General features: G+C 39.7%; 18 protein-coding genes and 3 pseudogenes across 32 annotated transcripts in view; 9 read left to right on the top strand and 12 right to left on the bottom strand.

The window, feature by feature from the left end:
- rpl18 (ribosomal protein L18) overlaps positions 1–962 on the top strand; it is an 8177-nt gene extending 7215 nt beyond the window's left edge. The window contains exon 7 of the mRNA XM_088326984.1: positions 827–962. Within this exon, the coding sequence (XP_088183110.1) occupies positions 827–902 (76 nt within the window). The 3' untranslated portion in view covers positions 903–962. The remainder of the gene's footprint in view (positions 1–826) is intronic.
- A 123-nt stretch (positions 963–1085) lies between these two features.
- On the top strand, positions 1086–20452 carry sphk2 (sphingosine kinase 2). Its single transcript, XM_088326983.1, has 8 exons — positions 1086–1269; positions 7382–9002; positions 13149–13298; positions 13375–13469; positions 13537–13652; positions 13717–13920; positions 14809–16222; positions 17742–20452. Exons 2-8 carry the CDS (start codon positions 8552–8554, stop codon positions 17802–17804), a joined length of 2493 nt encoding a protein of 830 aa, XP_088183109.1. The 5' UTR covers positions 1086–1269; positions 7382–8551; the 3' UTR covers positions 17805–20452.
- Positions 20453–24503: 4051 nt separating this feature from the next.
- Positions 24504–36614, top strand: cyth2 (cytohesin 2). The gene is made up of 12 exons (XM_088326982.1): positions 24504–24705; positions 26537–26687; positions 27171–27237; positions 27310–27428; positions 27507–27587; positions 28428–28540; positions 29857–30005; positions 30083–30194; positions 30593–30669; positions 33209–33280; positions 33412–33566; positions 33766–36614. Exons 1-12 carry the CDS (start codon positions 24639–24641, stop codon positions 33851–33853), a joined length of 1251 nt encoding a protein of 416 aa, XP_088183108.1. The 5' UTR covers positions 24504–24638; the 3' UTR covers positions 33854–36614.
- A 1639-nt stretch (positions 36615–38253) lies between these two features.
- Positions 38254–48417, bottom strand: LOC148372312 (neuronal pentraxin-2-like). Of its 2 annotated transcripts, none has more exons than XM_088326981.1 (6): positions 48231–48417; positions 44398–45094; positions 42506–42806; positions 41216–41466; positions 40778–40957; positions 38254–38775 (listed from the first exon to the last, which is right to left on the bottom strand). In XM_088326981.1, the coding sequence occupies exons 2-6, from the start codon at positions 44908–44910 to the stop codon at positions 38566–38568; spliced, it is 1455 nt and encodes a 484-aa protein (XP_088183107.1). In that variant the 5' UTR covers positions 44911–45094; positions 48231–48417; the 3' UTR covers positions 38254–38565. The 2 variants fall into 2 exon arrangements, with proteins under 2 accessions (XP_088183107.1, XP_088183106.1); XM_088326980.1 differs by having other exon boundaries at positions 44398–44963.
- On the top strand, positions 38668–75995 carry LOC148372311 (BAR/IMD domain-containing adapter protein 2). 3 transcript variants are annotated; one of them, XM_088326978.1, is made up of 19 exons: positions 38668–38843; positions 40793–40867; positions 44404–44934; positions 48307–48483; positions 52830–52995; positions 55490–55613; positions 55677–55752; positions 57157–57243; positions 59976–60037; positions 60103–60174; positions 61379–61516; positions 61781–61933; positions 64215–64391; positions 66542–67175; positions 68495–68693; positions 70275–70367; positions 70586–70748; positions 71865–71905; positions 72933–75995. In XM_088326978.1, the coding sequence occupies exons 6-19, from the start codon at positions 55566–55568 to the stop codon at positions 73003–73005; spliced, it is 2016 nt and encodes a 671-aa protein (XP_088183104.1). In that variant the 5' UTR covers positions 38668–38843; positions 40793–40867; positions 44404–44934; positions 48307–48483; positions 52830–52995; positions 55490–55565; the 3' UTR covers positions 73006–75995. The 3 variants fall into 3 exon arrangements, with proteins under 3 accessions (XP_088183104.1, XP_088183103.1, XP_088183105.1); XM_088326977.1 differs by having other exon boundaries at positions 48307–48520; XM_088326979.1 differs by having other exon boundaries at positions 38674–38770; positions 48307–48520.
- A 1072-nt stretch (positions 75996–77067) lies between these two features.
- On the bottom strand, positions 77068–79165 carry ndufa3 (NADH:ubiquinone oxidoreductase subunit A3). Its single transcript, XM_088328025.1, has 4 exons — positions 79098–79165; positions 78760–78834; positions 78610–78687; positions 77068–77232 (listed from the first exon to the last, which is right to left on the bottom strand). The coding sequence occupies exons 1-4, from the start codon at positions 79102–79104 to the stop codon at positions 77141–77143; spliced, it is 252 nt and encodes an 83-aa protein (XP_088184151.1). The 5' UTR covers positions 79105–79165; the 3' UTR covers positions 77068–77140.
- tfpt (TCF3 (E2A) fusion partner) lies at positions 79135–85009 on the top strand. 3 transcript variants are annotated; one of them, XM_088328023.1, is made up of 8 exons: positions 79135–79402; positions 81467–81568; positions 82134–82256; positions 83028–83098; positions 83177–83246; positions 83340–83498; positions 84729–84851; positions 84942–85009. In XM_088328023.1, exons 2-7 carry the CDS (start codon positions 81470–81472, stop codon positions 84801–84803), a joined length of 597 nt encoding a protein of 198 aa, XP_088184149.1. In that variant the 5' UTR covers positions 79135–79402; positions 81467–81469; the 3' UTR covers positions 84804–84851; positions 84942–85009. The 3 variants fall into 3 exon arrangements, with proteins under 3 accessions (XP_088184149.1, XP_088184150.1, XP_088184148.1); XM_088328024.1 differs by having other exon boundaries at positions 79135–79397; positions 84729–85009; XM_088328022.1 differs by having other exon boundaries at positions 79136–79402; positions 84729–85009.
- A 2687-nt stretch (positions 85010–87696) lies between these two features.
- cnot3a (CCR4-NOT transcription complex, subunit 3a) lies at positions 87697–110731 on the top strand. 4 transcript variants are annotated; one of them, XM_088326972.1, is made up of 18 exons: positions 87697–87845; positions 88415–88487; positions 88647–88714; positions 88781–88855; positions 92090–92179; positions 92253–92381; positions 92458–92553; positions 94398–94617; positions 94701–94828; positions 96501–96557; positions 101126–102035; positions 103127–103232; positions 103310–103451; positions 104423–104522; positions 104633–104828; positions 106669–106801; positions 109593–109718; positions 109807–110731. In XM_088326972.1, the coding sequence occupies exons 2-18, from the start codon at positions 88463–88465 to the stop codon at positions 109903–109905; spliced, it is 2700 nt and encodes an 899-aa protein (XP_088183098.1). In that variant the 5' UTR covers positions 87697–87845; positions 88415–88462; the 3' UTR covers positions 109906–110731. The 4 variants fall into 4 exon arrangements, with proteins under 4 accessions (XP_088183098.1, XP_088183097.1, XP_088183101.1 ...); XM_088326971.1 differs by having other exon boundaries at positions 94695–94828; XM_088326975.1 differs by lacking the exon at positions 96501–96557.
- Positions 110732–113212: 2481 nt separating this feature from the next.
- prpf31 (PRP31 pre-mRNA processing factor 31 homolog (yeast)) lies at positions 113213–125751 on the bottom strand. The gene is made up of 14 exons (XM_088326976.1): positions 125603–125751; positions 123336–123551; positions 123205–123265; positions 122043–122126; positions 121876–121973; positions 121704–121810; positions 120272–120441; positions 120044–120201; positions 118182–118271; positions 117983–118110; positions 117850–117922; positions 115462–115590; positions 115286–115384; positions 113213–113369 (listed from the first exon to the last, which is right to left on the bottom strand). Exons 2-14 carry the CDS (start codon positions 123549–123551, stop codon positions 113256–113258), a joined length of 1527 nt encoding a protein of 508 aa, XP_088183102.1. The 5' UTR covers positions 125603–125751; the 3' UTR covers positions 113213–113255.
- Positions 125752–129632: 3881 nt separating this feature from the next.
- Positions 129633–157146, bottom strand: lmtk3 (lemur tail kinase 3). Of its 2 annotated transcripts, XM_088326970.1 has the most exons (16): positions 156846–157146; positions 151873–152006; positions 150500–150644; positions 150348–150421; positions 150166–150284; positions 146781–146868; positions 146572–146720; positions 144431–144515; positions 143572–143693; positions 142074–142223; positions 136561–141991; positions 135542–135705; positions 135355–135479; positions 133301–133635; positions 133150–133225; positions 129633–132679 (listed from the first exon to the last, which is right to left on the bottom strand). In XM_088326970.1, exons 1-16 carry the CDS (start codon positions 156934–156936, stop codon positions 132516–132518), a joined length of 7452 nt encoding a protein of 2483 aa, XP_088183096.1. In that variant the 5' UTR covers positions 156937–157146; the 3' UTR covers positions 129633–132515. The 2 variants fall into 2 exon arrangements, with proteins under 2 accessions (XP_088183096.1, XP_088183095.1); XM_088326969.1 differs by having other exon boundaries at positions 150166–150421.
- A 2870-nt stretch (positions 157147–160016) lies between these two features.
- On the bottom strand, positions 160017–160195 carry LOC148372305 (U2 spliceosomal RNA; annotated as a pseudogene).
- Positions 160196–163819: 3624 nt separating this feature from the next.
- leng1 (leukocyte receptor cluster (LRC) member 1) lies at positions 163820–170388 on the bottom strand. The gene is made up of 4 exons (XM_088328021.1): positions 170218–170388; positions 168409–168591; positions 166845–167164; positions 163820–164160 (listed from the first exon to the last, which is right to left on the bottom strand). The coding sequence occupies exons 1-4, from the start codon at positions 170347–170349 to the stop codon at positions 163941–163943; spliced, it is 855 nt and encodes a 284-aa protein (XP_088184147.1). The 5' UTR covers positions 170350–170388; the 3' UTR covers positions 163820–163940.
- A 3069-nt stretch (positions 170389–173457) lies between these two features.
- Positions 173458–195209, bottom strand: tmc4 (transmembrane channel-like 4). Of its 2 annotated transcripts, none has more exons than XM_088328020.1 (17): positions 195085–195209; positions 192299–192392; positions 192010–192229; positions 190159–190310; positions 189128–189277; positions 188982–189067; positions 186548–186693; positions 186333–186480; positions 184690–184848; positions 184471–184628; positions 184245–184368; positions 182291–182388; positions 178135–178318; positions 175659–175789; positions 175437–175592; positions 173742–173820; positions 173458–173649 (listed from the first exon to the last, which is right to left on the bottom strand). In XM_088328020.1, exons 2-17 carry the CDS (start codon positions 192342–192344, stop codon positions 173566–173568), a joined length of 2121 nt encoding a protein of 706 aa, XP_088184146.1. In that variant the 5' UTR covers positions 192345–192392; positions 195085–195209; the 3' UTR covers positions 173458–173565. The 2 variants fall into 2 exon arrangements, with proteins under 2 accessions (XP_088184146.1, XP_088184145.1); XM_088328019.1 differs by having other exon boundaries at positions 192299–192359; positions 195085–195174.
- On the bottom strand, positions 176713–176831 carry LOC148372303 (U2 spliceosomal RNA; annotated as a pseudogene).
- Positions 195210–195897: 688 nt separating the features above from the next.
- Positions 195898–209348, bottom strand: mboat7 (membrane bound O-acyltransferase domain containing 7). Its single transcript, XM_088326967.1, has 9 exons — positions 209258–209348; positions 208021–208103; positions 207774–207903; positions 205919–206045; positions 205697–205853; positions 203312–203507; positions 201013–201165; positions 199859–200035; positions 195898–198274 (listed from the first exon to the last, which is right to left on the bottom strand). The coding sequence occupies exons 2-9, from the start codon at positions 208094–208096 to the stop codon at positions 197875–197877; spliced, it is 1416 nt and encodes a 471-aa protein (XP_088183093.1). The 5' UTR covers positions 208097–208103; positions 209258–209348; the 3' UTR covers positions 195898–197874.
- A 185-nt stretch (positions 209349–209533) lies between these two features.
- On the bottom strand, positions 209534–212806 carry rps9 (ribosomal protein S9). Its single transcript, XM_088326968.1, has 5 exons — positions 212727–212806; positions 212185–212297; positions 211032–211154; positions 210676–210862; positions 209534–209775 (listed from the first exon to the last, which is right to left on the bottom strand). Exons 2-5 carry the CDS (start codon positions 212279–212281, stop codon positions 209598–209600), a joined length of 585 nt encoding a protein of 194 aa, XP_088183094.1. The 5' UTR covers positions 212282–212297; positions 212727–212806; the 3' UTR covers positions 209534–209597.
- Positions 212807–215231: 2425 nt separating this feature from the next.
- Positions 215232–239838, top strand: rbfox1l (RNA binding fox-1 homolog 1, like). Of its 4 annotated transcripts, XM_088328018.1 has the most exons (12): positions 215232–215441; positions 223926–224162; positions 230430–230597; positions 232003–232056; positions 232118–232210; positions 232804–232873; positions 232940–232999; positions 233964–234096; positions 236386–236425; positions 236501–236565; positions 236646–236727; positions 238883–239838. In XM_088328018.1, exons 1-12 carry the CDS (start codon positions 215355–215357, stop codon positions 238925–238927), a joined length of 1134 nt encoding a protein of 377 aa, XP_088184144.1. In that variant the 5' UTR covers positions 215232–215354; the 3' UTR covers positions 238928–239838. The 4 variants fall into 4 exon arrangements, with proteins under 4 accessions (XP_088184144.1, XP_088184142.1, XP_088184143.1 ...); XM_088328016.1 differs by having other exon boundaries at positions 232804–232999; XM_088328017.1 differs by lacking the exon at positions 238883–239838 and having other exon boundaries at positions 236646–236928.
- A 1288-nt stretch (positions 239839–241126) lies between these two features.
- Positions 241127–249706, bottom strand: leng8 (leukocyte receptor cluster (LRC) member 8). Of its 2 annotated transcripts, none has more exons than XM_088326965.1 (15): positions 249383–249706; positions 248230–248362; positions 248008–248130; positions 247857–247931; positions 246337–246751; positions 246057–246207; positions 245813–245983; positions 245485–245724; positions 245189–245347; positions 244800–245094; positions 244626–244727; positions 244479–244547; positions 244280–244409; positions 243999–244206; positions 241127–243924 (listed from the first exon to the last, which is right to left on the bottom strand). In XM_088326965.1, exons 1-15 carry the CDS (start codon positions 249421–249423, stop codon positions 243762–243764), a joined length of 2475 nt encoding a protein of 824 aa, XP_088183091.1. In that variant the 5' UTR covers positions 249424–249706; the 3' UTR covers positions 241127–243761. The 2 variants fall into 2 exon arrangements, with proteins under 2 accessions (XP_088183091.1, XP_088183092.1); XM_088326966.1 differs by having other exon boundaries at positions 248008–248124.
- Positions 249707–264821: 15115 nt separating this feature from the next.
- On the top strand, positions 264822–268707 carry cdc42ep5 (CDC42 effector protein (Rho GTPase binding) 5). Its single transcript, XM_088326964.1, has 2 exons — positions 264822–264987; positions 266153–268707. The coding sequence occupies exon 2, from the start codon at positions 266155–266157 to the stop codon at positions 266992–266994; it is 840 nt and encodes a 279-aa protein (XP_088183090.1). The 5' UTR covers positions 264822–264987; positions 266153–266154; the 3' UTR covers positions 266995–268707.
- Positions 268708–269266: 559 nt separating this feature from the next.
- On the bottom strand, positions 269267–281472 carry grwd1 (glutamate-rich WD repeat containing 1). The gene is made up of 7 exons (XM_088326963.1): positions 281209–281472; positions 279063–279180; positions 275864–276035; positions 275583–275793; positions 273914–274059; positions 272097–272288; positions 269267–269813 (listed from the first exon to the last, which is right to left on the bottom strand). Exons 1-7 carry the CDS (start codon positions 281429–281431, stop codon positions 269505–269507), a joined length of 1371 nt encoding a protein of 456 aa, XP_088183089.1. The 5' UTR covers positions 281432–281472; the 3' UTR covers positions 269267–269504.
- LOC148372296 (U2 spliceosomal RNA) lies at positions 271726–271895 on the top strand (annotated as a pseudogene).
- Positions 281473–285609: the final 4137 nt, after the last annotated feature.

Raw genomic sequence — 285609 nt, 5'->3', positions numbered from 1 at the left:
TTGATAAGTCATATACTTTCACTCTGTTCAAACATCTTGAGGTAAGTTTGCAGTATTAAGGTTCTCCCCAAAAACAGACCAAGCACAGAAGTGCACTTGTTAAAATCGAAAATCGCCTCGTAATTGTAATACAGGTCTGAAAAATTGCATTTTCTTCCCCCAAAATCTGCAACCCTACTTCGAGAACAGATTAAGATTTCTTTATCCTAAGGCCTACTCGCAAAATCATAATCTATTGATGTCGTCTATGTTTTGTGTGTCTAGTAATGTTTCAACGTGTCATCAAACCTATTAAAATCCCACTTTTAATAATTACAACCTATACAATTCATATCAACCTGGTAGCCCTTTTCAAAAAGGTTGGCGATACCCAAACTAGATGTTTTATAGAAAAGTGTGATATATTTGCAATATCTCCCACCCCTATAGATGACACATTAAAATGGAGGTGTTATGTAACATTTTATTTTTCCTGTCTGATCAATGATGCCATGCTTGAATGGGGAAATGTGTAGATTTTTTAGAACTGTCTATTTTGTCATTGGTTGAAAAATAGTGAACATTGTCAACGAGATTTGATGCGGCACTCAAAGATTAAAAAGGTTAAGAGTGGCTCTAGATGGTTGTAAGTGGATCAGAAAGTAGTGCAGATAATGTTGATGGCTCTGCTGTGGTAGCGTGAGCTGGCACTCTCCAGACTGGGCAAAGAGCAGTTGATCTTATGGCCCGTGTCAATGACTCAGTTTTATAGTGCATCGCTGATTTTGCATTAAATGCTAAAGGTTATTGATACGATAAAGCTTCCTAAACAACTTTTCTTTTCTAGGCCCTACGTCCGGTCCAAGGGCAGAAAGTTCGAGAAGGCTCGTGGTCGCAGATCCAGCCGAGGCTACAAGAACTAAAGTGTCTTTGTGTACCACACATCCAGATTCAAATAAAAAGACCGGCTGTACAAAACGTCACTTCCTCTCGTGTGTTTTCTTTTTCCTACTCCATATACGGTGCCAAGAAACATAACCGTTTGCGAATTTTCCGAATTCCAGTCTTTAAAGAACGATGCATTCCATTGAGGCGATTTTGTGGGCAAGTCATCGCGGCGGCCCAAACAGGAAGTGAATATCGCCCTGTCAATGATTGGAGAATGTCGGAGGGTGTCGCAATGTTTTCTTCCTCGCTATTGGACTTCCTCTGCGCCTCTCACAGCGGGAGACCTGCGTGCATTTCCTGCACACACCGCCGACAACCGCTGGACACGGCAGACAAGATGAGGTACGGATCTATCTTTTCTTTACTATATTAAACATGACTACTTTCACGTCAACCTATTTACCAATATCTCCAAAAATGGCGTCCATTTTGTTGCAAAGCATAAATTCAGCTAGCCGACATTAGCCAACTTCCAAGTGAGTAACACGTCGTGAATATACAAAAGAAGCGAACCTTGACTTAATTTTCATGATATTATCAATCGTATTCGTGATTAGTCTCACATGTACTCTCTTTACCTGTTGAAAAATATTTAAACACCCCAAGCTAGCTACTTTAGCACCCTTAGCTAACATTACTGTCACATCGCTAGCGATGATTACAATATAACGATTAACTTTGATAAATGCTTCGTGTTCTTTAGTACGACACGATGAAATTCGGACTTTGAAATTCATCTTATCAACCGCACAACAATGCTTGGTTAAAGTTCAACCAGCCCACATAAATCCTCATTTATACTCTCGAAATAAATGTATAAAGTCACGTTGTGTTAAAAATACTGACTTGTATAACTCTTGAATAGCGGTCTCGTTTCATCAAAACAAAGAAAAATGACATTAAAGCTGTCAGGCAAAACCAAACTCGCAAAGGCACGTCATAGTGACTGCTTTGTTGTGATTTCTATTTACTGTTTGAACGAACACAAGAGATTGAAAGCTTAAGTACATTGACATTCATTATTTACGACATTTGACTTGTGCATGATGACAGATTATTTAAATATGTTTTAATTGTCAGTTTCTCCACCAAAAATGGAATATATCGTTTTTTTCCTTGTCGATTACAGCGTAATGTACATGACGTACAACGGAATTTGACGTAGCTCTCCAGGATAAACGTCATCGAGATTAAAAAAATACCAAAACGATTATTCAGCTGTATTTTTGAATTACATGTTTATCCCGGAGGGCTACGGCATGGGCATAACTAGCCCGTTTTTTGGGGGGTGCTCGAGCAGCAAAATTACATCCAAGCACCCCAAAACTTAGCTTTTTAAACACTCCTTTTCCTTATAAAAGTACAATATAGGCCAAATATGATGACAAATACTATATATAAAATGAAGTAAAACAAAACGAAAATGTGAAAAACGCAGCTTCAGAAATACTCCACTGCCTTGAAATCGTTACGTCCATTTCATTCCTAGCACCACATCGTATTTTTGCAGTAGTATTTTTGTAATAGTACCTATAGATTTTTTTGGGTAGCATTTATGTAGTCATCATTTTTTTGGTATTGCTGTAGTATTACTGTAGTTTTTTGTAATGATAGTTTTGGTTGTATTTTATGTTGTATTTCCATATTTTGTATATCTGTAGTACTTTTGTAGTATTACTGTGCTTTTATTTTGAAGTATTTTGTAGTGTTTCTATGGTAGGTTTCATAGTATTTCCATAGTACAAGTGTAGCGTATCTGAAGTATTGTAGTTGTATTTCTGTTGAAATATTCTTGTAGGATTTCTGTTGTGATATTTATGTAGTAGTGTTTATTTTATTTACAGTTTTATTTTTGAAGTATTTCCATACTACTATCTTTGTAGTATTTCCTTAGTGTGGTTAATATTACTGTAGTTGTAACATTTATAATTAGTATTATCGTATCATACTACTGATTTGCTGTAGTATTATTTCAATAGTGTTTTTTTCTTCAGTATGAAGACAAAATAACAAGTTGGGTCCCAGTTTCTACGCAAGGAATTATTCAGTTGTGTCGTATTTTTGCTGTAGACACAAAAGGACAATGGGGAAAAAGTTGGCAACAAAACTTTTTAAAAATACTAGTACAATATTATTATGTACCTTGTCATTATATTTTGACCATTTTTGGCCGGATGAAGAAGCCTGATGGGCCGCAGGTTGCCCTACCCCAGATTTAGGTGCTCAGCACCCCCAAAGCTCTGAACCTAGAAATGCCCATGGGCTACGTCTATTCTCGTTGTGAACAATGTGCAGTAGGTTGTAATTAATGGCAATAAAAATTTTTTTAAAATGGTGAAAACGGAGCATGACGAAAATGCTTGGCTAAATGCATACAATTAAGAAACCTGTAGATGTGTGTGATCATCATTGTCGTCGTAATAATTTCTAATATAAATTGTGACATGATATTTGCATATAAGTATATTAATTGCAGCGTGTGCTAAAGTGCAGTGAGCATAAATAATGTGCTTTCGTTCAATTTAGTGTTTAATGTTAAATTCCCTAAATATTTTTATAATTTTTCGCATGCTTTCTGTATTCAAATGAAAATGTTTTCATAGGACATACTTGTCTTAATACGTATATTCTTTTTTTAGTTTAAAATGATTGGAAAATGGTCAGAAATGTGTTTAAAAAAACGTTACAGGAATCGGAATAAAATCTTGTTCATAAATCTATTAAATAGATCATGATATCTAATTATATGTAGGGAGAAATCATTTCAAGGCTTAGGAAATCTTAACCACATACTGCAAAGCAAGTTGAAAAACGTCACTTGCTCTTTCTAACATAGAGGCAGGGAAATCTGCAAACTGGGATTACAGTAGTCCCTCGTTTTTTGCGAGGGGTTGTGTTCCAAAAACATCCCGCGATAGTCAAAACCCGCGAAGTAGAATCCCTTTTTGTTAAATAATTAAATACTTAAGAACAAACCCAATTTACAGGCTCAAGTATTTGTTTAACAAACAAAAAAGTTTACTTTATGAACACTTTTTTACAAATAACTTTTGTACTGTCTAATTAGAATAGATTAAAAAATAATCTTGCCATTTTATTGCACTACTGTATGTCAACTTTACATACTTTTCTGCCATCATGTGGACATTATGGAAAACCGCATTTACCTTCGGATTCTGTCCTACAGAAACCATTTATTTTCCCTTTATCAAACATTTGGAAAACCGCATAAGTGCTGCTCAGGAGCGCCAAAGACGTACAACTTTGTTGGCGAAAGAGAGCATCTTCCTCTGTTTGGCGAATCAGAATGCAAGGACATAATGCACAAGAAAAATCTGCACGGTAGCAAAACTGCAAAATGTAAACCACGATACAGCAAGGGATTACTGTAAGTAATGGTATTATTGCTGTCATTACATTTTTTTTTCAGAAATATTACTAATTCCCTGCTCCCAACACAAATGAAAGTGTCGTATTACCATGTCAAACAATGAGATGCAGTCTCAAGGTTAAAAGCAAGCGCTTGCCCACACATGGCCTAAAATACCCCTCACAAGTCCGTCATCAGCAACCTCATTGTGCACTGGTCCAAATTAGCTCTTGTATTATGATTTGGAGCGTCAACGCCCTCTTTCAAGGACCAAAGGTGCAACAATGGCTGCTCCTGTAGGAACACTGTGCTTATCAAAACAGGATATCAGCCAGGCATTGATTCTGTCTGCGCTGTAGCTTGCATAATGCTTCCTGACTGTCGTAAAAGTTGGAACCCCAAGATGATCATACTCGTTGGAGTAGTTCAGCCAGAGTGTGCAAAGTCTGTATTTTGTGAGGTTGTCATGTAAAAAGTCTTCTCTGAATGCTTGGAGATGTGTTATTTAGGGATATATGATAGTTATCGGACCGATAACGAAAAACATGGTGACATCGGCCCAAAAGAAAAAAGACACGGTAATGAGTCATATGGAGCCACAATATATTATTCAATCAGCAGGCACTGCTTGTTCGAAAGATTCTCAGTATTTATGTTCCTCATTGGGATGCATCTTCTAATGATTTTCTGTAGATATAATAGAACATTTTCGTCGTGTATCCTCTTTATAATGTGTGAGAACTGCAGAACTCGCTCACTGTGTTCAGTGCTGTTATGATTATGTGGGCTTTTAAATTTTAGTGAGTTGTGTCTTGTGTATAGAATTTTGAAAGGCGATTTAATTAAGATTGTAAGCTGTGGTTAGCTCATTGAATAAGAACGACAGCTTCCCGCAAAGGAGTGTCTCAAGGACTACGTGTTTTTTTGTATTTAAAAATCTGTATGAAATGTAGAGCACGTGTTTTAATGTCTGTTATTCCTTTGACTAGTCATGCTGCCATTAATTGGCTTTTCATGCACTGCTATGAGAGATCTCGACTGCCGTAATTGGCCAAACATTTTATTAGCTCAGGAGGTAGAGCGCTCGTCTTGGGATCAAGAGATCGCAGGTTCGATTCCCGGCTCCTCCGTGTTATATGTCGAAGTGTCCTTTGACAAGACACTGAATCCCTAATGCCCCCAATAAGCAGGTTGGCGCCTTGCATGGCTGCACCGTTATTGGTGTGTGAGTGTGTGTGAATAGGTAAGTGTGAAGCACATTGTAAAGCGCTTTGGGAAGTCTTCATTGACTTGAAAAGCGCTATATAAATGCAGACCATTTACCATTTCCATCAGGATTTGTTTTGTTTAATTCTAACTACTAGTGTAAAGCTAAAATATTGCCACTTGGTAAGAAGATTGATATATTGTTATTAGCCATGGCATGTGTGCTATGCAGTGTTGGAGCAATTGTATAATGTTTAGAAGTATTTTCACATCACGAGAAACCCCCAAATCCGTCACACTTTCTGCAATTTTTTCTTGCCAGTGCAATGGTGCTCATAACAATATTTTGTTTTTATAGACATTATAGTTATTATTTACAAAGGTCCTACTAAAGAGGTGTAGTATTGTAAACACTAATTTTGTTTGTGTTTTTTTGTTAGTAAATATACCATGCAGTTGAAAAAAGGTATCGGTTTTAAGATGCAGGATTTATCTGGTATCGGTAGGAAAAAAACTGTTATCGTGCTTCCCTAGTTAAATTTAATTGGGTCTAGTTTTGTACTGTCAAAGTCAACATAAAGATAAGGGGAATTACGTGTGTCTGTTAAAAATTAAAACCTCCAGCTTTGTAGCCTTTTTTTGTGTCCAAAGTGTAAAGATGAGCAAGCAGATGCGGTCATGGAGGCGGTTGTGCGTCAGCAAGATGCTGACGTGACTGACTCGCAATGTGTCTCATCCCCCCAAAAATGGAGCAACTCTGACATTATGGATTTTTTTTTTCAAGAAGTTCAAAGCTTTCGTTGACAAAATATCAAACCGCTTCATTGTTTTCCTAATGAATCAACTAAAAGAATAATTTCAATCTTTCGATCCTAAAACAGCATCATCTTAAATTATGTAGGGTAAAACAAAGCTCATCATTTCTGTACCACTTTGGTACATCATCTGAAAGAAAAAAGAAAAGTGTTTATTAGTGTATTAGATTTTTTTGAGAAGTATGAATGTCACAGATGATTTTTCAATTTAATCTCAACAAACTACTTTATTTTTAAAGATTTATAAAGATGATCTGTCTGCTATTACTGTTTGTTGGTTGGATCCTTTAACCATTAGGGTCCCATGGGCACAATGGGCAAGCACAGCCTTGTGGCGCCCATCTCTCTAAAATCGATTTGAGCAGCATAATGAGTACAGTAGACCCTTGGATATGACGTTCTATGGTGGGAATAACAAAGGGTAATAACTATGTAACGTGTGCTAAAATTATTGAGATTAGCTACGAATCTCTCTGACAAAAACATGGAAATTACAAAATAGTATAAGTACTACTTGCGTTTAATATATTTTTAGATGTTAAAGAAACATCATAAATGTATATATGTGATGGAAAAATTAGTTTTTAAACTTTAGTGTGACAAGCTGATATTGAATTGTCTTATTTTTGTCAAATTAACGTTGTGAAACATTGTATGCAACAAGATTGAACATGGCATTCTAAACAATTTTTGGATGAAAAGCAAAACTATTAAGAATGTAGTGCTTGGAGAGGTGCAAGTAATTACACAACCCCTAGCAAAAAGTATGGAATCACCAGTCTTGGCCAAGTCCTCACAGACATTTTATTCTAAGTGGAATCACTCAATCCGGAAAATATATGGATCAGTGCATTTTGAGTAGAATATAATGACGCACCCAGTCAAATTTCCTTTCCTTAATTGGGCACCTGGCTTAGGTTTAGTGCATTGCAAGTGCAAGTTTGTCAAGAGTGTAATTCAGTTTTTACTCGCTGTGGAATTTTGGTTTTTGATTTCTTATAGCCAAGTTATAAATATGAATTCCATAAAGATTACGATTGACTTAAGTTTTCCTTACCTGCAGGAGTGGAGACCTCCGCGAGGGAACGTGACGCTTGCTAATTTTTACCATGACATGAACAAAGGAGCCTCCTGGACCCGTCCGCTTGTTTTCTTTTCTTTGTGTATGGCCGTTCTGTTTTGTTTATTTTGGCCCTTGTCCGTCCACCTGGCTGCCTGCTGTTGCCACCACTCACATTTTTGACAGATAAAAAAACCCTACAGGCACCCCTTGTCTGTTTAATTATCAGTCTGAATCATGTTTTTGCCCTAATCAGGATCAATTCTGCACTTTTTTAGCCACAACACAAGTCTTTATTTAATTTTGTAGTCTTATTTGATGACCATCGAAACTTGTTGACTTTTTAAGAAGATTTATTACTGATGTTGTAGCTGCTAAGTTGCCTCAAGTTGTGTTCTTTATTTTTGATGTTAGGAATAGTAAGAATAGTTACCTGCCAACATAGGAAAAGGTGTTGATGCCATCTGCAATCATTGGCAGTGAATAAGACTAACTCTGATTAACTCAAATCATTTACACAGTGGTCTGAATTCAGGAACTACCATTTCACACTGATTACAATCTAGCACCGAAACCAAGAGACAAAATTACAATTCTCAATATTATTGAATGAAAGAATTGTGCAGTTTAAACCAGAGATAGAATAATCATGTTTTTTTTAAAATGACTAGCCAGACTAAAACGACATTAATATTTCATTTAATGCTCAATTAATTACAATTGTCATGAAATCCAAAACACTTCACTTAAGTCACTTTGTCTTCAACATATCCAAATTCATACATTATATATTTTTGGCTGTATCAGTGTTTGGCCATATGTAAAGAAACCTGACCGATCTTTTTCTGTGGCATGTAATAGCGGGTGTTAACCCACATTTGCAGGGCATTATCGCCATCTACTGCTAAGGAGTGTAATTGACCCTGTTGTTTTTTTTCTTAGTATTTTTTTTGCCAAGGCAAAGGCCTGTGACCCACTGAACACGGGTCCCTGACCTACCAGTTGAGAATCCCTGCTTTACACAATGGACAGAAACCAAACAAAGACACGAAGGACACATGGGGACACATCTTCTCTCATTTCAACTAAAAGACTGAATTTTTAAAAATCATCCTTTTAACTATGCCAACGGCTTTGTAGACTGGTATTTTATTCCGTGCAACGAGAGCAAAGATGCGCTCCCCTTCCCCTCCGTCCGAAGCCCTTCTCCATGGACAGTTTGCCAGCTGGGGATCGGGCGGTAATAGCGGCAGCAACAACAACAGTTGCCCCAACAGCCCTGGTGGTCCGGGTGGGCTCTCCCCGGCTTCCCCTCCCGTGCCGGCTTCAAACTACGCGCTTACCCTTACCCATGCGCACGTCCATGTCCAGCGCCTATCGCCCCGTCCGGGTAAGGAAGCTCGTCTGCTGTTGCCCCTGACGGAACTGGTGGGGTGCAGCTGCCCCCGGGTGCCGGCTCCACCTCTACTGGTGCTGTACTGGTACCCGCCTGGGAAACGCCGCAAAGGTGTGTCACGGCGCCGCCAGGTCAGGGCTTACCTGGCCGAGAGCAGGGCCGAGGCGGAGCGGTGGTCGGCCGCAGTGCAGTGCTTGCTCCGAGGGGTGCCGGTCACCTCGGAAACTGGTGAGTAAGCTGATGAGATGCATGAGTGGAACTGTATTTCCTAGCTTTAGATTTATTTATTCATTTCATTTTTATATTTTATATATTTTCAATTTTATGAAACTTTTTCCACAGAAACGTTATGATTTGATGGAACCTTTTTATTGAATTATGAATTTATGTATTTCTGTATTTATGTAACTTATTTTAAATTGTTTATTTTTTAAGGAACTATTTATTTTTATACATGTAATTATTTATTAATTTAAATACTTCAAATATTGGATATAGACCCAGAATACTGTAGTTTCTGCAGCCCTAAGAAACCTTTTGTGATCAGGGCTATACAAAAAAATAGGACTTGACTTTATTTTCCAAGCCCGGTTTTAAATATCTATACTTTTAAATGATTTTTTTCTTTTATTTATTTTTAACAATGTTTCTTTTTTTTGTTAGATTTTTAAATTTAAATTATATATGTGAAAAAGCATTGTTTTCATTTATTATTATTATTTTTTTAATGTTTATTATTTTTAACTCCTAACTTTTACTGACCTCTATAATCACCCCGCTCCATCAGTTTGTTTAAAATATTTTATCCAGATGAATTATATTTTACCACTGCCCTTTTACAATTTTTACAATTTAATATTTAAATACACGTGCAAATAGTTGAATTAAATATATAAATCTGAGTTGGAAATACAATAACTGAATATCGTATGAATCCATAGCTTTTGTCTATCATTAAATATTTGTTTGGACACCTTTTGGTAAAAAAATTACAATATAGATGACTTAACGGAGCTGTAACAAAAGCTGTAAAAAAACGAACAAATGCTTCCCGCACCACCGGGGAACGTTTCAGACTTCCAAGATTCGAGCCGCTGCACATCTTGAGATTTCGGATGCCGACTGGCCAATTCATCTCATAGCATCTTTCATCATGTATTGTGACCGGAAACCTACTCCGCTTTCCTCTCATAATCCTTTAAATCTCAGTGAAAAAAAATTGTGTCCTGCTCCCTTTGACATGCCCTTTGTTCTCTCTCTCTTTCGCTTTCTCTCTCGGTCGGTAAGGCTTTAATCAGGCTGTGCCCCCCCAAAAATGGAGAGTAATTCAAAATACGGACTTTTTATCCCATTCTCTCTCTCTCAGTCCGTAAGTCGGCAAGCCTGCTTTCAAGAACGGGCGCCAAAAAATAAATTCAACCCTTGGGTGCATGACTACCCAGTACATACAGTTTTCCGTGTGTGGGGTCAAAAATTAGTGGGGAAAAAAAAATACTGTTGGCATAATGTCATAAACACGTTTTAAGAGGAACATCTGGAATATGAGAATATTACAATATGTTTTTAAGATATGTTGAAGAATAACAACCCATGGGGTCATTTTTGACCCCACTTATAAATCCAAGGGCTAAAATACTGTTTATATTTATAATCAAACTGTTCTCTATTGGTTCTCTCTATCCTAGTCGGTAAGTCTGCAGGTCCGCTCCAATGAAGGCCCTCCCCCCAAAATAGAGGTGCTACACTACTTTGCGCATTTTCACTTTCCGCAAGTGGTTCTTGTCCCCATTAACCCTAAAAACCGAAGGATCTTTGTATCTTTACATATATAGCACATTGATTAGGATGGAATTTACATTTATAGGTGACAAATCGCTAAATCATTTATTCAAATTTTGTGTTCAAAAACCTTTGTTTTATTTTCATTAATCCTCTACAAATATTAGACCACTATTTGGCTCTGCCTCAAACTAAATTCTTCTACGATATGCGGATTTCCAATCTAGGACTGGTTTTGCTTTTATTTTCAAATAAACATTTCTAGTTATTTTTTACATGTTATAAATACACCCCACTATCTAAATCATCAAGAATTTGTGTTTCTAACAATGTTGATTTGAAATAACTTCGTGTTAATACAGGTTTTGAAATTGTATTTTTACTTTTCTTGTCTAAAAATAATTGACAAATCAGAATCTTAAAATCGTCGTCAGTTTCAGTTGAAAGTCGGGAAAAAATACATCAGTACAATTCGTGACTGTTGCTTTAGTCATTTTCAGTCCTGTAAAAATTAATAAACCTCATTGCAGTGAAATTTTCGTGAATGTCTGAATGCATTGATGTTTCCGTTAATTATGAGCACCAAAAAAAGGATTTGTTTATCTGGAGATAAAACTATTTTTACCTCCGTTTGAGTCCTTTGTAAACGATTGCTGATTATAATGTCATGTCATGGTGACCAAGTCGTGCCAGGATCGTTTCAAGCTGAGAAACACAAAAACAAGATCAACGCTTGAGATGTTTTTTTGTTTTATTTAAGTTAACTGTGTGAGATGTTTATACGCATTTTCCACAGTACTCCCGAGTTATCCTTTTCCGAGCAGCTTCTGTACTTTAAAATCGTCTGACCTCCTTTCCTGTCTCCTTTTGGCCTCTTAAATGTTTGTAATCTGCCTCCGTTTTTTTCCCGACCTTAACTCATACCTCATCGTCTCCTCAAACTGTTTACGGCATTCGTAAACACGGCCGTCCTCAGTTCAACCCAGATGCAGAATTCATCCATCAATTCTCTTTTGTTGTTGTGTTTATGTCGAGTTTTTAATCCTGACTACGAGTGGAACTGCAACTGTTTTGATCTGAGCGACGATGGATTGTTCTTATGTAACACTAGATTAACTCATAGTCACATGGAAGGCATATACATTTGGGTTTTTGAAGTGAACTAAAAAAAATGGTAGGTCTCTCATAAAGTTTTACCAAGGGCCAATAGGATTCATTTAAAACGGTTTTAAATTTGAAATAACAAAATAAAAGCCTAATTTTCTTCTGTAAGATAGCAGTCGATCGTTAGCAGTGTTGGTTTGGTCCATTACTTCAAGTAATGTTTTTAGGAGAGGAACAAAACCACCAAACGTCTGAACTTGTTGGGTTGCTTCAGACAAAATGACTAATTTGTTAGGGTTATTTGGCCCAAAACAACTTTACATCCCAATTTGGAGATTTCTAACTAATTCAAGTAGGTCTTTGGCACAAATGACCAAATTATTCTGTTGTTTAAACCAACAGGCTAATATTTGGGTTTTAAACAAATTGAACCTATTTTGGGTCTTATATTTAATGATTTCAGATATTTTTTGAAACAATTTAAATCTTTTTTTGTTTCACAAATAACACAATATAAGAAGGTTCAACGCGATTACAAATATTAGGAAGGCTTTAGTACATACCAAATTATTGTTTGGTTTAAACAAACTACCAAATATTTAGTGTTTGAAAAAGGACTCAATTTTGGGTGTTGTATTGATGAAAGAGTGGCCCATGATTTTGTTGGTTGAATACATTAGGTGATTTTTTGGGAGGTTTTTTTTTTTAATAAAAGGTCAGTTTTGGGGGAATTGTGTTACTACAATCTAGAGTTATTTGTTTTGTTTCAAACAAACTTCCCTATGTTTTGAATTTAAATCAAATGACCCAATGTAAGATGTTGCATTCAACTACTGATATAATATTTAGGTGGTTAAATAACAAAATGATTTTTTTTTTCAGGGATATTTGACACAAATTGTCAAAACGCGTTTTTTGTGTGAAATTTTGAACCAATTACACAATTTTGGGGGGTTTAAACAAAATGACAGTTTTGGGTGGGATTATGAATACTGATTAATGACCCGATTTTTTGTATTGTTGGATGCAAAAACCCAATATTTTGTTTTAAAGCGTGACATCATTCTGGGCGTTGTTTTAAAAGATGAACTAAATATTTGTTGCGAACTAATAACATATTCATATACCAATGGTGATTTTTTTTTTAAATAACCCAATCAATATGTTTGGGTAAATAATTGGGGGTGGGGTGTTCTTTTAGGCTAATTACCGAATATTTTTCAGTGGAAGACAAATAGCTCAAATTCTCACTATTTTAACAAATTATTCGACAAAATGGCACAAATTAACTCAAGTAGTGGATTTACCACATTTGACCCAAATTGTTGTTATTGTTTTGAATTTTAAGAATCTGGCATTTGACCTTAGGTCCCATTTTTGTCTCCTATTAGGAGTACCTCAGCCATTATTATTTCTCTTTTTTTCCGCCCCTCTCTTTCATTACTCTTATTGCAGCCCACTGAAGCCTTTTTTTACCCTTTTCCTTGTAAGAATTCACCCGAAGCCTCCTACCTCGCCCAAGGCGACTCCTGCTGCTCGTCAATCCCTTCAGCGGGCGGGGGCACGCCATGCAGTGGTGTCAGACGCATATCCTGCCTATGATTAGGGAGGCCAATATCAGCTACAACCTGATTCAGACAGGTAACTTACTCAACAGCCCTAAAGATTTATTCTATCTTATTTTTTTAATTTAAAATGTCATCTCGATGTGCCTCAGAACGTCAGAACCACGCCCGAGAGCTCATTAGGGAGATCTCGCTGCCAGAGTGGGACGGCGTCATCATTATTTCTGGGGATGGCCTCCTGCACGAGGTGATAAAGACTGACATTGCTCACATCACCATGCGCCTGTACTGATACCAATAAACCGATCCGGCAGGTGATAAACGGCCTGATGGAACGTCCGGATTGGGAGAAGGCCATAAAAACTCCTGTGGGGATTCTGCCCTGTGGTTCTGGCAACGCCTTGGCCGGAGCTGTCAACCACCACGCGGGGTAGGAATAATCGCCGTCTATTAACGACGCTACAATTGTGTGTTTTTTGGTTTTGTGTCGGCAGGTATGACATGTGCCTTCGGGAGCCGCTCCTTTTGAACTGCTGTTTTCTGCTGTGCCGTGGCGGAGTGAGGCCCATGGACCTGGTTTCTGTGACAACAAGCCCCCCAACCAACAGCCGTGGCGCCGCTGCCATACCCAGGAGGCTATTTTCTTTCCTCTCGGTCGCTTGGGGATTTGTCTCGGATGTGGATATCGAAAGCGAGAGGTGAGCTTTGCAATTATTTATATACACGACTCCAAATTTTGCTTCCTTTGTTCACGGAGGCCAGGAGTAGAATCTGCTTATTTCACCCTTGATTTGAGCTAATCTGTTATAAAAAAATAGAGGCGAGGTTTAAAAAAGAAACATAAAACTAATTAAATCAGAGTTCACTAACAGAGTGTCTGTGCTCACCAAGTAGCCCCATAAGAGCAACTGAGTAGTCCGAGGATTTTTAGAAAATGTGATTTCCCAATGGTATGAGAAATAAATGGCAAGGTCAGTATCTTTAAATAAAAATATTTTTATAACTAACCTGTCAATTGTGAATCATTTGTAAATCAGTCATAAAAAGGATATCAAACTGTTAAATCATAGCTCTAATCAATGGACAGCATTCTGGCATACGGTGTTATGGTGTGAGGAATCAATGTAGTTAAAAAGATCATTGGCTCTTCTCTGCCCAGTCTGAAGGACATTGCCGTTCTTGCAATCCTGCTTCAGAGCCATCAAAATGTTAAAAGACTCTTCTAACCCCCGCCATAACCTCTTTGAGCTATTGCCCTGTGGTAGGCGCTACAGGTCACTTAAGACATGGTCAAACAGGCTCATACAGTTTCTTTCCCAGGGTCATCACCAACCATTTATCTTATTTTCATTACATGTTAACCTGGAGTGCCCGGTCTAATCTCGTTTCATACAATGTTTCACCCCGCTGTTATCAATAACATTAATTAACAACAAAAAAGTAGCCCTCAGCTTCAATCTTAAGTATTGTTCCTCAATAGATTATGGCTACTAAAACAGTTATTGCTTTCAGAATCTGTCGACATTAAAGTTCTTGTTGCTTTTTTTGTAAAATGCAAACAAAATGTATCAATTATGTGACGGCAGGTATCGGGGGCTAGGCTCCGCCCGTTTCACGCTGGGCACTCTGGTACGCATCGCTTCGCTCCGCTCCTACAAGGGCCGCCTGTCCTACCTGCCGCCAAACTCTGCTCAGTCGCCGGATACCACACCCCCGCCGCCCAGGAGGCCCCTCTCCCGGAGCATCACTGAGGGCCTGGAGGGCTTCTGCAAGCCGCCCATCCATCGCACCTCCTCCGACATGGGCATCAGCGAGCAGCGGAGCCTGCGCCGAGGTGAAGGCGAGCGGGAAAAGGAGGAACGGCAGCGGGAGAGGGAACGCCGGAGGGAGCGTGCCCGGGGCGGGGGGACGGGCGTGGTGAGGGCCAGCAGCCTGATGGAAGACAGAGAGAAGGAGAACGAGGGCGAGGTGGAGATGGAGGAGGCCAGATCCGGGGCAAGGACAGAGGACGAATTAAGTGAAATGGAGGAGGAGGACAATCAGGAGGTGAAAGTGGTCAAAGCGGTGGAGCTAGGCGTGGTAAATGGGGATTTCACATACCAAGATGAACTCCAGGAAGCGAGGCAGAACCTCAGAAAAAACTCTGCACCCTCCAGCCAGATTGCCAACACCCTTTTCGGGGAAGGCGATTGCAATTCCAGCCCGTCATACTCAGTGGACGACGAGGACCTAAGCGGGGGCTACTACCAGAAAGAGGTGTATCCCCTGGATGTCGCCCGGGAACGAGCGCTCACTATCTCTTCCCCCTTTCGTCACTCCCCCTTCTCTTACAAACCCAGAACGACAGAGCCGAATCAGAACTCGTCCCGGCCCAGGCCGCTTTCGTTGCTGCAGCACTCGCACTCCAACTCGCTGCCTCCCAAACTTCCGTCACTGTCCCTGTCTCTGTCCCCCACACCTCCATCTTCGCCTTCATGCGCTTCTCCGCACGCCTCCTCCTACCTGGCCCCCCGGCCCAACACGCCAGGGTCAGCCTCTCCCACGCCGCTCGGACGCACGCCCTCCTTCAGCTTTGACATGGCCGAGCCGGCCGGGCCTCTCAAGAACCGTCCTTACGTCTCGTGGCCTTTAAATGTCCCCAAGGACGATCTGTTGCCGCCGCTGGAGCAACCTCTGCCCACGCGGGACTGGGTGACCATTGAAGGCGACTTTGTCCTGGTGCTGGCACTTTATCAGAGCCACCTGGGGGCCGACTTGCACGCGGCGCCGCAGGCCAGGTTTGATGACGGCCTCATCCACCTGACCTTTGTGCGGGCGGGCATTTCCAGGGCCACCCTGCTGAGGTTGTTTTTTGCCATGGAGAGGGGGACGCACCATTCTGTCAGCTCCCCGTACGTTAGCCACGTGTCTTGCCGCGCTTTCAGGCTCCAGCCGCTTTCCACGCGGGGTACCCTCACTGTGGATGGGGAGTTGGTGCCGTATGGCCCCTTGCAAGCGCAGGTTAGTTCGTTGGTGTTTTTTTGCATTTGAAATGGGACCGTTACAATGTTCTTCTTATGACAGTTTTGGCAATCAAGGTATATTGAACCGATATATTAAATTTGCAAGAAATTCAATGAAAAAAATTGGACAAATACAGTATTTCAGAAAAGAATCTATGTAGTTTGACAGCATAATTCCAAAGATGCGCTAAAAAGTTTCAACTAATGCACTCAGCAAGCCATAAATCAATATACACAACACATTTTTTCTCATTTTAATTGCCTTACCTTTAAAAAAAAGACAATTTCTCACATGTCATATTATCTTTTATAGTCAGATTTGAAATATATGTTTAACAAAAAGAAAAACTGAAATAATCAGGCATTTTCAAATAACCCCCCTCTCCAAAATCCACGTTTAAATAACAAGAATTAATCGCCGACATAACATTTTTCCTGAAATTGCATGAAATCATGAACAATATCATATTCCTCTCATTTCTAGTTCCTTATCAGAGCTCCTGATCTAGGATTTTTTTTATACCAATTTATTTCAGACTCACACAAATACCCAAATCTCTCGTCATTTTGCGTTAATTTATTGGCAATCAACTATTCATTTAATTCATCAGGCTGATATTTACACAGATACCTTATATTGATAGTCACCCTAAAAAATACATTAAAAGAGGCTTTATATAGACACGATAACTGGTATTACTATTTGTCCATCCTTAATCCATACTACACAAAGGCTGATATCAACTCTGATGCCTGGATTCAGTTCTTGGCTAACCAGTGCTTCAAAGGCTGTTTTTGATGTCCAATAGACACCGCTATCTGGAATTTGTACTTGGCCATGCCTTACTAATACCGTCAAAAGGTCTGTTATCCATATCAACTCTGCCATCCCTAAATAATATTACCACAAAAGGCTAATATCAATATTGATGCCAATAAATGTTATTGGTACTGGGTCCCTTAACCAATACCATCAAAAATATTATATCAATATTGACACTAATGCCTGGAATCGGTACTTTGCCATTCCTAAACATTACTTAAAAGGCTGATTTTGATATCGACACAGATACGATAAAATTAGTACTTTGCATTCTCTAATTCCACAAAAAGGATGATATTAAAATTGACACCAATAACAGGTGGTAATACTAAGCCAACCCCCAAAAAATATTACAAAAATGATTATAGAAATACCGATAACGGGAATTGATACTGGGCCAGTCCCTAACCAATAGCATAAAAAAGTCTGATATTTATCTCGACACAGCTACCTAGTATTAGTTCTCTGCCACCCCTAACCAATATTGATATTGACATCCGTAATTAGTATTGGTACTGCGCCATCCTTAACTAGTAAAATAAAAAATCTGACATCAATATTGACACTGAAGCCTGGAATTGGAAACTACATTAAGAATATAATATGACGTTGATTTTACCGGTCATTTTATTTGTTTTATTAATGATTAAATGACTTCTTGTATGTTTTTGACACGTTCTCCTCCCCGTCGCAGGTTCATCCGTCCATGGCGCGTCTCATTGTGGGTGACTCCGGGGTGCAGGTCACCAGGTTCTAATCAGGGACGGGTAAAAGCCGAACAAAAAAGCACTCACTTCTGACCTGGATTGCACAGTCCGACAAAAAAAGGGATCACTTTAACCGAGCCATTAGACGAGCAGGGAGCTGTTTTTCAATTTGGATGAAAAACTGCTTCGCGTTGCACAGCTGCGGAGTAACGCTAAGGGAAAAGCCGCAGACGCATGAAAACTGCACAGCCTGGGAATAACGAGGGAAGAACAAGCGAATGTTAGCGGATTTCTTTTTTTTTTTGCGCAGGCAGTGCATGACTTGAATGTCATGATAGTATGCATGCTCAGAAGCACTACCAATTGTTTTCTTTTTTTTGCTGTACAGGGAAACAAACATTCAATTGACTTTATGAAACAGCTTCAGTGGTTTACCAAGTTCATTTCACTTACTTTCCCCCCTGACTCTATTTGATGCTTACATTACGTTGCACTCAATAATCCTCTGGAGTGCATTTTAACGTTATGTTGGCGCAGCACATAAAAGCCTCTTTCACACACAGCCGTAACAAAAGGGGAGTTTTAGAAAGCTTTCAAAATTGACCCATTTACCACTATAATGCCAACCGCAGGTAATTCTTTGAAAATATTTCAAGTAGACCCAAGGGATACAACATTAACCCCTTCTGTGGTAAGTAACGCAATGTGAAGCCCCTGATACATTAAAGTAAGAAAATAGTATACAGTAAGTAATACTTATGTGTAGTATACGTTCAAATAACCTCATAAATAAATATACTTTTAAGGGAAAAATTAATTTTGGTGCCATGTGACTGGAGCTGGACAAGTAGAGTAACAGGTGGATGCAAAGGGGGGAGGCGACAGCAGATTAAAACTGAAACTGTTTGGAAAACTTCCATTTGCAACGAATGTTATTCCCAAATGGCCTGCATTTATATAGCGCTTTTCAAGTCAATGAAGACCTCCCAAAACGCTTCAAAATGTGCTTCACACTTTACCTTTTACACACACTAACTAATCGATAGCAGCGTCAGCCATGCAAGGCAACTACTTGCTTATTGGGGGCATTCAGGAATTCAGTGTTTTGCCCAAGGACACTACGACATATAACACGGAGAAGCCAGGAATCGAACCTGGGACTTCTCGATCCCAAGACGAGCGCTTTACCTGCTAAGCTACTGTCATTGACGGTAGCAATTTGTGTGCCCTCTTCATATTTCTTGATAATCTTGGGCTTCTTTTCCATGCTTGACATGGTTTTACTTCTTCTTTTTGTTCACTGCAAGCCTCTGAACCCATAGCACATAAATACAGTATCACCGACCCGCTAAATCTTTACGAAGCACACAAATTCCAGACTGAATGACCAAAAAGAAAGGCATTGTGGGAGGTAATTCATTCAACCAATAGCATTTCTGTATGTTTATGATGCCAAGACGCAAACTAATAGCAGACCATTATTTTGTTTGACATACCAATAGAGACATAATTTGTCATACGCAGGAATCCCCCTGTGTTTGTTGCATTTTATACCTTTTAGGGCATGTCAAATTGTTTGTAGTTGATGTTGTATATTGGGAAAAATCCTGTAAAGAGGGGCTGAAAAATCATTTTATTCCAAAAAGTAAAGTGAAAACGTCATAAGGCAGGGGACGGCGCACATTGAGAGTCTATGTCACCAACTTGATCAGGACCCAAATGCGTGACGTTTCTCACACAAGCCTTTTATATAAACGAAATGAAATGATCTGCATTTATATGGCGCTTTTCAAGTCAATGACTTCCCTAAGCGCTTTACAATGTGCTCCACATTTCCCAATAGCGGCCTTGTATTGCAGCCATGTAAGACGCCAACCTGCTTATTGGGGGTATTAAGGGTTCAGTGTCTTACCCAAGGACACTTCCACACGTAACACAGACGAGCTGGTATTCGAGCTGGGATCCCTTGATCCCAAGATGAGCCCTCTACCTCCTGAGCTACTGCCGCCCCGAAGGGAAATGGGCAGTCATGGACTTTAGGCAGCAGTCTGGCATTGAATGATAGGAAGCCAGAAGCCGACGAGCTCGATACCAATTGCCCGAGCAGATATCGGACAGTTGGGGTCGATACCGGACAGGACGGGACAGACAGGATTGATATCAAAACAGGATATCGAAAATAAACAGGACAAACTAGATGGGAACGAAACTGGAAACCGATATTAAACAACGGGGCAGACAATTGATATCAAAACAGGATATCGAAATTAAGCAGGACAAACTAGACGGGAACGAAACTGGAAACCGATATTAAACGGGAACAATACCGGACAGGAAACAGGACCAAGTCAAAACCCACGTCTTGCGGGGCAGAGGTTCGTTGACGGACTGACAAAGAAAGAGTGAGTGCACCGAGCTCAAATAGACGAAAAGTCAACCTGTCAGCGAGCCGCAGCTGGCGCCACACGGGCGGGGCCAATTGGGCGCCATGGCAACCGTGACGGTCTAGACAAATTTAAAGTAATCGGAAGATTAATTGTTCTATCGAAATTCAGTATTGTCATTAGTCTAAAAAATAATAATGCAGCCACCATTTTAAGCTTGTGTGAAAGAGGCTAAAATCATAACACTAGAATGAACATGCAGAATCATCGGACAGAAAACTTTTGAAAACCACTAATAAACTTTACATATAACACATTTTTGGTCCGTATTAGTTCATAAATATGACTGACTTGAGTTATGACAACTAAAAATTTACGTCAATAACCTCATATTGGTTTTCAAGTGGAATCGAGAAACCGTGTGACAAATGATGACCTGCTTTGTTTTTATTTGTAATCATGAGACCTGCTGATGTCAAATTGAAAGCATGTGCACTGTATCAATCATGCAAGATGACGTGCGGAGTGTTCGGGTCCTCGTCAGCACAGAGCATGTCTCCATCATGCCTGACGGGGAATATCAAATCAATGCCTTTGTATTGTAATCCTGTTGGAAATTTCGGTGAAATATAGCCACAAAAAGTGGACTACATTGACTATGTTTACATGCAATACTGCGGTTGGAAAGGGAGTATTGCATTTCTGGATCTGATTGCATCGTTTACATGCCTAGAGGCAAACAAATAATTTTGCTTTACAGTACACAGCGTTTGCGAGTAATCCGATTACAAGGGCGAAGGTGTAGCGACATCATGGCGCAAATAGACGTTGTTTCAGCGTTTAACTTTTGACATTAAATAAAGGATGATTTTGTTCATGTCACTCACTAAACTTCACAAAGTGTTGCGCTTGTTTCCTCCTTTGCCACGTCTAATGTTCCTACATGACGTACATGTATGTGGTTTACTTTAGACCAATGGTTCCCAAAAAGGGCGGTACTGCCCCCCTGGGGGCGCGGGAATGATCTGGGGGGCGGTGAGGAGGAAGGGGGCGATAGGGGGGCAGCAGTTCAGAGTCAGAAGTTTGAACGTTTGTTTGACGATTTGTACACAACACATTAGGGCTGCACGATTAACCGAAATCGCATCGACATCGCGATGTGACGTAGTGCGGTTGTGAAACCGCAAAACACTGCGTTTTTTTTAAAGTTTTGTAGTTAATGATGGAGTTTTGGCCAACCACAATTGTTTCTGTTCGAGTTTTGAAAGTGCTGACCAATCAGAGGCAAGTTTTAATCATAGCACAAGCCATTATTAAATGGGGGAGGGGGTGCTAGGAATTCACCCGGAAGAGCCAAGGAGACTTGTACTATACATGAATGGATATAATTTTGACATTAGTGTATATAGTATGGATATACCAGTGGCAAGCGGGATCGGCGTAATTACATAAATAGAAGTAGTATCTGCGATCAACTTTTAAAATAAAGGATTTCATTTAAACTCAACACAGTACCATGCTTGTTTTCTTCAAAAGTGAGCTCCATTCATGTTTATAAGACAACCTCGTACCCGGCTTGCCAAAAGCCTAGATTTACACTACATATGGGTGGATACAACTGTGACATCCATTATAGAAGATGAAGACACCTGTGGCATTTTCACCATGGGGGCAGGATATCAAATCTAAATCCGCATGAAAGAGGTTTTATTTAGCAACTTAACTGTTCATTGGGGGCAGATCAATCGTCTCTGTACCACAAGTCCCACAGTGCTTTGCGATATAAAAATCACGGATGATGGAAACTGCGTGCAATCTGATCTTTCGAATCGTTTACGTGCACAAGACATGGGAAAATGAAAGGACTTACCGAACCATTGCAATCTGAATACTCGCTGTCGAACCATCAGATTATTGTGGGCGTTCATATGGCTTTACATAATAGGAATTCGGTCAATATTCCGTTTCTAATCCAATTGTCGCCTGCATGTAATCATACTCATCGTTCACTGCTCACCAGGCTGCTATTTTGCTTGTTGTATTTTCTTCTTTTACGTACAGTACAGCTAGAGTACCACGATAAAGTAACAATCTAGGTTTTTATCATCACCACACAGAAGCATATCACAATTTACACTTGTTGCCAAAACGTACAATGTTTAGAACGTCTGACATGTTCTTTTTGTTTTTTTTGTGGATGCTGGAACTGAACAAATGCATTTGACCTCTTGATAATGCCATGCACTCTAGAGTGGTCCTGCTTGCAAGGGAATTGCATTTATTACTAAAATGACGGAAGAAAATACTGTATATGAGTAGAGTGTACAGTTCATAGTTATATATGTTTTGAATAAATGTAACTTTAAAAAAATGTTTTGACTGCATTATTTATCCTTAGTGCTGTGGCGTGCATCACTTTTGTTCATGTAAAAATTATTTATATACTTTTTAATTCATAGCAAAATGTCTTCCTATATTGGAGTTTATCATTAGTTTTTTTTATCTTTAAAACTGAAATGTTACATTTTTTATTTCCGTAAAAAGAAAAGTACATTATATATATATATATATATATATATATATATATATATATATATATATATATATATATATATATATATAAAACATTCCTAAAAACATGCATGTTGGGTTAATTGGCCGGTCCAAATTGTCCCTAGGTGTGAATGAGCGAGTGAGTTGTCTGTCTCTAGTTGTCCCCTGCCCACTGCCTGAACACAGCTGGGATGGGCTCCAGCACCCCCGCAACCCTTCTGAGGATAAGCGGTGCAGATGATGGATGGATGGATGGATCTCTGTCTCTCTGTCTCTCTTTCTCTGTCTCTCTCTCTGTCTGTCTCTCTGTCTCTCATGTTATTTTCATATCAAATAATTCCCTATAGTAACTTAGTTTTGAAAAAAAAAAAAAAAACATTAGTTGTTTTTATCCTTGGTGCTGTGACATTCATCATTTTTGTTAAATTACGTAAAATATAAAAATAAAATGAAATACATATCATATTTTGTATAATATTTCACCTGATTATAGTTTTAATTTGAAAATCAAATGATAATAAATACAATACTGGAGACATTTTTCTTTGTTCTCATGCAATTTTGAAAGCGTTTTTAATGCACATACGTTTAAATCCCTGGTGCAGTGACATGCTAGATAACCTAATCATGTGAAATGTATTTAAAGAACCGAAATTTTGACGTTTTTATGTCAGAATATTTCTCGACAGTAGTTTAATTTTGAAAAAGATAAAGACCCAGAGCGACAACAAAAGTTTCGAATACATATTTTTTTTTCTATCCTCAGCACAGTGACCTGCCACATTCTTTTTTAATGTTGTGAAATATAATTATGTAGATAGTATTTTGAAGATATTTCAAGATGTTTTACCATAGTAAAGTTTTATTTTGTTTTTAAAAGTATATTTTCCGGCCTGTCAGTCGCAACTGAAAACCCCTAAATTTGCCAGAAATTTCAAAATGGGCCTCTTAACTCACTGCACCTTTTAGACCAGAAATATGGTAAAACAATTGGAAATGTATAATTTCAATGAAATGCTTCTACATTAGGTAACCCTTTATGAATGAGTCAAGTTAGTTTTATTGTGAACCAGATTTTTTTTTAAATTCCTCTTTTTTTTTAATGCAACCCTTGCTCTTACTGTTTTAATTTAATGCCGGTGAGTCTTATGAATGAAACAAATAGCTTACAGAGGAATGTTTTGAGGGTGTGCCTTATAATCAGGTACGCCTTATAGTCCGGAAAATACTGTATGTTCTTTTTTATCCTTAAAAAGATGACTTGCCACGTTTTATAATTCTGTGAAATATATGTATATACAGGGAGGGCATGGAGGCTGGGTGGTTATCGCGCAGGTCGATGGTTCAATTTTAGCTACCGTAGCCTCCCCATGTGGAGTTTGCACGTTCTCCCCGGCACTCCGGTTTCCTCCCATATTCTAAAATCATGCAAGGCATGTTAATTGGTACAGAAAATGGATGGGTGGGTATTTTTATTCATTGTATTTTTAGTTTTCATGCAAAATATTTCAGCACATAGTTTTATTTTGAAAACAAAATAGACCGGTAACGCTAGAAACATTTTCACTACCCTCTTTCAACTCACTTCAAAAGCGTTCGACAACATTCTTTTTTCTCCTTAGTGCAGCGACAGGCCCAATTATTGGAGTATGTAAATTATAAATCGGATTTTGATCGTCTTAATATAAAGCATTTTAGCCTAAAACACGTGAAATGGTGGCCCTACGACCCTAGTGGTTAAGCCATCCAAACAACCAAATGAGCTTTATTATGAAAATATACACGATGACCGGAAACAATATTTTTTTCCCCAACACACTCCACTTCCGGTGTGGGTACCTTCTTTGTCTCCGGGCTGACGTATCGAAACCACTCGTAGTCGTGGCTTTTTTCTCTTTCTATTTTGAGGATATATTTTCATATATATCCACATTTTTCTGCTCTTGAATGACAGTCGACCCAGAAATATCTATGCCTAAAAGTAAAGCGCCAAAAATGGATGACTTGGACTACAGTAAGTGGCTCAGCCGAGAGAGCTAGCTTGTTTTATCGAGACGTTATTATGAAGCTAGCGGCGGCTAACCCGCCTCCTATGTTATTAATGTTAATTTTTCATTCACGACAAAATAAGGCATTTTTCATGCTTAACACATGTTAAAATAAGGAAATGTCACGAATAGCAGCCTGGCTGCGACACAGTTCGGCTGACGCAGACGTTAGCTTGTTATCGATTAATCGGTTCGGCTCGTGTTACAGGCCATGCCGGCCGGTGGGGGTTTAATAGTGGCATTGAGCTTCACATTCTCTTTTTATTTTTTAATATATGTTCTTATTCCTTGCTCTTGACAAGCTTTAGTTATTGTGTTGAATGTAGCTGTGGGCGTGGTTATTTGGGACGGGGGCGTTTTTGTTTTGGATTTATTTTGCAGTCACTCTTAGCATTTAGTTTCGAACCTGTACACATTCATGCATGTTTTGATCATCACCCTACCCTAACACAGCTGATTTGTAAACAAGATCCCTCTACAAAACCTGCAGCTGTGTTGGAGCAGGGAGGCATTTTATAACTAGCTCATAAGAGCCAGGTTTCCCTACCCCTGCGTTAAGGTCTTTAATATTTTTTTTTATGTGATGATCCGCTGAAGTCGCTCTGAGCACACGCAAGTTTTGGGAAACAGGAATTGAACTCCTTACATACCGTGTAAATTCAAGGCAAATGAGCACTTCAGTAGGTCACCGTGCTATCTTACATAGTCATCAGTTAATAGTTTCCCTTTGGATGGTTAGTACTCTACACTCTCAATCCATTAATCCATTCTAAAGTGGGGACTGCAAAGTGAAATTGCTTTATACAGGCATGAAAATCTCTCACCTTTTGGAGAACGTCAACGTTTTAAAGTCCAAAATGGTGGCCTATGTGAATTTTGTAGATCCAAGGAAATTTTTTTTGTGAGATTTTGCTTTCATGCATGCAACTTAAAGCAAAATTCAGCCAAGATAATAAACATCAATATTTTGTTGGGTTGTACAGTGTACTGGAACATATTTGCTCAACACCCTTCTCACCTTTTTAACCACTGGTTTATAGCAGGGAATACAAACCTATAATGATGCTTAGCCATAACTGTCAACCTTAACCAATTGCTTTCCTTATTTATGATTGCAATTCCCCTTACTAAGCGATAATAAACATCACAATCACAATGCGGCACATATTCACACACAGAAGGACAGATTATGCAGGATAAAAACAAATAATTTGTGTAAACAGGGTAATTTTATTTAGAAAATGAATGGTCGATCGAGCAAAACTTTTGCAAGTGTACTGCAGCAATATTATCAATCTATGGTGATGTCTCTCTATTTCCATTATGCCGTGACGCAAACCAAAAGACTGATATTTAAGAGAAGTGACTCATTATACACAAAAAATAAATGCCACGTTCGATTTTTGTAAATTGTGTGGCACCTGATATTATTTGTGGTTTATGTGATATAATGGGAAAAAGGCCCGGGAAAAAAAACCTTATACCCTGGACAAGTAATACATCATAAAGCAGGGACGCTGTATCTCGGGGTTTTACTGTTGTTTAGTTTTTCAGATCCGAAACTAGTCACCTTTTAAAAGAAAGATTGGCGATGTTTCAACTCCATTGTATGTTTCTTTTTTTAACTTCCTGATAACAACAACAGTAATAAATCAGTCCCGATGTAACACCACTGCTTGTGATTTGTTTTAGGCATATAGAGATAAACCCTCTGGTTATATTGTGATCAAGTCAATGTTTGTTGTAGCGACAGTAGCAAAACTAAAGGGCTCATTCTTCTCTGTTTCCTCCCTTCAGTCCCAGTAGACCTGAGCCCAGAGGAGCGCTCAGAGCTGGAAGACATCCGCAGGAGGAAGGGGGTTCTGATGCAGGAGATCCAGAGGCTCCGTGAGGAACTCAGGGAAGCTATTTTGGAGGTGGAGGGGCTGGAGGCAAGCACAGAGGGCAGGTGAGTAGGGTGCAGGGCACACGGGAGCCACAATTATTGCTATATGTTATGAAATAATGGTTCGAGCAGTTTTGGTAATGTGACACCTATTAGTTGGTGCTGAAGCAAAATTATATATATTTTTAACAGATGAAATCAAAATCTTTATTTTATTACGAATTTTCCCCAAAATATTTTTCATGGCTATAAAGCACATTTATGGACATTTCTTTGCATGTTTCACGGAGAAATACAGAAGCTGCCCTACTTACGAACGAGAGGTTCCGGACGATCGTTCGTAAGTTGTGCATGGCATTAATTTTTGTACAATTTAGGACAAAATAATTTCAAAATGCTCCCTGATTTTTTTAAACTGTGTTGTCTGAATCCTGATTAAGTACATGTTAATGATTTGCAGTGTGTTAAACTGCACACTCTACACTCAGGCTGGGAAAATGGTTTTAAATACACCAATTAACACAAAATCTTCATTTAAATCTGCAGTAAAACCCTTCAGAAAAATCGTCATGTTGCAATGGGGAGGAAAAAGTTCAACATGGATCCCAAAAAGGTATTAATCTTCAAATATTGCTTGCACGGAGTGGTAAAACCTTTTCATTATTGACAGCATTTGTCATTGCAGGGCATCGTGTTTCTTGTGGAGAACGAACTGCTCAGGCACACTCCTGAGGACATCGCTCAGTTCCTGTACAAGGGAGAAGGCCTGAACAAGACGGCGATAGGCGATTACCTCGGGGAAAGGTTTCAACCGATCTAAACTAATCGACATCTTTCTTTAATTCCCCTATTCATTCACTGTTCTTCTCTGTTCTGCTCCAGGGACGACTTCAACATCAAAGTCCTCCAGGCTTTCGTCGACCTGCACGAGTTTACCGATCTCAACCTTGTACAAGCTCTCAGGTAAGCCTCAACTCAGAAAATGGAAATCGTGAAACATACAGCGTGATGCTGGAATGGGCAATCTACGGCGTATGGAACTCATGCATCTTTCTGGGCATTTTAGGCCGGCCTGCTGCAAAAAACATTAGAGAAATAGGACAAAATATTCAAACAATGCTGTTTAGGGTGTCACTCTTGTATACAGGCTCCTTTTGCGGCCTTCTCCACAAAAAAAATATTTTTAATGAAACACTGTGTACTCCCTTGAGTACAAACATATATTGTAAATGTAATTTTTAATGTAATCTTTTTTATTGCACATTTTGCTTTATTTGCATTTTTTTAACATTGATTTGTTTTTTTATTAAATGTCATGCAAAAGAAAACAATTTTGCATTTACAGTTTTTTATTGCACATTATCACATGAAGTGTAGCATAGTATATGAATTTGCTTTAATTATGAGTGTTTAAAAACAAAAAGGATTAAATGGTCTATCGATAAAAAATAAGATTAAATATAATATCTTCATGTAAATGTCTGCATGTATTTAATCAGAAATACATATTACAAAGAAAACGATATTGCAGATCAAGACTGTATCCATTTGCAGAAAAAAAAATCTAATCAACCATTTTTTTCCTCATGGGCCCGACTGCTCTGCCTATTTCTTTAATTAAATCAATGCAGGTTGTGACTCAAAAAGTTAGACCACCACTGGCATTATGGATAGCCACATACATTGGCTCCAGTTGGCTCTTAATGCGATTTACCGTGAAGCTTTGTGGAGCTATTTAGTCCGCAATGCACAGAAGCTGATTGAACTCTAAATCTTTGTTGTGTAACTGCTGTGTTGTTGCAGACAATTTCTGTGGAGTTTCCGTCTGCCTGGCGAAGCGCAGAAAATTGACAGAATGATGGAGGCCTTTGCACAGAGATATTGTCGCTGTAACCCTGGCGTCTTCCAGAGCACTGGTAAATATACACATGTTTGGAGGGTTTTTTGTTTGTTTTGTTTTTTACATCCTACTCAATGTAGTGTACACTACATATATGTACAATGCAATTTCATAATACAAATTCTTGTTTGATACAGTATAATGTCAGGATACAACATTAATCCGTTCTGAGGTGGCGATAGCAAGGTGAAATTGCCATATGGCGGGGTATACTGTAGCTGATGGTTCCAAATCTTCTCTACCCTAGGTTAAAACCTTGAAATTGTATATAACAAAATATTATACAGTGTGTCTTACTTTAATTTAAGATATGATTAAATAACATTATTAATTGCATTTTTTTTCCTCTTGGGTTTGACGTGGCTTGACCTTAAAAGTGGTGTCCTTAACTTTAACATGTTTTATTTGCTGATGCCATCTTCTGGCTGAGATCACCATTGCAGCTTCTGTCATGCTTCTTTTGTTGCGCAATGCATGTGAATGTGAAATTACTGAATAAACTCTTTTTCATTTTTTGGGAGGTCTGGGAGGACATTTGGACTGTATTTAAAACAGTCTTCTGCCTACTTTCACCATCTTTATCCTAAAATAATAGAATACCGCGAGCATCCGCGTGAAATTCCTCTCCTTCCGTCCCACCAGCCTCTTTTCCTCCAGGGCAATGCGCTCCATGGCTGGAACACCGAGGTTAAAAGTAGGATAAAAGCATATAAGCGCAGTGGGGAAAAAAATTAAAAATGGCTCTTTAAACTCAGTTAGGCATGGTTAATACATATTTATTAGAGAAAATATTTATTTTCAAACTTTTTAAGGACACCTTAAACTACACACCCCAGCTGTATTAACGTCGTGGTCGTCGATTGATTACGGACATATTCCTTGGCAAGGCTAACGATTTCTGTGCCTTATTCCTATTATTTCAAGCTCCTTTTCCGTAGTTATCATGTTTTGCTTCTCATTTTAGCATCACAGCAAGTATTGAAACCTGTAGCCAAAAAAAAAATTTGGGGAGGGGAGTTCAGCCTTGACGCAAACCAATAGCTGACCAGCATCTTATATGATGTCAACCAATAGCACGCGAGGCATCTTACAGGCATGTAACTTGCACAATCATACTCCAAAACATTTTTGATTTTGTACGTTTTTGGTAACTCAAAATCATTAGTTGTTGATGTCAGATGGTGGGGAAAATGCTGGAAACCGGGGGCTCAAAAAATTCTTATTGCACAATGAAAAGTGGTGATTCCATAACCCAGGGGTCTACTGTACCAGTTTAGGACTATTTGTTGTTCATCAAACTCAATTTTGCCTGATATTCCTTCCTATCTCCAGACACGTGTTATGTGCTATCCTTCGCCATCATCATGCTCAACACAAGCCTCCACAACCCCAACGTAAGGGACAAACCGGGCGTTGACCGCTTCATCTCCATGAACAGAGGCATCAATGACGGAGGGGACCTGCCCGAAGACCTTCTCCGAGTACGCTAACCTCCACAACTAAAAAAAGGCATTTATAAAAGAAGCACTTACTGTGATTCTCTCTTACTGCATTGTAGAACCTCTATGAAAGTATTAAAAACGAGCCGTTCAAGATCCCTGAGGACGACGGCAACGACCTCACTCACACCTTCTTCAACCCCGATCGAGAGGGCTGGCTGCTTAAGCTCGGTGAGGGAATGCACCTCCTGTAAATCCTTGTACAATTGTCAGGATGTTTGCTGTTTTTTTATTATTCTTTTTTCTCTCGGTTGTGCATCCGTCTTCAAAGCGACCGATATGCTTTCTGCGGTGCTTATGTCGCATGGCATGGCGGGGCTGGGCAGGGCTTGTGATGTGTGTCACTAATGCATCGTGTCCTTCTCTCCTTTCTCGCATTCCTCTAAATAAATCCACTGGTCCCTTTTCATCTTCCACTTCTTCTGCGATTTCCGCCTTCTGATGCTGCTGCTTGTTTTCTCAGGAGGTATGTACTGACCAAAGTTTCTGTCGCGCGTAGTGAGGTGGTTAGCTGCAAAAAGTTGAAATTGCGTTGGGGTTGAGGTCTGAGTGGAGTCTCTTGGTTCCAGGGGGGCGAGTGAAAACCTGGAAAAGGCGATGGTTCATCCTCACAGACAACTGTCTTTACTATTTCGAATACACAACGGTAAGTTTGCACGTTTCACTAAGAGAACATAGTCCAAGGGTGCCTACATTATGGCATAACGGACATTTTTAGCACAGGATCATATTTCAGTAGATTCACTGAAAGAAAAATTAAATACTGCATAAGTCCTGTTGGAAAATTGGGGACATGATGTAACACAAGTAAAGTAATAATCTTTCAAAGTAATAATAAAAAAACGCTTTTCACTGGCATATAATTTTGGGCATTTCAAATGTGTTTCTTTTGTTATTTTCAAAATGTACTTTTGTAATAAATTAATAAAAATACAGTGAAAAATGTTCGACCATCTAGCACAGGGGGGCGATCAAGTTTGACACAAACAGCTGAAATTTTTAACTGTGAGAGTCAAAGCCACACACCACTGACTGGCATTAGAAGTAACCTACGCAGATGATTGGCAGTCAGTTATGTGTCCGTAGCAGCATAAAAACAACAAATCTGCCAAATTAATTTCAAAATATTATTTATTATTTGTTATTAACTCTGATAGATTCAAGTGTGTTTTAAGAGGGGGAAAAACTAAACATGAAACGAGCAAAGAGCCACAGTATATAGAAAATATGATGAGGCAAAGAGCCGCATTCTTATTGGCCAAAAGCCGCATGCGGCTCTAGAACCGTGTGTTCGCCACCCCAAATCTAGCACAATGGTTCCCAAACTTTTGCAGGCTGGCGCGCCCTTGCCTCCCCAGGTGAATTCCTAGCACATCCCCTCCCCCAGTATTTTCATTTACAGTATTTTCGTTATTTTGAAAAATTATATTTATTATGATTATACTATTAAATAGTATTAGAAAAATGCTGTGCAAGATGTTTCTGGACATTAGTTTATTTTTCTCAATACAACTTTTAGTTGTATTATTTAAAAGAAAATAATATTTTCAAATTGAAAATAATACCTATAAAATATATAATATAAAAACATGAAAATATCAATCCATCCATTATCTGCACCGCTTATCATCAGGAGGGTCGCTTGATCATGAAAATATACAATTTAAACCAGGGATGTCAAACTCAATTGCACAAGAGGCCAAAATTCAAAACACACTTAAGGTCGCGGGCCAACCAGGATAAACATTTAATGAACACACTTAAACTGAATGTGTTTGGAACATAAATATGAATAAAAACAGACAAGAATATTACATTTAAACCTTAAATCACTTATACAGTATTTATTATTTTGCTCAAAATAAAAATATCTTGTTAAATTATACAACTTAGAGCTTAACTTAAACAACTTAACATTAAAATAACATTCAAATTCCTTTGCTCCTATGTCAATGTATATATTAAAAAAACTCAAATATCCCAAAAGATTTTGCTCTCCTTAATATATCTCCTGTCAAAAGTAGAAATATTAAAATGCTACACAAATTATTTTGTAAAAACGTCACAACATTCTGAGAACAGGGATACTGATGTGCTTACCTTTGGCACAGACGGAGTAGGGCGAGAGATGGGAGGTAGTGCTTGCACTTTTTGCATAGCTCCACCCATCCCTCCCACTCACCCTATCAAATAACTTGAAGTTCTCTTCCGGTGTTTTGTGTATTTACAATTTGTTCCGTGGATTCATCAAAAAGTATCTGAACACTGAACACAAATTATATAGTGAGTTTTTATATAAAGGATTCTTTAGCGTTGGACAGCCAAAACGAGTTTTTTTTGTGTGACACCTTGACTGTAAATCGTAGTGAAACTGTGCCCTATTTATTGTGAAAATTACTGCTTTGTAATTCATCTTTGGTTTGACTTGGCGTGTATCGGAACAGGATCAATGGCTTAAGTTTTGAATGAGATGGAGAAAATTTGCATGCAATTAAATTTGTCTCTGAGCCATAGGTACTCATAGAAAGAGCCATATATGGCTCGCAAGCCATAGGTTCCCGACCCCTGGTATATAGTATAGTATACGTCATATATGAAGGAATTGGTACATTGACTGAAAACGTCAGAATATGATGTCCAGGGATGAGACGGCGTTGTTTATATTGATTGGCCCATTAATAACAATAATGTAAAATAGGCTTGCGGGCCGGATATGATTACACTGCGGGCCGGATGTGGCCCGCGAGCCGGGAGTTCGACACATGTGATTTAAACTCTTTTCAAGTAGCATCGGAATTTTTTTCCCATTAAATAGATCTGTAGAACAGAAAGTTTACTTTGAGATTTGTTTTAATATTTAAAACATAACAATGCATGTTTTGTGTTTGTTTGCTATGCTTAGAAAAAAAATCAAACTCGCCCTTGTGTCTTATTATCTCCTGTATTCTGCCCTCAGGCATAAAAGTTTGGATTACTGCGGTGTCGTCTATTTTAAAATGTTAAAATAAGATTAATGTCATTTTTTGGTGTGAGAAGTAGAACTGGTTTGGTGGTGATGCACGAGCTTGTGTCGCAATTCTCAGAACCGTATTTTAGTCACAGATGGCTTATATGAGCCATTTTGGTCCTCTTTCAAACATCTCTCGCTACTGTCCTCTGAACTTGTGTTTGCATCCCACACATAGGACAAAGAACCTCGAGGAATCATCCCCTTGGAGAACCTCAGCATCCGCGAGGTGGAGGACCCACGCAAACCTGTAAGACGACATTCCACACAGATTGTTGTTGGTTTCGCCTAGGCTAGGTTTTTCCCGCATGCTTGACGAGTTTCCAGTCATTCATTTTTCCTTTTTAATAATACATGGCTTCTTTATTTTGGTCAATATAGAACTGCTTCGAGTTGTACATCCCCAACAACCGAGGTCAGCTGATCAAGGCATGCAAGACGGAAGCCGACGGCCGGGTAGTGGAGGGAAACCACATGGTGTACCGCATCTCCGCCCCCACGCCTGAGGAGAAGGATGAATGGATCCACAGCATTAAGTATGTCAATAATGAGGAGGAATGCATCTTTGAAAATAAGGATACAGTGATTAAATTTCTTGTTTTGTATTTTTGAGGCTTATGTTCATTTGAAGCTGGTGAAAAAAACTTGCTGAATCTTACAAGATACAAATTATATAGTCCAGGTTCTGCTACAACAAATCGTGTACTGCCTCACAAACTTTTTGTGTCCCACCAGATCTGCAGTCAGCGTGGATCCTTTCTATGAAATGTTAGCCGCGAGGAAGAAACGTATATCGCTGAAGAAGAAGGAAGAGCAACCCTAAAGTATCACTGCCGTCCTTCTCATTCTCCCTCCAAAGTCCTCGTCGAACGCTTCACAGGAACTATGAAAAAAAATCTCTGATAGACCCCAATTTTCATTTTATACAGTGTTCCCCTTATAAGTTGATATTTTTAAGCCACAAGAAGGCGACAAAGCACTGTAAAAACTGCTCTGGTGCTGAAGATTTTTTTTTTCCAACTTGTGGGATCTCGAGGCAAATGGTAGGTTTCAAAATGTTACACATTTTTGTTACTCAAATTTGCATTTATTGAAGTAAGGGGAAAAGTTACGGTTGAATGGACCTTTAGATGAGAGCTATAGCGCTATTGCCCTGGCTAATAGTAGCTCTTTCCTCTTTAGTCGATGAATTAGTTTAATATGTCACAAGATAGCACCAAAGCACTTCTTTCCTCCTGATTCTTTGGCGCCATCTTTTGACTTTTAAGGCAATATAATTAAACCAAGCTAATTAAATATCAGAATTGACCTCAAGTCCTCCATTTGCATTAAGATGCCATAAGATGGCAGCACAGCACTATTGATGAAGACCTTTAACTCCATTCTACAAAGTTCTTTGGCACCAAGATGCCTACCAAGCAGTACTGCAGGGTGAACGTGATGGGGTTGTGGTGCCAAAGCACCGTTTTTATGATTAGACAGCTATTGCGCCACCTTGTTAATGACGTGGCAGTTCAGGAAAAAACAACAACAGGGTGTAGTGGGGTAGAAACTATTATAATAAGATGAAATTGATAACGCTCCCCTCCACCCTCTTATGTTGCATCATCGCACCAGCCTTCGATATTGACAAATAGATGAAGACGTGACTTGTTGACCTTAACCGGCCTCTGGTCACAGGCAGCTCATTGCGGCGTACATCCCTACATTTGTAAATAGACATTAGTGCTGAATTTATTGTTCCTGTTTTGTACAAGCTACTGTTAGCATCGCATGTCAACAGGCGTGGCCAAGAAGTCTTAGCGTGTGCCGCATTGCCTAGTAGAAGAGCCGCCGGAATAGTTCTGGTTTTGCCAGGGCAAGCACAAGCGTCCATGAATTGACGGTACAGTTTTCTTCTGCGTTTATGAATTTTCTAAAAGTAACTCAACAAAAGCTACTTTGTTTCAACTGCACTTTATCCGTTGGTAAATCCAGCTCACCATGAAGTGTTGCCAGCAGGCTGGGGAACCCAAAGCAGGTTAGACTCGGAAGTGTTTTACAGTGTTCCCTCTCTATATTGTGGTCCGACGCGGTCCTCTTTGCATAAACTCACACTATATGTGGTTGGACACAACTATAGCCTTTTTTTTCCATAGATGCAGAAAATAAAACGAAAATGTCCCCAGGACATGAAACGCTACACACGATGCTTTTTAAGAAAATAAGCCGGTGTTTGCGTGTAGCTCTTGCACTACAAGTCCAACAATGCTTTGTGGTATATCATCCTGGATGAAAAAAACTGCATGCGTGCAGTAATGCGCGCAAATAAACCGATTATTTTTGTTATGTTATTATACAGGAGTGGGTAAACTACGGCCCGTGAGCCACATACCGCTTAGCAGCCTTTCTAATCTGGCCCACCAAACAAAGTTTTAAGGACTGAGAATTAAATGTCTTGGTTTTTCTCCCGTGTCCCTTGTAGCAAGACTAATAATGTAAATGTCAGGAGTACACCTATCTGTGTATGTTATCTTTTTAAAATAATGTATTCTATTTAATGAGATATTATCACTCTAAAACATTTTTAACACTTATTGTTTAGTGTAATGCTGAGAAAATAACATTGCCCTAATTCTAAGTGTTCCAAAACCAATTAGATGAAAGGGTTTAATCAGTAAAATATAATTAAATTTGATATGTTTATTCATAAATGTTTTCAAGAAAATTTGGATTAGCCTCCATTTTCCCTTGTCCTTATGTATTGCTGAGGTTGAGCTTAGTATTAAAAATTGAGGGAATACTGTAAAAAAAAAGGTTCTCTTTGTTTAATGGATCTTGTAAACGGGTTCCCTGCCGCACGTTGAGATATGAAACCTGCCCAGTTTAAACGTGTGCAGTTTATAACGTCCATGCAGTGTAGAATATTTTCTTTTCCTTACAAGTTTAGCTAATTAAAAAAAAAGTAGCATGAAAATGAATGATGACGCTTATTTGGACCTTCCCAGTCTGGATGAACACAAAGTTCGTGAGTTGCCTTTACGTTAGTCGTTCCTCTCCCAAAGCGCATATTTTCATGCGGGCCTTCTTGCGACCTTCTGAGAATTCTTGAAGTGCAGAGTTGCCAAAAATGCAAACACTTAAAGGGACAGTGTGTAATATTGCCTCCTAGTGGTCCAAAAACGTGTTCAGTTAAAAAACATTGATTTGAATCCTAGACAAAAATACCTTAACTATCATACCAATGGTAATTTTAATTTAAAAAAAAACCCACATTGGAATCCCTACCTTGAAGTCGCCTCCATGTTTGTGAGGCATCTTGCTACTACACTGTGTTCTGTTCACTGGTTTTTGTTAGCATTAGACACTTACAGTGCCATCTAGTGGTCAAATATTACACACTGGGGCTTTAGGTCAAAACAGCATTATGTTGTAAACAATATTGTTTTTGAGCCACCTCCTCCTGATAATGTCTTTATTTTCTATGTATTTATATACCTGTGCCGAGTTGAAGAATGAGCTTGATATTATGTAAATGTAGCAAATGGTGCAAACCACACACACACTGATTCCAGTAAACTACTGTGTAATAAAAGAAAAGAAAAGATGATTGACTGTTGATTGTGTCGTGACTGTTAATTCATACGTGATTTACCAATGGAAGAAGAGTAACTGGGCCTCAGGTACGGTTATCACTGTTCTTTTTTCAATTCTACAAAATGTATATCTTTTGGGTGATGAATTTATCCATCCATCTATCCATTATCTGTACCGCTTACCCTCAGTAGGGTCGCGGGCGTGCTGGAGCCCATCCCAGCTGTCTTCGGGCAGTGGGCAGGGGACACCCTGATCTGTGGGGCAGTCGCAGGGCACACAGAGACAAACAATTCGCTTGCTCATTCACACCTAAGGACAATTTGAATCTGACATGCATGTTTTTGGAATGTGGGAGGAAACCCACGCAAGCACGGGGAGAACATGCAAACTCCACACAGGAAGGTTCTATCTCATGACCTTAGAACTGTGCCGCACACACGCTAACCACTGTGCTGCCGTGATGAATTTAGTGTTACAAAAAAAGTCATGCAATAGTACAGGGGTCCCCAAACTTTTTGATGCTGAGAGCTATTTTGTTATTGGTAAGTATGGAGGGCTACAAGTTAAACAGTAAATTATTGCTACATTATTATTATTACAAAGAGTGGTGCTGAAATTGGCTGGGTGATTACATATACCAGGGGTGGCAAACAAGTGGCTCTAGAGCCGCATGCGGCTCTTTGCCTCATCATATTTTCTATATACTGTGGCTCTTTGCCTTGTTTCATGTTTAGTTTTTTTTTGTGTGTATTGAGGGTGGACACTTTCCTTGAAATCAACACTGGAACAATACTTGTTGTATTGTAAGGAAAGGAGTGTGTTATGGGAAATAATGTATTTTTAATTGTGTGTGTTTGTGTGTGTCTGTTTGTCATGGCAGGTCAGTGCGTGGTGTGCCTCTTTGAGTCTCACAGGCAAAAATTTCGGCTCTTTGTGTCAAACTTGTTCGCCACCCCTGACATATACATATTTGAATTTCTTATCAGTGCGAAGGACCAGTGCTACATGTGTATTTGAAATAAAAACCTGTATTAGTATTATGTTGTACTATTATTACTATGCTATGTTATTTTATAGTTGTCATTATTAGGAGTAAAATGGGTTCAGTCAACCACACACACACACACAAAAGTCTCCAGAAAAGGTTGCCTCACACATATATATATATATATATATATATATATATATATATATATATATATATATACATATATATATATATATATATATAACTGTTATTGATAGGCTGATCAAATTTTTCAGAGTTTCTATTTAGATTTCGTTCTGTATGTGAAGACACTGATCATGTTAATAATTTTGTGCGCCAGCTTGAAAACCTACTAACCTACTACTGTATAGATACTACACATTTTCTAAAATGGTTTGAATTGTTTAACATTTTGCAAATCTAATAGTGAGCTATCTTCGGAAGTCGTGTACAAACTCTGGGGGATACCTTGTGCCCGCAGCCCGCAGGCATCTAGTTGGTGACCCCTTCTACAGTGCTAGTGTTGCTTTAGCACTGCTCTTTTATTAGAAATTGGTTACATATATAAACTTTTCACAAAGTTAAAAATAGTTTTTGAACAAATTCACTTTAAAACCAATATGACAAAAAAATATTTATATACAGTACATTCGCAGATGAGTTTTACAGGACACTATTACAATTTTACAGTTGCATGTGATCAAATGACTACGTAACTCTACATACATTGAGCAAAATGATGACGATTTCTTTGGTTATTTAGCTGTATTTCTGTGAAAATTCTCCACATTAATTCGTCAACACGTTGTTATAACAAAGTTATTTAACTATTCGTTACAGCATAAATTCTGACCACTATTTTACCACAGTAAAAAACGAAGAAGGCATTGTTATTTAAGAGCCGTTTTGAAGTTGTCCTCCATTTGTAGTGTAAAGGTATTATCTATTTTGCGTAGAAAAATGTTTTGTTTTCATTGACATGGTTCAAAGGCGTGTCTGACCACGCCCCCGTGCAGCTCTAGCTCCGCCTCTGCCCAAGAAATGACGTCACCGGACAGGTGTCCGCCGCAGGACGCCAAGGCCTGGATGTCCGCCCGGGTCAGAACAGAAGACCACATCTGCACGTCGGCCAACTCGCCCACAAAGGACTGCGAGGCGTCGAAGCGGCCTCCCAAGGTGTCCTGCACATGAATACTTACTCTTAACAAACTTCAAGCAGTTCAATTAAGTTAAGGAGCTTTAAGGCAAGGTAATAGAGTATTTCTCCGCCATTTTGGACGCTTCCCAGTTAATTGCCTTAATTTCTACATTGAGAATCAAACATGTCCATGTATTTTTTTCGAATTGAAATGAAATTGTATTCGTATGATACTTGTCATACAACGAAGCGAATAAGGAAGTATCAATAAGTTATTTTTATTACCTTTCAACAGGCTAATTTAAGTTGAGGAGCTGTAAGGAATATCATCATAATGCTGTAGTTGTGTTAGCATTGAGCGATACACTGTAACAAATTTCTGTAATTAATTTTTTAATTCAACTCATTTTGTTGGTATATAACTTTTTAAACAATGAAACGAGTCAACAAGAATAAATAAGTTACTTTTCACAAATTTCAAAGCTCTAGTTTAAGTTGAGGAACTTTCAGGATAGGTAATAATTTGCTGCAATTCTGTTAGCATTGGAACTCATTTCTGTAATTGAAAAAAAAATTGTGTTTTTTTTTAAACATTTTTTAAATGTAAATCATGAAAGCCCCAGTGTGTGATATTTGACCACTAGATGACCTTATTGTCTACAGGGTTTTCGTGGATCGTTTAAAAGTCTTAAAAGGTTTTGAATTCATTATTCTTAAATAAGGCCTTAATTTGTATGAAAAATCTTAAATCCAATTTTCAAAAGTCTTAAACATGTGAACACATGAATACGAGTTGTGTTTCTTGAAAGAGATTTGGTAAGATTTATCTATTGTCCTTTTTAACAATTCACAATTCATGCATTTACTTTCGTGGCAACATTGCGTGACCACAATAACGGAAAAATTTTGATTTAAAAAGGCATTAAAAAGTCTTGAATTTAACCTGCCTTAAGCTGTGGGAACCCCTGTCTAACGTGGATGTAAACCAGGGCCACAACAAGATAGCAGACAAACATGTTGGCGAGACCTATGTAGGAATTCCACCATGTAAAAGAAATACAAATTTCTCCACCTATCATTTTTTTATAAAAATTAACATAGGAGTGATAGTTCATGTATTTTTGCCTAGTGTTCAAATCAATTTATATATATATATATATATATATATATATATATATACTGGTATATACATACATTTTGTTTTTTACTGATTGAAAGTTTTTTTTGTTCCACTAAGAGGCACTAAATATTACACATAGTGGAAAAGTACTGTTTTACTGATATATTGTTAGCATTGGAATCTACGCAGTAAAAAAAAAAAATCTACAGTAAAAATACAGTTCTTGTGTTTTTTAATCGAAACCATTTGAAATATTTTTTTGCACTTTTCGTATAACAAGCGAGTAAAGATGTACAATGAATAAGTGAAGGAAAGGTAACGCTTTTATTAAAAGTCCAATATATTCTTGTGTTTTTAAAAAAATGACACCAAATTCTATGTACAATGTAAAACTTTTTATACAATGAAATAAAACAAAAATAAATACCCCCTTTTCTTTCCACCCAATATCCCAGACATATAGGAGCTTCCGAGGGTCACATGACTTTTAATTGGATTACCCTTGAAACTGGAAGAAAATGCAACAACAAAATGATTTGCGCACTTTATTAGTTTGGTAGTCTTGATTTGGGAAAGAAAGGTAAGAGTAATTATCAAAATAAACTTTTATATATTATCTTCAGAAAAATGTCAAGTTGCCATTGTATCCGTGCATTTTACCTGCAATTTAATGCTCGTAGTTCTGACATTGTTCAACAACTTGATATTTGAAATTATTATTTTACCGTACCATTATAAATTAATTACTGGTAGAAGTGATCAAGTAAAATGCTGTAATCTGTAAGTATGTAATATTTAACTGAATAAAAATCTAAAATATTATTTTGTAAATCACAGATACAGATCATGTAGAACATAACAGCTTTTACATAATGAAAGCCTCCGAATATCCAAATATGAAAATGTTTTATTTATTCATGGTCACCTGTTCTTGTCCCAGGATGAACACCCCTCCTGCTTTGACAGGATGCCAGGGGGCGAGACCATCACCGGAACCCTGCAGGTTGCCGTCCTGGTAAGCCTCCCAGCGTCCGTCCCGAGTTGACCACGTCACGCACACGTGGTGCCACTTACCATCGCTCAGAGTCACTGGCAAAGAGACAGCCTGCACAGAAAGAAAGTGGCGTTAAGAGAACTAAAAATGCAAATGTATGCAGCCGCTACGAAATCTCAATCCACAAAAAAACGAGAGAGAGAGAGAGAGAGAGAGAGAGAGAGAGAGAGAGAGAGAGAGAGAGAGAGAGAGAGAGAGAGAGAGAGAGAGAGAGAGAGAGAGAGAGAGAGAGAGAGAGAGAGAGAGAGAGAGAGAGAGAGAGAGAGAGAGAGAGAGAGAGAGAGAGAAAAAAAGAACAAACCCACTTACCTGGTCATCGATTAACAGTTCCACAGGGTTGCCACCCCACTCGATCAGCACCACCTCATTTGCCTGGCCGGGCGCCGAATAGGAAAAGGGCGTCCCCACAGGAGGGCCGGCGCCTGCCTTGAGCCGTAGACACAGTGTGAGCGCAAAAATGTCGCTTGGAAGAGTTCGCTTGACGCGAGCGTGCATGAAATTGGTGCGCATGGGGAAGCTAAGCTGGAAGGCATCAGGCTCCTTGTTCTTCTTGGCAGAACCTGAAAGACATTTCCAGTTAATGCATCTTTTATACATATTCAGGACTGTCTCAGAAAATTAAAATATCGTGGCGACTAGGTCCTTTGTTTTGTGTAATGCACTTAAAAAACAAAAATGTCATACATTCTGGATTCATGAAGAATCCACTGAAATGTTGCAATCCTTTTATTTTTTTGATATAGCTGATTATAGCTTAGACTCTAAGCCTTAGAGCCTACTACAATATTTTGTCATGATTTTTGGGATGGAATACTTTCATTTTCACCATATACACATAGTTGTATTGTATTCAACTTTTTCACTTGTAATTAGAGGTAAGATCGGGCCTGAAACAATCCAGCTTGACACGCGGGTATTAAAGCCCAGTCTGGGCCCGACTAGTTAACTTGATTTGCAGGACCGAGCCCAAAGCAATCCTGAAAGTTCGTGTCTTATTTGTAAGTTCTTGGGTGGAGTCATGATTTACAATAACAAAAAAAAGCCTGTCTTTAGTAACAAATCTAAATTACACAAGACTGTGTAAACGTTTACTTCTTCTATATTTCTGTGTCAGCAGAGGTTACATTAACCAACAAAGAATTGACAGGAAAGTTTTAAGTCTGTCCGTCATTTAGACAGGTTGAAAATTGGGCCAATAACCTCAGCAGCCTAACGTCCACAAGAATATAGCGCGGTACCCAAAGAGAGAGAGAGGCAGAGAGACAAAGAAGAACAATTGTAAATTGAAAAAACGTCATCGAGAGAAAAGTCCAGCCCAACCTTAACGTAAGGATTGACATTTTAGCCCCGACCTGACGTCAAATTAGGGAGGGACTCTGGTTTGGGCTTAAGATATTACCTCTGCTGCCTATGACAGCTTCCGTTTTCAACACTAAAGTTGCCTGGCAAAGTATTATCTGGGCTGGCAGTAAATGAGTTACGTTTGACCACTTTTTCTTTTACTGAAGTGGAAAACGGATTCAGAATATGAATACTTATTGTCACTTCTTGTCCCTTTCTTTTCACAATATCCTACTTTTGCATACTTTCTGTGTATACCTTTCTGGTGAATGTGGTTGAGCATGTTCTCCACTTTGTTGCCATGGTATCCGCCACGCGGGAGGTATCCGTAACTATCTGCTTCGTTGTGGTCACGCTCGTTTTCGTCCTCATCATCAAGGCCTCCGTCGCTGTGCTCGTCCGAGTGGTCCAAGTCGGTAGTCGTGTTGTTGCCACTGTCTTCCGTCTGGTCGTTGAGGTGTTGATTGTCATGCGGGTGAAGTTGTTCCTCTAAAGTGTTGATCTTCCTCTGTAGAAGCTCCCTCAACGAGCTGGAGTAGGTCAGGGACGAGTTTCTCTTCTATTTGAGGATTAGATGAAACGTTTGTCAGTGGAAAAGATGGCCTTAAGTTTGACATGGATCAACAGGCCTATTTTGGCTTGTTATGTCACATTTACAGAGTCAAACGTTTACATCTGAGTTATATTTACGGTGGGTTTACATTTCAGATATTTTTTATAGAACCAAGAGTTAAATTGTAGGGGATGAATAAAGAATCTTTCTATCTATCTATCTAAATGACTCCAATATAAGACAATTGCAAAATAGCTTGTTTTTAAATTTTCTGCATGTTAACCTCCATTGTGATTGGCAGCTAATTAATCCAAGCGTTACTCTGCCTCTCGTTGTTGGAAGAAAACCGCCTTTTTGCTCCTGTTTGTTTCATGTAGCTTTTGGGTGCGTCTTACAGGTAATCCGAGCTTTGTGCATGCGCATGGCCCGATTACCTCAGTCAAAACAGATCACCGTAATTACTACTGATCTCTGAGCCTCATTCCTCCCCCCTCGGTCCCGCCTTCATCCCGACACAACTCCTGACATGTGTCTGCTCTCACGATTCAAGCCTGAGATGGCACGGACGCTTGAGGTGAATGAATCGTGATGTACTAGTATAATAATTAAACTTATATTAGTAATGAGGAAATGCAAGTACAGACAAAACCAGTAAAATTGCCGAAATTTCTCCCCCCAAAAATGGATACACAGTGAAATAATTTTAACGGAATGGCTACAGTGGTATGAAAAAGTATCTGAACCTTTGACAAAATGTCCATCAAATGTGATTAGATCTTTGGCAAAATCACATGGATGAATAAACAGTCTGTTTTAACTAAAACCACCCAAATATTATAGGGTTCTTCATTAAAATGAGGATAGCATCCAGACAATGACAGATTAGGGAGGAATCGGTAACATATTTTTTATACCACTGTCATTATCCCTATTAAATTTGTTTTGTGACATTTTGTATTAATGGCAATTAATCACAAGACCAGAAAAAGAACTGGGCAGACTATATTAAGAATGGACTGGTTTCAAATTTGCCACAACCCAAACCGAAGCCAGGAACTGTCCACAGTGGAGAAAGCTGTTCTGAGTTGCATGCTCAGTGGTTCCCCGACGACCCAGGCAGTTAACGGATCCGTAAACTGTCATTAATGGCAATTATATATTCTATTTTTTTGCACTTGATCGCGAAAAAGACGGTTATTAATGATATTAGCTGCTGTTTTCACTACCTACTAATTTTAAATTAGGTCTGGTCCTGGCCTGATTCTCATACTTGGGTATCGGTTCTCACCAATTCCAAATATGGTATAATCTCAGTTTTAGTGAAATAGTTTCAATTGAATTTAGTTTCGTTATTAGTTCCTTGTTGTCACCTTTTACCCAAATAATTCTGAAGGACTATGTTGGATTAAGCCAGGAATTTCAAGTGAATAAAGTTATTGCTTTTCTGTCGTAACTACTCATCTTATTTCCAAGGCACTTGGTTGAGGTGGCTTCATTAATTGTCACGCCTAATTTTGTTGTGTTCCACTTGCTTGATTTATTCACTACTGTATTGTAAATAATTCTCAGTATTTAATTTCAATTTTACATGTCGCACCTGAAGGTTGTCCAACCGCTCCTTGAGTGCCTGGAGCATCCTCTCCACCTGCTCCTGCGAGGACCCGATGTCCCCCGAACTCTGGTTTTTGTCCAAGTCCTTTTCCACGCCTTCTGAGTCTGCTGCGTGATCCCCGCTGTCAGCGTGGTCCGAAGGCAAACTCTCTGGATGGTCCCGAGACGCCATGGCAATGCCCTCGCACAATGCCAACTTGGAGTTCAGCTCCCTGATGGTCTCCCTCATGTCCAGGATGGTTTCCTTCTGATGCACCAGGCTCTCACGAAGGTGGAGGATAGTGGCCTTGGCCTCATCGCTCGCTCCCCACAAACTGGCGGGTGGGCGGCTTTGATGGCAAGCGGGGTCGGCATCCGGCGGAAGGGGAGTGCACACGAAACGTGGCGGCGCAGTGTGAAAATCGTTGAAGTCCGATGTAGGAGATGCAGATGTAGAGATAAAGAGGAGGAGGATAACGACATGTGGAGCTTTCTGTATTGTCTTCATCTTGATGATCATCAACGTTTGAAGTCCATCATCCAAGTGGGTTTATTTTTTGTTTCTTCACAGAGCTGTTGGGTGAATCCAAAAAATGAGCAACTCAATGGTGTCAACAACAGTGATCGGTTATTCCTAGAAAATCACCATGTCCGAACATTGGCGAGATATTTTTAGATCAGGCTTGCTGGGTACTTGTACGGTCCTTGGGGCAAAATAAAAAGTGTAAATCGGTGATTCCACGAAAAATAATCGAAACGCTTCATTTGATAATGAACCATCCCAAAATTGAGTATAAAGATCAATATCGTTGTAGGTATAAATATGTGTAAAGCTAAGATAGTGCCATGTGATAATAATTTCTGTATTTTTAGCCAAGGCATCCGTGACATTAAGTATTGGAACACTTGTATAATGTTTAGAAGTGACGTATTCACAGATCATGAACACATCTATAATCCTACGCACTGTCAGCAATATCTATGTGTTATGGTTCTCACAACAATATCTCATTATTATAGTCATTATAGTTATGATTGACAAATAAAGTAAGTATTGGCCGATCGATTTTTTTTCATAAGGTCAAGGTCTACTCTCTCCAACACTACTTTTTGGTTAACAGAAGATGTCTATTCAGATTCAGAGATTCAGATTCAGATATACTTTATTGTCATTCTAGTACACGTGTATACATAACGAAATTTCGATACATCTGACCCGCACAGTTTCCTTGAATGTACTGATTTAAATAAAATGTTGTATTGAGTTGGAGTATTGAAGTACTAATAATATACTAAATAATTATGGCTATGTATAGTATTATACAGTAGTGAAAAGAGTGCAAGAGTGCAAGAGGAGCAGCTAACCAGATGTGCAAAATGGGCAGTCAGGTAAACAAGTCACTATACAGTAACAATAACACTGTAGTACGATAGTGCAGAGGAGAACATTTTACTTTTAGAACTATTGTGTAAGTGTACTCAAATCAAGACACACATAAAAATAGATTTTTCACATGTATTTATTTATTTATGTTTCCAATAGCAGGCTGTTTAAATTAAAAAGTTCTGGTACCTATCCCCATATGCAGGATTTTCTCAGGAATTCCTTCATTTATTTATTTTTTTGAGGATGAAAAAAAGAATATTCCCCCCCAAAATGAGTTTGGTCGACAAATATTTAATTTGATTTGTTTTTAAATAAAGGCAACAATACATTAGACAGATTTAAAAAACAATTACTCCTGAAATGGACACTTGTGTAGTATTTGACCACCAGGTGTCGCCTCATTGTGCAGTGCTATCAAAAAAGAAGTGCGAAAAAGCATAAGGAAGAATACAAACTTGGAGACTTAAAAATGACCAAACCACTGCATTTTTCTTTTTCCATTTCTTTGCCCAGCTTTTTGAGAGATTTTTTGTTTTTTGGGGATACCCGTAGCACCATAATGGCAGAAAAATGTCAGCTCCAACTAGGGGAGGATCATGTTATTTAAAATAAAAATATTTTACATATGAGTATTTTTCAAAATGCACGTCTATACGTTAGTTCATGCATTTTTTCTTATTGTTTAAATCAATATTGTTTTTTTGTTATGAATTATTGTTTTATTACCAACAGGAGGACCTAAGTAATACACAATGTCCCTTTAAATAACTAATAAATAATTGGGGGACTATTTACATCCTGAACAAACAATAACAATTTTCGTTGATTTATTGAAGTGCCGTTATGTGTTCTAACCTCATGTGCCTATTTATAGTTACACCAACGAACAAACATAAAATATTTACTACGTCCTTTATTATACAGGGTGGACATTTTCAAATGCCACACATGTGACCTCCTGTTGCTCGCAGTGACCTATGTACACTTGCGTGTTTACTGCATGTAACTAAACAATAAAAGGACTCGAATTTCCCAAGTTGGACTTAAACGTTGCACGAGTGACTGGGCTTAAGCCCTTGGACAGATGGTACAAGTGGAGAATTGTGTCAACACCAATCGTGCCACTCCGTCACTTGACTAGCAGCTCAATTAACCTAATTACTGGCACTAGTTGCACTAGCCCTGCTTCATCCCTCCCTCACTTTTCGCAGTGTGTGTGTGTTTGCTTTAATCCACAGCGAGGTTGCGGCACCATATGCTCCGAGTGGATATTTAAATAGTTCCATTAGTGGTGATTTAAAGCCTGACATGTGTGATTAAAAGTGGATACAATATTTAAAACAGGAAAACATTTCAACTATATGATGTGCGTCAACATTCGTTCAGCTAATGTGTTTTGTACCCCCGATAAAACTATTAAAATAACAAAATTGTGTATAGTAAGTACTACTTATGTGTAGCAAACATGTATATGATTAAATAACATTATAAATAAATATACATGCAAAGAAGAAAATTACATTTCCCTTTGGTGAGACGTGACTTTAACTGGTCGAGCTGAGTAGCAGGTGCATGCGGGGGGGAGGAAACAGTAAATCAAAAATAAACTGATTTTAAAATATTTGAGAATTGACAAGCTTACAGAATACTTGGTTGATTTATTTGCCTCCTTATTTCTATCAACTGTCTCTATCGTTGATTGATTGTGGCCATGCCCGCTATAGGTTGCAATTCGTGTGCCCTCTTACTATGTTTTGATATTTGCAAGCTTTGTTTCCATGGTTATCATTTTTTGCTTTTCCCTTCAGCGTCTGATTGCATTGGACCCCTAAGAAATACTGTACAAAAAATACTGTACTTTATAGCCTACCGCAATTTTTTTACAAAGCATGCGAGATGTTGAGCTGAATATAAAGAAGGGCATTTTGGCATACTTATTGGAATCGTAATGATTCAGTGGCTCAAACCAACATAAGGTACGCTTTTTGTGACATTGACCAATAGAACACAGGCATCTTAGACACTTGCCATTTACACAAATATAGCAAAGGTTTTGACTGCGCAAAAAAATTCCTGTTGATGCCTTAGAGTAGCGACATGCTATAAAGGGAGGCCTAAAAACATCGTATTCTACATCGTAACGACAAAACTGGTAATATAATATTTTACTTCACAAATACAGTATACCTTCTATAACCTACATTTAATCCTTTTTAATTACAAGTTTCTGAAAATAACTTTCAAAATATTTATTGGAATACTTTATGAAGTTAAAATTGTAAAAATGTTTCATTTATCCTATTGCTATCCTTTTTCATTCTTAGTATTTAGAGCTGTAACTAAAACATTTAGTGCTACTGACGGTTCCCATACTCGATTTTTTTCCTCAAAAACTCCTATAGCCATTTTTTTTGTGTGCTTATTTTTTCTTTCAGAAAATTATTATTTCTTACCTGCTGTCAGCGTCGCTCGAGCACAGAGTTGTACGCACACCGAACAGATTGTGAAGGATTTCCTTTTTTTTTTCAGTCCCATCACCATAGACCCCGCCTCCTCTCCTACCTATTCCTCCTCTTGCTTTGATGCCCTACCCTCAAAAGGACCATGCGAGAATGTGACATCCGCTGTCGTCTAAGTGACTGCCGGGCAAGCCGGCACGTGAGCAACTGACCTGCTTTGTGCCGTGCTAGACCGGCGGAATGAAAGGTGACTGCAGGACACGGTGCTGCTTCGGATGTCAAAAGTAATTTGAGATATTCCAATTAAAACACAGAAATGTTTTTTTTTAATGAAATTTGAATACCTCGTTGCTACCATTATATTCACAAATGGTTTTGTGGTACGTAAAAAGGCTTTCTTTGAGATTAAGTTTCAAGCAAGGCACAGACGGCTTTAGTTCTTACATTCAAGGACGACACTGCAGCTGTGTAACTCAATAGTAGATTAGGAGAATCGGGTCATTTTTTTCTAGTAATTATATCTTGAAATTGCAGCTAGGGTTTCAAACAAACCTTACGTCTCAAATTAGCGTTTATAAGTAGGGTTTTGCTCTCAAACTAGAGTTTAAAACTGCAACTAGGGTTTTGGATATACCCTAGACCTCAAAATAGGAGGTAAAAATAAGGATTTTCAAATTACGGTTCAAAACCGCAGCTAGGGTTTATAACTAGGGTTTTGGACAAACTCTAGAGCTCAAGTAGGGTATTTTAAAGTAGATCTTTAGTCTAAAACAAGGGTTTAAAACTGCAGTTAAGGTTTTGGACAAACCCTATGGTTCAAATTTAAAGTTTTGAAGTCGGGATTTGCTCTCAAACTAATTGTTTCTAACTGCAAGTAGGGTTTCAGACTATCCCTCGTGCTTACACCAAAGGTGGGGTGCGTTGTGTGTATGTGTTAACAATGCCCGACTGAGTTCAAAGAGCCTTTATTATTTATTTTTCACTGCACCTATCTGCTTTTATCAGACTTTTAGCAGAGCAGTTTGGAGCAGCACACAATAGGTTCGAGGTGGGGGAAAAGCTTGAGAGTGATGTCATGCTCGTCCAGCATATATTTTTTTTAATGTATTTTTCAGTGTAGCATAAAAATAGTGAAAGTAAGAAAAGGCCTGCATTAAATAGAGTCCAAACGACAAACCAAACCTTGAGAAAGATGAAAAAAGAAGGGACAAACCAAGAGATGGCAGCAGAGTGTATCAAAGTTCCAAATTCCATGCAGCTCCCTTAAGGTTTTAATGTAGGGTTTTGCTCTCAAATCAAGGTTTTAAACTTCAGCTAGGGCTTGCAACAAGGGCTTCAGGTTGATCTTAGGGCTCAAATGTGTCTGTCAAAGTAAGATTTTGCTCTCAAACAAGGGTTCTAAACTGCAGCTAAGGTTTCCAACTATTGGCTGAATATGGGACTAATCGTAGCTTCACTTTGCTATAGCACCATGTATATCTGTTGGCTCCTAGAAGCAGGATCAGACTTGAGATAATTATGAGTACTGTATGACATCTTGATAGCTACTCGTGTCCCTAAATCCAGTTGAGAGTTGCTTCCCTCTAGTGGCTAACAAAGGTTTGGCAATTTAATGCAGAAGAAACTCAACCTCCACGGCTCCACTGTCTTACAAACTGTCGTATTTTCCCTTACAAAATAATCTTACACCATATTTTTTTTCAAACGTGTTTATTTATGTAGTTTAACATGGTATATTGTACACGTGTTTCGTTATATCATATATATTTTTAATTAACATTTTGTTGTGAGATACCGAGTTGCTCGACATGAGGTTTATTATAAAAAAGTTCAAAAATGAAGTTCACTGTAGAAGGAAAAAATACATGCAAATAGAATTAAGTAGAATAATACATTTTCCTATTCAAATTATTTATTTTCTGCATTAAATTATTGTTGCTAATATACTGGTTAAAAGGATAACCACAAATCTGTCTTTTTTCATTTTCTCCTTTTATACTTCCTTTTTTTCTTAACTTCTTTATACAACATAATAATTCGTAATATAATGAATCAGAGCAAGTGAGCCGTTTGAGTTGAGCCAAAAAAGCAGGTTCTCTAAAAAGAGACGGACTTCCTTTCACTACTCAACTACCACATGAAATCCGATGTTTTTTAAGACCACATGTATTTCAAATTTACTCAATCAACCCCTGATCGTAATGATGCATAATGGGAAATCCCCAGGCGGCAGACGCATGCGCACAGTAGTATCAAACCGCTTGCTTCATTTGCAACGAAAAAAACTATACCGAGATGGAGGCTACCGCGGAGAACTCGTTTGACTTGATTGGTTTGCCGTTTCGGGATAGTCGGTGTATACCCATAATTGACAAATTTGCGTTTTCCCGTACAGATTTTCTCGTATGTTGTAGACGTCTTAAAATGCATAATAAACGTGCTTTGTACGGCAAAAACATACAGGTTGACAGGTATGCAAACGATGATTAAAAATGGAAACTATGGGAGCTGATTTTTTTTTTCACATTTCATCATTGACTCGGAATAATGTTTGGGTAATATCCCTCAGTATATTTCAGCGTAGTCACGTTTCAAAGTTCACGCAGCATCACATGAGCTTTTGGTTCACTTGAGAAAGACAAAATGTAAAATTCTCACATCAAGTTAATTTGATTTCACAAAAGTCAATTGGAAATCAAACAACATAACATTCCTAACTTAGGTTTCCTAAAACTGTGTCGATGGAGGACTCTTAAGATTATTGTAAACAAAAGCATGATTAATGAAGTGTCCGGCTATTTTTTCCCGGGAACAAGAAAGGTCGTTTAAACGAGGCGGGCAACAAAAGCAGGGCCTCCTCCAGTGTGCCACAGGAAGTTCTTAAAAAAAGATTGCTTTGTAGCTTATGTAGGAAATAATACTGTTCCACTGGCATACAAGTCTGCACGTTGGATGTAATTGTTTTTAAAATTTATTTTACAGCACAGATTAAAAAATATATAGTAATTTTATTTTTATTTTACTTCGTTTTAATTTGTTTTTTTATACATTATCAAATTGTGACTTCACGGAAATATATTATTATAAATATTAAGTAAGCAAATTTTAAAAGTAATTTTGTTTAAAGATGACATTTGAGCTTATGCTGCTAAACAAAACAAAAAATGCTCCACTAGTAAAAAATTTTACTAATTTCGTTAACATTATTCTTATTTTACTGGATGTAAAGGTGCAATTGTGATATTATTGTATTTATTTTTCCTGTTTATTCTTTTCAAACTACCGCTACATTGCCTTTCATTAGTTTAAACACCAAAAAATAATTTCATTTGAAAAAAAACTGTAAATATCCATACATATTTTAGAAACGTAGTAACAATATGATAAAACACATGAATAAGATATATAAATGAAATCAATCAAGAAAAAAATATGAAATGTATAAACTGAATTATGGGCGGCACAGCCCATGAGTGGTTAGCAGATCCGCAGCACAGTTCTGAGGTCATGGGATCAAATCCAGCTCCCAGCCTTCCTGTGCAGAGTTTGCTTGTTCTCCTCGTGCTTGAGTGGGTTTCCTCCAGGCACTCTGGTTTTCTCCCCCATTCCCAAAAAACATGCATGTCAGACTAATTGGCCGGTCCAAATTGTCCCTAGGTGTGAATGAGTGAGTGAGTTTTCTTTCTCTGTGTGCCCTGCGACTGGCTTGCAACCAGTTCAGGGTGTCCCTTGCCCACTGCGCAAAGACAGCTGGGATGGGCTCCAGCACTCTCGCGACCCTACTGAGGATAAGCTGTGCAGAAAATGTATGGATGGATAAATTAAAACTAAGTTAAAAAATCATTATATATTATTATGTGTTATTTATTTTATATTTTAAAAGCACCAATAGCGCAAATACAATCCAAACATAGCAAAATTAGTAACTGATCAATCATTTTAACAGTCAACGTAAAAGTATTAAGGGTTATGTAAGTTATATTTTTATATTATAAATAAGTAGTAATACAGTAAATGTTAAAATGAATTAACTATTGTTTATAAATGAAATTAAGTACAATCATTTTAATAAATAGATAATTCCAACCCTACCCGCCCATAATTGGGATTTTTGTATTAGTTGTGCGTTTTTCAAATTTATTTATTCAAAAAGTTTTACCCTAATAAAATAAATTGGGAGAAACACTGCTTTAGGAAACAGGAATGTGTGCAACTCCTTATATGTAGGCCAGGCCTGTTTTACTTGCACAGATCTTTTTTCCAGTTTGGGGGGGGTGTCCAAAAAAGTTCAAGGCATTATTCCCCAGCTGCTATTCAGACCAGGTCCTGTTGGCTCATTGTTATTCAGGCCCAGTGAGGGAGCCAGAGCAGGAGAGCTTTCGGGCTGCTGCTATTTTGCAGGCTGACCGGGCACCGCCGGAGAGCCCGGTGAACATCGAGCAGACTGCGAAGAGAGCTCCCAGCTGCTTTTTTTTCCCGCCCCCTCCCCTTTTTTTTTCTTTTTGCGTCCATGAAGGCATGCCGCTACTCGGCTCAGTAATGAGGAGAGGTACCGAACGGCACCAAATATCTGACCTCCATTCTTGTGTGCAGGCAGAGAGAGAGAGGGCATGTGAAAAAGAGGTGGAGGGGACTGAGATTTAGTGGCCTGGCTCATGAAACAACCCCCCACTCACTAAAGGCACCCGGCGCAAGACAAGAGAGCACGGCTCATCAGGAAGTTTTTTCTGGCCTCTTCCTACAATGAGATGAGAACAAGGTAACTATTTTCTTGATATTTGTTTTATTTTGTAGTGTTGGATTTGCTCAGTCTAGTAATGGACTTATCTTTTATTATTTTGGAAAGTTTGGTCACTATTTACTACCATTTTTTTTATGGGCTTAGCGGTTTATTGTAGAGGACTGAGTTTAAACCGTTAATTTGATTCTAAATCAAGAGTTAACACAGTTTTAGAAGTTTGTGTTTTGAGGTCAAGCTTTAAAAGTTTTAGTTTTAAGGCGCTAACCTTAAAGTTAACTCAGTGATTCATCTTGTGTAACTTTTAGAATCACATAATCAGGCTGCTTCTTTCATGCTTTTTGGGAAAGAATTCATTGCTATACCAGTTCTATTATTGATGTATAGTGAAAAGGAAAAACATTCAGTAGTAATTTGATATCACTTTTTACAAGTTTTTGTTTGTTTGACTGCACATATGTTTTTATAGTTATATATAGTGATGTTGAACTTTTCATTATTTTATCAGATTTTGACACTATAATTTGGGGACTTAAATAACATTAAAACATTTTTTAGTATTTAAAGGCGCAGTATGAATTGAAAAATGATGCATACACTAAACAACTCCACACATTTATAGTTTATATTAAAAATTTGTAATGCATTTTGTTTCAGAGGTTTAGCTATTCATTTTCATCTGTCCTTCAGTCCGTCCATCAATGCTTTCAAAACATCCTTCCATCCATTCAACCTTCCAACAATCATGCCATCACACCATCATTCCACCGAGCCATCAATCACTTAAAATCTGTCCATCAATCAAAATCCATCAATCCATCGGTCGGTCCATCCATCCTTTCAAACAATAAATTCATCCATTCACCCGTCTATCCATCCGTCTGCCCATCTATTATTTGGAATCATCATTCCAACTATCCATTCATTTATTTGGCCATTACTCTATCCATCCATCCATCCTCATCGTCTGTTGTTTCATCCATCCTTACAAAGCATGATTCCATCCATCAATCAAAATCCACCCACTGTCCATCTTGTCCAACCATCATTTCATATATCCGTCTGTCTGTCTGACTGCCTGCCTGTTTCCGTCTGTCTATCCTTTTTTCAAACCATTATTTCATCAATCCATCTATTGTTCTGTCCGTCTAACTGTCCATCCATCCTTCCTTCTAACCCATCCAGCTATCCATTCAGCCAGCCAGCCATCCATCCAGCTTTTTGAAGTATAGCTCATATAACTTTTTGCCTGTGATCTACGTAGTGATGTTTTTTTTTGTCTTGTTTAACTGGTCAAATTGTGCTATAATACTTTTGTCTTTCTGGGAAATGCTCACATCAATCACAAACAGTGTGACATAATCGTAACTCAAATCTCCCTATTTACTGTAACCGCTAGTAGTCTGAGAGACTATGTGCAGTATCCATGTTTAACATTTCATTGGCATGTAAAAATGTTCCCCAAAATGGCTTAGTCCATCTTCACCTTTTAAACCACGAGAAAACCCCTTTAAAAATGTGCCCTCCCACCCCTTTTTACAGTCACACAGCAGCCAAGTTAAATACAACTAGATGGCCACAGAGATGGATGCTGAGTTTCGTTTGCCGCAGTCAATGTGTTTGAATGCATTAGCCCCCTCTCATCCCCTCCCTGTTTCGTGCCCTTCTAAAAAGGCTCGAGCACATGAATGAATCTCCTGTCAGCTCCCAAACCACCTGCACCCTATACCCAACTATAAACAGAGAGCAGAAACTGTTTTTATAAAAAAAAACAAATAAATATATTCATCCATCCATTATCTGCACTGCTTATCCTCAGTAGGGTCGCGGGGGTGCTGGAGCCCATCCCTGCTATCCGCAGGCAGTGGGCAGGGGACACCCTGAACTGGTTGCCAGCCAGTCACAGAGCACACAGGGACAGACAATTCGCTCGCTCATTCACACCTAGGGACAATTTGGACCAGCCAATTAAACTGAACATGCATGTTTTTGGAACGTGGGAGGAAAACGGAGTGCCCAGAGGAAACCCACGCAAGCACGGGGAGCACATGCAAACTCTACACAGGAGGTTCGATCTCATGACCTCAGAACTGTGCCGCATACGCGCTAACCACTGCGCCGAAGTGTTGCCCTAAATGAATATATTTATACATTTTTAAATTTTTTTATTTGCAAGAACAGGAATGCACATCCTTTTGTGCCATCCCACTCTGACACCTGGGAACCCCACCCCCACCGCCCTTTCCCACTTATCTTGACGAATATTTGAATTAGCAAGATATGGTTGGAATTGCCCCTGCGTGTCTCGAAAAGAGACCCGTGCAAAAATATCTGCTTCTCGTCAAGGGCGTTCACTTATATCTTGACGTGAGGTCCCCGTGACCTTCTAAACAGCCTCTACTTTGCTTGTTATTTTCTTATCACATGCTCTCCCTAATCACTTGCTTCTACATTTGAATAAATACAAAGAATCCTATTCTTTTTATATCTATTTATTTCATCTTCTATGATCCAGAGTGTCCTGACCAAGAAGCTGGTGTTCCATCAGTAGCTACATACTTGAAGATAAAAGAAATTGAAGTTTAAAAAAAATGTCACGAACTGACGAAGTCAACAAGATGACCGAAAGTGTTTACAAGGTAAATTTGCTATGTTGTAATATTCAAAATGTTTTGCCTTACTTATTAAATGTTTGCCAACAGGGTATTCTGGACCACTTCAACCCCAGTTTGAAGAATTTTGTCACCATGGGCAAACACTACGAGAAAGCCCTCACAGGTTTGCAGAAGAATACAATATTCCCCCCATTTTTGCGTTCAATTCGTTACTTAACCAACCCATTTGAGGTAAATTTTCACAAAGTCTGAAATTAATTTCACTCATTCAGGATATTTTTATATCGCAAAGTCTAGTGGGACTTGTAGTACAAAGTCAAATCCTAACCGCAAACTGGTTTACTCGCTAAAATGCTTCATGTGAATTGTTTTATTTCTCCAGGATATTCCCGTTTTATCTTCTGCCCTCACGACAAAAATTCTCAAGTCCACATAGAGTATATAGTGCATGCTACTGCTGTAGACATCCATATGTAGTGTAAGTCTCTACTTTTGGCAAGTCGCATAGCACACCATGTAAATAGACAGGACTAGTCAACGGAGCTCACTTTTGTTTACAAAAAACAACAACTTTTGCTTGAAAAGGATCCGATCCATTTCGATTGCATTCTGGTTTAAAAGGGCACCCTGTTTTAATGACTAGTGAAGTCAGGAATGTGAGCTGTGGCTTACAGCAGCTTCTAGTAGGAGTGTTTATTGATGACCTGATTAGATGTTCCATGCTTATATAATGCCTACTGACATCTAAAACAAAAATGATAAAAAACAAAAACATTTTGTCCTTTCAGAGATACATTGTCAAATATGTGGCTTGTTTTTTCAACAATATTCATCTGATAGATAACAAACACATAAATGTAAGTTCTAAGTTTTTCTTGTTCTCTTCCTTATCTGCGAGCGATGGTAGCAAAAAAAACACCTACAGAGCCAAAAGCTCAGCTCTGAATTAAAAAAAAAACACACCCTTAAATGAAAAAAAAAAAAAAGAAATCAAGATAACCCTTATGTTAGATATGGCTTCCCAGTACTAATAATTACTTACTGTGGAAGTATATTATTTTGCCATTTGTATTGTTCACTAAATCTGTTGTTTAAATGTTTTTTTAAAAATGCTAACTAAAACTGTTATCGCTAGTTAGCCTGTAGGGTAAATAGTTAAGTAGCTTGCTATGTACCCAATTGGCAATTAGTTTCTAATTTTGAAATTGTAACTCAAATTGTAATTAACTCTTCTAGTAGTTGCTAAAGTTGTTATCACTGGTTATCTAAGAAGGTGGGTAGCTAGATCCAGATAATTAGTTAAACTGTAAATGTGGTTAGTGAAAGTGTTATCGCTAGCTAGGTAGATAGCTTTTTAGCAAACGATATCGATACCTAGCTCTTGGATAGGATTTTATTTCACATAATGACTCCGTAGGGCTTGATAAAGTTTGGTAAAAAATATACTGGTTAAATTGCTAAATTTGCCTTTTATTACTTTTTTTGTTTTGTATGTCAAAACGAATCTGATTGGGAATAATTATATTATTCAGTACGCTCCCAGCTTTTCAAAGTGTTGTCTCCTTAGGTGTTACAGTGGCAGCTAAGGGCTACTTTGACGCTCTGGTCAAACTAGGAGAACTGGCCAGCGACAGCCAAGGCTCCAAGGAATTAGGTGAGTGCGTGATGAGAAAGAAACCAAAGACTGTCTGCTTCCAGATATAAAACGAGCTCGGAGGATTCATGCCGTGGGGAAAAAAGTTCGCGGGGCCTGTGAGTTTTTTGTTTGTCCAGGGTTGGAGATGGAGACACAAGAGCAAATGTAGAGAGAGAGGAAACACAGTGAAAAGGGACTCATTGTTGGGAGATTAACAACACCACATGATCTCATTGTGATTTCGAAAACGGTGGGGGAAGTGGGCAGGGGTGTTAGGAGGGCGAGATGCCAGCCGTCGCATACTGCTGCACTGTGTGGCCCATGCAGAGAGGTGGCTTGCCAACCCTGCAACGGCCTCCTTGCAAGCTACTAAAACTTCCCTTCGGTCATTCACAATTTTCACAATTTGATTGTCACCATTGGAACAGCCCATATTGTGTCAAAAAAGTACTGATCTACCGTTTTGATCTCACTTTCTGGGTTTGTTTTATGACTAAACACAAGTATCAAGTAACAAACAAGTGGTCTCAAACAAGTAAAAACATTTCCAAACAAGAAACAAACTTTATGTGACAATGACCTGACAACCTCTGGTATTTGAGCTTGTCAATATAAAGAGCCAGGATAATAAGGTGCAAGCTTGGACACTGATTACGCGCAGGTGGATGCTCTCCAGCCACTCCCCCGGGTTGGTTCCTTGTAAAGGGGAAATTGAGTCAGACCAGGTCCTGTTATCAATCAACACACACAAAATTTGCGGGATTTGAAACAAAAATGACCCAGCTTTGAGAGTTTTGTGGAATTTGACCACAATCTTTTATGGTCGCTCTAAATAAATTAAATTTTTGTGGATTATTTATAATAAAATCATCTGGTATTGAGTGGGTTATTTTGCAAGTTTTTTGGCTTTTGAAACAAGGTGACCCAATTTTTGCGGTTCGAAACAAAATGGCAGCAATTTTAGGGATCGGGTCTGAACAAACGAACTAATAAATTGGCGGTTTAAAAAAGGTCCAGGTTTTTGCTGGCATACCTTAATTTTCACAAAACAACCCAATATTTTGACCAATTTTTGGGGGTTGCTTTGGCCAAGTGACCCAATATTTTGGTTTTAAAATAAAGTGCCCACTTTTTTGTGTTAGAGATGCCAACCAAATATTTGAAACTAAATAAGAACAATTTGGGGATATATATATATATATATAACCCAAAATGACCATTTAAAGGTATAAAAGTAACCCAATTTTTTGGGAGAGTTTTAACAAGCAGGCCAACATTTATGGTTTCAAACTAAATTTTGGTGGGTATGGTTTGTGCAAAACAACCAACTGTGATCCTTTGGTGGGAAAAAAGTGATCAATTTTTATATTGCTTAAGAAGCAACCCAACATTTTTAGTTTCAAACAAAATTACCCAATTATAGGGGGTTGTTTTCTACAAGCCAGCCCATTATGACTCAATGTTTTGTTTTTAAAACAAAGTGACTCCATTTTTTTGGATTGCATCTAAAAAAGTGACCTCATTTCTGTGTCTTTAAACAAAATTACTTTTTTTTTCGTTTTTGAAAAGAAACTGCCAATTTTTTTTAAAGAGCTAGTTTTCTGGGTTTTCTTAAAAACAACTGTACATTTAGGGTATTAAAATGAAAATAAACCTATTTTGGGGGTTACCTAAGAAAAATTACCCTATTGTTAAGGGAAGGACAGGTGGTGTAAAATCATTACAAATCGGTCAAATTATGTAATAAAATGGTCTACTATTGACCAAAATTGGGTCATTTTTTTGCCCCAACTGTTTTCAGAGTGCACTTTAACTTTGCGCAAATAATTGCATTATGCATTCAATGCCATTTTTTTCATCAATTGTGGTAGCTCATCCTATGTCACTTGCTTTGCCAAAAGCAGATTTTGTTTCAAGAAACCTCACAGCATAAATGGTTCTTGGAACTCTGGAGCATTGCGACAGTCAAAATGTGATTCAGGCTGGCGCTGAACTGCTGTTGGGGATAAAGGAATTTCATCGCCGGGCGGAAATTTTCCTACAATCCGATGTATTCATCGACAAGTCAATGGCAAGAGAATGATAACAAAAAAATATAAATATAATGTATATATATCAGGAGTCACTAAAATTGTGCCCAATGGCACAAGGTTCCCCACTAAAATACACGAATAGCCACAGACCGGTCCTAAAAATAGGCCAGCATTAATGGGTTATTGCAATTTTCTAGGAAATTGGATTTCTAACTGGCATGATAAATCATTGGAATACATGATAAATTCTTCTAAAATATGTTTTTAAATATTCTGTACATTAATCACTAAATCACCTCATACAAGGCAGATGTTTTAGTGGTTGAGCCAATTCTAACAGTGCTTCTAATATTCTAATAATTTCAGCCATGTAGTAACATGATGATAACATATTAATAACAAGTTGCTATTTAAGAAATTAATATCAAACTAGTTGTTCTTCGCCCTAATCAGTAGCTATACAAGTAACTCTCAGCTTCAAAAAAGGTTGGTGACCACTGCTTGACGTCTGTATAATTGGAATATTAAAATAATTAAATGTTCTTTTCACTAGACTTCAACCGTACCCTTACCAGTCAGGGACTTAATTTATTATTTCAAGCTTTAATCAGAGTGTGGCTGGTACGTAATTAAGACCTCAGCTGCTAAGCTGCTTATCTTTGTTTTCCTTTAATCGCAAATTATTTTTTTACCATTTTCTTGGGGTTTTTTGTACAGGTGACACATTGTTTCAAATGGCTGAAGTTCACAGACAGATCCAGGTGCAGCTGGAAGACGTGGTAAGACGACGGCAAAGTGTGAAATTAATGACACACAACCCAACACTTTGGCTCTTTTTCTACAGCTGAAGTTGTTTCATTCTGAGCTGCTGGCCCAGCTGGAACAGAAGCTAGAACTGGACATCAAATACCTTACGGTAATTCAACGCGGAGGCATTGTTCAACAATACCGTCTCATGAGCATTGTCCTATTATGAAACGATCTTTTGAAAAAGAAAAAAATATATGTAAAAAGGCTGTATATCATGACAACAGATTTTTTTTCTGGAGCAAAATGTATCTGATCTGAGATCATACATCTTAGCATCATTTCTACATTTTTTTGTGACCAACGACAAAATATTTCCTAGGTTTTACATTTGGAAACATCATAATTTTTGTGATAATGTTATTAATTTATTGGCATGGTTTTATTATAAATGTTCAAATAAAACACACACAACCCGTTTTCTTTTCAAAATGTCCTTTTCGACAATTGCCTTTATATTTCAGATTACTCCTGCTGTCATTCAAATCCCAGGTTTGGGGCTTACCATGTAATTGGCTATCAAAACGAGCAGGAAGCCCAGACATTGCAAGATCAATCATTTGAGCGCTGAAAAACAGGGCCTGCAAAGTTTAGGGCCATGGATCAAGTATTTTTTTTAATAATAGTCCTGGTTGTCGATTGGCTGCGGTTATACACCTTTGTGAGGATAATGATTTGTGTGCCTTCAAAATTTCTTGATAATCGATTGCAAGCCTAGTTTCCATGATTGTTGTGTTTTTGCTTCTTGGGACCAATAGCAAATAAGTATAGTACAGAAAACTCAGTATTGTAACACCGACAAGAAAAGTCTTGACAAAGCAGACGAGATTCTGAACTGAATGAAGAGAAAGGCATAGTGGGAGGGTTAAGCCAATAGTGTACTGTATCTTTATTTTCATGATGCCGTGATGAACACCAATAGCAGGCCAGCATTTTATGACATTGACCAGACAGGCATGCAAAATAATGTGTTGTTAATCTCGTATGGAGGGAAAAAACACTGCAAATAGGGGCCAAAAAATATCTTGATCCACGATATAAGGTGAAATTGTCTTAAGAACATGGTTGTTTTATACCAGGGATCTACTGTATTACAAAAAGTATGATATCCTTAAACACAAAGGTATTAAATATTACATTATAATAATGAAGGCTTGAAAGAATAGTAGGTAGATATTTCATAATGATGACACCCTATTTTCAAAATGAATAACTATATTACATTATTCCCTGTTAGTTATCAAAGTATTTTTTTTCATAAATGTCATAATTATTTATTGTATTATGGCACTCTTGGTTTTCAAAACCGACAGGCCACACTGAAGAAGTATCAGACAGAGCGGCGCTCCAAAACTGATTCCATCGAGCGCTGCCAGGCCCAGTTGAAGAAGCTGCGCCGAAAGAGTTCGGGCAGCCGTCACCCCAACAAATACGGCGACCGAGAGATGCAGGCGAGTATGCCATTAACAAACAAACAGTTCTGGAAAATGAAATGAGCTCATGTCACAATCTGCATCAGCTGATTGTTTGGTACACAATGGCGAGCCTACTTACCTAATAGGGAAGTCAATGAGTTGGTGTTCCTTTGGGGGTAAAAGGTCAACAAAGGTTGGGCGGTTTGTTTGGGTTTATTTGTGAAACAGGAAGTGACTTCACATGTGTTATTCCTGGTTTGCGACAATGTGCCTGAAAGGTCACGTTTATTCCGTCCTCAGTTGGTGGAGGTGATGAGTCGGCGCCAAGTTGAGCTGGACACGCTGGTCGCCACGGGTTACAAGTCAGCGCTGACTGAGGAGAGGAGGCGATACTGCTTCCTAGTGGACCGGCAGTGCTGTGTGACCAAGTTGCTTATTAACTACCACTGCAAGGTGAAAATAACACTGACTTTTGATACTTTACCCCCAAAAATGAGATTTGCAGTGTCACTTTTTTTATGAATGTTCTAAACTCTTGAGTTGATACCAAAAAGTACTTTTGTTACTATTGATGGAGAATTACCAGTACCACACCAGGTATCATTTCTTGGGACAATTTTCGATTGCAGTATCAGCTGCCCTTTAGTTGGCTGGTTTACTAAAATGAAGTGAAAATTAGAGATGGAGCTGGATGAGCAACAATACCTGGTATTGATATAGGGCTGATACTAGATCATTTGGTGCGGTTCCAGCTATTGGTTTTTGCTCCAGTTGCATGCTTGGTTCATTTATTTATTTATCCATGTTATCATTTATTACGGATGCAAAGAGTTAAGGCACTTGTGGTTGTGCAAGCAGGATATATATATATATATTTTTTATATGTTATATTTTATAGGGCAGCTCACCTTGGGATGTTAACTCACAGGTATTTCTTATGACCAGTAACATTTTACATTTCACCCAAAATACAAGATATGCAGTGGCGCTTTTTTCTTATTGGTAGCGCAAGTTCTGAACTCTTGAGTTGCCGTATATACCAAGCATTAACAAGTACTTTTTATGCTACTGGAGGGGAAGTACAGACACCAGTGCCAATACCACACCAGGTGTCACTACTTGCAAATATACTTGATACTACTATTAAAAAGGAAGCAGGCTTCATACGGGTGCTTAAACTCTTGGAAAATGCTTGACCTCTAATGCTGTGTTATCAAGGTCAGGAATATACTTACATTTTGTGAGAAGTGCTTGAAAACGTTTGAAATTCCTGCCATGTTTCTCAGCAGTCTGACTCGACAGACCATGCATTGAAAGAGGGAAAAAAATAATTATAAAGTCGGTTTTAACAGATTACAGTGCTTTTTATGGCGTTGTCATGTGAAGCGTCATCGCCCCCTACAAGTGCATTAGGAAAGGTACATCAAAACAGGTAAATCACATCAAGATGCCGGGAGGTTGCAGTTTTAATGAACGTTGGCTAGAAAACGATAAACACAAAACGCGGAACAAATCCACACACAGCGTGTCACCAAGTGTGCACAAAAAGATCCAGGTCTTCACAAAGGGAGCAATGTTCCAACTAATCTTCCACAGGTTTGAGCGTTTACACAAGGTCTGTGAGCATTGCTTGAAATAAAGGTGGGCAACATCAATCACATTAAGTGTAGCAACCAAATCATTATCAAATATTTCTAAAACCCAAATTAAGATACATTTTGCAGAGTTTTGGCAATGCTAAATTATTTTTTCGCATTTTAATGAATTGACTAATGTACTATTGTAAAGGTTCTACGGCCCACAAACATCAGTTGTATTTACAACAATTTTTACACTTTTTGTTACATAATACGAACATTTTTGGGTATTTATAAAGTCTGTTGCACTACAGAACTGCATTTTATCTCACTTTTTAGTGGAACTACAATGTTTGCAACAAGATTGACATTGATATATTTGGAAATTATTTGAATGCAACACAATAATAATCAAAGTCCATTTTCTGGACTTTTTCCTTATTTTTCCTTGCTTTTTTTGTCTCCCTTCTGTTTAAAAAAGTCCTCTTTTTCTATACTTATTTTCTCATTTTGTCATAGCCTTTTACTTCTTTTTGTCTTTTTTTGTTCTTAACTTTCTTTTTTCTGAGCTTTTTACTTTTCTCATTTTTTGCAGTTTTTTTCCTTTCTCTTTCCCCTTTTGTCCTTTTTTTTCTTCTCCATTTGTTTTTTTTTTTCTTAGCTTCTTACTTCTTTTTCATTTTGATTTTTTTTTTTGCTTTATGTCCCCCCATTCCCCCTTTTTAAGTCATTTTCTGCATAATGGAGTCTTGGCCTTCCTATGAACAAAGTATTGTATTTTGTACTTTCTTGTTATTTTTTACTTTTCAACCCTGTTGCAACAAACATCACCGAACAAAATGAACAAATGACCTTCAATAAAAAGAAAAAAGATGGCCAAAATCTTTTAAGGGACCCGTCCCCGAAATAACTTTGGACACTTTTTCCATCAATCATTCAATTCCTTGTATCTGTGTGTGTGTGTGTGCCTGCAGGCAGTTACCTATTTTTTGGGTTTATTTATCAAAATGTTTTTGGAGGAGGGAAGTGAATTGAATTGTTTTGAACTACTGGTATTGGTATCATTGACCATTACATTAAAATTCCCAGACAAAGTTCATTGTTTTTTTTATTTATTTTTTTATAAATTTCTTTTTTTTTTTTAAATTTCTGAACAGGTGAGGGAGCTCTTATCCCAGAAACTGTCATCGTGGCAGCAGTCCTGCACTCAGCCCACAAAACTTCCAGAGCGGGCCCTTAACTTGTTTCGTCACACGCCGCCGCAAAGCTCCGGTGCTGCCGGAATCGCTGAGGTCCTCAGGCAAACCAAGCTTGGATGCTCCCAGTCAGATCAGGTCAGATCATGAAAGTATGCAGGACCAATCCTGCCATATGCACTGTAGAAATAAATGTATACATAAATAAATATCGACAATTATACACTGTATAAATAAATGAACACATAAAAAAAATCATGTAACACCTGTATGGATTACTGGTGAGAGGTAAGATCGGGCCTAAAATATTCAGCCCAACCCAACCAGAGTCGTTGGTATCTAAAAACCCAAACCCGCTCGATTAACTTGATTTGATAACTGAGCCTGAAATAAACCCGAATCTTTAAGTTGCCGCCTAAGTAAACGCAAAGCTTTACTTGCCGTACGTTCAGCGCTGAACTGTGCGTTTCAGCTGAACTACGCAGCTAGCTTGGGGTTTACCTGGGGCCCTCAAGTCCCTCAAGTCAAGTGTGCACTGCAAGCACAGCGCCAAAATGGACTGTTTGACGCCAAAGTGCGCATTTTGCCGCCGTGCAGCGAGCAAAAATGAAAGTGAAACTGAACAAAATGGCCCCAAAAAGCAAATCATATTCTGCAGATTTCAAGCTGCGAATAGTGAAATATTTGGCCAAAAAGCAGAAAGTTTAGAAAGCTTATAAGCGATTATTGGCAAGAAGAAGAAGGGACGTCTGAGGATATGGAGGCTCGTCTTTTACCCCAACACAGAGGGTAAAAATGTTTTGGGATGTACTTTATACTGGTAAATGCTATTTATTCATTTTGTAATTTAATTTGTCATTACTTCTGTTGTGTATCTGGTTCAGTATTTTATCATTTATTTCTTTATAAATTTTGGCTCGTATTTTGTTGTTTATTTTGTCACTACAAATTTTATTCAAATGCGGAGGCGGCCCATTTGTCTGAACTTTCCACCTATTGGTTGATGAAGGAAACTGCTAGTACACGATCAACCAATAGGTGAAAAGCTCAGCAAGTTTGACTAACCTTGACTAACAAAATACAAAACAACATACAGGAAGAAAATACATGATAAAATAAATGACAAAATGCATAAAAATATCAAAACATTGCATTTATTAAATATATTTAGGCATTAGATTATTTAGATTAGATTCTTCGTAAGTTGCTTCCGTGCTGTTTTTGTATGTTTAAGGTTTATATAAGTATGTTTAAGCCTTGTATAAGTAACCTGTTTTGTACTAAAAAAAATAAACATTTCATAAAATAATATGCGCTATAAAGTGAAATTAAACTTACTTTTGGGAGATGAGCTTCAATTATACACTTTTTTCTACATCTGGCAGGATTGGTCCCCCATATGAATGTACTGTAATACCTCACTACTTTGCAGTCTGTTTATTCCGGGTCAAAAAAATATTATTTTTTTTTTGTCGCTCACACCAGCTTTCAAATCCTTCCTCATGCAAGGAAATATGGAATTAGGCCTCAAAATTTTGCCAAGTGGTATGCTTTAGGCTTCCATAGTGTCTTATTTTAATGTGCTCTCTTCAGGTCCATTCTAAGCTACAACATCTAGTGTTGAATTATTTCACAATATCTCTTTTAAAGGTGGGGTGTGTCGTTTGGGATCTCCTTAAAAAGTTAAGGTTTAAATATTTTCTCTATTAAATATGGTTAAACAATGCCCAACTGAGTTCAAAGAGCCCTTATGCTTTTTCCCCACTGCGTCTATCTGCTTTTATTTTACTTTTATCAAAGCTCTTTGGGGCGAAACATATTAGTTTTGAGGAAAGGGGGGTGGGGGGTGCTGGAGAGTGACGTCATGCTTGTCCCTGTAGTTTTTTTTTTCCTGTCAGTGTAGCACAAAAATAGTAAAGGAAGAAACTGCTTCTGGTAGAGTCCAAACGCCAACCCAAAACCCCCAAAAAGATGAAAAAAGTTTATTTGAGCATGTAAGAAATGCCTGTATTTGAACACGCATCATCAATTAACTGACTGAGGCTGTGTTCATAATTGACTTTAATCATGACTTTAAGCTAGGAGATGATGGCTGAGAGTAATAAAGCTCCAAATCCTGAACAGCATGATATATTTTTTTAATTCTACCATCTTTTAGTGATTGCCAGATCATTTTGCTTCTTTCCCTCTTTTCAGTTTTTCTTTTTTTTTTTTTTACTGTATTTCTAACCAGTTATTCTGTGTTTTCTTATTTTTTGCAGTGTAAATACCTTGCTGTTGTTTTACAGAGGCTGTCAGTTCAAGAGGTGCCACCACTGTTGAATGGTGATCGTCCCCAACAGCAGCAGCAACAGGCCTCCTCATCCTCCCAAAGCGACGCCTGCCCACAGGAATCTCCTCAAACCTTCCGCCCCCTGTCCAACACCAGCGGCTCATCCAGGGGGGCGTCCCCTCAGCACAGCCGCTCCCCACTTGGCGCCAGTGCGGTAGGCCCACCGGCTGACGGCAGCACCAGTGGCAGCGCCAGCCCGGCCGCCTCCACCCCCACGGGCGGGGCGACCCAGCCTCCTTCCCTCCTTATGGCTGCCAACACTAGTAATCTGTCACCAAGCCTCATCCCCTCCACTGTCATGTCCCTCAGCAAGGTTTCCCCGGCTGGAAGCTCTTCTCAGGGTGTCACTGTTGCCATCCCGCACGGGGCACCACACAGTGCCCCGCACAGCCCTCCACTACCCCACAGCGCCCCCATGTCAAGGGCCATGACCCCGGTACAGCTGTTGCACCAACAGGTGGGGCCGGGAGGGAACAACACTCTGCCGAGCGCCCACCCTTGGTTGATGAAGAGCGCAGAGATGTGTGCCACCGCCACTCTGCCGCTGCCGAAGAGACCTGGCACTGAAATGAGAATGGGTGGATTTCAAGGTGATTTTGTGGGCAGAAGGTTGTTTTGTTTTTGTATGGTCACCAGGCAGACAATCACAAAACTATTTGACCTTCAACAGTAATATTACACCCTCCAAGGTTACATTATAACATAAAAACAAAGGACAAAGTTTTAGCCATACCAGACGCTTGCTGGCTTTATGCTGAGTAGAAGGGTTATAATGTTTTCAGAATTTTCAGTACACATGACCAAAATTCTGGAAAAAAAACTTTGGGCCATTGACAGATCATCTCATCTCATCAGCTGCACCGGTTATCCTCAGTAGGGTCGCGGGGGTGCTGGAGCCCATGCCAGCTATCTTCGGGCAGTGGGCAGGGGACACCCTGAACCGGTTGCCAGCCATTCGCAGTGCACACAGGGACAGACAACTCACTCTCTCATTCACACCTTGGGACAATTTGAACCAGCCAATTAATCTAACATGCATGTTTTTGGAATGTGGGAGGAAACCGGAGTGCCCGAAAGAAACCCACGCAGGCACGGGGCGAACATACAAACTCCACACAGTAAGGTTTGATCCCATGACCTCAGAACTGTGCAGCACACGCGCTAACCACTGCGTTGCCATGCGGCACACATACTTAAATGTGATTTTTAATATTTTTTTTTATTACCTATTTTAACAATAATTTTACTGAAATAGAATAAAAATACTCCTTATGAGCAACATTTTATTTTTATTTGAAGTATTGTTTTTCATTATTTTAAGAAATATTTTATTGGAATCAGAAAGAATGCATCTTTTAAGCAAATGTTTTTTTCATTTTAAACAGTTTTCTAATTGTATTTATTGTCCTTTTGATATTTTTGTACACAAAAAATACAATGAGCAAAATGTAATTTTTGAGAAATATATTATTTTCTTATTTACTAAGATTATTTTTTAGTAAAATAAGAAGAAAGTTATTGTTAAAAAACAACATTATACTCATTAACACATTAAAATATTTTCTTGTTTTATTTAAAAAAATATTTTTCATAAAACGAGATGCTTAAAATTTCCAAATTGGTGTTTTAAATTTAATAATTTGGGTTGTTGTTGTTTTTTTTGTAAAATATGAAAAATATATATTACTTAAAGATCTAAATAATCTGCCAGTGACACCTAATGCAATGCAACTGTATTATTTCCAATTTAGTTTGTGAGTAACTTTAATAGCCAGTTTATTGGTTTTCGTTAGCACTGCTATCTTGTCATTGATGCTAAAAAGGCACCATTTTAAAATATGCAATTATATAAATTCTCAACCGTGAAGTAGTTTGTCAATTTTTTTTCTTCCTTCTCTTCTGGATCCAGGCTCCAGGATGCTGCCTCTTTCGGGGCCCATTCGGGTGGAGGCCATTTTCACCCACTCGCCGAGCACTTTGGAAGGCGGAGGAGGAGGTGGGGTAGGCGGTGCTTCTTTGCTGCATTTCCTACCTGGCGACTGCATCAGTCTGCTGATTTCTGAGCCAAGGGACGGTTGGCACTACGGGCAGAATGACCGTACAGGAAGGTAGGATTCCAGACAGACATCAAAGATGGAAAGGGAGATTTTTTTCACATTCTTATTAAATGTAATAATAATTTCACAGATCATTTTCACCAAAGAGATGTGCCTACTTCATTATTTTCTAAAAAAACTTGCATTAAAATAAGTACTCAGTACTTGAGATATTTTCAAACAAATATTGTTACAAAAATATTAATTGAGAACTTGTTTTTGATTGTGTCTCATCAAGCCTCCTCTCTAAATATATTGGTCAAATAGAGACTGAAAAAACTTTAAGTTATTCATTTACACCCCATTTTCTGGTTAACAGTCCGGTTATAATTCAGAAACCAGCCCATTTTATTTCACGCATCATGTTTGTTTCCTTTCAAAATATCCCAAAATGAGTGACAAGGTAGTTTATTTTTTTTGTTTTGTTTTGTTTTGACTCACAATATTGTTTGTGTTTCCTGTAGAACAACTCCGAAAAATGATAAACTCGACTAAAAATTAATTGATTGATTTAGTAATTAATCAAACAAACAAATAAGACAAAGGAAAAAAATCTTTGACTTTCATTCAGCTTTCTTTCCAACACTTTTATTCAAAATATTGTTATTATAATTATTATAATAAATATACATACAATCTATGTCTTCCCAACGAATTTGTGAAGATCGTAAATACTGTTGGATGGTTTTATACTCTAACATTTTGAACGTATATATAAACATTTCGTTTCTTTTGTGGAATATAACTTAAAACATTTGATTCAAATTGACCCAAGTTGTGGCTTGGTCCAATTTTCATCCAAATGAAATTATTTTTGACACGGTACTCACCAACTTGAACTGCACTCAAAGTGTAGACTAAAACTCGGACACTTGGCCAAACCCCTAAAGATGTACATAGAGCACTTGATTACAACAGTAATCTCAGCCATTTACTAACAGCCTTCGTACAGTGTTTGGAAATCCTTGAAAAATCTAGAATTTGAATGTTGTGTTTCGAAATATCAGAGTGTTTGAATTTTGGGTGAAGTGCCTGTAAATGCTTGAAATTGTTGCTCAATAAGTCTTGATAATTATGTCAACACTGCTCTCTGGTGGCTTTGCTTTGCTATCGCATTTCTTCTTCTTAGCAGCTGACATTAGTTTGTATGTCATTGTCTTATGAAACATCTTCGCACCCTACGGGTTGCCCCCAAGAAGACAGGTGCATGCAACATCAAAACAGGGCACTATAAAATGTGTATGAGTGCGTGGATTAAGTATCAATTATGGACATTTATGATGGGCCATGCAAATGAGAGTAGCGGTTCCCTGGTGGTTAGATTTAAAAAAATCGCAAATGTAAATCACAGATACATTTTTGGCTCTGCAAAATACATGATCCGTACCAGATTTCTTTCTTTTAATGGTACGGGACAAATTGAAAATATGGCTTTGAATGTCCCTTAAAAGGGCTTGAATTTGGCCATAAAAAGGTGTACAAACACTACTGCTACTACTGCACACTTAAATATTGTGCACATTCTTTGCTGTAACATATGATAGCTTTTTACCATTTATCTACTATTATTTATTTATTTATTGCCTTTGACAGGAAAGGCTGGTTCCCTTTCTCATATACTCAGCCACAACACAGCAGGATGGATCACCTGGAGCGACGAGTCAGTCTTGACCATACACCCAAAAGGTACCTTGACGATTTGTATTGATACCGTCGGTCACTGGCAACAACATTAGGTACACCTGAACAGCTTAATGTCCTACAATAGACCAGTTTAGCTTTAATGCATTTAGGGAGCTATTTATTCTAACAATGGATGCAGGTGTTCCTAATGAAGTGTCTGGAGTGAAAATATAGCAATGACCTGCTGATTTGTGTGTGTGCATTTGCTTTTCTTCCCTCAGCAGCTCCTTTTACCTCTCCAAGGCCAACAGCACGAGTATGAGCCAACTGGACCAGCTGGTGTCACCCACCCTCACCCCGGATTCGGAGGAGGAGCGCTCCTTCCCACCGCAGCGGATCAGCACCTTCCGGCCACGCCCATACAGCATGGCCGACACCAACAAGGTTAGATCAACCTCAAATTCGAATCCTTAAAAGGATTCACAAATTCTAAAATAATACAAAATGTGAGAAAATAGTACATGTTTTTCGCATCATATCTATCTATCTATCTATATAATATATGTCATTGGAATATTTCAATTATTATCTGAGATAATGCATTTTGAAGACTCGTCTTTGACTTCCTGAGCTCTGACGTCTTCCAAAGCACACCAGCACCCTAGCAAGCCAGTCACCCGATTGGTTTAAATGTTGTTTAGCCTGAGAAGTTTTGAGTGTTTTAAGTTTTGATGATTTAGTGACAAATGCCTAGGCGTTGTGTCGCAGATGGGTGCAGCAGTGGTACAACAAAGGTCGAGCAGCCGAAATGAGGCAAACTGCCAAAAATAACACACACCGAGATAACGGGGTTGAACAAGCCAGGATACAACAGGCTAGCCGGCAGCCATAGAGGACAACCTGGGACCGATCGGCAGGAAAAAATGGGAGGCTGGCTGACCTAAAACATGATGAGCCAGGATAACCGCAAGTCATAGCAGCAACAAACCAGTCAGTAGAAAAAACAATGATCACGGCAGGCTAGCCAGCTAGCCCACTGCTACAGGGCTAACCTATGCCAACCAAAACTGGAAGACCCTGGCTCCCCGCACGAAAACTGGGAGCTATCTGGACAATATTTTATCAATTGCAAAAACACGAGAGATGTCACGGATACCTAAAAGGAACGCATGCCGTACACAACAGCAGGTAAACTGACCCTTTGATAATTAACTTGGACAAAACAGTCAGAAGTCTCCCAGCGACACGATAAGCAAAGTTCCAATTACTCCAAGCTGATATGAGCACTATACATTCGCTGATTACTACAATCGCTGTCTGTTTTCAACGGAACGTGCCATTTATTTTGGTTCTCGTCGTCTTCTGGTGACGTCCCAGCTCTGGGATATAAGAGATCAAATGGTCTACTTTGAAAATTCCTCGAGATCCATGGCATGTTGAATATTTTGGAAAATATCGGCACGATTGCGGGGAGGAACACTCCTCGTTCTGTGACAAATTACATTTAAAAAAGGGGCCCTTTTCATTTTTTTAAAAATGGTTATCTTTGATCTGTTGCAGATCTGCGCGCAGTTGGCCTCCTCACCACCATCTCCAACAAGGTGTTTGTTAACTTGATTCTTTTTTTGTGCAATTAAATCTCATTTTCATCTTTTTATCTTTTCAAATGCAAAATAATATCACAGTTTAGTTGAAATGTTTTTTTCTCGTTCAAATTTGGAATAATGAAGTTGAATTGAATTTCTTTGCTGTCATTGATTCCAAGTTAGGGAACATTGTTTGCCAGGAGCTTAGACATGGCACTCCAGGATAAACGTACATTAAAAATGTAAGTAAAAAATAGGAGAAATGAATGTCAGGAAAAATACTCAAAACAATTTTCAAGTAAATACTGTCCTAGGTTGTAATAATCGTGCAGTTAAAACAATAGTGGATTGTAACAATAGTGCAATTATAAGTAGTAGGACATTTAGCAACAACAAAAATTCCCAAATAAGATATTTTTCACCATTTTGTGCACTTGTTTAGGCTATTGATTGCCCTTGGGAAGAAACTATTTCTGAGCCTGTTTGTGCTCGTTTGAAGGGACCTTTAGTGCCTAACAGAGAGGGCAACTAACTGGTCAAAGAGGTGGTGGCCAGGGTGAGAAAAGTCCTTTATAATATTGGTGGCTCTGCTGCGGTATCGCAATGTCCTCCGGACGGGGCAGACAGCCAGTGATGTTGTTGATGTTAATGATTTTAAATGTTTCAAAATGATTTACTTTTTGCATGTTTACGAAGTCATGTTTATTTGTGACGCCCTTAATCACAAGAAGTCTCAAAGGGCTGCACAGACCACAGACTAACAGACTATTATTACACCATCCCGTGATCGAAAACCTACATGAGGGCAAGAAAAAAACTCAAAAACCTCAACATGAGGAAAATGAAGAAACCTCAAGAAGGAACCTCACATGGTAATCCCCCTTTGGGGTAAAAACCAAAAACAAACAAAAAAATGAGATAGCCATTTGACATGACAGCCACAATATTCATACTAATTAGCGTTGGATTTAATTGGACCAAACATAATCAAAACGTTTCATAAATATGTGGCAGTTTCTTAAATTCCATTTTTTCTTTCCAGGAGTAACCCGTTTGCCCACGTGCGCCTCCGAAGAACGGTCACTAACGACCGCTCAGCCCCGATCATCGAGTGACCTTGTCTATTTTTGAGGGCAAAGGGCATCACTTCAGTGGTACTTGATATTTTTCCAGTCATTTAACTGTATTCGGTTACTTTCTTTGGGGGTTTTCTAAAAAGTGGTTGAGAAAAAGCGATATACAGTGATACCTTGGTGTACACAACTATAATCTGTTCTGTGTTGGACCACTACATTTTTATTTCGAACGAAGTAAGGCTATTTACTTTGGTACGGTTTTAAAATACTGAAGATATTAATAAAATTAGACCCAAATAAACCTAAATAAACAAATAGCCAAAATATGAACAAAAATGTGTACCTAAACACCAATAATTATTTAAATGTGTGGATAATAAAGATAAAACATAATAGAGATAAGGGGAGGGGAATGCTTCACCTCCGACACCTTTTCGGTGCAGTCAGTTGGAAACTATCTGCTGGTCTCTTGTTAAAGAATACTTTTCACATTTCTACACAAATACAAAACCCTTAATAATACATAATTCAGTTTTTCCCATTATGTTGTTTATTTCGATATGTATGTACCTATACAAAAAAAATTCAATGTGTTAATAAATATTAAACATAAAAATAAAGCTAATATTATAAAACAATTAAAAAGCATTTTCTGTAGCATTTAGCAGCGGTTCGGTGGCAGAAACCTTTCCAACATTCTTGTATTTCACAATGATTTACGTTTTTATTGTTTTTAGTTTTACTTTTTTTCCTACCTCTTATCATTATTTGCAGCAATAAAACACACTAACTCACAACATATTCCCAACACGTTGCCAGCCTGATGATTTCTTTTTAGAAATGATGCTACCTGAGTAGCATAGACGGCTGCTCGTTTCACTCAGCTATGTTCCAGTTCTGATTTTTTTGTTCGAATAACAAAGCAAAAATGTTTTGTTTTGTTTAACACAGTGATTTATCCGAATATAAAGTCATCTAAATATCGAGGTATCACTGTATAATTTAGTGTAGAAAGTGATAATACAGTATTCCAAACGATTTTTTTGTTTGCTGTATATGATCCATCTGCTGTAGTCTACCTTTAGATTTCCTTCTATTCACTGAAGTGCTTTTCGCTGAACTGAATTTAGGGACTGGCTCCTATTTTTAGTCAAGTTTGGTGCCTTGGGAATCTGTTCCGAAGGTTGGTTTGAAAATCCAATTGTCATTCGAGGTTTCCTATCGGGTTTTCATTGTTTTTATTTTTTGTGTGCTCTGCTTTTAGATGTTGCAAATATTTTTGACATGTTTAGGCCAGTCATCAACAAAAACGCTGCTGATTTGACATTTCAGATCACTGGTCCTGTTTTTTGTGGCCCACCATGATTTTCAGTGGCCCATGCCAGGTAGATACTGTCTCATAAAATGAGAATATTGTGATAAAGTTCTTTTTTTTCTGTAATGCAATTTAAAAAAAATCAGACATTCTCGATTGATTACGAATCAACTGAAATATTGAAAGCTTTTATTATTTACAGCATATTAGCATACCTTTTTCATGACATTTTGATTATTTTGAGATGGGATATAGGTTTTTGCGATAATCAGAAATACTAAAACAATAAAAAGCTTGCAATATTTCACTTGATTTATAATGACTTTATAATGTTTTTGAATGCAGAGTTCCCATGGATCCTTGAAAAGTCTTAAAAGGCATTGAATTCATTATTCTAAAAATAAGGCCTAGATTGGCATTAAAGAGTCTTAAATCCTATTTTTAAAAGTCTTAAAATGTGAACACCTTAATAAGATGTTTATTTGTTAGAACAAAAAAATGTTAAAATTTACTAATTGTCCTTTTTTAATACTTCACCGATTTACTTTTGAGGCATCATCGCGTGACCACGATAACTAAACTATCAAACCGGTGATGTGCTTTCAGTCGGGTCTTTGAGAGCAGACCCATGTCTAAGGTTTACCCACAATACACATAGCAACTTTGGACAGAGACGTTTACTTTGAACCGTGGGAAATTATAAATTTAATGAAGTGGTTGTCCATCGAGCGTTTTTCGCCATGGCTAAAAGCTGTGCCAGGTCATGTATATGAGGCACGATGTGTTGTGTGCAAGTAATATTCGTGGTTTTTTTTTTGTTTAGTTTCCTTCAATTGTTTTTTGTCAACTTGGTCTTAAATTTAAAGGCTTTAAAAAAAGTCGGAAAAGTCTTGAACTTTACTTACCTTAAGCTGTAGGAACCCTGGTATAGCATTACAAAAAATAAAGACCTTTATCACAATATTCTCATTGTCTGAGACAATCCTGTAAATGTCAAGTTTTTTTGTATGATAATACTTCTTACTTTTTGCGGTTTATGGACGTCTGATTTCTGTACCAATCCACTGCAGGTCTTTGTTACTCATAGCTGTCAATAGCAGAGAAAGGGTTTGATTCTCTAACAAAAAAAAGTCAGCTCACTGTTATTTGCTTTTCTATGAGATTCGGTTGAGTTGATGTTTAGTGCATGGTTGATTTCAGTCTTGTGGGCTACATCCACCCAATACATACATATATATATATATATATATATATATATATATAGTTGTTTGCTTGTTTTTGTGTGTAAAAGTTACAGAAACTTACTAAATTTCAAAGATTATTTCTAGGTATGCGACCATTAAACAAAAGGTATACAAGTTTAAAAAATGTCGTTTTTTTATAACCCTTAAAATGTTTTATTCTATGAAACAATGAATGTAAAACTGTACCCAATGGCATTCATATTTAGAGAATGCAAACAAGGGTTGTGGACACCCTGGATGCTTATTTCATTTTTTTCTGTAGGAAGAAGAAAGTTAAGGAGGTTTTAAGAAAAGTCTTTTTTTTATCTATGGAAAGTAATCAAAACACCCAATCTCCAAAATAAAGATAGTCATCAAAATGGCAGGCTCGATCAGAATATCATAAAGCAGGGGTCACCAACAGCTGAGTAGCCAGCAGACCAGTTCTGAATATAGCTTACCAGTGATGAGTCTTTGTGATCTCTAGAAAATTCAATGACCTATTCTAATATAATTCATTGTTTAGGTTAAGAAAATGAATATTTTGAAATATTTGAAAATTTGCTCTCGGCAGGAAAAAAAAAGTTGGTGACCCCGTCATAGAATATTGGATGGATAAGTGCAGAAGAAAGTTCACGGGAAAGTTGATGATAGCCAAGGAAGCGTATTGATAGGGAAACGAGGCGTTAAAATGTAAATAGTGTTGAAGTTCAGATTGTCCATATGATTTAAATAAGGTGACAAATTAGATGCTTTTACATTTGCATAATTTGTGAAAAAACATGTACTATGTTGTATTTTCATTTAGGTAGTAGGACATTTGTGATCTATTACAGAATTGTTGGTTTCAACAGGAGTCACCAACGTCTCCCGCGGGCACCAGGTAGCCCCCTAAGAACACCTGAGTAGCCTGCAGGCTGGTTCCGAAAACAGCTCATTGGGAATGAGTCATTGTGATTTTCTAGGAAATTTGTATCTGGCATGTTTCAGTGGTTACCCCTGATTGTAATTACAATATTGTAATCACATGATTGGGTCTATTTTAGAAATGCATATCAAACTGGTAACCCATCCTGAAAATACATAATAGTTCTCAGCTGGAAGAAGGTTGGTGGCCACTGGTTTAAAATTTGAAACTTAATTTCATAATAACACATCAAGGTAATACAACAATTACGAAGGATGTCCTGAAATGTAATGTAGATGCATGAATAACATACATTCACTTCCACAGAGAGGCCATTTTGCATTCAATTAAAGTGAAATAACATTATGCATTACCTGCGTGCACTAAGATTCTATGTGGCTGCAGTTTCCTAACATGAATGTTGACATAATGTGAAATAAAGAAAAATCTGTTCCCGTTTTCATTTTGTGTTGTTCAATGTTGAGAATGTCTTTGTTCCCAGTTCATATTTGATTCGGACTTGTAATCAGCTTTGTCAAAACCCTCGATGAATAAGGGTGATGTTGAAACTTGTGATCTCCTTAAAAAGTGTGTGGGGGAGATCTAAATTCATTGTTTTGTAACCCTATTTTTCAGCCAGTAATCTCACCATCAAATGCATGGATTTATATATTTTATTGTGAGATATTGACAAATAAGTGAACATAATAGGAAACCCAGAATGTGAAATCAAAGATTCTTCAACCACTGCAGCCTGTCTCCCCGATGCTCGCACGGGTGCACAGGGACATCGGGCAAGTTGCCGTCATCTCGCACGGGGACTAAAACAGAAAATAAAGGGAGATTAGAGTTCATCTGATTCGATTTGGCTGAAAGAAAAGATACAGTAGGCCCTCAGGATATGATGTCCCTCCCTAACGTTTTAACTTTAAGGTGTGGAAGAAGATGGGGGTTTTTATGACCCCTCCTTAAATCATTATGGCTGTAGAAAAACGCAGTGCATATGACACCTTAAGTCTTTAACGGTGGTGTTGGTAAATTCAAAATATTCTACCTGTTGACGCCATCTTTTGGCTGAAATCATTGTTCTTTTTGTTGCACGTGCAAGTATATGAAATTCTTAGATGTGCTTGAATAAACTTTTCCTTTTGGGTAGGCATTTCGATTTTTCACCATTTTCATTGTACAATTAAAGAAAACAACACCTCAAACTACCCACCCAACCTTTAAATTGCCTGCTATTTGTCAAGGTCAGATAAAATACTGGTATGCTATTGCCTGAATTACCTCCCACAATGCCTTTCGTGGTCTCTTCAGTTCAAATCAAAATTGATACAGCATATAAATTGCAACTGTATAAAAACATCCAGTGTACAATAAGAACATAAAATCCCCTCCAGTTTAATACATTTCATAAACCCCATTAAAAAAATAATTGCATTGGGTACTTCAATCTCAAATTCATCTTTTATCTGAAGCACAAATGTCCTAAATAAAAACAGCGAGTTAATGCTTAAATACTTCTGCAGGGGGTTGCATATTTATTCTACCCTTGCATGGCCAAACTATACTTCCTTAATAGTAAATATTCATAAAATAACACTTGCATGTATAGTGACTAGACTTTCTTACGGAAACCAAAAACTTGGAAAGTTAGTACAATTTTATTTTCTATTTTTGTACAGTATTTACAAGCCATGGGTCCCAAGGTTATCAGTGATGCTGAAGGGAGAAGCAAAAGCAAAACCATGAGAATGCAGCTTGTGATTATCAAAAAAATACGAAGAAGGACCACACCTTGTTAAGGAACCGTTTTTGGGGGGAAAAGGAGGTGTTTTGAGCTAGGAAATCTTCTATGAGCATAACAATCTACATAGGAAGTTTTCATTTAAATCCGCCGTCTCCTCTGCATCCACCCGCTACTCCACTTGACCAGCTCAATTGACGTCATACCAAAGGTAAATTACATTTTCCTTTAATTGTATATTTACACTAGTTTTAATGTAATTGTACACATGTGTATTACATAAAAGTAGTACTAAATATTTTTCATAGTATTTTTATTATTTCAATGTATCTGGAGGTACTGGGGTGACAGAATTGCAATTTCACTTTGCAATCCCACGCAAAAGAATACTGTACAGTAAAACTACTCATGAGCGAGTTTGATATCACATCAACTTATGTCACACAAATACCTGGATAGGTGTATGGCGTGGCCTGGTTAATCATCGCCGAATACTTTGTGTATGGGCTTATTGCTGGGAGCACAAGACCTGACGAAAGAAGTACAAGTACTAAATGGTGAACGTTTTCACCAATATAGGACAAATGTCTTGCCAACATACCTGCTAATCCTATAGTACAGGAAACAAAGATAACAGGTTCCTTGTTCCAGGCGTTCTTTAGAAATGCTGCAACTCCTGTCCAATAAAGATATTATAATACATTTTTTCAATGGAGTACATTTCTATTACTATATGTTAATCAGCGAGAAGATAACATTAGCAAACATTAGCACTACACCCAAGGTCACGCTTAGGCTTTCAACTAGTGCAAACTTTAATTAATCCTAGACATAGGTGTACGCTCTAACTATTCAAACACGTTTTTGGGAATGAAATGAAGAATGTAAACGTTTAGTTTATCAAATTGCTATGTTGAAAGCAACAAAATGCATACACACCCGCCATCTTGGAGCGTAACGAGCGAACAGAAGAATCATGGGAAATGTAGTTGCTATGTTTCTGTGACGGAAAACTCACGAGCCCGCTGCATGTAAACAGTAGCGAGCGATGCAAATGTTTTGAGTGGTTTTGAATACCAATTCCAATACAAATATAGTGTTAAAGTTTAGACCATTTGAAATGGAAAATTTCAATTAATAACTATGTGTTTTAATGTGTTTACTACAATGGTTGCATCTTAACCACAAAGAGATCGAGATATCTCCGTTTTGAATGCGACTGGACTTGAAACTCCCTTGGTAAGGTGGGTTGTTTTTGCCAACAATCTTGTATTCTGTTCCTGAATTGTTAATATTTCATTACAATTTAGCCATTTATCACTATGTGTTAAAGAAACACCTCACTGACGGTAATGGGTGACCCATATTTAGCTTTGCGATAGCTAATTGTATTATTCACCTAAATTGCGTCACAGAACTCGTTCTACTATACAATCGAATTTAATATTCTAGATAATACATCCATCGATCTATTATCTTCAGCTCATCCAAGGTAGAGTCACGGAGGCAGTAGCATCTGTCGGCAAGCCCAGACCTCACTATCCCCAGCCACTTCGTCCATCTCGTCTGACAGTATCTCAAGGCCTTCCCAGGCCAGCCTAGACACGTAGTCTCTCCAGCATGTTGGGTCGTCCCCGGGGTTTTCTGCAGGTGAGACATGCCTGGAACACCTCTTGAAGAAGGCAACCAGGTGGCATCCTTATTAGATGCCCAAGCCACATCAGTGTGCTCCTTTCAGTGCGGAGGCGAAGCACTTCTACACTGAGTCCTGCAACTTATCCCTAAGGTAGAGCCCAGACACCCTGTGGAGGAAACTCATTTCATCCGCTTGTATTTGGGTTGTTTATCAGCCAAGGCCCACGTTTCATTACCACAGATGAGGGTAGGAATGTAGATTAAACAGTAGATCAAGAGCTTTGCCTTTCATTTCATCTCTTTCCTCAGCACTGTCTGTCAATCTCCTGTTCCATCCTACTCTCGCTCGTGAAAAATACCTTGAGAAACCTAAACCCCTCTACTTGGGGCAGGATCTCATCCCCGACCCAAAAAGAGCATGCCACCTTTTTACGCTCAGGAACCATAGTCTTGGACTTGGAGGTGCTGCTCTTCTTCCCGGCCCCTTTACACTCGGCTGCGAACCGCTCCAGTGAGAGAAGAAGATCACGGCTTGAGGAATCCAACAACACCACATTATCTGCAAAAAGTTGAGATGCAAGGATGAAGCTCCCATACTGGACCCCTTCCGTGCCATTGCTGCGCCTAGAAATTCTGTCCATAAAAGTTATGAATAGAATCTGTAATATAGGACAGCCTTGGTGGAGTCCAACTCCCACTGGAAACGAATAAGACTTACTGCTGGCTATGCGGACCAAACTCTGGCACGGATCTTACTGGACCAAACAGCCTGGATAAGAATGCCCGTTACCCCACACTCCAAAAGTAGCCCTCTCCAAGTCCACAAAACATATGTAGACCTGATGGGCAAACTCCCCTGTACCCTCCACGACCACGCAGAGTGAGTAGAGCTGGTCCACTGTTCCACAGCCTGGACGAACACCAAACTCCTCCTCCGGAATCCGAGAATTGATTTCCTGACGAATCTTCCTCTCCAGTACCTGCAGACAGACCTTACCAGGAATGCTAAGAAGTGTGATTCCCCTGTAGTTGGAACAAACTCGCTGATCCCCCTTCTAGAAAAGGGGTACCACCAACCCAGTCTGCCAGATGTATTGTCTCCGTTGTTCACGCGATGGTGCAGAGGTTTGTCAACCATGACACGCCTCTGCAACATCCAGAGCCTTGATGAACTCTGGGCAGATCTCGTCCACCTCTGGGGTGCATTAGACAATATTACTCAAATTTGATCTACCCATTTCAACTCGAATTCACTTTTAGAGTTTCAAGAAACCCCAAGCTCTGTAAGGATGAGCTCTCACCCAGCAAAAACTGGTTAAAAAAAATTACAAAGACACCAAAGATTAGTCCACAAATATATATGTTTTTATATATTATTTTCGAGATGTTAAAAAGACGACTTTTTAGGGGCTACTTTTTCCTATTTTAAACAAACTAAACACAACAACGATTATTTTGGTCTGCTTTGCATGGGCCGAAAATTAATCTAAGTTCATACGTTTGTTTTTTGACGAAACAATGTCTAAAATGGGCTTGGATCAGTGCCGATTCAGCCCATAATTCAACGTCCAAAAGACGTCCAATACTGGGTGTGGTTTTTTTTTTCCGTTTTTTTTTAATATATATAATTATTTTGTTTTCGTGTATATTTTTCTGTCTGACTCCAATCTTAGACAATGGAGGACTTTTCTGGTTTGGCTCTCCCACCTTTATTCGGGGGTCACATCCTGGAGGCAGAACTGGAGCCCGGTGGTGTGGAACTCGGACCTGGGGAGGTAAATATTTTTCCTCAAAGTTTACATGTCAAGTCAAGTCATGTTTATTTGTGACGCCCTTAATCACAAAGAGTCTCAAAGGGCTGCACAGATCAAAGATTATTGTAAGCTACAGACTATTATGACACCATCCCCTGATCTAAAACCTACACGAGGGCAAGAGAAAACTCAAAAACCTCAACGTGAGGAAAGTGAAGAAACCTTGAGAAGGGACAACACATGAGGTAATCCCTTTTCTAGGATGACCAGGCTGCAATGGATGTCGTAATATAAGGACACCAACGTGAAATATTGGTCATTCATATGCTATAGAATAGAAGTGTGTTTTAAACTTGGATTTAAACATTTCCACTGAGAACAAAAAGAATACAAAAACTCTAACGCAACTTTTATTAGCTCCTGCACAGTTCACACTATTGCAAAGGTGGCTTGTGGAATCCTCTGAGACTTTTTGTGATTAGGGCTGTACAAATAATGGACTAGATTTTCAAGACATTAAGACTAACATATTTCCTGAATGAACGTGCAGCAGTTTTTCCATTGACTGGAATTGATGGGTGTGCAGGTAGAATTGGGTCCTGCGGGTGATGAACTTTTGGAAAGTACCACTCCAGAAGACGAAGAGAGAAGAATCCTTGATAAGAGGAAATATCTGGCGCTGAACAGAAGATGCAAAGAGATTGAACAGGTCATTTTTGTTTTTATCTACCTTTTTTGGGGTCTCCCGTTTGTGTATTATCCACTCGATAGTCTTTACAGAAAACCTTCAAAGATTGACAATCATTTCAGTGGGCTACTTGGATAAACTGGGGACGCTGTCCCTCACTTGTCATTATGGGCATATCAAATTAAATACATTAAACGGTTATATTTATTTGTGTTAAATTTCCTTCTCATTAAACTTGAACATTTAACTTCGATTTATTTTGAATTTTCTTTTTCAAAATCACTGAATTTTTACAATGTATTATGAACTTTATGAATACAATTCGCCTATCATGTATTAGCAGATGCAGAGTGAGCCATGCATGCAGTTCTATTGTCTCGTGGCAGAGGGCGATAGTGAGACCAAGGATTCTGATTTGGTGCACACCTCAGCCCCAAACAATAGAAGTATTTATAGTATTAGCAAGCTAACAACTGGTCAATCCATATCATCGTTTTTCCTGTTGCATGGACTTTTTTTCATAATGGAACATTACCTATTTATTGGTCTTTATTTAAAAGGAGCAGCGCATATATTTCAGTATTAAGTTACGGTAACATATTACATAGTGTTTTCTTTGCTACAGTTAATCTATTTTCCTTGTTTTGCCCTGTCAATCAAATAATGAATACGATGTAGCTTTATTTATAAATCTGACTGTGCATCACCGTACGTCACTGGTGAATAGGCCATCCATGTAGCTCATATTGGAACAGAAAAATAAGTACCGATATAAACTTTTTTCCAATATAGGTGAATCACAAGATCCTCGGCCGCCTTCACCAAGTTCAAAGATTAACGCGGCGTATGAAGAAAGAAAGGCGGTAAGAAGTTTATCTACTTCCATTTAATCTTATCCTTATTACATTAGAGGCCATTTTTCCACTCATTTTCCATTACAGGTTCCTCATGAAGACCCTTGATGCTCATGGAGATGATTACAGGAATGCTCAGCTCACCATGCTGCTGGAGGTCAGCAAAAACGTGCCAAAATAAAACCTAAAATAAAATTAAAAAAAAAAAAAAAAGACTGCTTCATAACAAGTCCTGAAAAATCTGTTCCAGGATGAGTCTGGTGCACCGTCGGATGGGGCTGTCGGCGATGCGGAGGAGCGGATGAACGGCGTCTCTGGGGCCACCTCTTCTCCCTCCATTCACCATCCGCCAGGGCCAAAGAAAAGAAGACACTTGACGCTAAAGCAGGAGAAGGACAAAGACTTACAAGTGAGATTTGAAGTATTTGTTGGACCGTAATCCATTGTTTATTACATTTAACGGTGAACTAGAACCCTCTCAATAAACAAATATCCACAAAGGAAACCCCCACCTATTTTTAACACACAGGTGCTGTTCAAAGAACGGGAAATGAGGAGTAAACAGACATGACCTAAATTTGCTTTCTTTACTCCGTATCTCAGCAATAGTTTACTGGGGATAATGGATTGCAGCCAGAATAGTTCATTTCAGACGGGCCCCAATAGCACGTTTCAGCGGCCAGAACTGTATGAAAACCCCTCTGCTGACCCCTACTCTCAGCAATTGTCAGCCAGGGTTAATAGAACAGGGCTCCACTGGTGCTGTTTGTTTTAGATGGAACAAATGTAAAAAAAAAACAACAACATGAATGACACAAATTTGCTCTCTCAGCCCCTGCTCTCTACAATTGTTGACTTGGGATAATGGCTCATGGCCAAAACAGTGCAGTTCGATTGGCCAAAATGGCACAAATCAGCTGCCAGACCCGAAGAAAATGAATACTGCCAGCAATAGTTGACCAGGGATAATGGATTGCAGCCTCAACTGTGCATTTAATTTTAAATAGTTGGATCTACTGTATGTCGGCCCAAAAAATGCAGTTGATTTTAGGCAGCGATTACAGCGAAAAAAGACCCGCCAGGCACTACAAAAATGCACTCTGCCCATGCCCCGCTTTATAAAATTAGGGATAGGGGATCGCAACCACAACAATGCATTTCGATTTAGGCCATAATGTATTTTTCCGGTCCTCACTCTCAGCAATATGTTTATGGGGATAATGGAACTCAGCTGCATGAGCAGAGTTCATTCCAAGCGGAGATAACAGCAGAAAAAACTCCATCAGACTTGACAAAAGTGCACTATGCCGACCCCAGCTCAAAGCACAATGCAGTCAGGGATAATGAATTACGAGTGCTTCTCACTTTTGAGTGGACAAAAAGACAAAGGAGAGCTACCAGGCCCAACAAAAGGGAGCTTTGCCATTGACCGGTTCTAGTAAAATGTGTTTAGGGATAACGGTTCGCATCCGCATAAGTGCAGTTCACTTTTTGGTTGGCAGAACAGAAAAAAAGTGTCATTGTGGCCTGTGAAGTCCTTTGAGACATTTTGTTATACAAACAAATGTGACTTGACTTAACATACTTTATATATTGAAAAAATGTCTAGTTTTATATATTTTTTTCTTTTTTTCTCCAGAATGAAGCCGACATGTTGATGCTATCAGACTCGCAGTTTGGAGATTTGCCCAGTCCAACTTCACTATCGCATTGACAAAAAAACACAACTACAAACAATGTGGCCATATTCTCAGGAAAATAGGTTAGAGAACTGTCTCAATTGTGCAACAAACTTCATTGCATAATCATACTTTTTAACACGTTTTCAGTGACCTTCATGTTTTTTTTGCAGGTGTGATTAGTTAATGTGTGTGAACGTTTTGCAATAAATTTACGACAACGGCCTTTTTTTGGCATCGTTTTAAATGTCTTTTTAGAGGCGATATATAAGCGGTAACTAAATGTTTTGAGAGTACAACTTGCTTGTCACAAGGTTTTTGTTTTTTTTGTGTGTACCTGTAGCAGCACAACGGCCGGAAGCCATTTTAGCTTCGTGATGTTAGCAAGAGTTTCATGTTAGGAGAATCAATTCCAGATTTCTTGACCTATGAAGGCGGCATTAGCTCAGGAGGTAGAGCACTCGTCTTGGGATCAAGCGGTTGCAGGTTCAGTTCCCGGCTCCTCCGTGTTATATATCGAAGTGTCCTTGGGCATGACACTGAATCCCTAATGACCCCAATAAGCAGGTATGCGCCTTGCAAGGCTGACTCCCTATTGGTGTGTGAGTGTGTGTCTGAATGGGTTAGTGTGAAGCACGTTGTAAAGCCTTTTGGGAGGTCTTCATTGACTGGAAAAGCTCTATATAAATGCAGATCATTTACCATTTAGTTTATATGATAGTTCATGTATTTCTGCTAATCAATGAGATACCGTTTTTAGACATTTTTTGACCCACGAGGAAGCGTTACATCAGGGTTGAGCAACCTAAAATGTCGAAAGATTAAATTGAAAAAAAAACCTGAAATGTTTGGAGCTGCAAAAACTAAATAAATAAAACCCATTTGCCATTCACACTTTTCCTACAAGTTACTCATTTGATATAGATTCTAAATATTTTTATAGCTTTGAAAAACGTCAAAAATGGTTGTTCAGTATTTATCCTCCCAAGCTAACCAGATCTGAAATATCTATTTCCCTCCCTCTTCTTCTGTTTCCAAGCATTTATTAAAAACTCCTTGGAACCACTTGGGTTTGAATGGTAAACATACAATCTGCAGGCCCAAACCAAAATGTAAGATGATTTAATTAGGCCCGCCATAAATTTCTGAGCATATCAAAGAAGAAGCGTGTCTCTAGGTCATTTGTATCAAAAGTTGTTTTTTTAAAATAACTGCAAAGCAAATGCTCTCTCCGGCCACTAGAGAGCAGTGTTTAAGTTGTTCAGCGTGTTGAGTTGGTTCAGGTGTAAAACTGCATTCACTCAACTGTTAAAATAAACCAGTAAAATCATTCTATGCCAAATATCTTGCAAACCCCTGCGCTAGATAATACAAACTGTACGTCTTCTCTATGGAAGCATTATAATGACAACATGTATTAATTAAAACCTCTTGATTCAAAAACATTTTGTCATATACAATCAACATTGTTTATTTTAAAATAATTAGCTTCTTTTGGCCCATTGGGAAGCGCTAAAAATACACACTGTCCCTTTAATGTTAGCCTGAATGTTAACAGTAGCAACTGCTTCTAAGCACGGAGGTACTTATTGCAAGGGACAATGTGTAATAGTCGACCACTAGATGTCACTGTATTGTATAGTGCAACTGAAAAATGAATGCTAAACAGACTCTAATGAACATTTTATTTCTCATTTTTTGCCCAGATTTTTGTAAACAGAACAAAGAAGGAATAAAGAAAAAAAGATGAAGAAACAAGAAAGAAAAAGAAAAATAGTTTATGTAATTTTGCTCAATGTTCATATCAAAATGTTTTTTGTTCTTTGTTTAATCAATAACGTTTTTTTCTACCAGTAGACGGCACTAAATAATTCAAACAGTCCTTTAAAACCAGGGGTGTTAAACCAATTCAAGTTTGGGGCCACATGGTGCAAAAAACAATCCTCACATGGACCGGACTAGTAGATGAAAGAGACAAAAGGAGAAAAATTGAGAATGAAAGAAAGAACGAAAGAAAAAGAAACAAGTATAAAAGAGAAAAAAGAGACAGATTGAGAGGAAAGATAGAGATGGAGTCAGTGGAAAAAAAACAAAAAGAAATAGAATGAGGGAGAGAGAAAAATAGAGAAACAAAGATGAAGAGAATTAAAGAGAGAGAAAGAAAGAAAAAATGAGTGCGGAAAAAACAAAGATAAAAGTTGAGAAACTAAGAAAAATATTTTATTAAAAAAAAGAGAATGAATAGAGAGACAGAGAGAGAGAGAGAGAGATAGGAAATAGAGAGAGAGAGATGGGAAAAGAAAGAGAGCGAGATAACGAAAGAAAGAGATACACCTCCAGTTGCTTTGTGAGCAAAACCGCTAGTGGGCCTTATCTGGCCCTTAGGCTGCATGTTGACACCTAAACGCGAAACAAGACATACAATGTCATAAAGTGGCCCTTTTAACGGTAAAAACGAATCCGATTTAGAGCGCTCGTCTGGGATCAAGAGGTCGCAGGTTCGATTCCCGGTTGTGCCGTGTTATATGTCGAAGTGTCCTTGGGCAAGACACTGAATCCCTAATGCCCTCAATAAGCAGGTAGGCGCCTTGTATGGCTGACTCCCTATTGGTGTGTGAGTGTGTGAATGGGTAAGTGTGAAGCACATTGTAAAGCACTTTGGAAGGTTTTCATTGGCTTGAAAAGCGCTATATAAATGCAGTCCATTTACCCTTTAATTAGGCGAACATAATAATTCAGGCAGTGTCAATCTTTAATATATAGTTTAAAAAAAAGATCATCTTTGTGTGCGTTTAGGCACGCTCCTAATTCATCAGCCAATAGGCTGTCTTCCCCCCAGCGGAAGTCCAGAATTGACAGACATCCCAATTCTCCAATCACAGTTCCTTACTGAAATTTAGGGCGGGTCCCTAACGCGGAGGTGGGATCTTTTTAGCAACCGTCCATCTTCACTTGAGCTATATTGCAGTCAGCGAGCTTCTCGAAAAAGAAAACACAATTTGGAAGTAAAGAAGACTTTCTGGAATAAGTATTTGGCCCTTATTGAAAAAAAAGACAAACGAAGGGCCATACCATAGGTAAATGTCGTACACACACACACACAAAGTCTGACTCCGGATGCTCGGGCAGGACCCAGTTTTCCCTTTTTCCTAAATATGGCTAGCCGAGCCGCTAGCTAGCATTTTTTATGCATTAGCTAGCTAGAAAGACAAATTAGCTAGCAGGGCTTACGACGTGTAAACATTTGGAAATAATTTGCGTTTCATCACGCAAGGAACATTATAGTCAACTTATGCATGGGATACTACACGAACGCTATCTATTCTCATCGGTTTGTATCGCGCTACGTGTTTTAAAGCGAGCGAGGTGAACGAGGTTAGCATTAGCTGACTAGCTGCTAACCATGTATGTCATAGCATCGCTGGATGGAATTGTATTTGTTTAAGTGAAACTGCCGTGCGGTGTGTTTGTGTTGGAGCGCCTTTTTCAAATGTGCGCAGCTAACGAGCACGGAGCGCCTGTCCGGCGTTAACGTCATTTCTAGTGCGGCGGTGCAACCGTGCAAGCTGCTGTGCAGAATCTTGTTTGGATGATGCTGAGATCGCTCTGCAATGTTTTATTCCCCGATCGCTTTCCTCTCACGCAGCTTAAACTTCGTGACAGACGGAATGTGGACATCGTCGTAGTCAGAGCCATGGCTGACAAGAGAAAACTTCAAGGTAAAAATAAGAGACTTGTGAGGGGAGAGTGTCATCAGTTGTTGGCAAAGATTATTCATTGTGTTTGGGATCTTGATTGCGTGACATGATCACGGATTGTAATAAATGTGACATTGCGCTCTTGTACACGTGTATTTAGCAATATCCTTTCTGGCGCAGGTGAAATCGACAGATGCTTGAAAAAAGTAGCAGAAGGTGTCGAACAGTTTGAAGACATTTGGCAAAAGGTGAGAACGTTTTTCATTGTTTCTTGGGGCATATTGTCTAACTGGAATGTAATCTTTTTGTTTTAGCTTCACAATGCAGCTAACGCAAACCAGAAGGAAAAATATGAAGCAGACCTCAAGAAAGAGATTAAAAAATTACAGGTATGGCAAGTTCTTTGATTTTATTTTTTAATCATCTTTCATGTGCCCACATGAAATTTTATAATTTAGAAGTTTCTCTGATAGTTTACCCATCTATCATGTGCACGTGGTGCATTTTATCAAGGCTATTGAAAGCAAAACAGCTTTTCACAGCCTTAGTCACAGAGAGTCTCAAAGGCCACAATTATGGCCGGTCCAAATTGTCCCTAGGTGTGAATGAGCGAATGAGGTGTCTGTCCCTGTGTGCCCTGCGATTGGCTGGCAACCGGTTCAGGGTGTCCCCTGCCCACTGCCCGGAGATGGCTGGGATGGGCTCCAGCCCCCCCGCGACCCTAATGAGGATAAGCGGTACGGCTAATGAGATGACAACATCCCCTGATCTCAGACCCACATGAGGGCAAGGAAAAAGGAAACAATGTAAATAGAAAGAGGAAAATAAGGAAACTTTTCGAAGGGGTCTCACACAATATAATGCCCCCTTCCAGGTTGACCAGGTTACAATGGATGGTGCATGGGGACCAATAGACAAGTTATAGTCAACATTAACAATAAAAGTATCTTGCACAAAAAGTCCAGTGACTAAACTTCCCAACTCAATAAGCCTGTTTATGCAGTAGGCTACAGATGATGGCATGCATTGAATCTAGGTGCTCGTCCGCTGACTCAGAATACATGCAATTTGTAGAGATAAACTCAAGACCATGTATGTTTTTCACAAAGTAATGTCAAGTGGCCATGAAAATGTGTCTTAGTAGGCTGTAAGCTGTAATCAGCAATATTTATATAATAACTAACTTGACAATTTTCAGTCTCCAAGGGACTACCTTGTAAATAATTTTTGGCTACTTATCATTCTCTTTTTTTTTATTATTTTAATTTTTCTTTGTAAGTCTTTATTACATGTTTATCCTGGAGTCTAATCTCATTCTAAATAATATAAATTATGTTATCAAATGACGAATAAAAAGCCAATTTTAAGATTATTTAAGTGACACGTGAAATAATGACACAATTGTACTTACACGACTGTTTCAGTCTAGGCAGAGGGAAGCCCATAATTTCTGTGCTGTGTTGATGACTCTGTAAGGTTCTGCTACCGTGCTTACAGCATATTGGACTGTATCAGAAAATACAAATATTGTGATAAATTTCTTTATTTCCTGTAATGCAATTAAAAACATGTGTCACACTTTTTGGAATCATTACAGATCAACTGAAATATTGCCAGTCTTTTGTTGTTTTGATATGGGCAAAAATTGAAATATTTTATCTCAAAATATTACAGTATCATAGACAAATCAAATCAAAATTTATTTGTTTAGCACTTTTCAGTGAGTAAATTGACACTCAAAGTGCTGTATAACATAATTCCGTGTTTATATAAATAAAATCCCCTTCTTTGCCCCACCCAACAACCTGGAATACCAAATGCACAACACACACAATGATTAAACTAAAAATGAAAACAAAGCACTGATAAAAATAAAATCCATTAAATACATTTATGGCAAAGCACATACCAAAAACCATGTGAGAAAAAAGATTTGAGGATAGCAGCTGAGTATTCTAGCAAAATATAAGCTGTGACTCAGTAGTAATAAAGTAATAATAGTAGGTCAGTGGATTTGTAAAAAATCCAGAGTGTATGACATTTTTGTTTTTTTATATTGCTTTACAGAAAAAATAACTATCACAACATTCTGATTTTCTAAGACAGTGCCTAAATGACCCAACCATAGGTGGCAAAACACAGAATTAAACAAGACTACAATGTTAATACAGAATTAATTTGGCAATGCGTGCAGTATTTCTGCAGCAATGTAACGTCGAACTTTCCGGTCATTAGATAAATGCATGGTCGATTAGTGCATCAAGTTCTCTCAAATAAATATTTCTTTAGGTTGATCCAGGTGACTACAAAAAAGTGCTGTGATGTAATTGATTACTATTAAAATATGTTTGGGTTGAGGGGTTGTCACTTTTCAGACATCATAGATTAAAAATAAAGGACACAATTCCATTATGTCCATGGTGATCAGTGCATTAATTACTGACTACACAGTTGAGGTAATGGGATAATTGGTTTTCCTCCTACTGCGAAATTGAATGCATGGCCTCGGGGAGCAAGGATTCTTTCGGTATCTCGGTTGCCCCGACAGCAGCCTATCAGTTATGATGCCTTATCTCATATACAGTGGGACCTCGCTACTTCGCGGTTCCACGTTTGCGGGTTCAGAGCTTTGCGGGTCTAAAAAATACTAATAATAAAAAAAAAAAAATATATATATATATATATATTTTTTTTTTAAGCATTTTTGAAGGGGCGTCGCTACTTCGTGGATTTTCACTTTTCGTGGGTGGTTTTGGTCCCCATTAACCCCGATAACCGAGGGATTACTGTACTATGATTTCTTAATTTGTTTTTGATGGGTTTACAACTGCGCCAAATGGATTTACAGAGGCGTTTATTTGTGGGTGCTTATTTGTGTTGTTTGTTGGCTTTGGCAATGGCATTGGTATTTACAGTGCACTTAAACTGGCATATAATGAGATAGGTATCAGATTTAACATGGGATGAGTCGTAATTAATATTTGCGGTTATTCCACTGATTGCACTTTATAATGATCGTTTCACTACCAAATAAACATGGAAATGGCATCGATCGTGTAAAGCAGGAGTCTAATGAGAGGAGGGCCAAACATAAACAATTTGCTACAAGCTGAGAGGAAGACAGATCAAAACATTTTTTGTTTTTTATGACTCATTGAGCCTGGTGAACCTAATTGAACCTCCTAAAAACTAAATAAATATATTCCAATATGATCAGATACATAAAGCAGTGGTTTCATTTTAACAAACATTTACTTAAGATGTATTATCAAATTCTTTTAATAACAAACTTTTATGCAACCTCAAATCTAAGAAAATTGTTTTTGATAGTTTGTTACATGTACGCAGTAAGCAGCTAGCTGATCATATTAAGGGGAAGTGTACGACAAACTGCTCTTTCTGCCTGTCTATCCCTCATGCATGAGTGTGCGTGCATCGCTGTTGCATTGTGGGAGATGTAATATTTGGTCGCGTGAAAGACCTGAGGACTGCCGGCTTGCTTCTCATAATGACATAAGATAATCTCAGAGGCCGGAGAAAAGGTTCTCGAGATGTGGCCCGCGGGCCTTGACCTTGATATGTGGTGTGGATCCAGCCAAAAAGTTTGTCCGTTCTCTTTTCAGCGACTGAGGGACCAGATAAAAACATGGGTGGCCTCCAACGAGATCAAAGACAAACGGCAGCTAGTCGAGAACCGCAAGCTCATTGAGACGGTAGGCCACGGCTTTCCCCTTGGCATATTCATTACGGAGGGGCTCACGTTGTTGTTTTTGGTGGCGGTGACAGCAAATGGAGAGGTTCAAAGTGGTGGAGCGGGAAACGAAAACGAAAGCCTACTCCAAAGAAGGATTGGGCCTGGCTCAGAAAGTGGACCCGGCTCAGAGGGAAAAGGAGGAGACGGGGCAATGGCTAACAGTAAGGCGACTTCCTTAGCTCGTTTACATCGTTGTCACATCCAAAAATGTAATTCATTTTTCTTTCGTTCCTCCAGAATACGATAGACACTTTAAATATGCAGGTTGATCAATTTGAAAGCGAGGTGGAGTCTCTTTCGGTACAGACGCGAAAGAAGAAAGGTGACAAAGAGGTAAATCCGGTTTCAGTGTTTTCCATAGACTTTTGTGAGACCCTGGTGGGTGGACATTGTAGAGAGGTCCAGGGGCAAGCTCCAAGGATGCAAATTTTGTACATTTAAAATTTGAACGTGTCCATCTGGGGCATATTTGAGCAAAATCAATAAGTTAGATTTATGATGAATATCTGACCTTGTAAGCTATTGAATTATTTATACACTTATTATAAAAGGCAATGACAAAACAAACGAGTCCCATCCACAAATTATTGTAAAAGAGATCAGAGTTTATTGCAAATACATCTGCTTGTCATCTTAATAGACTAAAAATAACTTTTTTTCTGATGCTGATGCTCTACTTTTTGAAGGCATGGCACCGGCGAGTAAACAGACCAAATCAAATTTGGCACTTCCTAGTTTTCCACGAGTTGTAGCTCCAGGTCATCCGTTTATTGGTAATGGATCCGTTGTATGTGAGATAAGGCTTGGCAGGGTGGCTTGTGAGAGTTTTTACATAGTCGGGCGGCAGTAGGCCGGACCTGCAGATCCGCTATTGCCTTCTTTCCCGACGCTGCCTCAGTCGCTTCCTGATCCAGAAAATATCCCACAGACCACCCGCTAGTGATCACAATTTCTTTGCGCTGTTTTGACTTTGTTCAGAGTACCATTTAATTGATGAATTTCTTTTTCAGTGTAACCAGCTGCTAAAAGTTAGCTGTCGCAATTCTTTCAAGTTTGTTTTGGTGGCCACATCGATTTGCGTGCCCGCCCAACCATTGACAGCATACACCAGCCTCTCACAGTCGCGCCCACTCAACACACATACACACACAACCTGCCCTTGCGATAGTATTTGCTGTGCTGTCTGCTGCAGAACACGATGCACAATACATTCATCAATGATAAAAAAGACAATTCAATTCAAAATCCCCAAAGCAGTAAACCAGCGATAACCAAAGTGCAAAGAAGCGGCGGATTACTGTAATGGGCAATCTAAGTTATTTTAATAAATTTGTATTTAATATACAGAGACCCCTCGTTACTTTGCACTTTGCAAGAAAACATTTTTTTACAAACCGTTTCAAAAAATAAGTTCCAACAGATACTTCCCACGCCACTGACAAACATTTTGAAAAGCCAAGATTCAAGCCGATTGGCCAGCACCTCTTGACTTGATCTCCAATGCTGATTTGCCATAAAGCATCTTTCACACTGTACTGTAACCAGACACCTGCTCTGCATTCTTCTGCATCTCGGCCCGCCATAAATTTCCCGCGCCTTCGTCATGCCGCCTAAATGATGCATCTCTCTCGCACGCTCGCTCACTCTCACCCACATCTCTCCCTCTCACTTCCTCTCTATCTCTGTCAGTCTTTCGCTCACTCTGCTGTCAGTCTGCAACACTTTTAATCAAGGTGTGCCAAGAAAAACATTGACAAATTTAAAATACGTACTAGATTTATATTTGTGCTTTCTCTCTCCCCAAATCCACCCTAACAAAAAAGCATCGACTACTTTAAAATACTGCTTAACTTTTAAATCAAACTGTTTTCTATTTGTTCTCTCTCTGTCAATAAGTCAGCCCTAAGGAAGGCTGCCTCAAAAAAGGGGGAGGGGTGACACGACTTCGCAGATTTTCACTGGGTGGTTGTGGTCCCTATTAACCACAAAAAACGAGGAATCTCTGTATATTTTAAAAATATCTATTGTTCAATAACAAAGGCTTTTGGGACTCCAGCAGGACCCATTAAACCCCGGTGGCCCGCCATAATATTCCTATTTGTGGTTAATACTGCAGTTTGATTTGTTCCCTCTGAACAAGTCGAGGCCATTTTTCCGATTCGTCTCTCCGATCGCAGAAGCAAGATCGCATAGAGGAGCTGAAGCGCTTGATCGAGCGGCACCGCTTCCATATCCGCATGCTGGAGACCATTTTGCGGATGTTGGACAACGACTCTGTGCCGGTGGACGCCATCCAGAAGATCAAAGATGATGTGGAGTATTACATCGATTCCTCGCAAGACCCCGACTTTGAGGAGAACGAATTCTTGTACGACGACCTGGACTTGGAAGACATCCGTGAGTAGCGACGGTTGCAGTCTTTTGAGAATTTTGGCATGTCTTCATCGCTCATGAGGCTCTGTGTTTTTTCCAAGCTGCAGCATTAGTGGCCACGTCTCCGTCGGGCCAGGGCAACATGGAAGATGAGATGTATCTCCACTCAAGCAGCACTCCCACTTCCACAACCTCGTCGTCACCCATCCCTCCGTCGCCGGCTACATGCGCTGCGGTGAGTTTTTTGGTTTTGAGTTTCAACTCCAGCTCTGGTTCAGAAGATTCGAAATTTTGGACTTTCAGGTGAAATTGCATCAGGAAGCTAACCTGTTTTGAGTTTGACTGCGAGCTTAATGTGTTTGTGGTTAATATTCTACTCATGAGTGCAAATGATGTTATGCTATTCTCACTTCATAGAAATGTTTTCAGTCACCTGGTCCTGAAATTCCAGGCGAATGCCGAATATCCCCTGCTGTGTAATAGGGTATTTCCTCAAGTAGTGGTCCCTGCTCAAGTAGTATCCCAATTTATCGAGGGAGAACCCTGAATAGTTATGACTCTGCTTTTATTCCCTTTTTACGTCAAAAGTTACAACATCTCAAATAATAGTTTGGCCACAGTGTGGAGATTTCCGAGGCAAATCGCCAAGAAAAATTCCCTAAGAGGAGGGCAGATTGAGATTGTTGCTTTTTATGTAATTCTCCTTATAAGGAAACCTTAAATGACCTTTACAGTATTTTTTGTTCAGAATTTATTGGATTAATAGTTGTAATTTATCGTCTAATAATAACACTAATTATATTATTGTTAAGAATTTTTATGTTTTTATTCACAGAAACTATTGAGAAATTTTGGGCCATGATACCCTAATCAGGTTATTAATTTTTTGTTTTTATTGTATGTAGTTTTATTGCCTATAATGTGTAGTTACATAATAGCTTTTTCAGTAATTGACAGAGATATTCAACACATAAAACATGATAAACAACTATATAATACAATATTACCTGTTATCACTAGATTATAAATAAAAATTATCCATTTAATTCTTAAAATCCCAAATTTAAAATTTTCAAATCTATTTATGCATTTATTGTCCGTAAATAAGTGACACATATATAATACATCAGAACATAAAATACAGAAATTTGTAATCATATAATTTCTCGACTCTAAAATGCTTCAGATTTTTAGTCGCACAAAGCATTAAATGACCTTGTTTGGTTTGAATAGGTACATAAACAGAAAATCAGTCCTTTTGATTTTTAAATCCTTGATGATGCTAGATTATGCTAAAACCAAGATAATGCTACTTTTTAAAAATAGAATACCATAAATTTAGGACTATAAATGGCTCAGTTTTAGTCACGCTAAGCAATAAATAGATGTTAGAAATGGGTAAACAAAAAGTAAATAAAATACCATCATCCTTTTTTTACGGCCTATATGCTAAAAAAGAAGATAACGCTATTTTTTGTGAAGAAAAAGAAAGTTGAGTCTAGAATAAAACAGATTTATGTTCAGGAGACGATGACTTTAATTTTTAGCCCCTAAAAGAATTATCATTTGGCCCTAAAGAGAATGATAGTGCCTTTCTACACAGAAATTTACAACGCTGGTTTTATGGTGTTAAATAAAGGTTATGCTTGTTGAGTTCATGTTGAACATTTCAAACCTATACCAGCAAAGTCTTAACTACCTATTCCAGCACTCCTGCCCACTAGCCACTATATGAGGAAATCCCTTGGTTTTGCGTGATGTCCTTACCCTAGCCTGAGTTTTGCCCCCCTTGAAACCCTGCTAACCCTCCCGTAAGCCCCCGCTGTGTTCTGATCCACTGGATAGTGTGCTTACTCAACCTTTTCCCAAAAAGTGGACTTGTCACATAAAGGTATCTCCTCCTATAGGAGAACTCTGAGGACGATAAGAAAAGGGGACGGTCAACAGACAGTGAAGTTAGTCAGGTGAGAGGCTCTCATCTGTGCTGCTGTGTGGCTAGATGAACGATGTAGTTGCGTGTTCTTCACCCTTCACGGTGGCTGAAGGCTTCCTGTGTGTCAGAAAAATTATAACTTTTGTCTCTGTGGGACCACGGCTTGGGACTTCTGGTTTGGTTGTGTCGATTTCTGCTTTTGTTGGGCCTCTTTAGTACAAATTACTACACTTTTCTCTGTGTGCATTTGAGCTATGTCCACACTTACCTGGGTGATAATTTTTTTGTACGTGTGGGTGTGAATCTTAACTAATACCATTTTTTGTATTTAAGAGTGATGTAGAGTAGACCTCTTGGATACAACATTAATCTCTTTCTGAGGTGGAAATCGCAAAGTGGAATTGCCGTAAAACAGGGATGGAAACCTAAGGTATTGCGTAGTTAATGCTTTCCGAACCCTCGGCACCCCTAGATAAAAACATGTGAATAAGAGTTTATAGTAAGTACTACTTATGTGTAACATATGTGCAGATGATTAAATAACATTCATCCATCCATCCATTGTCTTCCGCTTATCCGAGGTCGCGTCGCGGGGGCAGCAGCGTTAAAAGGGAAGCTCAGACGTCCCTATCCCCAGCCACCTCCTCCAGCTCATCCGACGGGACCCCGAGGCGTTCCCAAGCCAGCCGAGAGACATAGTCTCTCCAACGTGTCCTGGGCCGCCCCCGGGGCCTCCTGCCGGTGGCACATGCCCGGAACACCTCCCGAGGCAGGCGTCCAGGAGGCATCCTTATTAGATGCCCGAGCCACCTCAACTGGCTCCTCTCAACGCGGAGGAGCAGTGGCTCTACACCGAGTCCCTCCCGGATGACTGAGCTTCTCACCCTATCTCTAAGGGAGAACCCAGCCACCCTGCGGAGGAAACTCATTTCGGCCACTTGTATTCGGGATCGAGTTCTTTCGGTCATGACCCAAAGTTCATGACCATAGGTGAGGGTAGGAACGTAGATTGACCGGTAGATCGAGAGCTTTGCCTTTCGGCTCAGCTCCCTCTTCACCACGACGGACCGGTACAGGGTCCGAATGACTGCAGACGCTGCACCGACCCGTCTGTCGATCTCCCGCTCCATCCTACCCTCACTCGTGAACAAGACCCCAAGATATTTGAACTCCTCCACTTGGGGCAAGACCTCCTCCCCGACCCGGAGGGAGCATACCACCCTTTTCCGACTGAGAACCATGGCCTCGGACTTGGAGGTGCTGATCCCCATCCCGGCCGCTTCACATTCGGCTGCAAATCGCTCCAGCGAGAGCTGAAGATCGCGGCCTGAGGAAGCCAACAGCACCACGTCATCTGCAAAAAGCAGTGACGCAATGCTGAGGCCCCCAAACCGGACTCCATCCCCGACAAGGCTGCGCCTAGAAATTCTGTCCATAAAAGTTATGAACAGAATCGGTGACAAAGGGCAGCCCTGGCGGAGCCCAACCCTCACCGGGAACGAATCCGACTTAGCAATGCGGACCAGACTCTGGCACCGGGCATACAGGGACCGCACAGCCCGCATAAGACTGTGCGGTACCCCATACTCCCAAAGCACCCCCCACCGGGCCTCCCGAGGAACACGGTCGAATGCCTTCTCCAAGTCCACAAAACACATGTAGACCGGACAGGCAAACTCCCATGCACCCTCAAAGACCCTGAAGAGTGTATAGAGCTGGTCCAGTGTTCCACGGCCAGGACGAAAACCACACTGTTCCTCCTGAATCCGAGATTCGACTTCCTGGCGGACCCTCCTCTCCAGTACCCCTGAATAGACCTTACCAGGGAGGCTGAGAAGTGTGATTCCCCTGTAGTTGGAACACACTCTCCGGTCCCCCTTCTTAAAGACGGGAACCACCACCCCAGTCTGCCAGTCCAGAGGCACTGTCCCCGATGTCCACACGATGTTGCAGAGGCGCGTCAACCATGACATGCCCACAACATCCAGAGCCTTAATGAAGTCCGGGCGGATCTCATCGACCCCCGGGGCCCTGCCACCGAGGAGTTTTTTGACAACCTCGGTGACTTCAACCCCAGTGATACGAGAGCCCAACCCAGAGTCCTCAGGCTCTGCTTTCCCAGAGGAAGACGTGCCGGTGGGATTGAGGAGGTCTTCGAAGTACTCCGCTCACCGATTCACAACGTCCCGGGTCGAGGTCAGCAGCGCCCCATTGGCACTATACACAGTGTCGATGGCACACCGCTTCCCCCCCCTAAGACGCCGGATGGTGGACCAGAATTTCCTCGAAGCCGTTCGGAAGTCGGCTTCCATGGCCTCGCCAAACTCCTCCCATGCCCGAGTTTTTGCCTCGGCAACCGCCGAAGCCGCATTCCGCTTGGCCAGCCGATACCTGCCAGCTGCTTCCGGAGTCCCACAGGCCAGGAATGCCCGATAGGACTCCTTCTTCAGCTTGACGGCATCCCTCACCGCCGGTGACCACCAACGGGTCTGAGGGTTGCCGCCGCGGCAGGCACCAACTACCTTACGGCCACAGCTCCGATCAGCCACCTCGACAATGGAGGCGCGGAACATGGTCCCCCCGCCTCCCTCGGGACATGGGCGAAGTTCTGCCGGAGGTGTGAATTGAAACTTCTTCTGACAGGAGATTCTGCCAGCCGTTCCCAACAGACCCTCACAACACGCTTGGGTCTGCCGTGTCGGGCCGGCATCTTCCCCCACCATCGAAGCCAACTCACCACCAGGTGGTGATCAGTTGACAGCTCCGCCCCTCTCTTCACCCGAGTGTCCAGAACACGCGGCCGCAGGTCCGACGAAACGATGACAAAGTCGATCATCGAACTACGGCCTAGGGTGTCCTGGTGCCAAGTGCACATATGGACACCCTTATGTCTGAACATGGTGTTCATTATGGACAAACCATGACGAGCACAGAAGTCCAATAACGAAACACCACTCGGGTTCAGGTCACGGGGGCCGTTTTTCCGAATCACGCCCCTCCAGGTCTCACTGTCATTGCCCACGTGAGCGTTGAAGTCTCCCAGCAGTACGAGGGAGTCCCCAGGGGGCGCGCTCTCAAGCACACCCTCTAAGGACTCCAAGAAGGGTGGGTACTACGAACTGCTATTTGGTGCATAAGCACAAACAACAGTCAGGATCCGCCCCCCCACCCGAAGGCGGAGGGAGGCTACCCTCTCGTCTACCGGGGTGAACCCCAACGTACAGGCGCCGAGCCGTGGAGCAATTAGTATGCCCACACCGGCTCTGCGCCTCTCACTGCGGGCAACTCCAGAGTGGAAGAGAGTCCAACCCCTCTCGAGAGGACTGGTACCAGAGCCCAAGCCGTGCGTAGAGGTGAGTCCGACTATATCTAGTCGGAATTTCTCAACCTCACGCACCAACTCGGGCTCCTTCCCTGCCAGAGAGGTAACGTTCCATGTCCCAAAAGCCAGTTTCTGTAGCCGGGGATCGTCGCGCCAAGGACCCGACCCCTTTGGCCCCTCCTACAGGTGGTGAGCCCATGGAAAGAGGGTCCCACGTCGTCCCTTCGGGCTGTGCCTGGCCAGCCCCCGTGGGTAGGGGTCCGGCCACCAGGCGCTCGCCAGCGGACCCCACCTCCAGGCCTGGCTCCAGAAGGGGGCCCCGGTAACTCGCGTCCGGGCGAGGGAAATCGAGGACCAAAGTTTTGTCTCATCATAAGGGGAAAAATAAATTAAATAACATTGTAAATAAATAAATTAGTTTTATTTAAACATGGTGTGACTTAAGCTGGTAGAGTGGAGCAACGGGTGAATGCAGTGGAGAGAAGACTGCAACAGTGGATTAAAAACGATACAGATTTTAAAGGTTCCTCTTGCGCGCCGATTGTCGTTTATTAAGAGGAATTCTTTGGTTTAATCGACTTGTTATGTTTATTATAGTCTGTCATTGATTGGTCACAACCATGCAATTTTGTGAGGGAAGCAAAATGTGTGTCTTCTTTGTATAAAACAAAAGTATAAAGTGATGTATTTGGGATATTACAATACGAACACCTGCTTAGCTAACCTGTGGTATTGTGGCGATGCATTTTTTAAAACGATGTTCAAAATCATTAAAAACTACTAAATCACTACTAAATACGTTAAATTAAAATCTTTCCATTTTTTCACTCGATTGAAATGGGCAATGTGCATGCTTGTTGGATCCTGTCCTCAATTCTTGGTGGTAATTATATGAATCGCAAAAGAGTTTAGAAAAAAATTATATATGTTATATATATATATATATATATATTATAAAAAAATGATAAAATCATCTAGCAAATAGAAAAAGGCAAATAAATCTGAAGTGTTTTTTCCCCCTCATTATTCATCAACTACAAGCTATTAATAAGAAAAATTGTATTGATTGCAATGTCATATTTTAGTGTATTATTTCACCACTAATGAAATGCTTCGAGTAAGAAATGAGTGAATGATGAGCCCAGCCAGGTTTGCGTGTGGCCAAATAGCTCCAAAGCAGCTTTTTGAAAATACTTGCTTGTGTGTGGTGACGACCTTCGACCACAATAATTGGTATCCCATCTGACCTGTTCTCTGTGCTGCATTTTGCCTTCCAGTCGCCGGTTAAAAACGGCACGCCCTCCCTGCTCTCCTCCTTCTCTTCCTCCACCACGTCCGGCTCGTCCTCGTCGTCCTCGCTGGTGTCCATGGCCAGCGTGGTGGGAGGCCTCCCCGTGGTCCCCACCAGCAGCGGCCTAATTGGAAGCTTTAGCAGCGCCGTGCAACAGCATCAACATCTACCGGCGCAACATCAGCAGCAGCAACAAACTCAGCCGCAGAACCAATCGCAGCAACAGCAACCTCCCCTTTCCAAAGCTTCGGCCTCCTCAAACAGTACCCCCAGCCCGCCCGGTAACTTGCTCCCGGCATCCACCGGTACATCTCTTTCCACGCCCAGCACGGCTATCTCTTCGGCTGCCAGCTCCCTGTCGCAGGCTTCTTCCGGATCGGCCCCCGTGTCTAGCCTGGGACTCGGGCTCGGGTTGGGTTTGAGCAAAGGTGCCATGACTGGGACCAGCGGCGCCAGCCAGCTGTTAGGCCTGGGGGTCCACTCTGCGCCTCTCAACACCATGGCGGGGCTCATTTCGGGCTCCACACCCGCCCCTTATGCGCAAGCGGCAGCGGCGGGGGGTTTGGGCCTGATCAGCAGCAGTACACCATCCACCATTTCAGTGGAGAGTAGCACTTCCATCATCACCACCTCCAGCGGGGTCACCACCAACGGGGGTGCCACGGCGTTGGGCCTGCTGGGATCGGGCCACGGCTCTCTCAGCGGAAGCTTCCTGGGCCTGGTGTCAGGCCAGAACCCCTCCTCCGGCGCATCGCAGGCGCCCCCCAGTTCCGTGGGTGCCTCTTCGGGAGTGGTGGGCATGATGGGGGGAAACGGCGGAAGTGCGGGGATTGGCGGAGGCGTGAGCGCCGCACCCCCGCGACCGCCCAGCGGACTCAAGCAGAACGGAAGCACAAGTACGTAAGCTCGAGTTGATAAGGACAACTTAATGTTTGACATTATTTGGGAATTGTCTAGGGTGGCAGTTTGCAATGATTTTTTTTTTTTATAATTTCTTCGAACTGTTCTACCATTTTGATCAGTGGTCGGCAACTTTCTCTGTACCACAGGCCAGTTTGTTGTCTAACATTATTTTCATTACCCTGCCCAAGAGCAGCATAACACATATTTGTACTTTAAAAAAAGTAGTAATAAAAGTAACGATATCAACAGTAATAATAATCATGTGCGTACTCCAAGTCATGCTGAACATTAATATGTCCTTACATTACACCGAAATCACGTTAGTTAAAATTTTCAAAACTCCTGGCCCCATCCCAGCCATGTTTTTGAAATTTGGTAGGAAACCAAGGGCACAGGGGAGAACATGCAAACCCCAGACAGGGAGGCAGGTAGCAGGAATTGAACCCAAGACCTCTGAAATGTAAAGTAGACATGCTAATAGATTAGCAACATACTCTGGTCGCATTCGTAACATTTAAAGCTAAACGTCGCGCCAATCCGCGTGCCAAGTCATTAAAAATACAAAGTGACCAAGTAAACCAACCTCGCGAAAAGCCTGGTGGTGGAATGTGGTCTCAGTGTTGTGTTTTTGACTTACTGATTCATGCATCCTCTAACTCAATTACCAAAAGTTTGTTTACAATATTTCTAACATCTAGTTGATCATTCTCCATGCTGATTTGCTATAAACGCAAAACTTCGGTTTGTTTCATCCTTCACTGTATCTTCAGTGGGCGGTAATCCTTGTTTCCAACTTAACAGTTGCAACCATCCGACAGGCAACTGTGCCCTTCGGTGCAAAACTCACTTCTATGAATTTGAACGTACCACCTCAAAATCCTGGTTCAAGTTATGAAACGCATCTGTGTCATTAAAATAAATGTTAAATAAAGTAATGGAACTTATATATCCTTCTGTGCGGCCCGGTACCGGTCCTCAGTTCGCTGGTTGCGGACCACTGCTATAGATGACTAAAACATGACTAGGAGAGTTTCCAATGCAAAAGAAAGTCATTTTAAACTGGTTTACTTGTGACGCCCTTCAGGTTACAGTGCTGTGGTGGCAGAAAGTTCCACAGAGTCAGCTCTCAGCACACCGAGCCAGTCCCAGAGCAGCCAGCCGTCATCCCTCAGTTCCTCGACAAGTCAGCCGTACGTTTTGCTTTCGTTCCTTGACACGTTTCCCCACAAAACGGAGGTGAAAGCTTTGCCTTCTCCCCTCTATGCAGATTGGACAACGGGCCCAGTTTAATCAGCTCCATCACGCTCCCTCCCAGCTCTCCGTCGCCATCCTTCTCGGACAGCACGCCCGGAGGCGGGAGTCTCCTCAACGGGCCCCACTCCTACACGCAGGCCTCTGAGGGCCCCAAGGTGAGCCAGGAAATATTCACGTATGAAGCGAGCAAATTACAGCATGCCCTCCCTCACCTACCTTCCAACGGCTTAGCATCTTTTGTACCTTTAACACATTTATAGATTAGTATAATTTTCTATTCTATATTTAATATCACTCTCACTGTTATCATTGTTTTGCAATTATAATTGCAAAAATCGAACCTAAAAATATTCACCGCAACAGATAACACATTGTACTAGTAAGCTTATTTGTGAATCTACAGTTTTTGACACCTTTTTAAATGACCAGTTACTAAAATAACAGTCACGTAATTTGTGGAATTCCTCTGGTATCGATCCTAAGCCGAATATTCCCAAAAAATTCAGGTGAAGGACGGAATAAAAAAGCTTTGACTTAATTTTCAAAAGTTCATGGTGAAAAATGGCCCAAAAATGTTTTAATTAATTTGAAAAAAGTTTTTAAAAGTCCAGAGTAAATGATTCTTTGTGAAATATAAACCAATGAAGAAAAAATTAAAATCAAGGTTAATTCCTAATTATTTTTGTTAAAAACGAAGGAAACCTGTCAAAAGTATATAAATGTGATGCACAAAATCATGCAGTTGAATTAAATTGATTTTGTTATTTGTGACCTCTTTTTTGCCTGCTAATCAGAGGCAAATTTGACAAGTTGTTCTTATTATTGTCCCCATTATCATTGACGGGGATTTTACCAAAAAAAAGAAAATCCAAACAAAAAAAAATATTCATTTAAAATGGTGTAATACTTTTTTTTCAACAAACCAACACAACAGTCAAAATGTTGCATTAAAAATAATGACTCGTCAGTAAGAAATTGTCAAAAACGTCTTCTACTTAAAAGATAGATATATTTAAGGTGTACTTGTCAAGTATACTGTAACAGAAAACAATCCCTGGTTTCTATAATGAAAGCGCAATCTTTGCCTTTGATAGTCGAGACTGAATTTTTTGTCCCGTGTCCTCAGGCACCAGAGCCTCTTATCTCACTGAAGGCCATGGCTGAGAGGGCGGCCCTGGGATCAGGCCTTGACGGAGAGATCCCCAACTTGCACCTAACGGAGCGAGGTCGGAACGTGCAATTTCATGTCCCACTCTTCTCCCACGCCTCCCCATGGCGACATTTGGGCGAGTGATCACTCTCATTGACCCATTTTCCTTTTCCGTCGGTCCGGCAGACATTTTCTCGTCATCCACGGCGCCGGGCACCCCGGCAGCACCGCAGCCGTCCGTGTCAGAAGTCAGCATCCCGCCGTCGCTGGGCGTTTGCCCGTTGGGGCCTACCCCGCTCCCCAAAGACCAGCTCTACCAGCAGGCCATGCAGGAGTCGGCCTGGACGCACATGCCGCACCCATCAGACTCTGAGAGGATCAGGTGAGGATTTTCTAGGACTAGTTGGAATTCTGTGACCGAGCCTAGTGGTTTGGTTCAGTACAAGTAAGAGTGTCTTGGGTTTGTTGTGGTGTGCATCATACCCAGGGATGCACTGTAATGAAAACTTGAGTCCGAAAAAGAAAATCATTAAATTATCTTAAACGACAAAGAAAAGACATTTAAGTGCAGACTTCATAGTGATCCAAATGAAGGAGGACTTTTGAGAAATCTAAAAAAGCAAATAACACAAGTTTGTGGTTCTTTGAACAAAGTTATGGGGAATAATAATTTGCTTTTAGCTGCACAATCTCACTCACCATTTAAGTACTAATTTTGGGGGGATTTTACCTTTAACTAACACAAAGGTGACCGGAAAACTTTAGTAGGAGGGAATTGATGATGATGATAATGCAGCAAATGAGTTATAATTGGATACTGTAATCCTTCTTTTATCACAGAAAATGGTTACCAGAACCTCAAGCTATATGTGAAAATCTGCAAAGTCCCCCCACACTCAGCGATAGTCAACCGGGGCTAATAGATCACAGCTGCACGGGTGCTGCCGATTTTAGGCGGAAAATACGGAAAGGGGGGGGGGGGGGAGTCTTCACATGTGACAAAAACTTGTTCTCTCAGCCCCTCTTTTAGCAATAGCCGAATGGGGATAAAAGATCGCGGCCAAAACATCGCCATCATTTTAGGCTGGCCAAAAAGGCACGCCTCCTGAAAAAAAATGCTATCTGACGGTCCCTGCTCCCAGTAATATAGGATCAGGGATAATGGATCGCGACCTCATGAGTCCAGTTCAATTGGGCGGAAATACAGTGATGGAAACAGGGAAAAAAGAGAGCCTTCCCGCCCAACAAAAGTGCGCTCTGCCGGTCCCTGCTCGCAGCAAATATGCGATCAAGGATAAATGGATCGTGGAATTTTCCTCAACCTGTGAGGCACGGAGACAATAAAAAAACATCTCATCTCATTAGCCGTACCGCTTATTCTCATTAGGGTCGCGGGGGGGGCTGGAGCCCATCCCAGCCATCTTCGGGCAGTGGGCAGGGGACACCCTGAACTGGTTGCCAGCCAATCGCAGGGCACACGGGACAGACAACTCATTCGCTCATTCACACCTAGGGACAATTTGGACCGGCCAATTCACCTGAAATGCATGTTTTTGGAATGTGGGAGGAAACCGGAGTGCCCGGAGGAAACCCACGCAAGCATGGGGAGAACATACAAACTCCGCACAGAAAGTCTGGAGCTGGATTTGAACCCACGACAGGTTCCCATGACATGAACTGTGCCGCACAAGCGCTAACCACTGCGCCGCCGTGCTGCAAAAATAAAAAAACATAAAGGTTTATTAAAATTCTTCTTACGTAGAACAGTTTTGAGACTAACCGACTGAATTTCACACACAAAGGCTGTGTTTACGAATCTTAAGTGTAGGAATCAAGCGTAGTAAGTTAGCTTTTAAATGTGAACATGTAAACATTAGCAAAAGTCTGGCTAACTGCTAACAATTACTTGGAGGAAGAGGGACACCATTTTGAAAATGTCTCGTTGTTAAAAACATGGCAGAGCTCCCCTTTTGACTTCTATCGCCTTTCTTGTGTGCAAAATAGGGAAATAAACCGTCACGTCATGCACAAACTTGCCCCTTGAGTGAAAGCCAACTTCAAACTGCTCGCCCCATGTTTGACATATTCTCAAAACTTCATTTTTCAGGAAACCTTTTTTAGTTTTCATTTGTTTTCAAACTGAAAATGGTGCATCCTGAACAAGAACCGTAGTGTTCTGTTATGCCGTGCGTCTACATTGAGAGTTTTCTTTGTGTTTGTAGGCAATACCTGATGAGGAACCCCTGCCCCACCCTGCCCTTCCATTATCAGATGCCCCCGCACCACTCAGACTCCATCGAATTCTACCAGCGGCTGTCCACAGAAACACTGTTTTTCATCTTCTACTACCTGGAGGTGAGGAAGGACCTTTTCCATGGATTTGAACGGGGGGTTACTTTTTTCAGAATGCGTTTTTATTTTTGAATACATTGGTGCTTCCACTCACGAAAAATGTTCCGAATGCCGTTTTTTTTGACTGATAATATTGTAAGTAGATACTCATTTGATCATTCTAAAGGCTAATTTGTTTTCAAGCACCCAAAACTGGGTATCATTTTCCAAAAATGACAAATAATACTCTAAAGATTGAATTGTGAGCCACTTTTTCGCCCTATATAATAACGCCAGTCCAAATCGGTAAGTAACTAGAAAAAACCCTTTTTATGACTGCAAGTTAAATGGGTGAAAATAGTGGCTCATATGACCAGTTCATATTTACCGTTGCTTATGTGACACATGAGTTAAAAAATTACTTTTCTTGGCTTGCACCCATCTTATACACGTTGTTGGTTTCAGTGGGATCAATAATCTCATCTCATCTCTCATCTCATCTCATCAGCCGTACCGCTTATCCTCATTAGGGTCGCGGGGGGGCTGGAGCCCATCCCAGCCATCTCCGGGCAGTGGGCAGGGGACACCCTGAACTGGTTGCCAGCCAATCGCAGGGCACACGGGGACAGACAACTCACTCGCTCATTCACACCTAGGGACAATTTGGACCGGCCAATTCACCTGAAATGCATGTTTTTGGAACGTGGGAGGAAACCGGAGTGCCCGGAGGAAACCCACGCAAGCACGGGGAGAACATACAAACTCCGCACAGGAAGTCTGGAGCTGGATTTGAACCCACGACAGGTTCCCATGACATGAACTGTGCCGCACAAGCGCTAACCACTGCGGTGCCGTGCTGCCGGGGATCAATAATAACTAATATTATTAAGAATAAGTCATTTTTTTTAATTTACATTGTATGAAATACCGTATTTTCCGCACTATAGGGCGCACCGGGTTATAGGGCGCACCCCCAAAAAATAGTTTTTGGTCCTATATCTTCCATAGATAAGGCGCACCGGATTATAAGGCGCTACAATGGGAACGTGGACAAAACAGTCAGATGATTCAGTCCAACTGATTACCCCCTTAACATTCCCAAAGCTTGCAAAGAAGCAAATACGTGTCGTAGACACGTGCGGATGCGGTGTCCATACGATGTCACTTAAATGCGTCATTTCAAATATCATTCGGAAGGTTGAAGTCTTGGGATTCAAGAAATGCCAAACATTTCTATGTTTCTATTTTCTTTTTCGCTTGCAACTTTACTGTGCATATGACAATAAACACTTGGAATTGAGTTTAATTCACTCAACTCATCACAGCAACATCAAGATCGTTCTAAAACAAGATACCGGGAAAACATAAAGCCGCATAACTCACCTAAGTTCTCACGTTCAATAATGATACGCAATCATGGTCTTCTTACAACCGTTAGTGAAGTAAATCCAGGAGAGTAAATTATTTGCAAATACAGATTGATAAAACACGTTTCTCTATGGTGTACTTTAGCAAGCTTGCTAAACTTGATACGCCATTGCTAAACTCGGCCAATTGCAAGATTTGTTTTGGTCATCTAGCCTATCAGAGGCTCTGAATAATTTCAGCCAATAGCGATCGATTTAACTGATGATTGACACATCTTTTTCGGCCAATTGCAGGGTTTGGTTTGGCCATCTATCCAATCCGAGGCTCCGAATAACTTCAGCCAATAGTGATCGATTCAAATGATGATTGACACATTGGTTAGCCAATGAAACGCCGGTATATAAATCCCAGCATACACCGCGGACTTGCTACGCCATTGTTAAACTCGGCCGATTGGAGGGTTTGTTTTGGCTCCGAATAACTTCAGCCAATAGTGATCGATTCAAATGATGATTGACACATTGGTTAGCCAATGAAACGCCGGTATATAAATCCCAGCATACACCGCGGACTTGCTACGCCATTGTTAAACTCGGCCGATTGGAGGGTTTGTTTTGGGCATCTAGCCAATCCGAGGCTCCGAATAACTTCAGCCAATAGTGATCGATTCAAATGATAATTGACACATTAGTTAGCCAATGAAACGCCGGTATATAAATCCCAGCATACACCGCGGACGACTTCGCGCTCGGGGGAGAATCTAGTCGGCGGCTGTTGAGTAAGTTGCGAGACCTTGCGAATTTAATATTAAGCCATATATAAGGCGCACTGTGTTATAAGGCGCATGGTCAGCTTTTGAAAAAAATTAAGACTTTTAGGTGCGCCTTATAGTGCGGAAAATACGGTACTCATAATAATATTATTTTTCTAATCATAATAATAATTATTATTATTATTAAAGCTCTACTTGCTAGGACCAGTTGTAGCAAACTGGCAGCTTATGGTAGCCATTGGTAGCAAGCACTTACAATTCTTATGCTACTTACAATTACTAAGGCATTCAGCATTCAGGTAAATCTTAACCAATAAGCCACGATAGCTTACCAGATATATAATGGGCGCACTGATGCCCTCGGTCCAGTCAAATTGCCATTTGTGCACTCGCACACACAACAGCTGAGCATGTTGTTCTCGTGATTGCGACTCTAAAAACGCAGCTCAACATACAAATCTTCCCTGGCTCTATTCAAACTCATACGTCAACTCCCTCTTGTTTTGGGTCAACAATGCACACACACTGTTGTGAACTGGTGATTGAGAGGCTGGAAAGAGGGGTCTAATACATCAACTAGTACTGGGCTGGGTAGGAATGTTTTAAAATGTTTTCACCATCAGAAACGTTAAGGGGGCTAAGGACTTTTTGTAAGTGACATGTGGCCTCCTCCAGGGCACCAAGGCTCAGTATCTGTCAGCCAAGGCACTCAAGAAGCAGTCGTGGAGGTTTCACACCAAGTACATGATGTGGTTCCAGCGGCATGAGGAGCCCAAGACCATCACTGATGAGTTTGAACAGGTAGGGGGGAAAAACCGCCGATTGTCCGTGCAAGTGTGTGTTGTCCTGCTAAACTTGATCATTTTTGGGGGGTGGGGCCATTCCGCAGGGCACTTACATTTACTTCGACTATGAAAAATGGGGCCAGCGCAAGAAGGAGGGCTTCACGTTCGAGTACAGGTACCTCGAAGACCGAGACTTGCAGTGACCACATCCCCCCCCCACAAAACCTCCCGGAGGACACAGAGAGACACAAACGTACTGCTGTCGACATTCCGAGACTGAACTCCAAACTGTGGATAGAGATTGTGATGTGTAGTAGAAAAAAATACGCTCTCCGCCCTCTCCGAAACGAAAACTCTATAAAAAAAAAAAAAATCAAAGAACGGTGTCTCATCTTTCCTCGCTAAAGTAGCGCCTGGCACTTGACGGAATGAAACGGAATTAAAAACAATCCCAACTTTTCGATCAATCTTCCCGGCTTAACCCGAGCGGGTAGGTTTTTCGCAAGCGCCGTGCCCGTTTGCGTGCACATCCACCACGCGGCATTAGGAAAAGCCCCGCCCGCCCGCCCTCCATTGCATGCTTCTTATCGTTTCTGTTCTTTCTCCCCACCCCCAAAAAAAACCATTCTGTACACAACCCGGATTCCCCCCCCTTTTTTTCGACTGGACATAAAGAGAAAACATTTTGGTTGCGTAAACTTCCCCATCTTGTATTTTACTGTAACTTTCTGGTCTAGAACGGGGAGCCACAGTTGACATTTTAGTCAGGATTGGCCTCGTTTTTTAAAAATCCTGTGAGCGCCCGTTGTGGTCACTATTAGACATAGTGAGCGGTTATCAATAGTTTTATTGATATTGTCGTGGTCCATTCAAATAAAAAGACAAAAAAAAAAAGCAAGACGGAGAGCGACCACAGGGGCCTCTCCCCGTGACGGGGATAGCGTCCTTATCGGACTTGGATTAAATTGCTATGCAATTGAACTGGTCTCTGACTCCCTCTCTACCAATAAAGTTTGTTTTTAAGTTAAAGCTGTCAAATGCATCTTTATGTTTGTGACTTTTGCATTGGACAAACGAGGTTCGCTGCCATTTTAACTCATTCAGTGCCAGCGACTACAGATGGCAATGATTTAAATGCTGTCGACTACTACAGTAGAAAAAGACTGGTGGACTAATATAGTAGCCAAACGTTGATCATCTTTGTATTGACATTGATGCGTAAAGAAGTCAAAGGTTGATTTTCATTTCACTCCAATGGACGATTATAGACGGCACAGGGTTATTATGTTCTTGCTGTGACAGACTACAAAAAACAAAGGTTGATATTCTTTTCATAGCCATTGACGGCGACAGTCAAAGCTTGAATTTTAGTGCCTACAAGAAGAAACAAAGGTGGAATTAACATCATTGACAACATTAAAAGTCAACTGATTTTCGTTTCAGTGCCTTTGAGGACTATAGATGGGTCAGGTAGATTTCAATTTGAATATCATTGACAACTATTGAAGTCAAAGACTAATGCCGTTGGTGACTCTCAGTCAGACTGATTTGAATTTCAGTGTCATTGACGACTTTAGAACTCAATGGTTGATTCTAAGTTTTGTGCTGACTACAGACCGCAATGGTCGATTTCAATTTGGGTACTATTGGCAACTATAGAGGTCAAAAGTTGATTTTAGTGTTATGGACAATCGGACGACAAAGGTTAGTTAATTTGAATGCCATTAACTATAAATGGCAAATGTTGATACTAAATGTAATGCCTTTGTTAACAATGGAAGTCAGGTTGATCATTTTAAGGCCACGGACGATTATGGAAGTCAAAGGTTTATTGAGCCTCAGTGCTTTTGACCACTATCGACTCAAAATATTGATTTCAATGTTAATGTCATAGACAACTACTAAAGCCAAATCTCTATATGAATTTCAATTCTATTACCTATCGATGGCAAATACTGATTTGTAGTTCAGTGCTATTGACTACGGGGTCAAAGATGATCAATTTAAATGGCATGAGCGATGATAGAAGTCTAAAGTTGATTCCAATTCCAATACCATAAAAATATACAACTAGACAAAAATGTTTTTAAATTCAGTACAATTGACGACCAAGTCAAATACCGATTTTAATTTCAGTGCCACGGACGTTTATAGAGATCAAAGGTTGATGAATTCTAATGCCACTAACAACTATAGAGGCCAAAGACTGATATCGATTTCTATGCCATTGACTAAAAAGGTTGATCATTCCATGCCATTGAGGATTATTGAATTGAAAGGTTGATTTTAATTTCAGTGCCATTGATGGCTATAATCGAAGGTAGGTTTTAGGAAGTTGACATTTCCAGAAGACATTGGTTTTTTTCAGGGCCCTATTCCATCAAATTCTGATTTATTATTTAATGCAATTGAAAACTAATGGAAGTCACCAGTTGAGTTTGACTTAAATGCCATAGATAACCAAGTCAAAAGTAGATTAATGCTATTGACAAGTAAAGAAGGTATTGATTTTTATTTCAGTCCCATTTTTAACTAAGTCATGTACTGATTTTGATTTCAGTGACACGGACATTTATAGAAGTCAAAGGTGGATGAATTTACCATAGACGTCAGACTGATTTTAATTTCAGTGCCATTGCCGACTATAGATGTCAAAGGAAGACTATAATGCTATTGACAACCACAGAGGACAATGATTTTAAGTGCCATTGACTATAGAAGTAAAGTACTGATTCATAATGCTATTGACAACCAGATAAAAGGTTGATTCCAAATACAATGCCATTGAAGACTAAAAGTCAAAGGTAGATTTTGATGTCATTGACAACTCCAGAAGACCGATTTTAAATCAATTGCCATTCAAGGCTGTCAAATACTGATTTTAATTTCAGTGCCACAAATAAGTCAGAGGTTGATGACTATAGAAGTCGAGGGGTGATTTGAAATTGAACGCCTTTTTTTGATTTTAATATCAGTGGCATTGAAAGTATTTTCACCAAGCTGGCAGCGAATGAGTTAAAAGGTACAATTATAAACCAAGAGTGGTTAACAGCTACTGTTTATACAGCCAGTTTAATGCTACAGTGCTCAACTCATTCCCATTTTCTTTTCTGCCCCCCCCCCCCAACATGCTACTAATTCACATATCAAGTGAAGTGCACTGAAACTGTTTTAATGTATTCTTTTGAAAAAGTCGATTCCTATTGGCGCCATCTGCTGCTTATGTCATCATGGTCACCAAGTTGTGTTTAAATCGGGATAAACCGCCTCCGAATTCCCTTCGCACTAATGTCGATGATCATTTCCGATGTGTACCACAGTGACAATATTTGTTGTGTTAAATGGAGAAGGGGGAGGTCGTTACAGAAAGAGGAAAATCCACAAAGAATATTTTTTTCGCAAAGTCGAGTATATTGTCTCGTCGCAGCTCTGCATGGGAGATGTTACAGGGTTTCCGCAGCAGGATTGTACACATTTCAATAAATACTTTTGACCAATCGATAGACTGTGTCGAGCTGAACACATTTTTATTCAAATTAAAAAAAAACAGGTTTTAATCCTTGGATTCTTTCTTGACTTTGAGGAATTCAGCCATGTTGGAAAAATATTTCTGGTTGGCTTCTGCTACCTTCTTTTCGGCAGCTTGCGGGTTGACGATTTCCAGCCCCTGATGACAAAATGGGATCATGAGGGTACTGAACGCAAAATTGGCGGAGGTTAAAGGGACAGTATGTATTATTTGACCACTAGATGTTGCTGTATTTTCGTGAAACCAAGTGCTAGAGAGCACAAGGAAGAATACAAACTATGGAGGCTCTTAGAGACCGGACCGCATCATTATTTTGCCACGCCTTTCACTAGGTTTTTGGGGGGTTTCGGGCAAGATGACTGCCAATTATGTCAGCTCCCTTTCCGTAGTGTTCATGATATGTAATGTAAATGGAAAAAAAAATGAACTTTACCAGATTTTTCAGACTATAAAAGTGCATCTACATAGGCCGGAAATGTGAAAGTACGCCAGTATGCCACAAAAGGGAGTACACCCCTCACATTTCATTATATTTAATTGAACATCACTGAAAAATCATCGCTTTGACACATTGAAAGGTAGTCAGTGTAAAGCTTATTAGTTGGTTGGCTCCCTTAATCACTCGGGTCGTGGGGGCACCAATTCCTGTGGTGCGTCTTGGGCAAGTACAGCCTGGTGGCGCCCATCGCTCTCCAGGCCAACAAATATTCCCACCCGGTCTCAAACCAGGGACCTTTTGCGTGATAAGCGAATGTGCCTAAGCACTGGATAGCAGTGTTAATGTATCCTTCCCCTGAAAATCAGACAATAGTCTTTAGTAGCTAAACCCCTGGTTACAAAAGTGAGTACACCTTTAAGTCGAAGTTCCTGAAGTTCAGTATTTTGTGTGGCCACTGTGATTTTGCAAAACCACCTTCATCCTCCTGGCCATGGATTTCAACAGTGCCTCACAAATTGCCATTGGAATGCTCTTCTACTCCTCCATAACAACATGACTGAGATGGGGGATATTCAAGATCTTGTGCTTCTCCACTTTCCGCCGGAGGATGCACCAAAGATGTTCTATTGGATTTAGATCTGGAGAAATGCTTGGGGCCAACCCACCCTCATTATTACCCTTAGCCATTTAGAAAAGCCTTGGCCATCTTAGAAGTGTATTTGGGGTCATTGTCAGGCTGGAACTTTGCACTGCGACACAGTTTCAGGAGGAAGGGGATCATTCTCTGCTCCAGTATTTCACAGTACATGCCTGAGTTCATGTTTTCCTCAAGAAAATGCAACTCTCCCAACTCCAGTTGCACTCATGCAGCCCCAAACCATGACATTCCCAACACCATGCTAAACTTTAGGTACGACACCTGGTTGCCGCCCATGCTTCACACCATATGAGCCGAATAAACTAATCTTTGTCTCATCAGACCTGAGGATACCTTTCCAGTAATCCATGGCCTTTGTTTACGTACTATTTTCATTGTGTCAAAGTGAGGTTTCTTCAGTGATATTAAACATTATAATGACATCTCTGCAGAAATGTAATGGTTGGACTTACTTTTGTGACATACTGTAAACTGGAAAATACAGTGCATAAAAAAAGAGAGAAAGAGCAAAAGAGAAAGTAAGATCAAGTGATAAAGCAATAGAGAGAAAATGAGGAAAGAAAATGGCAGAAAACAAGAGAGAAGGGGAGAGAGTGCAAATAAGGAGAGAGAAAAATAAATGGAATAAAAGAAAGGGATTAAAAAATAGAGAGAGAAAAATATATAGGAAAGAGAGAGAGAGAGAGAAAGATCGGGAAAAAGAAATACAGCTTCAGTTGCCTTGCAAGCAGCGCCTGGCTTTGGCGACATCCGGTGGACATATTTCAAACGGCGAGTCATTTTTCTCTTGTGCTTTTTTTCTCTCGGCGTTGCCACGCGGGCCACAGGAAAACCCTTGGCGGGACTCACCCGATACCCTCGATTTAACAAACGTATTTTTTCTTCTTTTCTTTTTTACGACGAGGAGGCGCTCTATATTGCACACTGTCCCTTGAAAGTAAACCCAAATCTTATCACCTGTAGTGGAGTGAAGGCCACGCTGGAGCTGGTCCCCGACGATCGGTCCCTGACGGTGGACTTGCCCCCGTAGGTCATGCTCTGCTTCTGCAGCGTCCTCTGTCGCCCCGAAGCAAAAGGTTTTTGAGAAAACGGGCTCGGGGGGTTCTCAGAGAGACCGAGGCGACCTGGCTCACCTGAAGGGATTTGGAGATTCTGGCCTTGGTGGCGTCGTTGACTTGCGCCTGCCTGACGCGACCGCTCCCGCTTTTGCCCAGTTGACCCAGACTGAAACCCAGATCCTCCTGGTACGCGTCGTCTTCGATCTAAATACGTCCGGTGAACAAAATCGACACAGGTCAAATAAAGTCGAGCCCCCGCGAGACACAGCATTCGTCCCAGGTTCCTACACTTTTTTCATGGCCAAAATTCAAGCACTTTTAGATGACTTTCAAGGCCTATTTTTCATTTCATTTTAATTTCACAGTACCATCAAAAGAACGTTTTTATTTGTTGGCTTTGATGACTATATTGCTGCTAGCACATGCTATTTTGAGCTGTCGATCTACAATCCTTTTGTGTTAATGAACTGCTGTAAACTGACATGAATTCTGCCTCAGCAGCTTAGCCATGTCACGCTTTTTTGACACTAAAAGGGCTCCATAGGTGTTTGGTAATAACAGAGTTCAATATAGAAGACAAAAAAGAAAGTATAGAATATATTCAAAGCAGAAAAATGAGCAAAATTTGGACTCATTTTAACGATTTTGATTGCTCCAAAACAGAGTGCATTCGGTCTAATAAACCATTGATCTTTTGCTTTTTGTCTTATTTATTTTAAAATATATATTTCGTGCTTGTTTTCTGTGTCTAAATTGGTTCAAATAGAATTGTTTATAGTTCATTGGCTCAGGATGTAGAACGATCGTCTTGGGACCGAGAGGTCGCAGGTTTGATCCTTAGAGTTAACTGTCCAAGTGTCCTTTAGCAAGACACTGAACTATTGATGCCTCCAATAGGCAGGTAGGCGCCATGCATGGCTGACTCCCTATCAGTGTGTAAGTGTGTTTAAATGGGTAAGAGTGGAATACATTGTAAAGCGCTTTGGGAGGTCTTCAGTGACTTGAAGAAAAAATAAAATAAAAAAAAAAAAATATATATATATATATTATTTATATATAAAATATAGATGCAGCCCATTTACCTTTTTGGGGGCATTTTATCAATTATTTATAGCACTGAAAAGTTAATATTTATTTTTCATATTTTATTGTTTCACTTTGTCAGTGATTTTGTGTTGTTGTTCGACTTTCAATCTGTTCAGATTGTCAAAATACAAAAACTCAATCAAGGGGGTTGGCTTATATGCACATGAAACCAAATGAACACGGGTAACCCCTGGCCCCCCTTGCCTTATCTTTTTTTTCCTGTTCAGTCGATCGACCCTGCCCTGATTGTGTTTGAAGGGAACCACGTCTCATATTATTGTGATTTAGTGTGTTTTATTGCTTTTTTAGCCAAGAATAATGGGTCCTGAGAAAGTTAATGATTGGGGAAAGTGGAGCACAGAAGGTACAGTAAGTGGTTAAAAATTGTATATTTTTTACCGGTATATTATTTTATATCTACATATTCAAATAATTGTTGTTATTGCCCTTCTTCGGCCCACCCATGGTGCATCTTTTTAGCCATTCCAGTAAATAGACCAGGAGCCCAGCAACGGGTTACATGTTATTTCTTTAAGCAAGTGGCTGTATTTGGGGGGTGGCTTGTATGACGTAATTAATATACAAGTACTGTAAATGAAATCTAGAATTGCATTTACCATTGTTGTGGCGTTAATTGAGCTGGTACACTGGAGTTGGAAGTTGAATGCAAAACTTCTTGAGAGTATTGTCATACCCTTAGAATATTTCCTTCATTTAATCGCCTCCTTATTTTTAATGATAGTCCTGGACGTCGATTGGTTACGACCATATTCCCTAGGGAGTGTAAGGATGCAGGTTCCTTCTTCTTAATTTCAAGCTTCGTTTCCATTGTTATCATATTCTTGCTTAACTTAGCAAGGTTCGTGATTTATGTGCCTTCTTCTCATTTCTTGATAACTGCAAGCTTCGTTTGCATGGTCATCATGTTTTTGCTTTTGTCTTTAGCATCGCTCCTAGTCTTGGACCCATTACCAGTACATACTGTACAAATATACAATATTATATCGCCAAAGCGGACACAATTCTGAACTTATTGAATAGAAAGGCATTGTGGGAAGTTGTTCAGCCAATAGCATATTTTCATTTTCACGGTGCTGGGACACAAACCAATAGCAGACCACTATCTTACATGACGTAGTCCAATGGCAGAAAGGTGCCGTAGGGATGTTACTTGTTTTGTGGATGAACACCGCAAAGTTTGAATGTGATGTTTTTGGGTGCGCAAAATCATTTGTTGTTATTGTGGGGGAAATGCTGTAAAGAGAGGCCAAAAACATCTCGTCCCACACTGTAAAGTGCAAACGTGAGAAGGCAGGGTTTGCTGAATCCCGGGGTTCTACTGTATTTTATCTCATGACAGTGATGTGGCGGGGGTACCTCTGCAAAGGTCATCCTGTTGGCATGTTTCCTGATCTCAGTCAGGCCGAGACGCTCCTTCATTTTTCGATACCTTGAGGGAAAATCAGCAAGATGAAAACGGCATCTTTTCTAGGGGGCTGGAGCCTCGTACCTCCTTCCTCCTCTCTTTTTCCTCTGTCCGTCTAAAGGAGCCGGTAGCGGCTTGACCTGCTTGACGGGCGGAGGCTCCTGCCACTTGTCGAACTTCCTCTCGATTTCTTCTTTCAGGTCGTAACCGACCTGCGCGGATGCCAAATACCCTTTTTAAAGGGTTCCCACGCTCGGCGGTCGCCGTGACGACGTACGCTCACCTTCCCGTCTGCGCTCTCGTGAAAGCTGTCCACTCTGGAAGCCAAAGTGCATTTAGCGGCCACCAGACGGGCTGCTTTTCTTCTCAGGTCCTGGAGGAAAACAAGACAATATCAAAGTAGTGGCGTGGTTCCACCTCTTGACACACTTCTGTGCCATTTTGAAGCATCTTCGCTCTAAAGAGTTAAACTGACACACAAAAAAGAACTTGACTTGGGGAAAAAAAATCCTGTTTAGTGAAAGTTCCACTGCTAAAGAACTTAGTTGACGAGAACCATTTTTAAAAGTGTCTCATCTATGTTGGCGTTTACTGCACCAAAAATATTTTTTAAGGACATTCAATGTCTCTCTCTTTATATTTTTTGCTGACTTATTTTGAGATTTATTTCTAGTACAATGAGCAAAATTATCGTCATTCACTAAATCAGAAAGTTTTGCCTTTTTTTAAAGATGGGCATTGTGTAGTTTGAGGGGTCCACATAAAGTTGAAAGTTAAATATTTCCTCTATTAAGGATGTGTTAACAAACCCCACCTGAGTTCAAAGAGCCTTTATGCATTATTTTCCGTTGCACCTATCTGCTTTTATTTTACTTTTATCAGGCCTGTTCGGGGCGGAAAAGATGAAAAAAAAGAAGAGTTTATTTGAGCATGTCTGAGACATAACGACAAAATATTTGGTACTCTGCTGCCATCTCCTGGCTTGAATTTATGATTGCAGGCTTAAGTTTTCACATGAGGCACCCTTTAACGAATACTGTTCTTACTTTACTAGAAAACTAGGTTAAAAATATGGTTTAAAATAAATAAAAATAGACAATTGATCCGGCCAGTATTATTTTTTTCTTATTTGTATTTATTCCAATTTTATTTAAAGCAAAATGTAATAAATAGCCTTGCATTTTAAGTATTAGATAGATAGATAGATAGATAGATAGATAGATACTTTATTCATCCCCGAAGGGAAATTCACTTTTCCAGCAGCATCCCTGAGCTGAGAACAATCGAAAATAACACGGGAGCTGCTGGAGTGGCTGCCATTCGTGACGGCGCCGGAGAAACGATTCAATTTGAATCATGTACAAACAAACAAACAATAGTTTTTATTCTAAAAACAAAAGTAAAATAAAAAAAATTGGCCAAATAATTTGGACAGTTTTAATGTCATTATTCAATATATATAATTCTTATTTTTCCAATTTTACACAAAAAACATGTTAAGTACACAGCTTTTCATTATCTAAAAAGTACTCCTTATTCAAAATTTGAAAAAAAAAAAAAAAAAAAACGTGGTAAAATGAGAAAATAATTCTTAAAAATAATATTGTTGAATGCTGTAATGCCTCTGTACTATACGCTTCATTACTTGGTGCATCAGAAGTTGAAAAATATTCACAATCGATATTACAGCAAAATGTTTTTGTCGGATCGCCTTCCTTCGAAAACGAAATTCACTGTAGTGGCCACGATGCGTTATCCCCAACTCGACTATTACTGAGAGCGGGAGCTGGCAGAGCCCATTTCTTTTTTAATCCGGGCTACTGAAGCATGGTCAGCCTAAAATTAAAATAAATACACCGTTTCGGCTGCAATCCACTATCCCCAGTGAACTCTTCCAACTTAGAGGATTTTTGCATATGGGAGGGGGTTTTGGTCCCCACTCTCTGCGATAAACGAGAGATTACATCAAAACACAATGTCAGGTATCAGAACAAGATTTGTTTTCTTCAGTCTTGAAACAAGTTTCATGCATAATGAGTGAAGTCAAATAAATGTGACACAGCATGCAATGATTTAAGTCCTGGTTGGCTTTGTTTTTCAATCCTGGCGAGGGCAAGGCTAGGACAAGAAAGCAAATTGACTCACAGGCGGCAGCGTCTGCACCACGTCGCAGTGGTAGATGAAGCCCGTGTGGGGCAGCAGCGAGGTGCTGCTGAACCCCGAAAGAGTTCGCCTCTGCGCCCCCAAAAGCATCAGGTTGCAGGCCGGCATCTTGGACAGGTTGGTCAAGCCGCCCGCTATACCTGGCGGCGGCAGGAGTGAGGATGCGGGAGGAAAAGCGACAATGCCGCAAAAAAAGAAGAAGTGACTCACCCATAATCTTGGCGGCCGTGGAGGCCCCCACGATGACAGAGAGGTTGGGCGCAATGAAGGACATCCTGGATTCCACGTACTCGTAGATCCCGTGCTTGGATTGGTTGAGCTCCAGGGCCATGTCGCACGACTCCTCTAGCTGCTTCAGCTCGGATTCGTTCAGCAGAGTTCTGTCGTATGAAGTTTGTTGTTTATAAAAATTTCAGCATGAACTTTTTATAGTGACAAAATGTGGCTCCAGGGTTCACAAGGGTGCTCTTTTGTGTTGTTGCCTCCCTATTTTGCTCACCCCTCCCATTCTGACCAATATTTTTGCCATGCTCAGCCTATGTTTGTGGTCTTGACTGTATACACCATTGGTCTCCTTTTCAAGCTAAAGCTACTTTTTGTTACTAATTAGCGCAAAAGGCGCACAGTTTCATATACATTTCGAAAATAGCAACTAATCTAATTGCTAAATAGCCAAAAAGGTAGCTTGATAGTTTGCAAGAAAGGTTAAAAAACTAAATGGGGGTTCGATAGCAAGCTAAAACAATTAAGAGCCATCTAAATAGCAAGATTAAAAACTAAAGAAAAGCTAGCTAATTAGAAAAGTTGCCAAAATTTAGCTTGATAACTAGCAAAAGGTCAAATGTTAGCTAGATAGCATGCAAAAATAAAAGCTAACCACATAGCTTGCTAAATAGTTAAAAAGGTAGGAAGATAGCCATCTAGCTGGCTAAAAAGGTAGACAGATAGCTAGCAAAAAATGCACAATTTAAATAAATATCTTAACTGGTTTCATTTGTTGATCCCCCAATTACTGCCTTTTGTGATTTGAACGTGATTTTATTACACTGCAGTCCTTTCTCTGGGCTGCTGAACCTTTTAAAATCTGCCTTGCGACAACTGGTCGAGGATAGCAACTGTAAAAAATCAGTCTTTTGTTGTTGGATAAAAATATGGATCGACCAATATGGGTTTTTCAGGGCCGATACAGATTATTAGTATTAAAAGGAGGCCGATATCCGAGTTGATTACATAAACAAGTTAAACAAGAAAAACAAGTAAATGACACCTTTAACGCGATCTCTTAATCACACATGCGCTTTTCTACCAGGACTTTTTAAAATCTCAATATTATCAGCAGTATTGATTCACAAGTATGTCGGGACTCAGGAGTTAGCAGAGCTGCCGCAGTTTACTCCACTCTAACGCTCAGCCCACGGTCGCTTCTTCAATCACAAAGCGCGGGGTGGGTAGCTAGACAGAGGGCGGGAGAGGCTTGGCTGCATCTGAGCCTAAATAACCCAGTTTTATATATATTTAATCAGTCCGTCGAATGAGTACAAATGTTGTTACAAAAAGGCGTCAAATTCCCAAATATCAGTCCTGATAAATGATGATCGGTCAACCTCTAACAAAAACCAATTTCAAAGGAGAATGGACTCACCCCTGCGTGGTAGAGGCAGTGACGCTCACAACCATGATGGTGGCGTTGGTAAGGATCTGCTGCAAATTCTCATTATTTTTGCACTTCTCCAAGTTGTTGCCAAGCTCCTGAGCGCAAAAAAGATCATTGTCAGCATACTGGGCGTTTATAAGACATGCGTTACTCATCTCACCTTAACAGTACGGATGTAATCCAAGGAATCCGGCACCAGAGATTCCAGCTCTGGGAACCTCTTGGAGTATTTATCGCGAGTGAACTTGTGAATGATATCTAGAGGGTAAAAAAACGAGGAGTTAATTTGACATGTCGGTACGGAAATAGTGATTTTGTCGGACTCACTGAGCTCGTTGTCGATCTCCACCGTCAAGTTATTGGCCGCCACGATGAGTCTGTATTCTGGGTCGGCTTCCATTGGGCCGGAAACTAGGCCAAAACGAAAAAGAAATTCAATTAACTTTTGCTATGACACAGTTTAGTTTTTGAGGTTTTCGCTACTTCCCTTATCTGAATTGTGTATCGTTTTTTCAAATCTGGAAGGCTGAACAGTCTCTTTGTTTCTGTGCGTTGTGATTTATGTACAATCCTGCCAGGAGTCGACATGAATACGTGGTGGGGAGCGCAAAGTGAAATTACTGTATAGGGGGAGACCTTTGGTGATGCATAGAAATAATGCGTTACGAAATCCCATTATCCCCAATAAAAACATTAAAACAGAATAAAATAAGAACTACTGATGTGCAAAATACATCTTTAGTAGTAAATAACAATAAAAATAAATATGCATATAAAGGAATAATGTAATCTTATTTTCCCTTAGTGTGACGTGACTTCAATTTGTCAAGTGGAGTAGCGGGTGGATGCAGAGGGGGCAAGGAACCGCGACGGCGGATTAAAAATAAATCAGATTTTGAATCTTGCAAGGATTATCTTACCCTTACAGGATGTTGTTGCTTTTATCACCCGATTATTCTTTAAAAGGTGAGGTACAAAGAAGGAGGGGTCCACAAAAAGTTGAAAGTTAAGGATGTGTTAACAATGCCCACCTGAGTTCTAAGAGCCCTTATGCTTTATCTTCCATTGCTCCCAACTGCTTTTATTTTAATTTAACCGGGCCTGTTTGTGGCGGAACAAACCCTCCAAAAAGATGAAAAAAAGAAGTTTCTTCGAACGTATCTAAGAAATAGAGGCAAAACATGTGGTACTCTGCAGCCATCTCCTGGCTTAAAATCATAATTGCAGTCTAAAATTTTCCGTAATGCCGTAAGGGGGGCCGAAAGGTCTGGGCCGCCGTATCTCAGAGGTCTATTGCACATGTACCAAAAACAGCTTACAATTTCAGGTTTCTTTAAAACCCATGATGTCATAATAATTGTAAAAATAAAAGGTTTCTCCTTCACAGATTTTGCCTATTACGTGTTCTTTTTGGATCGTAACCCCCAAAATAAACAAATGTTAATTGTATACGCTTCAAGGATAGCTAACAAAATAAAATTAAGCTCACCCTCGGAAATCTTGCGCTTTTTTCCGACGTATACTGATATCTTCTCCATGATATCTGAAAACTTTTATCCAACACATCTTGCGTTAGAAACGACCACACAAACAAGCACATAAATAGCGATAAAGACGAACCTGTTTGCTGTTACGGAGTTTAGCGATAGCGGCCACGCTGTCCGCTTTACTGTAGTCCACTTCCATCTCCTCGGGGATGTCCTCCAGCTCGCCATTGTTCCTACCATGAGAGGCTTCGCCATCGCTGTCGCCTTCTTCTCCTTCTGCGTACAGGTCGTCTTCGCCCTCGTTTCCAGCCTCTTCCAAGTCCGCTAGGAGTTCGTCTGCCAGAGACATCTGCACAGACGGCAGAAATAGCGGATAGATATTATGGGGAAGAAATCTCAAATCATTGAGCATACAAAATTTTCTCAGAAAATTAGAAGACATTTAACCCCCGTTTTCTGGGGTTCCAAAATGAACCTAAGATTGTCAAAATGTGTATTGATTACTCTATTATACATGAAACTAAGGAACAAATCTTATTTACAGGATTAAGCATTTAAGAAATACATATATTGTACTTTCTAAAGTTTTTTTTCTACAAATAAACTGTCAAATTATAACTTTAAAAATGAATCTTCTAGCTATATTGCACTACTGATTCCGAAAAGGAGTGGAAATGATTTCAGGGGACTACTTTTTTACTACAGAAGATATTTTGTCGCCATCATGTGGACGTTATTGGAAAAACAAAAATGTGGCGTAAAAATGCTTTTACTTTACTTTAGCACAGCGTTTCTTAAATAGTAGGGGGGGCCTACCTTAGGAAGGGCACAGGCTCCGTCAAGGGGGGATGCAGGTAAGTTTGACCTTAGAGAACTTTTTTTTTTTTCACTTTCTAAAGAATCAAGTACAATAGCACCTCCAGTACACTAGGAAGCATTAGCGCTCTCATTGCAGTGTTTTGTTTACTTTTACTTTCCACGCCGTGCATATAGCAGAGTATAAGCATGGAGTGTGAAGTATCAATATGAAGCGGAGGAGACCCTTGATGTGACCCCATGAAAAAAAATTAACACGAATGAGGAGACAGACTTCTTGGGGGGGAGGATTTTTTTTCTTCCGAGGGGGGGTTACAGAAAATAATTGAAAAGCATTTTTAGCATGTGGAGAAGTCCAACTTTGTTGCGATAGAAAACATCTCCCTCTGCCTTTTAGTGCTTTTGTGGGTCCAGAGCATTTTGTTAACATGATGGCTTTTAGGATCGGTGGGTTGCTGGATCCCTAAACCACTATAGGGGCATCAATTCCCGTGGTGCGTCTTGGGCAAGTACAGCCTGGTGGTGCCCATCCCTCTCCGGGCCAACAAATGTTTCCACCCGGTCTCGAACCAGGGACCTTTTAGACAAACTAGAAATTGATAAAGAATTGCTAGATGTGAATTTCCCCACAGGGATGAGTAAAGTATCTATCTATCTATCTATGTCGGTTTGGCAAAGTGTTTTTGGTACATGTACAACTAAGACTGCAACGTTATTGACGTACAGGCAGAAAAAAATTGGGGCCACTGTTCACCCAATCATAATGCAGAACACAATACACTATAAAGATCCGCAAAGTTACTAAACCAAGAAAAGTACAGCTCGAAAACTAAACATTATACAGCGAGGGGTTACTGTAAATTAAACAGTTTTTTTATTTTCTGTGATGCGATTAGAAGACAAACATACATACATTCTGGATTTACTACAAATCCAATGAAATCTTACAGAACTTATTATTATTTGTATGCATTGCTGATTATAGCTTAGAATATACTAGAGTACTTTTTCATTATATTGTGATAGTTGAGATGAGTTATCTGTGTTTTCGCCACAATTAGCAATCTAATATCAATAAAAGATTGCCTTTTTTCGGTTTATTTATAATGAATCCTAAATGCATGACCTTTTTCTATTTTTTAATCGCTTAACAGAGATATAAAGAAGCTTTAGATGAATACTTCATTCTACTTTTCTGAGACAGTCCTATCATTTGGATTTTAATTTTTTTTTCTCCTTGGTTGCAAAATATTGATTGTTTCAACATGTCTACAATATCTAATCAACATTATGGTTGCGGATTTTCTTTTGTGTGGAAACTAAAACCATTAAACAAAATGATAAAGAAAATAAAACATTCTTGAGATTAAAAACTCAATGATTGCTGCAGATGCAGTGAGCTTATAACCACCTGCAAAAAAAAACAGGTCCTCGAAGTAATGCCATGAAAAAAGAAGAATACAAATAAAATATAATTGAATTTTAGGCATCTTTATGTTTTATGGTAGCTAGCAAGGTGACAAACGTACGCTAAACGTAGCTAGTCGGCTATTGTTTAATCTCCTCAGAGGCATGTTTGCTTACCTCGAATGTTCAAAATTCTGGAGACTTTGAAAAAAAGTCGGGTATTTAGCAGCAATGAAACCTTTAAAACAATTAAAAAATGTTCATGTTGGTCAAACAGCTCGCTGTGCAACGAAGAGAGACTGTCGCTTGTTTATTACGTCACAGGAGCCGAAATGCCAAATGGGAAATGAAGTTGAAGAGAGTACAGTATTAGAAATCAATTTCTCCTTACTACTCTTACCCAAGGAATAACGGTTTTGATTCCCAAACCTAACAAGTATGGACTTGTCAGATAATAGGCGTCCCGTTTGCTTACTCAAAAATGATTTTAAAATAATGTTTTTTTTAGTTGGCAAGGAGGTTAAATTCAGTGGTACAAGCTATCATTGATGATAGTCAGTCAGGATTTATGAGTAATAAGCACATTACTAACAATGTTTGATTAGTTCTAGATATCATTGATTACCCAGATATGATGAAGGGGGGATGGGTTAATGCTTTTCCGGGATGTCTACAAAGCTTTTGATACGGTCGAGCATCCATTTATCATAGATCTTTTCATAAATTTGGTTCTGGCAGGTATATTATCTTTGCTATATAAGTTTTGTACCATAATGGTGTTGGGATTTTTCTATCAAAATGTACCATTTACCAGATTGTTTGAATTAGTTATCTGACTCCATTACCCAAACACGACCCACATTCATCCAACAATTGTGCGCACTCGTTATTTGAAAGAGAAATGAACAGACGGACCACACGGGGACAGATGTTTATTATACCTCACAGCAGACCTAAGTGTACCCAATCGGAGACTGCCACCAGGATCATTTATACATTTCACAAACAAAGCAAAGACATCCCACTATTCCCCCATTGGCTATGTGTCCTCTGCAGTTAACATTAGCCTTCTCTTATTGGTTCTCTTCTTGCATGATGACGTGTCGGCTGGGCTCCACAATATTCGCATACCAGCAGCGCCCTGACGTCTGACCTTCTGCGTCTGGCCCTCTGCGTCAGCACTCACAGGAATTCTGTTATCAGAAGTACGTCATATGCATTCCACACAGCCTGCCCTGACCTGATATTGTACATTAAATTAAAGCACAGTCAGTGAATATCTTTATTGCATTAAACTGAAAACATGTACTTTGTAGTCAATCGTATAAAATCCATTATAGTCAAATGTATAAAATCCTTCAATGGCAATATTTCAATTCGAGATGGAATGTATCCCAAGTTCAGGGTTTGTAGAGGTATTCGACAGGGTTGCCCAGCTTCACCAAATCTTTTTCTTTTGGTGACCCAACTTTTGGCCAATCACATCAATTCTAGTGAAATTACTGGCATCAATATATTAGGTGAGAAGCTCTCAATCATTACAATTGCAGATGACACAACGGTGGTTCTTGAAGATGAAAAACAAGTTCCTTGTGCAATTAATACAATGAAAAGGAATTCCGCAGCTTCCAGTTCATGTTTGAATCTCTGTTGATGTGAAAGCATGCCTATCAAGTTAAGTCACCTCTATCTGTAAAACTCCTGTAAGACCCGAACTTGTTTACCCAGGGTTTGCAATAACCAAGGACCAGCAAAACAAGCATTGCTTTGAACTTCAATATTGTCATTGAAAAAAAACAAAAATAAATTAAATCAGTGGGTCTTGAGGTAGGTGTGAACGTGCGAGTGAGTTGTCACTCCCTGTGTTCCCTGCGACTGGCTGGCAACCAGTTCAGGGTGTTACCTGCCCACTGCCCGAGGATAGCTGGGATGGGCTCCAGCACCCCCGCGACCCTACTGAGGATAAGCGGTGCAGATAATGGATGGATGGATGGATGGGTCGTGAGGGACCTCTCTCTCTCAGAGGTAGAGTTCTCCTGTCTTAGGCAGATGGGATATCTCTTTTTTGGAAAGGAATTTGTTGGCAGAAATGGACAAACGGCTTTGCAATTTTGGGTGGAAAAATAGAACCTACCACATCCAAACAAGGTTATTGCTAATGACATATGGAGGTCTGTAATTTCTTGATTTTGGAAGTTTAAATACGTCATTTGAAATCAACTGGGTCTTACACTTCATCATAAAATCCTTATTACATTTGGAACACTCTTCCGTAAATTGTCCAAATTGGGCGTCATACAGTTATTCTCTGCTTGTAATTACAGTATTGATAGAATCCCAGTAAAAATGTCATCCTTACACCGCCAGGCCTTCTTTTCTTGGTCACTCATTTTCAAACGCCATTTCTCTCTCTTTATCGCTACTGTACAGTATATGGAACAATCAAGACTTTTTATTTAAACATTGTTGGGTCTAAAAACGACCATTTACATGTGGGAGAGCTATAAAAATTGGCTAACGCTGGAAAATACACCAGGCATGAGACTTGTTAAGTTTTCCTAACAATTGCAATTGGAGAAAGAGAGAAGGTCAGAGGAGCAAGCAATTTTACCTGCTTTCATCGCTAGCCCAACTCTTTCTGACCCTCCCCCCTTCTGCCTCTGTGTTTTATTGAAGTCACAAGGGTAGTAAAGTACTGAGACAATTTTTTTTTACCATCCCCCCTGAAACAGTACACTTTTAAACAAAGACAGGAAGACTAGGAGATGCCAAAAAGGGGCCAACTGATTAGAAATACTACCTTTTGAGCAAATATGTTTAAGCCTACTTTACAAACATAAATCCATGCTTTGACAACAATATTATAATGGCTACCTGGTTATTTAACAAAAATGGTCACCTTTTGTAGGGTAAATTAAACTAAAAAGGTTTGTCTTTCATGTTATCAATTCAGATTCAATGAGGGTGATGTGAGCTTATATTCAACTCATATGAATAATGTATGGTCTAGCCGCACTTCTGCTGATAAAACCCAATGTCCCAAACATATCCTGCCGTCTTCGATGATTAATTTTCGCGTAAAGTTTCCTCGAGATAGCAAAAAAGCATCCGGCCATCTGTGCTTGAGTTTAAGTGAGCTGGGTTTTTCTCCAACAGATATATCCTGATGAAATTGTCTGAGTGAAGCTGGTTTCCTTTCAAGTCATGTCCTGTTTTGCACGCTGTGTAAAGGTCACCATTGTTTATTGTGTTTAAACTCATGATTCAGCTGTTTTAAATGATTGATTTTCTAGTCAAATCCTGCTTCGCACTCTCACGACTAACACATTCGGCCGGTGTCCTTCTTGCAAGAAGCAAAATAAGTCTCACTCCGATCCGAACTCAGACTTTTGTCTTTTTATTTCAAATGTGGGCGGACTGAACCAAAGTAATAGAGGTTTAGATCCCACACCTTGACTCCTATAAAAAGTTCATTACAAAATACAATGTTCCTGTGTCACCTGGTAACTTTGCAAAGGTCTTCGGAGCAATGTCGCCCGTTATCTGTGTGTTATTTATACAGTGCATCCGGAAAGTATTCACAGCGCTTCACTTTTTCCACATTTTGTTATGTTACAGCCTCATTCCAAATTGTATTAATTTAATCTCTTATCTCAAAATTCTACACAAAATACTCCATTATGACAATGTGAAAAAGTTTTTTTTTAACTTTTTTTGAATTTATGAAAAATAGAAAACTAAGAAATCACATTTACATAAGTATTCACAGCGAACATCTCTGGAGAGATCTGAAAATGGCTGTGCACAAACGTCTCCCATCCAACCTGATTGAGCTGCCTAAAGATAGGTGTGCTAAACTTGTGGGATCATATTCAAAAAGACTTGAGGCTGTATTTGCTGCCAAAGGTGGATCAACAAAGTATTAAGCAAAGGCTGGGAATACTTATGTAAATGTGATTTCTTAGTTTTCTTTTTTTAATAAATTCAAAAAAAGTTAAAAAAAAACTTTTTCACATTGTCATAATGGAGTATTTTGTGTAGATTTTTGAGATAAGACATTAAATTAATACAATTTGGAATGAGGCTGTAAAAGTGAGAACCATGAAATTGATTTACTGAACCTTTACAGAAAATTGTTATTCTAAGTATGACGCAAAAGACAATTAGAAATGAAAAACTACAATGCAAGGCAAAATTCAAACGGAAATCTGCATTATGTAGTTTTTATTTTTCCCCTTTGTTTTTTACATTCCCCCCTCAAAAGCAATTTCATAAAGCAATACATGTTTGAAACCGCCACTCAAAGAGACTAAACAAACTATTTCAACCTTGACTGCATGATGGACTCTTATCCGTAGAAAATAAATTCAGAATATACAGACACACCCTAAAAATGAAAGTATTTACCGATGGTTTTTGTTTTCCATGCTAAGCTACACTAAATGTCGTGAAAAGAATGACGACGACGCTAAACATACAAACATCGGGGGAGAAATAAATGTTACCAGAAAAACTATTTTACAGACTGTAATATATTGACAGGAAATAAATATACAAAATAATTTTTTGGGCGCAGTTAAGACATCAGGGAAAATATTTTGCTTTATTTGTTACATAAAATGTAGAACCTAAATGTATTATTTTTGTTCAAAAAATGCTAACTGCATCAAATAAATAACCAAAACAAATAAATACATAGATCCACAACAAATCATTTGGTAATTGACTTTCAAAATATTAAAATTAAAACACAAGATCGTTTTTTCGGGAAATCAAAATGCAAATAAAAACAACCCTTGTTTTGTGTTGAAGTCTGAGAAGAATACAGTGATACCTCAGTACACGAACGACTCTAAATTCGAACGAATCGGTGTTTGACCGAAAAGTTCGGGTTATTTTTGCAGCAGGATTTGAACAAAAAATTGGAACTCGAACACAGTCTTGTCTGTGTCGGTCAGCATCATTTTGAAAAAGAGATCGACGGTCAGTTGCACAAAACAAAGGCTGGAGAGTTTATTAGTTATTTTGAAGTTTTATTACAGAATATGCTGGGCACTAATGAGCTACAGAAGAATGTCTGTACAACTTCACTCCGATGGCTGACAATCCCTTTTATACTGGAAGGGCGGTCTGTAAGTCAAAATGAAACCTAAACAAATAGAAAATAGCATACTAAAAGGGGGGGGGGGGGTGTTTCCGGAAAATGGAAACCTTAGGAAATTGAAACTTTAGTATGTTTCCAGCGTAGAATATCATCATGTCTGAATTAAATTGAGTTATAATTGTACCTAAATTCTGAATAACAATCGTTGACAAATACAAGCAGTAAGATATATTATTGGTAAAAGAATGGTTCAAAATTATTTCATATTTTTGTATGTATTATGTTTAAACTGTGTTTTTTCCACATTTAAAAAATTAACAATGTTTAGGTACAGGGTTTATTGTTGTTTAGGTACACCTTTTATTATGGTTTTGGGTATATTTAAATGTGTGGGAACGTATAAAAATAAATACTGTAAAGTGTAAGGCCTCATTCATTTACACTTCGTACCTTGTGGCGTCAGTGCATCGCGGGTTGAAAAATATTCAGCGATCCACCAAGAAGTGAAGTGCACTTGTTCGGAAACATGCAATTGTGTCCAGCTGAAAATGAACTGCACTGTTTAGGCTGCAATCCATTATCGCCAGTCGACTATTGCTCTCTCTCAGCCAAGAGAGCAGATTTCCCTTATGTGGTCTTGACAGGGCTTGTTTCCGTTCGTTCCGCTTAAAATTCGTGGCACCTGTGCGGCCGCGAACCATTATCGCTGATTGCTTAGTACCTTGTGGCCTCAGTGCATTGTGGGTTGGAAAATATTTTGCAATCCATTATCTCCTAACACCCGAACACATATTCCTCCAAAAGAGAGCCAAGAGCGCATTTCTGTCAGGCCATTTTTGTCATTTTGTCTACTAAAAAGTTATCTGCACTTGTCCAGGCCACAGAAGTATAGTATTGTGGCATGCCTTAAATTAACTGCACTGTTTAGGCTGCAAAACATTATCCCCAAAGACAATTGCTTTTGCATATCACTCTTCATGGCATACCTGTCAAACTATACGTTTTCTCAGTATTTTGTTTTTTGACCATTTCAAATTGTGTCCACTGTACTGTAAAAAAATTGTGTAGGGGAAATTGATCATTTATTTTGTACAATGGATCTTGTCCTCCCCATTTAGACTCTAATCTGGATTGCAGACGACATGATAGTAGATAATATCTGTCGCGGTATTCTACAGTCTGTCTTGCTGTGAGTAAATAGGTGCAGTGTTGTGTTTGTAAGATTTATTATCCTTTTATGTGGGGAATTGTAACCATTCCGGGGAGCAGTCGACTGAGGTTGATGGGTTGGCAATAAACAAGGTATTATTGTCAAATTACTTCATATGGGAAAATAAAAAATTCGGTACTCAAACGATTTGGTGCTCGAACGCCTGGAGAGGGATGGGTGCCGCCAAGCTGTACAGTACTTGCCCAAGACACACCACAGGAAATGGTGCCCCTACCACCCGGATCAACCCACCCACAAAACCTACCGAGGTATCACTGTAGTTGAAAAGTAAAAATCTAAAAAGAAGATTTTGTATTTGTTTTGGATGATTAAGTTTTGTACAAATGTTAAAAATATTCTCTCGGAAGATGAGCAGATCATTTTTCAAAGTGACTGCAATGAAAGGTGTCCAAAGAGATGTCCGATCAAACAAAAATAAAACAGTATTCCCTTCACATTTGGGGATGCATGATAACATACGTAAATAAACAGTATTCCCCTCACATTGAGTGAGGAGCAATGCAGAAAAAGACAAGCTAATACACAGCGAGACTCCCACTGCATAGCTGTCAAAACCCCTTGTGGGCTTTTCCTTCCATAGATGCTCCAAATAAACTCTGTAAACAGCACGGCTGGTTAAAATCAAATCCAGCGTTTCCCAAACAGGAGTCGCCCTCTTCCATTGGCGGTAGAAAAATAGCCTCTTTGTGTGAATGGCTGCTTATTGGGGTAAAGTCACGGCTCAGACTGAAAGTTTTGGTGTTTTCGGGGCCCCATCACGCCACGTGAGGGTCCTTGGCGGGGCTAACGGTAAAACGCGATGAGGTTGTCGCTTTGGCCCCGCCCATGGGAACTTTGGCCCCGCCCGCAGGGACTTTGGCCCCGCCCACAGGGACTTTGGCCTCTTTGCGTTTGGAATCTTTGCTTTTGTTGCTGGTACCTTGAACAGAGTGAGAGACAAGACAGTATCATATCACTATTAAAATTATTCAAATCCCCTTAGCAGCACAGAATCAACCCCAGATTGGCCCACAGAGTGATAAATGCATTGGAAATATAGAAACAATTCCTCCATGTTTTGATACCGTGAATTAGAGGTAAAATCTTGGGCTGGGACCGGAACCCCGCCCGAAATTCGTATATAAAATGTCAATTATTAAGTTGGGCCGGGCCGAGCCAGGCTTCTCTCTCGCGTTTTTTATTTCTTCACGGAGGATCTGCATGGCATGCACTTAATTTACTCGAGTAATGACTTGAATGACTACTTTTTACATCCATCTGAGTGATATTATTCTTCACAGCGCGTACTTCGGCGCCACAGTGAGCGCTTTGTGGCCAAAGTGTGTATTTCACTCTACCTCAAGATCATAACAGGTCTGGATAAAAAGAAGTAAGGTATGACATGCTCACCATGTAATGTTTTTTTGACGGACACAGCAGCAGGACTGGTGGGTGCAGAAGCACTTAACGCGTTGGTTGGAGTTTCCTGGGCCGGGGAAAAAAATAAGAATTACACACAGCACTGAACAATTGACATCCCAAACCCCAATTTTTTCAGTACCTGATCGAAAAGATAAATGGTGACGTCGTCAAAAAAGGAGACGTTCCTTCCCCGGTCCCTCGCCCTGTCCAGGGGCTCCTTGGGAGACTTGAGCAAGCTTCTGAGACCGACGCGTTTGTCCACATCCGTCTCTGTGACGACGATGACCCTGCGGGAGCTCTCGTCCTCCGCCTCGTCTTCCTCTTCGTCTTCGGGATCGATTCCCTGAGGCAAACCTCTCCGTCGGCCGATCCGACTGCCGAGGGCCCCGTCCCCGAATCCTCCTTTGCCGGTTGAGTTGAGGGGCAAAGTGAGGGCCATGGGGGGCAGGGCCAGGGACAGACGGGCTACTTTCGCTGCAGGACAGAAAAAAAAATATTCGTTTTTGTAAATTCTGTCCCTCGAGTTGTGAAACGAGAACACATACACGCACAAGTAAATGGAGTTGCAAAGAAACTAACATTTGGATGATGATAAGAACGTAAGAACTGCATAGAACATGGCACCTGCATAGGAAATGACATTTGCGTCTTCAGATAGAACATAGCAACTGCATAGTAACTGCAAACTTCATCCTAAAGAACCTAGCACCGGCTTGCCAACTGAAATTGTGTTATCATCAACGAACATCTGCAATTTTTGTCACTCTTGCATAGTAACTTAAAGGTAAATCGTCATAAGGAACATTGCAGTTGTATGGCAACTGGCATTGACATTATTACAAAAACATAGAGGACACATAGCAACTGAAAATATCATCGTAGAGAACATAACACCTGCATAACAACTGATATTTTTGCCTTTAGAAATATTATAGAAATTGCATGACAGATTACAATATCATCTTAAAGAACATGGCGCCCTTATTGCAACTGACATTACCATCTTTACAAAAAACGTACCAACTGTATAGCACTTGCATAGAAACAGAAATGTGCATCATTATAAGGAACAAAGCACTTGTATAGCAACTACCAAAAACATTACTACAAAAACAGAGTAGAAAAAGCATAGCCACTGACAACATCACCCTATTAAACGTAGCTCTTTATTGCAACTGACATTGTTGCCTTTAGAAATATTATAGAAATGAAACGACAACTGACAAAATCATTCTTAAGAACATATCACTTACATAGTAACACCATTTTTAAGAAGAACATAGCAATTAAAACGCAATGGCATAGCAACTAAAAGTTCATCATTAAAAAGAACATGGCACTTGCATTGCAACTGAAATTGCCATTATTAGAGAGAGATAGAAGATGCATAGCAACCTAAAACATGACCCTAAAGAATGTGCAAGGTGCATAGTATCAGACAATTTTATTTTTAAAAAGAACATAGCAACTGCCTAGCAACTTCCTATTCATGATTATTAGGAATGTAGCATATCCATAGCAACTATGTAGTATCTGACACTATCATCTTTAAAGAACATGGCAACTGCATAGCAACTAATAATTTCACCAACATAACGACCAAAACAACAGCATAGTAACTGAGAAATTAGTCATGAAGTAAATGGCACCTGTATATCTCCTGGAAAACAACATAGCAGCTGCATAGTATCTGAAAACTCTATTATCATAAAGAAAATCACAACGGACATTATCATCATTTACGAAAATCTCCCTTGCTGCAGAGCAACTGCCAATATTGTACCATAAGGATTTGGATTACAAAAACTACATGGAAACATGGAACATAGCACCTGCATAGCAACAGGCATTATTATTACTCCCACCAAAATCGCACGTGCATAGTAACTGACAATATATTCACCACAAGACAAAATAGCAACTAGAACGAAACAGAAAACAAAATAACCATAGGCGACATAGCACCTGTAAAGCAACTGGCCACTTTATTGTCAAAATTGACATTGTAACTGCATAACAATTTTGAAAATAAGAGGGAAAATCACTTGTACAATTTGGGTACCTTTCATTCTGATTAGTTAACTACCACTGTAGCTGTCATTTAACATTTCAAATACAGTGCATGCAAGTATACATATAGATAAGAAATATCACAAAATGAAAACAATTCTGCAAAGGGAGACGGATACATACCTTTAATGGCCTGGTTTGCTGACAACTGAGTTGTAACCTCGGGTTGTTCAATCACAGTGAGCGGTTCGTTTTCAGTTTTCTCACAATCGGCCTCAGAGCAGCTTTCCTGCTCTGCTTGACTGAAACTAAAACAAAAGTGTAATTGGAACAATCTCTGTATCTAAGATTTGCTGAAGCCTTTCAATACCTTTTGTCCTTGTTTTCTTCCCCCACAGTATCTTCCTGGCTCTTGCTCTCGGCCGAGTCTTCCCCCCAGGGGCGAAGCGTTACCGTGTCCTTTACTGTCGACCCCCAAAGCACGTTTGTTTTCACGTTTTCGCTTAGGGAGAACTGCAGACGTTCCTCACAAACCTGCCAAGACAGAACGCAGGAAAAGAAACCAATGCTGATGGCTCAAATATACAGAACACGATTAAGGTAGACCCCCAGGATACGACATTATGACATCTAAGGTGGGGGTCGCAACATGAAATTGCCATATATCAAAGGATAGAAACCTATGGTAAAATAACAAAGTATAGTATATAGTACAGGTAAGTAGTACTTATGTGTAATATACAGGCATATGTAAAGGAAAAATGTTATTTTATTTTCCCATTTGTTAGACTTGATTTGAGATGGTCAAGTAGAATAGCAGGTGGATGCAGCCGGGGAAGGACACGGCGGATTAGAGTTGTACCTGATTTTAAAACTTCCACTTGCAAGGATTGTAATGCCCTTAAAGAATTTTCTTGCTTAAATTATCTCCCTCCTCAATAATTGTCCCAAACAGCGATTGGTCCGTCACGAAGAGTATACATTCATGGATTTGCTTGACAATCACTAGCTTTGTTTCCATTGGTATCATGTTTTTTGCTTATTCCTTTAGCATCACTGCAATGCTTCAACCGATAGCTAATTAATAACGTACAATAGTATTGTCAACTTGCAAAGTCTAGAGATTTTGAATTAAATTAAAAAACAGAAAGGCATTGTGGGAGGTAGTTTAGCCAAGAGCATATCGGCATTTTCATTATGCTATGACGCAAACCAATGGTAGACCTGCATTTTATGTGACACTGGCAAAAAGCAGACAGCCGTCTTAGAGACATAACTACAATTACCGCAAACTTTAAAATTATGTTATCGGACACGTTAAATAATTTGTTGTTGTGGTTGCTGTATCCCGGGAGTCTAATGTATAGGCAAATATTTTAATGTTCTGACCTGCATCATGAGACCGTTATCTGTGGTCATCTTGGACATAGAACTCTGATCCTTAGCATCCAGAGGTTGCTCAGACCTTGAAATGTCATTGCCATCCTCTGCATTTGGGGACTCTATCTGTATGGTGGACTTATCAGGAATCTCATCCGAAACTAGAACAAGCTCCTCAGCAGCAGAATTACTCGTTCCTTCATCAGAGATGCTAGAACAGGTTGATTTTTGTTCAGGCGTTTTTTTCAGGGACTCCAAAAGCTCAAGGTTTTCCAAGATGATTTCACCCAAGGTGCCTTCTTCGTCCCCGGATATGCAACACAATTGTTCTAGTTTCTCAAAGTCCTCCAAGGCTTCTTCATCCATGTCTTTCCACTCGGAAATTAATAATTCAGGTAGACTGTTCTCAGGTTCTTGTGATGAGCCGCCATCAATCTGACCTTCTGTCTCAGAGGCGTCCCTTTTTGTGTCGAGCTCAGATGGGATTTTCAGTTTGTCCACAGTCATATCATTCTCACTAGTTGTCGGTTCCAAATGAAATTCGGCCTCTGCGTTCATGACTTCTAAATTTAGCGTACTTCGAAAGTCCTCTGTCTCCGAAATGTATGGTGGCGGACTTGGAAAAGAATCATCCAAACTCTCAAGTGCATCCAAGTCTATGCTTTGAGGTGGACTGGGAAAGTCCACTGAGCTGAAGTTGTCCACCTGTGGATCAGCGACATCTCTGGAATCCTCTTCTATCTTATCTTTACTTGAGGCCTCTTCTGAGAGCAGGTTCTCCTCGTCTGATAAGTTCTCCTGAGGGGCTTCAGTGATGGAAATTGTTATCTTGGAACGCTCACTCTCTAAAGTATGAGAGAACTGATTCGCTGATACAGCGTTGTCGTTTAGTTTGGGTCTTTGTAGATTCTCCTTTTGGAGCTCATGGAGCTGATTCTGAGGCAAACAGTTAACAGATTGATTCCCATCGCACATGGCAAGATACTTATTCCCACTTAAATCCTTACTTAATAATTTGAGGTTCTTAGTTGGATCTGAATCCTCCTGAACGGGGGTTTCAACATTATCCAATTTAGTTGCATCACATTGGTCTATTTCCACGAGGTTTTCCTGATTTTCAACTTGTTGAAAGTAGATCCTGACCTGATGAGTTTCCAGGTGGAGGTATTCCTTTCCAGGTATACTTTCAGTCAGCCCTTGACTCTCAGAATTCCACGATTCCTCACTGGTGATCATAACAGCTGGGTGGGGCTCACTTCTCGCAAATTCATCGTTTTCCTCCTCCTCCCAAAACTCCCGACCCACGACAAGACGCTCTGCCACCTCCCACCCTTCAGTCCGGAAGCTGGAGAACAGTTCGGATCTAAGTTCACTATCCGGAAATCTCTTTTCTGGAGAGGCCCACTGGTCGTTTTCATCGGGCCAAACCAGCGAGTCACGCTGGAAGTTAAGCAAATCGTTCTTTTTATTCCTCTCGGGATTGTGAACAACTTTGCCGGTCCTTGGCCCTGATTCCTTCTGGGGTGACCGATCCTTTGCAACGTTACTCAATTCTGTAGCAACCAGCATTTTCTCCGTCACCGTTCTTACCTCAGCTGTATAATTGCAGTCTTCGGAGCAGTTGAGGTCTCTAAGGCCCAATTGGTTGTTTTCTGTGTGGTGCAGCTCCAGATCTGGCATCCTGTTACCTTTTTCTGTTTTTTCAAAACTTTCTCTTGTCCAGGAGTTATCCGCCAGAACACTTGTTTTATCTTCTACCCTTTCCCCTACGCTTGATTCTGCTAAATTAGGGATTGCTTCATCAAACATGGGGGATTTTGTGGAACCATGACATAGGTTGGATAGATTAGACACCGTTAGAGAATCTACCGTCGGGATTCCACAGTGATTTACATTGTTTTGTATTACTGGGTATTCTCTAGTGGGATTTAAGTGCAAATCTGTTGATTCTGATAGAGCGATGACTTCATCTGTGTATTGTTTTATAAAACCATCACTGTGTGAAGCACTCTTCTGTGGGGACTCTTCTAATTTGGAGAACAACTGATCAATGAAGTCAACACAGTCCTGGGTTGAGACTTTGTTAATCATCTTGATGGATTTTTGACCATTCAAGAAAATGCCTGAATCTTCTCGCTGTTCTGGCTCAAACCCTTTGATTGCAATGTTTACAGCATTTAAGTCATTTTCATGTGTGTTCTGACATGTCATCTTTTCAGGTCTCTGGAGCTTGTATTCCACCTCACTCTCCTCTTCAGTTTCAGTTTTTTCTTCAATCCCTGACAGTGTTCCCCTGTCGCCGGCTCTGCCGCTGCTCGGCCTGGGGCCGATAAGTCCGTCGCTGGTCCTCCGACACATCCCGTCCCCTTCCCAATCACTGTCTGAGAAATAGGCCGAGTCCCGGTGGGGTGTCTCGTTGCCCAGGGCCCGCCATCCGCCACCTCCCATCCAGGAATCGCTGGGCGTGAGGCAGTCCGCAGAGCTGGATGTCATTGGTGACAAGACAGAGTCAGTAGGGGTGACTATGAAAACATCACCAGATGAATCCCAGTCAGGGGTTGTTGGAGTGGTGGCTTTATCGATGGCTCGAACGTTGTCCTTGTGTGGTGGCGAACGCTCATTATTGAGCATTGTGCTCAGGGTGCCACAATCTTGCGAGTGATTGGAATCAGCTGCTCCAGACACGTTATCAGTGTCGCAGACTGTAATTTGATCTCCTTTCTTCAATATCTCAGCCTGTGTGTCATCCCTCACTAAACCGCCGTTCTCTGAAAAAGAAGCTTTCGGACTGTTACCTGTGTCGGAGTCTTTTACATCCTTTTTGCAGATTTTTGCAGAAGGCTCTGAAAGAACAGTGGCTCGTTCCTCCCTTCTAGCAGGCAAAGCAGGCGCATCTAAAAGATCTTCGCCTTTCAGTGTTTGGTTGTGCATCAGGCCATTTTTAGGCATGATTTCTGAAAAGACATAATCATCAGATTGACATTGACCAGCATTACTGCATTGATTGTCCGATTTTATTGCAGAGCCTATTTGAAGAATCGGAATCTCGGGCCGGGTGGAAACTTTGATCTCAGTCTTTTTAGCGCGCTTAGTGACTTGGGCGTATATCGCCTCGGTTTGAATTTCATCATTACCCCTGTTGGTTGAACGTACGGAGCTTTCGGATTGAAAACGAATGGTCTGAGCTGAATTAGGATCAATGCAGATAGACTCATACTCAGGCGAGAGAAGGGTGGGAGAGGTATCTGCTTCGGACCTGTTCTGCCTGGATATGATTTCAGTTAGAAATGTCTCTGCCGACTGAATCTCCTTCAGGAATTCCTCCCTGGTCATTTCAGTTCTCTGCAGCTCCTTTTCATTTTGCTGAGGTTGATACTCTCCTCTCCCAGTGGTGACCTCAGAATGGAGGGAGCGTGACTTTGTAATACCTTTTGAGAAGGTGTATTCAGTTGATGGAGATGGAGAGACGGACGGTTGTAACCCTGATCCGGCTGGGTAAAGGTATTTTACAGGATCACTTCCTGACCCTCCGTTTGGATCAGAGTCCGTGTCAATCTCCGTCAGAAAAAGATCTCTCTGAAATGATTCATTCGATGCTGTAAAGCTCTCTGCGCCAGAGTTGCTGTTGTGTTTATCAGATACCGTTGACTGTCCTGCTGAGCCCAGATCTGTGATCAGAGATTGGGAACGGCGTATTCCGTTTTTTGATCTCGTTGCATCAGTCTTGTCCTTCTGACCACCCTCCCACGAACTGTCCGATTTGGACTCACTCGCTTCCGCCACAGTGGAAATCTCAGTCAGAAACAGGTGCATGGGCGATTTCTGAGCAGCGGCCATACATTTCGCTTGAAGTTCCGCATCTTCTTTCCAAATTGCCGGCAAGATGGTGTCGAGGCGAGACTGGGTCCTTTTCATCCCTCTGGAAAAGACCCCACCTGAAGGCGGTTCTGCATCCTCAGATAGGGTGGAATGTGTAACTGAGCTGCCCCGTTTCTCAGGAGACGTGAAGGGTGACTCGTCCTCATCTGAGTAGGTGGGACTGGATGACGACTGCCCGTCTGTACCAGGCTGAGGGCGAGCTAAATTCCGATAAATTGGGCGCAAGGGGTTTTCTCTGCGGATGGGCGATTCGAAGCTTTTGGAGGTGTGCGTTTTGTGTCTGGTGTCTCGATTTGTGAGGTCACAGGACAGCGGGTCTGTCATAGATCTGTTCATGTATTTAGAATGAGAGTCATTGCTGTAGCTGGGGCAAGTTCTTTGCTTCGAGTGAGGAGGAAGGGCCGGTGGGCACATTTGAGCCGGGTAAATGGGATGGCTTGACGGAGGAAGCGAAGGGGAGAGGGACGGAGATGGTGGCAAAGTCTGTCGCGCTCGATGGAGCCCCAAGTGACCAAAGCTGGAAGGCGGGCAGCTGTTCATCTGAAGGGGATTCGTTTCGATTTTGCCACTCACGTTGTAATGAGGAAGTCCTCGGTATCCGAGCGGCGGTGCGGGAAGGGGGCGCGAGTGAAGGTGATTGGACATTGACAAAGGCAGCGAACGAGGTTTCGGAGGGAGGAAAGGAGCTTGAGAACTTTTTTTCTCAGGAGTCTTTACTTCTTCATCTTCTCCTAAATTAATCACAGAAAAGTCAGTCACTCTGCTCGTAGTGTCTCGGAACTCCGCCACGCCCGTGTTGGGAACCTGAAGTTTCACCTCGCTCGAACGCACAGTCTGGATGCCTTTCCCGTCAGGGCACTTCTCCAAGGAACAGTAGGGTACCCGTTCTTTCCCCAGCATGCCACTGCGGATCTCCACAAGCTCCACATCGCCAGGACAAACAGATTCCGGCCTACAGGAGGTTTGATTTTTTGCTTTAAACGTCGGCGAATTGTCCTGGGGCGTGTGCTCCTCCAGTCGGATGTAGTATTCGCTTGCAAGGGAGGGGCTTCGTGCGCTGATCACGGGGACTACAGTCGGGGTGTCCAAAGACTGCCTGTGGTTGTTGCTGTTCACAGCCGGTATAGGTTGAGCACTTGCCAGAGGTTTGTAACCCCGTCTTGCATGAGCTTTCTCCCAAAAGTACTCAAAGTTCAACCCCTTGCTGGTTTCTGTCACAGTCAGGATGTCGTCCAGTTCAGACGAGGAATGTGTACTGCGGTTCCCCACGGGATCCAGCAGGGGGTAGGCACAATGCCGGTCCTCCCGGCCACACTCTCGTTCCCGCTGGCGCTCACGTGCCGCTGCCTGGAAGGCCGGCGGCCGGAGGAGGTCCCAGCGTCTTTCGAACGACTCCTCGCTCTCGCCTCGGCTCCTCCTACCGTCGTACTCCTCTTCGTCCTCGTCACTTCCAATTGTTCCCCCTCGATCGGCAGCCAGTAAGGACGAGAGGAGGAGGAAGACCTCTGCCACAGAAGGCCGATGTGACGGAGGTAGCCAGCAGGACTGCATGATCTCATACCTTCAAAACGAAAAAAGTGACTTATTTAACATTTTTCTCCGACCAGATAATGGAGTAAACGGCGTGAGTGTGTCGAACTGACCAGTAATCTGCGTGGGAGAGTTTCAGTCTCGGCTGGGCCAGTGTGATCTGGCGCTCCCTAATGACAAATGTCAGAACCTCCTCGTCACTCAAGTGGCGGTGAGGCTGGGAACCGAACTCAAAGAGTTCCCATATGACCACCCCTAGGGACCTGCAAGTAGGACAGTGAGGAGAGAAGATTAGCCGTAGCAGATATGACATTTTGGACGGTATAAAGTAGACCGCCAGGATACGTTATCGCGCCTTACAACATTTTCTCTTTACAGTGAAAAATAAGATAATTTTTCAGCCCCTCTTTAGGGCCTTCTTCCAAATTTATAAAATCAACTACAAACTATTGGCACACTGCCAAGCAGTGTGTGTGTGATGTGTTACATCACTAAGATACCTGACTCCTATTGGTTGACATAATTTAAAACTGGCCTGCTATTGGTTTGCATCATGGCATCACGCAAATATAGATAAACTATTGGCTGAAATACCTACTGCAATGCCTTTCTCTTCATTCAGTTCAGAAGCTTGTGTTCAAAGACTTTGTGAGTCTGTGATACAATACTTCCTTTTTTTGTACTGTATTTATTTGCAATTGGTCCAAGGTTTGCAGTGATGCTAAAGTAAGAAGCAAACACATGACAACCAAGGAAGATGGTCTGCATTTATATAGCGCTTTTCAAGTCAATGAAGACCTCTCAAAGCGCTTTACAATGTGCTTCACACTTTTCCCTTTTACACACTAACTATTATTCAGTTGTCTTGCCAGGGTCTCGTTCATGTATAAAAAAGTAAAAACATATTTTTGGGCGTCCTCTCAGCCATTTTTAGTTACTCGTTTGATATTAGAAGTCGAATCGGCATCAATATTAAAGAATTTAACTGGTATCGGCTGTTTTGTTTTTTTTTTCATTCGACGAGCCTCAATGCTTCTAATCCTCCCCTCCACTCCTCCCGCTACCCACACTGCGCCTTCTGATTGGATAAGCGACAGGGGGCGGAACCACTAAAACAGGAGAGCTGCAGCTCAGCTAACTTGTCCCACTATGCTTCTGTCCGTGATAGAAAGGAGCGTTTGTGATTGAGAGATAGTGTAAAAACAGGAAATGATGCTTGCAATTATAAAGATAAATGAAGAGGGCACGAGAATTGCTAACCTTTTAAATTTGCTGTTACTGTCTCTTACCCCCTCCCTTTGCATCCACCCGCTACTATACTCGACCAGCTTAAGTCAGTTCACACGAAAGGTAAATTCATCTAAATTTTTCTTTACTAGTATATTTAATTATATACATGTGTATATTATACTACACATAATTGGTATCTATTTTAATGTTTTTAACTGAAGCATCGAGAGTTCAGAACGCATTTACCATCGGTTTCCATCCCTTGCTATATGGCAATTACACTTGGCAAACCCTGCTTTAGAACGGATTAATGTTGTATGCGGGGGTCTACTGTAATTTGTGAGAATAATTTGTGGTGTGTGTGGTTTAAACACAACTCACCACACGTTGCTTGTTTTGGTTTGGTCAGTGACAATGAGAGCGCCTCTGTACTCTTCCAGGAGCTCCGGAGCAATCCATCGCAGAGGGATCCAAAGCTTGTCTGGAGTTAGGTAATAGTCCTCCTGGATGCAGAGGTAGGTAGAGTATCCAAAAATGTTACTCGAGAAAAAAATACTGTGACTTCAGAATAATATGACTCAAGTAGAGGTAAAAAGTAATCATCAAAATAGTTACTTTAGTAAAAGTAAAAAAGTACTCGGTGAAAAAACTACTTAAGTTCTGAGTAACCGTAGCAATGTTTTATCTTATGATTTTTTTTAAACAACCATTTAATCAGATCATCAAATCCTCAAAGTCCATACAATCAACAATACATTGTAAATCTGTAATTGTAAGTCTGTGTGCTCAGAAAATTTGTTTGGGTGAACCCTTTGTGCATTTGAAAAAAATACAAATGAGAGGCTACAGCTATAGACATTGCGCATACAGTACAATAAGAAAAAAGTTCCTAACCCTGCTTACAAGTTCCACCTGGTGGTTGTTTGGGTCACTAGTCAAAAGAAACATGACTCAGACATGAAGGCCAAATGAGCATCTTGCATTAGCGATTTAAGTAACAAGTTCAATGTAGCCTAATGCAACTGTGTAAGAGTACAGTTTCTTCTTTGCAAATTTACTCAAGTAAAAGAATAAAGTATAGTGATTTAATAATACTCCTAGAAGTACAAAATGTCCCAAAATTCCAGTGAATGTCACACGTTACTACCCACCTCTGCCAGCATGTATAAATAAAAGTAGAATTGATACAAATGATCTTGTACTTTCACATATGATAGCGCTAAATATTGAGTGAATGTACCTTGTATTGATTGTGCGAGAGGCCGTAGTCGCCTATTCTCACAGTGAGATCAGAGGTCAGCAGGCAGTTCCTTAAAGCCAGATCGCTGCAGATAACAAAATCAAATTTTACATGTGAAATCGTTTTACATCATGCTCATACAATGGTTTTGAGAGTATCTATAAAGTTTTTATTTCTATTTTTTATTTTAAAAAAATCTTCAGTTTTAATGGAATATTGTTTTTTTCCGAATATTTTTGGGTGTTTTTTCAGAATATTGTTTTTCTTTTTTTCTGACAATCTCTCTTGTGTTTTTTAGAATATTTTTTTCTTCTTTTGAGAATAATTTTGTACTGTTTTTCTGTATATTTTCCTATTTCTTTAGAGTAATTGTATTTCCGTTTTTCATAATGAATTTGGTTTCAGATTTTTCTGTGTAGCATGCAAGATCCCCCCACAAAATGAAAGCATATATTGTCTGGTTGTCTGTTCTCAGATAGAAAATGAGTACATCCAAAACAGAAAACAAAATCTAATAATCAAATATTTGAAAAAAAACTAGAAATAAATACTCCCAAAGAGTTAAAAACAGAAACAAAAGTATTCCGGAAAATTATTTTCAAAAGAGAGAGCGAAAGAGAAAGATAGAGAGAAAGAGAACAAAAATGTTTGGGAAAAACCTAGAAAAAATATTTTTTAAAAAACATTCAGAAAAACTAGAAAAAATACTCCAAAAAAAAGAAAAAAATCACCTGAAAACCCAACAAAATTATTCTTAACAACTAATTTTAAAAATTCAAAAGAAACTAAGAAAACTGAAACAAAAACAAAAAGTATAAAATAAAATAAAAAACGTAAAATATTTCAACGAAAACAAAAGCAAAACATAAAAAACACAAATACAATTATTCTGAAGAACTAGGAGAAAATTGAGAAAAACTGAATAAAATATCCATGGAATTCAACGTAACAAACCAAAAAAACTTACACCACCCTGCACTCTAACCTTCTGAAATCTATTTTAGATATTGAGTCATAGATTGCAGAGAACGTACTACAGCTTAACCAGGACAAAACAGAGGTCCTAAATATTGGTCCTGAAGGTCAGAGAGTCTTGCCTTGCCTTAAAATTGTGGGCGTTATTTTCTACTCTGAGCTCAGTTTTATCCCATATATCAAAAAAAGGCTAAAATTTGCTTTTAGCAATCCAAGAATATAGCCAGAGTCCTATTTTTCTCTCAGGCAAACACTGAAGTGCTGACGCATTCTTTTTATATCTCCTCGTTTAAATTATTGTATTGCCCTGCTCCAGGGTCTTCCCAAAAAGAACATTGCCAGCTTGCAATTACTAAAAAATTCAGCAGCACATGTGCTCACGGGGGCCAGGGGAAGGGATCACAATACGCCCGTTTTAAAATCTCTGCATTGGCTCCCTGTGTGTTTCAGGATCGATTTTAAGCTGCTTTTATTAGTTTTTAAATGTCTTAATGGTCTTGGGCCATCCGATCTATCTGATTTGCTTTTATTCTATTTTCCCCTGCGGTCCCTGAGGTCCCCTGGGAGCAGTTTCTTGACTGTCCCCAGGGAGAGGATCAAAACCGACAAATGGTGAAGCAGCTTTCAGCCGCCTTGGGAAAAAGTCTGCCGGAGGACATTAGGTCTGCGGTGACCCTTAATATTTCTTTAATATGGCTTTTAATTAATTACTTTTATTTAGATTTGATTTATTTAACTTTTAGCCTTTTACTGTAACATACTTTTTTTTTATTTCACATTTTTATGTTTTGTTCTGCAATTTTATTTCTATCTTTATATTTCAGTGTTTCCTCATATGGGGAGCCCACACTGGTAGGGTGTGGTTCATGGGCTGAAAATCTGCTGCCATCCCTATCAGTGCGGATAAGTCTCTCTCAGGTCTCTTTTCTCACGTGGTTAGTCTGTGCCTTGCCATGCATTTTATTTTATTGCTATTACTATTTCTTTTGGTTTTATTGTATTTAAACCCTTCTGTGTGTCAGTGTATGTGGTGTTTTGGATAGTTGGGTGAGGATCATGGAGGGGATTTTATTGCCTTATTGTATGCTAAATGTATGTATAAAGCACTTTGAGTGGCAACCTACTGCATGAAAGGTGCTTTACACATAAATTTGATTTGATTTAACCTGTGGATATAGTTGTTCTCGTGAAGATGCAGCAGGCCCGACGTGATCTCAAAAGCCATCCGCTGCAGGGTCAGCAAGTCCCTGGTGGGAAGATCTGGCGTCATCCCGTCCGACTTGCGCTGAGCTCGCAGGTAACGCTTCAAGTCTCCCTGCAAATAAACACCATTTTAATTCTGTGTTTTGTGAGAAAACATTTGCTTCCTACTCACCAGTTGACAGAATTCCATGACCAGGAGGAAAGGGATGCTTTCGCTGCATTGCCCCAAGCACTGAAGGACGTTGGGATGCTTCAGACTTCTGCGTGTGGGCAAAAAACACTTTTTTTAAAGGTATTCCCAAACAGTTTTGTTTTTTCCAATTTGGCACAGAACGTGTAGTTTGTCTCTCCACAATTCTGCAAATATTTCACGTGCCGGGGGGTCAAGAAATTAAGTTTCAAAGTTGATCCATCTGGCTCGTTTCCTGGAGAGCTGTGACGTATTTGAAGGAACGCAACACTTTTAATATGGAGAATTCCATTAACACAACACACAAGGCGAGCTCTGAAACCGACAGAGATCATAGTGTACAGCATTGCATACCGCTTTAGAACAAATAAGCCCAGCACAAAAATGACTTCCACCTTTTTCGTTTCAAATAACTCACTTTTGAATGGATGGAATGACGGCGTCCCCTTTTGGACAGTTCCCGGATGTACCAATTCACCATGTACCATAATAAAATCTGATAACATGAAGTTTTTAATGTAATTAAAACATTCAAGACAATGTATTGATAAAATAATGTTCTCACGGTACATAAGTATGTAGATTGGAGGGACATTCTCAAGTACAGAACATTATGCAAATTTCTCACTGCTTTGGCTTTCTAAAAAGTTTAGCAATTTCAAACACCGTCATCCAATACTGTGGGTATCAGATATCTAAGACCACACCCATGGAGGCATAATCTGGTCGAGCATCATTGGTCCATATAAAAAGATTAGGCTGAGCGATAGCCGGTCTCATCTTTTCATTGCGACCAGCCGGAGCACGAAACCAAATCTCTCCGCAACAACAGGTAAGAGGACGGTTTCGGCATGTTTGCTTCCCCTTGGGAATGAGCAGTTTTTTGTGCAAGGGAATCTCCCCAAATCGACTAGCATTTAGCGGGAAACTTTCTTTTTGTGCTAGTAACTTCTAGAATTTCAGCGGTCAAAAACTCCCATAATTTTCGGCGCCTTCTCTCACCTTTTTTTTCTATCATTAATTCTCTGTGTTAATAAAATGTGTGTTGTATTTCAATCAGCCTGGATCATTGAATCCATTTTCTTGGGATTAGTAATTCATATCAGAACTCAAATAACTCAAAGTAATAAGGTAATTTATTTTAATCAGTGTAGGAAATTCCAGAATCTTTCAGTAAAAAAAACAGATTTATGGTGGAGCACAAGCAACACCTAGAGGCAAATTTGTTTCCTGACTGCAGTAAAGAATAATTCGTTTCAAGCCTAACGATTTTCAATATTAAAGCTAGAAAAATCCCTACACTGCTCATATCTGTTAGGAGAAATTAGGACTTAGTTTACTGTGTCGCTAGAGGACTTGTGGCTGTTTTGTCCAAGTTGCGTGCTTCGATCATCAAAAGCTGTGCGGGTTGAGTTTACCTGCCGCCGTTATAGTGTCCTTTCCTTTTTTGCCTTCGCCTCTTTTTAGGTAGGCCATAGTGACCTTTCCTTTGTTTTTCGCTGCGAATTTTACACTTGCTATATTATTGTTCGGTTATCTCCCAGTTAGTGTCAGGGTTGCTGAAGGCTTCCAGTTTTGTTTGGTCCAGGTTAGCCCTCATTAGCAGCCGGCTAACCAATTAGTCTGCCGTATCCATTGTTATGTTCCTGACTTGGGTGGTGTTTGTTGTCGTAGCTGTTTTTCGTTGTTGGTTCCCACTTAGACTGGCTGCTTACTGCATGTTTTCATTCAGATGGGCTGCCATTTTAGCAGCCGGCTAGCCTGCCATGTCATTTGGTCTGTTCCCGGATGGATTACCCGCTGTTAGCTCCCTGTGTGTTATTTTTGCGAGCTAGCCCACTTTTGGCTTCGTTTGGTGTACCATTTCTGCATCCACCTGCAACACAACGCCTGGGCATTCTCCACAAAAACTACCCAAAAATGACTTCAAACACTCATAACCTATTCGATAAATGAACATGTTAACCAATATGGTGACTGGCTTGCAAGGGTGCCAGTGTTACTCTGATGACATCACAGCTCAGGAAGTCAAAGACGAGACAGACTTCAAAATGCATAATCTCAGAAAATAATTTGAATACAAATGACATATATATGGATAGTATGTAAAAAACGTACCATTTTCTCGCATTTTTAGAATTTAGATATACCTTTAAGGTCAAATGGAGACAAAAAGGCAAGTTTGGCCCACAAGAGGTCCCCTGGTAGTGTTACTTGCTTGAAGTCGCATTATACATGGTCTGACCTTAGATTGTGTGCAAAACAAGTTTTACTTTCTGCCCTTGGTGGTCTCAAAGGAACCCCCCTCTACCCCAGCCCTTCTGTCTCTTTAAAAAAGAGCTAGCTTGTCTCTGATTGGACGAATTGCGCAGGATAACTGTAGGCCAGCTCCCCGGTGGAAGAAAATTTGACATTGCACTATTAGATATGCCCCAGTAGCTCGAATGCATCTTTCTTGTCATTGTGTGTTTTGTTTTTTCTTTCTTTCTTTCTTTCTTTCTTTCTTTCTTTCTTTCTTTCTTTCTTTCTTTCTTTCTTTCTTTCTTTCTTTCTTTCTTTCTTTCTTTCTTTCTTTCTCTTTCTTAACCTTTCTCTCTATTTCTCTCCCTCTCATTCTTTTTTCTTTCGTACTGTCTTTCTGTATTTCTTAGTTTATTTCTTTGCCCTTTTTTCTCTTCTCTTTTTCTTTCTTTCATTCTTTCTTTCTTTCTTTTTTTCTTTCACTTTCTCAACCTTTCTCTCTATTTCTCTCCCTCTCATTCTTTTTTCCTTCTTACCGTCTTTCTGTATTTCTTAGTTTATTTAGTTGCCCTTTTTTCTCTTCTCTTTTTCTCCCTTTCCATGTCTTTCTCTCTCTCTTTCTTTGTCTTTTCCTTTCTCTCTCTTTATCTCTTTCTCTCTCTCTCTTGCTGTCTCTCTCTTTATCCAACCCATTTGTTCTATTTCCCCCCTTCTCTTTTTCTTTTGTTCTTTCTTTCTTTAATCAGGGCGGCATTAGCTCAGGAGCGCTCGTCTTGGGATCAAGAGATCACAGGTTCAATTCCCAGCTCCTCCGTGTTATATGTCAAAGTGACTTTGGGCAAGACACTGAATCCCTTGCATGGCTGCATGACCGCTATTGGTGTTTGAGTGTGTAAACTGGTAAGTGGAAGCACATTGTGAAGCGCTTTAGGAGGTCTTCATTGACTTGAAAACCACTATATAAATGCAGACCATTTACCATTTAGCATTTAATCTACTAGTCCAGCCCGTGAGAGTGTTTTTTTCTACCACGCAAAATGAATTTGACACCCATGACCTATGCAATTCTCGGATAGTCACCAATACCAATGAGAATTATAGGTAGTAAAAACGATCTGGGCCTGACCTGTAGGGCTCAGACTCAGCCAAGAACTTCCTCTGCTCCAACGGACTGGCGCTGACCCGCAACTCCTTCACTACCACCTGCGAGGAGCTGCAATCACACAGAACCTCGGCCAGGATCACCTGCAAGCAGAGCGATGGGAAGTATCGAAAGTATCGGCTCGCCCGATGGATCGATGTCCTTACTTTTCCGAACCAGCCGTTGCCGATCTCCTGCAGGTAATTGAGGCTGTGCCTTTTGAAGCACTGAGACTTGGAGTCTGATAATGAGACGAAAAATAATTTCAAAACACCCCTGCATTTTTTCTGTATACAGGAGGCGAAAAACGATGTTTAACCTCCATCGTGAGGGGCTGTGCAACGAGGCCTCTCCCTGACAGGCAGGGTGTAGACCTCGGGCAGCGAGGGGCACGACGACAGGCTGTCCTCCTGGATGGGGCTGGATCCCCCCGAGCACTCCTCCCCGTCAGCATTGTCAAACTCCTGAACGGAGGAAGGATAACATGACTAAAAATTATGATTTTTGGCAGTGATGTCAAAAAACAAAACAATATGAAGGTTCTGGAGTGGTCAAATGAAAGTCCGGATGTTAATCCAATTGAGATGCTGTGGTTTGACCTTTATTTGAAACAATTTTGCAAAGAAGAATGGGCCAAAATTCCTCCTCAGTGCAATTATTGTTAATCTTTGATTTCTGTTATTGCTGCCAAAGGTGGCCCAGCTCGCTATTAGGTTCCGGGGAAATTATTTTATCACAGATAGCTTTCAATTCTTTTTGTATTTCTTTGGGTTGTCTCTGTGTGATATCAAAATTGGTTTGATGATCTGACACCTTTGTGAGTGACAAATATGCAAAAAACATGAATACTTCTTCACAGCACTGTATGTCAATTACTAACTTTATTAAATTATCCCTCCCCTTTCTCTGTTGGAGTTTTTGTTGGACAATTTATGACACTGACAATAATAAATCCAGTTTTAAGTAAAAATCTAGCCTGGGGCAGCTAATAATAGTCAATTTTGCGAGGGTGTGCTTATTTAGGAAACCCTCTTATATAAGCTGGTTATTTTTACTTATCTTTTTGGAAAGATTTATCTAGGTCTGTATATATTAATATAGTAAACCCCGGAATACAGTGCCTCACAATGTTTTCATACAGTGAGGAATAGAAAAAGAATTCAACCCTCTTGTCTGCAATTTTTCTCGCTATATCTCATCAAAAATATATATTTTGCATGCCCCAAATAAATAATGCTAAAGGGAGAAGCAAAAAGATGATAACCATGGAAATAAAGCTTGCGACTATAAAGACATATGAAGAACGCAGATGAATCGTTTCCCTGGAGGCAACTAAAGCAAGGAAATGACAATTGTCGCAGGTAAAAAGTTTTAAAATCAGTTTTAATTTGAATTTGATACCTCCTCTCCCAACCCTGCTTCATCCATCTGCTACTCCAGTAGACCAGCTCAAGTCAAGTGTAAAATGTAATTATATATATGTATATATTATTTTTATTTTTTTCAAGGCAACCCCAATAAATACCAACATAATTGACAAATAACACCTTGATTGATACAATCGTTTCCTTATGAACAGGTTTCAACAAACCATTGCTCCAACAACCACACCCAAGTAGAATGCCCGACAATTTAATACTACAAAAATCGAGCTGATAAAAAAATTGCAATGTCTTCTAGAACGCGACTTACATTGAAGCCGACTCCGCCTCTCTTGCAGCACAGACAGGTGAGCAGCAGTAGAACAAAGGAGACCAACCCGGAACAGGAAATGAGGATGACCACATACGGCGGCGGTGACAGTGATGCCGTCCTGCTTGGAGAAACTGCAACCGGCACAAAAACACTCATTTTTTTCTTGACTTCTGGCAATTTTTTTTTCTCTTTTTTTAAAGGAAGGTTGGAGGAACAAGACTTGGCGGAATCATAAAGGTGTAAAATCGTGTTTCACGGTTTGCTGGTCTCGGAGGGGGGAATGAATGACCATTGGAGCGTTGTCCTTCAGCTGCAAGTTGAGGTCAACCCCAATGGACAGCTTGCATCAAGGGGGATTTTTTATTATTATTTTTATAGGTATAAAGCAGGAAAATTCCAAGGTTGGTGAAAAAAAAGCATTAAAGTAGCAGCAGCTCATTTTGGTATAGGGACAGAAAGCACGAGGCGAGGGTCAGCATTCACAGTTAAGAAGCAAAAGAGAGGGTCAAGGAAGGGGGGGACAGGTGTTACCAACCGGGATGTTCGGAAATCGGAATAAAAGGATAATAAGAGCTCGGCTAGTCAGGTGAGAGAAAAAGAGAGGAAGGGGGCGGGGCATGTAGACATTTGTACCTCAATGTGGTCGTTTGTGGGGAGTGACCCATCTGTAGGGAAAAAAAAGGGGGACGGGGGGTGGAATGGTTAAAAAACGCATATGGTGACATCTGTAGATGATGATCCTAAAAACAGACGGATAAGTTTTAGTATTACTGTACTATTTGAATGTTTTTTCTATTTTTGTTTGTTTTTTTCCAATCAGGGTTCAATTCTATGTGTTGCTATGTTAAATTAATCCGTCCATGTATTTGTAGTTATATTAACAAAAAGTTTTAGTTTTTTTAACCAATTGGAGATCATATTTATTGTCAACAACCCCACATGTCATTTTTTCTGTCCTCTGATTGGTTGATCTGGACTGGATGAGCAATTAGCATCCTAAAAGAATACGCGTCAATTTCGTTATTATAGTACTCCTTAGATCAGGCATAACATATATCCTGGGGTCTGGCGCGTTGGATGATTCAAACCAGCCGGCCACAAATTTCTGAGTATGTCAAAAAATGTAAACCAAATGCTCTCTTCGGACGCTAGCGGGCCGTGTAGATTTTGTATAGCACGGTGAGTTGGCTCAGTTGTAAAACACCATTCGCTCAACTACGTTAACCAGTTTACACATTCAGTGCCGAACATGACAATCTTTTTCCTCGTTGTTTGTAAATAAATGTGTTGTGTTTAGAAAATATCCCTTGTCATCCTCGATTACTATACGTAGGCTAAAAAACAAAGCTTAAATTTTAGACTTAAAATCATTTTACTGATCTTATCTTACCTTAAATTAAAAGTTATTTTTGTTTTTCTGTGTTTTTGTCCAATCATATTCTAATCCTATGTTTTTCTATGGTAATCTAATCTGGCCATTGTATTATTATGTTTTTTTAACCAATCACAGTTGGTCAGGACTAGCAAAACACGCCTGCAGCGATTAGCATCCTAAAATCATACACATCCGTTTTGTTGTTACTGTACTATTTCAATATTTCATTTTATTCATTTATTTGTCCGATCCGATTTCCACCCTCTGTGTTGCTATGTCAATGTAATCTGTTTTTGTATTTTTAGTTATATTATTGGCAACAAAACAGCTTGTTTTTTTAAACAATCCATGTTCAAAAACGTTCTCAGCTGGCCCTCTATGTCATTTTTCAGGCCTCTGATTGGTTGATCTGGACATCACTAGCAAAACATAACTGTAACAATAAGCAAACGTTAATATTTTTCAAATCAATAAAATATTTAGTTATTCATGGATTCTAATTGAAATATTTTTGTTCGAGACATTCAATTTGTATACATTTTGATATGTTGCATATTTAATGATAAATATCTGCTAATTAGAAATGTAACGTTTGTAATAAAATGCAATTGTTGGTTAAGTATATTTATATAAAATGGTGTAACAAAGCTCATACAATAAATACATTCTGTTGTCTTTTGTCCTCTATTTTCTTTTAGCATCCCCCATAATTATTTAAAAAATCAGGGGGGAATGCTAGCTCGCAAACAATAAGTTTGTGCCCCTGTATTCAATATTGTTCTTAAAGTGTTTAAAAAAAAAATTAAACAATGTACTGTTCATTAGCATGTCATTATCGTAGCCAAAGATAGCAATGAGAATGAGTATGAATGGATGACTTCAGAAAAAGTAAAAATGAGTCAAATATGGTGACTGTATGCTACTACAGAAGACCCCTGGGATACGGCAACCCCACGTTACAACTTTTTCACTTTAAGGTTGAGAGGGTGTTTTTTCAGCCCCATCATGAGGATATTTTCCATACATCAATACATAATTCTGTGTCCATAAGTAGAGTTACCTCTTCAAGATGCGTGTCTGCTATCGGTCGACATTTAATACGTTAGCCTGCAATTGGTTTGCATAACAGCATCATGAAAATGCCGATATCCTATTGGCTGAACTCTCTTGTAAAGACTTTGCGAGTGGGTGATACAATACTTTATTTTTTGGGATGTATTTAATCTAAATAGTTCCCAAGACTTGCAGTGATGCTAAAGGGTAAACAAAAACATGATAACCATGGAAACGAAGCCTGCAATTATCGATAACTACGAAGGAGGCATACTAATCACTACCGCTTGCTAAGTTGGATTGTCGTAACCAATCGACGATTGATGAAAAATAATTAGGTTACAAAAGAAAAGAAATCTTGAGAATCCTTGCAGATGGAGGTTTTAAAATTAGATTACTTTATAATCCGCCATAAAGCAAGCTAATTTTGAACTTTCCAAAGAATGGATTAATGTTGTATCCAACAATCTACTGTATCAAAAATAATGAAAATTATTTACACATTTTAATAGTAAAAGTAAAACGAATCCTTAAATAAGGATACCATAAATTGCCGCCTGTTGGCAAAGATGCATACCCCAGGGGGAGCAACACAAAAACCATAGAAAGGAAACATAGAATTAGTACCACTTTAATAATTAACGTCTCAGATGTGTAACTGTTTTCAAAACAGCACCCGCCGTCGTGGATTTTGATGGGCAAGGTCATCTCACTGTCAACACTGCATGCATAAATTTCAGAGTATGTTTAAAAAATGCATGATCCTCCCCGAAATAGTGTCAGAGTTAAGATGAGCGACACGTCAAGCGCCTGCTTGTTGCGTGCTTCGTGCAAAAGTTGACAACCTGCTGACTTGGGAAGTCAAATAAATGCGATGTTGATTAAAATAGCAGCCCACCCACTTATCATGTCGTTACTATGTTATTACCAGGTTGTAGTAATTAGTAGACACATGGTAAATGTATATACCCATATTTCTAAAATATGACCTTATGTTATTACTACTATGTTGTTACTATGTTGTTATTAAGCTATCATACCCACCAACACTTAACGCTTTAAAAACACCTACTGATTTTTTTATTTTTTAAAATCTGCCGCTTTTTTAAAAGCAGTATTTTATTCTACTTCTCTTTTTTTGAATCAAGTGTATATGCATGAATAAACCGCCCCAACTATTGCATTAAACGTCTTTTATTTTTTTCCTGTAACATTTTTCCACTTCCGGTTTTAAACAAACACATGTTGTTTGTTCTGTTTTTAGTATTCTGGAGACTGATTGTGTTTTGCGTGTAAAAATAGAGCGTGCGATTAAAATATACTTATTTTTAAAATCAAAAGGTTGGCATGCATACATTAGTAATTGGTGGTACTAGCGTTAACTGATAAAATATTTAGTAATAACTGCTAAAGTGATGCCAGTGGCTAAAGAAAAGCTACCCACCAAAGCAATTTGTTAATGCTGTTATTGCGGTGACTATTTAGCACATTTCTTACCATTTTCCTTTCATGTGTTAACAGAAAATAGTATAATATTAGTACCAGCTTGTAATTATTAGAAGTAGTGTTAAAATCGACCCACTAAAAAAATCATGCCAGTCAGGAAGAACATTTCCCCCCAAAAAATCACAGCTATTTCCAAAACAGGTCCGTGAGCTACTCGGGCCTTCGTGGTGAGCTACCTGGTGCCCGTAGGCACCGCGTTGGTGATCCCTACGCACCCTCGCCCAGCAGCATGGAACAACCATCATAAACAAAAGCTCAGAGTATATTTTGTTTTTTGGGGGCATTTTTGACACATATTAAACGCCTAAAAGATGATTTACCTGTTCATGTTATTACTATGTTATTACCATGTTATTATCACAAGGTTGTAATTGTAAGCAGTAGAGTTAAGTATCAATCCACTAAAACATCAGCCCAGTCGAAAACACATTTCCTAGAAAATCACAAAGTTTCATCACCAGTGTGGTATTTTCTCAACGAGTCAGAGAGCTTCCCAGGTGCTCTTATGGAGCTACCTAGTGCTCGCCAAGCACCATGTTGGTGATCCCTAGTCCAATCACCCTCGCCCTGCAGCGCAGGACGTAAACAAGCATCATAAACAATAGCTTGGGGTTCATTCCCTTTTTTATTGCATTTTAGACACATTAAATGCTTGAAAACATATATAAAAATCTATATAAACAGGGACTTATGGAAAAAAACACAAAGACGCGTATTACAGAAGGGGTTGGGTAGGTATCAATAAATTCATAAAAATAGAAGCTAGCTATTGATTCAAAGGAAAAATCATGCGAGTCGTTTTTTATGGCATCGATGAAAGGCCCAACATTGCACACCCCCTTCTCCCCCCCGTGATCCGGTTTTATTTGCATCACTGCATGCATGCACCATTCTCCCCCCTGCAATGATCATTGGCATTATCTAACGCTTGGTAATAAAGAGAACCATCAACCCCCCTCCCTCATTGCAAGCCTCGGTGACATCTATTCCGATCAAGCCCCTCCGCCCCCCTCCCCATTCCACCGAGGGGACTCACCTTCCCTCTGCGGGGCCCCGAGCGCTCTCTCCGGACTGATGTACGACATGACCCCCGCCAGAGCCACCATCAGCCAGCAGTGGGGGCGCATGGTCGCCGCCACAACAACAACAGCATCGGTCTCCTTCCTTCCTTTTTTTCCTTCTTCTTTTTTTGGGTGAGATCAAAGATCCTCCCCCCTTCTTCGGCTAATTCTAATCCGCTATTGGGCTCGCCGATCCCGGCCCGCTATTGTGCATCCTCAGGCAGCTCAAGCATGACAACATCCAAGCATACTAGCACAGTCTCCCCCTCTTCTCTCTTTTGCTTTCTACGTGTGCACCCCCCTAGCCCAAGACGCCCCCACCAACCCAAAATAAATCCACATCCTCCTCCGGGTGACGTCACAGCCACACGGCGCGCATTGTCATGGCTCCCGCTTCGTGATGACGAAATAATTCCGCTCGTTTTAGAATTTTCTTTATTTAAGATGTTAAAAAATAATAATGGATACGTAGTATTTTTTTCTATATTCATGCACATTAATAATCATACTTCTAATGCTGACAATTAGGTGTGGTAACGGACACGCCCACTATTTTTTCGAGGGAAAAATGATGTGAACAAAACGGAAGATAAATTGGTTTATTTAAAATATATATATATATATATATATACATATATATATATATATATATATATATATATATATATATATATATATATATATATATATATATATATATATATATATATATATATATATATATATATTTGAACGATAAATGATCAAATATCTGGACTGTCATTTGCATTTTTTGAAAGTATAATATATTAAATCACTATTATTATTTATTTATAATGCATAGGACACCTCTTTCAAATAATAATATGAAGATAATACGGCAGATGATTTTGCTCAATCTAAAGTCAAGTTCAGTTTAATTTATAGCCTTTAATCAAGTCCCATACTGACTTTTTAACTGATTTTGGACATGGTCACTCAACTCTCCACTCTTGTGCGGGCTACTTGATTAGTTCCCTGTCCCTTTTTACACTCAGTCCAGTTCTGTCACTCTCCAGTTGTCAGTCTGTCAGCGAACCGCTGTTGTTACAAGGCAAGCACTTTGACCCTGACTCCCGCCTGTCCGTTCCTGATCTCCCCGACCACGTCTGCTCTCCCGTCCCGGTTTACGACCCGTTTTTGATCCCGACCATGTTTATGCTCTCCTGTCCCAGCTATCGACCTATTCTCCATCCCTGACACCGCCATCTCCCACTACGGAAGATCCACTTCCATATTCTGATCCCGATCCAATTGTATGAGGGGATTGCTTCCCACGTCCAGCAAGCACCAATAAATTTGTGGTTAACGCTACGCATTTGGGTTCTGATTACGTTCTGGTTGTGACAACTCTGTCACCTCACACAGGGTTGGGTAGGGTTACTTTAACTGGATTACTTTCAATTACTTTTGGATTACTCCAATACCAAATATGCTAATGAAAGACAAAATAAACTAAATATGAATAAAATTATGACTCACAACACGTGGTAAGCTTTCTCTCCTGGCTTTGATTTCTTTGATCTCCGGCAAAACTAACATAAAATGCGACAGAAACCAAATGAAAATAAATTCAAACAGTTTGCCAACATCATTTTTGCCGTTCCATGTATACCGTTACTCCCCAAGCCTGCACAAAATTTTCATATTTAGTTTCTTTTGTCTTTTATTAGCATATTTGGTATTGGAGTAATCCAAAAGTAATTGAAAGTAATCCAGTTAAAGTAACCCTACCCAACCCTGCCTCAGATCATACTACTGGGAGATCTCGACATTCACATTGACAATAAAAAAATCTCCCACTTTTTATCTCGCCTAGAAGGTTTTGGACTCCACCACATATTGACTTTCATACACACCAAAGGACACACATTGTACTTAATCTGCCGCTCTGTTCTTACCCCCTCCAATTGTTTCTCAGACCCTCTCCCTAAAACGGACCGTTTATTCTGTCCCTCAGCAATTAAATCACAAGGCTAATCTCATTCAGGAATGTCAAGGACATCGATGCTAACACTTTGACAGTATCACAATCCCAGATTTTCCCACCGACTCAGACAAACTCTTAACACATTACTATAACAATTTAGCTAATATCAACTCTATTGCCCCACTGAAAACCCAATCCTGTCAGGAACGACCAGAACAGAGCAGGAGACCCCAGAGCGTTCGTACAATTCTTTATTTGGGGAAGCATAAGGGTTAGCGGGAAACACGATGACCGACGAACGTCAGCAGCAACGTCGTGAAGACAACTTCGGAAGACGTAGCTAATCGTAGCGTGGGACGGAAGCAGGTCGAGTTTACTGGGACTGAAGAGAAGATCGTAGCGTGGGACGGAAGCAGGTCGGATCGGAGGCAGGCAGGCAGGCAGAATCAGGTAAACAAGAAGGCACAGGTAATCGGGAGAGTCTTACTGGGTACAGAAGTATCCTCCGACGAAGAGGTCTCTGCGTAGCACGCTTAAAAAGGGAACATAAACCAATCAGGAAGCGCATTCCAGCGCGCCAGATGATTACCCCAGGTGGCTCCACTTGGGTAATCATGACAAATCCTTTTTGATATCTACTCCCTGGTTTACCCCTGATCTTCGGTCTCTGAAAACTAAAGGATGCCAACTAGAACTCATTAGAATAACATTGTAGAAAATAGTAAAAGAAAATGAGAGAATAACTTTTAAAATTTGAAAATAGTTTGAAAACGAGGTGCTGTTTACGTGTAATGTATTTAGGATGAGTGTTGGAAATAACTACAATATATACAACTATTTTTTTTTTCAGTAACAAGGTAATCGTATTATTTTCCGCCGTTAAAATTCAGTTTTCATTACTTGGGTTGCAGAACGCTAAGGGCGCCAGGCCCCCCGCAAACCTGACGCTGTTTTCAGCGCTGCGGTTTTCTTCTCTCCTCAGAGTTTTTACGTCACGTCTTTTCGGATCGTGTCACCATCCAAAATAGCAACTACCATATGGGGGTTTTTAAGGGTTATTGATCTATCTTCGTTATTCATTATCCATTATCCGTTATCGGTCAGTTCATAATACGCTACAAAGCCTAGGAGCCGGGACACTTACTCTCAGCCAAAAGGCCAAGCTAAGGTCCTAGTCCTAAAGCCATGCTGCGATCATTGCGAATGCACCGTTCCCGGAGGTACTGCAATACCGGGCCGATGCGTGGAGTGGACAGAGCAAGCTCATATTCCATCTCCGAAATGCAAAAATCAAAGATGGTGACTTCATAGAAAGTACACAAAAGGGCCAAGCTAAGGACCTAGCACATAAAAGTCACCAAAAGGCTAAGTAGCGATTACGAAAATACTATTTATTAATGTGCCAAAAGAAAAGTTTTGAGCCCTATATTTGACAGCCCCAGTTATGTTGTCATTGCCGACGCAACCGACTCGTGTCGTTTGCGAACGAAACGTCTCTGTGAGCCGGCTCTTGGAAGAGAACAAAGGGAGCCGGCTACCCACCAATCAACAGCTGGTTCTCTCCGAGACGCCTTTTTTTCTATTCGTCTCATCTCATTAGCTGCAACTGCGTATCCTCAGTAGGGTTGCGGGGGTGCTGGAGCCCATCCCAGCAATCATCGGGCAGTGGGCAGGGGACACCCTGAACTGGTTGCCAGCCAATCGCAGGGCACACGGGGACAGACCACTCACTCGCTCATTCGCACCTAGGGACAATTTGGACCAGCCAATTCACCTGAAATGAATGTTTTTGGAATGTGGGAGGAAACCGGAATGCCCGGAGGAAACCCACGCAAGCACGGGGAGGACATACAAACTCCACTCAGGAAGTCTGGAGCTGGATTTGAACCCACGCAAGAGGTTCCCAAGACAAGAACTGTGCCGCACATGCGCTAACCACTGCCCCGCCGTGCTGCCCCTTTTTTTCTATTATTAAACAAAATGCTTGTTTGTTTTGGGAATTTTGTGTTGTTGACTTTAAATTCGTCGAGCATAAAGAAGGTTAAAATGTTTTGTACCGGTATTTTATCTTTTTTTTGTAGATTCATAAATATTTTAATTGTATTTCCTCTGTTTTTAGTGTATATAGAAAATGTTAAGTTTATTGTTTTTTTCTTCTCTTATCTATCTTTTTTCCTTTTGTTAATGTAACAAATGTAACAATCCACAGAGCACCTTCTTTGGAAATCACATTGTTTTTCATACTTTTCTGACGTTCCTCAGAGCCCGATTAAATTAATTATTTTATTTTTAAATGTAATGAGCCCCTAAGGCTACTAGCTGTTAGGGATCCACTGATATGGTGTTTTCAGGGCGATACTGATTATTAGTATTAAGAGGAGGCTGAGAACCCATATTTGGAGCCGATAATCATTTGCTGTAAAAGCTTAAAATCTTGCGTAAGAAATGTTTAATAATACAAAAAGAAAAAAGAATATTTGTTATAAATTTAAATCACACTTTAATAGCTTTCTGAAATCTTTTAAATTTGTATTTCAACACAACTATCATGACTTATCTTTCACTTTATATTATACTTTAATTCTTTATAGTTTTATATTTTTAATGCAACATCATGCGGTCTGTGCAGCCCTTTGAGATTCCTTGTGGTTAAAGGCTAGAGAAATAAACGTGACACGACTTGACTTAATTTTTCTTTGCTTTTTTCCCATTTATTAGAATTACTGTTTATTGCTAATTTTCATTTTGTTATATTGTTGTTTTTGGCAGCACGGCAACTGAGTGGTCAGCGCGTCCACGGCACAGAACTGAGGTCATCGGATCATACTTTCCTGAGTGGAGTTTGCATATTCTCCCCCGTGCTTGCGTGGATTTCCTCCGGGCACTCCGGTTTCCTCCCAGGTTCCAAAAACCTACATGTCAGGTTTATTGGCTGGTCCAACTGTCCCTAGGTGTGAATGAGCAAGTAGTTGTACTTCTCTGTGTGCCCTGCTACTGCCCCTAGATAGCTGAGATGGGCTCCAGCAGACCCGCGACCCTACTGTGGATAAGCGGTGCAGATAATGGATGGATGTTTCCTTTTGATGCACTTCAAATGAAGGATAAATCGGTTGCTGGTGCGGTGCAATATTTCAAGGATCTATAGCACAAATACCTGTCCGTTCTTCTCTAATTCAACTAAATCGAACTATGCTTAGAATTTTTTTTTTTGACATACAGCAATTTACTTTTAAAGTAAAAATAGTGACTTTCCCTGGTAACTGGTTACTTTTACTATAATGTAATTCAGTTAAGTATTTAGTTGATTTTTGGAAGAAGTAGTAAGTAACTAAAACAACTTTGTTTACAGTTACGTGCCCAACACCGTTTGTGGTTCTAAGGTTGTCAGAACCAATAAGAGCTTGTTCTGTCCACTCCACGCATCGGCCCGGTATTGCAGTACCTCTGGGAACGGTGCATTCGCAATGATCGCAGCAAGGCTTTAGGGCTAGGACCTTAACTTGGCCTTTTGGCTGAGAGTAAGTGTCCCGGCTCTTAGGCTTTGTAGCGTATTATGAACTGACCGATAACGGATAATGGATAACGAAGATAGATCAATAACCCTTAAAAACCCCAAACCCCGCACCGTTTATAAAATACTTTATTGTTGTTGGGTGAAAAAAATGGAAATTGGTTGGATTAGCATACGCAACAGATATTACTCCGAAAAAAAACTACAATTGAGCGCCATCAAGTGGTGAGAAAAAAAAATGTGTAACCTTTCATAACTGGTCGTCTCATGAGTTTTGTGTCGGTTTTCCTTTCTTTCAGCCGCTTATTTTGGGCTACCTTTTCTTGCTAGCTGTTCTTATTAGCTAGCCAAGCTAGCTTGCTCGGTGACTGCCTTGTCCGTCCTAGGCAGAGGAGTAAACTTGCTGTTAAAATTGATACGTTCTCTTAGCTCGTCTTTTAAGAATAAAAAAACAAATCTGGATTTTGGTTTTGATGAATAAATAAATAATATTGAATTAATGCAACAGCCCGTTTTTTTTCTGTATTTCCTTTCAATAAAATGAAAATAAAAATAAAAAAATAAAATTTCTGTATTTTTGTTTAAAACCACTAGTCAACACACCATTATCCCCCCCGTAGACCGTGTAACATTATTCGTTGGTCATACTTACTACCTCATTTCAGCTAATATTCAGATTAAAGGGACAGTGTTTATTATTTGACCACTATATGTCGTAGCATTCTGTTATGCAACCGAAAACAAGGAACACAATCTTCGAAGACTCAAAGTGACAAGAAAGCAAAATGTTATCAAACGTTTATGCCCAGACTTTTGCAAGACTTCTGATTTTGGGGTACTTGTAGCAGCAAGATGAGAGTAAATTATGTCAGCTCCTTTAGGTGAGGTTCATGTTCCTAAAAATACAAGCAAATTTCTTCTTTTAAAAAATGCACCTTTGTACGAGTACGTTTTTTCTATTTTTAAATCAATATAGTTTCAAAAAATATATTTTCTCTTCTACCACTAGAGGGTGCCAAATACCACACACTTTGTCCCTTTAAACTTCCAGTAGAATTGAATCAAATTGGTGCCGTTAACGCAGGGGTCTCAAACTCAATTTGCTTGGGAGCCGTCAGAGAGTCTGCGTGCGATTGGTCCGAATCAGGTCTTCCACGAGAAAACCTCTGATTAAAAACGTTCCACTATTCTTAAAGATGCTTCTAGCTCTCTAATATCCTTCTGCGTGAGCTTAATGTTGTGTAAAATAAATGCAGATTGCGGCATTCATAACACAGTCGTGTTTTTGCTTATTCTTTCAAAATCGTTTTGTTTTTTCACATAATGATTGCTTTTTTTACCACTAGAAAGTGTTTCATCATAAACACTGCCCCTTTAAAATTAAGGTAGGGGAGGCAAACTATCATCCTGCAGGCCGCAATTGGCCCCCAGGCCGCGAGTTTCACACTCTGCTTTAAGGGGTGTGGCTCTTATTTCCAAGTGAGCGGTGGTTTACATTTGTTCAATCAGTTTTTTTATTGGTGTTCCCTTACATACAGTACATCATATTTTAACCCAGATCTACTCCGATACACTTATAAACAGAATGCGATAATTCACAAAGAAAAACAGTCAGGATTTCAAAATCTCGTCCCGCCAGCTGTCTCTGTCGCGCCGCTGTCGCTTTCGGGCCAACTCGGGGAAGTAGGCGCTGTTGTAAGGTCGTTCCCGCTCGTTTACTTCCCGGTTTGAGTCTTTGTTTTTGCCGTTGCGCTGAGCTAGCAAAGCTTGAGCTCGCCGGCGCTCCTCCGCCTCGCGTTGCAGACGCTCCGCTCGAAGTCGCTCCATCGAACTGGCCGGACAAAAAAAAAAAGAAACGTGGTTAGGGATTCGGACTTGAGGTGGTTTGTAGGATTTGAAGGATTTTTAAAGATGATCTACAGTACACACCCGGGTTACGGCTTCCCTAATTTCACACTACAATTTGGAATCAGATGATTTTTAAACATAATGTCGTGAAACAAACTGATTTAATTAGCTATGGGTCTAAAGACTTGCTGTGATGCTAAAGGGAGAAGCAAAAGCATGATAACAGTGGAAATGAAGCTTGCAATTAACAACAAATATAAAATACGACTGGATGCTGTCACCAAAGTTCCCTGAAAGTACAGGGTATATTGAAATATCGTTGACACTTTAAGGTATAGAATAAGATATTTTTTGGGCCTGTCTGTTCAACATTTCCCCCACTATGTGACACTAGCAACAAATTACTTTGTGCGCCCAAAACCTTACAAACATCTAACTTTGCATTGTTTGTGCGTATGATGTCTGTAAGATGCCTGTCTTTTATTGGTTGATGTCACGTCACAGAATCATGAAAATGCCGAAATAATATTTGCTGAACTCCCTCCCACAATGCCATTTCTCCCTCTTTGTTCAATTCAGAATGTTGTTTAACAAACAAATTTATTTAAAGACTTCCATTGATGCCAAAGGGAGAAGCAAAAGCATGATAACAATGGGAATGAAGCTTGCAATTAACAACAACTATAAAATATGACTGGATGCTGTCGCCAAAGTTCCCTGAAAGTACAAAACATATTGAAATTCAGTTAACTCCGCCTTACGGCGTTCTCACTTTAAAGTATAAAATAAGATATTTTTGGGCCACTCTGTACGGCATTTTCCCCACTATATGACATTGACAACAAATTATCTTGCGGTGTTAGTGTGTATGTAGTTACGTCTCTAAGAAGCCCCTTTTCTATTGGTTGACAACATACAAGGTGATGATCTGCTATTGGTTTGCATCACAGCGTCATGAAGATGAAGATACCCATTTGGCTAAATTACTTCCAATTATACATTTTTCTTTGTTCAGTTAAGAATAGTGCGTTTTGTAAAGACTTAGCAAGTTAGTGAGATACAATACTCTATTTTTGGAACGGATTTATTAGCTATAATTCCTGAGACTTGCAGTGACGCTAAAGGAAGGAGAAAGTTGATAACCATGAAAACAAAGCTTGAGATAATAAATATGAAGTCGGCACACAAATTTTTACTTTCGCTAAGGAATATGGCTGTAACCAATTGACGAACAAGAAATTTATTAAGAATAAGGAGCCGATTAAAGCAACATAGTCTTCTAATGATTTGACAATCCTAGCATTTTTTTTTGATTTAGCAAATAATATTGACGCTAAAGGGAGAAGCAAAAACATGATAACCATGAAAATGAAGCTTGCAATTATCAACAAATATGAAAAAGGCATGCGTTGCTATGCTGGCTGATGAATATGGCAGTATTCAGGAGAAAATAAAAATAATTATTATGAATAAGGTGGTATTTAAAGTCACAAAGTCTTCTAAAGGGCATGACAATCCTTGCGAGTGGAAGTTTTGAAATGAATTGTAATTTTAATCCGCTGTCTCAGCCCCCGGCATCCAGCCACTCACTACACTGTACCAACTCAAGTCATATCACACCAAAAATAGCATTTCATTATACCTTTAGATGTACATTTATCCATAAGGTTATCTAGTAATGTTCATGTAATTCACATGCAAGTACTTACAATATGTTATTCATGTTTTATACACAATTTGAATGTGTTCCCCGGTTGGTTCTGAAGGCTAAAGCTAATTAACACAGGTTTATATCTCCCGCCATAAGACAATTTCACTTCAGAGCTGATTATATCCCAGCCCATGTCCGCACACGTTTTGCTGAAGTCTGCAACAGCTTCAGGGTAGTGATATTCTTTTGGGAAGCCCAGAGAGCAGGGAATGGCAATAAAAGATATCACCCTTCATAACCACCTCCATGTTCGTTTAGCTCCTCAGTGGCTTTGCTTTGCCATTGCATTTTTGCTTGCATTAGTTTGGTCTAGATCAGGGGATGGTGTCATAAGAGACGGCTCAGCTAAAAAGTCTCTGTAGTGCGAAGTGGAAGGAGAAGAGGACGACGAGGTGAGCGGAGAAGATGAGGTAAAATTTTGGACTATTTGATAAAGTTTCAGGAGCGAGCAGAGAGAGTGGGAAAGGTGAGATGGCACAACATTCATTTGGACAGGTAACTTAAAATTAGTTTTACCTGGTTATATCAGTATCAGAAATTATTTTCCCCCCATTTTATTAACACTCCACTTATTGAAACATAAATATTTTGTTTGTTTGTTGTACATGATTCAATTGTTTGTTTGTTTGTACATGATTCAGATTGAATCGTTTCTTGTACATGATTCAATTGTTTGTTTGTTTGTACATGATTCAAATTGAATCGTTTCTCCGGCGCCGTCACGAATGGCAGCCACTCCAGCAGCTCCCGTGTTATTTTTCGATTGTTCTCAGTTATTTTCGATTGTTCTCAGCTTAGGGATGCTGCTGGAAAAGTGAATTTCCCTTCTGGGATGAATAAAGTATCTATCTATCTATCTATTGTTGTATCCTGGGGGACTACTGTACTTGCCTTCTCCCCCAGTTTTTTTTTTTGCTTTCATAATATCCCAAAATATTATGTTTATACTCCGTTACCTTTCCCCGCTGCTCCTCTTTTCCCCTCTGTCCCTTTTATCCTTCTTTTTGCTCTTGTGCGTCTTTGCGGAAGTCTCGCCCAAAGCTTTCATCATCTCCTTCAGCGGGTCCAAACTGTCCTTCAGCCGTCGATCCTTCTTCTCGCGTTCTTCCTCGGTCAGCTCCTTCTTCCTCTTGTCGCCTCTCATCTCGTTGCGCTTCTCCATTTCTTTCTTCTCCTCTTCAGTCTCCTGGCCGGTTTTCATGTACCACGGCGTGACTTCAGTCCCCGGCTGGGGCCCGAGGGACACAAGCAAGCCGATGGCCCGCTCCTGTTTTTCCTGGAAGTCGAGTCATATTTTATTGGTATAGCCCTCACACACAAAAAGTCTGAGAGGGCCGCGCAGACCACAATTGCAACATCCCCTGATCCTAAACCGACATGAGGGCAAGGAATACTGCAGGCCAGGGGTGACAAACTCATTTTTGCTCAGGGCTTGCAAGGTTCATAATAGCTCAGTTAAAAATATGCTAAAGTTTTGAAAAGTAAAACAAAGAACAGTACAAAAAGTATTCAAAGGTACTGAAAAGTACAAAAATGCATGGAAAAAGTAAAACAAAATAAAAATAAACTCATAAACAGTATGAAAAAGTACTACAATGTATGGAAAAAGTAGAGCAAAAGGGCTGTAAATAATGAAAAGCTACACAAAACTAAAATGTAAAAAGGTGAAAAATGTAGGGAAAAGTATGAAAAAGTACTGAAGAGTGTCAAAAAGAACAGAAATGGACTAAAATGCATTAAACGTTAAGAAAATTTCTGAAAAACTGAATGAAATACTGCAAAGTGAAAATATACTTCAGTCTTCAAAGTATTAAAATATATTGCAAAGTGTGAAAAAGAACAGATGTATGAAAAATATAAAAAGTGCAGTAGAGTATAAAAAAAAGTACTGAAAAGTCCTAAAACTGACATATAGAAGTGAAAAAAGCATCTAAAAGTATTAAACCTATTGAAAAGTGTGAAAACAAACAAATGTACGGAAAAAAGTACTGAAAAATACTAAAAACCTAAAGGTAAAAAATAAGAAAAATGTCCTAAAGTATGAAAAACTTCTGAAAATCTTCTGAAATATAAGAACGTACTTAAAAATACTAAAAACAGAAACTTAAAATGTATTTTCAGTTGCAGGAAGGTTCTTCCCATTACAATTTACCACTGGAAAACGCTACCTTTGTTTTTTGCATGGCCCATAATAAATGTCCATAATTGATATCGATACTAATAGGACCCTGTTTAAGTGTAGCATGCACCTTTCCCATAGGAGGCGATGACGCTTCATATGACAATGCCATACAAACTAATGCCGGCTACCGTAAAACACAGGGGAAGAAGAAATGCAATGGCACAGCCAGGTCACCAAAGAGCAGTGTCTGAGTCATTTTTAAGCAGACTTGTTGAGAAACATAGCAACAATTTGAAGCATTTATAAGCACTTCACCTAAAATTCAAGAATTTTCAAGGATTTCAAGCACCCGTACACCTTGCATATAACATTAACTTCAACACAAACTGAAATCTTACCGTCTCCTCTTTCTTTTCTTTGACATACTCTTCATTGTCCTTCTTCTCCACTGCCTCGTCCAATGGGAAGAGATTAAGATGCTCTAAGACTCCGCCTTGTTCCTCATTTTTCAGCTGCTGGCTTTCTGCCGTTTCTGGCTGGAGCGCCGCTCTGGCTTTTCTTCGTAGAAACTCAGTGCGTGCCTTTAGCGTGTAAGAAAGGACGTTGTGAAACCAGAGACAGAATGCGGCGAAGCGTGGAAGACAGCACACTAAACACACATGACCTACAGAGTCATCATCACAGCCTAGAAAATCATCGGCTGCTCTCTGCTCAGTCATTATATGTATTCTTGCAAAATGTTAGTGCAAATGTAGTGGCACTGTTCTTCTGATGCGCTTGGAACATAAGCCATTTTAAAAACTGTACTTTGTGAATAATACCTATCTGTTCTATATATTATCTAGTATTATTTTATTATATTAGTATTATATTATTTATTATTCTTTTTATCTTGTTTTTTTTTTTATTTTAATTCTTTTATTACTGTAATTTCTGGATTGTAAAATTCACCGGATTATTAAGCGCACCAGATTATAAAGTAAAAATAATCTTTGGTTAAAGATTTTTTTCATTTATAAGTCGCATTGAATTTAAAATACTGTAATGCATCAAAAAACTTAAGAAAATATTAGAAACTCAATTTACAGAACATAAACTATCCATCCATTTTCTGCACTGCTTATCCTCACTCGGGTTTTGGGGAACAAACTATCATTATTAAATCTTGTTTCATCACCAAAATAGATGATTTTTTTTAAATTGTTACCGTGTTAAGAAGCATTTAATTAGATTAATGCTTTTCCAATTTAATTTACCTTACTTTCTGCCCATAATTGCCCTGGATTATAACTCAAACCTGCAAAAGTCTGGCAAATGTTTGGTTTTTGGGTGCACCTAATAGTCTTGAAAATACGGTACATGTTTATCCTGGAGTGCCACGTCTAATCTCATTGTATTAATTTACAATTTATCGATTGTATAAAGTCCACTTCAAAAAGTCCATCTAGAAAATTGAGGAAACAAAAATCATAAAAATTATGTTACCTTTGCAGATAATTTTCCAAAAATTGAATAATATTTGTCATATTGTATCACTTTTTCCCCCCGAATATTTTTAGTTAAATAAAAAGAAAAACTTAAAAAGTAAATTATCAGGAATCTGCCTTATCAAAACATGTTGCATGTAACACCATTACATGTATTTCGTTACTCCCCTACCCTGCAAAATCAAGACATTCAAACGTAATGATCAACAAGTTGGGAGAAATCATGGACCTACGGAAATAGAGTGGAACCTGGCACAATTCTTAATCCATCGTCATCGTTCCCTCCCCCTTTGCATCCACCCCCTACTCCACTTGACCAGCTTTAGTCACATCACACCAAAGGTAAATAAAATGTCATTACTCCTTTACATGTATTTGCATTTATAGTGTGCTTTAACCATACGCACATACATAACACATACTGTATGTAGTATTTACTATGTACTATTTTGTTAATCTAATGTTTTTGATATGAGTTGCAGGGCATTCGAAAAGAATTACCATTGTTTTCTATCCCTGCGATACAGCAATTTCACCACATCAAAGGGATTAGTGTTGTATCACGGGGGTCTTCTGTACTTGTACAAAAAACTATAAATACTATCAGTTATTTTGATCTTCTTCAGCAGTATTTTACTATACGCTTTAAGTTGCACTCCAATTTTTTCGTACCAGCGCAATCAAAGCTTTCTACATGTTTCTTATCTATGAATGAGTCACCTCTTGCTCGGCACGCTCCACTCTCCGCTTGGCCTCTTGCTCTTCGGCGGCTGCCTGAGCTTCATCTCTCCTCACCCGGGCGACGTTGTCCTTGTTGCGGACGTGCCAGCTCTTCTTGGGGAGAATGTTCATGGTTACCCTGGAGGCTGCAGCTTAACTTGATGATGAACATCTACTGTAGTGAAAAAAGAAGAGATGCGTTCACAATCATGTCAGAAATGTGTCAATGTATACCTTACACGGGCATTAAACAAAAATCTATTTTAAATTTTTGCTCTCCTTTGACACGCTTGTTTTACTAAGCTTCTGTCTACACAAATGACTTCATGGACTTTTCTTCACACTTTGAGACGGAAGACCCTTACAGCGAGTCATCATGTGAATTTCCCTACGGGGATGAATAAAGTATCTATCTATCTATCTATCTATCTATGCAGACTAGAAAATCATTGACTGCCTTTCGCCCACTATGGAGGTTATTTCCAACATTATTAATAAGGACTCCTCTCAACCCGGCCACGACCTCTTTGATCCCTGGCAGGCGCTGCGGTTCCCTTAAAACAAAAACTAACAGGCTTGGAGAGTTTCTTTCCCAGAGCCATCACCACCCTAAACAAGCACACAAGAAAGACTATAAAAAAATATATGTATCAGAAAGAAATATATTCCTATATTTTATATACATTTATTTTTGCACAATGTTGCTACTGTCTATTTTGAGTGGACTATTTTCTGATGGGCATATAATTTAGGCCAGTCCACAAAAACTACTTTGTAAATATTACCCATCTTAATAATATTTATATAAGCACAAGTTTATTTTACAGTGCTACGTCTAATCTTGTTGTAAACCACGTTCACTACTTTTTTATTAATGACAAAGACAATTTCAATTGTAATTCTTGATACTAAAAGGGCAATTGGAGATGCTACTCTACTTGCTATTGAGTGGAGGATGCTAATAGTCCATGTGATAAATCTATCAGTCGGACAGAATAATCTTGTTCATAAGGACTCTCACAATAGATTAGGTCCTAATCATGTTATCCCATTTCTAGCTGGCCTACACTGGCTTCCAGTCAGTATAAGAAGTGATTTTAAGATTTTGTGACTAACATACATGGTTTTGTCCTTTCTTCTCTTTTTAAATAAAGTGGTGCCATATGTTCCTGCTTGCAGCCTGCCCTCAGAAAATGTTAGACTACTGGTGATTCCAAGAGCCGAGAAGAAATCTGCATGCTCGTGAGTGTTTTCCGATTGGCCCCAGTGCTGTGGAATGCTATGCCCTCATAAATAAGATCTGCAACCTCATTGGGCTGGATCTAATGCAGAATTAAGACATATATTCCATTTCGTATGATTGACCTCTTACTATTGCATGTAATCTGAATCAGCGGACCAGGATCTGAACCTGATGCATGCCATCACCAGGAACCTTCTGCTGGTCCAGAAGGGATGATTTGTCCTTGCTGTCGTGAACTTTTGCACGATTCTAGTTATTTTTCATTATTGATTATGTTGTTTATATCTACATTGCAGTCTGGTTGTCCTGAAAGGGGATTACCTAATGTGGGCTCCCTTTTGATATTTTCTCATTTATTCTATGGTGAGTTTATTTGTGCCCTCGAGTAGGTTTGGGACCAGAGATGTTGTAAGCACCATAAAGGAACCCAATGTAGAAGGTCCTAATCCAGTACAATGGAATGGCTTTGTCCTATTAATAACACGGACGAGCGTATTTTAGTCCCTTACTAATAATTTGTGAGAGCTAATAAGCTCTTAGTTGACTCCTCTAACCATGCACTCCAGTCCAAAGACAATTCATATTTACACTCCGGTTGCTTTCATCGCTAAAACAAACGAGCAACAAATTAGCATTAGCATTAAGATGGACATTTACAGATTGCTAAGAAATCCCCGGACACAAAAGGTACATTTTCAAAACAATAGAGTAAGAAAATGAGCAAGAAAGAAAATCAGATGGAATTAGCTCACCTAGAAGGAACTGCCTTGCTAGCTAGCCACCGGAAGATAGCACAGGAAGTAAACATTTTACTTTGTTGCATTTACACTGTATGACCGCTAGATGGTGGGCTGTGCTTTAGTTCGAATATATTAGAACAGGGGTGTCAAACTCATTTTAACTCGGGGGCCACACGATAGAACAAACATTCTGTCGGGGGCCGAACTAGTAGATTAAAGAGAAAGAAAAAGAGATAAAGAAATAAGAGAAAGAGGGAGGGAAAAGAAGAGAGAGGGTGAGATAAAGAAAGAGAGAGAGGGAGAGAGCGTGAGAAACAAAAGAGATTAAAAAAATAAGTCTTTAGAGAGGGGGAAAGAAAGGGAGAGGAAGAAAGAAATCCAAAGAGAAATAGAAAGACAGAAGGAGGGAAAAGAGAAAAGAAAGCGTGAAGGGTAGGAAGAGAGAAAGCGAAAAGAGAAAAGGAAAAAAATGAAGTTAGAGCAAAATGAGTTAAAAAGACACAGAGAGTGAAAGAGACAGAGACAGAGTGGGAGAAAATGTGTGGAACAGACAGACAGAGAGAGAGACAGAGAGACAAAGAGCAACAAAGGAAGAGAAAAAGAGAAACACAGAGAGTGAAAGAGACAGAGTGGGAGAAAAGGTGTGGAACAGACAGACAGAGAGAGACACAGAGAGACACAGAGAGAGAGAGAGAGACACACAAAGAGAGAGAGAGAGAGAGAGACACACAAAGAGAGAGAGAGAGAGAGACACACACAAAGAGAGAGAGAGAGAGAGAGAGACAGAGAGAGAGAGACAGACAGAGAGAGAGAGACAGAGACAGAGAGAGAGAGACACACAGAGAGAGACAGAGAGAGAGAGACAGACAGAGAGAGAGACAGAGAAAGAGAGAGACAGACAGACACAGAGAGAGAGACACAGACACAGAGAGAGAGAGACACATAGAGAGAGAGAGACACAGAGAAAAAGAGAGATAAATACAAGTACAGTGTCTTTGTGAGAGGCACCTGGCTTTGGCAACATCAAGTTGACATATTTCAACCTGAAGCTTGTTTTTCTCTTGCGCTTCTCTGAGTGTTGTCTCGCAGGCGTGTGTCTCGCCTAATTGACAACAGTCTATTGGAAGACAGCTAAGCAAAACAATGAACAAATGATAAAAAAAATCTACTTTCTTCTTTTTTCAAACGATAAAAAATTAAAGCAGTAATATTGATTATTCATATTTATTTAAGTTTGTTCCAATTATCATCTCAGGATCATGATCTCATTCATAAGTTTAATTTACTGACACACAAATGAAGGGGAAAAACATTTATAAATAAACGTATCCACAATTAATGAATTGACAATGACAAGTTGGTTCATCATGCAAAGTCTCTCGTAGGTATGTGAAGTTGCCGACTCAGAATCTCAATCTGTTTGACCAGGAACTGTTTGTCACGTCCCTCCTGTGCAAAAAAAGAATTGCAGGACCACAATTTGAGGTAAAAAAATAGAAATTAAATTAAAAATTAAAAAATGCATTTTGACAACATTTTACCTGTTTGAGTTGAGCTCTGAGCAAAGAAACACTCTTGCCATAAACCGCAGTCAAGGCGATGAAATAACACATCACTATGCTGTTGCGGAGAGGGGGAAATACGGTTTTTAATGTACACAAACTTAAAATAATGTTAGATTAAATTATATTGTTTAAAATAAACAAACATTCTCAAATTAAGCTCACCCCTCAAAAACGTATGTTGGTTCTATGTGTGATCATTTAACTGTACAATAGACCCCCAGATTGTAGCATCCCTAACTCACAATGTTTCTATGTACAATGTGGAATACAATATTTTTGAGCTAAAAACTTACAAAATTAAAACTTGACGTGCTAAAGGGAGAAGCAAAACTCAATTGTACTGTATTTTTATTAACGGGTGCCAAGGCTTTCAGTGATGCTAAAGGAAGAAGCAAAAACATGATAACCATTGAAATAAAGCCTGTGGTAATAAATACATACAACGAATGCACATGAATTGTTAAACTCACTATGGAATAAAGCCGTAACTAATCAACAAGCAGGACTATTATCAAAAGTAAGGAGGCAATTCAAGCAAAGAAATCCTTTAAGAGCATGACTATCCTCGCAAGTGGAAGTTTTAAAATCAGATTCATTTTTAATCTGCTGTCTCCTCCTCTCTGCATCCTCCCACTAACTCCACTGTACCAGCTAAAGTTATGTCACACTAAACGTAAATAAAAAAATAGTACAGTGGGACCTCGCTACTTTGCGGTTCGACATTCGTGGCTTCAGAGCTTCGCGGTCTTTAATGGTTACATTTTTTTCTTTTTTTTTTAAGGTGAGCCGCTACTTCACAGATTTTCACTTATCGCGGGTGGTTTTGGTCCCCATTAACCGCGATAACCGAGGTCCCATCGTATTTACCTTACTTGTATATTTATCTATGGAGTTATTTAAGCATATAAACGTATATTACATGTAAGAAGTACTCACTATATACTATTTTTGTTACTATTGTTTTAAACGTACATATGTATTTTAATGTTTTACCAGGGTATCGGGTTTACCTTGGCATGCGAAATAGCTTTTTTGCCCTTTTTTCCTCCTTTTTTTCTATTTATATCTATCTTGTTTTCTCTGTTTCTTATTTTTTCACAAAAAAAGCAAGGGCACATTAATGCTCTGAAAAATTACCATGGATCAAAATAAATTGAGCTCCTGAATAGAAAATTGGAAAAATACAAAAAAAAAATGCAACGCATCAACTAATCGCCATTGGTTTCTATCCCTGCAATATGACAATTTTTCACCTTACAATCCTCACCTCAGAAAGCATCAATGGTGTATCCCTGGGATATATCCATCTATCTTCTAGATCTAGATCTAGCTATCTATCTATAGCTAGATCTATCGAGATCAACAGTATCTAGATCGAGGATAGAGGTCTACTGAATTGAATTGAACATCTTTATTGTCATTGATATCAACGTTGTGAAACAATGTATGCAACAAGATTAGACATGGAAGTCTAGGGTAAACATGTAATAAAGACTTTACGGGATAAAAGGCAGAAAAAAATATTTACAAAGTAGTGGTAGGAGACTGGCCTAAATTCTAATGATAGTGCAATGTTTGTGAATGAAAAATAATAGTGCATTGTAACAACAGTGGATTAAAAGAAGTACAATAACACTTAGCAGCAACAAAAAAACAAATGAAAGAACTGACCAAGACAAGGCAAACAGAGGAATAGAGAAGGCCTGGGATCCAACGAAGAAGAGAAACTGCTGCGTGATGTCTGAGAGACGGTCGAAAGACTTTGGGACGATGGCCCACATGTAGGGGAAGGGGCGGAAGGGCCCGCAACCCATAGATGGATGGATCCTATAAATCCCAAAACCAGATCTTGAAACCAGTTTTTCATGAATCAACAAAAATAATAAAACTCACTTAGCCACGCTGTAGGTCATCACCAATGTGGCCATGCCCCACCCGAACCACAACACCACCAGGAAGACAAAAGTGGAGGTAGTGGACCGGAACGTCTTCAGTGCGGGGCGGCAGTTGTAGAAAAGCGTAACCTAAAGGGATAGCGTTTAAATCTTCTAAACAATACTTAAAATATTTCCACAATTGTAAAGCTCATACAAAAGTAGAGTATTGGATTTTCTTTAACATCCGCAATTATAGTGCGGTGCACCCTATGTCTGCATTGTTGTTGTAGTAGAGGACAACGTTAAAGGGTGAAGTTTGGTTTTGCAGATTGCATAGAACCTTTCATAGCCTAAGTATGACGTCACAGTCGAAGCTGGAGACAAAACAAGACTTGCGCTGGTCAGAATACAGAGGAAAAGAAAGCTGTCGTTGCTGCTAATTGTTGTCATGTTGTGTGTTTGTGTGTCAAAATCAGAGAAAAGAACGTTAGTGATCGTAAATTGTATGAAGTCAAAAGATTGGACCGAGGCACTCATCATGCTCGGGTTTGCTGGGCACACTTCATATCAGGTAAGAGAAATTAAATGTTTATTATTGTAGCTATCGAGTATACATTACTTATTATATCGGCAAAGTATCTTGTTATTTCCTTAGCTTCAGCTAACTGTTAGCGTGTAGCCTGAATGGCATCAAGAGATGCTTCTCCTAAAAGTAATAAAACAATAAATGCATGAATAATTAAATATATCCAATGAATTATTTGGATTGTATGCCCAAAAATTCTTTGCAAAGCGTGCCTGTTTTTATTTTCGACCCCCGCAGTGTTTACCGTTGGTATTTAGGCTGCACGCTGATAGCTAGCTGAAGCTAACAGAATAAAAAGACATTTCACCGATATAACATGTAATAGGGGGGGGGGGGATTTTTTTAAGGGGTATTGTTCTATTTTCTTTATTACTTATCGATTATCCGTTATCGGTCAGTTCATAATATGCTACAAAGCCAAGGTGCCGGGACACTTAGCCAAGGCCGAGCTAAGGTCCTAGCCTCAAAGCCTTGCTGCGATCATTGCGAATGCACCGCTCCCGGAAGTACTGCAATACCGGGCAGATGCGTGGAGTGGACAGAGCAAGCTCTTATTCCATCTCCGGATTGCAAAAATCAAATCATAATACGCTACGCAGTTAAAGGAAGCCAAGACCTAACCAAGGTCCTGACCGTCACATGCTGATAGCAACACTCACAAAAGTTTAACTTCTTTTAGCTGATGTGAAGTTAGTGATGCAAACCCAAGCATTATTGTTGAGTGCATCGGTCCAATCTTTTGGCTTTACTGCTTTTAACACAACTCTCTTTTTCTTTGGTCAGCAGTGTCCGCAGGGATCCTGTAAGACTTCAATTTAAGTCGTGTATTTTTCCTTGTGTTTTGTCATATATTTTATTAGTTATTTTGTGGTGTATTTTGACAAATGTTATATTGTGTATTTTGTCGTAAATGTTGTAGTTTACTGTTGCGTATTTTGTTGTTTATATTGTTGTGTACTTTATTTGTCACGGTTGTCATGGCGCCCAATTGGCCCCGCCCGTGTGGTGCCAGCTGCAGCTCATTGACAGATTGGATTTCCGTCTATTTAAGCTCAGTGCTCTTATATTTCAGTCAAGCAAGACGTGGGTTCTGACTCGTTCCTGTTTTCCTGTAGTTATTTCCTGTCCAGCATTGTTCCTGTTTATGTTGTCCTGTTTAATATAGGTTTCCAGTTTTGTTCCAGTCTATTTTTGTCCTGTTTATTATACTCTCCAGTTTTCGTTCCCATCTAGTTTGTCCTGTTTTATTTCGATATCCTGTTTCATTATCGATCCCATCTTCCCGTCCTGTCCGGTATCGACCCCATCTGTCCGATATCTCCTCGGGCAATTGGAATCGATCTCGTCGGTCTCTGGCTTCCTGTCTTCCCACGCCAGACCGCTGCCTAACGTGCATGACTCCCCATTTCCCGTAAAATAAAAGGCTTGTGTGAGAACATCTGGTTCATGACATTATTGTTTATTTTCTCATTTATTTTGTCATGTCTTTTCATGTGTATTTTGATGTGTATTTAGTCATTTTTTCCATGTATTTTGTTGTGTATTTTGTCGTGAAATTTGTCATTTGTTTTTTCATGTAACTTGTCTTGTATTTTATTCACTGGGCTGCCTCCTGATTTAAATAATAAAATGACAAATGACAAAACACACAACAAAATAAATGACAAACTACACGACAAAATACCAAAACAAATAAATGAAGAAATGCATAGATAAATGAATACATTACATTTACCGAATATAATGTATTTAGTTATTTTGTGATTTTATAATGTGTTTATGTATTTGAATGGCATATATTTGTTGGTATTCATCTATTTACACAGTTATTTTTTCACATACAGCAGGATCGGTCCTCCATTCTATGGCTATTTTTGTAGGTATTTATTTACATAGTAATGTCTACCTTTTTGCAGTAGAAGAGGATGACAAACTTGAGCGTGTTGATGACAGGTAGCAGGGGACAGAAGAGAGTCCCGATCCAGACCACAGTCTGCCCGTAGACCAGACCCAGAACGTTGGCGGAAACCACAAACTCCTGTCTGCCGAACCACTGAACCAACCTGTTGGAGCAGCTGTCCACAAGTATCCTAGCAAACCAAATCCAAACTCATGAACGGGAAAACATTTTTCGTTTATAGATGGGTTTTCCGAGAGCCACGAACGTGAACTGATTTTTATCCCATGCCTCTCAATAAAAAAAACACATAAAATAATCGCTCCTCTTATGCGCAGAAGACTAGATTGCCTCCAACAACACAGGGTAATGTGTAGAATCTTACCTGTCGGCCTACCTCTTACAGGTTCTAGTTTGGTTATGTGTGTGCCGATGATGTATCGAAAAATGCACCCCCCCACGTGAAATGCCGCCCCTCGCGCAAATCATACTGATGTTAATAATATATTGGGGAATGTAATAGAATCGTAAAGCACAGATCATTTGCACCTTGTATACCAAGTGCCAGCAGTGGCACGCGAGGGCACGCAAAAAAATTAAAAAACAAAGATTTTTTTTTTTTAAAATACGCAATTTACCTGAAATATAGACATTTTCAGTTGCAGTTGGTGTCAAGGTTGCCCATGGCGGCCAATTGGCCCTGCCGGTCTGGTGCCAGCTGCGGCTCGTTGACTGATTGGCTTCCCTTCTATTTAAGCTCAGTGCTCTCACTCACTCTTTGTCAGTCTGTCAACGAACCTCTGCACCGCAAGACGTGTGTTTTGACTCTGTCTGGTATCCTGTTTGTGTATCCTGTCCGGTATCAATCTGTCAAAGCTAATCATATTTAGTTAATTGTGTATTTCTCTGTCTTCTATGTTACAAATAATCCTGATGAGCTTGACTTATATTACAACTCGTTTTCTACTTTTGAACCGAAAGATATATATGACGTCGTTGGTTATTACTGCGCATGTGCGAACTTTGAACCGTAGACGTATGTGTGACGTCATTGATACTTTCTGCGCATGCGCACGTTTTTGAACAAAACCTGGTTGCAACGCGGGAAACTTGTGAGACGGTGAGACTTTTTGAATCCGTCTGCCCACTGCAGTGAATAAATTCTAAAACTACATTTGCCTCTCTTACTGATCACTCCAGTTTAACCTATTACGAAAATATTAACCCTAACACAATCACGTCTCTTTTGTCCTGTTTTGATATTGGTCTCCAGTGTCTGGTATCATTCCAGTCTATCTCGTTCTGTCTGATCTCTGTCTCCAGTCTCCTATCTCTGTTATCAATCCTGTCAGTCCCGTTTTGTCCGGTATCGACTTATGTAACTGGTATCGATCTCGTTGGTCTCTGGCTTCCTGTTGTTCCACGCCAGACTTCTGTCTCTCTCCTTCTGCCCAGCGATCGCCGAATCACTGGCGTTTGTGTTGATGTGTATGACTGCCCCATTCCCGTGAAATAAAGCTTGTGTGAGAAATGTTACGCATTTGGGTCCTCCTCCTGTTCCGGTTCATGACAGTTGGCTATATTTTGATTTTTAAATACATTTACTCTGCTTTGTAAGCTTCACACAGACTTCTTTTCATCGTGTCCAATCGACTTTTCTTCAATCTCGTTCTATTAAACGTTAGGATAAAATCTCTGCAGAAATATTAGGGGTGTACTCATTTTTGTGACATAATGGACATTGCGAGTCTTTGCCATGACTAGTACGTACTTAGAATAAAATGACTGAAAAAACATAAAATAGACCTTATAAAAAATGCTCGTTGCAAATCTGGGAGAACTTTGACTGCCAGATTGATTTAAGCCGTCTTCTTTAAAGTATGAGTATGGATATTAAGAGAGGACTGTATAAAAGTGTGATTGTGCTGACTGTGTTGTATGGTGCAGAGACTCGGAGCCTGAATGCAGATTTGAGAAAGAAATGAAATGTTTTGAGATGAAGTGTTTGAGGAGTATGTTAGGAGTGACAAGATTGGATAGAATGAGAAATTAAATTGTGAGAGACAGAACTGGAGTGGTAGTGGAACTGAGCAAGCAAGTGGATAAGAGAGTACTCGGTTGGTTTGGACACACGGAGAGGATCCACAGAGCAGAAGTCAATGAAAGGAGACCAAGAGGCCGCGATTGACGTGGACTGATGGTGTTATGAATGCACTGCAGGAAAGACGTCTAAATCTAGTGGAAGCTCGAGCTCTTGTTGGTAATAGGAATGAGTGGAGAGGTGTTGTAAAAGGATATTGGGTTGTTTAGACGTGTTCTAAGGGATGGACAGGGCACCTTTATGATACGGCAGGGGTAAACCAGTGAAAGCTGTCGGGCCCAGCTGTTGAACAGAAGTGTTGTGTCACCCTGACCCGAGTGACATGGCCGCTTCCTTGTGTCCCGTTTAATCTGGCGGGATGAAAGCATGACCAATTTGGATGCCGAGGTGCTTAACTTGTTTGGGCATTTGGGTTGGCCATGGTCCCTAAAAAAATTTTTGTGTGTGGTTTTTTGATCCTTTTTATTCTATTTTCTTTGTTTTTGTGTGCGTTTTTCTTGCTGTCGGTCAACCCTCTCAAGGGATATGACCATGGTAGATAGATAGAATCGCAGTCTTTTGTCTTCATTCCAAATTGGGCTCAGAACCTTGTGCGAACTACACAGCCCAACGCACAGCAAAAAATCACCACCATAAAAAGTTGTGGTTATATTTTTCTGTCGTGGTTGATGTTTGTTTCAACTCTTCTGTTCATTGATCTGCTGTCCGCTAGGGTGCTTTTGCCATCCGACATGGCACTCATATCTCCCGGCAATGCAATGCGAAGTCACGTGAAAAGGGCCAAAACAAGGTGCAAATGCAACATGCTTAATTGCTCCATTAGATTCCCCCAAAAATGAGATACAAAGTCGTTTTAGTGACATCTGCGTTAGGGGTGGGACATTTCACGCTGGTGCATCTTTCGGCACAACACCCGGCGAAACGGGAGATCGACAGACGGGTCGGTGCAGCGTCTGCCGTCATTCGGACCCTGTACCGGTCCGTCGTGGTGAAGAGGGAGCTGAGCCGAAAGGCAAAGCTCTCGATCTACCGGTCGATCTACGTTCCTACCCTCACCTATAGTCATGAACTTTGGGTCATGACCGAAAGAACTCGATCCCGGATACAAGTGGCCGAAATGAGTTTCCTCCGCAGGGTGGCTGGGTTCTCCCTTAGAGATAAGGTGAGAAGCTCAGTCATCCGGGAGGGACTCGGTGTAGAGCCACTGCTCCTCCGCGTTGAGAGGAGCCAGTTGAGGTGGCTCGGGCATCTAATAAGGATGCCTCCTGAACGCCTCCCTCGGGAGGTGTTCATGGCATGTCCCACCGGCAGGAGGCCCCGGGGGCGACCCAGGAGACTATGTCTCTCGGCTGGCTTGGGAACGCCTCGGGGTCCCGTCGGATGAGCTGAAGGAGGTGGCTGGGGTTAGGGACGTCTGGGCTTCCCTTTTAACGCTGCTGCCCCCGCGACCCGACCTCGGATAAGCGGAAGACAATGGATGGATGGATGGAACACCAGGCGATTTTTTCAAAGGTGAAAGTAGTTTCAAAATTCAACAAGTTAAGTCATGTTTATCCATATAGCCCTTAATCACAAAGAGTCTCAAAGGGATGCACAGACCACAGACTATTTTTCCACCCTCCCCTGATCTAAAACCTGCATGAGGGACAACAAAAACTCAAAAACCTCTGCAAGAGGAAAATGAACAACAAAAGACTAAGCCACATTGCTAAATTGGTCCGAGCACACTTTGTAATGTAGTTTATGTGGGTCTGGATGGACGCCCTCCCTGTTGATTTTTGCAAGCCAAACATTTTTTCTCTCGCGTCATAATCCCCCAGTCTTCTCTCCTTGGTGGCTGATAACCATTGGGAGGTCATCAAACTTCCTCTTTGTCTGGCCCGTATTCATGCGGTTTGTACATCCCCATACCAAGCATGTGTGAACCATAGCAAAGTCGCTTAAGGCTATTGCTTTGTTTTATTGAATCCACTGGATGATTCACTTTCGTGACACACAAGATGGCGGACAATGGAACTCTGGCTAATGAGTGACATCATCGGAAATCTATCTATTCCAGCTCACCTGCGTGGAAATTCGACCAATCCGAGCACAGCGACGGTGACCAAGAGGTCGAAAAGCGTCAACTTGTACATCTCTTGCCCCACTCGTGTTTCCCAGCACTGACAGGAACAAAAGAATTGACAAAACAAAGGTGGGAATATTTTTTGAAATATTTACACAGTGAAAACATGCACTGCAAACATGAAAATCTAAAATAAGGTTCCAGAAGAAATCCAATGAAAATTAAATTTGTTCAGAAAATATTAGGCGGAAAAACATACACTATATCAATTCATAAATATTACCGAAATCTATCCAAGTAGGTTAAAAAAAATAATTTTGAGGGAAAAAAAAAAACACTTTACTGGAGATGCACCGCTACTTGTTATGCACCTCTAACACAGACCAAAATAAATTAAACTTTAGGCCAAAACTATTGCTTATATTCAAGGTGGTGTCCGTAAGTACAAAATATTCTGCTGAAATCATTATTGCTGCCTCTGTCAAGTTGCTTCTGTGGCACGTGCACGTATGGGTCCATCTTAGATGCGCTCTGATGAACGCTTCCTTTTTCATCTTTTGGGGTTTTGAGTGGGCATCTGGACTATATTTGAAACACTCCTTCTTTGACATTTTCATCCTGAAATAAAAGAAAAACGCGGCGACGCGCTTGAAATCAATCGACGACCCCCACCCCACCCCCCGCATGGCACTCCACTCCCCCACCCTCTAGGATAATGTAGTCCGTGGCAGGAAAACTGATGATAAAATTAAAACAAAAGCAGATAGGCGTTGTGAAAAAAATAAATAAAGGCTCTTTAAACTCAGTTGGGCATTGTTAATACACATTTGATAGAAACATTTTTATTTTATTTTAAACTTATTGAGGACAAAATGCGCCCCCCCCCCCTTTCATTGTATTCTTTCAAATTTACCAGACATTTGAACTTGTTTATCAAGTTAAATAATAAAATGTACTGTATACTTATATTGAAAAAAGCAACTATATACATATATATATATATATAATTTCAAAAAGTGCATTTTTCACATTAGCACAATAATCTACCACATGCTGCATAAGATAATTTATTTTATATCAATGGTGATGTTTTTATATTTCATTGAAGAAACAAGTTTAAACATCTTCTACCAATGTAAATTTGATTCCACGTAAGAACGCTGCAGAAAATTAATTTTAACATCATTGGAAGAAGAAATACGTTTTTTCCCTGTATTTTTTTTTTTATATAATCCTGAAAATTGTTTGTGTTTCATATAAAAAGGAAAAATCAGCTAGAGAACATTGTTTACATTTTTAAAAAATATATATCTTTTATCTGCTACATTAAACAGTTTTCAAATATTTCATGTATTTTTTTCCTCGTAAAGCAACAAAATGTATCGTAATGTTTCTGCCAATGGATTTTTTAAGGATGATGTGGTTTTTTAAGGATAGTGTGTTTTTCACATGAAAACATTACAGAAAATGAATTCTAACACAATTTTTATTTTTTAGAATAAAAATCCGAACAAAATGATTTGTCTTCTGCATGATAAGACAATTTTAAGATTTTTTTGTGTGTGTGCGTGTTTTTTTTTAGTAAAACACTAAATGCACTTCTCCTTATTATACATCACTTAGACTGTCCCAGTGTGGCTAACACATACCAAAAACTATGACACTTGGCAAAAACTATGGCTTATATTCAGGGTGGTGTCCGTAAGATAAGCAAATCTTTCTGCCAACAAGATGTTTTAAATTCTTTTTTGCAGGTCACTTAAGTGGAAAATGTAATTGAACCCCCGCCCCCAAATTCAGATTTAATTATCATTTTCATAAAGATATTTTCTTTTGTTTTCCACATAAGAAAAAAAAAAACCGAAATTGTCTTATCTGACTGGTCGTAGATTTTCTTTGAAATATTTTTGGTGGACCAAGAGGACGCAAAAATATGACATTTTGTGTGCTTACTGGGTACTCCAGGTGGTTGTACTGGCACAAAGTGCACTTCTTAGTGTCTTGGCCTTGGCATGTGATCTGTCCCCACAAAGTGAAGAGCACCACTCCCAAACTCACCAAGCGCAAGAACACTGCCCTGAACCAGAAGGAAACACCATCAAGAGAAGAAGTGAAGAGAAGAGTGCATTTTTTATTCCCAACAAAAGGAGTTAGCAATTTATTCTTCACAAATGCAAACCTTAAAAGCGCCACGATGACGGTGGTGCTCATAGGATAACGCTCGACGAGGGCGATCTGGTCGCACAGGAACGGCACCAGGAAGTTGCCGGCGGTGATGGCCATTGAAGGTAGATACTCGAAAACCAAACCCAGAATCCCCTCCTCGCTCGTCCTCTCCTGCAAAGAGTCAAAAATAATTCTCCGTTCCTGTTTTCTGCCACCGAGTGAGATCGCCTACCTGGCTGAAAACAGTCGCCACAAAAATGCCGTAGCAGGCTGCACCGATGAGGCCTAAAGCCACAAAACCCAGAAAGACTCGAAGGGAGTATAGGAATATTGTGTGACACGTAGTCCGAGCAGAGACCTTCTTCTTCATAAGTTGCTCCTCCATGTCCACCTAAAACACATATTTGGCAGCCTCAATCTTGTTTTTTGTTGTTTACAGCAGACCCCCAGGATACGTTCTGAGGTGGTGATCACAAAGTGCCGTATAGTGGGGGGAAGAAAAACTCTGAACTTCCCGAGATAAAAACATTAAAATAACAAAATAGTGTGTAGTAAGCAGTACTTATGTGTATTATAATAATAATAATAATTTCCTTTGTATTGTCATTCTTTGTAACAATGTACACAGAACGAAATGTCGATACACCTGACCCGTTGTAGCGAGCCGATGCAGCCGCAGCCAACAGAGGGCGCCGCCATTTTACCAATGTTATAAGTCTTAGGTATGACTCTGCCGAGGCGCGAACCAGTGACCTCCCAGTCTCAAAGCGGGCGCCCTACCATCTAGGCTACTGAGCTGGTATATGAGTATATGATGACACAACATATAAGTAAATGTTAATGCGAAAGACAGATTACATTTTTTTTGCCTTTGGTGTGACATGACTTGAGCTGGTACAGTGGCGTAGCAGGTGGATGCAGGGGGGAGGATTTTGCCCTCCTGTGGTGCCTGGGTCGAAATGACCCGCCATTATGTTGTTAAAATGCCAGAAAAAAATTCAAAAATTATAATTTATATAACTTTAAATATTGGGACTTTTCTTAGATTGGTCTTAACAGTAGAAAAAAAGGAAATGTTTATATTCACATTTCTATGTAAGCTGTATAAAAAAGTACAAAGATGGTCCTAAAAATGAGGATAACACGAGGGTTAATTGCCTCTTCTTTTTTAATAACAGACCCCATCGTCGATTAGTTACGGCCAGGCAATTTAGCCAAGGTAGTGATTTGTCAGCACTCTTCACATGTCTTGATAATGGCAAGCCGCATTTCCATGGTTATCATGTTTTTGCATCTTCTTTTTAGCATTACGGCAAGCTTTGGGTCCCATAAGAAAAACACAGTACAAAATACAATAAAGATCGGACCCTCGAGATAAAAGGCGTCGAAAAGTTTTTACGAGGCACAAGAGATTCTAAACTAAAGAAAGAATTTGTGGGAAGTAATTCAGCCAATAGCATATCAGCATTTCCATGATGCGAACCAATAGCAGACCAGCATTTTATGACGGCAACTAATATCTGATGGCCATGCAACTTGGCAAGGGTAGCGACTCGCATGCCTTCTTCATATTTCTTAGTAGTTGCAGGCTTTGTTTCCATGGTTATCATGTGTTTCTTCTTCCTTTAGGATCACTGCAAGCCTTGGAACTAGCATTTTATGTGACGTTGACCAAAAGCCAACCGGGACATAACTCCTCATAACACCCCAAATGTAGAATTTTATAAACTTTTGGGCTCACAAATTCTTTGTTGATAGCGTATAGTGGGACAAAAATGCGTTAGTGAGGGGCTGAAAAAAGAAACAACCGTAAAGTGAAAACATCGTAAGGAGGGTTCGCCGTATCCCAGGGTCTCCTGTACTTCAACATCTGACCTGCAGCTGGTAGTGGATGCTCCTCTGTTTCAGTTTGGTGGCTCGGTCTCCGAGGCAACCGTAATCCCAGCCCGTGAACACCATCATGCTGTAGTCGCCTGTTGCGCTGCCTCCCGTCGCCACGGCGACCCGAGCAGCGCTCCCCATACTGAATCGATCGAGTTTTATTTGTTTTCTTTTTGTAAACAAAAAGCACCAAAAGTTGGTGAACTCACCGGGCCAAGATGCAGATGAGGCAAAAGGCCAAGTAAAAGACAGCAGTGAAGAGGTAGGCCAGTGGGATGTTGTAGGAGAAGTTTTTGTCACCCACCAGCGTGTTGGTGTAGTAGCCGTAAAACAAGTAGGAGTACTCCATGAAACCCTAAAAGAAAGCAATCAATATCTTGCTTTGGGTCGCCCACAGATTCATAGAGGGGGGGCGTCTTTAAAACATATCATGAAACTATTATAACTCATTTTCCCAACCGATACGAATCTAATCTAAATTTTTATCACCCTGATCTGTGTGTGTATTTGTATGTAACTTATAGGCTCTGAGACGGCCCAAACAATTTTCATCAAAATCTACACAGTTGTACTTTAGGCATCTGCGAGTGTCTTTAGCTAGGTTCTGTGTCAAGGCACCTCCAATAAAAAAAACAATAAAAATTGATAAACATCCGCTTTTGTGGGGTCTTTAAAGCACTGTGGCAGCCATATTCGGTACTGCTGTGCGCGACCGCCGACCACTCTAAGCAGCCGGATCCAATCTCCATCAATCTTTCTGGACACCCACACCAGTTATGATAACTTGTTTTTAACTGCATGCTTTATTTATAAACACAAAATAAATCCTACTACTTTTTTTGTGTGCGTCTTTATTTTTGTTTACAGTCACAAATACATTACATAGCTCTGGCAAACATATCCATTATCACATTCGCCTAGCACGCGAAAGGTCCCCGGTTCGAGTTTGGGGGGAAACTTATGTTGGCCTGGAGAGGGATGGGTGCCATCAGGCTATACTTGCCCAAGACACACGACAGAAAATGGGGCCCCTACAACCCTTAAGGGATCCAACCAACCGACCAGAATGTCAGAGATACTATAGCTTATGCACTTTCTGCATATTTTTTTTACACTTGACTTGAAATTAATTTAATACTAAAGAATGAATGCCTGTGTGTGTGTGTGACATATAAGCTCCAAAACGGCTGAACCAATTTTCGTAAAAAATTGCACAGTAGTACATCAGGCCTCTGGGAGTGTCTTTAGCTAGGTTCCTTGTCAAGTCACTCCCAATTAATACCAGCTCTGGAGCGGCTTTTTGGCAATCCCTAGTGGCTCCCTGGACCTTTTCCAAGAAACTATGGCCCAAACAACCCCGCTCAAGTAGAATGCCCAGCAACGTCGATCCATGATGCTTGTCGATCAATACTTGCATTGTCTGACATTAATAACTATCAGGACAAGATATTGCTATGAGGCCCATAACACTAGCAATATAGATATTGCAAAAAATACATCACAATATTATTAGTTATGTGGGAATACGTCCCTTTGAAATATTAGTGCTCCAACACAAAATGTTATACATGGGCTCACTAAAAAATATATCACTTATTTTAATCAAGTGGAATTATCATAGATGTAAACATTAATAAGCTGTGATAGAAAAATAAACTACACAAAAGGTAACCCAAAAATAGTCATTGTTGTGCAAAGGTGGTCCAAATTTCTTTCTATCTATCTACCCTGGTCATATCCCTCGAGAGGGGTGACTGACAGCAAGACAAACGTTTACACGAACACAGAGAAAATCTTTTTTAAAAAAAAGGGGAAAAGTAGCAAAAAAACACACCAAAAAACCCCCAAATGCCCGAGTTAAGCACCTCGGCACCCAAGTTGGTCATGTTTTCGTCCCTCCAGATGAAACGGGACACCAGAAAGCGGCCATGTCACTCGGGTCAGGGTGACACAACACACTCTTCTGTTCAACAGCAGGGCCCGACAGCTTTCACTGGTTTACCCCTGCTGCATCATACAGGTGCCCTGCCCATCCCTTAGAAACGCGTCCACACATCCCACTATCCTTTTACAACACCTCTCCACTCATTCCTATCACCAACAAGAGCTTGAGCCTCCATTATACTTAGACCTCTTTCCTGCAGTGCACTCATAACACCATCCATCCACGTCAATCGCGGCCTTCCTCTTGGTCTCCTAAGATTTACTTCTGCTCTATAGATCCTCTTCAACATTCACTCCTCATCCATCCTCTCCATGTGTCCAAACCAACCGAGTACTCTCTTATCAACACGCTTGCTCAGTTCCACGACTACTCCAGTTCTGTCTCTCACAATTTCATTTCTTAATCCATCCAATCTTGTCACTCCTAACATACTCTTCAAACACTTCATCTCAAAAACATTTCATTTCCTTCTCGAATCTGCGTGCAGGCTCCGAGTCTCTGCACCATACAACACAGTCGGCACAATCAAACTCTCATACAGTCCCCTTTTAACATCCAAACTCATACTCTTGTTGCTCAGGTCCAAATTTAGTCCCCCAAATAGTCATCTTTAAACATCTTGAAAAATGTGTTTTTTCACATTTTATTCGTCAACAAGTAATACATCTTTAGGCCAGAACCTTAGCATCATTTCTTACCGTTCCTGAAAGGAAGTCCAGGATGTAAGTATAGAACGGGACCGAGGCTTCAGGGTTGGGATCGTATTCGATGCATTCTTCGGGACCTGAAAACGAAACGTTTTACCAAAAGATGCAGACATGATATTGCCGGGAGGCCTGCTGACCCGTGTTGTTCAAGGGATCGCTGTCGGCAGACCTGAAGACGATACTGGGGACGAAGACCAGCCCGGCGATGAGTAAAAAAGACACGAAATTGAGAAGGACCAGAAACCGTAGGAGCAGGAAATAGGACTGGACGCCGCCGCCAAATTTCCCTAAAGGGAAGAAGAAACTTTAAGATACAGTAGACCTTCGGGATACGGCGACTCCGCCTTATCATGTTTTCACTTTGCAGTGTGGAATAGGTTTCTTTTGGCCTCTCTTTATGCCATTTCTCCCACTGTAATGTCACACACCAATTTTCCCTAAAATTCAAACTCTGCGGTGATCGTGTTTATAACATTTACATCTCTTGAGATACATTTCTACTGTTTTGCGTTACAGCATCATGAAAATATCACTTTGATATTGTCACAAGTATCAAAAAAAGTATCACTTTAGAATCTCATGTGCTTTGTAAAAACTAAGAAAGTCAGTGATACAATACTGGATTTTTTCGCTCTGGGTACAAGCCTTTGTGATGATGCTAAAGCTAGATGCAAAAACATAATAACCATGGAAAAAAAGGTTGAAGAATAAGAAAAAGGCAGACTTGTATGGTCTCAACTAACCAGAGCATGACAATCGTCACAAGTGGGTTTCATTTTTAATGTTCCCATCCCCCCTTTGCATCCACCTGCTACTCCGCTGTACCACTCAAAGTCAAGTCACACCAAAGGTAAAAGTCATTTTCGCTTTACATATTTATGTTATTTAATCATATACACATAAATTAAACATAAGTAGTATTACTATGAACTATTTTGTATTTCTAATGTCTTTTTCTGGAGTACCGGCGGTTCAGAACACTTTAGCTAATTACCTCACACCCCACGATACAGCACTTTCCATTTGCAATCCCCACCTCAGAACAGATTCATGTCATATTCCGGGGGTCTACTGTTTGTATTTTGTTTTTTTTCATTTTTGAGATGAAACATGACAAAATTCTTGGAGACCGAATCCAAACAAACTCGACCAAGTCGATGCAACAGACCTCCAATTTTTTGCAAAGATTTTCTCCAAAGCATGAAGAGGTTTCGAAAATCTCTGGTGTTCTTTTGGATGCTCTTGAGAGTTTTGTGCTTTTTTCGTTTCCACGACGACAGCCTGGAGGAGGAGACCGCCACTTGCATTTCTTGCACCTGCCTGGAGACGGAAAACAATGCACAACTTAAATTGTTATAATAAATACCATGACAGACATTTTGGGCTTCCCCTCTTATTTTGTACGGCTCATATGATTCTTTGTTGTTGTTGAATCCCGATAAAAGGAAATGCAACCTCTTTTAAATTTACCATAAATTAGAATGCACCTACAATGCCATTGACGGATAGACATATCCAAGATTTCATTTCAAAGGGTATCGTTGGCGAATTAGATTTCATTACTTATTTTTGTTAAGTGATATTAACAATAGAGGCTTCAAAATAAAACAGAAAATAATAGAATCATATCAATAACTCTGAAGAAGTAAACCACAGAAAGCATCTCAACACAAAAAAGCAATAAATCGTTCAATTGATAAATAGTGAAAGTACAAAAATGATTAATAACGTTAAGGAAAATACCAAGTAACTTTTATCTTAACAATGACAGTGGATTACACTTAATTGATCAAATTTTTGAAGAGGAAGGTGAAAATAAACAAGTCAGATGTTCTAGTAGGCTTATATTTAAATTCCATCCCATCCTACATTGAGTTGTATACAGTGTGAAAAATGAATGAATAAATAGTAATAGTAAACAGGGGATAATGTATTGTGGCCACAACCGTGCATTTCATTGTAGGTGCGCCTCTGCCGAAAGTGCCTTCTGCAGGTCCCCACTGGCAGCAATATGTGATTGGGGATAATGAATTGAGGCTGCACGAGTGCAGTTAATTCTGCGCAGAAATACAATCATGGCAGTAGCTCAGGAGGTAGAGCGCTCATCTTGGGACCAAGAGTTAAACGTCAGTGCCCTAAAGAACCCCTAATGCCCCGATAAGTAGGTAGCATGGCTGACTCTGCTAACAGTGTGTGAATTTGTATGAGTGATGTATATTGTAAAGCGCTCTGGCAGGTCTTTAGCGACTGGATAAAGTGCAATAGAAATGCCGTCCATATACGAAAAAAAGAGCCGCCAGGGCTGACAATGTGAGCGCTGCTGTTGCCCGTTAACAGCAATATGCAATCGCGGACAATGGATTGCAGCCGTACAAGTGCAGTTTATTTTAAGGAGAAAAATTAGTAATGGAAAAAACGGAGCTGATAGACCACAGAAAAGTGCACTCTGCTGGTCCCTGCTCGCAGTCATATGTGATCAGGGATAATGGATCACGGCCGCCTGAATGCGGTTCATTTAGGGCAGAAATTAAAAAATAGCAAAAAAGGAGCCGCCTGACCTGACAAAAGTGCACTCTGCAGGCCCCTGCTGGCCAGCAATACGTTATCTGGAGTAAAAGATCACAGCCATTGGAGTGCAGTTCGCCTTTGTGGACAGAACAGCATAAAGAGCCTGACAAAATGCATTCTGTTGACCCCAGCTTGCAGAAAAATTCAATCAGATTTAGTGGATTGCGGAACATTATTCAACCTCAAATGCACTGAGGCCATTAAGTATGAAGTGTGAAGTAGAGCCGAATAACAGTATATTCTAAAGAATATTATAAATGCTAAGATTGTATCTAACAAGTACTATCGGCTGATTGACTATGGAAGCCTGGCTTCAAGTGATTAGTTATTGGGTCTTCTTTTCCCTAATTTGTATGATAACTGTCGTATTTTCGAAATTATCAATTCGATACCTATCGGCCTGATATTAAACTTACATGAAAAAATGTATATGAAAAAGTTTTTTTCAGACCTCACAGCCCTTTTCAGCGCCATAGGCAAAGGAATGGTGCGGAGCTCCCGAGGCTCCTGACCCGATTCCGAGGAGCCATCCACATCATCATCATCATCATCATAATCGTCATCTAATGTGGTCGCCACATTCCGATCAAACTGAGAGTAAAAACGATCGGACCCTCGCGATGAACGGCGTCTCAGTATCTCTTGACTGTTGGAGTTCAAGTAATCTCCATCTGCAAGATAATGGAGACTTTATCATACAGAAGATAAAGAGAATTCGATTTGAGGAAATAATGACATACCTTCAGCGTATTTGTAGACATTTGATACAGGGTTCTGTGGTTCCATTCCTCATTCGTTATGCTGTAAATATTTCAAAGCAAAACAAAAGGGAACCTGTTTGGAGGAAGTGGCGTATTTACTAGTTTTTCCCAACCTTCTTCTGTTGGACTTTAGTCTCTTTGCAGGTAAACTCACTTCCTTGTATTGTGCCTTAACCCATTACAACCCACAACTAAACAGCACAATGCTTTAGATAACTTACACTGAAGCAAAACACAGGAATTGCTAAGTACAGCTGTAGAAACAAAATAAGGCATCAAAAAACAACATACTTCTTGTTCAAAAGCAATAAAAATACACTTTCAAGAAGACCAATTAAGGAGAACAGCTAATAGTAGCAAGGTTATATGTATCATGGGTTTAGGTGTAATTAACAAAATTTGGCCTGAAAATAGAAAAGGTAAACTGTCCACTTCATTGACAAAGTGAGTACGCCTCTCTCATTTCTGCAGATATCTCATTAGAATGTTTAATAGAACATCGCAGAAGAAACATTGCTTTAACACAAAAGAAGTATGTCGACAAAGGCCATGGCTTACTGGAAAGATGTCCTGCGGTCTGATGAGACCAAGATTAATTTATTTAGCTCAGATGGTTTGAAGCATGTGTGGCAGCAACCAGGTGAGAGTACAAACATCTTTGTTGTTCCCCCTCAAGTCATGGTTTTGGGGAATGTCATGGTTTGGGGCTGCATGAGTGCAACTGGAGTTGGGGAGTTGCATTTTTTTTTTTAGGAAAACATGAACTCAAGCATGTACTGTGAAATACTGGAGCAGAGAATGATCCCCTCTCTCCAGAAACTGGGTCCCAGGGCAGTGTTCCAGCAAGACAATGACCCTGAAAGAACCTCTAAGATGACCAAGACTTTTCTAAAGGGCTAAGGGTAATGGAAGTGGACTGGTCCCAAGCAGGTCTCCAGATCTAAATCCAATAGAAAATCTTTGGGGCATCCTCAAGCGGAAAGTGGAGAAGCACAAGATTTTGAATATCCCCCAGCTCAGTCATGTTGTTATAGAGGAGTAGAAGAGCATTCCAGTGGCAATTTATGAGTCTCTGGTGAAATCTATGACCAGGTTCTGTAAGTGGCTCTACAAAATCAAATTGGACACACAAAATATTGAACTTCAGGAATTTTAACTCAATAGTGTAATCACTTTCCTTACCATGGGTTTAGTTACCAAACGCTATAGTTTAAGTTTTTTCGAGGGGAAAAATGAGTTTACACTGCTATAAAAGCTTTACACAGACTAACTTTCATTGTGTCAAACACAAACAGAAACAGAGACTCCATTTAGAAATAGAATTAGATTAGAAAGAAGAGGTTTCGACTTATTTTTCATCTGGGACTATCATCAAAAGACGCTGGTAAGATGGGCCAGCGCCTAAAATCATATCACAAGGTTCTTACCGTTTTGTGGCTTTTATAGAAACACTAGAAAGCAGGAACTAACGAAAATGAGCTAGGCTGAGTTTGTGGTTTCCAGTTCAAAAATGCTGGCTGGGAGGGAAGGTGTTTTGAAGAAAATGGTAAATCCACCGACAAATAAACCACAGAATAGAATAAATTTAGCATTCTTTAGATACTAATTTTTATTCAGTTTTGTCGTCCGTTACTTCTAAAAACAAACCAACCTCGTGCCTTCTTTTTGTAACTAAAGTTAATTACATTTGGCCACTGATAAGCTTATTCTGTTTTTAATGTTGGAAAAATGCTAAGGAGATTTCATAGCATGCCAGTTCATTGTTTTGACTATTATTGTTGTGATTTGTGTTGGACTCAAACACAGGAAGTAATGCAATGTTGATTACTTTGTGATAAATACCAAAGTAACAAAACAATGGTGAACAAACAACTAAACTCTCCAAACCAGAAAACAAAAACCATTCCTAAGAAACAAGGACAAGACTGGAAAAGGTAAAGGGTGGTAAAAATGAATGATGACCTGACCACAGGCTCTGTCCAAAATGTCCTTATGAAGGCGTGGGGTACTAAGGTACAGGTCTGTAAAAGATGGCACACCAGAGTCCAACATAGCCCCCCCTTCATAGGCCAGATAACAGACGGCTTAAATGAAAAAAAAATATGAAGGCCTCAGCAACAGGACTGCTAAAGGTAGTTGTTGGAACAGGGATTCAGAGCAGCCAGGGGCTCTTCTCCCAACCAGGGACGGGAGTCACAGTGGCCAGGGCCGTCCTTGCAGCCGGGGCAGGTGGTGAATCGGTCCGGGACTTTCCTTGCAGTGGGGTTCTCTTCTCGCAGCCGGGGCAGGTAACCGGAGCGGCCAGCGACTTGCCTCACGGTCAGTGCAGCAAACCGAAGCGGCCGGGGACTGGCCTTGCATCTGAGGCAGGGAGCCGAAGCGGCCCGGGGACTTTTCTTGCCCTTTGGGCAGGGTGTCAAAGCGGCCTGGGACTTCTCACAGCAGAGGCAGGAAGTTGAAGCTCCTGGGAATTCTCCTCGCAGCCGGTGCGGGGAGCCAACGTAGCAGAGTTAAGGAACCGAAGCGGCCGGGGACTCTCCTTGCAGCCGGAGATGGGGGGTTTCTTCCCGCTGGATCCTTTCATTGTCAGGTGATTATGTTAGGATTTGTGGTGGACCCAAACACCGGGAAGGCGTTTAAAAACTGTGGTATTTAATCACAAAATAGGCCACTAAATAACAAATAGTCAATAGCAACAATGAACCAGAAAACAAAAGACAAACCTTAAAAACAAGGAAGAAACTGAAAAACAATGATGTGGTTACCTGGATGGTGAACTTTGGTGATGAAAAATGAAGAATGGCCCGACCATGGGCTCTGTCCAAAGTGTTACTATGATGGCTGGCGGTATTTGGAGACAGGTATCAGGTGGTTGGACAACCCTGTCCCAATTACAAACCTATTAGCTGCCCTAGTGTGGAAGAGGGCGCACCTGATCCCAACAATTACATGATTGTCTTTATTGGCCAATCCTGTTTTGGCTTTTTTATTTTCACACCCGGGCAGCACGGCGGCGGCGCAGTGGTTAGCGCGTGTGCGGCACAGTTCTAAGGCCTTGGGAACCTACTGTGTGGGTTCAAATCCAGCTACCGGACCTACTGTGCGGAGTTTGTATGTCCTCCCCATGCTTGCGTGGGTTTCCTCCGGGCACTCCGGTTTCCTCCCACTTTCCAAAAACATGCATTTCAGGTGGATTGGCCGGTCCAAATTGTGCCTAGGTGTGACTGAGCAAGTGAGTTGTCTGTCCCTGTGTGCCCTGCGATTGGCTGGCAACCAGTTCAGGGTGTCCCCTGCCCACTGCCCGATGATTGCTGGGATGGGCTCCAGCACCCCCGCGACCCTACTGAGGATAAGTGGTGCAGCTAATGAGATGAGAGATTTTCACACCCTTTAGGGCTGATTTTTTTTCTAAACTTAAATATTTAATAAAAAAGGAGGAGGGATTTAGGACGGGATGAAATTCTCTTATCTGAAAGCTCCTCTCCCTGTCCTCCTTGTAAGTTCAAAACGTCTTCTCGCCTTATTCAGAGATTCTGCTAAAGTTTAAACGTAACAGAAACAATATAAAAAGGCTACACTAAGTTTTTCCCCCTTTTCGGAAGTGAAATCTTAGTCTCTTTATTTTCATTTTCCCCCCAAAATGTAATTGAAGATGTGTTGACTTCTTACATTCAGAACATTTCAAAAAAGTATAGACAGTGATGGAATAAAACTCACACTTTCAGGGAGAAAACAGTACAATCACAGGCAGGTATTATTGTGTTTTCATGGAATAAATCCTCGTGAGAACAAAAACATTGTCATATGGAAAGGCAGTGTCATATTTTTGTCAATGTTTACAATTCATCGCCTGAGAAAAAATGAACAATATTCAATATACATCAAGAGGGGGCAGCACTGAGGCAATTGCTGAGTCTGTTCAGTCAACCAGCAGAAATTGACTCATATTTAACATTCTTTTCCGTTTTAGAAATAGTCTCATGTAAATGGCTGTCTTGGCAGTTTTGTAAAAAAAAGGCTGCTAACAAGAGATTTTCACGTACATTTTTATACATGTATTTACATAAACCATCACATTGTTTTAAGTATTGGTGCCCTGAGATACAAGCTGACTTCGTTTCAGGACCAAAGTCGTGACTCAAAACACATACATATGAAATCCGTATCATGAATAAATAGAGGGGAAATTCAATTCATTTGTAAAACGATAAAGGGAAAAGGATTTAATACATTACAGCTATATCAAATAATTATCTTAGTAGGTACAACAAAAAAGAACTCATTTGAAGTATTATAAAAACGTTTTTTTTTACATCTGCTCACCCGACAATGCACTAAACATTGTTATGCACCCCTTGGCCACACGGGGGAGGTCTAACTTAGACAAAATACAAGCAAGTCTTAATAATCTCAATAATAGTGCTGCCTCAATAATAAAACAATGGCACATTTTTTTTCACATATTTTAGGTGTAATTTGAGGAATTTTAAGATGTATTAAAAAAAATCAAGTCAAATCAAAAGAATTATACTTTAAATAATCAAAATTGTCCTTTCAAGTAGTTGGTTCGTCAATTTTCTCATTTTAAGTCCGGTATGTTTTTCTAACCTTGGTAGAAAATATTTCCTAAAAAGACAACACTTTCTACGTTATGCTGTATTGGACAGTTTTGCTTAATTCAAGGATGATGTTTATTTATTTTTTTAGAGAAAGAAAATTGGGAAAAGAAAATAAGAAAAAGGATATAAAGAAAAAGTATATCTAAAATAAACACAATTCTTTTGCCAAGGGGAGATTTTAATTTTTGCAGTGTTGATGCTGATTTCTGGCAGAATTAAACCCCAAAGTATTATATTTAGTTTCATTACCAATCCACTGTCTCCTCCCTCCTCTGCATCCACTTGCTACTCCACCCGACCAGCTCAAGTCAGAGCAATGGGAACTAAAATTTCATTCTTCCTTTAGTTTTGTATTTTTTTAAGAATATTGTTAATGCATATCCACTACTAATCAAAAGTTTAAGGTCTCCTAGAAATTTCAATTATTCAACAAAAGCAAAGTTTAAGGCATAATTTCGTCATTATTTCTAACCTTCTTAACTATACTTTCGATTTATTTTGCGACTCATCTGATTAACAAAAGTGTGACTTTTAATGGAAAACACCCTATTGTCTGAGTGATCCTAAACTTTTGAACTGTGGTGTACATGTACATTGCACAAGAGTGGTAATTGCTATATACTATTTGGTTATAAAATGTTTTTATCTGGTGTACCAGTGTCTATACACTGTTACGTGGCAATTTCACTTAGCGATCCCCACCTCAGAACGGATTAAAGCCGTACCCCGGGGGTCTACTTTACCCGTGTTTTGATCCGATTTGAATGATTGACAATACAAACAACATATGTAGAGATATAAAAATAAAACGTCAAATATTGGCAACGGGCGAATTTTTCTTCTCCCAACAACAGCTTGTATCTTGAAACGTTTGTATGGTGGCTTACTTGTATCTCAAGGCACCACTATTTCCAGTCTCATCAAGGCACATACCCTTCAGTCACTTTTCTCTCTTTTATCGCCATCCATGTATTTTGTCTTATCGGACTTCTCCGTCCTCTCCTTGTCTCTTCTCCTTCCTCCATTGAGAGCCTTGCCCACTACGATGCAGCTGATAGCGAGCACGTGCATGGCAAAGTAAATGGACGACCAATAGTTGACGGTATCGGAAGCTTTGAGCAGCACGAAGCCCATGCACATGTAATCATAGGCCCGCATCTTCAGGAACCAGTGGACCCAGTCGAAGAGGTTCTGGCCACGGGGGCCCAGCCGGGATCGGACCGAAGCCTCCATGGCAGACTCGGCGGCGATGCAGAGAGGGATGGTGAGGAAGGATAAGTAGTAGCCAGCGTGCAGGCCGTGCCAGTAGGCGCTGATGAACATGGTCCAGCCCGCCCTGAAAATCGCAAAACTGTTCAGTTTGATGCATTTTAGAAAGTGGGGGATGCTTCAGGGCACTGAATCTAAAACTGTGATATTGTAATCCCTTGTTAATTGCAGTTAGTGTAGACGGAACCCTCTTATCAATTTTAGCATGCACTTGCAGCAATATTCGACGGTGACAGCGGATGGTGACCAGACAGTGATATTGATTTTAGGCGGAACGAACAGGAAAAAAGAACAGCCAAGCATTATGCAAATATGCTCTTATGGCCCTCGCTCTCATCGATAGTCAACTGGGAATAATGGATCGTGGTCAAAAGGGTGCAGTTAATTTTAGCCAGGAAGAACGGAAAACAAGAGCCACCATGCATGAAACAAATTTGCTTCTTTTGGGCCTTGCTCAACAATAGTCACAGTGGCATGCTTGAGCGGTAGGAACCAAAAAAATAAGCACTCTGCCGGCCAATGCTCTTAACGGTAGTTGGCCAGAGATAATGGATCGTGGCTGCACATGTGCTGTTCATTTTAGGCATAAAGAACGGAAAAAAGAGCAACCAATTATTGCACAAATCTGCTTTCTTTGCCCCTGCTCTCAACAATAGTCGATCAGGGATAATGGATTACAGCTAAAACAGTGCAGTTCCTCTTAGGCAGAATTTTTTTTAAAAAGAGAAGCGAAGCATTACTAAAATTTGCTCTCGTTGCGACTGTTCTCGCAATAGTCAACTGGGGATAATGGATCATGGCCAAAAGAGTGCATTTCATTTCAAGCGGGCCATTTGGCACATTTCAGTGGCCCAAACTGAATAGAAAAGGGGCTCTGCCGGCCCCTGCTCTTAGCAGTCAAAGTGATAATAGAGCAGTGTTTTTAGGCAGTACAAATCGGCACATCTCCTGATAAAGGTGCCCTCTGACGGTTCCAGCCTACAGCAATATGCAATTGGGGATAATGAATTGGAGCTGCAAGAATGCATTTCACTTTTCGGTGGACAGAACAACACAAATGAAGTGTCAGGCCCAGACAAAAATGAATTCTGCCTGCCCATGCTCTCAGCAATAGTCACCCGGGATAATGGATTGCAGCCACAACTATTTATTTCATTCTGAAGGTCCTTGCTTGCAGCAATAAGGGATCGAGGATGACGAATCGCGGCTGCACGGGTGCCGTTAATATTAAGCAAAAACAGCAGAACTGCAAAAAAAAACCAGCTGCCTGCCAGGCCTTACAGCAATTCGCTCTGACGGTCCCCGCTTGCAGCATCAAACTTTTGGGGATAATGGATCGAGCATGCACCAGTGGAGTTCACTTTTGGTTGGGCTGAACGGTGAAAAGAGGCGCCAGACCCATCAATAATGCGTCCTGTCGGGGCCTGCTTGAAACAATATACCGTCAGGGATAACAGATTGCAACCAGAACAGTACGGTTCACTTTTTGGTGAACAGAGCAGCAAAAAAGAGCAGACAGGCCTGACGAAAATCCACTCGCGGCAAAATGCAAACGGGGATAATGGAAGTCAGAATATTTTTCAACCTGCACTGCAGAGGCCGCAAAGTACAAAACGCGAAGTAGCAAGAGATTACAGTATTGTTCCTTCACCTGAGTGTGTAGGACTTAAAAGGCGCATTAGGATAGATGTAATGATGCAGCCACCATTGCACCGTCATGTTCCAGTAACGCATGCCGTGCCGGACCTTCACACAAAAGTCCGTGTTGTAGCAGTCGATATTCTGGATGCTCTTGAAGTCGTACGTCTCCTCGCTCAGTGACTCTGGGCTGGAAGAAAACCAACATTTCTTATTCTAATGCAGTAATCCTTTGTTTGTTCACAGGGACTGTGATGGGTGAAATCTTTTTTAGTTTGTTTTTTTTTTTCAATTATTGCACAATGAAGTCCTTTTCCATGAAGGAGTTTTCCCCGAGGCGTGAGAAACCATTTTTCCAAATTAAAAAATCAACAACAACAAAAGACAAAATCAAAACAAGACATAAATATCGAAAAATATCAGAATAAATCACTAATATTTTTTACAAAAATCAATGGATATTGATTTTAGAGGCGGGATCTTTATAATTTTATACTAGAGCTGTTTACGCCAGATGATTGGTTTTCTGATCTCTGACAAGTAGAAAAAAAGGACAAAACCTGTCAGTTAAATAAAAAATAAAAATGTACATGCCCCCTTCAGAAACATGCCCATCTAAAAGTTAGAAATAGATTTGTCTCTATTGTCAATGATAACAACAAAGTGAACATTGTTTACAAGTAGTTAGACGTGGCACTCAAGGATAAACATTGAATAAAGAAATATGCTATAAATGCATTATAGGATACACTAGTGAATATTTACACCAGTTCTTGTCAGGAAAATTCTTACTTATTAGCTATCCTGGTGCACAATGAACCTAAATATAGACTTAAAACACACTTCTATTCTATAGCTTATGAATGACCTATGTTCCTGTTGATGATATCTGTGTATTAATTGTTATGACAAGCCTGGTCATCCTGGAAGGGGGATTACCTCATGTGCGGTCCCTTCTCAAGGTTTCTTCATTTTCCTGATGCTGAGGTTTTTCCTTATCCTGATGTGGGTTTTAGATCATGGCATGGCGCAATAATAGTCTGTGGTTTGCAATAATCTATGGTCTGTGCAGCCCTTTGAGACTCCTTGTAATTAAGGGCGTCACAAACTATTATGACTTGACTATTACCGTTTAGTATAACTTGGTGCAAAACCTCATGTACAAACCTGTAGCTGACGGTGGGCCCCCCGCCCGGTTTGCTCTGAGCTCGCTCCAGATAGCAACCCAAACCGGCACTAATACAGCCGGCCTCGGCACTGCACCAAGCGGCGTAGAAGCGCATCCGGAACACAAAGAACACCACGACCATGTAGAAGAACCTGATGGGGATTTTTAAAAAAAACTGCATTTTACCAACAAGCGATAGGACGTTAACCTTCTATTATTTTTGCCGGTACGGGATTTGGAGTAAGGATGCAGGGAAATTATCAGGCTGACAGCTATTGGTATGATACCGGCCAAATTTGACATCACAGTTTAAAGTGCCAGACAGAAAAAAAAGATTGATAACAAGTGATGTGATGTTACAAAATAACATGACATTGGTGGACACTACTTGTTAAAGGGATTCTGAGCATTTATGCCACTCATCTATCCATCCATTCACTATCTGCACAGCTTATCCTCAGTAGGGTCGCGGGGATGCTGGAGCCCATCCCAGCTGTCTTCGGGCAGTGGGAAGTGGACACCCTGAACTGGTTGCCAGCCCACAGACAACTCAACCTGATTCTCACCCAGGGACAATTTGGACTGTCCAATTAACCTGACATGCATGTTTTTGGGAATGTGGGAGGAAACCGGAGTGCCCGGAGGAAACCCACACAGGCACGGGGAGAACATGCAAACTCCATACGGGGAGGCCGCGGTAGCTGGATATGAACCCTGAACCTCCGCACCGTGGGGCTGCGCGCTAACCACCCAGCCGCCAATTTATGGTACTCATTAGAATATATTTAAATTTTCTGTAAAAGTAGCACAACCTGGTCGTGTCCCCTCTATACCTCTCTATAACTTGTGCAAGGCACCAGAGAGCCATTATCAAAGACATGGCTGATTATTTGTGCAGATCTGGTAAGTTTTGGAGCACACGATGTGATAATTTTCTGAACTAGATGTACGCAAAGTGTAGAGTACATAATTTCATGTGTTGTACACCTTTAGCAAATATTCACTGCCATAAATTGGCTTTATGTGCGGCATAAAGAGATATCTCTACAACTGTAATCGGCCAAACGTTACATCAGGGGTAGGGAACCTATGGCTCTTTTTATGAGTACGTCTGGCTCCGAAATAAAATGTAACTATTGCACATCTCTCTGTGACGTTCCAAAGTCAAGTGATTTCATCCCGATTTTGGTCCATATAAAGCCGAAGCAACTTAATGCAGAAGTCCGATAAGAAACCATTTAAACTGATAAATAAAAACGCTGGCAAACGACTTTGATTGGGTGAGCAGTACAGGTGGGCGGATCCCTGCACACAGCGCAAGGCACTTCCTTCTCTCTCTCTCGCTCAGTGCATTCTACACCAAAAGTGAATATGACGATATGCTTATCGTTTGCAGTAATTTGCGACATTTTTACAAAAGAACTTTGCATGCACATTGTTTGGAAACCCTTATTAAGGACAAATTTCAAGGAAAAAAATTGCCTCAACACTCTTAACTGAAGGTGGAAGACAAATTGTTAATGGCATATTTACATTGATTTGGGATACAGGATTTTGCATTATTATCATTTCATACATTTGATTAAATCATCAAATGACACACAGTGAAATAAAATGTGCTGAAGAATTAGCTTTTGTCTAGAGAGCGTGTTTGGCAGTTTTTTCAATTTTGTCTGAAAATATATGATGTGGCTCTCTCAATTTCTTTTTAAAACATGTTTAGCTTTTTTGGCTCTTTGGCTCAAAAAGGTTCCTGACCCCTGCGTTACATTATACGTTACATTGATAAGAATGAGTGATATATTTTTCTTACCCAAGGCATGTGTGCCGTACAGTATTGAAGCACTTGTTAATGTTTAGAAGTATAAATTTTCACCTTATGGACACACCCATAACCATTATCATATACATTTTCTGCAATAGCTATATGTCAGTGTTATGATGCTCATAACTATAACTTATCCTTAAAGACATTATTGACCAAGTATTCATCAATTGATTGATAGTCAACCTCTACTCTCTCCAACATTACTTCAGGGAGACATGTTAACCGAAGCTGCATGTTATTGTAATTATATACAAAAATAGAGGAACACATATAAAGATTTGGATTTTGAGTATGTATTCATTATTTTCTAAATATATCATACAGTTATAAAAGGAAAGTTATTTGTATCTGTCTCCAGAAGCAATATTTTATCCGTAGGGAAAAAGAGTTATCGCATATCCCAAATTTTTTACTACGCATTCTTAAAAACCTAATGAAATAGTTTGATTTGACTGCATATATTCAGTCACCTGAAAAAGAAATTGTGCTCCAGGAACTCGTCGGTACGGACGTAAGCCAGGGGGAAAACAGAGTTGACAGCCAAGTAGAACGCTCCAAAAACGGGCACGAGCTTCAACCGTTGCAGGCACGGCACCATACCGGGCAATGCCAGCGGTTTGGGCTGCTCCAACCAGTCGCTGTATGTTTGGAAGCGGAAGAACGGGCCTTTTGGGGGGGAAAGGAGAGTTCTCAGAAGACAGAACTGTACGACATAGCTTCAAAAATAATCTACAGTGCAGTGATAAAGTATTCACACTCTTTCTGAAATCTGTGGGGTTTTTTTTGCATTTTTCTTCCTCACAAAGGTTTCAGATCATCAAAACAATTTAAATATCACACAGAAACAACCCAAAGAAATACAAAATGCATTTCAAAATGTTGATTCCATTTATTGAGAAAAGAAAATCAAAACCTATCGGGCCCTATGTGAAAAAGTAATCGCCACCCCCCTCTTGTTATATCACAAAGAAACTGTGACTAACCACAGTTTTGGTCAAGCTAAGTTCAAGCACTACACCAGGGGTCACCAACCTTTTTGAAGCAGAGAACTACTTTCTTGTTAGCACAAAAGGCTAAAAATTTCATATGTATTTATAATATAACTTCTCATGTTATTACTATGATCTTATTATGTTATTAATGGTTGCACTTGTTAGAAGTAGGGATAAAATAGTCTCAGTCAGACACTAAATCATATGCATGGTATGACGGCAATGAGTGATTTACTAATTTAAAAAAAAATGATCGTTTTAAAAAAAAAAACTTTTGAAAGAATTGAGGATGTCACTACAATCATTATGTTGATGATTTCTCATGCTAATCAAATTTCCAAGGAAATCACGATGACCTATCACCGGTGAGCCCTTTTCAGAACCAATCTGCGGCTATCTGGTGCCCACAAGCCCCAAGTTGGTGTCCCCTACACTACACTACACATGCACAAATAACTCTACAACCCATCGGAGCATTCTAAAAGGGTCAAAAATAACCAAATTGGGCTAAAAGTTTTTAAAAAACTAATCAACCTTCATTCAGGCTTCTTTTCCATAAAGACAAATTAAGAAAAATTCATAACAATTAGAAAAAAATTTTAAAATGAAATGAAACATGATCACTTTTTAACTCAACTTCAGTTATTTTTGACCGAAATGTTTTCCGAGTGAGATAAATAAAACTGCTTGTTTTTTTCCACCAAATTGTAGCCTTTGCAATTTGAACAACTAACTACACATTCCAAAATCAATTTAAAATTGATTGAATGTCCAGTGCTCTACAATCCTATTACAGTAGACCCCTGGGATTTAACGACAGCGCCTTTTGACATTTTCACTTAACTTTGTGGAATAAGGTGTTTACTTCACCCCGTCTTTACCACGTTTTCCCCACTGTACCACACCACCAACTAATTACTTTGTGTGCCCAAACAATTTTTAGTGTTTTTTGCATATGATGAGTGATGTGTCCAAGATGCCTGTTTGCTATTGGTCGACGGCAAATAAAGTGCTGGTCTGCTATTGGTTTGTGTCACTGATTAATGAAAATGTCAATATGCTTTTGGCTGAACTACCTCCCACAATGCCATTTTTTTCATTCAGTTCGAAATCTTGTGTGCTTTATAAAGAATTTAACTAACTATGGGTCCCAAGACATGCAAAAAGGACAAAGGGAGAAAAAAAAAAAAACGATAACATTTGAAACATAGCTTGCAATTATCAGCAAATCCGAAGAATGGTCTTGCTATAAGCCAATTTCGCTTTGCAGTTCTGATAAGTCTATTCCTTTTTTTATTAGCGGACCTCAGCAAGGAGATTGCATAGGATGCCAGATTGTTATTATGACCAATTACGCACTGTTTTTGTTGCTTTGACTATTATGCACTGTTTACATCATTGTCACTATCGGCCAACCATACTGCTCTGCTTTGATTTAACACCCTTTAAGGCAGGTCTGCTTTTGTAACGGATTTCCTAAAAAGAAACGACTCAGGGGAAAGCTTTAAGAACAGGTTTGAATTTCTTATCTGAGGTCTGGGCTCTCTTCCCTGTTCTCCTTGCAAGTATAAATCTAATTTATGTCTTCTCCCCTCATTTTACTGTCTACTATACTATAAAAGTATAAAGTATTAACCTCAGAATGGATAAATGTTGTAACCCGGGGTCTACTGTAGCTCCAATGTTTGACTGGAGTAAAACATGAAAGTGGACTCACAATACGTCAGGCAAGTCGCAGGGTGAGACAAAAAAAAAAGACAACAGCAAAAAACAATGAAGACATTTCAACAAGATGAACGACAGACATGCGAATATTTCCACACGTCCTCTTTTAAATAACACTACTTCCTCTTTCTGACTCACCTGTCATAACACCCACGTAACAATAACTGTAAGACACGATGTCATACAGCGACGGTTCCTGAGACAAACAGTTGACCACCGAGGACTTGCTGAAGTCGCTCATTTCTTTCTTCTTCTCCTCGTGGAAACTGCGAACCTCATTGGCCAGGCTTACCATCTGGGTTTTTAGCACAAAGAGTAAAAAAAACCAGTCTGGATTTTGGCTTGCGGGCAATTTGGTACCTTGAGAGTGAGAATAAGCTGGACAGCGTTGGCAAACGGTGTTGGTGCAGGCAAACCGAACCAGGTGACCAATCGGAAGAAGAGAAGGTAGAGGAAGGTCCAGGCCAGACTCAAAGCAGGGGCCAACCTTTGTAAAAAGATGTTAGAACACCAATCGCAGGAGGTATAAAAAGTAAAGATGCATTGAAATGAAAATTTGGGGCAGAAACTGATAATGTGTACTAAAATCAATAACGCCTCGAAGATACTATAAAATTCAAGTCAAGTCAAGTCATTTTTATTTGTATAGCCCTTAATCACAATTAGTCTCTAAGGGCTTCACAAGTTATTACATATAAGAAGATTAGGTTACTTGCTGAGGTCCGATAATAAAATAACAAAAATAACTAATCTTTTAAATACTTTTTTGGTACTGACTTGCTAAAAATGCATAATATAAATTAATAAACACCTAACTGTCATATTACTGGCAGCTGATTTTGCAGGGACGGTGTATTATTACTTGACCACCAGCAGTGGCTGTATTGTGTCATGCAACCTAAAACAAGTGCTAAAAATCACAAGAAAAAATACAAAGGTGAGCCTCCTGCTATATAAAAAAAATGTAAAAGCATTTAATAAAATGCATGATTATATGATAGTACATGTATTTTTGCTTATCTTCATATAACTAGTCTTTTGTTTTTAATGACGGTTTTTACCACAGAATACATAATGCCCTTAATAACAAGAGGGCTCAAAGGGCTGTAGACGACTAGTACGCCATCACCTGATCTAAAACCAACATCAGGGCAAGGAAAACCTCGAAAACCTCAACATGAGGTGAATGAAGAACCTTGAGAAGGAGCTGCACATGAACATGACTCGAGTTTAATAACTTAGAAGTTTTTTACCACTGGTAGGTGCTAAAAAATACACAATGTCAATTTATTAACTTATTTTTTTCTGATGAAATTGTAAAAGATGGCACTTCAAAAACATAAAATGAAACTCTTGCTCTACGTTTTTGTGTATTGTTACCCAAAGCAACATCTATTGCAGCCTGGAAGGGGGATTAGCACTTGTGTGGCCCCAGCTCAGGGTTTCTTATTTTCCTCATGTTGAGATTTTGAGTTTTTCCTTGTCCGCATGTCATTTTCATATCAGATAAGGGTGGCATTGTGGCCTGTGCAGTCCATTGAGAGATTTTGTGATTAAGGGCTATACAAATAAATGTGATTTGACAAAACTAAAAAGTAGTTGTAAAATGTATATATATATATATATATATATATATATATGTATAATTGTATAATTTTCTTTTAAGAAAAAACAAAACAGTATTTTAAACCTATTTTTAAATCAAGATTGGTTGTTTTTTTTACCAATAAGATGTGCAAAAAAATACACACTGTCCATTTAAATATTTGTATTCCATGCTTATGAAAACAAAAAAGGCATTTTGAAGTGCTTAAAATAAACCTGTTGGAGAACAAAGTCATACAGTAAAAGAATAAAACTAATGAGAGATGTAGAATGTAAATAACACAAGCAGGTTATTTTTAAAACTCTGTCCTTTTTTATAAGTACAGATTTCTGGGTTATTTTAGCTTTTGATGTACAGGAAGATAATAGTGACAAGAAACCCGGAGTGGTAAGGAATTGCTGATGATGGTGCGGAAGTCCGACTCACACATTCGCTGCTGTTAAATTACAAAAGTATATCAAATTATTTAATCACATTGCTATGCACCAACTAATCGACTTCAGAGACGAATCGATTGAATGTCACACCAACATTAGTCAAAGTCCAGGTAGCAGGTAACGAAATGTTGATAAGCACTGTTATTTTACCCGATACTTGTAAAAAACTGACCTCCAGTTGCTCTTGATAATCATCCATGTTCCAATCACTGTCACCAAAGAGTGGAGTGTGTGTACCTTACAGGTAGTGATCGTAATGAATAGGCCCAGAAGCATTGCTGCCCCCTGTTTCACAGGAGGACCTATAACAAAAAAAAATAACAGTGAAGACATTTGACTTGCACCTATTAAAAAAAATGAAATACTGTATGTTTTTTTTTTTTTGCAATCAAAAAAAAAGACAAGGACTCAAAACTCACTGAGGTAACGGAAAAGGAATCCTAGGGGGATAGAAGCTGCTAGGATTCCCAAGTACACCAGCTCATCTGGAGACATTGTTACCCTGGGAAAAAAACAAAAAAAGGGGAAATGGGTTATGGCCATGCAACTTGGCCATGTGTGTGCCTTATTATTTTATGATAATCACATGCCTTCTTTCCATGGTTATCATATTTTCACTTCAACTTTGGCAAATAAAAACATGACAAAAAAACAATGTGTCACGGACTCATAGATTCTCTACAAAGCAAACAAAATTCTGAACAGAGAGACAGGAAGGCATTGTGGGAGGTAGTTCCGCCAATCGCATATCAGCATTTTCATGATGCTGGCATGCACATTAATAGCAAGAAGGCATTTTACGTGATGTTAACCAATAACAGACAGGCATCTTAGCGATGTAACTCGTCATACGGACGAAACCCGCACAATGAGTTTTATACGTTTTTGGACATGCAAAATCATTGGTCTTGATGGCGCAGAGGGGGGAAAATGCTGTACAAAGGGGCCCAAAAAACTTCTCTCATTACGTGAACTGAAACGTCGTAAGGCGGGAGCATTCTGGGTGTTAGGAAAGTTGTGGCAGGTCATCATGTCAATGAGAGCATCTAACAGTTCCTAGCCAAGAACGCAGACACGACCACAGCCTCCCTTATCAACCAAAATGTTGGGGAAGAAACCCTTACAGATGTGCACGAAAGTGTAGCAAACAAACTCCGGAACTATAAAGAGTACATATAACATTCTTTTGGCTTTATTATTGTACTGTTCTCAGCTCGGGGATGCTGCTGGAAATGTGAATTTCCCTTCGGGGATGAATAAAGTATCTATCTAACAGAATTAACCATACCAGTCTATACGCTTTTACTTTTGTAGCACACTGACAGCAGTTATTTGGAGAGCTATATATGGCTAGTTATTATTAGCGTATTGGACGAAAATTGTCCCAAAAACTTAGCGAAATCTAAGATCTATTATAACTATGTACGACGTATCAAGTTCCATTTTTATTGGTCATTTGTTTGAGCGAGCAAAAAAGGTTTTGATGTGGCCGGGTGAGGTTTAGATTTTAAATACGGTTGAAGAACTCTCGTATAAACGACACGCTTGTAACGTGATTGGAAAGCAATTCTGCGCCCAAAAGGATTAGGCCATAAGCAAACAGTGCCACACCGTATGACACTCAAAAAACGCTACATTAAAAGCCTATATACTCACACTGGTGAGGATTCAAGTAGAGACGAACCAAGCCCAGTTGTGCCATTCACATATCTTCACAAATAAGGATGCAACTTCCGCGTTGGTGACGCCAGGCTTTCTGATTGGCCGTCCGTTTCAATATTCTGGGCGTAGTTTTTGGGTTACGGACACGAGAACGATGTCTCACTATCCATTTTTAATATCTTTTTAATTTCTAACAATTTCACATCTGTTTACTACCGTAGAGGAAAAAAATTAAAGGATAAAACATTTATAAGAAAAAATCCACAAGAGTGATATTTGTTTATCATTTATTGAGCAGGAAGCATGAGAACACACTCCCCAAAGGAGATCCTTCTTAATCCTCCTCTTCGTCATCACCTCCTGCGGCTCCTCCTTGTCCCTTCTTGAGGTTCCTTCTCTTGACGCGGCCTGGACGTCCACCGCCGTACGGCGACCTGAGGGAGAAGTCGATGTGCTTCTGGCTGTCCAGGCGCACCACGAATGAGGGGATGTTCACAACCTGCTTGCGCACACTGTGGAGAGATAATGGGGAAAACAAATACCTTTATTTCGAAGTCCTTAATTACGAACAGCAATTTTTTTTGCGGCTCGCAGTTATGGCTTTCAAGAATTTGGGTTGCCGAACCCTGGGCTAAACGGTCACTAAAGGTAGACGTGGATAAAAAAAAAAAAATCCCACAATTGTTTGCAGCTTGAGTAAACCGTATTTTCATTTGGTGAAAAAACGTTCTGGCCCGTTAAAAGGGTTCATCTTTCATGTCAACGTGTAAGTATTATTATAATTAAAATAATGGTTTACTTCATGAGCTTCAAATATCACGGGCTCTTTTGTGAACGCTGACCACACAATAAACGAGTTAACTGCATTCGTGTTTTATTTTGTTATTGTAGAATGTAAATGCAGCATTTTTCCAATGCACCCACGACTCGGGCCAGTCAACAAGCACCATATTGTTTACCCTAATTATGTTTTTTAATTGCATGATTATCCCGAAATGCCAAGCATAATCTATGACCACTATTACCAGTCCCAATAAAGAATTTTTATCCTCATCAAATATAGATAAGCTGTGTGGTTCTCCACAGGCCTCATTCACGAGGAATTCTTGACACCATAGAAAATCTGACAGAATCTTAATCATCGGCCTGTGGAGGTCCCAGCAGCATACGCTCCCATTACCCGAGGTGCAACCCGTACCTTACCTAACAGCCCCCAGCATCAGTTGGTAGGATTGTCTCTGGGCAATGCTTTAATGACAAGGTATACGGTTTGGATACCGAATTGACCTTGATGAATTATTAAAACTCATCTCAGCGGAAGGTGCTAAGAGCCGGAAGTCCTCTGGTGAAAGAGGAAGCATCAAGCATCTGTTTCAGCACCCTAAGTGTTCTCAGAGGGAAGGAAAACATACCGAATGTGCCTCTGGCGGATAAGCACACGGGCGTGGTGGATGCTCTTGGCGAGTCCCAGCTTGAAAACCTGAGTCTGCAGTCTCCTCTCCAAGAAATCCTCAACCTTCAGACCCAGGATGTAATCAAGCTTCATCTTGGCCTCGTCCAACACGCCGATACGCACCAGACGCCTGAGCAAGGCATTGCCTATAAAAAATAAATTCAATTAGTTTCCAAAACAATAAATGCATTTCATTATGGTGGTTGGGAATGGGCCTCATTGACGAGGAATTCGTGACAACACTGAAAATTCAGACAATTTAATTAAATCACCGGCGCAAACATTTAAGAATCTTTTAACCCAAGTGTTAAATACCTTCAAACAGACGCTTTGAGTCCTTCTCATCCAGAGTGAGCAACTCTCTAGCAGCTTTTCGAATCTTGGCCAGGGTGAACTTGACCCTCCACACTTCACGCTTGTTCCTCAAGCCATATTCACCTACAAGACCGAATACCATAGTGGTGTCATTTTTTGTAAGAAACATACACCTTTATTTTAGTTGACTACTGCAAATGCGTGGGGGGAAAAAAGACGGATATGGCGTTCCTGTCTTTTCACCTCAGTGTGTAAAAAGATGTTTTTAGGCCATCTTCACAACATTTCCCTGACCGTATGACAAATAATTCAACGTGCCCATATACTTAATGCTTTGCAGTGTTTGTGAGTTTAACAAGATACTGCATCAGGAAAACACTGAATACCTTTCCTTGATGTAGTTCATCTTGGATTTCATTCACAAAGACTTCACAAGCCAATACTGTTTTGTATATGTTATGATTGTTAGCCAAGGGTCAAGTCAAGTTCATTTGTATAGCGGCTATATATCAAAGGACTGCAGAGACAACAGACTATAGTAAACTACAAACCGTTATTACACCATCCCCTGATCCAAAACCTACATGAGGGCAAGGGACAACTCAAAAACCTCAACACGAGGAAAATTAAGTTAACGATTTTTTTTTCAACCCCTTACAAATTGTATACATTTTATTGATGTGGGTGGAAGCTGGAATTTTATCAAAAGGATTCTATATCATTTTAAGACGTTATGATTGTGATACCTCAGGCTCATCTCAATGGTGGTGCAAGCCCATGAAGAAAAAGCTTAACCATAGATGCAAAGCTAGCAAATATCAAGTGTGTGCACACAAATCTCTACCCTCCCTCATGTTGCATGGCCATTATTTTTCAACAATGAGTTATAAACAAGAGGGTGATTAAAGCAAAGAATTCCAAGGGCATGACAAACCTTCCAAGTGAACATTTTTATTTTTAGTCGGTTATGATCAACCCCTTGATCAAGTCATCTAACTTAAATGCATTTATGTTAAATAAGTAGTACTGAAGGTATTACCATACGTTTAAAATCGCCCACAAGACATTTTCACTTCGCCAAGTCCACCGGAGGTCTATTGTAAAATATGATTACAAGTAATAACTGCCCTTCAGTAACTCTGCTCTTACACACCAATGAGTTTCAACTCCTGGTCGAGACGGGACTTCTCGAACGGACGACGTGGGGTGACATAGGTCTTGCGACAAACCCAACTCCTGGCAACGGGCATGGCGGCTTACAAGTGCCTGCATTACGAGAAAAATGTATATCAAAAGTTGATCTGAAATGCAAGCATACAATTTGCATTGATCACATGAAAGACGCAATTCCTAAATACAATAAACTGGAAAATGCGATGGAATATCAACAACTGATAAGTGCCAATTTATGACTCAAAGCGACTTATACACGTAGAAATATCAACATTATTTAAGCGAGTGTTATTTGAAAGAAGCGAAGTAGGCCGCACCAGAGACGGACCACGTTTCTACGACTAGCTAGCATTAGCATATGTGTAAGCGTTACAAAGCCCCGACACGACACCATATCAAGGATTGCTAAAGACAAACAGTCACACAGGGGTTTCATTTGAAATTGAAATTTACTTTACACGTCTTTAAATTCGATACTGGGCGAGTTAAGCCCGCGAAAAGTCAGCTAAATAAGCTATGTACCTGCTTTCGTCAGGCTTGCGTAGTAAAGAGACCGTCAATGGTGGCCTTCAGATTTTTATATGGCTTCAACACACTACATATCCCGACATGCCTTTCGTTACTGGCGGAATTGATATATTTTAGTTAACGCCCCCTGCCGCTAGAACCAGAAACTACTTTGCAAATGGTATCAAAACGTAAACAAACATCAATTATGTACATTAAAAAAAGATAATTACATTTTAAAATTCCATATCAATGAAATAAAACACAAATTTAATGCAGGGTTTCAAAAACTCAATTCACACGGAGGGATGAAAGCAAGGGTCTGGCCAAGGTTGGGTTGCATTGGACTTACGACAAGAAATACTCAGATAAAACCACTGTTCTCAAATATATATATATTTCTACACGAAATAAGGTCTAAACCATATTGAGAGTTAATGAGGAAAAAAAATGAATCCATCTTTGATCAAATAAAAATTATTGAGCAGATAATGAAGAAATACTTAATACTTTTTGGATTTAATTGTGTGGATTAACAGTCTTTATCCTTGAACTTGAACATAAATTGACTTTTTAACATGAACTGTTCTGCACATGGCTTCTCGTTCAATAATGTATTTTCACAAAATATGTATCTTTACCTTTATGGCCAGACTCTTGTGACGTACAACAACAAGGCAGAAGAAAATACAGCCAATATGTGTTTTAAAACCTGATAAAATGTTTAAAAAACTTGAAACAAAAGCAGAAACTCGGCAAAAATGACGCACAAGGTACGTCCACTGTACTTTGAGCTTCCGTTGAACAGCGGTGTCGAACTTCTTTGCCAAACAAGCAGCTTTTTATTGGGCGGGTTCAGTTCAAATAAAAAAAATCCCGATTCTATTGCAAAAAAAACTAAGATTTATCATTTATCATCGTGACCCAACCGTGATTTATCATGCGAAAGAGAAAATTTGTGTCATGCGCAGTAACTTTTTTCCCCCATTCTTTCTGCGAAAAATGAACAGCACCCATGTGGCTGCGATCCACAATATTAATGCTCTGAGCGGGGAGGAGCAGGGGGCACTTTTTTTCTGGCCTGGCAGCTCTTTTTTTTTGCCGTTATTTATGCCTAAAATGAACTGCATTCGTGTGGCGGTGATCCATTATCCTGAATCCAATCTTGAGAGCAGGGGTGGAGAGCAAATTTGTTTAATAAGTGTTGGGTATTTTTTACGTTCTTTCGCCCAAAATGTCCTGGTCCCCATTGACTGCGATAAATGAGGGATGCAAGTATTACACTAGCGTGCATTTTATATTTTGAGTAAATTCACTTTAGTTGTGGGCAGCACGGCGGCTGGGTGGTTAAGGCGCAGCCCCACGTTGCGGAGGTTCAGGATTCAAGTCCAGCTACTGTAACCTCCCCGTGTGGAGTTTGCATGTTCTCTCCGTGCTTGCATAGGGTTCCTACGGGCACTCTGGTTTTCTACTACATTCCCAAAACACGCATGTCAGGTTATTTGTGTCATGATTGCCCATTGCCCTCACCTGTGCCCGCTCGTTTGGCGACAGCCGCTGCTCGTTGACTGATTGGTTCACCTCCTATTTAAATTCAACGCTTCCTTTCACTCCTTGTCAGTCCGTCAGTGAACCTCAGCACATGCAAGGCAAGCACCATTTGAGTCTGGCACCCGTCTGTCCCGTCCTTACCTGTATCCTGCTTGTCTGCCCATGGCTTTCCGATCGTCTCCGGCTCCCTGACTTTTTCCTTCCTTCGACCACGCTCCGAACTCCCGCCTTGGCTACTCGACCTGTGTTTGCCCACCGACCACGCTCTGATCTCCCGTCCCGGCTACTCAACTCAGTCCCGCCTTCCGACCACGCTCCGATCCCGTGAGCTCCCTGCTCCTCCTGCCCAGCGATCGATGGATATCTGGCGCATGCTTTCCCATACCTGACTTCTCAGCTTCCGCAGTAAAGTTTGTTTTGAAATGTTATGCATTTGGGTCTACCATCTGTTCTGACAATTTGGCTGGTCCAAATTGTCCCTAGGTGTGATTGAGCGAGTCAGTTGTCTGTTGCTCTGCGACTGGCTGGCAACCTGTTGAGGATGTCCCCTGCCCACTGCCTGAAGATGGCTGGGATGGGCTCCAACAGCCCCGCAACCCTACTGAGGATAAGCAGTGCAGATAATGGATGGGTACTTTAGTTGTAAAGGGTCAAATGACCCATAGGTTATCACCAGCCTTCCAGGATCCTTATAGATTTTATTTTCATATCAAAAAGATTCTGGAAATTGTGAGAAAAAGTCGCTTGCCAACGTGTCAGAGCGAGCGAACGGTGGTCAACTCCTGAGGAAGGACACGAGGGACTATTTATATTGCTCTGAAATGGGAGCCCATCGCATGTGTTTCTGTCCGTCAGGGTCCATGATCGCCTCATGGACACACAGGAAGCTCTTTTCACTGCTCTAGATACTTTCTCAAACGGACAGGACGTCGCTTGTTTTGTCCTCGGGGGAGTTGACTCACCCTTCACCTTTTTGCGTTCACTATTAGCTGGATCTTACTCTCAGTTGGGATTTAGTTTGCTGCCGCTCTCCTGAGTCCAACTTCTTTTTCATAGAACGCTCGTCCTCCTCAAAGAAGGCTATTTGAGGTGATGCTGTCCTCACCTACTGTCATCCTCCAGCCTTATGGATTGCCTGTCTATCCTCAGACAACCACCTGCTACCCCAGCATAGTGCAGGTAACATTTAAGGAGGAGCTCACCGGTTGCGATTACTGTAATTTTCATATATGCTGCAGCTAACGTGTCGACCTGGCCACTATATTCTAGAAGCAGAGGTGGGTAAACGTTTTCAGTCGCATTGGGTTAAAAATTGGCAAAAGGGCAAAGTGGAAAAAAAAATATTCATTTAATTTTTGTATTTACCGATACACTCCCAAATTAGAAACCTCTGCAATTCATGAAGAAGAAGATAATGTAGTCCTATTTTTTATTTCTGGGCATTACACTCAGGCAAAAGTCCCAAAAATGACACAAAAAAATTGAGATACTTTTTTTAGAATAGCATTCGAAGATAAGCATTAGTAAACAAACACACACGCAGACATTTACAAGTGCTTGTCATGTTTCTTTTTGTCTATAAACAATTTGATCAAATAGTCTTTTAAGCACAGAATGTTATAATATGCATTGAAAAATTCAAAATGCAATACATATAGCTGGGGAGTTGTTTATCTTTCCATTAAATTGAATAAATATTTTGATGAATAAAATAAGTGCATGATAAAAATAACAAGTAAAGAAAAACATAGCCAGCTATTTGAATGCTGGGGACTAAACTGGTACAAGATCAACACATTTTCATTAGTAGTACTCCCCCCTATTGTATAACAATTATCAGTATATTTTTGAAAAATGTATGACATTATTCTGCATCGTTTCTTTCTTCCAGTGATCAGTCAAGTAACTGTACCTTTGATCCTTATCGGTGGGTGCCAGAAGATTCTCAAAAAAAAAAAAAAAAATTATCTACTTATTATCTGCTCATAATGTATTACAGGGAAATATATGTAATAACTTATTTGTTTTGATGAAGCAGTTTAGGACTGCACTGGGAAAAAAAAATCAAAAAAGGTACAATTCTTGTTCATAATTTTCCTGATTTTTCTTTCTTTTTTTTTCTTCTTTTTTTTTTACCCTTCAAAACCCCAGAAAAGCAGTACATGTAGTCAAATAAAATGTTGATCTACTGGAAGAATTTCTTTGCTCATCTTAAGCATTGTTTTGGTTTTCTAGAAAAAGGAGATAGAAATATAGAAAACTCTGAAAAAAACAGCTCAAAAATGAATTTAAATGCTAAATTACAGTGGAATTATTAACCAAAAAGAATAATCCGTATTACCTCCAGAGCAGAAATAATACAGTACAACTACACTGTCCATTTAGGAAACATGACAATTTAAACTTTTAAAATTATAAACTGTTGCTTGGAATTAATTTCTTAACATTTTTGACGGACAGGATAGTGTGGCCAGAGATTTTTTTGTGTGAAAAAAAAGTGTGCCAGGGCTCAAAAAAGCTGTTGAAAACACTGCTCTAGGGTGCCCAACTGTCACCTTGAGGAAAAAAACACAATAACAATGGGATGTAGTAGATTCTCTGTTTCTCTTTCTCTCTCTCTGGTGTGTCAAATTAAGGAGACGTTTTCATTTTACTCAATTAGAACGCATTTTAAGTCAATTTTAATGTACAATCAAACATGAATGTGCATGTCTCCGACATGCGTCAATGCCCCAATGCATCTGGCGTGTCTCCACCTCGCCACATGTATTTTTAGGCAGGCAGATAATCGCATGACAAGATTCTGTCACCTATCTGGTTTTCCGCAATCAGCTCCTCTCAAAATAGAGGGCGGGAGGCTTGTTGATAGTATAACCGGTGCTCTCCAAAATTAAGTTGTTACAATTCCGGAGGTGCTGTTTACTACCATAACCTTTGTATCGAAGAAGTCGGATTGACTGCACGCAATCATGTTTCCTGCCCAATAATATGTTTGTTTGTATTGTACAATAGATATTTTAGTTTAAAGTTCAACACAACTTCAGCCTTACATTAACCATTTGAAAGTATTTTATTTAACGTACAAACCGAATAAATGTATTCAAAACAAATAAATAAATAAATATATAATGAAGGTAAGAATGAACAAAAGCAAGCAAGAAAGAAAGAAGTGAAAAAAGAATATAAGCAAACAAGCCAGAAAGAAAGCAAGAAAGAAAGAAAGCAGGAAAGAAAGGAAGGAAGAAAGAAAGAAGGAATGAAAGAATGATTGAAAGAAAGAAAAAAATTCACAAACGCAAGATAGCCAGAAAGAGGGAAAGAATGAAAGAAAAAATGAGAGAAGGAAAGAAAGAAAGTAAAAAAGAAAGAAAGAAAAAAGAAAGCATGTAAGCAGGACAGCAAGATAGCCAAAAATAAGATAGAAAGAAAGAAAGAAAGAAAAAAGGCACAAAAGCAAAATAGCCAGAAAGAAGGAAAGAAGGAAAGAAAGAACGATAGAAAGAAAGAAAAAAAAATCACAAATGCAAGATAGCCAGAAAGAGAGAAAGAATGAAGGAAAAAAGGAGAGAAGGAAAGAAAGAAAGAGAGAAAGAATGAAAGTAAAAAAGAAAGAAAGAAAAAGAAAAAAGAAAGAAAGCATCAAAGCAGGACAGAAAGATAGCCAAAAAGAAAGATAGAAAGAAAGAAAGAGAAGGAAAGAGAAAGAAAGAAAGAAAAAAAAGCACAAAAGCAAAATAGCCAGAAATGAAAGAAAGAAGAAAGAAAAAGGAAGAAGTAACCAAAGAATCAAATAGAAGTAAAAAAGAAAGAACAAAAGAAAGAACAAAAGGAAGCAAAAAAGCAAACAATGCTACCCCTAATGTCCATATATAAAAATGAGAAACAATTTCATAATCCATAAAAAATACATATACATACATAAACATACACACAATATATATATATATATATATATATATATATATATATAGGCAGCACGGCGGCGCAGTGCTTAGCACTTGTGCGGCACAGTTCATGTCATGGGAACCTGTCGTGGGTTCAAATCCAGCTCCAGACTTCCTGTGCGGAGTTTGTATGTCCTCCCCGTGCTTGCGTGGGTTTCCTCCGGGCACTCCGGTTTTCTCCCACGACCCAAAAACATGCATTTCAGGAGAATTGGCCGGTCCAAATTGTCCCTAGGAGCGAATGAGTTGTCTGTCCCTGTGTGCCCTGCGATTGGCTGGCAACCAGTTCAGGGTGTCCCCTGCCCACTGCCCGGAGATGGCTGGGATGGGCTCCAGCCCCCCCGCGACCCTAATGAGGATAAGCGGTACGGCTGATGAGATGAGATGAGATTAGATGAGATATATATATATATATATATATATATATATATATATATATATATATATATATATATATATATATATATATACATATACATATACATATATATATATTTGTTTGAGAGGCAGGATTTCTTTTCATTTAGTAATTCTAAGAGCTTATATGTACTTGAGCATGTCACTGGCCACATCTGCAGCCAGTGAGGACGGTATAAAAAAAGTCACGGCAGCTGTCTTGGGGGACACCTGGTCACGAGCTCTTGACCTTCGAACCTTCAACCGACAGCTGAAGTGCTAAAGAGGACAAGAGTTGAGTATTTCCAGACGAGGGGGTCTGCTGTCAACAGTTGCTGGGATTAAACAAAAGAAGGGGGTCCGATTCCGTCTATCTTACTGATAAATTCAGACGATAGGGAGTTTTGGCCTGACGCTGTCAATGACAGTCTTCTGAGGATTACAGATTTATTCAATTAATACATTGCAAAGATAAATACGTACTTTGTGGAAATAGTTGATATGGTGTCACTTTACAAGCATCATGCTTCTCAAATGAATCAAAGAACTTCCTTCTCTTTCCTGATTGGAGCAATACTAATTCATAGCTTTCAAGACTAGCGAAAATAACATCATATACCAGCTCTTTGCAAAAAAAAAAAACAATCGGGAAGAAAGCATAAGTGCCATTTTCATGATATCCTGACAAAAAACAATAGCAGACCTATATAACACAAACCAAATGCAGACCCATAAGCAGTGTCTGAAAAAATGTCTGCCTGGACGCTAGGGGCGTGCATCTTTTACGTCGGGCGTACAACTTACAAAAATGTCTCCAACTTTTTCAAGGAAAAATAGAATAAAATAAATAAAACCGAAAGATTTTTTTCACATCAAACGTTTGCTTTATTCCGATTTCGAAATCTTCGTTCGGTTTGGAAATTTCTGAATTTCGGTTCGTTTGGCAATTTGCATACTCGGCAGCCGATCAGAAGCGTGGATCTAATGACTTTGTGCTTCCGGACTTTCCCTAGCATTATAAGGTCGTGAATTTACATATCGTTTTCCAAAGTAGACGCACAGAAAACACAAGAAAAAATGACAAGTGGTTAGGAATCAAGCCAAAACCTCAGCCCCAGAATAAATATTCAAAAGAAGCAAACAAAATTGATGACGCTACAAAACGTAAACGTACATTAAAAAAAAAAGGTGGAAAAAGGAGTTCTCGTGGCTTGTAGCAGACGACGCAACGCAAACATTGCACGGATAAAAATGAGTAAATACAGGTACATACGGATGGCAGATGGAAAACAGCGATGTCATATATATGCAATGAATGTTATAAGTAGATTTATAATAAACTTAATTTTAAAGTGTTGTTCTGTCATATATTCTGATTATCAATCCTTAATACTTTGCAACAATGTTAGTTTTTTTTGCGATCGTCGTCTTATTGTGTTTCAAGCCGTGAAAAATGGGGCAGGCATTTTTATGGCTGGGCAGGCAACTTTTCAGAGACGACTCTAAAAAGTTGCCTGCCCGGGTGTCCGGTAACTTTTTGTCATGAGTTTCAGACACTTGCTAAAGGTTCACGTGGTATGCACCAACAGCATCCTATGTGATTTATTAGCTAGGTAAGACCCTTAACCTCCCTGCATTAAAATGGCAAATGGTTTAGTCCATTAAATCATTGCTTAGAGCAGGGGTGTCAAACTCATTTTAACTCGGGGGCCACACGATAGAACAGACATTCTGTCGGGGGCCGGACTAGTAGATTAAAGACGAAGGAAAAAAGAGATAAAAAAAAAATAGGGAGGAAAAAGGAGAGAGGACGGGACAAAGAAAGAAAAAGAGAGAGAAGGAGAGAGCGTGAGAAACAAAAGATAAAAAGCCGTGAGAGAGGGGGAAAAGAAAGGGAGAGGAAGAAAGAAATCCAAAGAGAAATGGAAAGACAGAAGGAGAGAAAAGAGAAAATAAAGCGCGAAGGGTATAAAGAGAGAAAGAGAAAAGAGAGAAAAGGAAAAAAAGGAAGTTAGAGCAAAAGAGGTTAAAAGACACAGAGAGAGAAAGAGACAAAGAGCAACAAAGGAAGAGAAAAAGAGAGACACAGAGAGTGAAAGAGACGGAGACAGAGTGGGAGAAAAGGGGTGGAAAGAAAGAGAGAGAGAGAGAGAGACAGAGAGAGAGAGGGAGAGAAATAAATACAAGTACAGTGTCTTTGTGAGAGGCACCTGGCTTTGGCAATATCAAGTTGACATATTTCAACCTGCAGCTTGTTTTTCTCTTGCGCTTCTCTGAGTGTTGTCTCGCGGGCAGAATTCATTCCCTTAGCGGGCCTGATTTGGCCCGCAGGCCGCCTGTTTGACACCTGTGGCTTACAGTTACAGCCACCAGGGTGCAATTCGTTTTCGCCATTGCATAATGTTTATGTTTCCAGCTATGGGTCCGGCAAAAAGAGGAGAGAAAAAGAGAGGCAGGGCTCCACCTACGGTCGAAAAAATAAATAAATATGCTGTCGCAAAATATGAAAGTGGGGGTAAACTTGCAGATTTGAATACGGGCAAAGCATGTCCACGATCTCTACACAAAAAGTGACCCTAAAGTCTGCGACAGGTATCACTGTTTTATCAAGCCACAGGACAACGTTTTAATCATTTGGATATGTGATGCCGCGTCAGCTCCACTCCAACAATGACAATGAACCAGAGGAGCCGTTATTGAAGGAAGAAATGAAGGAAGCGTTCGATTGCTGGGAAAAACTGCAGGCTTTTATCACGAAGTCATCCTGATAAAGCCAAAAGCGGACAATCAATGGAGATGTTCGATGAAAACCGTTCGAAATGAGATCTAGACAGAAACAACAATAGCTGGATCGCTATTTTATGTGTGCAGGAACCAGATTGGCACAGTGAATGGAAAAGCGAGCTAAGGCATTTAACTAACTTTTTACATTAGATCATTTTCATTCGGTTGTTGTTGTTTTTTTGAACTGTTCTTGGCCAATAAAGCTTTGTACTGTACAGCAACTTTGTCTTTTGCATTTCTTTAGCCTTATTTCTTGTTTTATTTATTCTATGTGGTATATTTATGAATGTTGACCGAACATTAGTGCACCTATAGGGCAGTTGCAGTTAATTTGTTGAGGGTTGGGTTGCATTTGATGACCTTGGAACAGACTAATCCGGTTTCAATTTGTTTCAATGGGGAAATGTGTTTCGATTTACAACGGTTTCATTATATAGAACCAATTTAATGTATAAGAAGAGGTACCACTGTACTTCTATTCTGTGTGACTTTTAAGACGTATATTGTTGTAGTGACGGTTTGACGGGATTGGTGGTGGGTGGGTGCTTTTGTGGCAGTGGGCGGGTGTGTGGGCAGGGGAAACCATTAAAAAGTGCGACAGCTGAAGTTACTGGGGCTCAGAGATCAGGGGGTGCACCAAAGGGGTAAGACAATACTTTCGCTGTGGTATTATTCTTGAAAAATAGCCAAAACATTTTTTTGATATTTCATTGTTTTTTTAACCTTTGTTGTGCGCTACTCGTACATTTAGGATGAAGCCTGAATATTGCTTATCAGCATTTTCATTCATTTATTTACCTATTTATTAGGTATTACTATTTATTAATTCAGTATTACAAATATTTGCTATGTAATTGGATTGATTTGCAGCATTAACAAAATAAAGAAGTTAAAAAGCATGTATTTAGGTGATTTATGTGATTCAATTCTTTTTTTAAGTCATTATGTTTACATTTGTGAAATACCACACTAGAATTCCCAATGTTAGATTATTACCAAAAAGCGTTTGTGTCTCCATACCTGCAAAGGTTAATTTGACATTTTCAAAGTGTTTATCATATGTATATATACTTGCATGTTGAGCGTAAAAATGCCTTTTTTGCACCTAAATTGTTTTGCTCCAAAACTATATAGTGTTAAACAAAGTAACACTTTTAAAACTTTTTAAAATACTGTTAATACAAGTGTGTTTGTAAAATAAGCAGAATGATAAAAAATTTATATTCATATCAAGCGATTTTGCTATTTAAAGGGTTAGTTTTTATTATTCTATAAGATAAATATGTAAAAATATATGTATTTTAAAAAGTATTATTTTGGGTCACTCATGTTAAGGTTTTTAATTTTAGTAGTAAGATAACTTAAAAATATATATATATATTATTCTCTTTAGTATACAGCTAACTATATAACTTCCATCCATCCATCCATTATCTGCATCGCTCATCCTCAGTAGGGTCACGGGGGTGCTGGAGCCCATCCCAGCTGTCTTTGCGCAGTGGCCAGGGGACACCCTGAACTGGTTGCCAGCCAGTCGCAGAGGACTCAGAGACAGACAACTCACTCGCTTATTCACACCTAGGGACAATTTGGACCGGCCAATTCACCTGACATGCATGTTTTTGGAATGTGGGAGTGCCCGGAGGAAACCCACGCAAGCACGGGGAGAACATGCAAACTCCACACAGGAGGTTCAATCTCATGACCTCAGAACTCTGCGGCACACGCGCTAACCACTGCGCCGCCATGCTGCACTATATAACCTGTAAAAATATATTTAAATAGCTGTAATATATTAAATATTTGAAAAGTATAACTAACTTTTTAACTAAGATAGCTAGCAACCTAGACAGCATAGATAGCTAGTGATAATTTCAGTCACCGTAGAAAACAGTAAAACTATAAATCTAATCAACTAACTATCAGGTATATAGCTAACAACGTACCCAGGGTTTTAACTAGCTAGCAATTATTTAGTTAATGTTTAAATTATTTAAAACCATAAACCATAACTACCTACTAATCATCCAAATGACTCTCGGGTTAGCTCGCAACCTGGCTACCCACTTTCTTAGCCAGCTCACGATAACAGTTTTATCATTTTAACAATTAAAATAAACAATACTGGGCAGCACGGCGGCGCAGTGGTTGGCGCGTGTGCGGCACAGTTCAAAGGTCTTGGGAACCTCCTGTGTGGGTTCAAATCCAGCTACCGGACTTACTGTGCGGAGTTTGTATGTTCTCCCCGTGCTTGCGTGGGTTTCCTCCGGGCACTCAGGTTTCCTCCCACATTCCAAAGACATGCATTTCAGGTGGATTGGCCGGTCCAAATTGTCCCTAGGTTTGAATGAGTGAGCTGTGTGTCCTGCGATTGGCTGGCAACCAGTTCAGGGTGTCCCCTGCCCACTGCCCGATGATTGCGGGGATGAGCTCCAGCACCCCCGCGACCCTACTAAGGATAAGCGGTGCAGCTGATGAGATGAGATAAACAATACTATCCATACATACATCCTTAAAAATTCTGCCCGTCTTTTTCCAGGGGGCGCCCCCGCAGGAGGCGGGCCCTGGCGGCGCCGACCCCACCCTGGCTCAGGTGTACGCCGGGCCCCCCGCCTTCCCATCCCCGGGCCAAGGGCCGGCAACGTCGGTGGGCAGGCTGCCGCCATTGGAGTTCAGCTCGGGGCACCCCGGCGGGGAGTACCCCGAGCACGCCCAACTGAGGGTCTTTCAGGGCCCACAGCTAGAGGGCGCCGAGCCCCTGCCACCTGCCAACACGGTAAGAAACAACAACAGATAACTTCTAAGTAATGTATTAGTCTGATATTTGTATACTTTTACATTGTTGAGGGGTAGGGAACCGTTTCTATTATGATTTATGATTCATATTTTTCCTAATTCTTCTTCTCTGAAAGGGACAGTGTGTATTATTTGACCACTAAATGTCGCTGTACCGTGTAGGGCAGGCATATCCAACGTCCGGCGCAGGGCCCGGTTACGGTCCGTGATCACACTTTTACTGGTTCGCGGCCTCTGTCATAACATTAATAATATGTTGACCATAGTATAAACAGGGTTGGGTAGGGTTACTTTAACTTGATTACTTTCAATTACTTTTGGATTACTCCAATACCAAATATGCTAATGAAAGACAAAAGAAACTAAATATGAATAAAATTACTAAATTTTGTGCAGGCTTGGGGAGTAACGGAATACATGGAACGGGAAAAATGATGTTGGCAAGCTGTTTGGATTTATTTTCATTTTGTTTCTGTCGCATTTTAAGTTAGTTTTGCCGGAGATCAAAGAGATCAAAGCCAGGAGAGAAAGCTTACCACGTGTTGTGAGTCATAATTTTATTCATATTTAGTTTATTTTGTCTTTTATTAGCATATTTGGTATTTGAGTAATCCAAAAGTAATTGAAAGTAATCCAGTTAAAGTAACCCTACCCAACCCTGAGTATAAAATACATTTGAACAAGTACAACAACAAAAAAATACATTTCATCAGATGAGGGCTTTGGCCACCCTTGGCTTTCTGTGAGAATTGTAGCCCGCCCCATTTCCGACATGGCCACTGGAATTTAAAAAAGGAAAGTTGACCGTGATGGTCGCCGCTTCTAGGACAAGTGGAAATTGGAGTATTTTCTCACACAAAAAAATGTGTATTTCTCTTACGTAGTGGAATCCATACCTAAAAGTCGTCTCCATGCTTTTCTAGCATCTTGCTGCACTTGGCAACGTTTTTTTCCTCCGTATTAGACAATACAGTGCCTAGTGGTGAAATATTACACACTGGGGCTTTAACTTAAATTAATGAGTGCAAGGCCTGTTGGTATTATTTTTATGCTGTTATTATACTCATTCTTAGTTTTTCTCTCATTTTCTTGTGTCTTTAAAGTGTTTTGTGGTTTTTTATACATTTTTAAAATAAATTAATTAATTTGTTTACCAAAAATACAAACAAACACCCCCAAAAATTATGACCTTGAAAGGTTAACCATGATCTTGATTTCAAGACAGAACGTAGCAGCAGTGACCCAGAAAAACAACCGGCCCTTTTTTAATGGCTGCCATTCCGAGCGTGACATTTCTGACTTTCCGAGCCGCCTCAAATGCACCATCCACGCTCTAGTGCAGGGGTGGGCAAACTACGGCCCGCAGGCCGCATGTGGCCTATACGGCTTTTGCCTCTGACTCTACAAACGAATATGGTCACAGAGAAATGACTATATATATATATATATATATATATATATATATATATATATATATATATATATATATATATATACCAATAACACATATTTTCATTTTGTCCCCCAAAAATACTACTACAGAAATATTACAAAAGTACTACAAAAGAAGCAATTCTAGAAAACTAATTAACACCTTAAAACCAGGGACCTGATATTCTATTTTGCCTTCACTCTAAAAAGAAAGAAAATACAATAAAAATATTACAAAAATACTACTTCCAGTGGTACTATAGTACAAAAATACTACAAAAAATATTTAAAAAAATAAAGAAATACTATAAAAGTACTTCTACAGAAATACTACAAAATATCACTGCACAAATATAATGCTTCAGAAATATTACAACAGAAATACTACAAAAATACAACTACAGTAATGCTAAAAAATACCTTAGATATACCCCAAAATACTACAATGAAAATACTACACACATACTACAAAAATACAGCATAAATTTAACTGCAGTAATCTTTTAAAAATACTTAAGAGTTACTACAAATATAATACAGAAATATTACAAGAATACTACTATGGAACTACTACAAAATTACTTCTACAGAAATACTACAAAAATGCTGCTACAAAAATATTACAACAGAAACACTACAAAAATCCACCTGCAGAAATATTACAAAATTCCGACCACAGAAATACTAAAAAATGCAACTAAAGTTATACTATGAAAAGACTACAGATATATTACAGAAATACCACAAAAATACTACTATGGAAATGCTACAAAAATACTACAGAAATACTACAAAAACACTATTATCAAACTACTACTAAAATGCTACTGCCCAAATGTTTTAAAAGCACTTCCCAAATAAATCCACAGTAATATTACAAAAAATCTGTAATTTTACAAGAATACTAAAAAAAACCTTATTATAGTAATACGACAAAACTAAATATTAAAATTAGTACTTAAAACAGAGACCTAATATATCACTGTACTTAAATTGTTAGTGTTTCAAAACCAATTTCATGAAACTAATCCATTTAAAAACAAATATAACATGTACAGTAGATGCCTGCAAGTATTCCTGTCCCCAGGATCGGCCCTCTGGCCAAATATTTGAACCCAATGTGGCCCCCGACTCCAAATAGTTGCACACCCCTGCTCTAGTGGTGTCCCATTACCCTTTTCCAAGTAATAGCCCTTGACACTTGCTTGGGAAGGCGCCACCTGTTGGCTAAAATAAAATAAAATAAAAGGCATCATCTTGTTGGTCTTTCTCTTTGTCTCCTTATCGCTGTTGGACTAAAATGGTCTTTTGTGTGGCCTGGTATATTTCATATCGATACAGCCCCTCACACACAAGGCCGGGAGAAAAGGGAGGCAAAAGGGGGTCAAAAGCCAGACCGGATGACCCGTCCTCTCCCCCGAAACCTCTCCCTCTCTGAATTATCACAAGACAGGTCCAGAAAATTATTTTGCATCGTGACATGACACCACCAAACCGGCTCAACCCTGAACTTTGACCCCCGACCTGTGATGTGTGTGTTATTGTTTGTTAGCTTGTGTTTGTGAGTCTTCCCCTTCCTTTTTTCTCCTCTCAAGCATTCAAATAATAATCATACTTTCCCTTTTACCCAGTGGTCCCCAAACTACGGCCTGCCTCCACATTTGGTCCAGCCACCTGAACAGTACCAGATAGCATTTCGACGCCATTTTTTTAACCTAAAATTAAAAAAGCTAAGTTTGGGAGCGCCTTTATGGTTGAAACGGGATTTTAAACCAGGCGGCTCAAGAACTTCCGCCATTAGACCACCAGTGGTATAGATGACGAACGAAAAGGCATTAGATTTTAGCTCATTATCACACTATCTTTAGATTAATGAAATACATAATAACCAAATAACACTCTGAGGGTTCTTCACGGGAAAAAAGTCCATGGAACACAAACTTTCTGTCGTCTTATCCAAAGTTTTAACAGGTAGAAATGATAACTTGAAAAGGCAGTAGATTTTATTTTATTGTCACACTATTCATAGTCACAGTGCCAGAGACCAATGTTAATTTTGTAGTGCACTATACATGTAATAATGACAGTTGATTTTATTCTATTTTTCTATTCTCATCATTGTAAGTTAATAATTTATTGTCATTGTCATATGTGGAAAGCACAACAAAATTAACATTCGACTCTGGTACTGTGACTAAAAATAGTGTGATAATGACATAAATCACCTGCCTTTTCAAGTTATCGACACTACTTGTTAAAATATGCATGGCATGAACCTCAGAGTGTTATCTGGCTATCATGTATTTCATGATTAGTGTTAATATTTATTTTCTGACTGAAAATCCAGAAGAGTTGTTCTATTGTGGCTTTCTGGAAAACAATATTATTTAAACATTCAGGCACTCCTTCAACCGTCCCAATTTTTCGGTTACAAACTGACCTTGGCCCCTGATCACAGATGGGAAATCTTTTGTGGCCCTCACAGGAAAAGTTTGGGGACCTCTGGTTTAACCCCTGGCAGCAAAGCAGCACCTTGACCCCATTTTTTTGTGTGTCTTTTTTGTTAGCTTCTTCGTCCTTTCTGTGCTACATTTAGCCCTCACTGGAAAGCTAATAATACCTTCCTGTGCATTTATTTCCTCCTTTGTTTTTTTTGCACCCTCACTTTGTCTTTGGAAAAAAATTATGATTTAACACGCTGCTGGTGTTCCCGACACGTTGATGTACACACGCTATATGACAGCGCACTAGCATCATGGTGCATTGTGGGAAATAGAATGTTTCTTTTTCTGGTATTGGTGCGCATGTGACAGTCAAGCCAATTTTGTTTTGTGTATGTGTTTCACTTTGAGACGTTTGTTTTGGTAGTCGTACGCTCGATTGTCTTTTGTTTTTGATTTATTTTGTTTTCAGTTCTAGCAGGCTATTCAGCCAGCTAGCTATCGCTGCAGCTAGCTAGTAAGATAAATAATTAGATGGATAGCAAGATCAATCGCTAAACTAGCTAGTTTGCTAGATAGCTAAATAGTTAGATAGATAATAGCGAGCTACATAGCTAGATAGCTATCTAGATAGTTAGATAAAAATATAGCTAGAATTTTTTAGTATATTATGATCTAAATTTACACACTTAAAAAATAATATTTTAATCCGTACTTTTTTTTTTTTTTTTACAACATTTTACCCGTTTTTTTTTAAACTAAAATAAGACAATTAATTCACAAAATGATTATTACCTGATTCATCCTTTGTATCCTTTGCTTCTTTTAATCATTATTTTACAATTTTTTCAAGATAATTTCTCTTGTAAAACAAGAAAAATAATCCTGAAATTCAACAAAGTTGCCTGATTTGGCATATAATTTCCCCCCTTTTTTAGGATTAGTCATTATTGTCCTCATTTTCATTGAAAGTCGTTTTGGAATAGTAAGTGACATTTTTGTGAGCTAATATCCAAAAAAAGAAATACCCAACAAAGATTTTTTAAACGCATGAAGTTATTTTGGACATTTACCAAGCAGATTACGAATCCAAATTGTTCAAACATTTTTGGACCGAGAAAAAAGTCACATAACCAAACTCTTAAGAAGCTAGCTTCATGCTAGTGTGAAACGATCGAAACCAGACCGTAGGTAGGATAATGATAAAATTGTAAAACCCATTCTTTTTTATGATTGACTTTGAGTGGAACCAGTGGACGAAACTGAATGAATTATGATTAGTTCACATTGATATAATTATGGTTCACAAACGCTACGATTGTTCTAAAATGTGAGGAAACTGTGACGGAGAAGCAACATGAACTTTGGTAGATAAGTCAATCAAGAAAGAAGCCACAGAAAGTCTCACAAAGACTCAGGATGCTTTCAAGTGACTATTAGGTTTTTGTTTTGTTTTGAAGTCATCAAAAATGTTTTTCCAATCAATATGAAACGATTGCTTTTGTATGAGTAGAGCATGGCGGCAAAGTTTGGCGATTATTCTCGCTCATTTGTCATCAGACCAATTTGCAGCAGAGGTGGGTAGTAACGTGTTACATTTACTCCAGTACATTTACTAGAGTAAGTTTTAGGACATTTTGTACTCCTGGGAGTATTTTTAAATTACTATATGTTTTACTTTTACTTGAGAAGATTTGTGATGACGAAACTGTACAGTGTACTCTCATTCCGCTACATTAGGCTACATTGAACCCGTTACTCAAATCCCCTCCACGTAAGTACGCGTCTGTCCGTCTCTTAGCTAAGGCATTTTTTTTTTTGTCCACGACCTAGTTTCTTTTATTTTAATTTGACAAGTGAGCCAAAACAACCACCAGGTGGCACTTGTGAGCAGGATTTGGCCTCACCAGGCTGTACTTGCCCAAGACACACCACAAGAAATGGTGCCCCTACGACCCTAGTGGTTAAGGGATCCACTCACTAACCCTAACCCTAACCCTTTTTACTTCGATTGAGTCATATTATTCCAAAGTAACAGTACTTTTACTTGAGTAAATTTTTGGGCTACTCTACCCACCTCTGAACTGCAGTTTAGTTCCTTCCGACAGGCATGTCTCAGATCGTCCCCTTTCCCCTTTTTTACTTTCACACTTCCTCACATTTGCCTGAGAGGGATCACTGGTTGCGGAATGCTCTTTGCTTTGGATCACCTGACCTGGTGGAAATGTCTTGTCCAATGTGTTGCTTTTTACACAACCAGGAAGTGATCAGATTCCCACCACTTTCAACCTGTCTCCATACTTCCTCTCACAATCTCTCTCTTTCTTCCACCTGTTTATACGGGGTGTGGTCAATCGTCACTGTTCGGCCCTTAGGAGGAAGCGTTGGCCCCCGTGACCTCTGACCCCCCAGCTCTGGGCGGGTCCGCGACATCGGGCGGCGGCAGCGACGACGAAGGGTCAGGAAAGGGCCAGCCCAAACGTCTCCACGTCTCCAACATCCCATTCCGCTTCCGGGACCCGGATCTCCGACAGATGTTTGGGGTGGGCACCATTAAATATTGTCTAAAACAGGGGTCACCGACCCTTTGAAAGCAGAGAGGTACTTTTTTATTACTGCCAGTTTTATACACATTCCCGAAATAACAAAGTATAGTGTTATTATCATGTTATTACCAGGTAGTAACTATTAGAAGAAAGGTTAAAATCCGCTCAATCATCCACTAAAACATCATGACAATTATCAGTCTAATTTCCTAGAAAATCACACCGACCCATCACCAGTTAAATATTTTCAGGACCGCACCGTGGGCTACTCATATGTTCTTAGAGCACCAGGTTAGTGACCCTCAATGTGGAATAACCACACAAAATTGAGTCGTATTGGACAAAACGACTTCCCATTTTGGGTCATTTTGTTTAGGAACAACGCAAAAAATTCAAACAAACTGGTCCGAGATGTGGATTGGTCCAACGTGACTTATGCTTAATAATCTGTCTTTAACACGTTAAAACAATCTTATAATTCAGGGGAGCAACATTTTTTAAGCTGAGTGCTCCTTTTTGGGTTTACAAGTTTGACATATGTTATTACTTTGTTATTACTATATTATGTTAATACCATGTTGTAATTATGAGAAGTACGGTTAGAATAGACTCAGTCAATCAATAAAACGATTGCATTGTATAAAGGCACTGGGTAATCTACATATACAAATTATTTTTTTCAGAGAAAAATAAAAAGAATTGGTGCTGTACTCAAAGACACTGACCATGCCAATGATTTATCATGCCAATTGGAAAACTTATTTTCTAGGAAATCGCAATGACCCATTCCTGGTGAGCTATTTACAAAACAAGTTTTTCAGGGGTATCACATTAGTGACCGCTTTTTCCAACAAGTTCACTCAATGCTATGTTATTACTATGTTATTACCTGGTTGTAAATAGAAGTAGGATTAAAAATAGGCTCAGTCAGTTCTAGCTATAAATAAATTAAATTTCCTAAAAATTACAATGACCACTGGTGAGCTTGTTTCAGAACAAGTCTGTAGGCTACTTAGGTAGTTTTCAGGGACATCACGATAGTGATCCCTTTTCCCAACAAATTTTACCAATTACCATGTTATTACTGTGTTATTACCAGGTTGTAATTAGGAGTAGGAGTATAAATAGACTCATTCAGTTCCAGTTATAAATCAAATCTCCTAAAAATCATAATGATCACCGGTGAGCTAGTTTCAGAACCAGTCTGCGGGCTACCATGGTGGTCTTGGGGGCTACTTGGTGCCCATGAGAACCATATTCGGAACCCCTATTTTAAGTTATCTCAGCTGTTTGACTTTGTTTTTGTTTTTAAGACAAAGAACAGACAAAATGTATCAGAATTAAGTAATGAATCAGCTGTTCATGACATCATTATAATACAAAGCAAAAACGTCTTTTCTAGCAATTCGGGAAAATCCTGGATGTAGAAATCATCTTCAACGAACGGGGGTCCAAGGTAAGCCTCACTTAATTAAAATTAGGGCAACGGATAAAAACTTAAACAAACTTGAATGCAGGGATTTGGGTTTGTCACTTTCGAGAGTGCCGCCGAGGCCGACCGAGGCCGGGAGAAACTGAACGGGACCATCGTGGAGGGGAGGAAAATTGAGGTAAGAATTTAAAGAGGTCGATTATCCGCACCGATATTTGGAAATTTGATGGTAATCGTTATTTTTCTTTTTGTTTGACGGGCCAATTGAATATATTTAAAACTGGGTTACTTAGGCTAAGACGCAGCCGAGCCTCTCCTTCCCTCTCTCCGGGGGCGGAACCACCGTAGCAGGAAGAAAAACGTTAAAGAGCAGTAAACTGCAGCAGCTCTGCTAACTCCTGAGTCCCGACATGCCTGTGAATTGAAACCACTGATAATTTTGAGATTTTAAAAAGTCAGTGGTAGAAAAGCGTGTGAGTGATTAAAACATAGCGTAATCGTTTTAGGGAAGCAGGTTCGGGTGAAGACTGATATATTAGCTCTTATCATAACATTACTTGCTCAATGAAGCGTGTGTATTTCTGATTGGGAAAGAGGGCATAAAGAGCACTCTAAAGTGGCAGGCTGTGTAATTAGCTGTTAGCATAACATTAGATAGTCAATCTAAAACAGGAGTGTTCACACTTTTCAGTTCGCCAGCTAATGAAATAAAAAACGAATATTAAATATGAATTTAAAATAACATTTTTCTGCATTATTCTTCCTTTTCAGGTTAATAACGCCACCGCTAGGGTGGTTACCAAAAAGCCTCAAACGCCTCTTGTGAATGGTGACTTATCAAGTAAGATGCAATATAAAAAATTAGTTTTTTTTCCCATACCTACTATCTTTTTTCTCATCTGTGTAGCTACCGGGTGGAAGATCAACCCTGTCATGGGGGCCATGTATGCGCCAGAGCTCTACACGGGTAAGTGAACGCAACACATTCGATCGCACACTGAAAAAACAAAATAATAAATAACGCATTGGCTAAAAATTCTGGTCATTATAAGTATATTTTTTTCTTATTTTATGATATTTTATCTTGCTTCAAAGGAGAGAAAAAATGAAAAAACACTTAAAAGCTCATTTATGTGTAACTTATATAGCGACCTCTAGTGGTAAAAAAATACTTTTTTAATTTTAATAAAACACAATTGATTCAAACAGTAATCAATAACACATGTCAAGTCAAGTCCTGTTTTATTTGGGACATCCTTAATCACAAGGAGTCTCAAAGGGCTGCACAGACCACAGACTATTGCAAACTACAGACTATTATGACACCATCACCTGATCTAAAACCTACACGAGGGCAAGGAAAAACTCAACATGAGGAAAATGAAGAAACCTTGAGAAGGGACGCACATGACGCTGCTGGACCTTCGTGCTGCTTTTGACACTGTGGACCATAAAAAAGAAAGAGTGGTTAAAATTCTCCTATCAGTATAATCAATTAATGCTAAGATCCGGCTTGTCTCTGAAGAGCGCGTGGACGCTTTACACCGACAACAACGGCGACCAGATGAGGAAGGTGCGATATCTGAGTCAGATCAGGTAGCTTCTCCTGCTACATGAAAAACAGTATAGTATCTGTTTCATGTGGAGGAGCAAACCCCTTCCTCAAAAACAGGCCTGGAGAGGTAATGGCACCTCAAGGCTGTACTTACCCAAGACCCACCACAGGAAGTGGTGCCCTTAGGACCCTGGCGGTTAGGGAATCGTAATTTGTGAACTATGAGGGAGTTAGTTATTTTTAATATTATCAATGTTCGTATTTGACCCCAAAAAAATAAATACATCTTAAAACAAGAAATGATTTGCTTAATAAAAACATCTTCTTCTGTTTATATGCTTTGCCTGTTTTCTAATCCCACTTTCTATTTCTCCAGTGGCCGGCTTCCCGTACCCCGTGGCGGCCCCAGCGTTAGCCTATCGCGGCTCGGCGCTGAGGGGTCGGGGTCGAACCGTCTACAACACGATCCGCTCGGCCGCCACGCCGGCTGCTGTGCCGGCCTACCCGGGGTAAGGGGCGGGCGACAAAGAAGACTGTGTGTGGAGACCCCAAAAATTAGAAACCTTATATAAGCCTAATAAGGAAGGCCCTGAAAACATATTTGCCCCCCTTCTGATTTCTGTGATTTTTACATATCTATCACCCACAAAGGTTTTAGAACTTCAAACCAATTTTAATATCACACATAGACAACCCCAGGAAATACCAAGTACTGTGATGAAATTTGGATTCCATTTATTAAGGCTCAAAACAGTCTAAGCCTGTCTGGCCCCATGTGAAAAAGTAATTACCCCCTGTTGGGTCACCTTTGACAAAAATCAAACATTTACGAAAATTGGTAACGAGTCTTTCACAAAGCTGCGGAGAAATTGAGCACCTCTCTCCTTTGCAAAATGATTTCAAATTGGCCACATTGGAGGGTTTTCGAGCAGGAACTCCCCATTTAAGGTCAAACCACAGCATCTCAATTGCAAGTTGTCCTGGTACTGAGGTAGCAAAGCAGCCCCAGACCATCACCCTGCCGCCACTATGCTTTACTGTTGACATCCTCTTCTTCTTGTAAACCAGATGTAACGGGCTCCACACCTTCCAAAAAGTTCCATTATTGACTCATCAGTCCACAATTTTTTTTTCTCCAAAACTCCTAAGGATAATTATAGTGGAGTCATGAACACTGACCTTATCTGATGCCAGCAAGGCCTGCAGTTATTGGAGGTTTTTCAAAGTTCCATCGTCACACTCTTTAGGTAATCTTAGTTGGTCGACCACTCCTAGGAAGGTTTTCCAATTTTCTCAGATTTCTTTATTTGTGGATAATGGGTCTGGCAGTGGTTCGCTGGAGCCCTAAAGCCTTGGATAAGGCTTTGTGACCTTTTCTGGACAGTTCTATTACTTTTTTTTCTAATTTCTTCCAAGAATTTATTTGGGTTGTAGCATATCAATTTTTTTCTTGAGATTTTGTAGCCTACTTCACTTTGTCTTAATAAAAGTGTGATCTTGATGGCAATTAAACTTGCTTGTGGCCTGTGGAATTGAATCTAGCTTTCCTAAAACTGTGGTTAGTCACAGTATTTTTGTGATTTAACGGAGGGGATTTCTTTTTCACATAGGGACCTATGGGCTTAGATTTTTTTTGTGCCTTGATTATTGGAATCAACGTTTCAAAACTGTATTTCTTTGGGTTGTCTCTGTGTGATAATGCAATAAGTGATAAATGTGCAATAAAACACGGACTATCTCTCTCTATATATATATATCTCTCATCTCATCTCATTAGCTGCACCGCTTATCCTCAGTAGGGTCGCGGGGGTGCGGGAGCCCATCCCAGCAATCATCGGGCAGTGGGCAGGGGACACCCTGAACTGGTTGCCAGCCAATCGCAGGGCACACAGGGACAGACAACTCACTCGCTCATTCACACCTAGGGACAATTTGGACGGGCCAATTCACCTGAAATGCATGTCTTTGGAATATGGGAGGAAACCGGAGTGCCCGGAGGAAACCCACGCAAGCACGGGGAGAACATACAAACTCCGCACAGTTAGGCCGGGAGCTGGATTTGAACCCACGCAGGAGGTTCCCACGACCTCAGAACTGTGCCGCACACGCGCTAACCACTGCGCCGCCGTGCTGCCCTCCCTATATATATATATATATATATATATATATATATATATATATATATATATATATATATATATATATATAGAGAGAGAGAGAGAGAGAGAGAGAGAGAGAGAGAGAGAGAGAAAGAGAGAGAGAGAGAGAAAGAGAGAGAGAGAGAGAGACAGAGAGAGAGATAGAGAGAGAGAAGCACGGTGACGCAGTGGTTAGCGCGTATGCGGCACAGTTCTCCTGTGTGGAGTTTGCATGTTCTCCCCGTGCTTACGTGGGTTTCCTCCGGGCACTCCGGTTTCCTCCTACATTCCAAAAACATGCATTTTAGATTAATTGGCTGGTTCAAATTGTCCCTAGGTGTGAATGTGCTTGCAAATTGTCTGTCCCTGTGAGCCCTGAGACTGGCTGGCAACCAGTTCAGGGTCTCCCCTGCCCACTGCCTGAAGATAGCTGGGATGGGCTCCAGCACCCCCGCGACCCTACTGAGGATAAGCGGTGCAGATAATGGATGGATGATACTTTATAATTTTCCATTATCAAACATTTTTAAATAGCGCTGGGCAGCCACTAGGCAGCGCCAAAGAGCATCATGCAGCTCCAGAGCCACCTGGCGCTGAACAACGCCTTAAACAATTTAAACTGCCTTAATCATTTCATATTTTTCCCTTTTTTTAAATCAGGGTGGTGTATCAAGACGGTCTCTATGGAGCAGAAGTCTACGTACGTCACTTTACCTTCTTGATTGTTGAGGTCCACTTCAGGCAGTCGGTGAAATTCCGTGTTTTTTCTGTTCAGGGAGGTTATCCAGCTGCATACAGGGTGGCCCAGACGCCATCGGCTGCTGCAACGTACAGTGACGGGTAGGCAGAAATATCAGAAAAAAAAACCTTCATCTGGTGGGAATTGTGATGAAAACTGATATTTATGTTGGTGTGTCAAGGTATGGCCGCGTATATGCCACGGCTGCCGACCCTTACCACCACTCAGTGGGACCGACAACCACGTATGGCGTAGGCACTGTGGTGAGTTCACAAACACTCCCCAAAAGTTACATTTTTAAACCGGGGTGTGCGGATCGATCCATATATCAATGCAGTCAATACTAAGCAAGGACTTGGATCACATCGATACTATTTTCCTGGGTTCGATACGTTGCTCCTCAACCCATTTCCTCGATGCATTGTTTCTGTATGTAGCACAGGCCTCCCTGGCACCCAGCAACCTCAGCCACACTCTAAGACTGGCTGTTTGACTGACAGGCAGACTTTTATCACCTCTCTCTACCAGGCCTGCAAGGCAGAAGACAGGGACAAATCTTTGCACATAACCCCTACCAAAAGCTAAAAATGACGGAAGCAAATAGGAAGTGCTGCGTGGTATGTACTTTTTTTCAACAACAAAAAAAAAAAAAACAATGCCTGTCTGTTTGGCTCAATTACTCCCCTCTAAAAATAAACAGACTTGTCAGATTGTTTTCAATACTTGAATTAGCCTCTGGCCATTTGATTGACACCACTCTTGGCCAATTGCAAGCTTTTTTCCTCAGTCCTTAGCCTGTGACCACCTATGAGGGCCTGAATAGAAAAGAAACCAGTGGGTCTTCAAAAATCTTTCGCCAATAGTGACCTTTTCAAATGTGGATTAACACATTGGTTAGCTAATGAAATTCTCAACATAAATATGTACACGTCTACGGTGTGTATTCTAATCAGAGCCGAAGGTAAACATGCGAATAGCCAATCGTGATTCATTTATACGCACCATTATTATGTGGAAGTGTTTACAATCATTAATTGACTTCTAGAAAGAGAGGTGAAACATTTACAACTCTTTCACAATGGCTAAAATTTGGCCAAAGTAAAATACACGGTTGCAGAGTTTTAAGGGCTGTGAACTGGTCATCTCCAAATGGCCACTTTTGGAAACGCCTAGACCTACCATTAGAAAAATGGGTAAAGTGTGTAAAATGTGTTTAGTTTTTTAGATTGTGATCAAATTTGACAAGGTACTACGTAAGGCTTCTAGTTATTGTCTCACCAGTTTTTCAGCCAAGATGACCATGCTGCAATCATCTGCAGGTGTTTGATTGCAAAATAAGAGGCGAGAATAAAAACCTTCTATTTAAGCGCGTTCCAACTTGGGTTACTTAATGTTGGTAGAACTTGCAGTTATTGTTTCAGTCTGGGAAAGAAAAATCGAGTCTTAACCTTCAAAAGAAACCAAAACCATCCATATTCTCCTTGGGTACGTCTTGGATTGGGATTTTTAGCGAATTTTACAGGAACGGTAAGGGGTAAGATTTTTCTACTTGTTTTTCTAGCAAAATATGTAAATGTGTAATAAAATTCAGCATATTTTTCCTCATCTAACAAACACTTTTTTGTTTTCCTTTTTTTTTTAAATCTTGGAAAAAATGATTCTCAAAATGAGAATATTTGTCTTCCAGATAAAGAAAAAAGTGATTTTAACTCCTCCAATTGTGAAGATTGCCATGCCCTGAGAAGATTTACTTGCTTTAATCAACTACTTACAGTTAATCGTAATTATTTATGGCCATATTCCTTAGTGAGGGTAATGATTCGTGTGCCCTTTTCATATTTTTTGATAATAGCAAGCTTCGTTGCAATGGTTCTCATGTTTTTGCTTTCCCCCTTTAGAATCACTACATGCTTTAGGACCCATAGCAATAAAACATGGTACGAATAATACAGTGTTGTATTGCTGGCTCAGAAAGTCTTTACCAAGCACACGCTATTTTGATACTGAATAAAGAAACAAAAGGGCATCGGGGGAGGTTGTTCAGCTTATAACATATTGGCATTTTCAGAATGCTGTGACGCCAACCAACACCAGACGTGACCGGCGTTTTATGATGTCAACCAATAACAGACAGGCATCTTACAGATCTAATTCATTATATGCACGAAGACAGAAAAGTTGAAACTGTACGTTTTCGAGCATGTGAAATAATATGTTGTTAATGTCGTATAGTGGGGTCATTGCTGTAAAGAGGGGCCTAAAACATCTTATTAACTCTGTTAGGTGAAAACATCGTACGGCGGGCTTGCCGTATCCGGGGGTCTACTCTACTTGTGTATATGTACTTTTTTAAACTCAGTACATTATCCACCACGTATAAATACACGAATTCTAACATTTATTGTTTTAATTTTGCAGGCTAGTTTGTACCGCGGAGGATACAACCGCTTCACTCCTTACTGATAACTAAAGCCACCAACGCCACTGAATTCGCTGAAGTTGTAAATATTGTGTACCTCACTGGGAGATCTTTCAGTTTTTTTCCATCACGGATCAAATTGTACAACATTTTCATAAGTTGTCTGGCTGATTTGCCCAATTGTATTTATTTGTGGGTGTGTTGGAGTGTGTGAGACAAGTTTGTTTTCTTTCTTTTCAGCTTTATGCAGTTGACTGGATTTGATTGGGGTTTTATTTGTTTCTTACTAACAAACTACCTCTTTTTGTTTTGGCTTTTCTCTTTTTTCCTGTGTTCACTGTTTGATTCTTTTTCTTTCATTTGGCTTTTTAAAAAATATAATCTCCTGCTTAAACCCCTCTTGCTTGGCTGTTTGTTGGATTATATTCCTCCTCTGTGGTTTCATATTTTTCTCTTTCTTAGCTTTATTTCATGTATAGTAATTATTTCTCCTCTATTTTAGCTTTGTTTTCTTATGTGGGACAAATACAAAGTTGTTTCCTACACGTGCTTGTTGTTTCCACTTTTCATTTCTTAAATTTGACTATTGTTTTTTGCATTTTTCTATTCTTTCATTCTGTTACTGCTTCTACTATTCCTTTATGGGACTTTTCTGAGATGATACCAGGTGGCAAATACTGGTATTAAATTTAAATTGTCCAGTAATCATGATTTTCAGTACAATGCTTTTGGACTCTTACAATTGCCTTTCATTTTTAGTCAATGGCATACTGTAGTACACGATAGTTGAGTACAATGACTAATATGAGTTTGAAAAATAGTGGTATCGGTGCTCTAATTTAATGCTTTTCTATCTAGAAAAGAATTTTGCTATATTTTTCCTGTATCGATTACCTCTGTTCGTTTCTTTATTAGAACAAATAGTTGAACTTGTTTCATCCTTTAGCATTTCATCTCTAACTTTAGATCTTTTATCTCCTTTGCATGTTTCTTTCTTTTAATTCTGCACCTTTACTGCTTTTAGTATTCCTCTATTGAATTTTGCCGTTTGGATACCAGGCAATCGATACTACTGTAAGATTGAGACTTTCCATAGATCTTGATTTGCAGAAAAAGGCTGAGGGTACTTTTCATTATCAACTCTCAGTTGGATAAGTCGCAGTCTGTAAGTGTAGTGGCTACGCGATAATTGAGTGCATGGACTAGTATCGGTTTGAAAAGAGAGGTATCAGACTACCTACTTTAACACTTTTTCTAGCCCACAAATCCACAATATTATTTCCCGTATAATTTACTTTTGTGCTTTCACTGTCCTTGCTTTTTATGTAGAACAAAGTAGTAAAACGCTTTTCTTCCATTTGGTCCTTTTGCACTTTTCATCTTTTAAATTAGACCCATTATTGCCTTTGCATGTTTTAGTCTGGCATCTGCTGCTTTCATTATTCGTTTGGAATGAAACTAGGAAACCGATGCTGAATTAAGAATATAGAAATTTTCTGTAAACCCCAATATTCATAAAACAATGGTTGAGGAATTTGAATGATCTGCTGCGTTTGGAATGTAGTATTCTATATGTAGTGGAGTACTTCAACTAGTATATATTTAAAAAAATAGTGTTATCAAACATCTTAACTCAATGCTTTTCTTGTTTTATAAGCAACGTATTAACTATGCATGGCTTTTATTTTCCTCTTATGGTGTGCAATCTTTCCTTCTAGTACTTAGTTGCGCTTCATCTGAAATGAAAAGCAATAATTTCCCTGAAAATGTTTCTAAAGAAAACGGTATCAATTTTGGATACACCTGTGCTATAGACTATACTAGTCACTATAGTTTAACATTTCATCTCTTATCTATTCTTTGTGTAGTATACTGCCAACTGCTGGCCGACACGTGCAAGCAGGTTTCTTGATTACTGTATTTCAATATCGGGTATATCATTAATAATATCAATTTACGTAAAATTTATTTTCGAACTGGAAATTGATATTTTTATAAAGCAATTCAATAAGAAAAATAAAATTGTCAGGGTGCTTTCAATGTTTTCTTTTGCCAAAGTTTGAAAACTCTTTCTTAACGTTTCCTTCTTGCATGATTTTAATGCATTTTTTGTGGTTATATTTTGAATTACGCCCCAAAATCCGTCAACTCACCACACAGGAAAATAAAAAGGTTTTAAGATTCAGTTCATCAAACCATCACATTTTGTAATAAACTTATGTTGCAAAAGCAATGCAATCCTATATGCTTCACGTTTTTATTTTTCTTTGAAAAGATCGCATATTTACACAATATTCACACATATGCTGGTGCTATCAAAATCTGTTTGTGGAGAAAAAGGGACAGGCATTGCAAATAACCTTTAGCTACAGATGTTAGTGAGCTGCAATGTCCATACTTACTACCGTGACTGTGCGCGAGTGCAACATACTCAACATAAAATGAATGAACATCCATGAGGGAAGGAAGAGAGTCTGAGGGCATGCATGGAAGAGGGAAGAAAAAGTGTGGGAAGGGGGAAAAAATGATTTGAGTATAGGCAGAGGCGAAGTTCTGAATGACGCTGGGAAGAGCTTTGCGGAGCAGACACGAGACTGATGAAGAATCAATAGTACACGGGAGTAAAAATACTGGCGGAAAAAAACGTTTAGACTTTAGAAAAGAACAAAACCATCACATAATCGACTGTCACGACTTGGCTTGGATTTGGGCTTCTTTGGCGAACATACAAAAGCGGCAAAATACCTCAGGGAACGACACAAGTAAACAAAAATCGCTTAAAAACTCAACCGGGTAAAACAGAAAACTTGATACCAGTGGCTAACATGATAAAATAAAGATACTCATAAGGGAAGGGAGGAAACCAAAAAACATTTGACAAGTTAGCAGCACATGAGTTGCACAGGAGGCTCACAGCGATCTCTTTGCTTTTGGAGACAAGCCTCGCTCGTTTGAGACTCTCGCGCTGGCCGTCAGGGGGGAAGCTTGGCCCACGCGGCAGCCTCATCATGTTCCCTCTGTTCGCTCCTGCAACGCAGCCAGCCGTGTTGAGCGGCTGAGGGAGGGTAAGGGGGTTCGAGTCCCGGTTCCGGGCAGGTGGGAGGGGAGGTCAAAACAAAAAGGGGGAGAAAAGAGAGACGTTGAAATCAATTGTCATGAGAGATAACAGCAATGTCCAAACAGAATACACACATCAGCACATTTTTGTTTTTTTATCAGGGGCGGGGAACCCTTGTGGGCAATTTTTTTTCCCCAAACGCCATTATTTCGGGATTCAAACGGCACGGAGATCGGGTTGATTGCGCCGCAGGTTCCACACCCCTTTGTTTATCTTTGGCAGCGGGGGTTTGTTTAGATTTTGAAAGTGATCCCGAGTACACACACGCACTGCTCTGTACGATCCGCAATAGAAAACTAAACACACTTACCATGTGTGGATACACCTACGCTACCCAGAAGCACTGCAGAATAAACCACAGCAATCATTGTACAAAATTTACAATTTCACAGGAAAAAAAATGATTAACTTTAAAAAATGCTTCAGCGATTTACATCAATACTTCTCAAATAAACACAATTATCCATTAACACCGTAAATACTTTTCTTTCGGCATGTTTTAAGAGGACCGCGTTCATATTGCTTTCAAAATGGCAAACGTTAGTCTGAAAGGTTTCAAAGTTGAGACTTCACAGCAGTTACTGCAAAATTTAGACGGATGATTAGGTTGACACAAATACTTTACGCTGCAATTTGCAGCAATGAATGAAAGGCATTCCTAGACATCAATTCAAAGGCCGAATGCTGCTGTCCAACTTTGGAGAAGATAATTTAAAATTGTGTGGGGAGCCAGCCGTCTTGTTCGAGAGAGTCCTTCTCTTACCAGCCTAAGTTGACCACCTAAGCCACCGACACAGCATACAAACCGGACAAGGTCATCCATCTTGCTCTTGCCTGACCACCGTCTGTATCCAGGCAGGCAAGGATGAGCACCGTTGATGAAGCTCAGGAACAGGATGAAGAATTAGGAACTTCCCCATGAAGTCGACCAATTTCTTAGCGATGCATAATCATAGCTCCGGGGTGATTTCACTAACGCAGGGAGCCGCTATATAGAACAGGATCCATTTCGAGAGTCAATTGCTTCGTGACTTGGTGTCACTTCAACAGTGACTTAACTTCAATGTGAACTTTAGTCCCAAACGATTCTTTCCAGGCAATTGCAGGGGAGGAACCGGACGAACAGCGGAAAACCTTCAGGAACCAGGAACCGGCAAGCGGAGCAGGGGACCAGAAATACAAACCACAACTTCCACTTATTTTTGATAACCTTTCAGCTGCTCTTCCCTTGTTTTTTTCAGTCTCTTTGGAATTGAACTTGACTATGTGGTCTTCAAACATGACTCGAAGCAGCTGCGTTTCTTCTTGAGACTTGAGGTCTTGGAGCTGTTGACTTGGGGAAGGAAGAAAACATAACAGGAAACTGTTAGCGTTGACATCTGACAGGGCTAATGGAACAGGAAGCGCCACGCAACTGCCCTCCCTCATCTGGCTATGCCTCTTTCTAGCTTCAGCTTTGTTGAGTGAATGCAGGCGGCTGGGAAGAACTAGTGTAAAGGTGGGCGTTTACTAGCTTTCCAGTAGTAGCGAGAGGAAACCTAGGTGTATGAACGTGTATACGTATGCAATAAGCTATAGTGTCATCTTTAAAGTGACCCCTGAACTTTCATATGGGACTTTTTGCATAGATCCTATATGGGTGCTGGTCTGCCTCTCTAAACTAGCTATGGTATCAGAAAGTGCAGTGCATTAGTCAACTCTGGCTCTGTCCTACCTCAACTGAGGTGCCACCCTTTTATATACGCTAAGCCCACCCCCTCTTAGGAGGCAGCCAGTGCTGTGGTGCTGTTTTTGCAGTCTATCTTTAGGGGATCGTAGGGGGTAAATATGACACCCAACCCAGTAAGAAACTCCATACAGGATTCTAAAGAGGAGAAGCCTAGTGTGGACTGCACATACTCAATTGGCAAGTCGGGCCTAAACCTGTGGGGAAAAAAAGGGAGAATCATGAGAACAGAGCTTAGGGTTTTCACTTTCAGCTTATCTCAGTCTCTTACGTTTTGACTATGGCCTGAAGCGCGACTTTTCTTTCCCTTTCAACAAACTTGTCGATGAGGTATGAAGCCATGCGGGGAGCTTCCTGATACAACTTAAAAAAACGACGGTAGTTGCCTAGAGCCCAGGCAGCACGGAGAGCAAGAGCGTGAGCAACACACACATCCGCTTTCATCGCCTGAGTCAAGTACGTCAGCTCAGTAATGAGATCTACAGTTGAGAGAAAACGGAATTGAAGGGAGCAATCACACAGTAAGGGAGTGTGTTCCTATGATGAGCTTACCTCCAGAATTCTTTGTAAAGATGTAATATAACAGACGGTATGCTGTGAACTCTCCGATGTTCTCTGACGGGTTGTCCTTGTAGAGAGACTTCAGCTGCGTCTGGCACTGGTTGAATTCCTCATGGTCGCCCTGGAACACAAAACACAATCCATTTAGGTTTTGTGAAAAAATTACATTCGTTCAAGTAAACGGCCTCACCTTTTCCAGGGCAATGCGTGCATGACACTCGTACACTTCCACGGTGAATTCGGTCCGGACTCCTTGGACCTGCATGAAGAATGATTTTTACTTCTTCTTCTAGTGACAAATGAGAATAAAGTATTGAGAAATGTGATTCAAACTAACAGTGAGGTCCTGTCGGATGGACTTCATTTGTTCACAAGCGTATGGGTAGTCCTGCTTGGTTTTCCAGTCAGCTTTTACAGCTTGCAAAGATTTTTTTAACACCTGTGTAGCAAACAATTATTAAATATCACTACCAGTTCTTTGTCTGAATGCTTCACATATATGACAACTCACATGAATAGGGCGAACAGTAGTGGGGTCGGGGGCACAAGTTAGCCTGAGGTAACGCTTGGTGATATCCTGACACGTCCCAACAATAGGACAGTCTTCCCAACTGAGACCCTCTTGCGTCCCATCAGGCATGTCCAGATGATTTACTGACAGCACTAGGGGCTCAGAGCGCAGTTGCTTGTGGAAGCGCGCTGCCCTGCTCTGTTTTTTAGCTTCCCTGTCAGGGTCATGAAAGTCCAAACCAGCATTGCCACCTTTTCTTTTCTTAGTATTGGTAGTGTTGGAATCTTCATTGTTTCTAAAAATAATAAAATAAACAATAACAACAACAAACAAGAGGATGTTAAAAATGCTTCAGGGGCAGTCATGATAAAAGATTATTATGATATTACCTCCGGCCTCGAGTTTTTCCACCTCTTCCTCGCCCCCTCTCCCCGCCATGTCCTCGATCCCTGTCGTTGCCACGGCCACGGCCAGCTTTCTGGTTCCGTCTGGAAAGCAGCGGTCGGAGATCGTTGGAAAGGCTGTTGTCTGACTGTGAACCTGATTCACTGGGCCAAAGACAAAAATACATTAGTAATGACCATAAAACAATGATAGAAGGAAGACCCTCTATTCTCAACATAGCCTCACCTAAATAAAGGTTGATAAACTGGATTATTGTCAAGGGTTTGGTTGAAAGTTTTACCTGCGCCGGTGCCTTTGGTTGCTGCGGTCACGGTTTCTGCCATGGGCCGGGGAGGGGGAGCGCGAGGAAGAATGTGAGGAACTGGAAGATGGACTACGCTGAGAGAAGATATTCCTATAGTGACCCAATCTTTGACCGCCTCCCCTGCCACGTGACACAGCTGCTTTATTTCCACCTCGACTCAATGAAGTGTCCATACTTCGAGGTACCGAATTCCAGCAGGTCTGCTTGCTCTTCAACCTACGAATGAAGAAAAGTACCATGAATGTGACACAGACGTCACACTGTAAAAACAAATATTCCCAGTAGACCAGTTTTGACTGCTTACTCAGGCAGTGGTTCATGGTCCCAGTCTATAGTGTAAGCAGACCCATCTTTTAACCGCTCCTGGAGAACCTCTTTCAGCACCTTCTCTGTGCGATCCTTGTCTTCCTCTGTCTCGCAGGCTGTGAAACAGCGTTGTACATATTCCTTCATGGCTGGTGGCCAGTCCTGAGGTCTGCAGACGCAAGTTAGCAGGTCAAGTAATTGCCTTGATTTGAATAGGTCTATTGAACAGCTTAGTGTGTCACCTTGTCTGAGGTGCAATGCTTGCATTTACAGGGGAGGACGGGGCTTGAGTGACTACAGGAGGTTGCTCTTCTGGTGCGAATGCCTGATTAGGAGTCACTTGATAAGGCCTCTTGGGAATATTAAACTTCATAGTGGCAGTGCCAGGTGATTCTGTGGAGACGAAAGGTAACGTTATTCATGTTTCCTGCGGGTGGATTGTTATTTATTTTTTTTAATTGTAATAACTGTACAAAATATTATCGCCGGTGTCAAGAAACAATGATTCTGTAAAACTCTTACGTTTCATTCGATGCCAGAGTTGCTGTCCTGGGTTTTGTGTTTTGGCCTTATTAGCCTCCTCCCTACCCATGCCTGCTCCATAAGCCCCCACTTGTTGCTGTGATGGAGTCTGTGGGGGTTGAACTTGATAGTTGTTTTGAGCCTGAAAACTCGTTCCGTAGTTGGGCCGTACCGGGCAAGAGTTGTAGACCTGCATCTGGTCCAGGTCCCCATGTTGATAGGGCACGGAATTGTTGGAATTGTAAGTGTTATGTGGTGGTGGAGGGGGATATTGGGAATTTGGTGGGGGAGGCAATGGTGGGGGTGGAGGAGCAGCAGGCTTTTCTGAGGTTGGGCTTTGGGGTGGCTGAGGAGTGGATTGAGGTTGAGAAGGGTATATGGGTGTCTGGTCTTCCATTCCAGGCACCGGAGGTGGCTTGGGGAGGAACAAGATACTTTTAGGCACAGACATACCAGCTATAACAAAACCATGTTATGTAAGACTTGCTGTGTGCTTTTTTTGACGCCATATGAAGTTGCACCACACTTTTCAAAATTACTGTGTACGATCATAACCAAACAATTAAAATAAATAAATAAAAATAACTGCCGTGTGTTAAAATTTAAAAAGTAATACGGATTCTCCCCTACTTACGACCATCAGACTTACGAAAACCGGTTGTTACTAACATTTTTTTCGGGATGCATAATATGCGGACATTACTTTATTGCTTCTTTCCGCCGCTACCGGTGTGTGGCACTGTGAGAGGTCACCCTGCTTCCACCCAGGAGAAGAAATCCGCTTCCTCTTCCTAGTTTGTGCGTAAACATTCTATACTGTATCTCAAGCGTGCTAAGAACGTTGACATTTTTGTTGTTTGATATCTCGTGCATACATTCAATATGGTTGAAGTATAAAGAAGAGTCGAGTCATTTCATTTGAAATGAAAGTGGAATATGGAAGCTTGATGTGGTTGAGAAAACGGTTGGATCGCTTTATTTTGGCCACTTTACCACAGAGGAGGAAGTAGCCTAACTCTTAAAGCCCATCTTCCAAAAGTAAGTTAAGTTTAACTTTATTTATCTTTATAGGGCATATTATTTTGTGAAAAGTTTGTTTTTTAGTACAAAGCAATACAGGGTACTTAAACAAGCCTTAAACATACAGCACTGAAGCAACTTACGAACAAATTCAACTTACAAACGATCGTCTGCAACGTATCTCGTTCGTAAGTAGGGCAGCGTCTGTAATTGTGGATCTAGCCAACATCTATCTACAGCGATATATAATACTCTCTAAAACAGGGAAGTTGAGTCTGACTTTGTAGAAGCTTAAGTAAAAAAAAAAAAAGCAACGAAAACATTTGTTCAACGACAAAACTGAAAAGAATGACAAAAACTTAAATTATCAATATAGAAGCCTTTTTTGGTAAATCTTGTAACTTTTCCAGGATAAAAGTGGAGAAACGAATGAACTATATTGGTATTCGTCAAGCAGAATAATAGGCTTAAGTGAGAAAATGGAAGTTTCTTCTTCATACCTGTCCATTTGTGGTTGGTGTTGGGTAAGGGTTTGGAGGAACAGCATACTGATTTTGCGTGTACCCAACTCCATACTGTAAAGTAGGTATAGCATGTTATCCAGTAGCATAAACCTTTTGTCTTCATTGAGCTTAAGACCTTTTTACGCACCGGATTCGCAGGGTAATAGTAGTTGTATGGGTATGTGTATCCTGGATACTGAGGTTGATTTTGCTGGTACCACTGGTAATATTGCTGCTGTTGCATGGCGGCATCGTTTACCCCTGCCTGAAACTGACAAGGATTCACATCATGGTCCGAGAATAAGGAAGAATAATATGAGCTACAATATCAACATTACTGCAAAATCAAAACAAGAAGAGGCTGGGATACCTCAGCAGCTGCGTGGTTTGCAAGTGCAGCCTTGGCATTGTTCTGACTCTTACTAATAGAAGCAAGTGCTTGTCTTGCTTTCTCCCATTCTGGATTTTCTTGGACGTTCTCTGCAGGAACACTGCCGTAGGACCTGTCATGTAGATGATAGGTCAGGTGTTTGAGCAAGCAGGATGTATGAAGTGTAAGCCCATCTTTTCAATTTCTATCAAAGCTAATTAAAGAATATCCAGGGAAAATTACAACAAACAAGGCATATTATAATAAAATAATGTAATGTTCATTCAAAAATATGGTTTTGTTTCTATTGTGCTTCTTTTCAGAAAGTGGTTCTATTCTGACTATTGAACAACTGAAAAGGTTGCTTATATTGCAATGGTTGGATTATTTTGACTATTCTTGCTTATATTGTTATTTTTACTATGATAGAGCGCTTGGTCCAGTTTGCCTCATAACTCAGTCATGCCCCTTTAAGATACAAATACAAAAAAAAGAGTAGTTAATTCTAGACTACGATCAACTTGTCAACTAGTGTTGATTACAAAAGAAGTTCTGCATCAATAAAAGTTAGATAGTGGAATAGTGGTTAGAGAAGTCTGACCTGTGAGGCATGGGTCAAATGCCTTGCTCTTCTCGGTGTCTTATAAAGCCATGTTACAATTGTTTGCAGCAAGTAGAGAGTTGAAAGCATGCCTGTTGTATATGTAAGTGGATATTGTCATAGTCTGGAGATGACTCGTTGCACGCCTTACTTTGATGTTACTTCCCATACTTAACAAAATTGATATACGTGCACGCCTCAAAACATACACTTGCATACCAATTGATGAAATATGAAAGCTGGTAACTGGCGTCACCGCCGTCAAGGCCAGTACTGATTACATTATGGTGCCTTTGCAGTCCAAAACAGCTAAACTAATAGACAGAAACCTCCGGACAATTTGCGGCAAAGTATCACCAGTATATATTACCATTCACGGCAAGACAAATTAATGTTTGCCTTGCAAACCATGAACGTTAATGGCAAAGATGTTGATGTGTAGCAATTCGTCGTCAATACTGTGATCACGAACATTACTATGATCTAAAACGCCACACTTAGAATTCAATTGGGTGTCTACAAACGGAATTGTAAAATACGCGTGTTACATACCAGTTGTTTTTCGGAGCAGCTTGCGCCGCGTTGGCCGCCATTTCGCTTCGGATCAAAATTAACTAGGACGGCCCCGCTAGCTCAATGGCTAGCACGGAAGCTAAGCTAACACTGATAGCGCTGTTTGAGCGTAAAAGTGAACCTCGGACCAGGTCACCACCCGTTGGCGAGGTCAATGTGTGTCGAATAAACCGTGAGTTTAACTTTACTCGATCTCAAACAAAACTATCAATTCAAGGCAGAGAATATACGAAATTAAGGAATGTGTCGTCATCTCAGCACGATTCGGACGGATTTCTGAGGTATACAAAATGGCGGCTTGGTGAAAAACAGGATATACGTCAGTGCTTGATCTGTACGGGAACTTCAAACCACCAAATCGTCAAATGTGAACCAAAGAGAAGTTAAATGACGCAAAAATTCGACGTTCTTTTAAATTGATCACAATTTCACTTTTAGGAACTTGGTTAAAACACACATGAATATATATAAAAAAATATATGGCTCGATCTTTACCTCCAGAAACCTTGTTAGAATGTGATATGGTAACATTGTGAGTGTGTTTAATTGCTGTTAAAAGTGTTGATAAAAATTGTTCAAACCTCATATTGTTAGAATATGATGTAATAAAATTGTGAATGTGTTTAATTGCTGTTAAAAGTGTCAATAAAATTGTTCACACCCCAAAAAAAATATATATACAGCTGGATCTAATTCAAACCCCGTTTTCTACTCAACTTCATTTCAGTGCACCGTCGCCATAATGCGGTTTTGCTACTTCACAGATTTGCAGTGTGCATTGTTTTCTGCACTTTGACTAAACCAGGGGGCAAATATTGTGAGTAGCGGGCTGCATTGGGTTGAAATCCGTGACCTTCTTCTCGGTTCAAATCCCTGAAGCATGTACCAAGTATTTTAGACGAGTGAATCATGAACCTCAAGTCGAGGTGTGTGTAGATGACGTAAGCAGTGACGTTTGAAGCCCCGCTAAACGGCTGTACCACGTGACTGATCCACAAAATGATTTGCTAGATTTGAGTGTACGTACAGTAGTTCGAAATATTAGCGCCAAGTAACGCTATGGATTCCACTTAACTTTCCCTGAGTCCAAAAACTTTGGAAAAAACGTCTGTCGTTGTATGAGTTAAATAAAAGTGAATAAGCACTTTTTAAAATTTCCTTATTTCACATATTCACTTGTTGTATAACCACAAACACAGACAAACTTACACAAAACACAAAACTATTCATGTTAAAACACTCTTCATATATGTATATAAATCCCACTATTTATAGCATGCATCAATCAAGCACCATATACATTATTCCACATGATGACGTAATCAAGGAAACAGGGCTTCACTGCTTTATGGGGCTTCATTTTGCTATCACTCCTTAAAATGTTTTGCATAGGAGGGCAGGCCAGGAGGAAAGTAAAGATTGCTAGATATAATTTTTTTGTATATGCCAAAACAGAGTCTTAAATCCAATACATCAACAAGGCATGAGGAAAAAAAGACGCAAGTTTATCCAATTTTCCTTGTTTTCTTTTACATGCACTTTATATTTATTTTCATATTATTTTATTATCCATCCCTATTCTCAAATATGGTTAAAAACACTTGCTATTAAAGAAAATATATCCCTTTTTGTAAGCACTAGATTTGATCATTTCATCGGAAAAAAAAAAAAAATTTGCATGAAGCCTGATAATTATCTCATAAATAAATATCTGAAAAAAACTAGCAAGTACAGAAAAAAATAGCAAACTATTCGAATGTTCGCCATTAGCACAAATCAATAATATAACTTTTATAGGAGCTCATGAAGTCACACTGAGGATAAGACGGTACCAAAATAACAACACACTTAGTTGAATGTTAGCATTATTTTTTTTAGCATTCTTGCCTAGCGGACCGCATTAAAAAGCCTGATGGCTGTGGGGGCCCCCGGGATGTAGTTCTCCCACCAATGGACCAAATAGGTTCACATTGGTTAGTAAAATTATTATTTGATAGTACAGTAGTTATTTGTAAACAAAATAAAATGTATTCAGTGCAGCACCTTAATTTGTTATAAGAAATACTTAAGCATTGTAAAGCGCTTTGGGAAGTCATTGACTTGAAAAGTGCTATATAAATGCAGATCATTTCATTAAGCCCGTAAAAAAGTGTGTTCTTTAATTTCAATGTTTAATAGAGTACTTATAATACAGTAATTATAAGAAACCCCCTGCACGATGAACCAGGTTTCATTGTTTTTTACATTATGAAGAATATTTGACACTGAATGGTCTTTTTTACTGAAATAATGGACGTTTTCTATGTAGTGGTGGAGAGGGATGAGTGCCACCAGGCTGTATTTGCTTAAGACACAAATGGTACCGCTATGACCCTAGTGATTTTGGGATCCAACCAACCATGTTATGTGATGTAAAAATGTTTACAATTTTTTTTTTCTAATTCTCATGTTGCCTTTGCCGATTTATGACTACCGGTAATTTAAAAAAATATATATATATTTTAATAGAGGCAGCTCGGCGGCGCAGTGGTTAGCGCTTGTGCGGCACAGTTCATGTCATGGGAACCTGTCGTGGGTTCAAATCCAGGTCCAGACTTCCTGTGCGGAGTTTGTATGTTCTCCCCGTGCTTGCGTGGGTTTCCTCCTGGCACTCCGGTTTCCTCCCACGTTCCAAAAACATGCATTTCAGGTGAATTGGCCGGTCCAAATTGTCCCTGGGTGTGAATCTGCAAGTGGTTGTCTGTCCCTGTGTGCCCTGCGCCTGGCTGGCAACCAGTTCAGGGTGTCCCCCTGCCCACTGCGAGGGATGGGCTCCAGCATCTCCCCGACCATATTGAGGATAAGGGGTGCAGATAATGGATGGATGTGAAAGGCATCAAAACCTGTGTTCTCCGAAAACGTCCCACCAATGCTGAGTGCGCATGCGCACAAGGCTGATTACTTTTTCCTTTTTCCTACAGAGATTACTTAAAATTTTCGTTTTGATATAGTCTTATTGGACTCTTTCACTGCTTCAAAATACTGTTTTATGATAAAGTTTTGAAGCCTGGCGTGTCTTTCTACAAAAGCTCTTCAGCATGGTGCTTGTTGACTATGGAAATCACGCAACGTAAGTATGCATGTTAACCCTCGTTATATGTCCTGAGTAAAAGTTCTGTTTGGAATAATTAAGTTACTGTGTTTTTACTTTTACTTTTGCTTGCGTGGGTTTCCTCCGGGCACTCCGGTTTCCTCCCACGTTCCAAAAACATGCATTTCAGGTGAATTGGCCGGTCCAAATTGTCCCTAGTTGTGAATGAGCGAATGAGTTGTCTGTCCCTGTGTGCCCTGCGATTGGCTGGCAACCAGTTCAGGGTGTCCCCTGCCCACTGCCCGAAGATGGCTGGGATGGGCTCCAGCCCCCCGCGACCCTAATGAGGATAAGCGGTACGGCTAATGAGATGAGATGAGATTTTAATAGAAACATCAACAGATTGTTTTGTCTTGCAAAACTAAAACTTCCAGTATTGCCTTTCATTATATTATTTTATTTCGTATGTATTTATTATCTATATCATTTTATTACATTTACCTATTTTTAATTGGCATTCCTGTTTGTCGGGTGAGGGAGAAAAAAAGGAAGGATTTTATTTTACCACTGTACATTGAATGTTTAAATGCATCACTTTGACATGCAATCCATTGTCTGAAAAGTGCTTTACAAGTACAATTTTTATTTTATTTAGGACAAAAAAGATTCTGATTGTGGGAAAAAAGGTCACAGGGTTTATTTTTCTGTACAGCATGTCCATATTCCCTCTGTCCTTGATTGACTGTACACAAGTTCAGTCTATTGTCCTGCAACTCTTTTCAATCAACCAGACAGACTCTTTCACCCATGACTAATGAGGACAAACACTATAGACTTTAATGGATAGATTTATCATTATACTTTTCCAGAGTCAATTTAAGATAAAAAATAACAGCATCCCGGGCAGAGGACTGGAGGAGGATGCTTGGGAGGGTGGGATGGAATTCCACTTGAGAAGACAGAGCTATGCCCTTGCACAATAGTATTGCCCTTTACACATTGGTTAACTGCTGTTAAAAGTGTCCATAAAAATTGTTCAAACCTCATATTGTTAGAATATGATATAATGAAATTGTGAATGTATTTAATTGTTGTTAAAAGTGTCGATAAAAACTCATATTGTTGGGATATGATATAATGAAATTGTGTGTTTAATTGCTGTTGAAAATGTCGGAAAAAATTGTTCAAACCTCACATTGTTTATTTGCTGTTAATAGTGTCAATAAAATTGTTCAAACCGAAAAAATCATATATTATAGGGCAAATAGTTAGATATAACAAAGTCCCTGTGATGATTACTGTACATTGAAATGTACAATTTGTACATTTACAAGTTTGTACTTACTTACATGTAAGTTTAAAAGTACAAATACTTATTTTTGTTTTATGTATTGTTGTAAATCATCTTTTTTATCTTTCGTGTGTTCGTTTGATTCCGGAAGCAGGAAAACAGGATCTCAAAATAAAGGATGAAAAATATATTAACAACGTTTTTCAATTTTTTTTTTTTACCGAATATTCTGGGCATAAATGAGCTACAGACAATGGCTGTTGAATTTCACAAATGTAAAGAAAAGGGTGACGGTCCAGAAGGGGATTATAAATCCATCATACATTTTCTTAGAGCTTAACACTAAAACAGAGGTCTCAAACTCTTTTTTTTTTTTAGCTAGGGTCTTGGTGAGGTGGGGCCAAATTTGGTTTTCTAAAAGAAAGTCATTCCACTGTGTTGTAACAAAGTGAGCCATCGTTTATCACGGGGCTAGGTTCTAAAATGAACCCGTGAAGATACATTTTTTATAATTATTATACAAATATATATTCTTGCAAAAGGTACAACTAAGATACTGTATATACCTTCAAAATACTGCCTTGTGAAAGATTTATTTTTCATATTTAAGGGCCCATTGAACTAAAATAAAAAAGAAAATAAAAATTGTATATCCTTGGACATAAGTCTAAGGGAATCTGGTTTCACGACTAAAATGAATCGATCTAAACTACTTTATGAGTCCCGATTTGCGTGTGTGCGTGTGTGTATGTATTTGACCTATAGGCTGCAAAATAACAACTTATTTTTGTAAAAAAAATACATAGTTGTACTTTAGGGCTCTGCAAGTGTTTTTAGCTACATTTCATGACAAGGCACACCTGATAAATATGACCAAAATTGATAAACATCTGCTTTCAAGCTCAGGAGGTAGAGCACTAGTCTTTGGACTGAGAGGTTGCAGGTTTGAATCCCGGCTCCTCCGGATTAAACGTCGAGGTGTCCTTGGGCAAGACACTGAACCACTAATGCCCCCCGATAAGCAGGTAGGCCTTGCATGACTGATGCCGCTATCGGTGTGTGAGTGTGTGTGAATGGGTAAGCTAGTGGCTCTCTGGTGCTTTTCAACAAACCATGACCTCGCCAAAGTAGAATGCCTGGCAACGATGAGACCGTCAATGCCAGGCTTTTATGCTTGATGGTTCATAAATGGTGAAGCATTTTGTTGTAATTATGCATTGCCATATATTTACTGTATTACTGGCTCTATAAAGGCACAATGCAAATTTGAGGGTTTAGGGTGAGCCTTATAGTCTGGAAAATATGGTAGTTTAGACTTCTTGTTGACATTGTTTTACAGTATTTCTGTTTTTGAAACGTTGCTGCTTTTGTTGTCTTGACTCTCTTGACTTTTGCTTTAAAACTGTTGTAGAATAAGTATTTTATTTTTTCTATACCTTTAAAGGTGTTTGTATTGTATTATTTACACTAATATTTTCACTTTCTGACTTCATTTTCAAAATATTGTGCATTGGAAGGTGTAGTTGTCATGTTGACATAATCATGTTAATATTTTTGTTGCATTGTTGCTTTTTTTTTTGACTCTCTTGATTTTGAAACAGTTGTAAAAAATATTAATACTTATTTTTGTATACAGTAAAGTTTGTGTTGTTGTAATTTAATTAAAAAAAAGACAATTTGTGGCTATTTTTATTGTAATCGTAAACTAACTCAAGGGAGAGGGGTTCAATTATTCAATAATCCTGAGATTTCCAAGCAAAAAGTATCGGTATCGGATCAGAATCGAACGATACTACCCTGTATTTACTTGGATCGGATCGATACCATAAATTCCAATATCGCCCACCCCTGTTAACCATAGGAAATTCAGAATTTGAGTTGATCGCAACTCGTCACGAGCTGAAATTGATGTTGACTGTTTTTCATTGAGTATTCTGTTCAAATAATTTGGGTGATAACCTCACAATGGCCCTAAAAGCCACTTTTGGCTACGAAATGAAACACAACTGAAGTTACATAAGTATGACAGGATGAATGAAGAATTTATAAATGAAGAAATTATACAATCACAACTAAAAAAAGGCAGTGGATTACAGTATTTCAATATTACAACAATATACATCTCAAAGTAATCTAGGGATGTGCTCCAGTCCAGCTCACCTTGATGTAACCCCGACTGAGGACGTGTACAATTCTGCCATGTTTACATCCTGCAGCTGGACACAGAACATGTGACATAAGGGGCATGTTCTATCCTCTTTATGCCGTACATAAGTTAGCGCCATCCCATTTGCCACATACAATTGATTCTCCCCGCAGCCACAACAGCTGACGGGCTTCCATTGCAGAACATCCAGTTCCTTATTCAGTCTCTGGACATAGCAATCCGGCAGAATTCATCCATTCGACCGCGCTCGTTTTCAGCCAATCAGAACATGAGGTGGACCACAGCCCGTGGCTACCGATTTAGGTCGGCCATTTTTGTATCACAAACAACGTTCATGTGATTCAAACGCTTGTACAATGTTTTGTGTCAAAACGGTTCTACAGTGCGTTTGAGGCACTTGTATGGTAGATTGTTTAAGACTTAAGTTCCCTGTCAGAGAATGGGCTTTAACCAAATTCTCGCATCGTCTATGATTGACTGGCTGTTTTCTTTTCATATAAAGTCTAAGAAATCACCTGAGTCATTACTGTTACTATATGTTAAATCAACCATCTAGATCAGGGGTGTTAAAGTCAATTGCACAGAGGGACAAAACTCAAACCACACCTATGGTTGTGGGCGGAACAGAAGAAATACTTATAGAATTCACTAAAACTTTATTTTTTTATATAAATCTGAATTGAAAACGCACACGTGTATTATTCCAGAATGAACAAACTTAAACATTAAATAACTTTGCTCTCCATAAAAACTATACGAATTCAAAATATGAAAAAAAAGGAAATATCAATAACATTTATAATATTAATAGTAATAATAATACATGGTATTTCAAAGCGCCTTTTAGGACATCCAAGGTCACTGTACATATAAGTAGGACACAACAATAAACAAAGAGTAAAACAAGCAAGTAATAAATAGCCAATAAAACACATTAGAATAAAAAGGGGCGGCATGTGAGGCAGATGGTCAAGAAAAGGGAAGTCTGAAGAGGTGAGTTTTGAGTCTGGATTTAGAAGTGGACAGGGTCGCAGAATTTTGGAGGTCAGGCGGCAATGAGTTACAGAGCTGGGGGGCAGAGCGGCTGAAAGCTCTGCTCCTCATGGAGCTGAGGCGGGCAGGGGCCATAGTGAGATGGAGGGAGGAAGATGATCTGAGGGTGCGGGATGGCGTGGCAGTGTGAAGGAGGTCAGAGAGGTCGGGAGGGGAAAGGTTATGAATGGCCATGTAGGAGTAGAGCAGGATTTTGTAATTGATTCTATGGTAGATTGGGAGCCAGGGGAGTTGCTGAAGGACAGGGTGATGTGATGGCGAGAGGGGGTTTTGGTGATGATGCTTTTCCCCAAAAAGGCGTGCATTTAACATAAATATTAATTCAAAACAGACAGGAATACTGTTTCAGAATAAACAAACTTAAACATTAAATAATTTAAAATACCTTGCATTTCATAAAAATATCCTCTGTTGGAACTATATAAATTCAAAATATTAAAAGTATAGGAATCAGCGTTGGGAAGGGTTACTTTAACTTGATTACTTTCAATCACTTTTGGATTACTCCAATACCAAATATGCTAAAAAAAAGACAAAATAAACTAAATATGAATGAAATTATGACTCACAACATAAAGTAAGCTTTCTCTCCTGGCTTTGATCTCTTTGATCTCCAGCAAAACTAACATAAAATGCGACAGAAACAAAATGAAAATATATCCAAACAGCTTGCCAACATCATTTTTGCCGTTCCATGTATTCCGTTACTCCCCAAGCCTGCACAAAATGTAGTCATTTTTTTCATATTTAGTTTCTTTTGTCTTTCATTTGCATATTTGGTATTGGAGTAATCCAAAAGTAATTGAAAGTAATCAAGTTAAAGTAACCCTACCCAACCCTGATGGGAATATAATAAAAATTTTTGCTTTTCTCTTTGGGATTTTGCTGTGGTGAAAAATAACTGCTGGATATTCATATTCACCTTTAACTCTTCAACTTTCTGAATCTTCTGCTCTGCATTCAGGTTTTTCAGCTCACTCTGATGTTTTGTCTTGTAGTGTTGTTTCACATGAAATTATTTATCCATGGCCAAATTAGCTACAAAAAGAAGACACACGGGTTTATCGGCAATGGTAGTTAACAAATACACAGCCTCTCCTCGGCTCTGTTTTCCAAATCAACTTTTTGCCCGGCCATTGTGACGCTTTAGCATCCGCGTAATCCACAGCAACAGAAACGTCACCCTGCTTTTCTCCGTTTAGCCTTCCGTTACATCATGATAGAAGTTCGTCCCCTTGCGTCACGTCTCCGCTTCCTGACACTAAAGACACGATGAATGCACTTGTGAGTCTTGTTTTCCATCTAGCCAACGTGTTGTTTGTCAGTCGATAGTTTAAAGGTGGCCTCACTCGTCAGGCTACAGCTAACTCAATTAATGCGGGAACATTTTCAAGAAGTCTTGTGGCTTCAGCTGAAGCATGCATTATGGGATCTGTAGTTTGAGAGTTATTCGAGTTTCATATAGCGGGGCCATTGTAGTAAATTTATATAAAATGCTGTCACGGGCCGGATAGAATTGTCCACCGGGATGGATGTGACCCACGGACCGTGAGTTTGACACCTATTATCTAGAAGAATACCTTGGGAGCCAACCCCCTTTTCAATGCCTCCATTCAAAGTAACATGCTGGGAAAATCAGTTGGTTACAATTTCAACTAATTCCTTATAATGCAGTACCCTAAAAGCCTCATAGCGTGACGTGTAGCTCCTCCCTGCTACGTTAATTTCGTATATTACCATAAAATAGAAACCTGGACACGCCCTTAAAATTTCCGGAATGGTTTCATTCTGGCGGCATGGCCGTTGGGTGGTTAGTGCCCGGCCCCACAGTGTGGAGGTTCTGGGTTCAAGACCAGCTAACGCAGCCTCCCCATGTGGAGTTTGCATGTTCTCCCCGTGTCTGTGTGGGTTTCCGACTGGCACTACGGTTTCCTGCCACATTCCAAAAACATACATGTCAGGTTAATTGGCCGGTCCAAATTGTCCCTAGACGTGACTGAGCGAGTGTGTTGTCTGTCCCTGTGTGCCCTGCGACTGACTGGCAACGAGTTCAGGGTGTCCACTGCCCAAAGATGGCTGGGATGGGCTCCAGCCCCCCCTACTAAGGATAAGCGGTGCAGATAATGGATGGATGGATTTGTTCTGTCATCGGTTATGAACTTATCAAGTTATCTGCAAAGACAGCCTAAAGAAAACTTTGCTTATTTTATAGCATTAGAAGCGCCAAGAAATAAAAGTGAGGTGACATATCTAAAACTCATAAAAGTCTGTTTAAAGAGAAAACAATAGAGTGTATGGCACTTTTGGGTTTCCATGATAACATACCCTCACCGTAGAACACCGGAGCCTCCACAGACTCCGCCGCTATGCCACAAGTAACACTAGCAGAGTGAAAGGCAAGCGGGGAAGATGGCGGGAGCTGTGCTAGGAATCGAATGGACAGGCAGTGAAGTATTTTTGACCCTGCATCGTTCACATTTTTGTTTTGTTTTACCTTTTTTACGTATGAGCTAGCATTTAACAGTATTTTTACTTGATTTAATTTCCCTGTATATTTCTCTTCTCAACTCCACATTTTGTTCCCTTCTATTTCAACTCATTGAGTAATGGAGGAGTTTAAGACGTCAATGACCACATCATCTGTTGCAACCATTTGGAACGGACCAACATTCCAGTCATACGCTGAAACGGGTGAAGACTATTTGAGAAGAAAAAAAGTGGAAAAAAATTGAGACGGAAATATAATCACTGAGATGTTCTCATGGTGATCGTTTCCAAAAAGGATACGTGCGTGTGTGTTAGCATGTGTGAGTTACCGAAAGGAGACTCATTTCCTGCACTCTATTCCCTCATTCCATCATCCACCCTGGTGATATTTTTATTCTTGGCATAAATAGTTTGTAAAGGGATAATACGTTTCATTAAATCTGCTGTTCTTTGCTGTTTTCTTATCCTTGAAAGACGAACCGCAAAAAGGTTTTTCTTCAACGGATATGCGGACAGTACACGACATCCGCCTTCAATCAGTAATTTCTTCCCATTGTTGGCAACTTCTGACCTCATCACCTAAATATGTTGACCATTACCTTTCCAAAACAATGAGTCAGCCACAACCATTGTTACTTTTTTGTTGTCGTTGCCTGTCGGAAGGAAGCGGGATGAGATCAATTCCATACATCTAGCCTAACTTGTGAACATTTTTTGCCATTTCTAAATATTCAATGGGTAGTTTTTTCAAAGAGCATTGAGCCATAGTCGGTATTTTTACGATCTATGACTGATGATATGTTAACTATTCTCCCTGCAAACTAATTGGCACTTTTCTACATGTTAAATAACAGTTGCTGTTGGCTGACTGCTGTGTTGAAAAAAAAAATGGCAATGAGTTCATACTCAAATGCCTTGCATTTTTTAGCATCCCCAGAGATTTGAAAACAAAATGAAACCATATATTTTAAATGCGGTGTCGGGTGACTAGTCCAGCTTGTAGCCGGGCATCTGGCTCTGTGTTTATAGGCTCGATCCAACCCAGTGCGACCCCAAGAGAAAAAAAGCAAGAAAATAGCAGGACAACGTGAATGGGGTTTGCTAAACATAATATAGCGAAACATGCTAGCTCTCCATCTGGTTGTGTTTACTTCATAAGTGAGCAGTCTGTCTTGCAGTGGCGAAAAATGCCATACTTGTATACCAGGGGTGTCAAACTCATTTTAACTCGGGGGCCACACGATAGAACAAAACTTCTCTCGGGGGCCGGACTAGTAGATTACAAAGGAAAAAGAGAAAGAAATATGAGAAAGAGAGGGAGAGAAAAGGAGAGAGGGTGGGAAAAAGAAAGAGAGCGAGAGAGAGAAAGAGAGAGAGAGAGAATCTGAGAAACAAAAGAGATAAAAAGAGAAATAGTGAGGGAAAGAACGAAAGAGAGAGAAAAATAAATCCAAGGAGAAATAGAAAGAGGAGAGACAAGAGAAGGAAAAGGGAGAACCAAGAGAAAGAGAGAAAAGGAAAAAAGGAAAACAGAACAATAAGAAGTAAAAACAAACACAGAGAGAGAACGAGACAAAGAGGAACAAAGAAAGAGAAAAAGAGAGACAGATTGAAAGGGAGAGAGATAGAGAGTGAGAGAAAAGGGGAGGAAGAGAGAGAGTTAGAGAGAGAAAGAAATAAAAATACAGCATAATAGAGGCACTTGACTTTGGCAACATCAAGTGGACATATCCTAGATGGTAAGGCGCCCGCTTTGAGACTGGGAGGTCGGTGGTTCGCGCCCCGGCCCAGTCATTCCTAAGACTTAAAAAGTGGTCGGCGGCGCCCTCTGTTGGCTGCGGCTGCATCGGCTCGCTACAACGGGTCAGGTGCAATCGACATTTCGTTCTGTGTACATTGTTACACAGAATGACAATACAAGGAAATTTTGTCACTTTTTGTTAATGCGGTCATTGGGGTGACTGTTTGGCACATTCCTCACCATTTTCCTTTCATGTTTTAGTAAAAAGAAAAAAAGAAACACATTTCAAAGCATATCTTCTTTCAGAACAGAGTTTAAATTAAATAGACCAATTTTTGAAATCAAAATTTGCAGAATAAAACGTTGAGCAAGAATGGAAAGACACTAGCGTTAGCGACAAGCGGACACATAAAAGGCTAGCATTTGTGGTTTGTGACACTAACATTAGCTGCTGAATTGATTAGCATTTACTGCTGAAGTGTTGCTAGCGGCTATAGCGAAGCTAACCACCAAAGAGAGGCTATTTGTTAATGCAAACATTGGGGTGACTTACAGCACATTCCAAAATATTATCCTTTCATGTGCTGACATTTTTGGAAATTGTCTATTTTCAAAAAGGGTTTAAATTAACAGTGAAAATTATTTATCAAGACATACATGATTATGACCATTAAGCCAAAATGAAAAGAGACTGACATAAGTGGCTAGCAGCCATGTCTAAAATGCTAGCTTAGTAGTTTAGATTAATGTCTAGCATGCAGGTCTACAATGCTGCCTTTTACACAATTGCAAAAATACTGGCGTTAGTGGCTATTGGCTGGAGCCACAATGCTAACTTTAGTAGTTTGTATTTGTGACACTACAATCACCTGCTAAATTCATTAGTATAATCTGTTAAAGTAATGCTATTAGTCAATGGAGTTATAGGGCTAACTTTTAAGCACATTTCTAACCATTTTTCTTTCATACATTATTAAAAAAGAAAAAACAACATATTTGGAAATACGTGTACTTTCAGAACAGGATTAAAATCAAATAAATAAATTATCAAAATTTACATGATTATACATAAAGTCCAAATGCATAGAGACTAGCATTAGCGACTATTGACCCTATCCACAATCCTAGCATTAGTAGTTTGCATTTGTGGCACTGCCATTAGCCGCAAAATTATTTGGCATTAATTGCCAAAGTAATGCTAATGGCTAAAGCAAAACTAGCCACCAAAGCTGTTATTTGGATTTGCAATTTGTATTAACTGGGTAGACTGCTGGAAGTGTGAATTTCCCTACGGGGATGAATAAAGTATCTATCTATCTATCTATCTATCTATCTATCTATCTATCTATCTATCTGATAAAGTGACGCTAGCGTTCAACAAATGCTAACCACCAAAGTGATGCCATTTGTAAATGCAGTCACTGGGGTGACCATCTAGCACATTTCTTACCGTTTTCATCGCGTGTTACTAAAAAGACAAAAATACAACATATTTGGAAACTTTTCAAACAGGGTTCAATTTAAATACTGAACATTTTATGAAAAATGGTATGATTAAACATTAGGCAGTAATTTCACAAATCTGACATTGGTGGCTAGCGGACTAAACCACAATACTGGCATCAGTAGTTTGTGTTTATGACACTAGCATTAGCTGCTAAATTATTTGGCATTAACTGCTAAGGTGATGCTAGTGGCTAAGGTAAAGCTAACCACCAAAGAGATGCTATTTGTTAATGCAGCTTGCAGTTGCGTTAACGAAAATATGCGCTATGTCCAGGCCAAGGACTGCTGGAACTGAAGACAATATAACCAATTTTTATTCTTCGGAGATCACAATTTTGATTGAGTCCTTCAGGTTTTAAAAGCGTTATATAACCCACTTCTTTTGTAAGGTTTAAACGATAACAAAGAACAGGTACCGGTAAATTGAATTGTCATAATACATTGGGGAGTCACTTGAGGAGAAGCAGCTGTGTCCATCACTATGCTTGTGTAAGGAAGCAAAAATCTGCTGCAAGTTTCCGCAGTGTCAATTTATTGTCCAAAAACAATTTCAGCCAGTGATTCCTTTTTTTTTTTTTTTTTTTTTGCAAATGTGGTGAATTTCAGTTTATTTCAAGTCAAAACCACATAAACTGTCAAAGCCAACCGCTTCTCATTCCAAAGCACAAAAGCCACTAAAGGATAACCAGTGGTGTAAAGTCTCCCCCAAGTAGCCAGATCCGTACTATTTGAGCAAAATGACAGGTTTATGACGGTTATTATCATATTTGGAAGGAAGGAAGGAAGGAAAGAAGGAAGGAAGGAAAACAGAAAAGAGAAAGTGAGAGAAGAAAGAGAAAATAGGGGGGGAGAGAGGAGGAAAAGGGGAAGAAAAAGAGAGTCAGAGAGAAAGAAATCTAGAGGGATGGATAGAGACAGAGAGAGAAAGAGAGAGATGAAGAGGAAAACAATGAATTAGACAAAAAAGAGAATGAGAAAGAGTGAACCGGAAAGAAGGAAAGAAGGAAAGAAAGAAAGAAAGAAAGAAAGCAAAAGAGAGAGAGAGAGATGAAGAAAAAGTCAGAGAGAAAGACAGAGAGAATGAGAGAAAGACATTAGAGAGAGGAATAGACACAAAGTGAGAGAGAGAGGTAGAGCGAGAGAAAGAGAGCAAAAAGAAAGAAAGAAAAACATAATAGAAAGCGACACGACAAGAGAGAGAGTAAAAGAGAGGGATTAAGTAAAGTAAATTGTTAATTGTAAATGGTCTGCATTTATATAGCGCTTTTCAAGTCACTGAAGACCTCCCCAAGTGCTTCACAGTGAGCTTCACACTTACCCATTCACACATCGATAGCAGCGTCAGCCATGCAAAGCAACTATTTGCTTATCGGAGAAGAAGGGGAGAAGAAAAAAAGAGCGTGTCAGATAGAGAAAGACGTTTAGAGAATAAGAGAGAAAAGGAAAAGAGAGAGAGAAAGAGAGAAAGAGGGCAAAATGGAGAAGGAGAAAAAAGTAAGAATGAAAGGAAAATAAAGAAGTGATAGAGAGAGAGGAAGAAGAGAAAGAGAGGGAATTGAGAAAAATGAGAGCAAAAAAAGTGTAAGAGAGAGAGCAATCGGGGAAGAGAAATAGAGCGAAAGAGAGGAAAAAAAGAGAATTGAGGAAAAGGGGAGCACAAAAAGAGTGTGAGAGAGAGAGAGAGAGAGAGAGAGAGAGAGAGAGAGAGAGAGAGAGAGAGAGAGACAGAGAGACAGAGAGAGATAGAGTGAAAGAGAGTGAAAGAGAAAAAAATGAGAATTGGGAACTACGGCAATAGGTGCCTTGTGGGTGGCGCCTAGCTTTTGGCCACATCAAATGGATTACAGCTCCATTTTTTTCTCTTGCGCTTCTCTCACGGTGGGCTGGATTCAAACCCTTGGCGGGTCTGATCTGGCCCGCAGGCCGCAGTTTTGGTACCTCCGCCTCAGATCGAAGTATTAAAAAAACGTGAGGAATACTCACCTGTTTGATTTACAACGTTGGCCTTAAAAAGCTTTTCGATGTGGCAATTGTGAAAGTTTTCGTGGGGTAAAAGTGGAGTTCCAACTCCCCACTTCGCGTCACTTCCTCGGCTAGCGCCCATCCCTTTGGAGAAGGAAGAGAAAAAAAACGACGGCATAGAAAAAAGAAGAACGAAGGGAAAAAGTGTCGAAAGGCGAGAGAGGGGAAATAAATATCCAGATGTTAAAGAAAGTCGGATATACGGACGAGAGAAGGTGAAGCAAACAGCAAAGAATAGGGAAAAAAAGTAAGTTTGATGAAAAACTTCACGTGCTTTCGGGGGGACTCGCGTGTTGATTTGGGGAGCAGTGTTGCGGCTGCTAGCTTAAAATGTCTTTAGCAATGCTACTTTCATTTTTATTTCGAATCCGAAATTATTATTTTTAAAACGGTGGCTATTTTGTGGTTTTTTTTTTAATTTGTATTTTTGAGAGAAAAAAATAAAGTACATCAATAACTTTTATTTGGCAAAGTTAATATTTTATGTCATGCACTGTATCCATTTTTATTAGAAATCTATACATATATATAATTTCCAAACAAAAGCAGTACATTTCGAGATTTAATGATAATCTAGTAGTCGGTGGTTATTTTTAGTGATTTGTCATTGGTATTTTTAAGACATCCAGAGTAAGTAAATCAATAACTTGCATTTGGCAAAGTCAACATTTTATCTATTTTATCTTTAAATATTAAGTTGTAAACCTTAACAGTGGATATCGAGTTTTAAGGATAATCTAGTAGCCGGTTATTTTGTCTGTTGTTCCATTTGTACTCTTAAGAAAAGTAAAGTCAGTGAATCAATAACTTGCATCTGGCAGCGTTACTGCAGGCACTGCAACTGTTTTATGTAAAAACGATGTGAAAATAAAAACAGTAGATTGCTAATTTCTTGATAATCTAGCAGTTGTTATGTTTTGTGTTATTTATTAAGAAAAGTAAAGTAAGTTAATCATAAACTTCCATTCGGCATAATTCACATGTGGTTTCCTCATGGGACACAGTGTATCTCTTATTTAAAAAGAAAAAAATAAACTCAAAGCTTAATAGCAAATATCAGATTTTAAGGAATATCTAGCACCAATTTTCTTATTTGAGTTCCTTTTTAATATGTTAACGTAGCATTTCTTAAAAGCTTGCAATTTAAATTCCCGTCTATAGTCTCATTTTCATCCACACGCAACCCCTGAGGGCAGACACAAATATGCACCTCATGTGTTCCAAGTACAAGCCTCAGCATGGCTTTCGTCATCAAAACCCTCTCTAGCCACCTACTGCGTTGTGCAACATTGTTTGCTTTTCAATCGAGAGTGTTTTATCCCACTACCGTATCTCTCTTGTCTTATCTTAGAGCTCCTTTCACTTTTTTTCGGGCATTTGTGTCATATTCGATGTCCCTTTTCTTTTTGCAGGTATGCCGCTGCACAAATCAACCCGTGGCTCCCGTTTGGACCCTACGATGATCTCGGCCCCTTTAGGCGACTTCCGGCACACCATGCACATTGGCAGGGGAGGTGACGCTTTCGGGGACACTTCGTTCCTTTCCACGCTGGGTCCGAGTCCCCCGAGCTCTGATTTGGGGAGTCCTGGGTCTTCACCCGTGGACTATCCAAAAACTGAAAACCACAACAATCTTTATGAAGAGCCTGCAGGGAGCTTACATAACAATGAGCACGAGTACTCCGAGTCTATGTCATCTTTCACCTTGGATTTGGATCTAGACTTGGGTCCTTCAATGCTCGGGGACGTACTCGGCGTGATGGATGGCTTGGGACTGGATTCCGATCAATCGGACAACTTCTCTCCCAAAAGCGTGACATCCCCAGTCGAAAACAAACCAATAAAGGAGATGTCTGTCAAGAACAAGCAGGTGGAGCTAAACGGGAAGAACCTGGATGAGAACCAGATGGTCGACGGGAGAATACCAGATGGGATCAAGTCCAAAGGATTGCGACCTAAAGTGAGATTCAGCGACAAGAGGGAGGAGATCATCCGCCAGGCCTCCGAGGAGGAAGAAAGTCAAAGATTTGACTTCCAGGAGGAGGACCTGACGAGTCCGACGAGGGTTGGAACGGAATTCTCCGGCCACAAAGATCTTCCTCCAAGCCCGGCTTCATCTCAGAGCTCAGATTACGAAAGCGTGCTAGACCGGAGGAGGGTCGGAAGCAGCCACTCAGAGACGGACTCCGAAGAAGAGGCCACGGGGAGAGGATATACCTTTGAAGACGAGTTTGATGATGAGATTGGATTATAGGTCCGGTTAATGGCAAATCTGGATTATTCATCACTCACGGTGATATTGGGATTTTGGTTATATTTTGAGATAAACCAATAATGCACTACAATCTTGATTGAGTCACAATTGGGATGTCGTGAACTTTTGTCGCAAGTATTTACAGATTAGTATTAAAATTTCCAACATTTTTAAGGAAAGCTACCAAAGGCTGTCATGGTTTTAAGTACATATCAGGTTCACCCAGTACGCCACATCTTTAGAGAATAAGATTCTGATAAATTCACTATATTCTATTACGCTAAAATTAAACTGTCTTACATTCTGGATTAATTACGATTCAACTGAAATATTACGAGCATTTTATTATTTTTATATTGCTCATTATGGCTTATAGTCAGGACTGTCTCAGAAAATGACAGCATTGTGAGTTTTTTGTCTGTAATGCAATTAAAAGAAAAAATTACATTCCATTCTGGATTCTTAACAAATCTACTGAGATATCGTAAAAACTTAAAAGTTAAACTAGTAGGCCGTAAGCCATAATCAGAAATACTAATATTAAAAAAAAAAGCGTGTCATATTGCATTAAATAGTAATGAACCCAGATTGAATGACTCTTTTGAATTAAATTAAAATAAATTAAGAACTGAATCAAAGGATTCTGAGACAATTTTGTAGAAGTCAAAGGTTAATTTTATATATGCCATTGACCACCACAGAAGTCAAATATTGATTTTAATTTCAGAGCCATGGATTATTTTACACGATTATCTCATTATAAATACTGTGACAGTTATGGCAAACACTCAAACTTTTACAATATCATGAAAAAGCATACTAGTAAGCTGTCAGTCTAAAACCTTAGAATACTGTACAATATTTCAGTTGATAATCCAGATTTTATGGCAATTGTTGCATTACAGAAAATATAGGACTCTATCACAATATTCTCATTTTCTGAGATGTTCTATAAATTGTGGTCATGCAGATACCATGAAACTTGATATTTTTCCCTGAAAGCTATTCAGTGATGACGATGTTCCTTTGCTGGAAAAAGACTTTGTCTCCAACGGTAACAGATACGCCAAAGACTCATTTAACTACGAGCAGCATTTGTTTTTCTGCAGTGAAAAAGCAGCACTTGTTCCCCAATTCACCTGGAGGCCTTTTTATTCGTTTTATTCATCTTTTACCAAATGTGCCTTTAATGCTTTTAAGCGCTTTAAATTGGTCAAATGTTTTTGGGAATTTCTACCCTTGCATGTTTTTGTCTGTTATTCTTTTAGAACGTCGTCAGTGCAGATTTTGTGAACATTCCACGTCTGAACAATGTGAGTTTCTCTGAGATCTTTTTTGATTTAATTGCAGAACAGTTTAAGTGCATGTTTTTACACTACCAAGCTTTTTTCCTATATGGGCTGGAAAAATGGGACGAATGCTGAAATATTCAAATATCTTGTTCTTTGTATTTTTAGAGTTTTCCCTTTTATCATGCTGCAAAAATGGAAAGGCTGATTTTTTTTTTTCATCCATTGAACTTGCCGGCATTTAATGTCTTATGGTTTACAGTGAAACAAAAACAAAATTTGGGATTTTAAGTACACAAAAGCTCCAGTTTTCATGTGTCCTGTCTTGCTCAGAACATATCATATTAGGTCTGTGTTTTTAAAATGTTTAGTTTTTGTGTGTATGAATTTTATTTTTGCATTAAAGCTTTGTGAACCAAATCAAGTTCATGGATTGGTCATTTTTCAAAGGAAAATGTGTTTGCCTGAATTCTTTCGTGGACCACAAAAAATAAATACTGAGATAGCAATAACATTTGCTTAATTATAATTTATACAATGGCTCAAATTGAATTTAAACATGTCTAAATGTTAGATGGGCCTCCTCTGATAAGCCATTGTGATTTTAACTGGCATGAGACATCAGTGACATGGTCAGTTTCTTCAACTTCATAATTCTCGATTTTTTTTTAAACTGGCACAGAATCTATATGTATATTATTCAATGCCCTTACACATGATAGAGTTTTTAGTGCTTGAAGGATACCATTTTAAAGCTACTTTCAATATTTTTTTTCAACTAATTGCAAACTGATAATAACGTGACTATGTTACCGTCATAAAAAAAAACATTTTAGAATTGCAAACTGGTAGCCCTTTGCAATAATCTCTAACAAAAAAGTAGCTCTACGCTACAAAAGGTTAGCACCCCTGCTTTATACTAATCATGCAATCATATTTAAAATGTCAAGCATCTGAAACACACAAAGAAGGATACACATAAGTAAAAATGGAAGCTACAATTTTATCTGTCAAAAAAATGGAAGTTGATCTTCAATATTTCATACTTAACAAGGAATAGGTGTCCGAGTAACACAAAAAGGACAGAAAATTGCTTCTCATCGTAATTCTTTCATATCGTATCAGTTTATGCTGAAAAACGAGCGAGGACAGGGACAATGAAGGTTCTGAATAGTAATCCATTCAGATATGGGCACGCCAAAAACGAGAAATCATCGTAAATTATACAGATATGGTTCTGAACACGTTGAACCCCGACAGCGCCGTGGATATCATGACACCGGGGATCTGTGGGTGCCAGTGGATCTCTTTGATCTCAGACTGGCCTTGGTGCAAGAAGAGTAGCTGTGGGGGAAGGTCTTTCATGCTGTCCATCCTAGCGCCTGCGTCGTACGATTCCACTGAAAGATCCCATTGGCTGGCCACGTCGTCCGCCCCGGATGCGGCGAACACGCTGGAGTCTGCCGGGTTCCACTCCACTGAAGTGATGGGAGCGCAGTGTTGCTTGAAGTTGGCCACGGGCCGACCGGTCTGAACAGAAACCCAATTAGATGTAAAAGAAATTGGAGAATCCTTGAAGATAAAATGTCAAATTTACAAATGTTAGACAGGGGTGTCAAACTTATTTAAGCTTGTGGGCCTCATTGTAGAAAAAAATTATCATGGGGGTGGACTAAAAGATTAGAGAACTAGTGACACAGAGAGAAAAAGAAAAGAAGATAGAAAGGGAATGAAAAAGAAAGCAGAGAGGAGGGCTATAAAAGCAAAAATGACTTGCCAAAAATGGAAGGAGTGAAAGAAAGGGGGAAAAAAAGGGGGAAAAAGAAAGGGAGGTAGATAGATAAGGAAAACGAGAAAGAAAGAAAATAGAAAGAGATAAAGAAAAAGACAGATAAAAAGAAAAAAGATAAAAATAGAGGGAGAGAAAGAAATACAGCTAAATTTGCTATGGAAGTGGTGCCTGGAGTTGGCACCAGCCATTGGACATATTGAAAACTGCAGTTCATTTTTCTCTTGTGCTTCAAGCTTTGTTTCACAGAACGGACTCAAACCCCTGGCAGGCCTGATTTTGACAGGGGACTGCATGTATGACACTACCTGATGAAAGGGAATTACATTTTAAAGGAGCTTTACGAAACTTTTAACTTTACCTTTGTTCGTCTTCTCCTGGCTTGCGTCATCATTGCAGCCTCGGTCAAGTTCCTTATGATGCACATGCAAATACGGTACGTGCATTTCTTCGACGCAATCTAGTAAATGCTTCTTTTTTACGTCTTTTGGGTTGGCCTTTGGACTGTACTTGAACTAGGCCTTTACTTACTTTCATTGATTTCATGCTACACTATCAAAAATTATTGTGCTGATGAGCATAAAGTCACTAGGACCCTCCCCCTCACACTTTCCCTCAACGAGTGCTACAAAGCAAACAATAAAATTGTCCAAGTTCTTAGCGCGCTGGAGATAGTGTAGGCGCAGAATTTGAGGTGGGCATGACAAACGTCCCGAGAATAGGTGCGAGAGTTTAAGGGAGCGCGAGAGTTTAGTTTTAGAGAGAGTTTGGTGTGTTTACAATGGACGGGCGTGACGGTTGTCGCTCACCAAAGAGACCTTAAGTGTTTGAGTTTTTTTCATGAACGAGGAGCAATTCATTACCCGCACAAAATAACACGCTGCATTGGTGGCAGCGTTGGGATTACGAGCCGATGGAGGAGGGATGTTTACACACCAACAAGGAAAAGGAAACAGATTTTTTTTCTTTCGGGTGGATGCTGGGTGACCTCTCAGAGCGCCGTCACACGCCGATAGCGGCGGAAAGATGCACTACAGTAATGTCTTGCACTCGGAAAAAGGTGCACACCATACAAAATTAACTTACAGCAATGTCCAGATATTTTTCGACATACCGAAAAAAAATGTTCGTATGTACCATTGTTCGTAACTCGAATGTTCGTAAGTAGGGGAGCGTCTGTAAATCAAACTTGTTTTTTTTCCCTAAATGAATGAAGATTTTTTTACCACTAGAAGGTGCTAAACAACACACAATGCCACTTTAAAATGATCAGTGTAAGTTCACTATACTGGGGGAAAAACAGTATACACCATATTTAGTTTCTTAGATGTAAAACATAATTTTACAATATATTTTTTAAAAATGCATTTAAAAAATAGGTTTCATAGCTTTTGTTACCAGAATACCGATGGAAATAGCACTTTGTTATAAATCCCTAAGCCGGTTGCACTTGTAACCCTTCTGGAAATTGTCTTTCTTTAATAATTTATTGTGTTTAAAATACAGTACAAACGTTGACACATGCTCTTAATGCAGTGTATTGTATTGTTGGGAGTTTTCAGCATCCAGTGAAGAAAATTAAAGCCTCAATAACACGTCCCCTGTGGTTACAGTCGTTCTTTGGTGGTTTAACTCTGTCACATCGTTGACCCTATAACTTCACTGTATTAATGTGACTCAGTTACGCTGTAGTCAGCTGTGGTTCTGAAATTGAGCTTGCTTATGATTTGATTTTTGCAACCCGGAGATGGAACAAGAGCTTGCTCTGTCCACTCCACGCATCTGCCCGGTATTGCAGTACTTCCGGGAGCGGTGCATTCGCAATGATTGCAGCAAGGCTTTGGGGCTAGGACCTTTTTTCGGCCTTTTGGCTGAGAGTAAGTGTCCCGGGCACCTTGGCTTTGTAGCGTATAATGAACTGACCGATAACGGATAATGGCTAAGTAATAAAGAGAATAGAACAATACCCCTTAAAAAAATCCTCCCCCCCTCCCAAGGCTGCAAATACAATAAAGCTGATTTACCTTAAACTGCCGCAAGTCCCACACTTTGAGAAGCCCGTCGTCCCCACCGGAGAGGAGAAACGGTTCCGATCTGTTCCAGCTGATGACGTTGATGTCCGACTCGTGGGCTTCGTTGGCTGACAGCATTGAATTTGGCGGGGCTCTAATATCCCAAACACGAATGGAACGATCCACTGAACATGATGCAAAAACCTGGAACAGACAAGTTTGCATTCAGGTGGATATAGGAGAGCAGGGGTTGCCCAATATTTCGATCGCAACGACAGTGCGGGTAAATCACAAGGCAACGACTGACTGACCGTTCGTTTGGTTGGATTGAAAGCTTATCGAGTGATCATTGCGAACAATATGGCTGCAGCGCGACTACTGCTCGTAAGCAACGTGACAGCGTAGCAGCCTGACGACTGCCACGTCCACTTCCAGTAGACCCCTCTCATAGTATACAAAAGCGCACGCCCCTCTCAGGGCACATAGGACTATCAGGATAAACGGCAGCTTACCCTCTCCTCACTATAAAATATGTCACTTGACTGGCCAGTCTGACATATGACCATTTTTGACACATGCAGTGTTTCCCATAGAACTTTGTTAGACCCCAGTGGGTGGACATTCTAGGTGGGTCAGGAAGCATGTCCTGGGGCGTGCGTACATTAGTTATGAAAGGCAATGACACAGAAAACAAGTCACACCGACAGAGCATGGTAAACAAAACAGAAGTTTAATGCAAGAAAAGTAAGCTCGTCATCTAATTACACGAAAAATACACTATAAAAATACAGTAGTGTTGTCCCAATGGTGTATTATTTTAAGATATGTAATCAACAAGTAAACAGACGAAATCACAGATATGAATTTTAAATTCAGGGTGCAAAAAGCACAAAATTGCTTTGCAATCTTTTCTCAATGAGAAATCTAGTTATTTTGATTACATTTGAGTAAATTTAGATTTAAAAACATTAGGTTATTCACAATACAAGTTTACAAATCCCTGGTGAGGACCAATTAAACCCGGGCGGCCCGAGTTTTTATATGGTATTGGAAACACATGGGTCACCCCGCATGTGCATACATACCCGTCAAAATCGTTTCAAGTTACTAAGCAGTGTATGCTACACCAGCAAGCATTTTGCTAAAAAATCCTTAACATGAAAGATAATGGATGTGTCAACAGTTCCATTTGCGCCAGATCTCTTTGGCTATTACGTGGAGAAGGCTGATTCTCTGAGCACTCAGAGCCTTTCCTGCACACGAACGTGAGATGGCTAAGTAGAGGGAAAATGTTCAGGACAGCTCTTTGCGGAGATTAGGGATATTTTCCGTGAGCATAAAAATGCCGAATACAACCAATTACATGACAGTAAGTGGCTGCTTGAATAAGCAAAACAGATTTGACTAACATAATGACTGATCTTAACATGCAGCTACAAGGGAAAGACACAAACGTGATCAGTATGATCAGCTTGGTGAAAAAATGCAATATCTCTTCTCAGAGCTGCAGTGAAGTGATTTGAGAAACTTCAAAAACCTCCAAAACTGAAAATACAGCTGAAGGCATGAGCCCTGATCTACACTCCTCATTCCTAGGAGATTAGATTCAGCGCAAGTCATCACAATAAGGTAATGACAAAAAAATATAGTGTATTGTAAAATATGGACTAACGCAGTAATGCAAGATGCATCAACATACTAATACAAATAATACTCAATAGGCTATATTTATGAGTATGTTTTTTCATTTTTAAAGTAGGTAGATCATATTGACATTGTAGTAGAGGGTTTTTGGCGTCCGACCCTCGATATTCTTTTAGATGAAATACCGTAGCTTCAGTTGGCGACCACTGCAGGTCCTCGACCGACTTGCTGTGTGAGCTGAAAGGCCGCTGGTCGACCCTCCACGAGGCTCCGCCCTCTTGAGGCTCCCAAACGTGGATGTTCTTATTGCAGTCGCCGCTGACCAGACGACCTGCAAGTACGGGCGCATTTACTGACTCTCACACGGAAGAACCGAGAATTTGACTAGATTAAATTGCCTACAAGACAAGACTACAGTAGACCCCTGGGATATGGCGATACCGCCTCACAACATTTTCACCCCATCTTTACAGCATTCGATCAGCTAAACGACATAAAAATAGACATGGAAAAATTTAAACCTTGTGGTATTCGTGTATATGATAAATCGTGTCGCTAAGATATCTTAGTATTGATTAACATCATTTAAATTGTTGGTCTATTGTTGGTTTATTCCGTTTTCAGATTATTAGACACTTAAAAAGTGTTTCCGTAGCGCAGTGGAAAGCAGATTTGCCTAACATGCGAAAGGTCCCCAGTTTGAGACCGGGTGGAAACATTCATTGGTCTGGGGCCACCACGCTGTATTTGCCCAAGACACACCACAGGAAATGGTGCCCCTATGACCCTAGTTGTTAGAGAGCCAAACAACCAACCAACCAGACACTTAAAATAAGGATTTGCGGTTAGGTGTTTGTTGTTTTGACTATCATGAACTGTTTACATCAGTGTCAATATCGGCCAATCTTGTTGCCGGTCTTTAATTTTCTCAGAGTTTGAGGTGGATATGCTTTATTAACCTAGATGATTTAATAAAAGAATGAATAATTGACATTTTTATCATCATACAAGTAGAACACAATTGATTCACTTTAAACTCGTGAATCATGAAAATGCTGATTTGCTATTGGCTGAATTATCTCCCTCAATGCCCTATCTCTTAGTTCCGTTTAGAATATTGTTTGTTTCTTAACGAATTTGAGCGTCAGCACAACAATGTTGTTTTTTGGTATTGTATTTATTTGCTATGGGTGTCAAGGCTTGCAGTCATGCGAAAGGGAGAAGCAAATACACGATAACTATAGAATCAAAGCTTACTATTATCATGAAATATGAAGAGAGCAAACACATTTCATGTTGAAGATATCCGTCTATTGATGCAACCTGCTCATCCTGGAAGAGGGATTACATGCTTTCTTTATTTTCCTCATGCTGATTTTTTTTTTAGTTTTTGCTTGCCCTCATGTAGGTTTCAAATCAGGGGACGGTGTTATGGTAGTCTGTAGCCTTTACAGCCTTTAATAACTTCTTGCGATTAAGGGCTATACAAATAAACATGACTTGACAAATCACTACCCTTTCCAATTTGCATGGCCAAAAGAAAATCGACTATCAGGTATATTATAAAAAAAAATAAGGAAGCATTAAAGCAAGGAAATCTATGGGCATGAGAATGTTCGCAATTTAAATTTTAATATCAGTTTAAATTTTAATCCACCGCCATTGTCTTCCCCCCGTGTATCCACCCACTACTCCACTATAATATTGTATCCCAGGGTTCTTTTGTATTTTACGCCATAACCAAACTTTTCTTATTAATTTACGATAAGTCAAAAGAGTTTGTGAGCGCAAAATTTCCAGAGTTGGAATATAGAAAGTAAAAATGCCTGTGTGCATGAAAATAAGTGCACTTACCAGGAACCACCGGTGACCAATCAATGGCAAAGCCCTCAGTCATGTGACCTGAGAAGCTGAAGAGCGGCTTGGCTTCCTTCTGCTTCTTCATGAATGTTGCCATTGCTGCTGAACTGTGGACAGCCTCCAGCTGAGGTTTCAAATCAAATATTTCCACTTGTCCCTTATCGGACCAGACGGCCGCCAGTGCCTGGTCCCCACGCCGTGTTACCTGAAAAATTATATTCACAATCTGAATCTCTGAGCAGAAAAAAGGGTTCAATTTAGAAATGTCAACATACTCTAACTCTATTAATGCCTCCAAAATGAGGAGTCATGGCCAGTTCCATCAGTGGCTTTTTATTTTCATCCTCCTCATCTTCATCACTGTCCTCATCGCTGCTTTCTTCTTCTTCTTCTTTCTCTTTTTCCTTTTCTGTTCCGTGAAGATTGTGCATGCGAATGAGCAGCAGTCTGCAGGAAAGTTCACAAACATGGCTTGATTTTTTTTCTCAAGTAACACACATGCTTTTTAAGATGGGAAAGAGGAAAAGATGGAGGACCAAAAAATAAACACAAGTCCAGGGGGGCTCCTTTGTTGAAATGATTTACTGGGACAGCTTGTGGAGAGAAGCCATCATAAAAATTAGTTATCGTTTCCATCTGTACTTTTGCTACTTTTGCCAGCCATTGTCAGCTGTGAAAAGTGAAAAAATAAAGCTTACGGAAATAAAGCAAACCAACCCACGAATTACCCGACAAGAAGTTATTGTTTGGAGATGAAATATGAAGCGCAGCCGCAACTGAGAGTTCTCTAGAGCTTTGACAAGTTAGGTGAAATATGAGGGCAGTTTTTATGCAATTGTGCTCTTACACCTCAGTCCTGGAACTTCAAAATACAGTCTTAAAGTGATAGTGTGTAGTAATTCACCACTAGAGGTTGTCTTAGAATGGAGCTGAAGCGTGTACATTAGCAAAAGACACACTAAGGTTACAGGTTTGCAAAATCTGGAAGCCTATTTACATATTTTTTGCATGAAAAAGACTGAATGTCAGCTAGTGACAGGACAAGAAAGCTGGTGTTTAAGGGATTCCAAAATTCTAAAACATACAAAATGTGAGAAAGTACATAGTACATGTTTCTTGCATCATTTCTATACATATGTCATTAGTATGTTCCATTTTTTCCCAGATAATGCATTTTGAAGACAGTCAGTCTTGTTTTTGACTTTCTGAGCTCTGACATCATCTGAAGCACACCGGCACTCTAGCAAGCAAGTCATCCTATTCGTTTACATGTTAACTAGTTGAAGTTTTTGAGTGTTATAAGCCAAGTTTTGGTAGTTTTTGTGGAAAATGCCTAGAATGTTGCAGCAATGGTACAACAAATGGCGAGCATTAGCATTAGCTCAGAAGGTAGAGCGCTCGTCTTGGGACCAAGAGGTCGCAGGTTCGATTCCCGGCGATTTCGTGTTATATGTTGAAGTGTCCTTGGGCAAGACACTGAATCCCCAATGCCCCCAATAAGCAGGTAGGCGCCTTGCATGGCTGACTCCCCATTAGTGTGTGTGTGAACAGGTAAGTGTGAAGCACATTGAAAAGTGCTATATAAACGCAGACCATTTACCATTATATTGATTGCCAGACAAGAACACAAGCAAAAGTCATAATCAAATACCTAAAATGAGGCAAAGTCAAAAAAGGAACGCATGCAGTCTACAACAACAGGTGAGCCCACCCTTTGATGATCAACTTGGTCAAAACAGACAGAAGTCCCCCAGCGACACAATAAGCAAAGTTCAAATTATTCCAAGCTGAAATGTGCACTATACATTCGCTGTTGTCTGTTTTTCAACGGGACACACCATTTGTTTGGGTTCTCATCATCTTCCGGTGACGTCCCAGCTCAGATAAAGGGAGATAAAGAGATCAAACTGTATACTTTGAAAATCAAATCCTCTAAATCCTTGGCCCGTAGAATATTTTCAGACATATCTGCATGATTGTGGGGAGGAACACTACACGTTCTGTGCCAAGCTGAAAAAAAGGGTCCAGTAGAATCCCTTTAAGCAACAACAAGTCAAGTCATTTTTATTTGTATAGCCCTTAAACAATAAAAAACACAGTTAATGAAAAGAGTTATGGGCTGGTGTTGGTCAAAGATGGTGTAAGGGGCTACTTCTGGTGACCAGCAGGAAAAGCTATTAAAAAGGCCTGTAAAAGGTTGGTTGATTAAGGGCTGTACAAACAATTCTGACTTGACTTTTGCATGAGCAGCTGTGGAAGGCAAGTGACATTGAAGGACAAAGCAGGAGCAGCAAACAATAACAATAGCCTGAAGCCAAGTGGCTAACATAAGTGGCTATAGAAGGAAAAAGTGGAGAAAAATTGGAAGATGCCTGAATCATGGGACTCAGCTGTGGAAAGGGTGTCACACAAAAGGACACAGAATTATTTACATGTAGCAGCCAACAATGGCAATAGTGGCTTGCGGCAAACCACAGTCTGCAGCTAAGAGGCTGACATGAATGGCCAGAGAAGAAAATTGTGGAAAAGAAGTCATAGATGCCAGAATCGCGGGACATGCCAACAATCACGTGAAGGGCTAACCTGTGTAAGGTAATTAGCAGTTGGGTTTTAAACGCACCACTAGGACATGCCAACTTCACAAACTCGTCGACCAGGCTTACATAGTTGTAGGATGGCAGCCAAATATACCCACTTCTTTGAGTGCAACCCAAGTATTTGTCATGTAATTGCAAATTTCCAAACCTATGAGTAATCCTGTTTATACGACAAACCTGTGTTTTTGCTTATTAGTCGATTCAATATTTTATTTAAACAAATGAAGTATGTCTACACAACTACATGGTGGTGTATAACACACGCTGGGACTTTAAGAATTAAATCTATGCAAAAAAATCAGCTGTTCTCAAAGATTTCTCACATACATGTAGTCGTATGCTTATTACTTGCATTTCCAGGGACATAACTAATACAGTGTTACACTGCACAAACTGTTCAAAACTTTGCAATCAATAAAATAGATGAACCAGGACTGCGAGTCCTACCTAAATAGGACTCCCACAGCAGTCATTCACTTTGAATGAGCCATAACATAGTTTTGGGGCTGGGGGGCGTTTGAGCCCAGACGACGGACATTTATTGGCCTTCAGAGCACCAATATGCTTTCACAGCACGTTTAGGACTATTATCTATCAGTTTTGTGGCCATATGCGAGCAGAGCAGATGATCCCGTGGGCTTCAAAATCAACACTCTAAAATCAATTAAAAAACTGAGCTCATTCTATTAGTTGCTAAAGCATTCCCATGCAATAACACTGGTGTGGAAAGCTGCTGAAGGAAATAACTAAATCAAATAAGTAAAATATCATATCACATTGTTTTTTTGTCCACTAGTCTCACACAAAGCATTAATATACAGCAAAAAGGTTGTCGGCCGAGAAGTTACACTTTGTTGTGTCTATGCTTTACACCAACCTGTTGGCCATAGCTGTCTCTGCCTGTGTGCCCGCACATAGTAACATCGAAAGAGGAAATTCTTTTCTGCCTTCTCCATTGTTGTCGGTTAAAACGTCGAAGCTCAGACACGGAGCACCTGCAAGTGTTGAATGAAAAACAAATAATAATTCCTGAAGAAGTCAGTTGTAGTTTTAGAATTAGAATTCTCATTCATAACAACGTAGTAAAAAAAATATTAGGATCAGAATGCAATATTTATATGGTAGTGCTTGTAGAATGTCCTCAAGAAAGTAATGTAATATACGTAATGGTGCGAAAAAATAGATGCAGAGTAGCATTTGCGCAAGTTTATCTTCTGCTCTGATTTGAATACACATACAAAAATTGTATTCATTTATGTTGGGAATTTCATTGGCCAACCAATGCGTCAATCATCATTTCATTTGGTTGGCTATAGATATTAGAAGCTAAAAAAACACGATCTTGTCCTTATCAATACTGGCCCTTATAGGTTAATGCGGGCTAGGGACGGTAAAAAAGGCTTTTGGCCCGGAGTCAGGTCAATCAAAAAAACAGAGACTAACAGCCATGTTGGAAATAATTTTATGAGTCATTCCTTTTAATATCTTTTGAAATTATTGAAAAGTACAACAATGTGGATTGATTTTTTTTAAAAAAATGAGAAATCGACTCAGCCTAATTTTTATTTTGCCATTACATTGAGCTATTTGTGGAATTTTTGGAAGCATGGAAATTTAATGGCAAATATGATATAAAATAGGTGCTGAAGTCTGCTAAAGAAGTTCGATCCATTACTCAAACATGTTCATTGTTCTAACCGCATGCGTTATGTAAAAAAGTGTCCAATTTTTAACTTTGCAATTCACATTTCAGATCTCCCTTAGCACCACCTGAGGAGCCTGGAACCTGATCTGGCTCACTAGGGTCATTGTGATATATTTTTAAAAGAAATATAATCTGTTAGTGCCATGAGAATATATTGACATGCTCACGGTCTTTACGATTTTAAAATATATTAACGGCGAGTAAAAAGACCAAATCACCGATATGAATTTTAAATTCAATTAATTGAATACTCATATCTGTGATTTAGAAAATTACACTATTAAATATCATCAACGGTGCTTTTTTGATTGTTGCTAAAACAGGATGTCAGTTCCTCTTTGATGGTTTACAAGGTTATTTCATATGCGTCAACTTCAGCGAATTGCTCCCCTATTAATGAATGTAATTCCTTTGGTAAGAGAAAATAAAGCTTACAAACACAACAAGGCACTTATTTATTCACAGTAAAACAGACTATGTAGAAAAAAATGTTATTCCAATTTGTTTTGACATACAAAAAATGTTATATGGTGTACACGATTTTAAATGCTCAAAAAACCTGTCTAATATATGGGGAAACAAGGTATGTTATATTGAAATGTGCAACCTATTTATGATAAGAACCTCCGGCTCTCTCAGCTCAACTCTCAAATGTCTCTTCAGATTTTTTGGGGTTGCTTAACCTAATATACTACCAATAATAATGTAACATTATGCATGAAATGAACGAATGAAACATGCATTATGTACTATATTATGCTAGCCATCATGTTTTCCACTCCTTAGGGAACTTTATTCAAACTTTTTATATCAAGCAACTTTAAAGCCAAGGAGCACGTAATCCCTAAAAACAAACTACACAACAACATTATTACAAATATGAACTTTCAGTGCTATGGTAAGAATGTAATACAAGAACTTTTAACTATTTACAATTCAAATTCGAGTCAATGTCATCTAAAACATATAGAATCTCTCAAAACCACGCAAAAATATGAATTACAATGAGTATAAAATATATATACTTAATCTACTGAAAATTGACATTCTAAAAGACAAAGTGCTAAGCTTTGAGGGACTAATCTATATTCTTCTGTCACTAATGGACAATGCACAATGTTTTGGGATCAAAAAATGCTCCAAATATGGATCATTTTCTGCGTTGGCTTATGTTTATTTTAAAATTTTATTTTCCTTTTTTTTGCCCTGTTCCTGTGTTCAATGTAGAAACTAATTGAAACAAATGAAATAGTAGAGTAAAGGAAAAGACCCTGTTTCAATTATTATGCTGCACAAATAAAAACAACAATCCCCTTGCCTGTTTGACACTCGTGGTACATGCGGTATGCAGACTGATCCATCTGTAGCTCCTCTCCCGGTTGAAGCGGCTCGATTCCAGGAACGTAAACTTTCTGTTCACCGTCTCCTTCAGCCTCTTCTTCTTCCTCCATGTCGACTCCCTCGTCGTCGTCGCTGTCGCCAGCGTCTTCATCCTGCTCTTCCATTTCTTCAGCAAACGTGTCTTCGTTGGAGGCGGACATGTTGGCAAACGAGCAGAAGAAGGAAACCACGAAGAAGAAGGAAAACTTCCGCTCACGTGTGTTGTCGCTCAACCGCCCTGCCCTTTTTTTCCTCCCACGTTTTTCCCATTTCTTGTGTACTGGAACTACACAAATGACTGTCAGCCAAAAAGCACACATCTATGTCCTGGAATCGACGTTTAAAAGTTAGAGGTGGGGTGTGTCGTTTGAGGTGTCCTTAAAAATATGAAAGTTACATATTTTCTCTATTAAGTATGTTTTAACAATGCCCAAATGAGTCCAAAAAGCCTGTACGCTCAATTTGCATCTATAATGACTGTTTTTATCTTACAACAACATTCTTGCTTAAAGCAAAGCTGTTCGGGGCAGAACACATTAGGTTCAAGAAGTAGGAGGTAAGGGTAGTGCTGGAGATTGATGTCTTGACCGTCCACGTGTTTTTGTTAGTTTGTTTCTATTAGTTATGCATTAAAATGGTGAAAGTAAGAAGAGGCCTGCTTCAGAGTACAAACTCCTACTCGAACCTCAAGAAAGACGAAAAAAAAAGTTTATTCGAGCACGTTTTAGAAATTCATGTACTTGTATGCGCACCATGTACAAGCTGATTGAGCTGCAATGATGAAAGGAGCCAGCAGGTTGTGACACAGGGTAAAAAAGTTTCAAATTCCATACAACTGGTTTAAATAACAAAAAATGATCTTGTGATCCAATTATTTTTAAATTATTTTGACAAAGGTTTACTTTTTCGTTCTGGAAAAAGTTAGAGTAGTTGGGGTTACAAAAAAATACAGTTTACCCCGGGATAAGATATTAAACACAACTGCGGTGATGGTCATAAAGGGAAATCGCCACCTGGTTGAGGTTGAAAATCTATGGTTATTACCTAATGCATCACAAACTTCTGGTACACCAAATAAAAACATTGAAAATAACAACAATATATCGTCAATATTACTTGTATCTAATATTGTCAAATCTAATCGTTTTTAGTTAATTGTGTATTTCTCTGTCTTCTATGTTACAAATAATCCTGATGTGCTTGACTTGTATTACAACTCGTTTTTCTGCTGTTTTGTACCGAAAGCTATGACATCGTTTGTAATTGCTATCTATGGGCGAACTTTGAACCGGAAACGTATGTGTGACGTCATTGATACTTTCTGCGCATGCGCACGTTTTGAACAAAACCGGGTTGCACCACGAGAAACATAGGAGACGCTAAAACTTTTTTGAATTCGTCTACCACTGCGCAGTTAATAAATTCTAAAACTACATTTTGCCTCTCTTATTGATCACTTGGGGTTAACCTACGAAAATATTAACCCTAACATTTTTGGTGCCGAAACCCGGGATGATACGTAGTATTTTGAAGTTGAAAACGAAAAAAAAAAACCAATCCAGTTTACCACGTGGTCTAGAACAAAGGAAACTTTTTTTCTCGAGATCAACTTCAAACTCAGCGGCATCGTCAACGAACCAGGATGAAGTGGTCGGTAAGAGATGCATTTTAATATAAAATTTGGAATAATTTTAAGAACGAAGCCATTTTTATAGTAAGATAAAATAGAACATGACCCAGCATAGCGATCGTAGTGTTGGAAGGGCGCCAGATGTGGGCTTGAGAAGCCATTACAAACCTTAGCTAAGTAAATTACCCATAAGGCATCAGAATAAAATACGAAGTATTTTAAATACTCAAACTTTTTGTTTGAGACGGGTGGATGGCCTCGGGACGGGAAATGCCCAATGCTAACCCATATTTGGGACGGAAGTGGGAACGAGTACGGGGGGAGGGTACAGAAACGACCCCCCACTTTTCCCATGGATGGTCTTTTGTTAGGAACAAAAGACCGGATCCATCTGTGGTCATATAAAATAAAGTTTAAGTAAACTGCATGGCTTAATAAAAAAGTGTACACGGTTTAAAATTAATTTTTTTGTGTGGGCCCACTCTGTCTTGTCAAATGTTTTATGTTTGTTCAATGTGTAAATGTTTGTAGTCTTTCCTGTATTCTTTTTTTTTCTTGTTTTATGTTTGTTTGTACTGTTTTTTTAATCAGCCCACGTAACTGAAAAGAAAGAAAAATAGGAAAATACGAAGAAAAGTGCCGCAAACGAGAAAGCGCGCGCATTTTCAAAAGGGAAACGGAAGCGCACATTGCAACGAGAGAAACGTTATTTTTTAACAGTAAGACCGTTTAAAATATGTTGTTTTTGGGTGGAACCGATAGAACATTGCGTTAGGAATCGAAAACGTTCGTTTTTTGGGAAATCGGCGTTTGGCGCTAACGGTGTACAACATAACGCCTGCGGGCCTAAGGGGTTCCAAAAAATATTTTTTTTCGGTCCGAAATTTTTTTTTGTTTTTTCAATTGGAAAACGATAAATTTAGGTGTGCTAAGTTTAGAAAACTTATGTTTGAGTTATTTTAGATGCGTTAAAAGAAGTTAATGCCAGAATAACACTTACCAAAGATACAATAACAAAAATAAAGATAGAATATTCCGGTTTTCAGTTCTAAATTAGAAAATTAAGGACTGCAAAGACGGGGGAAGTTATTGCCAAATTAATACAATAAAAAAAAAATTTTTTATTCGATGAATTTTTTCTTTTTATAAAACCAGGGTTGTTGTATTTTTGTTTTTCTCTTTTTAGTTAAAGGAAGAAAATGGGTCAGACCAATAGAGATAAAAGGTGTTTTGTACAAAATTATCGAAATAGAGCGAATAATTATTTTCAATGAATATGGAGAGAAAATTCATTGAGGGGAATAAAAATGATAAAATGACTCGTAGATCAATACACGTCATTTTTATCATTTAGGCTGGTAACCTGAAAAGGGTGTTAGAAAGGGCAGAAGAAAAAAGTGTTATGTAGGGAATGTATTGTTGGCAAAGCATGTAAGGAAGTTGTTAGATGGGGCGGCAGTGGCTCAGGAGGTAGAGGACTCGTCTTGGGATCAAGAGATCGCAGTTCGAATCCTGGCTCCTCCGTGTTACATGTCGAAATGTACTTGGGTAAGACACTGAACCCCTAGTACCCCCAATAAGCAGGTTAGCGCCTTTCATGGCTGCACGGCCGCTATTGGGAAATGTGAAGCACAATGTAAAGCGCTTTGGGAAGTCTTGACTTTAAAAGCGCTATATAAATGCATTTCATTTCATTAGATGGACAGTAAAAGTTCGAAGTTCTGAAGAAAGGTTTTAAAGGAAGTAGGCACGAAGATCAGATTGAAGGCTGAATTAGTTCACGAAAGGATGGAGACACAAGATGTGGACTGATCAGAGCGAGAAAAAAAGAAAGGATATTGCAAGTAGATAAGAGTTGGTAAAAGGAAGTGAAAAAAAAGGGTAAAGAAAGTGAATCGTTAAGGAAAAGAGCAAGTGGAATACAAGTAAGAGAAAGAAGGAATGTAAAAGGGAAAAGTTATTTAAAGAAAAAAAATAATTCGCTGAAAATTGGATATGAAAAACTTGAGACAAAAGTATGAAAAACATCACATTAGTGTTTTTGGAGTTCCTCATAGTCTTGAAAAACACTATATATATGCAAACCATTTATAATAAGAATATACCTTTACCGATATAGTTAGAAATGGGTTAACATATTGTGACTGACAATGAAAATTGGCATTACAATCCATCTACAAAGTAAGGTAAAGGAGCAGAGAAGGTAAGGTTATAGTTATAATTGATACAATATTTGCACAAAAAATTAATTGCATGTAAGACGTTACATGCAATTGAGGTTTGTGTAATATGCATTTGGTGAATAGTCATCATAATTTAAAGTTGTCAGCATTGTGCAAAACATGTGACAGTATTATTATAGATAAGCTATACAAATTAACGGAAAATATTTGAAGGATGAAAATCTATTTGAAGGCAAATGAACATAGATATGCTATCGAACACTACACTATTTCGTTGCCATAATGGGAATTATTATAGACTAGAATATTGTTGGGGAACTATCGTGAAAACACTGCAAAGTATCTAAGGTAAAGTTTGATTTTACAGTAAAAGTGTTGCACTAACAATGTTTTGAGTTCTAGAAGTTTGGTTCTTGTCTCATTTGGACTCAACAACTCGCTGAGGAGAAAATGGGAGGAAGAGCGATCAGCGAAAGGTAGCACTATTAACGATGATGAAGATATTACATGTGATGAGCAATGGTAA

The sequence above is a fragment of the Urocampus carinirostris genome, chromosome 2, assembly GCF_059441175.1.
Source record: "Urocampus carinirostris isolate Australia breed hairy pipefish chromosome 2, RoL_Ucar_1.0, whole genome shotgun sequence".
Taxonomy (NCBI): domain Eukaryota; kingdom Metazoa; phylum Chordata; class Actinopteri; order Syngnathiformes; family Syngnathidae; genus Urocampus; species Urocampus carinirostris.
Note: the sequence above shows the minus strand (reverse complement) of the source record. Positions and strands in the feature narration are given on the sequence as shown.

Excerpts from the sequence above, each read along its gene's own strand:
- sphk2 (XM_088326983.1), top strand. The coding sequence starts at position 8,552 with ATGCGCTCCCCTTCCCCTCCGTCCGAAGCCCTTCTCCATGGACAGTTT. Across the intron at positions 13,299-13,374 it reads CTACAACCTGATTCAGACAG|AACGTCAGAACCACGCCCGA; the intron begins GTAACTTACTCA and ends GATGTGCCTCAG. Across the intron at positions 13,653-13,716 it reads GCTGTCAACCACCACGCGGG|GTATGACATGTGCCTTCGGG; the intron begins GTAGGAATAATC and ends TTGTGTCGGCAG.
- cyth2 (XM_088326982.1), top strand. The coding sequence starts at position 24,639 with ATGACAGTCGACCCAGAAATATCTATGCCTAAAAGTAAAGCGCCAAAA. Across the intron at positions 33,281-33,411 it reads TGGAGGACCCACGCAAACCT|AACTGCTTCGAGTTGTACAT; the intron begins GTAAGACGACAT and ends TGGTCAATATAG. Across the intron at positions 33,567-33,765 it reads GAATGGATCCACAGCATTAA|ATCTGCAGTCAGCGTGGATC; the intron begins GTATGTCAATAA and ends GTGTCCCACCAG.
- LOC148372312 (XM_088326981.1), bottom strand. The coding sequence starts at position 44,910 with ATGATCATCAAGATGAAGACAATACAGAAAGCTCCACATGTCGTTATC. Across the intron at positions 42,807-44,397 it reads AGCGGTTGGACAACCTTCAG|AAGAGAAACTCGTCCCTGAC; the intron begins GTGCGACATGTA and ends ATCCTCAAATAG. Across the intron at positions 41,467-42,505 it reads CAACCACATTCACCAGAAAG|GTTCTGCCAAGAAGAACAAG; the intron begins GTATACACAGAA and ends AATGTCTTTCAG.
- LOC148372311 (XM_088326978.1), top strand. The coding sequence starts at position 55,566 with ATGTCACGAACTGACGAAGTCAACAAGATGACCGAAAGTGTTTACAAG. Across the intron at positions 55,614-55,676 it reads TGACCGAAAGTGTTTACAAG|GGTATTCTGGACCACTTCAA; the intron begins GTAAATTTGCTA and ends GTTTGCCAACAG. Across the intron at positions 68,694-70,274 it reads CAGAATGACCGTACAGGAAG|GAAAGGCTGGTTCCCTTTCT; the intron begins GTAGGATTCCAG and ends TGCCTTTGACAG.
- ndufa3 (XM_088328025.1), bottom strand. Across the intron at positions 78,688-78,759 it reads CTGTACTATAGGATTAGCAG|GTCTTGTGCTCCCAGCAATA; the intron begins GTATGTTGGCAA and ends TTCTTTCGTCAG. Across the intron at positions 77,233-78,609 it reads CACGCCATACACCTATCCAG|TCCCCGTGCGAGATGACGGC; the intron begins GTATTTGTGTGA and ends TTTCTGTTTTAG.
- tfpt (XM_088328024.1), top strand. The coding sequence starts at position 81,470 with ATGGAGGACTTTTCTGGTTTGGCTCTCCCACCTTTATTCGGGGGTCAC. Across the intron at positions 81,569-82,133 it reads TGGAACTCGGACCTGGGGAG|GTAGAATTGGGTCCTGCGGG; the intron begins GTAAATATTTTT and ends ATGGGTGTGCAG. Across the intron at positions 83,099-83,176 it reads CGTATGAAGAAAGAAAGGCG|GTTCCTCATGAAGACCCTTG; the intron begins GTAAGAAGTTTA and ends TTTCCATTACAG.
- cnot3a (XM_088326971.1), top strand. The coding sequence starts at position 88,463 with ATGGCTGACAAGAGAAAACTTCAAG. Across the intron at positions 88,715-88,780 it reads TTGAAGACATTTGGCAAAAG|CTTCACAATGCAGCTAACGC; the intron begins GTGAGAACGTTT and ends TTTTTGTTTTAG. Across the intron at positions 94,618-94,694 it reads CCTGGACTTGGAAGACATCC|CTGCAGCATTAGTGGCCACG; the intron begins GTGAGTAGCGAC and ends GTTTTTTCCAAG.
- prpf31 (XM_088326976.1), bottom strand. The coding sequence starts at position 123,551 with ATGTCTCTGGCAGACGAACTCCTAGCGGACTTGGAAGAGGCTGGAAAC. Across the intron at positions 120,442-121,703 it reads ACTGCCTCTACCACGCAGGG|AACTCTGCTGAACGAATCCG; the intron begins GTGAGTCCATTC and ends TTCATACGACAG. Across the intron at positions 113,370-115,285 it reads TGGCCTTCACTCCACTACAG|GGGCTGGAAATCGTCAACCC; the intron begins GTGATAAGATTT and ends TTTTGTCATCAG.
- lmtk3 (XM_088326969.1), bottom strand. The coding sequence starts at position 156,936 with ATGCGCCCCCACTGCTGGCTGATGGTGGCTCTGGCGGGGGTCATGTCG. Across the intron at positions 143,694-144,430 it reads TCTCGCACAATCAATACAAG|GAGGACTATTACCTAACTCC; the intron begins GTACATTCACTC and ends CTCTGCATCCAG. Across the intron at positions 141,992-142,073 it reads CTCTCCCACGCAGATTACTG|GTATGAGATCATGCAGTCCT; the intron begins GTCAGTTCGACA and ends TTCGTTTTGAAG.
- leng1 (XM_088328021.1), bottom strand. The coding sequence starts at position 170,349 with ATGAACATTCTCCCCAAGAAGAGCTGGCACGTCCGCAACAAGGACAAC. Across the intron at positions 167,165-168,408 it reads AAGAAAAGAAAGAGGAGACG|GAAAAACAGGAGCGGGCCAT; the intron begins GTAAGATTTCAG and ends CTCGACTTCCAG. Across the intron at positions 164,161-166,844 it reads AAGAGGAGCAGCGGGGAAAG|TTCGATGGAGCGACTTCGAG; the intron begins GTAACGGAGTAT and ends TTGTCCGGCCAG.
- tmc4 (XM_088328020.1), bottom strand. The coding sequence starts at position 192,344 with ATGGAACCACAGAACCCTGTATCAAATGTCTACAAATACGCTGAAG. Across the intron at positions 186,694-188,981 it reads TGGACTTCCTTTCAGGAACG|GGTTTCATGGAGTACTCCTA; the intron begins GTAAGAAATGAT and ends GCTTTCTTTTAG. Across the intron at positions 182,389-184,244 it reads ACAACCACCTGGAGTACCCA|TGCTGGGAAACACGAGTGGG; the intron begins GTAAGCACACAA and ends TGTTCCTGTCAG.
- mboat7 (XM_088326967.1), bottom strand. The coding sequence starts at position 208,096 with ATGTCTCCAGATGAGCTGGTGTACTTGGGAATCCTAGCAGCTTCTATC. Across the intron at positions 200,036-201,012 it reads GGGCCCACCGTCAGCTACAG|CCCAGAGTCACTGAGCGAGG; the intron begins GTTTGTACATGA and ends GTTTTCTTCCAG. Across the intron at positions 198,275-199,858 it reads TTTAAGTCCTACACACTCAG|GGCGGGCTGGACCATGTTCA; the intron begins GTGAAGGAACAA and ends TGCGATTTTCAG.
- rps9 (XM_088326968.1), bottom strand. The coding sequence starts at position 212,281 with ATGCCCGTTGCCAGGAGTTGGGTTTGTCGCAAGACCTATGTCACCCCA. Across the intron at positions 211,155-212,184 it reads CCAGGAGTTGAAACTCATTG|GTGAATATGGCTTGAGGAAC; the intron begins GTGTGTAAGAGC and ends TCGGTCTTGTAG. Across the intron at positions 210,863-211,031 it reads CTCAAAGCGTCTGTTTGAAG|GCAATGCCTTGCTCAGGCGT; the intron begins GTATTTAACACT and ends TATTTTTTATAG.
- rbfox1l (XM_088328015.1), top strand. The coding sequence starts at position 215,355 with ATGCTGTCCTCACCTACTGTCATCCTCCAGCCTTATGGATTGCCTGTC. Across the intron at positions 234,097-236,385 it reads GCTGTGCCGGCCTACCCGGG|GGTGGTGTATCAAGACGGTC; the intron begins GTAAGGGGCGGG and ends TTTTTAAATCAG. Across the intron at positions 236,566-236,645 it reads GCTGCAACGTACAGTGACGG|GTATGGCCGCGTATATGCCA; the intron begins GTAGGCAGAAAT and ends TGGTGTGTCAAG.
- leng8 (XM_088326965.1), bottom strand. The coding sequence starts at position 249,423 with ATGGCGGCCAACGCGGCGCAAGCTGCTCCGAAAAACAACTG. Across the intron at positions 245,348-245,484 it reads AACCAAAGGCACCGGCGCAG|TGAATCAGGTTCACAGTCAG; the intron begins GTAAAACTTTCA and ends TCTTTGGCCCAG. Across the intron at positions 243,925-243,998 it reads CTTCAGGCCATAGTCAAAAC|GTTTAGGCCCGACTTGCCAA; the intron begins GTAAGAGACTGA and ends TTTTCCCCACAG.
- cdc42ep5 (XM_088326964.1), top strand. The coding sequence starts at position 266,155 with ATGCCGCTGCACAAATCAACCCGTGGCTCCCGTTTGGACCCTACGATG.
- grwd1 (XM_088326963.1), bottom strand. The coding sequence starts at position 281,431 with ATGTCCGCCTCCAACGAAGACACGTTTGCTGAAGAAATGGAAGAGCAG. Across the intron at positions 274,060-275,582 it reads TTGGTCACCGGTGGTTCCTG|GTCGTCTGGTCAGCGGCGAC; the intron begins GTAAGTGCACTT and ends CCGTACTTGCAG. Across the intron at positions 272,289-273,913 it reads GGTCGCCAACTGAAGCTACG|GTTTTTGCATCATGTTCAGT; the intron begins GTATTTCATCTA and ends TGTCTGTTCCAG.